This window comes from Drosophila suzukii, unplaced genomic scaffold (assembly GCF_043229965.1).
Source record: "Drosophila suzukii unplaced genomic scaffold, CBGP_Dsuzu_IsoJpt1.0 scf_14, whole genome shotgun sequence".
In the NCBI taxonomy this organism is placed as follows: Eukaryota; Metazoa; Arthropoda; class Insecta; order Diptera; family Drosophilidae; genus Drosophila; species Drosophila suzukii.
Window position 1 is genome coordinate 388,180 of NW_027255901.1, and position 288,358 is coordinate 676,537.

The window sequence follows — 288,358 nt, forward strand, 5'->3', positions numbered from 1 at the left end:
CTATTGGGAATATCATTTTGAGTATTTTTAAATTTAATACGCCACCTACCGGCGGTGGACAGATTTAAGCGTTATAGGCGTTAGAGTGGGCGTGGCAAATTTTTTTTTTGATCAATCGATAGGTGTTGACGAGACCAATACATTTCAGTTAAAATTTGTTATCTAGCATGGACACTGTGGGCGTCACAGGTTTGGGCGGTTTGTGGGCGTTAGAGTGGGCGTGGCACATTGCTGAAACAAACTTGCGCTGCGTAAGAAGCTCAGGAATCTTCACGCCAAATCTCACTAGCCTAGCTCTTATAGTTTCCGAGATCTCAGCGTTCATCCGGACAGACGGACAGACGGACATGGCTAGATCGACTCGGCTAGTGATCCTGATCAAGAATATATATTTTTTATGGGGTCGGAAACGCTTCCTTCTGCCTCTTACATACTTTCCGACGAATCTAGTATACCCTTTTACTCTACGAGTAACGGGTATAACAAGGAAGAACGCTATAGACGAATACCTCAACTGGGCTTTAGAGTGGACAATGCAAATTTTTTTTTGGGTCAATCGATATGTGTTGACAAGACCAATACATTTCAGTTAAAATTTTGTATCCGTATAAATTTTGGGCGCCACAGGCTTGGGCGGCTTGTGGGCGTTAGAGTGGGCATGGCATATTCGCGTTACAAACTTGCGCTGCGAACAATGCTACGGAATCTGAATCTGAAGTCCCAAATCTCTGTCTTTGATAGTTTCTGAATTATCCGCTTTCATGTTTAGGATTTCTTGAAGTTTCTGGGCAGTTTGTTAGCGTTAAAGTGGGCGTGGCAAACTTTTTTTTTTTAATCGATAGGTATTGATGAGAACAATACATTTCAGTCAACATTTTTATTCTTGCATCAAAGCTGTAGGAGCCACAGTTTGTGGGCGTTAGACTGGGCGTGGCACGCTCCTGAATCAAACTTGCGCTGCGTAAGAATCTCAGGAAACTGCATGCCAACTCCCAATAGTCTAGCTCTAATAGTTTCCGAGATCTCAGGGTTCATCCGGACGGACAGACAGACGGACATGGTTAGATCGACTCGACTAGTGATCCTGATCAAGAATATATATACTTTATGGGGTCGAAAACGCTTCCTTCTACCTGGTTCATACTTTCCGACGAATCTAGTATACCCTTTTACTCTACTAGCGGGTATAAAAAGAAAAAGAGGCCCGTTACTCAGCAAACTTTTTTTGGGTCAATCGATAGGTACTGATGAGAACAAAACCTTTCAGTTAAAATGTGTATTTTAGCATCAAAACTGTAGGAGCCACCCCTTTGTGTGGCTTGTGGGCGTTAGAGTGTGCGTGGCACCTTGCTGAAACAAACTTGCGCTGCTCAAAAGCTTAGGAATCTGCATGCCGAATCCCAATAGGCTAGCTGTTATAGTTTCCGAGATCTTAGCGTTCATACGTACAGATAGACAGACGGACATGGCTAGATCGACTCAGCTAGTGATCCTGATAAAGAATATGTATATCTTGTGGGGACTGAAACGCTTCCCTCTGCCTGTTACATACTGTCCGACGAATCTGTTATACCCTTTTACTCTACGAGTAACTTGAATTAACATCCTCATAAGTCAATATAAGCCGAAATTAAAGCGTACAGTGGACAATAGATTACAAGAAAAACAAAAATTCTTATAATTTAAGATTTATTTAAAAAAGTTAAAAAAGCGTCAAGGAAGTTATGAATAACTAAGGAATTTTAACTTTTACGTCAAATTGCAAAGACATTGGTAATGGTTCAAGGTGGGGACTATATTTTAGTAGTGCCGTCTTATTTGAGAGTGTGTTTCAGCGTTCCTGTGTTATCTGCTTAACAACAATTGCTTAAATGAGACAAATCATTAAAAAGTAATAAGTAATTTGCCTTTAGCTGAGTAACGGGTATCTAATAGTAGTGGTCGTCGACTATAGCTATCGTTCATGATTTTTAACTATGGTTTTAAGAAAAATTATAGTTCGGAAGCGTCCATAGTATTTAAAAACACATTTTCAACGATATATAGCACAGGACTGCGGGCTTATTAGTTCATAGTTACAAAAATTAACTTTTTTAAGCTTTTTTCCATTAACTTGCTTGTTATTCCAAAGGTATTAAAACTAAAGTTTTTTATATACAGCTTTTTAACATAATCTAAAATTTCTAGGACACACAAATAAACAAGGTGACAATTTTCACTTTTAAAAAACGTCATCAAAATCTGTTGGTGTATTACTCGAACGTTTATGATAGGAATATCACAATAGATCTGCAGTTCTTCTTGTATATACTCGTGTGGTAGTTGCCTTCGCACACTCTCCTTGTGAGATTCGTCGCTAAGTGAACTGCGGTCCACATTGACAGCAAAAGCTTTCTAGCACACACTTGCTCTCACTTTGGGGACAACTTCGATAGGTTGTCAACTTATTTTTTGAGCCAAGCTTGATGTATGTAAGATTCTATTTATTCTATTCAAAGCTGCGATCTTAAAATTTTTTTTTTAATTTTAAAATTTGGTTGGGTTCTTTATAAAATTGAAAGGTATATTTTATGGTTACTGTAAGTTCATAATATGGATTTAGGTTCAAGGGTATAGAAGCTTCGGCTTTGCCGAAGTTAGCTCTCTCTCTGGTTAAGCCTAATATTTTAATCCCTCTTCAGAATACAAAAACAAATGCACGAGACATAGGTGTGACCAAGGACTCCGATTTTCAAAATGTTTACATTGATGGCACTGAGACTCGTGTTGTTTTAAATTTCTGTACAATATTTAACTGTACAGTTGAAATTGATACAAGTAAGTATGCAATATATGTAAAATATAATGATTTTCAAAAATTTGGTAGCGTTAAGGATTTTTGGCAATGACACTTTATTTCGGTTCACAATCAGAATTGATCGATATGGTGAAAAACCAACCACTTAAACATCCAATCTGTCCATATTTAAGCTTTTTTTTTCATATATTTATTTTAGCTTCAAATGTATTTTTATTACGCGTTATTAAAAATATTTTTTAAAAGTATAGCCTTTAATCTTTTAATGTTGTGGTGCAGAAAGAATTGTGAAAACATTACACCAGTTTACAAAAAAAAATTGATGAAATACGCCTTTCAGGAAACCTTTGTTTTCCGGTAAGATACATCTCCCTGATTAAGAAAAGGGCACTTAAAATTTTTTCTATGGTACCAATTTTTTTTAAAGTGTAAAAAACGTTTTTTGCACTTTTTTATTTTATAACTTGAGTTGTGATAAACCGAATTCGGTCATTAAGGACTCATTTTACAGGTAATAGAATGCCCTTTAACTTTCTTATACACATCATTAAGTTCCATTCATTAGTTCAAAAGCTACACTTCGTCAAAGTTGAAAAATTTGGAAAAAAATCAAAAACGCTGGCATAAATGGCTTCTTTAAAAATACACGCGTAAAAACCGAAATTAGTTTTATGTTTTTTTCTTGATGGCTGAACCATAACGGAGAATATGCGCCATAGATCACGACAATCCGTTGGTAAATCGATTTTTAACAGATTTTTAAACGTATATACCCAAGTTCATTATTCGGGAGCAGCGGCCGTTAAACGTTATTTTAAATTTTCAGTGTTGGGGAACGTAAGAATTTGGTGCAAGTTGTTATGCATAACGTCAGTTTCTTTGCTATAGCGCTGGGCAAGCTAAAGAGTATGCGATTGCAGTTACGAGGAAATCATTTTCATATATTTTTAGCAAGGAAACTGACGTTATGCATAACAACTTGCACCAAATTCTTACGTTCCCCAACACTGAAAATTTAACATAACGTTTAACGGCCGCTGCTCCCGAATAATGAACTTGGGTATATACGTTTAAAAATCTGTTAAAAATCGATTTACCAACGGATTGTCGTGATCTATGGCGCATATTCTCCGTTATGGTTCAGCCATCAAGAAAAAAACATAAAACTAATTTCGGTTTTTACGCGTGTATTTTTAAAGAAGCCATTTATGCCAGCGTTTTTGATTTTTTTCCAAATTTTTCAACTTTGACGAAGTGTAGCTTTTGAACTAATGAATGGAACTTAATGATGTGTATAAGAAAGTTAAAGGGCATTCTATTACCTGTAAAATGAGTCCTTAATGACCGAATTCGGTTTATCGCAACTCGAGTTAGAAAATAAAAAAGTGCTAAAAACGTTTTTTACACTTTAAAAAAAATTGGTACCATAGAAAAAATTTTAAGTGCCCTTTTCTTAATCAGGGAGATGTATCTTACCGGAAAACAAAGGTTTCCTGAAAGGCGTATTTCATCAATTTTCTTTTGTAAACTGGTGTTATTAACTATATAAAAGAGATAAATTTTGTCGATATTTGTAAATAAAATAAATAAATAAATAAATTATGAACAGGTAGAGGATAGTGTACCGACCATCTAGTCATATCGTCTTTCACTCAAATTAGTCCCTCAGTTATAAATATTGTAAGGAGTTGAAAAACTCCGCACAAATAAAGCCAAGAATAACTGACCTAAATAAATAACCTGGCAGTTCCTTAGAACGCAGTGAATTCGCGTAATAAAGGCATTTGCAGGAAAAAGAGTTTGGAGAGTACGAGGAAAAAGAGAGGAGGGAGTGGAGAGAAAGAGAGAGATAGAGAGTAGACATAGCCAAACGACATCAGTCAGATAAAGTTGGTAAAAGAAGAAAGAGCACCTGCCGTGAGCAAACGAAAAAACGGTACAGAGTGCAAACGTTCAAACCGTGTACTTTAGACCCTGGTGTGACAAGAGACAAGGAGAGGCCGAGGATTAACGGTAACAGGAGAAGTTCAGAAGTCAGCAAGGATCAAGACCTTTACGTCGAGATGTGCGGGACAGCATAGGTCGCCGAATTGGGACACAAGTAGCTGAGGTTCTTAAAGGAAGTTTGACTTTCTCTGGGCGTTTGCTACAGAGACTGCTCGCATAAACCGGACGGAACTTCAGAGGAAGCTGAGTGAGCTACGGGCGGAACCGGACGGGAAAGCGAAATTACCCGGAGCGCGGAAACAACGAGACGATGCCAAGACATACAATAAGCTTTATATCACAAGCCATAAACTAACGCCTCATACCCCGAATTCTGCGTTACTGTTATTCTATACCCAGTCACGTTTACTATAAACTTGGCGTGACGAACGCTGCACGAATTTCGTTTCAAGAAAACACAGAAAAGAAATTCGTTACATCAGGAACCAGAAGGCTTAATGGCACGCCTTAGCAATAAAGGCATGTAACAGGAAGGGTGAAAAGGAATACGTTCCGAGATGAAAAGACATTTCAGGAGCCACCGAACCTAGCCCGCCCGACTACGCTTAAGTCGAAAAGCAGGTCATTGTAAAGCAGTCGATTGTACAGAGAGACCACTCGATATCTTGGAACAGATCGAATGGTCCGCGATTACATACGGCCTGGACTTAAACTTGAAATCTCAAGCGAGTTATTGCAAGGCAAGGTGTTAAAATGGGTTATCTCAATCAAACGGCAGTAAGGATCGTAGGTTGAATGTAACGAGAATTTCGGGATATTGGGAGCCACTCGTGTGTACTCCGCGGAAAACCCTCGAGATAACCAAAGAGAAATTAACCACGATAATGAGAATATCCCTGAGAAAGTACAAGATCGAAGACCTGGTAACACTAATGATCCTTGCCGACGAACACGAAGAGCTCGAAAAGGAAAGGGAAGTGTTCTCCCAAGAATGAGTTAAGCAAGACGAAGACGCAGTCCCTAGACAGGTCACGTGCAGAAGATGCTAGGACAGCCGACGACCAGTGAGGCCCGCCGAGCATTGGCAACCAGAGGTAGCTAATTAGCACCACTAAACACAGCCTAGTAGAGCTGTAAATAATTCACCTTTTTATGAAACGATTATTTTTTGATTAAATTCAAACAGTTCTCACTGGTGAGGACCAGCTTGATAACGTTTTTACCCTTTAAGGCAGCTCGGCGGTCTTTCATACTGACTGAAAGTAAAATTGGATTGTCCAATCCCAATCGGCTTCTAAAAAATAGTTTTAAGAATGTAATTCAAATTTCTTTAAGGTGACCAGACTGGTTTATCTATCGATTCTTTAAAAAAAGAATCGATTTTTTCGGTCATTTAAAAACATCGATTAAATCAATTTTAAAATCGAACTGTGAGCAGCTGTACCGCTCAGAGGCCACAAGGTGCTGCACCAGAGAGCAACCAAGCCTAAGCCCATGTCACTTCATAAAGGGTATATGTTCTGGGTCAGGATCACTAGCCAAGTCGATCTAGCCATGTGAACTCGAAAACTATAAGAGCTAGTGGGCTCAAATTTCAGATTTAGATTCCCTATCTTCCTACGTAGTGCAAGTTTGTTAGGCAAATATGCCACTCTAAAAAAATTAAACTGAAATGTACTGACTTGCTGCTGGTTGACTTAGTACTTCGACTTTTACAATTCACTGATCGTGGCGGACTGACTCCTCGTGATCGACTGATCCGGCTTCCACCGCTGGACCCACTTATATAGGGCTCCTGGTACCGTTAATTCTTGGCATCTGCACACGGCACCACTTCAGGGTCTAAAGTCCGCGGTTTTGCCGTTCGATCTTTCGCCCTCTGCACAGGGCCCCACACTAGGGTACCAAGCGCGGCGATCTACAGTTAACCCTTCGCTCTTTCTCTCAAATTTCTATTTCTTCGTACTCTCCAAACTCTCTCGAACGGAATCCTCCAAGCTCTCTCGAACCGAATTCTCCAAGCTCTCTCAACCGAAGTCTCCAAACTCTCTCGCATTGTATTCACTGCACTCTCTTTTCCCGCAGTACCGTTACTACGCGTATTCGCTGCGTATCCAGCAGCTGGTAGTCCTCCGTACAGTCGATCTCTGTTCTATATGTGGGGAGTTATTTAACTCCTTACATTCCCCGCTTTCTTCGGGTGACGAAAAGAAACTCGATCTCTCTCTCCGGCTTTATCCTGTGAGTCCTTTGTTTAGCCTTTACGTCTTGTCGCTCTTCCTCTTCCTTCCAGTTCCACCCTATGCGTGATCGATACCGATAGTGAAGCGTTGCCACCTGCTCGTTGCGATGTGTCACCTTTTGCTGATATTTTCAAAATTTCTTGCGCCCATCGATCGCCACTATCGTCTAGTGACAACCGCCCCTTTCCCTAGGCAATGGTGATGCAGCGAAATTCCTCTATTCTGGTGAGAAATCTCGCATTTCTTTTGCTTTCCTTCACTCATTTCTCCTTGTGCCCTTCAGTTGCCCTTTACACGCTAGACCCCTCCTTCGCTGGGCTGGTGGCAAACTGGAGAGCGCAGAGAGGATCTAGCTTTCATCCGCTTGGCATTACCCTTCGACCTTAGCACTAGGTAAGTACCAAAACTCCTCACGTTTCCTGGTATGCGCTCAACCTCTTATTTTCTCTTCGCTCTTGCTGTAGCTGACCATGTATGCCCCTTTCTTTTTCTTTTCTCCAGCACCGTACCCTCGTCCCCAATCAATATCTTTCGCTCCGTGTTTCTAGGGAATTTATTATTTTGTTTTTTTCTTACTGTGCGATCACACGGATGACAGCGACTCCCAACCTCACCCGGTACCTCCGTCCGCCCTCGGTGACCAGGACGCACCACCTGCTACCCTTCCGCAGCGCCGTCGCGACCGGCGGTGCTTCCTCGACTCCCTCCGGCCACTCGCTCCGGCCACTCGCTCCGGCCACTCGCTCCGGGCTATCTCGCGCCAACCGCCTTCCTCCGGGGCCGACACTTGCCGGGTGAACTGCAGCAGCGGGCGCGCCACTCCGGGCGTCCAACAGCGGGGGTCTACGGGTGACCGTTTGCTCGGGCCACACCAAGGGTCCCTTCTCCAGCGACTTCTCCTTCCGTACCGTCGGTGTGGAAGGCCCTGTGCTCGGTGTCGCTGGGTCCCCACGCGTCAGGTCAGCCTCTTCTCCGGGGATTCCGAGGGCACACCTCGGGGGACCTCCTCCCAAATCCTGGGCTCGTCCATCGCCGCCACAGGTTGAGTGAGTTGGGTGTGCAGTGAGTGAAGGTGCGGAATGCAGCGCTCCGCTGAAAAAGTCCAGTAGGCATCCAGGCCGACATCGAGATTTCTCGGGAATCCAGCGGCACCAAGAAACACTCTCTTGAGTGCTTCTAGATGGCGGGAAAATATTGATGTTGCACATTCTCTTCAGCTTCCCACGCCGTGTTGCATAACGTCAAAGGAATCAGCTGATCGCAGGGCAAGCTGACAAAAGCTCCCTGCCATGTTAGATTGAGAACCTACATGTAGATGTCGTGTTGGTGCGGCGCCTAGCGTAGGAATATATTGCCTACATTTGTGCGTTGCTGCTAGCTGACGATGGCTACATTCTACAGGTGGCACTTGTCGATCGGCGCTCAGCAGTAGCATACATCTGAGGGCGGCTGCTCGAACTTCTTGGCAAGGAGTCCGGGATCGAACGAGTGACATCACTTCTGCATGGCAGAGGTCTTCTTGGTGCCAAATGTTAAGGAGCTGACTGATTGCCAACCACCCGCTAACGCGGAAACCGTGAAACGGGGCCCTGGCGACCGAGTAGAGGCGGTATAACCCCCATCGGAAAGTCGTGGGGAAATCCGCGGCCACCGGCGGAAACCTCGATCCGCGCACAGCGATCCTATCGCCAAAAATCCACGTAGCGTCTGACGCATACTGGGCGGCTGCGTGGTCTGCGTCTGTGTCATATTGGCCGGCAGTCACAACACCTGGCAGCGGGTATAAAATGCAAACAACCTGGCAGTAGGTATGAAATGCAACGTAAGGAAGGAAGGTCGACTAAAATCGAAATTACTCCAGGTGGCAACAACACAAGTGGAAATCAACCCGTGGGAACCCCCACGGCCAGGGCACGAATTCTGGAAGCCATAAATCCCATTCCAAACAATAAGCCTGGCGAGGCGGTGGTCAACTTGGCCGCCTGGATAGTGAATGCACCAAGTTTAAGCAGAAGGTACAAAAACAAAGGCGCGGGAGCAGCCGGTCACAAGTCCTGAAAAAACCCACGGGCCAGCCGCCCCACGGGAAGATGATGAGGTGCAGGACGTGACCAAGCGCCTAAGGGACCCAGGCAGCCCAACTGGCGGGCAGAGAACTACCTCTGCAAAGAGGGTCAAAGCGGAAAAGAACCTCAGTGGACCGGGACAGCTCGCGGAGATTGGAGTGCTCCTTGACGAAGTCCTGCATCTCACGAGTGTAATGCAGGTGCGTCACATCAATGTGACCATGAAAGCGATGTTCTCAGGGATGAAGACCCTTCAAGAAGGGGCATTGATCTCCTTTAGCTCTGCAAAAAGAGCCCACGAAACGCAAAGCAAAGAGCAACAGACGCCGGTTTGACTGAAACATGACAACGCCGCTCAAACGGAGTTCTGGCGAAACGCGAAACGCGAAACGCGACACAAGACCCCAAGGCCACCAGAGCGGGGCAAACAGACCCGTGGCAAAGGCTCAGTCAACCCACCGCGGCTCTAGACGGGGGACAGCCCTCGGCTCCACCAGCGCAATCGTTTGCGCTAAGAGCGCCCCCGGGTTCGCAGCAGAAAAAGAGGAGACATCCACAAGAGAAACATAACAAAAACCGAGGCCCCCGAGAAAAAACAGCCGCAAGAGGCAGCGCTGGAAAAGACCCGACCACCGTCTGGAGAAGGGCTGCTCCTATAAAGCGGGCCCGAAAGCCTCACCGCCCGGACGACCTCATAGTGGAGACGAATGGCAAAACCTTCAGCGAAGTCATAGCTATGGCCACCCGTAGGGACGACGGCAAGACGGTGGTGATTAGCGACCTGGATCCATCTGCAAAGTGAAGAAGAGGGACTCGCAGCCCAGGTGCTACAAGTGCCTGGAGATTGGGCACATTGCAGCAGCGGGTGCTGTATCAAGTGCTGTAACAAGGTGCACAAAATCGCTCAATGTCCCAACGAGAGCGTATGCTTTTTATGCACCGAAGGAGGAGCGAAGTCGAGGAGCCACCAAGCAGAAAGCAGGAGGTGTCCTTACGCCGCAAAAAAAGCCGCAGCCAAACACCGCAAATGGAAGTGGTCCAGATAAACCTGAATCACTGCCGGGCTGCGCAGGACCTACTCCTGCAGTCAGTGAGGGAATGTAAGGCTGATCTGGCTATAACCAGCGAACCTTAAAAAGTCAAAAACGACAGCGACTGGGTAACGGGCAGATCGGGGAAGGCCGCGATACAACTGTGCAAAAGAAACGGCAAATCATTCCTGGACGTGCGTAAGGATTCGGGTTTCGTCCGAGCTCGAATAGGAGAAACGTGGGTCTACACCTGCTATCTAGCACCTAGTCTCTCCACGGTGTACTTAAGCCGTGCACTGGACACGATCGCCTTCGATGCAAGGGGCCGTTACCCTACTATCATCGCAGGCAATTTCAACTTGTGGCCCGAAGAATCGGGGTGCCCAACATCAGGGGGCGCACCTTAATCCTGGCCTTTGCAACGCTAGACGTTGCGCTGCTAAATGAAGGGACGCAGGAGACTTTTAATCGGGCTGGATCTGCGTCTATCAAAGATCTCACATTTGTGCGCTCACTGGAGAACCGGCGACTTCTGCACGGCCAGCGACCACAAGGCAATTCTATCCACAGTGGGCATACGCTCGGGACAATAAGCCTGAACAGAGTAGTCAAGGGCTACCACCAGGAGACGCTGAACGCCGAGGAGATGGGAAGGTGCCTCGCGGACTTGCACTTCGTTACGGAAGCAGACGTGAGCACCAATGCCGATGGGATAGCAGACAGCCTGGAGAATGCGTGCAGGGCAGGGATGCTTTGTGGAACTCCGAAATAGCAGCCCTTAGAAGGAAATGCCTCAGAGCCTGAAGAGCTCTTTAACGGTGAAATAGGACGGACAAGGCCGAGGCTGCACACGCCGCCTTTAAGCAAGCCAGGAGGTCCCTGAAGCACGCCATTCAGGACAGCAAACGGGACTGTTTCCCGAAGCTATGCGACGCAACCGAACAGGAAATCGAAATCCTACGTGAGATTGTTGACACATTGTTTCATTTGTAGCGTCAAGGAGAGTACACAGTACGAAACGGGGCCTACGTGGGTGATCGAGGAAATAACGGAGGCCGAGGTTGCTGAAGCAGGACACACCCTGCACAACAATAAAGGCCCAGAACAAAGTTGGCAAGTGTTCGGCAAAGTGTTCGAGGAGCTTATCTCGAAACGGCTAAATCTGGCCGTAGATGCGGCTGATGGTCTGTCCCCCACCCAGTTTGGTTTCCGGAAAGGAAAGTCCACACTAGACGCGATCCGAACGGTCACCGGGATAGCAGCGGAAGCCATACGCGGGAAGCGTTGGAAAGGCGGTCCAAAGAAATACCCTCTACTAATCACTCTCGACATCAAGAATGTTTTTAACACGGCGAACTGGACAAGGAATATGCAGGCCCTAAGGCGGCAACTGATCCCGGAGTACCTCATCAAGATAGTCGACAGCTACCTTGGCGAAAGAGTGCTGCTGTTCGATGCGAGCGTCGGCCCAAAAGAGTACGACGTTATTGCTGGGGTGCCACAAGGATCGGTCCTGGGCCCCCTGTTGTGAAACAATGTACGACGGAGTGCTGAGGGCTTCCATGCCTGCCAACGTGACTGGCTTCGCGGACGACGTCGTGGCCAAGACGACAGCCGAAGTGGATGACATGGCAAACACATGCGTGGATGGTCATCGCTGGTCAGAAGTGGAGGAAACGGTCACGAGCAAGGACGACCTATCTAGGCGCGAGGCAGGACAGCCCGCAAGAGAGCGATCGATTTCATGGTGGCAGGAGAGATTGGATTCCGCGACCTCTGGGCGCTGGGCCCACGCTCTCATTCCAGTCTTGAGTCCTTGGCTAGAAAGTATGCATCTTGAGGGGACACGGATGCTTCCTGTCAACTGTCAAACGGACACGACACAAGGGACGGATGCCCAATCTGCGGCTCTTGAATTGAGGAGGACGCTTACCACGTCCTATTCGAGCGCGTGCGGCTCGTAGAGGACAGGACAGCCTTGGAAACAGCGACCGGTTTCAGCACTAGCCCAAGCACGCTAGTGCCAACCATGCTATGAGGCCAACTGAAGGGGGACGCGACGGCCAAATTCGCAGCGTCTCTAATGCGAAAACTCAGGAAAGCTGAGGTACCGCGATTGAGTGATGCATTGCTTTACGGATGTACCGCACAACTTCTTCAGTTTATGTTCACTTACATGTATAGTTGTTAGTAGATGTAAAGAAACAAAGTACAAAGGAATAGAAACAAAAAAAACCAACGCCAGCGTGCTGCGGCTTTCGTGGGCCGCCTGTACCTCTGTTCGCACCGTCGTGGGCTCCTCCGCCTGTGTCGGGCGAGTTGTCCCTGTGTGCGGCTCGGTCAGTTCCTAGGGGTGCGGCTGAGGCTCGGGTTCGCCGTTCCGTGGCGTAGGTGGCAGGGCTGGCCTCCACGGAGGCGTGACCACCTCCGTCCCTATTCCGTTCCTTGTCGACATACCACTTCCCCTCGTAGCGGGGAGTGGGTGGCACCTCCGGCAGCCACCGCGGAGGGGACGGCGCGCAGGGCTCGTCCTCTTCCTTCCGGCCCGGACTGGGCTCCTCGGCCGCGTACCTTGGGGTAATAAGGACGTCCCGCCATCGCGCCGAAGCCTCCTCATGGACCTGGCGCAGCCTGGCCTGTCACCGCGCCTCCTATTCCTTCTTCCGCTGCTGCTCCTCCTCCGCCGTCTCCCGGTCCCGGAACCCGGCATACCGCCTCCGCGTGGCCCCACTGGAGTTCCGCTCCTGCGGCTGTGTCTCGGGACTCTGGGCTCGCTGCCTTGACGTCCACCGTCCGTGGTGGTATGCGGTCGCCGGTCGCTGCCTTCCGGAGCCGCCACTCCCTCTGCTCGACGACGGGATCGCCCACCATTTCCACGTCGCTATCGGAGCTCACCACGGGTTCCGGTTCGGAGTCCACGGCGTGGATCCTCTTCAGGGCCCGCCGACCTTCCTTGCCCCGGGCGGGATCCCTGCTGGGCCGCCATCCTCCTGCGCGTTTCGGACCTCGTGATCCTGGTGCTCATTTGGACCTCTCGTGTTTTAATGCCTGACCGTCGCAGAGCTCCCCTTACACGAAACCTCGGTTGGGTTTGGGGTATACTTGGGGTATCCTTAGGGTATCATTGGGGTATCCTTGGGGTATCCTTAGGGTAACCATGAAGCATTATATTATGTTTGAATAATACGATTTTGCTACTGTTGTTGTGCCGTACTTGTCAGTGTCCTTGACAATTTTCTGGATTCAGCCTCAGGTTTGCTTCCTTTACACGCCGGATCACTTCTCTTAGGTTTCCCTTGGGTTCTTCCAGCGTGCGACCGATCACTATTATGTCATCCTGGAAAGCGAATGCGTGAGGTGACATGTTGGTGCCAATTACTTGTTCCAAAACCCACTGAAACGTTGCCGACGCCGACTGGAGTTCGAACGGCATTACTTTCCACTGAAATAGACCTTTGCCTGGCACTGTGGGATCTGCCAGTACCTATCCTTCAGGTCCAAACTGCTGATGTTCCGCGCTTCCCTTAGCTGATCTAGGATGTAGCTTATGCGGGGCACAGTCTCCACTTGCCTGTCTTCTTTTTCACCACCTCGATGGGGGAGCTGTATGGTCTCTGAACTTTATGAACCCTTTTTAAAGAAGCTCGTCCACCGATGCCTTGATTTCCCCACGGATTTTTGGATTCTCGGAGTGGTATATCTGCTTGATTGGCTTGTCATCCTTCATTTCGATCTGGTGCTCTGCCACATTCGATGTTCCCGTCATTGTGTTGAAGTCTGCCAGCTCGGTTTCCAGGAACGCTGTGGTATCGTCCTGTTGAACGAATGCTACCGATAGCTTCTCCTCGGGCCATCCATTGTGTCGCTTCCTGGTAGGTATTATGAACTCGTGTCCAGCACACCTTATCTCGGTTCCGACTTGCGTCAGGAAGTTTCATCCCAACACCAACGGATCCACTACTCCGGTCACTTGTTTGTTGCCGAACTTGACCTCCACCTCGAGCTGCGCATTAATTCCGCCGCATCTTCCGTCTGTCAACCAAGCTTGCCGTCTCGTCCTTGTAATCCTTCCTAGAGCAGCAATATTGTCCGCCAATTCTTCGCTAACGAAGCTTGCCGTTGCTCCGGTGTCGATTGTGGCTTTGTAGCTGTTCCCACCAATCGTCACTGCTGCGGACAACTGCTGCTCCTCCTCGATTAGCTAGACAGTTCGTTTGGATAGGTAGCATTGTGCGATCCCCGCTCGCCTTCCTGCAGCTGAGAGTGCTGGCCATTTCCTGATCGTTGTTAGCAATCGACGCTCCTGACACTCACCTTGCAGCATATCCAGCAGAATAACATCCGTTGGTTTTGACATCCTCGAGCACAGTGTCCGTTCCCACCACATTTCCGACAGGCCTCCTGCGGGTCTATGATATGGGACTTTGATTTGTGGATACAAAGTGTGGCCAAGTGCTACAATGTGTATGTAATAATATTAATGCGTAAAACTAAGTACAGTTCGATATGTGAACATACTACATCTCCTTCCTTTAGAAAAATAATGTAATAATATGAAGTTATTTTTTTTTTTAGTATCTTTATTGTATAAAAATATATATAGGTTTTTTTTTATTAATATTTTTATTTTATTTTTTTTTTATTTTTATTTCTTTTTTTTAATGTTTCTTATTTTATGTATGGCCATACTTGAATTATTTATAGGAAAAATGAAGTGATTATGAAATAAAAATTTTAGAATAAATTGAATTTGAAGTACAAATTTACGTATAAACTGAATATGAAATAAAAATTCTTAACCTATCTTTACGACCTACTTGTTTTTTATGTTTACTACTGAAGATTGTTATAATATCTCTTGCTCCTATATCCGTTATTGTATACGACCAATATATTTAAATTCTAATATATGACCAGTTTCATTCTTTAATAAAACCTGGTCTCTTATTTTCAAATCAAAATCTATGCTATTTTTATCGTATCGAATTTTTTGTTTTATTTTGTTATAATCTAGCATTAGTCTAGCTCTTGAATGCGCTAGTTCTAGTCTAAACTTAGATTCTTTAGCATAATCATCTAGGTAACATAGCGAATTTATATTATCTACGCTATTAAATTGTAGAGGCAAGTTTACCAAATACCAGTTCATATGGACTTCAATCATGTGCCATAGAGGGTGTAGTGTTAAAACAGTGAGTGAAGTATGAGAGCCAAACATCCCAATCATATTTGTTTATTGATATATAAGACCTTATGAATTCATTGAATGTTCTACAGGGTGGCCCATCTAGCGTTTGCTCTTTGAACTATCAATAATTTTGACTTTGACATTTCGAATGTCATTGTCAATGTGTCAGTTATTTAGTAGAAGGTTTGCGGTTTACGAAATGGTTAAGTTTACGCTCGAAGAAAATTGGGAAATATTGAAAACTTTTTTCCAAAGTAGAGAGTCTTCAACCGAAACTGCAAGAAAATTGCCGTCAAAATTCGGAAAAAATAAAGCGCCTTCCAGGAAGTTTATGGATAGTTTTGTGAAGCGTGTGCGTGAGACTGGATCGTTGATAGATAAAACAACACGTTTACGCGCTCGTCCAGTTCGGTCGGTCGAAAATATCGCTGCGGTGGCCGAAAGTGTCAATGAAAATCCATCGACGTCAACTCGACACTGTGCTCAAGATTGAGACATTTCGCGCACTTCCCTGCAACGGATTTTAACCAAAGACCTCCGTCTAAAGCCATATTAGATTCAGTTGGTTCAGCAGCTTAAGCCGCATGACCATCCAATGCGTTTTCGGTTCGCGGAATGAGCTCAGGAGCGCTTGGTCGAAGCTGACCATTTTTACAGAAAAATTGTTTTTTCTGATGAAGCCCATTTCCACCTATGTGGTTATGTTAATAAGCAAAACTGTCGCATTTGGGGCTCAGAAATTCCACACGTCACCTTGGAGAAACCAATGCATTCACAACGAGTGACTGTTTGGTATAGGTATTGTGACAAGATAGGTCGCAGATTAATGTAACTGCATATTCGTTTCCTGTTTCTGATCTAGGTAGTAGACCTATTGTATCCACAATTACGTTATCGAATGTCCCTTGTGGGGCTTCAGTTATTGTTAATGGGGTCTTGGCATGTTTATTCGTTTTAGACTTTTGGCATTTGGCACATTTTCTAATGTACTCTTTTATATCTTTAGACATATTTTTTAGTTTTAGTTTATTAATAGTGTCTCTGGACTTTGGCCAAGATTTTTGTTGTGCCTGTATGACCTCCTTGTATTGGATCGTCATAAAATTTAAGCAGTATAGCTTCTTTCACATCTTGTTTTTTTATAAGGCTCGCCGGGTTGAGTAGCGCTACTCTTAATGTATTCAATATCTTATTGCCCATTTGTTTGAAATTATCTATTGCAACATGTTCAAAGATATTTTCCCACGGCGCCATTTTGAGTTGGCTGATTTTGTTTATACCTGAAAAATTTACCTTAGTCTAGGATTCCATTGGTATATAATTCGCTAACATCATATCCTGCAGTAATTTTTCTACCATGTTCAAATAAGCTTAGCATATCTTTTACATGCAAGGTCACTGTTCGTACCCAAAGGTGCTCAACATGACCACACCCAACAAATCATGCAGTAGCCAAGTTGGGAACAGTACCAGGCGCCCATTTGCAGCCACTGCACTACTACTGCACCTACTACTTTATGTACATCGTCATTGTTTATGACTTCTTATACGTTGGGCTTAGAAGCTTTCTCTATAGAATGCGTGGGCCATTCTATTTGTTTGTTTTCCGCGCGGAATTTCTGTCTATTTTGATATCTAGTAGTGACTTTCATTATATTTCCAGTAACGTTTTGTAGTTCTTTAGTGGTCATTTTTGATAACGCATCAGCTACATAATTGTCTTTTCCCTTTATATATTCAACTGTGAAATCATACTCCTCTAATTCTAGCCTCATACGTGTCAGGTTGTCTGTGATCTGTTTTGATTGTAAAGTGTTTTTCATAAATATTTGGTCGAAAATGTAATATTCCCCAGTGAATTTCAGCTAATTCCTGCTCAGTTGTTCACTTATTACTTTCCCCCTTAGTGAAGGCTCTTGATTCATATGCAATTGGAAGTTGGAGTCCGCTATGATTTTGAGTTAAAATCGCTCCACACGCTTGTTTACTTGCATCAGTAATTATACAAAATTCTTTTCTGAAATCGGGATATTGTAGCAAATTAGGTTCCATGAGTTTTGTTTTAAAATATTGGAATGCTGTTGGCATTCATCTGTCCATTCCAGAGGAACATTCTTTTTACATAATCTTGTTATGTGCCGTGAATATTCGGCGAAGTTTTTTATGAAACGCCTATAATAATTGCAAAATGCTACGAAACGTCGAGCGCTGTCCGCATTCTGCGGCGCAGGGTATTTCATAACGACGCCAAATTTCTTGTCATCTGGAAGTATTTCTTTATCTGTGCATTTATGACCGAAAAAAGTCACCTCATGCATAAAAAATGAACATTTTTATGGATGTAACTTTAGATTGTATTTCCTACATTTCTCAAAAACGTCTGTTAAGTTTTTAAGCATACGTTTTTCGGAACAACCTATAACTATTAAGTCATCCATATAAAGGAATGCTAGTGAAGGTTCTAATCCAGAGATTATTACAGTCATCAGTAGTATGGAAACGCAATTTCTGGGATTCAGGACCACCTCGTGGTCGTGATCATGTCACGATCACAACCATAGTATCAGAAGGTTGTTATCTTAGAGGAACATATTCGATCATGTTGGGGAACGGTGTGACCAAGTACCCTTTTTCCTCATTATCACAGGTGTTGCTGTGCACGTGAGAAAGGTCGCAGACCCAAAGTAACCAATGATGGTTATCTTAGAGGAACATGTCCGATCATCTTGGGGAATAATGTTTTCTATGATTGTAAAACTAATTCAGAAATCAAAAGAACAATGAAATAAATCTCACAAGTTAATGACTCTCAGATGTGGAATATTTTCAAACACTCATTTTTGTTTCCGCCCCAGAACGTTTAACTGATAAATTGTCTAAGATTCTCGCCTTTCCACAAATGGGTCATAAACATGTCATAAAAGGGAAGCAAGAGCTACTCGAAGATGCGCACCTGTCCATTACCTGACACGCTCATTGACAGGCGCAATAAAAGGGACACATGCACAAGCCTGTAGGCGCACGCTCATTGACAAGATCACGCCAACGACCTCACGGCTGACTGCTAGCTCTATTACGTGCCATAATAGAGGTTGAAATCACGACCGCGAAACCACTCGCAAGTAGCCGACATATCTCAATGAATGAAATATTTTTCATTCTCAGTACCTGTAATTTTGACTCGAAATAAAAAGTCAAAAGTTTATTTTCATTTATTTTGGTATTGAGAACATGTTTTATTATATATAGAAATTGATTTTCTGCTTTCATTCCGGGTATTTGCATAGAAGAAGCAGGCGCACGTTTCCGACGTCATTTCTGGATTACAAAATGTAAAGTGTTCACTATAATTCGTAGTTTTGAGATCATGTCCACCTCGGTTCATAAATACAGTTTTTATGTTTAGAAGGTATTAAAACTGCTGATCAATTATCTGTCCTTTAAATTGTTCAATAAATTGGTAAATTTCCTCATGAAATTTCATTTGTTTAATTTTGTTTTCTTGAAGGTCCTTGCACATCTAGTCTCAACTTTACAAATACACAAAATATATAAGTTTTTTTTATTGTTTTGGAGCTACTTTTAAAAAATGTCAAAATAACGTATGCATTGTTAAGAGCACAAACCCCGCCCTTAAGGTGTGTTTCACAAAAGGGAAACCACTTTTCTTTAAACCTGTTTAATGACGGAAAGCCCATTTCCTCGATATTAATGAGCTGACGTCTCCCAAAAAACGTAGAAATCATTTCTTTTCCACACCTTACCAAGTAATTTGTTTTCCGCTTGTAATTGTCCTTAGATACTTTCGAATTTGTGGAAAACTGTTTTCTCCATCGTTCCAAAAAATGTTGTGATGTATATTGGTTTACCAAATTGCAGTCTTTCGTGATTTGGTATTTAGCAAAGTAAAATCATTTGGTGGTTCTATTAAAAACAAGGAAGAACGCTATAGTCGATTACCTCGACTATCAGATACCCGTTACTCAAAGGGAAATGGAGATATGCAAGCAGCAAAGCGAAATTAAAATGCGCCACCTAACGGCGGTAGACAGATTTAAGCGTTATGGGCGTTAGAGTGGGCGTGGCAAATTTTTTTTTAGGTCAATCGATAGGTATTGGTGAGAACAATACATTTCAGTTAAAATTTTCTATCTAGCATCAAAACTGTAGGAGTTTCAGTTTTGGGCGGTTTGTGGGCGTTAGAGTGGGCGTGGCAGTCTACTGAAACAAACTTGCGCTGCGTAAGAAGCTCAGGAATCTGTACGCCAAATCTGAATAGCCTAACTCTCATAGTTTCCGAGATCTCAGCGTTCATCCGGACAGACAGACGGACAGACGGACAGACGGTCAGACGGACAGACGGACAGACGGACAGACGGACATGGCTAGATCGACTCGGCTAGTGATCCTGATCAAGAATATATATACTTTATGGGGTCGGAAACGCTTCCTTCTGCCTGTTACATACTTTCCGACGAATCTAGTATACCCTTTTACTCTACGAGTAACGGGTATAACTATTATTCAAGTTTGGATTTTTTTCGAATACAATTCCAATTTCCTTTAGAATAAAATTATTATTATTATCAAAGTAACCTTGAACATCAATCGAAACAGTATCTTTCAACATTTTTCTAATGTTAAAGAACTCGTTGTATAAGTCCGTTCAATGAATTATATTCAACTAAACTGTCATGTATGAGGAGACAGTAAGCTGGAGTTTTTTATGACTTGGTGTCTCCAGTTCTATTGAAATTCTCACATCAATAGGACCAGTTTTCACTGATTCGTTTTGATATGAGAGATCAACCATAGGGGCGACTATAGTTACTAGATTAAAATCTTGTATACATTTCATATGGGTGAGCATACTGATTCTTACTAAAATCGACATTCAGATTATCATATGGATATGACTCAGAATTAAAGTGATCTTTCAAGTTTGATAAATTATTTGTGATAAGTTCTCCATTTAGTGTAAATCCAATTATTGTACATCTTCGTTTTTCGCGGTTAGCCGACAATTTCACATTCCAGCTGTATTGTCTACCATACCCCAATTTGGGGTTAACATATGAATCCCAACTCCGGAATGCGATTGGTAGGCTTATACTTCTTCTAATAATATATGTTTATGCCCACTGTCCGGCGAATCTGGACCCCGGCCTCGCTTTCCAACTGCACCCTTCTCTCGCTCTCCCGCTCTGTTCCCAGCTCCCTTCCGTGAAGTCTCCTCTGCGCTTTGGAGTGCGGAACTGAGCTAATACCCCCTTCACGAAACTCCGATTCCCACTGGACCGTCTACCATCCGACAAGAGCTGTCAGATCAGCTGTGGCTAATAAAAACACAAGCAAAAATTGTTAAAGTTAATTTGCCAGACCAAAATGAACAATTTACCAACTATTTTGGCTGTTGTACAACAGAAAAATCTGAAGTTGATTCAGCTTTTATTGGCAGCCAATTCATAGGAGTGGAATGACGACGAATTTGATCTGTACGAAAGCATTTTTTCTGCAAAAGAACAAATGCCACTATTAAAGAATGCGATTTATATTAAACAGAAGCGATACGGACATTTTGGGATAAGGATATACCGGAAAACAACGACGAGTTCTTCAAAGAGTGCTTTCATATGGAGAAGAGTACCTTTTCTCCACCAATTTTGCCGGGCACACATTTTTGAGTTTGCCAGCGAGTTCATGTCACCGGACTATTTTACTCCAGAAAAAGTGGACGAGTGTGTCAAAGGATTCGAAGCAATCGGATTTCTCCAGTGTCTAGGTGCATTTGGTAAGACATAAATTCATTAAATCAGTTCATAGTCTTAGCAATGTATAATGTGTAGATGGTTGTCACATCGATCGATCACCACAACTACAAAGGCTGGTACTCAATAGTAATATTCGCTCTCGTAGATTACAGGTAAACTGCCTTCTTCTAAGAGCTCAACAATGTTCCAAACGCATTGTATTTTAAATTTACTACAGATACAGATTTACCTAAAAACAAAAAGTCGAGCCTTTTTTCGTCTTATTAATTTATTAATTTATTAATTTACTTTCTGTACGATTTGTCCAAAATCCAAGTCCTTTTCCTTTTGCTACGTGCGGCGATATTGCCAATTTTTCCGACTCCTTTTATATTTGCATTTGGCCGCTCATCCATACATACACTTATATAAAATCGAGAAAAAAACTCCAAGCTTAGAAAAAATATTGCGCAATATAAGCCAAGCATACAGTGAAAATTATAGTGTTCTGCTAATTCACGCCCACAACACTTTCCAAGATTTTCTCACTGTATATCCGCAGCCGCTAAAAGACTTGCACATATTTTTTCGTTTTTCCAAATACAGTCCACATACAAATAAATCGAAAACGTCCACCACAACACATACCCCGCTGGCAATAATAATTTAATAAATTTAAAACCTGCGAACTTTACATACATACACATATCTACATACATACAAATATCTACATACATATCCATATCTTTATACATACATATCAATATCTACATACACACAAACCTACATACATTCAAATATAATTTAAATTCCACCATCCCGTTCCGACCAATTAAAGTTTTCCGTCGAACATCTGGTCAAAAATAATAAAAAAAAAATTACACCAACCGACGCGAAAATTTTTTTTGCTCACTGTGTTTTCTTTAACAACTATCAAACATTTTGGTATGCTTTTCGGTATTTGGTTTTTACTCCGTAAAATTTATTTTATCCAGGGAAGATAGTACCAGCACTCCACCGCATGCATAGCATCCTCCGTCTACATGTTAACACATATTTGGTATTTCTTCCCTTTCAATTTATTTCAAATGCAAGAAATACCAGCACTAAAAAAATAACAAACTTGATCCGAACTACAATATACATATACCAAAATGGTTAAATTTTATAATATTTTTTCCCCACGGGTGATATTCGAAATCCTTACTCACCGTTCCTAATCCGTATCATTGGGATTACTTCCGCAAAGTAAACTAGGTCGGTTCTTGCTCCAATTTATATTTCTCCGATCCACCACACTTTTTTGTCGACACCTCGTTCCACTGTTCTAGAAGTAGGCCAGGTTTCCTATTTATCCGACATAAACAAAGGCGAGCAGATTCTGATCCGGCAGAAGCCGGAGGCAGTGCAGCTGATAGTTTGCCAATTCTCAAAGCTAAATACGGCTACTGCTATTCAGTTTACGAGAGATGTGGTGCTCAGAGCGCGGATATGAAAGCCCAGGCTCCCCAAGTTCAAGCTGTTCCTACCCAGACTCACATTTCCTCTGGATGTCGGCTGCCTCCGTGCGATGCCGAGGTTTTCACTGGATATTATCTGCGGTGGCCGACCTTTAGGGATCTGTTTACGGCCATTTATATAAACAATCCAAGGCTGACGCCAGTCGAAAAACTGTTTCACCTAAATGCCAAAACAAGTGGCGATGAACACACTCTATTGTGTCGAACTCCCCCCTTACTAATGATGGCTTTCGCTCAGCCTTGGCTAACCTGACTGAGCGTTTCGAAAACAAGCGGTTGTTTGTAAATAGCCAAATAAAAATACTTTTCAATGTGCAGTCCGTAAGTCAGGAATCTGGGTCAGCTATCCGTGAACTTCAACGCACCATCGAGGGTTGCCTCACGGCTTTAGAAATGTCCGGAATTAAAACCGAAAATTGGAATTGCCTCTTATTGTACATGTGCTCCTCCAAACTTCCTAAGCTCACGCTATTCTTGTGGGAACAGTCCCTGCACAACAAGGTTCCGACGTGGCAAGAGTTGAACGCCTTCCTTAACGGAGCGTCACCGGACCTTAGAAGCCATAGACGACGTACGGCCGTCAGGCTCGAGTCAATCTCTGCCAAAAACATCCGCCCCCACGGCAGAGTCTCGAAGAATAATTTCTTACGAGACAAGGGTAGCACCCAAGCCAAAAGGATGTGACCTTTGTAAGAAGGAAAACTATCCTGTCCGCGGTTTCTCCAGATGACGGTCGACGAGCGGTCGGCATATATAAAGAGGAAGCAGCTGTGTCTGAACTGCTTCGCACGAGGGCATCAGCTGCGTGATTGTGAAAGCACTCATAGATGCTTTACGTGCCGCGGCCGCCATCATGCCTTTCTACACAGAGGCAACTCCTCCCAATCGCCTTCGAATCCCTCCCCAAGACCCAGATCAAGACCAAATACCAGTTACCAACGCTTCCGGGTCCTCGGACTCTACAGTCCAAAATTACTTCGCGACGGGGTATAGATACGTCTTGCTGGGCACCGCCATAACTGACATATGCCACCTGGGGTCGAATTTTAAAGCTCGTGCCTTGCTAGATTCAAATTAATTAAGTTGCCTCACCAGGTAATCCGAGCCCAAGTATCAGGCTTAAACCAGACAGTATCCGCTGAATCCAAAAAGCTCTGTCAGTTTACCATCCGTTCTCCGACCAGGCTTGCAAATAATCACGACGGCCTATGTTATTCCTCAATTTGCTCGAAACCTCCCATCTTGTCCGATTCCGCAACAGTTTCTACGGGATCTTCCCGAACTGCCACTAGCGGATCCAAAATTCTACGAAAGCGCAGAGATAGATATTCTGCTCGGGGCCGACGTACTGCCAACCATTCTCCTAAGCGGCACCCGGTCGAACATTTGTGGCTTTCTCCTCGGTCAAGAAACCATTCGGGTGGATTCAAACAGGACCCGTTCCTGCTCCAAGGGAAAATCAGATTTCCGTTTTTTCCACGCTAATCTCCCACACGGTCGACACGTCCCAGGATAGGCTTCTCGCCAAATTATGGGAGGTGGAGGATCTGCCAGTAAAAGTGACAAAATCTTCCGATTTGACCTGTGAGGAACATTTTCTCCGGACGACTACGAGAGACGATAACGGCAGGTATGTCGTAAGTCTTCCGTTTCGTGATCCTGAAAATGTAAAACCCACCCTCGGTCACTCCAGATCCTTCGCGTTGTCGCAGTTCCTAAGAACTGAGCAGCGCCTAAAGGGGGACAGTCAGCTCAAAACCAAATACGACTGCGTGATTCAAGAGTATCTCGACCTCCATCACATGAAAGAAGTCCGTCCTGTCCTACCCACAATTCTGCCAGTTATTACTTTCCGCGTCATGCCATGCTCAATCCGGAAAGTACAACCACCAAGCTGCGTGTGGTTTTCAATGCCTCCAGCCCTTCAAACAATGGGGTCAGCTTAAATGATATCCTTCATGCTGGCCCAGTCTTACAGTCCGATATAACTATCCAGATCCTGAAGTGGCGATATTTCCGATACGTCTGCAGTGTCGATATCGAGAAAATGTATCGGCATGTATGGGTAGATCCGAAGCATTCCCCGTTCCAGCGCATCTTATTCCGCAACAGCGAAGGACATATTCGAGATTTCGAATTACACACGGTTACTTTTGGAGTCAATTGTGCGCCATTCCTGGTCATTCGAGTCCGGCAATAGCTGGCAACTGACCTGCAGCTCAGCCATCCAAGAGCGAGCAACGTCATTCGAAATCATATGTATGTAGACGATGACATTTCGGGAGCTGACTTCGCAGAGGACGCTAAGTTCATTGTTCGCGAGCAACAAAGTGCTCTAGATTCCGCGGGATTTCCATTGAGAAAATGGACCTCCAACCACAAAGAAATATTTGCTTATATCCAAAGCGATCATCTTCTGACAACCGACTTCCTCGAGATCGAGATGGAAGGCGACGTCCGATGAGTTCTTTTTCGTCCCACCAGATTTATCAACGGAAATCTCCCACACGAAACGCCAAGTCCTTTCTCAAATTGCCAAGCTGTTTGATCCAGCAGGCTGGCTCGCTCCATTTGTTGTGTGTGCCAAAATCTTTATTCAGGACGATAAACTTCCAATTGAGCTGTGCCAAAGGTGGAACAGCTTTCTCCAGAGCTATTCGATCCTAGACCAGGTCAGAATACCCAGATGGGTTTCCTTCCGTCCAGAGTTCCACGTAGAGCATCATGGATTCTGTGACGCCTCGGAAAAGGTATACGGTGCTGCGATCAATGCGCGCGTAGAGGTGGGCCATTCCTCCGCCGCGGAACAGCTCATAACAATTTGCACTCAGCGCAGGTATTTTTCTGAAGAATACCGCTGTTTGAGTCAGAGCGTCCTGTGGCCGTGGCAAATTAGATTCTCTCCCTGAACCCCTTTCTAGACAAGAAAGGGCTAATCAGGGCATGCGGTCGCGTAACGGCCTCCGACAGTTTGCGGTATGATGAACGACATCCTATAATTCTACCGTACGAATGTGCACTCTCGCGGCTTCTGGTAAAATTCACGCATCTCATTTCGTTATATGGTGGTAATCAGTTGGTGATGCATCTCACCCGGTCTAGATACTGGGTTCCGAGAATAATGAACTTGGTGAAGGCAGTGGTTAACTCCTGCATGGTCTGCGTTATCCGCAAAAAGAGATTGCAAGTCCACATGATGGGAAGCTTTTCCCGTCCGTTCACGTACACAGGGATGGACTACGCCGGCCCGTTTGATGTACAAAATTATACCGGAAGAGCTTGTCTCACTTCAAAAGGGTATGTGTTGGTTTTCCTTTGTTTTCCTACAAAAGCCATCCATCTAGAGCCTACATCCGACTTAACGACTGAAAAGTTTCTTGCCGCTTTCGCTCGTTTCGTATCTAGAAGAGGGTGTCCTCGCCAAGTCCAGTCCGGCGCTTCCACCGTGCTTTCCCGAGACTTCCTGCAAGCCGTTAAGGAGTCTGTGACCGATGCGTATAGTCATCAGCAGCTCACCTCGCAATTCATTCCTCCTGGGGCACCCTATATGGGCGGCCTATGGGAAGCTGGTGTCAAGACCTTCAAGACCTTGTTTTACAAGTCCACCACTACACGGAAGCTGTCCACCCTCCTAGCGAGAATCGAAGTTTGTCTGAATTTCAGACCGCTGTCTCCCATGTCCGAGGATCCAACTGATCTCTAAGCGCACTTTCCTATTGGTGGACCTCTTCTTTCCATAGTGGAACCTGAAGTAAAGGGCAAATCCAAGTCCATTCTGAACCGGTGGCAGCACTTAATGTCTCTCCATCAACAATTCCGCACTCGATGGAAGGATGAGTACCTTAAGGAGCTCCACAAGCGCAACAAGTGGCAAGTCCCCACAGAAAATCTGCGTGTCGGTGATCTAGTCGTCATTAAGGATGACAATTTTCCCTCAAATGAGTGGCGACTCGGAAGTCACCGGGAGCCGATGGCAATCCGGCTCCAAGCAACAGCCCGCGGCATGATCCGCCAACTCGCCAAACGCTTGCCCCTCCACCACGCTCAGCATCCTCGACACCAGCTCCATCGCTCACGACACTTCTCCAACGTCATAGCGTCAACGTCTTCCCGACTGCTTTGGTGATCGTCGAGACCGGCGAGAAGACGTTCGACACCGCCGCACTCATCGATCCGTGCACCCCGACAAGCTCCATCGATGCATCCCTGGCCGCCGCGTTTCGTTTGCCGACAACAAACGTGGGCGATGAGAGCATCTGCACGGCGACGATTCGGTCGAAGGTCGACGAGGCCATCAAACTGGAGGTGGTCCTCACGATCGAGCCGAACGTGCGCATCCGCACCCCCATCCATGCGCTCAGTGAGAGCATAGTAAAGAAGTTGAGGGAGCTACCGCTCGCGGATGAGAGGTTCCATCGACCCGCCACCATTTCTTTAATCCTGGGCGCGGAAGTTTACCCGAAGGTGATACAGCCGGGCTTCCACATGATCAACGAGGGACTGCCAGTAGCCCAGAAGACGGTGTTTGGGTGGATCCTCACCGGCGCCTGTACGCAGGCTTAAGGCGTAGGCGACTGGCCGGGGTTCCATCTCTTTTTTCAACGCTAGTGATTGCGAGGGGGGCGGAATGTTCAGGCCCACAGTCCGGCGAATCTGGACCCCGGCTCCGCTATCCAACTGCACCGCTCTATCGCTCTCCCGCTTTCTCGCTCTCCCGCTTGTAACGAACTGATTTTGTATGTCTGCTCGCTACGGGATTCGTGCGGCTAGCTCAGAAGATTGTGTGTTCGTCCCACCAAAATTATATGACGTGATTGCCCGTAGATCAGTGAGAAAACAAAGTGTTCAAATGGTAACAGTGGGATTTATTCTCGTGGTATTGGTACAGCGGGTGTGTGGCTATGCTGGTTTCTGTGTCTCCTTGTTCTGGTTCCGCCGGCTGCTGGTGCTCCTCCTTCTGACTTCTCGACGCGTTGACTCGTCCTCCTCTGGATCCTGGGTCTCGGGACGCTCGTAGTGGCCGCCTCTGCTTGCTTGCCGACGCGTTGCCTCGGGGTCGCTTGTCGCGCCTTAGACCCGCAGAGAATTCGGCCTTGTGGGCTTAGGGAAGCGTCACCGTTCTCAGACTAGGGTGAACAAGCCTTGCTCTCCAGGCTGACGCCTTTCGAGGCAATACTGTCCCTTGCTCTGTCCCGGACGGTCCCGCTAGGTTCTTGCTCAGTTCGCGCTGACAGTCAAGGCTGCCGCCCGGAGGCTGTCTAGCGGTTCACTTCGCTTTACGCCTAGCGCAGACGAACGTTCCACCCGGCTTCACCCTAATGCGTGACGTCCGCGACGCTCCTGCGCTCCCCAATGAGCTCCGCGCGGCGATGGTAACGTGGCTGCCGGAAATGTCTGCTGGCGTCGCTGCCGATGTCCTCTGCGCTGTCTTCTGGCCAGTATCTCGTTGTTCTGGCGCTCGGGAAGCTGTGCGGTCGCTGCTCGGGAACTTCGCCGGTAATCGCAGGGCTCTCCAGGCTGACGCCTTTCGAAACCACAAATCGATCTACCGCTCGTCCGTCACGCCAGGTCCTGCTTGGTCGGGCAAGGTACGTTGGGTCGCAGACAACTTTCCTCCCCAAGCTGACGGCTCTTCGTCGTAGGACTCTTTTGCTTGTCTCTGACAGACCCGCCGGGCGACTCGCCAGGGTGTGGTCGTGACAAAGTTAGAAAAACAAACGCCTTGACTTAGCCGCGTGATGCCTTTCAGAACTCAGCCACCTGTGTCTCAATTCGGAGATTCCTGATGTCCTAATCCCGAACGTCTCGACGTGGCGATCTTGCTCCTTCTATGCTTCCCACGGCGCTGCTTCCGACGACTCGCTTGGTTGTAGCTCCCTCGTAGATTACTTGCTTGACTGATTGCTCACTTGGTACTTTGACTGATCTTGAAGGCTTGACTCCTCTTGATCGACTGATCCAGCTGCCAGCGCTCTGCGGCCTTATATAGGGCCTCCAAGCACCGTTATTTCCCTTTTGCGCACGGCCCGCTGGATCTCTCCACTCTGGGTCCAAAGTTCGTGCCTCCTGGATGACCCACTTGTCCTTTATGTACCGCTTCCCATAGATGTTCCGCCCACTGCTGCCGTTCCGCTGATTCCCGTGCCGCTTGTGGCACGCCTGTGTGCCGCTCCACTGCCGAGATGTGGCACTTCCTCTCCCGGTCCAAAGTTCACGGGAGAGTCCAAAGTCCAGTGGAGTTCCGTTATTCCCTTCTGCATACGGCACTCTTGCTCTGCCCGCGAAGTCTCCATTCTCTCTCGATCTCCATCCTTGGTCTCCAATCTCTCTCGCTCTCCTTCGTTGGTCTCCAAACTCTCTCGATCTCCACCCTTGGTCTCCAAACTCTCTCGTTCTCCTTCATTGGTCTCCAAACTCTCTCGTTCTCCCCGCCGCGCCGTTACTACGCGAATTCGCCGCGTATCTGGTAAGCGGCCGGCCACCTGCTGCTGCTTCTATTTGTGGGGAGTTATTCAACTCCTCACATTCCCCCCTTACTTCGGGAAACATTTAAGACTGGTTCCTACTCTCCGGCGTTTCCTTGCTTATCCTAGCCTTTGAGTCCTTGTGATTCCCGCGGCGCTCCCTCGTTGCTCCCTCGATGCTCCCTCGACGCTCTTAACACCCTTGAGTTCCTACAGCGGGGGTCATCCTCCTCGTAGCAACTTTAAATCTCCCGCGCCGATATTTCCTGTGTTCCTACTGGGACATCGATACTCCTGGGCTATCGATCCCCAGCTCGCTGCTCATTGCTGCGTCTCACTCCATTCCGTGTCTCCTCCGCCTGGTCACACCATTCGTGCGTGATCGATATTTATTCGCATATCGATACCGACGGTGCGGCGTTGCCACCTGCTCGTTTGCGATATCTCCACCTTGGCCGATATTTCCATTGTCGTGTGCACATCGATCGCACTATCGTCCAGTGCCAATCGATCGCCTATCGAGGCGCCCCCTTCCCTGGCTCGTGGTGATTTTGCAATTTTTCATGGGTAAGTTCCTTTTACATTTCCTCTACTCCTTCTCATCTTATCCTTCTCTCTCCTTTCGTCCTCTCTCGCCCTTCACTCGTCCTCTATCGGCTGCATCGGACTCCATTTTGGCAGCTCTCGAGAGCGGGTGCGGAGAGGACTTCGCATTCACTTTGCAACCGGGACAGCAGGTAAGTAATTGGCGTTCATTTCTTCTTCCTGGACTAAGACCATTCGACTTACAGGTTGCTGGAGTGGCCCATGCATGCCCCGTTCTTCTTCCAGCCACCCCAATCAAACTCTGGGCCCCGTACCCCTTCTCTTGTTGTTTTGGAAAACCCTTGTGTTGTTTTGTGATTTTTTTCATTTATTGTGCGAAAACCCGGATGCCCGCGACTCCGAGCCTCACCCGGTATCTCCTCCCGCCATCGCAGACCAGGACGCACCGCCTGCCGCCCTTCCGCCGTGCCGTCGCGACCGCGGGTGCTTCCTCAATGCCCGCCGGCCACTCGCTCCTGGCGACCTCGCGCCAACCGCCTTCCTCCGGCGCCGATACCTGCCGCATGAACTGCGGCCGCGGGCGCGTTGATCCGGGCGTCGAATTTTGTCGTTGTAGTGGAGGCCTTTGGGTGGCCGGTGGCTCGTGCCACACCCATGGTCCTTTCTCCGGTGACTCCGCCTCCCCCGTCGTTGCCGTCGTCGCCAGTGTTGGCGGGCCCGTGCTTGGTGTCGGCGGGACCCATGCATCCTGTCGGCTCCTCGTCCGGGGGTCTCGAGGGTTCACCTTCGGTGCCCCTTCCTCCCATATCCTGGGCACCTCCGTCGTCGGTCCTGTCGCGGGCCCCTCGGGCCACGTCCACGTCACCGTCTGCTGCCGCCACCGCATACCCTCGGCCTCGAACGCCCGTGTGCTGTGGCTCACGTGCGCGGCCGGCACCTCCGTCCGCACCACCGACGGCTCGTCCGCCCTTGCCTGGTGGACGTCCTCCTCCTCCGGTTGCGGCATCGGCTGCGCGGTCGACTCCTCGCTCGGCGTCTGCTCCTCAGGTCGTCGTGGCTCCGCGTATCGCGGCGTGGGTGGCCGGGCCGGCCTCCACGGCGGCGTGGCCAACGGTGCTCCATCGTCGCCGTCCGTGAGCCACTCCCCCTCGTAGCGGGGAGTGGGTGGCACCTCGGGTAACCACCGCGGAGGGGATGGCGCGCGTGGTTCGTCCTCGTCCTCGTCCCTCGGGCTGCGTTCCTCGGCCGCGTATCTGGGGGTGAGTGGCACCTCCCACGCGTCCTCCACCTGTGCCTCCCACAGCCGCCGCTCTTCTTCTTCCGCCTCTCGCAAGCGGGCATGCCACCGCGCCGCCGCCGCCTCGTGGTCCTGCCGCAGCCGCGCCTGCCTTCTCGCCTCCTCCTCCGTCGACCGTTGCTGCTCCTCGTCCGACGGCTCCCGGTCTCGGAACCGCTTCCGAGACTCCTCGGTGGCCCGACAGACCGCCTCCGAGTGGCTCCTCGGGAGTTCCTCTCCTCCGACGTCCGTCGTCCCGCGCGGTATGCGACCGCCCGCCGCCGCCTTCCGGAGTCGCCACTCTCTCTCCTCGACGGCGGGATCGCCGATCACCTCCACGTCGCTGTCGTCGCTCACCGTGGGTTCCGGTGCGGAGTCCTCGCCTCGAGTCCGCTCCAGGGCCCGCCGCGGAGCTCGGGTAGGCCGGGTCTCCGACCATCCTTGCCCCGGGCGAGGTTCCTGGAGGGCCGCCATCCTCCTGCGTGTTTCGGCTCTGGTGACGCGTGTGCTCATGATGATGTTCTGAATTTTAGTGCTCGACCGTCGCCAGGCTCCCCATACATGAAACCTCGGTTGCGCGCCTTCCTTTTGCCCGATACCGTTATGTCCTTTCTTTGGGCGCTCGCTCTCTTACGGTACAGCTCTCTTTGCTGTACCGTCTTCCCCCTTTCTTCGTAAACCACATGTTGTATTCCCTCAGATCACCGTGGCCCTCTGGATGCTGCGGTGCGTTGTACCTCCCGGTTCCGTAATTGACTTGATCACCTTTGGTGAGTATTCTTGGAAGTTGTCCTTGGGCCTACACCTTGCTTCGGGGCGTTCCTGGTTGGTATCCTTGGTGTCCTTGGGTTATTATTGGGGTATCCTTGAGGTGTCTTTCGAGTCCTATTGGGGTATCCTTAGGTATCCTTGGGGATCGTTGGGCTATCCCTAGTGTATCCTTTGGGTGTCCTTTGGGTACACTTAGAGGTATTGTTGGGGCGTCCTTCGGGTATAGTTTGGGAACACTTAGGGTATCCTTCGGGTATAGTTTGGGCACACTTAGGGTATCCTTCGGGTGTCCTTTGGGTATCCTTTAGAGGTGTTGTTGGGGTGTTCTTTGGGTATATTTCGGTCACACTTAGGGTATCCTTCGGGGTCCTTTGGGTACGTGATGTGCTTTCGCTACTGTTTTGTCGACCTTGTCCGTTTCCTTCCCGCTTGGCCTAAACCCGGACGACTCTGGCAACTGCCCGACGCTGAATCCTGATGCCTTGCGGTTGGATCCCTACATGTTACCCGTGTCTTTGTGTCGTCCTCGTAAGTGTCCCTTCTGCCTGGCGTAAACGCGGATGACTCTGGCCACTGCCCGACGCTGAATCCTGATGCCTTGCGGTTGGATCCCCATCCATCCTTATCCACGTCCTTGTGACCTATCCTTGTAATTATCCTTTCTGCGTGGCGTGTGGATGACTCTTGCTTAGGCCTGACGCTGAATCCTGATGCCTTGTGGTTGGATCCCCATCCATCCTTATCCACGTCCTTGTGACCTATCCTTGTAATTGTCCTTTCTGCGTGGCGTGTGGATGACTCTCGCTTAGGCCTGACGCTGAATCCTGATGCCTCGCGGTTGGATCCCCATTCATCCTTATCCATGTCCTTGTGACCTATCCTTGTAATTGTCCTTTCTGCGTGGCGTGTGGATGACTCTCGCTTAGGCCTGACGCTGAATCCTGATGCCTTGTAGACTGGATCAACGTGAAATCCTTATCCATGTCCTTGCGACCTATCCTTATGGTTGATCTTTCTGCGTGGCTTGTGGATGACTCTCGCTTAGGCCTGACGCATAATCCTGTAGCCTCGCAGTCTGGATCGACGTGAAATCCTTATCCATGTCCTTGCGACCTATCCTTATGGTTGATCTTTCTGCGTGGCTTGTGGATGACTCTCGCTTAGGCCTGACGCATAATCCTGTAGCCTCGCAGTCTGGATCAACGTGAAATCCTTCTCCATGTCCTTGTGCTACGCTGACTGTCCTTTCCGTGTGGCGTATTGGTGACTCTCGCTTCGGCCTGACGCCTAATCCTGTCGCCTCGTACCTGACGTTTCTGCTGTCTGCTCGTTTTGTTGTTGCTTGAGCTCGCCAACGTGAACTGTCCTTTCTTTTTTTTGACTGTGTGTGGCGAATTTTGCAGATCACTGGAGAGACGAAATCTACCACCTGGTAAGGGCCATCGTACCTCGGGGCTAGTTTTGCGGCGAATCCTTCGGCCGCTTTGGACAGGTGATGTTCCTTGGCCCACACTATGTCGCCCACCGCTGGTGACCATTGCCTCCTTCTCAGATTGTAGTGTCTGGCTTGGTCCTGGGACGCCTTTTCCATATTTCGCCGCACGATCTCGAATACCTCTTTTAGTTTGTTGGCATTTTCCTCAGGGGTCTCCGTAGCTCATCCAGTGCCTAGGGTTTCCTTATCATATAGGCTGCTGGGTAGATGTGGTTCCCTTCCCTGGGTAAGAAACGCCGGTGTATGGCCAGTGGATTCCGATGTGCTCGTGTTCACTGCTAGCATAATCTCCGGCCACTTCTCGTCCCAGTTTCTCTGGTCCTGCCCTGCGAACTGGGCAATCATGGTCTTGACCGTTCTGTTTGCTCGTTCGGTTGGATTCTCTTGTGGTGTGTATGGCGCGGTGAATTGTTGACTGATACCCATCTCAGCCAGGAAATTTTTAAATATGCGGCTTGCAAACTGTACTCCATTGTCCGTTATGACCACCTTCGGGACCCCGTACCTTGCGATTATGCGCTCCCTAAATGCCTTTTTGAGCGACTCTGCCGTCGCACTGCGTAGGGGCACCAGTTCCGTCCATTTCGAAAACCTGTCTATCATGACCAGCAGCATTTGATTCCCGTGCTTAGATCTTGGTAGGGGTCCAACGAAGTCTGCACATACCGTGGCCCATGGTTCCTCCGGCACTTGGGTCAACATCTTCCCAGCCGCCTGCATCTGATTGGGCTTAAACCGCATGCAAATCTCGCATTTTCGTACGTGGGCTCGGGCGTCTCTATGCATGCCTGGCCAGTAGTATCGGGCTGCCAACCGTGCAATTGTCCTTCGGCTTCCTACGTGTCCCGCGGACGGTGCGTCGTGGTTTTCCCTCAACACTGTTTCTCGTAGTGACTTCGGGACGCACATCTTCCATGACGCGACGTCTTCACTGCCTGCTCGGTGAGGTATGTTTCTGTACAGTGTCTCACCATCCATAACATAGTCCGGGTACTTCTGCGGTTGGGTCCTTATCTTTTCGCCCATGTCCTTGATCCAGCTGCACTCTCCTGAGGTTATTGTTGCCGATGCCTCTTTTACTCCTCGTAGCGTCTCTGGTAGTGGTTGTCTTGATAATGCGTCGGCCACCACGTTTAGCTGGCCCTTTCTGTACGCTATCTCAAAGTCGTACTGTTGTAGCTCCAGGGCCCATCTGGCGATCCTTCCTGAAGGGCTTTCGATGCTGTTGAGCCACTTCAGGGCCATGTGGTCGGTTACTACCTTAAAGTGGTAACCTTCCAGTTATGGCCTGAGCTTCCGGATCGCCCAGACGATCGCCAAGCACTCCTTCTCCGTTGTCGAGTAGTTCTTCTCCGCGCCGTTCAGTGTTCGGCTCGAGTAGGAGATTACTCTTTCGCCCTTTTCGGTGTCCTGGGTCAGTATCGCTCCGATGCCGTAGTCGCTGGCGTCTGTTTGCAGGATGAAAGTTCTACTGAAGTCCGGGCATGCTAGCACTGGATCTGCCACGAGTCTTGCCTTAACCTCCTCAAACGCCATCTGGTGCTCTGGTGTCCACTCCCACTTACTGCCTTTGCGCAGCAGGTCGTTCAGGGGTTTGACGATTCTGGAAAAATCTGGTACAAACCGGCGGTATCACGACGCTACTCCTAGGTATTGCCGGAGCTCTTTGACAGTCGATGGCGGTTCTAGTTCGGCGATGGCGGCTACTTTTTCTGGATCTGTTCCTATTCCCTCGCTAGTCACTCGGTGACCCAGGTACAACAGCTCCTTTTTGAAGAATTGGCATTTTTCTGGATTCAGCCTCAGATTTGCCTCCTTCAGACGCCGGAGCACTTCCTTCAGGTTTCTTTTGTGTTCTTCCAGCGTGCGACCGATCACTATTATGTCATCCTGGTAAGCGAATGCGTGAGGTGACATCTCGGGGCCAATTACTTGGTCCAAGACTCGCTGAAACGTTGCCGACGCCGAGTGAAGTCCGAACGGCATTACCCTCCACTGAAACAGACCTTTGCCTGGTACCGTAAATGCTGTATATTGCCTGCTACTTTCTTCTAGTGGGATCTGCCAGTATCCATCCTTCAGGTCCAAACTGCTGATGTACCGCGCTTCTCTTAGTTGATCTAGGATGTAGTTTATGCGGGGCATTGGGTAGGCATTCTTCACTGATTTCGCGTTGATCTGCCTGAAGTCGACACACAGTCTCCACTTGCCTGTCTTCTTTTTCACCATCACGATGGGGGAACTGTATGGGCTCTTTGAATGCTCTATGAACCCCATTTGGAGAAGCTCGTCCACCTTTGCGTTGATTTCCCCTTGAATTTTTGGGTTCTTTGGGTAGTATCTCTGCTTGATTGGCTTGTCGTCCTTCATTGTGATCTGGTGTTCTGCCATATTCGATGTTCCCGACATTGTGCTGAAGTCTGCCAGCTCTGTTTCCAGGAACGCTGTAGTATCGTCCAACTCGTTTACTTGTTGAACGACTGCTACTGATAGCTTTTCCTCGAGCCATCCATTGTGTCGGTTCCTGGCTGGTATTATTATTTCGTGTCCAGCACACCTTATCTCGGTTCCGACTTGTTTCAGGAAGTTCCATCCCAACACTAATGGATCCACTACCCCGGGTAAAATCAACAGGCTCATGGTCACTTGTTTGTTGCCGAATTTGACCTCCACCTCGAGCTGCGCATTAATTCCGCCGCACCTTCCATCTGCCAACCTAACTTGCCGTCTCGTCCTTGTAATCTTTCCTAGAGCAGCAATATTGTCCGCCAATTCTTCGCTCACGAAGCTTGCCGTTGCTCCGGTGTCGATTGTGGCTTTGTAGCTTTTCCCACCAATCATCACAGCTGCGGACAACTGCTGCTCCTCCTCGATTAGCTCGCCCGTTAGTTTGGAGAGGTGGCATTGTGCGATCCCCGCTCGCCTCTCTGCGGCTGAGATCGCTGGCCATTTCCCGATCGTTGGCAGCAATCGACGCTCCTAACACCCACCTTGCCGCATATCCAGCAAAACAGCAGCCGCTGGTTACGACATCCTCTAGCCCAGTGTCCGTTCCCACCGCATTTCCGACAGGCCTCCTGCGGGTCTGTGATATGGGTGGCATCTTGTGGCCTCTGTGTGTTGCTTGGTGGCCTCCACAAGGTATTGTTTGGCTGTCTCTGTTGCTGTGGGGCTGGTGCCCAATGGCCTCCGCGTGGTGCGTCTGTTGCCTGCTGTCGTCTGGCTTGGTGTGGTGGTGACCATTGGTCGTTTCCTCGTGTGTCCTGGTTATCTTCCTCCTCGCATCTCCTGCATGTCACCTGTGTTGGTGACGCCGACTTTGTCTTTGAGAACTTGTTCTCCTGTGCGAAGACTTCCCGTTCCTTTTCCAGTTCTTCGTACTCATCGGCTAGGATCATTAGCGTGTCCAGGTCCGACACTTTGTATGCCCTTAGGAAGATCCTTAGACTAGGGGTGCAGTTTTCCTTGATGGTCCTTAGGGTCTCTTTAGCGGAGTAATTAAGTGGCCTCACCATCGTCTGCATGTCGATCATGTAGTCCTTGAACGACTCGCTGAAGCCTTGCTTCCTTTGCCGGACCTGGTCCGCCAGCCTGGTGAAGAAATCTCTTGGCAGGAAATATGTGTGGAAACTTTCAATGAATTCTGCCCAAGTTCTCCACTGCTTATTGTTGGCGATGAACCATTTCAAAGCCCTTCCTTTTAGCAACTCCGGCATCGCTCGAGGGATCATATCGAGCTCCAAACCGTACGTGTTGGCGGACCATTCTACCTGCTCCAGGAACTCGAATGGTTTTTCCGCCCCGTCGAACCTGAACGACCATTCGCGGACCTGCTTAGCGACCTTTGCATAGTCCGACTGGCTTGGTCTCGGGATCAGCGCTGCTGCTTTCTTTTCTTGGCTTGACTCTCTCCTGTGGGCCTCTTTCTGTATGTTGTCAACGCTCAGGCTTGCCACCAGGTTGTCCCCTTCAGCGTTCGTTAACGTAATGCTTGGGCCGGCTCTGTCGTAGTATGTCGCCTCTAGCTCGGCCCAGATGTCGACGAGTTGTGGATCGTTCTCTGTTTCGGAGTAGTATTCCGATAGTGCCTTCCTCATGTCGTCTAGCCTGCCCTCCAGGGCGACGTTGTGCCTCTGTGCGACATGGGCGAAGTCTTCCTTCTTGAGGCGGTAAATCCACTTCTTTCCCATTTTTACTGTGCTGTTCTCACTGTTGGGACAATCACGTTGGGCGCCAGATGTAACGAACTGATTTTGTATGTCTGCTCGCTACGGGATTCGTGCGGCTAGCTCAGAAGATTGTGTGTTCGTCCCACCAAATTTATATGACGTGATTGCCCGTAGATCAGTGAGAAAACAAAGTGTTCAAATGGTAACAGTGGGATTTATTCTCGTGGTATTGGTACAGCGGGTGTGTGGCTATGCTGGTTTCTGTGTCTCCTTGTTCTGGTTCCGCCGGCTGCTGGTGCTCCTCCTTCTGACTTCTCGACGCGTTGACTCGTCCTCCTCTGGATCCTGGGTCTCGGGACGCTCGTAGTGGCCGCCTCTGCTTGCTTGCCGACGCGTTGCCTCGGGGTCGCTTGTCGCGCCTTAGACCCGCAGAGAATTCGGCCTTGTGGGCTTAGGGAAGCGTCACCGTTCTCAGACTAGGGTGAACAAGCCTTGCTCTCCAGGCTGACGCCTTTCGAGGCAAAACTGTCCCTTGCTCTGTCCCGGACGGTCCCGCTAGGTTCTTGCTCAGTTCGCGCTGACAGTCAAGGCTGCCGCCCGGAGGCTGTCTAGCGGTTCACTTCGCTTTACGCCTAGCGCAGACGAACGTTCCACCCGGCTTCACCCTAATGCGTGACGTCCGCGACGCTCCTGCGCTCCCCAATGAGCTCCGCGCGGCGATGGTAACGTGGCTGCCGGAAATGTCTGCTGGCGTCGCTGCCGATGTCCTCTGCGCTGTCTTCTGGCCAGTATCTCGTTGTTCTGGCGCTCGGGAAGCTGTGCGGTCGCTGCTCGGGAACTTCGCCGGTAATCGCAGGGCTCTCCAGGCTGACGCCTTTCGAAACCACAAATCGATCTACCGCTCGTCCGTCACGCCAGGTCCTGCTTGGTCGGGCAAGGTACGTTGGGTCGCAGACAACTTTCCTCCCCAAGCTGACGGCTCTTCGTCGTAGGACTCTTTTGCTTGTCTCTGACAGACCCGCCGGGCGACTCGCCAGGGTGTGGTCGTGACAAAGTTAGAAAAACAAACGCCTTGACTTAGCCGCGTGATGCCTTTCAGAACTCAGCCACCTGTGTCTCAATTCGGAGATTCCTGATGTCCTAATCCCGAACGTCTCGACGTGGCGATCTTGCTCCTTCTATGCTTCCCACGGCGCTGCTTCCGACGACTCGCTTGGTTGTAGCTCCCTCGTAGATTACTTGCTTGACTGATTGCTCACTTGGTACTTTGACTGATCTTGAAGGCTTGACTCCTCTTGATCGACTGATCCAGCTGCCAGCGCTCTGCGGCCTTATATAGGGCCTCCAAGCACCGTTATTTCCCTTTTGCGCACGGCCCGCTGGATCTCTCCACTCTGGGTCCAAAGTTCGTGCCTCCTGGATGACCCACTTGTCCTTTATGTACCGCTTCCCATAGATGTTCCGCCCACTGCTGCCGTTCCGCTGATTCCCGTGCCGCTTGTGGCACGCCTGTGTGCCGCTCCACTGCCGAGATGTGGCACTTCCTCTCCCGGTCCAAAGTTCACGGGAGAGTCCAAAGTCCAGTGGAGTTCCGTTATTCCCTTCTGCATACGGCACTCTTGCTCTGCCCGCGAAGTCTCCATTCTCTCTCGATCTCCATCCTTGGTCTCCAATCTCTCTCGCTCTCCTTCATTGGTCTCCAAACTCTCTCGCTCTCCTTCGTTGGTCTCCAAACTCTCTCGATCTCCACCCTTGGTCTCCAAACTCTCTCGTTCTCCTCGCCGCGCCGTTACTACGCGAATTCGCCGCGTATCTGGTAAGCGGCCGGCCACCTGCTGCTGCTTCTATTTGTGGGGAGTTATTCAACTCCTCACACGCTCTTTCGCTCTCCCGCTCTGTTCCCAGCTCCCCTCCGTAAAGTCTCCGCTGCGCTTTGGAGCGCGGAACTGAGCTTAGACTTAAGCAGTTCGATTTTGGAAGTCAACTGAATAAACCGCGGTCGCAAAGTGAATCATTTTGCGTAATTACTTTTCGGTCAAGGAGCACTTTGCGTAGCGAGTGGTTTTCTCCCCTACAGCTTAGACGCTTTCCGCCGCACCAGTAGCAAACCGCCGAAGCCCAGCGAAGCAGCCCACCGACGCCGCCAGTTCACGCCGTCGCCTCCCACGCCATTCTACCTAATTTCTTAATTTTTTAGTTGTAATTTTTTAGGGTTGTAGTCATACCGGCAAATCGTGTTTTATCACTCTTACATCCGTTTATTTCGTACTTCATTTCATCCAAAAAGTAAGCCATACAATTATTTTTAAAAGAAGTGGTAACATTATCAGTTGTAGGTGCATTCGGTGAATCTTTTCTAAATTGAAAACAAAGGTAACTTTCGTGAGGAAGTCTTGATTTTGGATAGTAATTCGAATTTCATCGTTTAGCTTAAGTGTTTTATTATACGATGAATAAGTAGGAAACTCTTTCTTCGAAATACTCTCATCTAAGTAAACCTTTTCTCGAACATTTATATTATACTCGAAGCTTCAATCCTAACGACTTTAAAAATAGTTTATTTTTCAAAGTAAGTGAGCTTCTTTGTACTGTTGATTCTCTTTCTATAGCTTTACAATTAGTAATGCTTGGCTGAGGACTTAAGCAACGTATTTTATTATAAACAATCATTCTATTAACCTAATGTGCATGCGAATCGAAACGTTTTCACCACGTAAATTCACCAAATCACCGTTTTGATCAACTATGCGTATAGATAGTGTGCTCATTTCGTCACAGTTGATTGGTAACTAAATTAGGTTATGTGAAAGTTATTTCACTGAATGCATGTTGTCTATCTAAGTCAACAATCTCGTCTTACACTTCTATATATGCTCACACAATTTATAAGGACACTTTTTATAGGTTTTCATCTTCATCTATTAGCGCAATAAAAGGGACACATGCACAAGCCAGAAGGCGCACGCTCATTGACAAGATTATGGGCCTCACGCCCATAATAAGGGTTGAAATAGCCGACATATCTCAGTCAGGGAAATAGTTTTCATTCTCCGTTCTTGTAATTTTTACTCGAAATACAAGGTCAGAAGTTCTTTTTTGTAGCATAATAATGCATTTATTCATTTATTTCGGTATTGCGAACATGTTTTATTATATATTAAAATTAATTTAATTCTGACTTCGTTCGGGCGATTTGCATAGAAGAGGCAGGCGCATGTTTCCGACGTCAATTCAGGATTACAAAATGTAAAGTGTTCACCATATTTTGAGATCATGTCCACCTAGATTCATGAACATAGTTTTTGTATTTTGAAGGTATGGAAAATGTTGACCAATTATCTGTCCCTAAAATTGTTCAATAAATTGGTCAATTTCCTCATGAAATTTCATATTGTAAATTTTGTTTTCTTGTAGGTCCTTACACATCTGCTCTCAACTTTAAAGTGATGTATAACAATAAAGAAAGTTAGCTTCGGCAAGCCGAAGCTTATATACCCTTGCAGCTATAATTATTAAATTTAAAAACACAAAAAATGATATTCCCAATAGTACAAGATAATATGTCAAAAAAGACCGAAGCTATAATTTGTTTCATTTTATTTTCCTACCAATTTTCCGATCATTCCTATGGCAGCTATATGATATAGTCGTCCGATTTTGATAAAATTAAATTCGAAATTCAGAACTAATTAAAAAATGTTATTTCCAAGCGTAGGAGGATATATGTTAAAAAACACCGAAGCTATAATTTGTTTCATATTATTTTCCTACCAATTTTCCGATCGTTCCTATGTCAGCTATATGATATAGTCGTCCGATTTTGATAAAATTAAATTCGAAATTCAGAACTAATTAAAAAATGTTATTTCCAAGCGTTGGAGGTTATATGTTCAAATACACCGAAGCTATAATTTGTTTCATATTATTTTTCCACCAATTTTCCGACCGTTCCTATGGCAGCTATATGATAAAAACTAATTAAAAAATGTTATTTCCAAGCCTAGGAGGTTATATGTCAAAAAACACAAGAGATATAATTTTTTTAATTTTTTTGTCCGGTTATTCCTAAGGGAGCTATAAGATATAGTTGTCCGATCCGGCTGGTTCCGACTTATATACTACCTGCAAAAGATATAAGACTTTTGGGAAAGTTTCAGCCCGATAGCTTTAAAACTGAGAGACTAGTTTGCGTAGAAACAGACGGACAGACGGACAGACGGACATGGCTAGATCGACTCGTCTAGTCATGCTGATCAAGAATATTTATACTTTATGCGGTCGGAAACGTCTCCTTCACTGCGTTGCAATTTTCTGACTGAAATCAATATACCCTCTGCAAGGGTATACAAATTATTTTTTTGTTTTGAAGCTACTTTTAAAAAATGTCAAAATGTTAATAACACAAACCCCACCATTAAGGTGTGTTTCACAATAGGGAAACCGGTTTCCTTTAAGGCTGTTTAATGACGGACAGCCCATTTCCTCGATATTAATGAGCTGACGACTCCCAAAAAACGTCTGTAAAAAACCTTTCTTTTCCACACCTTTACAAATAATACTTAGATACTTTCGAGTTTGTAGAAAACTGTTTTCTCTATCGTTCCAAAAAATTTTGTGATGGGTATTGGCTAATTAAATTGCAGTCTTATGAGACTTTGTACTTAGCAAAGTAAAATCATGTGGTGGTTCTATTAAAAAACTATTTTCAAGTTTGGTTCTTTTTCGAATACAATTTCAATTTCCTTTAGAGCAAAATTATTATTATTATCAAAGAAACCTTGAACATCAATCAAAACAGTATCTTTCAACATTTTTCTAATGATAAACAACTCGTTGTACTAGTCCGTTTAATGGGCTATATTCAACTAAACGGTCATGTATGAGGAGACAGTAAGCAAGGTTATATTCGTCATTTTCAGCTTAAAAGTTTGTTCATTTCTGATTTGTTTAAACACATCACCAAGATTCTTAGTAACCATCAACACTAGTTCGTGTTTACAACTTAGCAAAACTTTTTTATAATCCTCAGCAAATCCCAACAAATTTTTTAATGGTACAGAAAAGTTAAAGTGGGGTCCCGTAGAAATTTCGTTTTCACTGCTCCATCCGGAGTGTAATAGATTTTGACTTTGAAAATTATCCAGAGATATATAATTTTTTAGGGTTGTAGTCATGCCGACAAATCGTGTTTTATCAATCTCACATCTATTTATTTCGTACTTAATTTCATCCAAAAAGTAAGCCATACAATTTTAAAAAAAAAAGTGGTAACATTATCAGTTGTAGGTCCATTCGGTGAATCTTTTCTAATAATTCCTTGAAAGTTAAGGTAACTTTTGTGAGCAAGCACGTACAAGTCTTGATTTTGGATAGTAACTCAAATTTCATCGTTTGGTTTGATTATAAGTATGAAACTCTTTCTTCGAAATACTCTCATCTGAGTAAACCTTTTCTCGAACATTTAAAATTTTGTTCATTGTTTTCCTTTCCACCTTTTATATTATACTCGAAGCTTCAATCCTAACGACTTTAAAATTAGTTTATTTTTCAAAGAAAGTGAGCTTCTTTTTACTGTTGATGCTCTTTCTATAGCTTTACAATTAGTAATGCTTGGCTGAGGACTTTAGCTACGTCTTTTATTAAAATTAATCATTCTATTACCCGAATGTGCATGCGAATCAAAACGTTTTCACCACGTAAATTCACCAAATCACCGTTTTGATCAACTATGCGTATAGATTGTGTGCTCATTTCGTCACAGTTGATTGGTAACTAAATTAGGTTATGTGGTGTCAGTGTCATTTTATACCCAGGCGGAACATTAATGCCTAACTCATGTAACGTATGATTCGGTGTGTTATCTACATATGAACCGCTGATTATATTACATTCCAAACGAATTGTATTAATTTATACTATGTTCACGGTCTGATCTGATCGATAGACTTTTGTAGGATGTGGTTCTAGTACTTTTTGATGGAAACCAAACAGTTGTCAAACCGATCTTTCCTCATTAAAGTAAACTGACTTTAGGTGTATTGTTATTACTTTTTAATTTTAAATGAATTTTAAGGTTATAGTCTTTTAGTTTATTGTAAATGAAATCGGTGATATATTCAATTTATATGATCCAGTAGGAGTTGTAATAACCTTGTCACCGATGTGGAAATGATTAGTTTTTTCATCAATATTTGGAATCGAATTATTCGGATTTGGAATTTTCGTTATGCTTGCTAACTAATAGGAATCCGTGCTTTTCCTCCCAACATTTTTGACAAATTCTCACAAATGTTTCATAATTCATATCAGTGTTAATATGGTCCCGATATATATGCTGCATATTTAAATGTTTGACATAAATAAAAAGAGTCGATATTTTTATGTCGACCCATACAAAACTAAGATCTTATGTTTTCTTGTTTTTCACAAGCTACGTCATCGAATATCGCAATGGAATTGTTTTTGGCTTCACTGGGGTCTAGTACACCGTCAATATGGGAGAGTGTATGATATCCCATTCTTTTAATCGGTTTGATTAATTTCTCCAAGTACTCATAATTAGGTTGATATAAACTTCTCTAATATATAGAAATATTTTCGAATTTTAAACCATTGGGACTCCCTATTAAACTTAACATAATATTAGTTTTACCACAATTCGAAGGCCCGGTTGAAATGCGGTGATCAAGGAATAAACCCATTGGATGAAGCTTGCAAAGAGCACTTTATTGCATATTCTTAAAACAAGGCATTGAGTGGCCGACATAGGGTAGACTCCAATTAATTGACAAAGCCTGGTCGCGAGTCAAGGCACCAGATAGCAGTCTTGGTGAAAAAGCAGCAGCATATTTTGTTACAAATATAATGAAAGATAAGAACAAATTTGGTATGCGATTGAATAAAACGGAAAAGAAAGGAAGGAGAAAGATATTGAAGAATAAAATGAAGAAGACAAACCTTTCCACTGTTATTAATGTTTCTACTAAGACATTAAAAAAACAAAAACCATTAGACATTATGAGTGCAATTAAAGTTGCACGTAAATTAATTGACAAAGCCTGGTCGCGTGTCAAGGCACCAAATAGCAGTCTTGGTGAAAAAGCAGCAGCATACTTTGTTACAAATACATAGAAGGATTGGGATTGGATTGAATAAAACGGAATAGAATGGGAGGAAAAAGATTATGAAGAAGACAAACCTTTCGACTGCTATTAATGTTGCTACTAAGACATTAAAAAACAAAAACCTTTAGACATTATGAGTGCCATTAAAGTTGCACGTAAATCAATTCATCAATCAATGGGTTCTAAGAAAAATGTTAAAGTACCTCGTGTAATTAATGTACCCATTTGAGGTTTTCTACCAATTGTGCCGATCTTGACAGCCATCAGCGCTCTTGGTAGTTTAGCAAATGGTAGTGCAGCAATTGCAAAAACAAAAACCATTAGAAGAAGAAACGTCACAACAGGAAAATTGAAAGTGTTTCTGTACGAGAAGGATTATATCTCAGGCCCTATAGAAAAGGTTATGATTTCTTTCTTAAGCCCTATAGTAAGGAAAAGGAATTAAAAAGCGAAAAAACTAATTTCTCTGCTACCCAAGAGACCACTATCAAATGTCGGCATCATACATTTTGCTAAGAAATATATCCCACATTTTAGATGGGTGTTTATGAGAGATCTACTCCTAGAAGCACCAAAAAGTTGGGCGTGTGGTATAGTAAGCTGAAGTGGGCTGAAAATCAATGTATGGGTACGTGTATGTGTGAACTCTGTATAGTATAAAAAGTGGACCTGCACGCGTTCAAATTCACAGTCTAAGTTTTTAATTCAAATCAATCGTCGTCTAGAGGACAAGAATTTTTGATCATTCTTAACAAAAAACTATAACGGCTCATGACAGCTGGTGACCAGCTTATAACAACTACTAAACAGATAGTATCCATCTAATAGCAGCTATTAACCAGCTAAAACAACTAGTAAGAAACTACAAAACAAGTACTGAACAACTGCTAAACAGGTAGTAAACATCAAAATACAGTTATATACAACGTATAACAACTATACCAAGTCCAAAAACCTCAACAACCATCATGAATCAGGAAAACCAGACGAAGATTGTTATTAAAGAGTTCAATAAATTTAATTAAAAGACACTGCTATTAAACACAAGGATGCCTGAAAATGTAGGACTCCCGATCCTCAAGGCGGAGCGCAAAACAACAAAGGTTGGAGAATCTATTGCTCTCGAGTTGGAGGAGCACCTCTCTTCAGAAGATGGTACACCTCTCAATGAAATGGTTGAAGGAAAATTTAATATTCATAAAAGTAATGACAATTTGTATTTAGAAATAAGTCAGTAATAATTAAAAGGATTGAGATTTTAAAAATATAACAATAAATTCACTTTTTTAAATATAATGAAGAAAATTTATCGAATCATTTTAATCCGGAAATGGTATATAAATATTACACTGTGGCGTTCCCTTAGCAGTATTTGTTTAGTAACTGAGAAGTGACTACATGCATTTTGGAAATTTTAAATTCTTTCATCTATAAAGCTTGTAAAATATACTACAATGAACATTTTGTCACAGTTAACCAAAGCTAGATTTGCTAGCTAGATTTGAACCGAAAATTCACGGTTGAATGGTACAAATATGTTTTGACTGAGATTAACGGTATGAACCATTGCATTATCTACTGTTGAGTATCTAAAGGGTTTTGTGAGTATTATTGGTTACTTGGACATTTCTTGGGTTATTATTGTTGTGGCCTCGACTCCAGTTGCCACGGCCTCTTGAGTTTCCTCTATATTGTATTGGGTACCATTGTTATTGTAATTATTATTACGACTACGGAAGTTACCTCTATAATTTCCACGTCCGCGGTTTTCGCCGCGCTGTGGATAATTTTTGTAACATAGGACAGTGTTTGGATGTCCGGTTGCTTCTGTGCAACTATTTATAAATTTTGATACGGCATCATTCATAGTATTGAAGGTACCAGCTTGCATTATAAGATTTACCTTATCGATTGTACAATGTTTAGTTATGCTTTGACTTCATGATGAGTGGAATGACTTCTAGCTAACTCTAGGGGTAAGCCGTCTGTTATATATGCACCTTCTAAAGCTTTTGTCATCTGCTCAACCTCTAGTGTGTACTGGCTAGCAGTTTTATTGCGTTGCTGTAGGTTCATTAGTTTTGCTGACAATACTTTTACAGTTTCGCCTTTGACGTTGCTTCTTAATCTGGAAATTACCTCAGTTACTGTTGCTTCATTTCCGAGTAGATTTCTGGCGACACCTTTTAGCTTTGTTTTCATTATAGAAACTGCTAATTGTTCGTGCTCGTGCATCAATAAAACTTGTTTAGTTTTCAGCATTACCATCGAAGACTGGTATAAGCTTGGATGCTGTATTAATAAAATCCATCCGGACGTGTCTTGTGCCAGCTCCGCGAAAAGTGCAAAAAAGTTGATAAATTAAATGCAAACAGAACACAAAAACTAAACTGGTTAATTTCAAAAAGGCGAAAAGACGCTAAAACCCAAAGAAATTTAGGTTTCAACTCACAAAATCGGTGTAATGACTTTAACTAGCACATACAATTTTTTATCTTATAAAAATAAATAAGTGCCACGCTAATAAAAGCTCAATGAGCTACGAACAGAATAAAGAGCGACTCAGCTCCGCGAGCCGAAGAGACGGTTACTTTTCGTATGTCTCAACGCGTGATAGCGAAGTGCAAAAAACGACCCTACTGTCGGTCGATAGCCAAAGAGCACGATCTTGCTCACCATGCTTACTAACGGCTACCCCTACTCCGACGGCGTGGAGTCAACAATGCAAAACCCCCCCACCATCAGTTTCGCCCCCTGGCGCACCAACAACATGCAACGGTAAAACTTCTGCATCTGCACTAAATTTGTCAGCAACAACTACAGCTACGGCAAAAAAACCAACGACAACCACAGCTACGACTATTATTTCGGAATCGACTGCAGCCGCAGCTCTAAATACAACGGCAACAAAAACAACGACAACAAATCAAAACCAAAACAAAATACAGCAAGCGGGTCCGGCCATACAGACCGGACTAGATCGGTACATCCATATCAAGCGTAAGCTTAGCCCGCAGAACACCGCGGTAAGTAACAAGTCAAAAATAAACCATGTCCAAGTAGAAGATATATTACCCGGGAGATCCGACAGCAATCGATTTGCGCTTCTAGCAGAAAATGAATCAGGACGGGCTCAGGAGACCCAACCGAAACCTAAGCCCCCACCAATTTACATTAGGGAGAAAATCTCGAACGCCCTGGTCAACAAAATTGTTGCGCTGACCGGAGACGGAAACTTTCATGTTGTTCCGGTCACAAAAGGGGATATCCATGAAACCAAGCTTCAGACCAAATCTGAAGAACATTTCCGAGCAGTATCCAAATACCTGGAGGAAGCTAGGAAAAGCTACTACACGTACCAACTAAAAAGCAGCAAGGGCCTGCAAGTGGTAATAAAAGGAATCGAGCCCGACGTAACCGCCAAGGAAGTTATCGATGCTCTCAAGGAAAAAGGGTTTTCTGCAAAGAACGTCAGTAACATTATAAACAGGAAAAAAGAGCCGCAACCACTCTTCAGGGTCGAGCTGGAGCCAGACAGCAGAGTCTTGAAGAAAAATGAAGTGCACCCTATTTATAACCTGCAATACTTATTGCACCGAAGAATTAACGTGGAAGAGCCACATAAAAGGAACGGCCCAGTGCAATGCACAAATTGTCAGGAGTATGGACACACCAGGGCATACTGTTCACTTCGAACAGTCTGTGTAGATTGTGGAGACTTCCACAATTCGGCTAACTGCCCTGCCAACAAAGAAGACCCCAAAAAGAAAAAATGCGTTAACTGCCAAGGTAACCACACGACAAACTACAGGGGCTGTACGGTCTACAAGGAGATGAAGGACCGCATGCGAAAAGTGACAGCAACGCGTCATCAGAATACCCAAAATGCGAACACTTACTCGCGTACGACGCCGGAAGTATTTTTCGGCACGGCTGCAAGATCCTCATTTGGTCAACTAAACACCCAGAAGGGCTTCTCATACGCCGATGCCCTTCGATCAAGGACGGAAAACCCACTCCAGTCTAGTCTAGGAACGCTCAGCAGATCCAAGTACAATCACAAAGCACTCTGGAATTTATGATGAACACCATGCAACAAAGTATGATGGAATTCATGTCATTCATGAAAACGACCATGCAAACAGTGGTTCAAAACCAGAACAGATGGCAAATCTACGAATTACAATGTGGAACGCCAATGGCGTTTTACGGCACAACCTTGAAGTAACACAGTTCCTGAATGAAAATCATATCGACATTATGCAAGTGGTAGAGACGCACCTCACAAACAAAAACAACTTCCAAATAAGAGGCTACACTTTCTACCGCACAGACCATCCAGATGGTAAGGCCCACGGCGGAACCGGCATCCTAATCAGGGAACGCATCAAGCACCACTTTTATCCGCCTCGTTTTACAATTTCTGAAGGACAATTCATGGACTTCTACAACTTGCTTGGATATCGCTTTATAGCTGCAGGGGACTATAATGGCAAACACACGCACTGGGGATCACGCCTTATGACTCCCAAAGGAAGGCAATTATACAATGCAATCATAAAACCGAACCACAAATTAGACTATGTTTCCCCTGGCAGCCCCACATACTGGCCAACAGACACCAGGAAAGTTCCAGACCTAATAGACTTTGCGGTGACAAAAAACATTCCCCGCAATATAATAAGCGCCAAAGCGCTTTCGAACCTGTCGTCAGACCATTCGCCAGTGCTAATAACTCTTCTTCAAAGCACAAAAACCACAGATCACCCCCTCAGGCTGACGTCGCACAGAACCAACTGATTAAAATATAAAAAGTATGTAAGCTCACACCAAATTAACCCCTCACTTCAACATCGAAGCGGACATCGACTGCTCTACCGATGCTCTTGAAAAAGTATTCGTGGAGGCAGCCACTATCTCAACACCACAAGGCAGGGACGTGCAAACCAACCACTTCAAAACTAATCTGCAAATTGAACGGTTAGTCCTAGAAAAGAGGCGCCTGCGACGTGCCTGGCAAACCAACAGATCGCCGTCATCAAAACAACGTCTTAAGGAAGCCACTCGCTCATTAAATCGAGCTCTAAAGCAAGAAACAGAAAATGCACATCTGCAGTACATTAAAGAACTATCGCCAACCAGTTCAAAACATCCTCTGTGGAGGGCTCACCCAAATCTGAGCTCTCCAATCGAAACAGTCACTCCGATAAGAAGCTCATCTGGCATCTGGGCCCGCAGCGACGAAGATAGAGCCGAAACTTTTGCTTTACATCTAAGAAACGTCTTCCAGCCGAACCCTGTTACTGGTTCATTTTTCCTACCACAAATCGAATCTGAATCTATTTCCCTACCACCATTGTTTCAGCCAAAGGAGATCGCGAAAGTCATTGGGGAACTGAAACGGAAAAAGGCCCCTGGCGGTGACCAAATAACCCCAAAAATGTTAATTGAACTTCCAAACTCTGCCATTGAGTATATTTGTAAGCTCTTCAATGGGATTATAACTCTCGGCTACAATCCGAAAAAATGGAAAAAATCTATTATCATTATGATACCGAAGCCCGGAAAAGACCACACAATTCCGTCATCCTACAGACCAATTAGTTTATTATCGTGTCTGTCTAAGCTGTTCGAAAAATGCCTTCTAACTCGCATAACACCATATCTAGGAGCTCACAATGTTATCCCTGCTCATCAATTTGGATTTTGTCAAAACCATGGAACAATCGAACAAGTTAACAGAATAACATCAGAAATACGCACAGCCTTTGAGCATCGGGAATACTGCAGCGCAATATTCCTCGATGTATCTCAAGCCTTCGATCGAGTATGGCTAGATGGCCTCATGCACAAAATCAAAACACACTTACCTGATTACACTCAAAAGCTTCTTGAGTCGTATCTATACAACAGGACCTTCACAGTAAGGTGCAATACAAGAACATCCGACGACTGCATTATCAAAGCTGGAGTCCCGCAAGGAAGCGCGCTAAGGCCTTCTCTCTTCCTCCTATACACAGCGTATATTCCCACGAACGAGCAGCTAACAACATCTACGTTCGCTGACGACACCGCAATTTTAAGTCGCTCGAGGTGCCCAGGCCGAGCCACAACACAGCTAGCAAACCACCTCCTCATAGTAGAGAGGTGGTTATCTGATTGGCGGATTAAAATAAATGAACAAAAATGTAAACACATAACATTTACTCTCAACAGGCAAACATGCCCTCCACTATTATTGAATAATACGCAGATTCCCCAAGTCAACGATGTAACGTATCTCGGCGTCCACCTTGACAGACGACTAACCTGGAGAAGACACATCGAACGCAAGAAAGTACATCTAAAACTAGAGGCCAGCAGCTTCCATTGGATTCTTAACGCTCGTTCGCCCACTGCGTCTGGACTACAAGGTTTTGCTCTACAACTCCACTCTCAAGCCCATCTGGACATATGGCTCCCAGCTATGGGGGAACGCCAGCAGAAGCAACATAGACATTATACAGCGCGTTCAATCGAAAATCCTGCGAACTATCACTGGGGCACCATGGTATATTCGCAACCAAAACATTCACAGGGACCTAAGCATTCTTACCGTAAAAGATGAAATAGACAAACAAAAAGCGTCCTACAACGAAAAACTCTCTGTGCACCCCAATCGCCTCGCAAGAGGCTTGACTTGGGTGTCCAGCCGATCCCGTCTACAACGCAACGACCTGCCAAGCCAGCTATAACTTTCGGGCCCCTTTAGCACAACATCAGTCATATGACTGTGAGTTAGATTAATTAGTCTAAGATTTGATACACTTATTGTTAGTATCCAAAGGGAGAAGATTCAATAAATAAATAGCAAAGCAAAAAAAAAAAAAAAAAACATATTAGATTGCGCCATTGTGATATTGTTTCTAAATTTATAATCTATTATGCTTGAAGAAGCACCAGAATCTGCAGAATTATACAAATCTGACATTAAAACAGCTGGAATAGTAAGATTATTTAAATCTTGCTCTTCTATTTTAAGGTTTGTCTCTGCAAGCTCTTCTGACTCTATTTGGTCAATGTAAGTTTGTTCTGTTGATTCGGGTTCATCACCAGCTTTAACTGTTAGAGAAGTGTTAATTATGGTCGGTACTGATATATCTAAATTAAACTTTAGATTAGTTGACATTAAATTAGATCGTAGTCTGATCAAAAATTTTTATACTTGGGACCAATGATCTTGATTTAATTTTTTTTCTCTGGCCATGTATTAGTATACTCGTACGGGCTTCATCAAAGCATTTTACTAGTATTTCTACATGTTTCTGAAAAGTATTTTTTTGAATTGGCCTGTTTTGTGTAAGTGACTTATATGATTTATCAAAGTCACTTTTATTGTAATATATTTCATTATATAATTCATTCCATTCCATTATATTGTGGATTTGAATTATTTCTTAAGGACCGTCATCACTATTGTTCTACCTTGTATTGGGTGATAGTCTGTTACTGATCTAACTTGCACACCTGGAATGGTGGTTAATACAATTCCCTTTTGTGTGCTTGTGGAATGTATTAATGGGGAAGTATCTACAAAATTTTAATAAATAAATATGTTTTTGTGTACATATATATACATTTTTATACCCTTGCAGAGGGTATATTGATTTCAGTCAGAAGTTTGCAACGCAGTGAAGGAGACGTTTCTGACCCCATAAAGTATATATATTCTTGATCAGCATGACTAGACGAGTCGATCTAGCCATGTCCGTCTGTCCGTCTGTCCGTCCGTTTCTACGCAAACTAGTCTCTCAGTTTTAAAGCTATCGGGCTGAAACTTTCCCAAAAGTCTTATATCTTCTGCAGGTAGTATATAAGTCGGAACCAGCCGGATCGGACAACTATATCTTATAGCTCCCATAGGAATAATAAGAAAAACAAATTTAAAAAAATTATAGCTTCGGTGTTTTTCAACATATAACCTCCAACGCTTGGAAATAACATTTTTTAATTCATTCTGAATTTCGAATTTAATTTTATCAAAATCGGACGACTATATCATATAGCTGCCATAGGAACGATCGAAAAATTGGTAGGAAAATAATATGAAACAAATTATAGCTTCGGTGTTTTTTGACATATTATCTTATACCATTGGGAATATAATTTTTTGTTTTTTTTTAATTTAATAATTATAGCTGCAAGGGTATATAAGCTTCGGCTTGACGAAGCTAACTTCCTTTCTTGTTTTTTATTATTTCGTTTTGAATAAATTTTTGTGACAATTGTTTGTGCGTTATGTAAATTAGATCTTATCTAGATCGTTAGCTTGACTTAAGGGCCTTTTTGTTATACACTTTTGTGTAAAATATACGCTTTATAAAGGATATACGCACACAAAATTATAACAATTAGCCATAATAATATATTCGTCAAATGGGGGTCGATATTGGTCGATTCAATTTTGTTAATAACATTAGCAGTGGAGTTCACTGTTTTGGTATCGATTAACTCCATTGTGGTTCTATCATTTGTATAAAAAATTTCTTTAAATTTGCTTATACTATTTTATTTCATTTATATTCCTACAAAGAAAATTAGTTTCTGTGTATTTAAAAGTTTTATGTTTTTCTCATTTAACATTATTGTACCTAATTTTCATAAAGCTTTACGGGCTATATTGCTATCGGGCAGAAAGAGTTCCGCTCAATTTTACAAATTTTTAATTTGTTTTGAAAATTTTTTTCCTTATGCGCTTTTTTTTAGACCCTTAATTGCATCAGCTGGGCCTCGCCGGGGTTGGCATGCTGATGCTCCTTCGAGGGCGTAGGTGGCTGCTTGCCCCCCACGCTTGTAGTCTCAGCTGCAGATGCCTGGGCCTATGGGCTCAGGCGGTACCGGTGCCGGTCATCGCACGTACTCTCGCAAAATGGTCCAGTGGTCCCGGGCAATCTTTCGGACACACCTTGCTTCTCTTGGGAATCTACTCTGGAAGGGGAGGTGTTATTTTTGTATCCCTATTAATTGTCTTTATCACTGAGTGAGCTGGAGTTATTCGCTTTTTATTTAAAAGACTTGAATCAAGAAAATCAAGTTCTTCTTGTAATTTTTGTGCTGTTGCCTAAGAAGGTGGCGTTTCGTTTTTAAGTAAAAGCCACTTTAAGTGCGATATTGTTTTATTTATTTGGCTCTGTACGCCCTTACGTTTTGCCATAACTCCATCTCTACTCACTCAGATTTATATGTCCAAATTCCAGTTGCAGTTACTTCTATTCCATCACAATTATAGTTTCAGTTCTTTCCGTTTGAATCCAGATTGAGGTCTTGATGAGCTTCTTCCGAGACGATTGTTGTACAGTGGTCCCGTTTGCGAGTTGAGTTGTCGACGGCTGAAGTTCCTGGTCCTTTGTCCATGGATGCATTCCGATCCACCAAGTCACGGTCGCCACGTAATATGTTGTCCAAAAAATTTGTGTAGGCCAACCTTTTCGTTTGAGTTCTCTTTATTGAATAATTCCCAGTCCCAGTGCACTCAACGGCGATCATATTACCGGGCACTTGCAGTACTGTTTAAGACTTGGATTTGTGTATACATATTGTGGCAAAGTGCTAAAATGTGTATGTGATTATATTAATGCGTAACACTAAGGTCTCTTTCGAAGAATAGCTAAGTGGTCTCACAATCGACTGCATGTCGATCATATATTCCTTGAACGACTCGCTGAAGCCCTGCTTCCGTCGCCGGACTTGATCCGCCAGCCTGGTGAAGAAATCTCTCGGCAGTAAATAAGTGTGGAAGCTTTCTGTGAACTCCGCCCATGTTCTCCATTGCTTTTTGTTGGCGATTACCCACATCAAAGCCCTTCCCTTAAGCAATTCCAGCATCGCTCGGGCGATCCTGTCTAAATCCAAGCCGTACGTGCTGGCGGACCATTTTACTTGCTCCAGGAACTGGAATGGTCTCTCTGAACAACCATTCGCGGACCTGTTTAGCGAACTTTGCATAGTATGTCTGGCTAGGTCTCGACGTCAGCACTGCTGTTTTTCTATGCTGTGGGCCTCTTTTTGCAAGCTGTCAATGCTCACGCTTGTCAGTAGGTTTTCTCCTTCAGCGTTCGTTAACGTGATGCTTGTGCCGGCTCTGTCGATGTCTGTTTCTTCCAGCTCGACGAGTTGTGGGTCGTTCTCCGTTTCAGAGTGTAAATCCGACAGTGCCTTTCTCATCTCTTCTAATCTGCCATCCAGGGCGACATTAAGCCTCTGTGTTGCATGGGCGAAGTCCTCCTTCTTGAGGCGGTGAAACCACATCTTTCCCATTCTAAATTTGCTCTAACTGTTGGGACAATCACGTTGGGTGCCATATGTAACGAACTGATTTTGTGTGTCTGCTCGCTACGAGATCGTGCGGCTAGCTCAGAAGATTGTGTGTTCGTCCCACCAAATTTATATGACGTGACTGCCCGTAGATTTGTGAGGAAACACGAGGTTCGAATGGTAACAGAGGGTTTTATTCTCGTGCTAGTAATACAGCGGGTGTGTGGCTTGGCTGGTCTCGGTATCCGCTCGTGCCTTGGACTCGCAGAGAGGTAGGCCTTGCGGGCTAAGGGAAGCGTCGCCGTTCTCAGACTAGGGTGAACAGGCAGTGCTCTTCAGGGCAACGTCTTTCGAGACAATAAACGCCTGTCCCTTGATTTGTCCTGGACGGTCCCAATAGATTCTCGCTCAGTTCGCACTGACAGTCAAGGCTAACACCAGGAAGCTGCCTAGCAGTTCAATTTGCTTTACGCCTAGCGCAGACGAACGTTCCACCCGGCTTCACCCTAATGCTAGACGTCCGCGACGATCCTGCTCTCCCCAATGAGCGATCGCGACGTGGTTTGGCGGTGATGTCTGCTCGCGTCGCTGCCAATCTCCTCTGCGCTGTTTCTTGTCTTGGACAACGCCTCTTGAATTCAACGGGTCGATCGCTCGCCTTTCCTGACTGCTAGCGTGGTACTCTGGCACTCGTGGTTTTGTGCAGTTGCAGTTCCGGGACTTCGCCGGTAATCGCAGGGCTCTCCAGGACAACGCCTCTTGAAACCACAAATCGATCGACCCCCCGTCCTTCTTGGTCGGGCAAGATACACTGGGTCTTAGACAACTTTCCCCCGAGCTCACGGTTCTTCGTCGCAGGAATCTATTGTTTGACTCTGACAGACCTGCCGGGAGATACTCCAGGGTGTGGTCGTGACAAAGTTGGAAACAAATCGCCTTGACTTAGCCGTGTGATGCCTTCCGGACCTCAGCTACCTGTGTCTCAATTCGGGGATTCCTGATGTCCCAATCCCGAACGTCTCGACGTAGTCATCTTGCTCCTTGTAGGCTTTCCACGGCGCTGCTTCCGACGACTGGATCTGTTGTTGCTGACTTGCTGCTGGTTTACTTGGTATTTCTACTTTTACAATTCACTGAAATGTAAATGTAAAGTTTGCCACGCCCACTCTAACACCCAGAAACCGACCAAACCGACATGGCAAGATCGATATGGCTAGTGATCCTGATTAAGAATATATATACTTTATGGGGTCGGAAACCCTTTATTCTACCTGTTACATACTTTCCGCCGAATCTAGTGAAGAAAAGTTGAAAATTAAATACGAATCAAATAAATAAATTCGAACCTCAAGCATAACGATGACGGCAGACGGACATGGCTAGATCGAATCGTCTAGTGATGCTTATCAAGAATATATATTCTTTATGGAGTCGGAAACGTCTTCTTCACTGCGTTGCAAACTTCTGACTGAAATCAGTCATTTAATTACTATAGACTTGTTATACTTGCCAAAACCATTTGGTTTATTTCCTCCCAAATGCGCTATATGTGGTGGTGATCATAAATCTCGAACCCTGTTTTCCCCACTAGGTCTCAGGATCGATTTAAGTGCATTAATATCGGTTCCAACCGCAGTGCAGGCTTCCTGCTCAGAGTGCTTGGGGCCCAGCAACGCGCTTCGAGGCTTCATCTAGTGCTGGCCTTGAACTACGTAACTCCCGTATTGACCATGAAGAAAATGATAATGCTTCTTATCAACTAGTTTACTGGCAGTTCGCCTTCTGATGCGTCTAAGATCAGAAGACATGTCTTATTTAGGCATTCGTTTCCCACTTGGAACGCCAGTGGTGTTACTGGCAAAAGTCTACAGTAAGAGTTCTTTGTTACCGCTAGTTCAATTGATGTAATGCTAATAACGAAACGCATATCAACAGCCGCTCACATCTCAGAATTTTTGGAAAGGAATTATTGACGGCCAATCATCCCTCTGACCGTCCTCGAGGAGGTGCTGCTAATTTAGTCCGCTTTCACTTCCAACACTCCCCTTACAGTACAAGCTCCACTGTAAAATGTCAAGCTGCTGTAATTACCATAAGCACGGACTTTCAAGATATCGTGATAGCTTATACTTACTGCCCTCATCTTTTCATGGTTTGCTTAAGATATTGGACAAGTTTTCAGCGAATTTTTTAAGCTGTTTTGTCACAGCTGGTGAATGCAGTGCTCACAATAAATTTTCGGGTTTTACCCGCTCCTCCCCGAGAGGTGTTCAGCTTTAAGATAATATTAAGACTTCAAGTCTGCACGGAGGACCAACGCACTTTCCTTCTGATGCAAGGAGGAATCCAACTACAATTGATTATCCTTATTTTTGACTGTACATGAATCACATGAACTTAGTTCTGATGACATTCCGCTTGAAATACTTTAATGCGCTGCTCCTTCAAACCAGCTTTCAACAGCAAGGCTGTCTCGTCGGTCTAATATAGGACGCTTTAAGGATCACCTTACAATCCTTTTTGAGAATGACGAATCAGCTGATCTGAGTTGTCTTCAAGTCTGCCTTTGGCGCATCCACTGCTAACTGGTCTCACTCTGCTGTTCTACAGCAAATTAATGCCCTTTTAAATACTGGAATAACAGCTCTGGTTAGGAAGAAGGGATTACTACGGGGACGCTAGATGCAAGCTCGTCATTCACAAGACTTAGCTATCTTTAAAAGGGATAGTTCAATACTTAAAAAAGATACCTATGATGCTATTTCGCACTTTTTCCTCCATAAACTGTGTGCTAATTGCGACTGTTACGTGCCAGACAAAATACTTTGAATACTTTAATAAAACACTTCTTTTTGCGATCGGCGACTATATGTATTTATTATAAAATTGCTCTCAACATGCTGTGTTTATTAAATTGTCTTTTTGTTTGTATCAACGATTAGCGACAGTGATGGAATAATAGTTCTAAATGTTAGGCAACGTATTTATAAGATGAGCTGAAATTAAAATATAGGGTAACGCAATCAAATAAAGGCGGTTAAATTCAAATTTTATGTTTTCTACAGCAACATTCCCCTCACCGTAAAACGCTTAAGTCTTTTTACCCAAAACATCAAGACCACCTAGCTTAGAGATGGGTCGTTTGTGCACCTCCGCAATTCGGATTTGACTATCTTTGCCTCAAACGTTTGGGTAACAATGCCCTTCTTCCAGCCTCCTTTAAGTTGATTTTTGTCACAGATAAAGACTAGATCTCCGATTTGAATTGGCTTGGTAGGTGCAAACCATTTGGTGCGCTTCGTTAATGTAGGAAGGTACTCTCTAATCCAACGTCTACAAAATAGTCCTTTAGCTGCTGAGCAATACGGTACTGTTTTCGATGGCAATAACTATCAATATCTCCAAGAGTTTGTGTAGGGCTTACGGTTCCTAGTTGAAAGTGATATATGGTGAGTGGTTAAGGATCGTCTATAGTATATTATATAATAATATATAATAATATTTTCGGCCTCTATCAGTAGACAATGCAGAATTTCAACTGTAGGTGCTTGCTCCTTTAGAGTTACTGCTAGGACACACTTTGTTGATTGAACCAATCTTTCCTCCTGATTCTGAATTAGGATTAGCTGGACAGATAAACTCCCAGTTGATGTCAATGGTCGTCAGCGCTGCCTTTATATACTTAGAATCGAAGAAGTCGTCAAGTCAACAAAGCTTGCGCCCATATTAGAACGAATAGTTCTGGGAACGCCTAGTCTTTTGACGATATTTCTGATGTATGCATCAGATGATAAGTCTTCGGCAACGCTTTTTATGACGAAGCCTTATTGTTGCCAATGTAGTCAAGGGCTGTGTAAGTAAAAATGGTCATTTGTATGGCGTAACTTAGGCAATTGCCCGATTAACATGGGCACTGGCTTTACAGGACAAGACAATTTAGCGCGCTTGACAGCTTTACGTATACTGATCAACCAGAACTTACTACTTATTTTGTTTACTATTAGTTCGTAATTTTTATGGTGATATATTTTATGATAGTACAATATAATTCAGTCGGTTAGTGGTCGGTTCAGCTTAAAAATCGCTGTTGCAATTTTAAGCGGATTCCTGTTCACACAGAGAATCGCTGAGCGAACAGCTGATCGGCATAAGCAAACCAAAACGTCATCGCAAATTCAGTTTCTCCGAAAATAAAATAGATTACAACGCAAAACATAACATAATTTTATTGATAGCAAGTGGAATGTTTTCTGCGTCAAATGATTACTCCATTGAAGTTGAAAAATTGGCCAAGAAAGAGAGTTTCATTCAGGCAAGTGTTTTTCAAATGAAATCTGAGCTATTGAGAGCCAACAATCTGCTGGGAAAAGTTAGGCACAGCATGGACCCTTGCAAGTGTTCAAAACACATTCCCCGCGTACTTAAATTTGATTGTATTGTGTTTTTAAGCAACGATTTGGCCAATTCTGGGAGTTGGATGTGCCGGCAAACAATGAAGAGTTCTTCAAAGAAAATTTTCGGTTGAGCAGAAATGCTTTTAATGTGTTGGTGCAATCGTTTCCTGGTCTTGCGAAGTAGGACACAAACTGGAGATTGGCCATTCCCTTAGACAAAAGGATAGCAATATCTATTTTTACGATGGGCTAATATGCTGGGTTCCGAATAGTTTGAAGGCTGTTTGGTGTTGCATCATCAACAGTTTGCGGAATACTGCATGAATTTTTCAATAAGGCATGGCAGAAGTTGGCACCAATGTATCTTCCTCCAGCCTTCTTAACCCAGGAGAATCTTGAGATGAATGTGGCAGGTTTCCATGCTCTTGGATTTCCTCAATGCTTTGGAGCCATACGTATATTAGCTTGTATAAACACCTGAATTGAAATGTTTATGTTATGCATATTAAATTATAGATGAATGCCATATAGAAATAGTTCCTACCAAAAATGACGCTGTCGATTTTTATAACTACAAGGGATTGTACTCTGTAATTCTTTTGGCTTTAGTAGACCATAAGTGAGTAACGAACTGATTGTTTTATAGGATAAACCTAATTTGTATTTTCATTGTATTGGCAAATACCGGTTTAGATATATTTATGTTGGTGCTCCAGGCAGGAGTAAGGATTCTCAAGTGTACGAGCAATCTGATTTAAGGGCACTCATTAATGGATCAAACATCTTTGAATCTAATGCCAAAGAAATTAAGAAGATCATGGTGTTAATTAATATTTTGGGCGATTCGGCATTTCGATTCTTAAAAATGTAATGAAGCCCTATTCATTCTCCGCGACTGCTCTACCATGGGAAAAGCAGTTCAACCACCACCTATCCAAGTGCCGACGGGTTTTTGAGAATGCCTTTGGTCATTAAAAGGCCCGGTTTCGGAGACTTGGAAAAGGTCTTAAGCTTTCCTTGTTAAATGTAAAGTCGTTTATAAAATGCGCTGGCGTTTTACACAACTTTTTTACTGAAACGACAGGTAAAAATTTGGATAATGCGAAACCATTTCAGCATGAGCACCCGGAGGACGTCAGAGTTCAACCCAATTCGGACTATGACCATATATATCTGTTTCTTCTTTTGTCAATTTTAGGGCTTATCCTCTATATTTAAAATCCATTATAGTCTTTTTATATTCCTTCTGCTTGTCAGATTCTAAAATCATTCGCTCAGTCGCATGAAGTCGTTCTAGAGCCATATCAAAGCTATTAGGAAGGATTATAATATCATGACTCCACATGGCCCACACGTTGACCACACGTATTGTATTTTTTTTAAATATTTTTCGAGCCCTGACAATTTTTTTCTGATTTCAATGGACTAGTTGGTAACTAAACGAGAAGGTTCTCTGTATTAAAATATTCGGCCATTAAATAATTTAAATCCATTCATAATCTTATGCACACCAAAGCGAGGGAGTGCCAATTTTCGGGCATATGCCTTATAAACAAAATCCATTATAGCCTTTTTATATTCCTCCTGCTTGTCAGAATCGAATATTTTGCGCTCAGTCGTTTTAGAGTCTTGTTAAAACTATTATTAAAGATTATATTATCATGACTCCACAAGAGAGCTGTCTCGTAACTCTGGTCAACACGTAGTGTACTTAGGTTAGGTTAGGTTAGGTTGGAGCGGCTGCCAAATCATTGACACACTTAGTCCTTAAAAGGTCCATTGTGGTACCGCGTGGATCTGTATCCCCTTTCCTAAAAATCTGCTGCCTTTATTGCAGCTGGCTTAGCATAATTCCCATCCGGTTGCTTTAATGAATTTTATTATTCGTTTTAGGCTTATGTCCGCCAGTTCAGATAGACTGCTCATGAAGGGATTCCCTAAGTGGTACAGTCTAGATCTGCTCAGGGCCGGGCAGGAACAGAACAGGTGTTCCACCGTTTCCTCTTCCTCCTCGTCCCTGCAGCTTCTGCAGAAATCGTTTCGGGGCGCGCCCAATCTGCTTGCGTGTGTGCCAACCAACCAGTGGCCTGTTAACACTCGTATTACCATTCCGCACTCGGTACGGTTTAGTCTTAATAGTTCCGAAGTTCTCTTCGCGTCAATGATTGGCCATGTCTGGCGAGAGATGCGACAGTGCTTAACATGTGTCCATGCTAGGCTCGCAAGTATCTTATATTGGTTTTTAATGTTAAGCTTGCAGGTGGCCATCGGCATACCAATTTTCTCCTTGTCCGGAAGGAGAGGAACGGTAGTGCCATGCCTGCCCAGCTCATCTGCAATACAATTGCCTGTAATGTTCCGGTGACCCGGGACCCATATCAGGTAAATTTTAACCTGCAGAGCCATCTCGTGCAGAGATTTGCGGCAGTTTGTTTGGTGTGGGAGTTTGTATTGGTCGAGATAATCGACCTGATAGCCGCCTGACTATCACTATAGATGTTGATCAGTTTATTCTGACAGTTTGCACCGTTCAGAAGCATCAAAGCTTCAATTATGGCAAATACTTCCGCCTGGAAGACGCTACAGTGATCCGGAAGTCTGAAGGATTTCCTGATATTAAGTTGTTCGGAGTATATACCTCCTGACTGCCTCTGTAGGGCCCGGCTGACCTTGCTCCCAGTCTTCTCTGGTTCTGCTTCAAAGGGGGTGTGGATGTAAAGTAGTGTACTTTCTTTTAATACTTTTCGAGCCCTGACAATTTTATTAGATTCCAATGGATTATTTGGTAACTTAACGAAAGGCTCTCTGTATTAAAATATTCCACCATTAAATCATTTAAGTCCTTTTCATTAGAATCGATCGAATAAGTATGAAAAACGGTGCTTATACAATTATAAGAATTTTCTTGATTAGGTTGTGTGTCGTATCGGCTATTAAACTGTTTTCCAAATAAACACTTCGAAGCCTTTTGGTTAAATGGCAATTTTTCACTCCAATCAAAATACACCTATCCCTCGCTTTGCGTCGGGGATACGTTCCAAAAAAATACAACGCAAATTGAAACGACGTAAAGTGAATTAGGATTTTCTATAGCAAACCATCTAAAGATAAAAGATGGGTTCCAGGGTTACAAAAGTACTACTTTTTAAAAAGAAAATTGAGCAAAGTGATAATTAAAAAAAAAACAAAATAACCTTTCATTTTATTACATATTATATGTACATATAAAAACAAAAAGAAACTAATTCATTTAAAACAAAATAAATCTTCAATTACATACTCAATTATAAAAAATAAAATTAGAATTAATCACTCTCTGACGAGTCTTTAGTGTCTGTTGTCGTAGGCCGGCTTTCTTTAAAAAAAATTGGTCCAATGTTTGATGAACATTTTTTTTTTAGCTTATTAACGACTTCATCGCAAAACAAGTACCTCGACTATCAAATACCCGTTACTCAGCTAAATGGAGATATGCAAGCAGCAAAGCGGGATTAAAATGCGCCACCTACTGGCGGTAGACAGATTTAAGCGTTATCTTTTTATCTAGCATGAAAATTTTGGGCGTCACAGGCTTGGACGGTTTGTGGGCATTAAAGTGGGCGTGGCAAACTTTTTTTAGGTCAATCGATAGGTTTTGATGAGAGCAATACATTTCAGCTAAATTTTTCAGCTAATTTTTGTTCTAGCATCAAAACTGTAGGAGCCACCGTTTTGGGCGGTTTGTGGGCGTTACAGTGGGCGTGGCACTCTCTGTAGCCTAGGTCTTATAGTTTCCGAGATCTCAGCGTTCATCCGGACAGACGGACATCGCTAGATCGACTCGGCTAGTGATCCTGATCAAGAATATATATACTTATGGGGTCGGAAACGCTTCCTTCTGCCTGTTAGATACTTTCCGACGAATCTAGTATACCCTTTTACTTTACGAGTAACGGGTATAACAACGCAACATCGAAAATCTAGCGACGCACAATGAAAATTAGTTATAATTAAGAAGCGACGCAACTTCGAAAAAACGCAAAACGAAACGACGCAAAGCGAGGGATAGGAGGAGCGCAGTACTCAAGAATTGGTCGGACTAATGAAATAAACAAGGTCTTTGTGACATAGGGATCATCGAATTCCTTCGACCACCTTTTGATAAATGCAAGCACGCCCCTGGCTCTATTTACCATAGTAGTAATGTGATCGGAAAATTTAAGTCTAGGATCCATGTAGACTCCAAGGTCGTCAGCATGCGTTATCCTATCTAACAACCACTCAAAGTATACGTTGAGTAGTGGGGGCTGACACGAAAAAAGGTCATTAGTTTACACTTAGAATTATTTAAAATATAATTCATTATCCATGCACCATGTTTAGATCCGATTGTAAAGCTACACTTTGTGCGGGGTCATTATATTGCAGGCACAACTTAACGTCATCTGCGTACATAAGAACCCGTGACTTCGTTAAGACTAATGGAAGGTCATTTATAAATAATGTAAACAGGAGCGGACCAAGATGACTTCCTTGTGGTACACCGGAAGTAACTCGGATTAGGGATGACAAAGAGTTTTTAAAAATGACCCTTTGAGTCCTATCATTCAAATAACTTAAAATCCACCTAAGAAGATCACCTGAAAACCCTAAAAGGTCCAATTTCCGGACTAAAATCGGGTGACTTACAGAATCAAACGCCTTACTAAAATCAGTGTAGACCACATCAGACTGACGATTCTTTCTAAAACCTCCTATAACAAATGAAGTAAACTCCAAAAGGTTGGTTGTCGTTGACCTACGTTTTATAAATCCGTGTTGACAAGAGGAAATAAGGGACCTACAACTGTGTTGTAAATGAGGCGTAATAATGTTGTCAAAGAGCTTCGGTATAGCTGATAGCTTTGAAATACCTCTGTAATTACATGCGTTCAATTTACTCCCTTTTTTATGAAGCGGGATAACAAACGATTCCTTCCATCTGTGTGGGAAATCGGATGTTTCTAAAGACAAAGTAAACAGTTTGTGCAATGGTCTACACAAAGTCTCAGCGCAATACCTAAGCACACATCCAGGGACTCCGTCAGGACCCGGAGAGTAGACTGGTTTGACCCTTTGCAATTCTAAAAGAAGTGAGCTTTTACTTATAACAGGACAAGGACAGGACAAGTTCCTGTGACGCTGGAAGAAGAAGCGTATCCTGTGAAGCTGGATAAAGCTGTGAGTCCTTTAGTGGGAAGGGGGTTGCTTGAGTGTGATCCTTTGTTGTTAAAGGATCACGTCGGGTTCACCAATGTTTGTGCCTAACCGAAGTAGACACTTCCGGGTCACACCGCGGGACAAGGGGGTAATGAGCACTTGTCGCTGGCACGGGGACGCTTTGATGGCACGACGGTCGCGTCGCGGCAATGGTAACGATGGTTACTGCGACGCCGGACCACAGGCGATGCTTGAGCTGCGCTGAGGGTGAGCTAACGTGGTTAGCTGCTAGTTAAGATAGTGTATTACGAGCCCTATTCCCAGTTGTAGGAAGTAGAACCGCGGAGTTAAGAGGTGTGTTGATAACTGATTTATTCTTCATTTGGTACATGTTTATATACTACTTGGAACACGGAAGTTTAGTGTAATGATTAGTGAATGAGCTATATTCTAAAGTAGGTAGGTAGGTCAGGTAGTTTTGATTATGGTAGCAGGTTGTGTAGTTGGCTCGGCAGACACTGCAAAATGTGCTGACTGCATTGGCCGGTCAGTGTGCCGTTGAGTCGGTGAGACGGTGAGTTAGTGAGACATATAATATGCTGATCAGCAATTCTCATATGCAGTGGGTGCTACTGAGCGCCTGGTACTGTTCCCAACTTGGCTACTGCTTGATTTGTTGGGTGTGGTCATGTTGAGTACCTTTGGGTACGAACAACTATGTTATTATTTTCTAGCTCTGCATACACAGCCATATCGACCTCTCCTATATACATTGGTAAAGGTGTCGTCCCTTCTTGTTCACTCTTTTCCGTCTCCTGGATATCTTTCTCATTAGAAGTCGTCCAGGACTCTCTCATTACCGTCGTATGTTTTAATATGCTTTAACTCACGCTTTACTTTTATACCATCTTTCACATTACAAATCTTTTTTGGGCTTAAACGTTTCCTCCAATTGTAACTTCGTTCGATATTTTACTTGTTTGAGATCATCGAATTTTCGCTTCAATGAAAATCTAGCATTGGTTAAGTGAGACAAAATATCATTGTAGTTTATTTTACAAACATTATAGGAGAAAGATTTACAATTTCCGAAATTCAGATACTCACTCCTCAGTTACTAAACTCATACTGTATAGGGAACACTATAATCTGTAATATTTATATACCTCTTCCGAATAAAAAAGATTCGATATATTTTCTTCATTAAATTTAAAAAGTTTATTTAATAATACATTATTAAGACCTCAAAGTTGTAATGATTATTGATTTATATCTAAATAAAAGTTGCCATTACATATACAACTATTTCATTTTCCATCAACCATATCATTGATGATATCATCCTGAAGAGAGGTGTACCTTTCCGGCATGTACAAGATGTGCTCCTCCAACTCGAGAGCAATAGATTCTCCAACCTTTGTTGTTTTGCGCTCCGCCTTGAGGATCGGGAATCTTTTGTTTGAAGGTATCCATGTCCTCGATACCAGTGTTTTTGATAAATTTATTAAGCTCTTTAATTACAATGCTCATCCGGTTTTCCTGATTCATGCTGATGGTAAAGCTGTTTGGACTGTTTGATAGTGGTCTGTTGCGTAGGAGAGAAATTAGATCTTTCGTTTCTTTATTCATTTCCCCTTACTGTAAGACTTAAGACAGAAACCATAACCCTTTATGTACGTCTTGAGATATAATCCTTCTCCTACAGCAACACTTTCAATTTTCCTGTTGTGACGTTTCTTCTCCTTCATTTCTTCTTTAGCCTTCCTCGCATTATTAATTGTTTTTGCAATTGCTGCACTACCACTTGCTAAACTACCAAGAGCACTGAGGGCTGTCAAGGTCGGCACGATTGGTAGAAAACCTCCAGTTTTGGGTACATTAATTACTCGAGGTATTTTAAAATTTTTCTTAGAACCCATTGATTAATGAATTGATTTACTTGCAACTTTAATTGTACTCTTAATGTCAAATGGTTTTTGATTTTCTAAGGTCTTAGTAGCAACATTAACAACAGTAGAAAGGTTTGTCTTCATCATTTTATTCTTCGTTTTCTGTTTCCTTCCTTTCTTTTCCGTTTTATTCAATCCCATCCCAAGTTTTTTCTTGGCCCTCAATATATTTGTATTAAGATATGCTGCTGCTTTTTGACCGAGACTGCTATCTGGTGACTTGTCACGCAACCAGGATTTGCCAATCAACATGGAGCCTGCACTCGGTAGTTTCCTTAATGCCATGTTTTTGGAATATGCAATATCGTGCTCTTTGCAAGCTTCAAACGGTAATGTATTGATTAGCTTACCTATTTTATTGACGATCACCTAAGATTTCTCATTGAATGAAGTACGAAAGATTGAAAGATGCATTTAATAATTAACCAAAAACAAAAAATTGTAGTAACAAATGTTAGTGACGAAAACCAGAAAAATCTACCGCCACGACACAGTGGTCTCTTACCGAACACAATAAGGGGTCTAATTGTTTGGTTTTTGAATTGTGGTAAAACTAGAGAGTCTTAATGGATTAAAATTTGAAAATGATTATACATTTTCAAAAAGTTTATATCAACCTAAATATGAGTACTTGGAGAAATTAATCAAACGGATTAAAAGGAATGGGACCACAGTGAAGCCAAAAACAAATCCATTAAGATATTCGATTACGTATCTTGTGAAAAACAAGGTAACATAAGATCTTTTTTTTGTATGCGTCGACATAAAAACATCGACTCTCTTTATTTATGTCAAACCTGTAGTCATATACCGAAACATTTGATACGTGACAGTGCGTACTTTATTATAATGTTTTAACTAGATGATTTAAGTATGTGGCATATTGTAACGAACTAATTTTGTATGTCTGCTCACGGCGAGATTCATGCGGCTAGCTCAGTAGCTTGTGTGTGTTCGTCCCACCAAATTTATATAAGCGTTACCGCCCAGTAGCTCAGTGAGAAAGCACAGAATTCACGGGTTCATAGGGGGTTTATTGCGGGTATAATGTTACAGCAGCTTGGTGGCTCGGCTGGGCACTCGTGGCCGACGGCTCTTGGTCGCCTCGATGATTTCTCGCCTCATTGACTCGGTGCTCCGATCCTGTATCTCCCTGAAGATCCTTGAAGCTCCCTGAAGGCGCTTGGCGCTGATCGATGATCTGATGCGTTGACTCGACGACTGCTTATAACGTCTTGGACTCGCGACGGGGTCAGCCGTGCGGGCTTAGGAAAGCGTCATCGTTCCCAGACTAAGTAAACAGATACTGCGCTCTCCAGGATTACTCCTTTTGACTTTCGAAAACTTAAGACCTAACACGAACGACCGCTCTCCCTTTCTGCCTGATCGAGCCAGGACCTGCTCAGTTTCCACTTGACGTTCTGGACTTACGCCGGGACTCGCCCAAGCAGTGCTTGGGGCGAGGTACACTGGTCTTAGACAGGCCTATCCCCGAGCTCACGATTTTTTGTCGCAGCCCTTCACTGCTCAGACTCTGACCGACTCTCCAGGTGTAATGCGAGGATTTAGTTGTGACAGGACTAAACAGATTGCCTTAACCTAGCCGTGTGGTGCCCTCTGGACCTCAGCTACCTGTGTCTCAATTCGGAGATTCCTGTTGTTGTTTCAATCCCGAATCCTTGTAGGCTCCCAGGCGCTGCTTCCGACGACTTCACTTGTAGTTTATTTAGTTGACTGGATTGCTTACTTTGATATCTTGACTGGTCTTGAGGATCGACTCCTCGTCACCGACTGAAGATTCTGCCAACGCCCTGCGGCTTTATATAGGGCCTCTGGAAACCGTTATTTCCCTTTTGTGTACGGCCCGCTGAATCTCTCCACTCCGGGTCTAAAGTCCGTGGTTCCTGGGAGTATGGGTACGGATTCTTTTTAATTACCAAGGATAATTAAATGGATAACGGAAGATAGAAGAAAGAGTTTGTTCAATTTATTATAATTTAGGAGCGAGGTCAATATAAAGCTGGATAAGATACTTACAATCCCACAGTTTATCAGGAGATTTCAACATTATCTTTGAATGGAAATAGTTCCATTATATATTCAAATTTTTTTCAACCTATAGAATTGAATGTTCGATACGAGTGTGCACTTATCGAAAAAAATAATCTCTTTCACATCGGTGACAATGTTATTAAGATTCCTACTAGTTTATAAGAATAGAATGATATACCCAATTTTATTTAAAATATACTTAAAGACTATAACCTTAATAACTCATTTAAGATTTAGGGTAACAAAAATACACTTCAAGTTGAAATAACTACCATGCAAGAGTCAGTTTACTTTAATAAGGAAAGATCGATTGGGCAACTGTTTGACTTTCATCAAAAAGTACAGCAACCACATCCTACAAAAAACTATCGATCAGATCAGACTGTGAACATATTAAAAATCAATTCAGTTCGTTGGCAATGTAATTTAAAAAAAAGTACACTTTTGTGTGGAGCCCAAAGGCTCCATATAAATTAACGGTAAGTACGAACACAGGCCCCTGTAAATTGCGCTCCATGGTGACGTTCAGGGAAGGCGAGCTGGCTACTCCTGGAGCCCTTTTCTGGGCTGTGTCATGGTTGACAAATCGGGTTTCGTTGATGGTGGCACTCTCGGTAAAGGTGATACAGTGACAATCCCATCGTCAACGTAAGAAACGGGATGCAGGTCACTTTGCTGGATCTCGCAATGTGCAGTGGCTCCAGCGTGGAGCTCGTGCAGCACGATCTTCTTAGCGCCAGCTGGCATAACGTAGCCCTTGGTGTTATGGAGCAATTCTTCACCGTGTGGATCTCCCCATTGCATTCCGCTACTACGTTATCTTCCAGCCTGAGCATGGTGTCGTGGTGCAACACGGGAAAAATAGTAATCTTATTGCAGGCTGACTTAATTTTAGGAAATTTAATAATAAAGTGTGAAAAGTTAACGGACTGTAGGATTTTAAAGGACGCTACGGACAATACGTTTTTGACCGCGGTCTCGGTGGGCTCTTCCATCCACACACATTTCAGTTCTGCATGATCTAGTATGCTAGGGCTAACAATATAAACTTTAGCAAGAGCTACAGCGAGCATTATATTTTGCAGCTCCATTGCAATCATCACATTTCGAGGTAATAACATCTCGTATAGGTGTCCCGTATCAATTTGGGATTCTTTAGCTGATCTCAGAAGTTGATTGACAGTTGTGTATTGTATTGTTTGCATTTAATAGTTGGAATTCATTAAATTTAATTTTTTCAAAATCTTCAACGTCTGGCGTTCTCGCCACTTACCTTCAACGCCGTGCGCAGGTGAGCGACATCAACGCTCAAGAGTTTTTGCATGTGCGATTGGGGGAACATGTTGTTCATTCCATCAGTCTCTTCTACTACGCACCTATATTCTGAGAGATTCGCTGAATGTTGTACAAACGCGAATTCCTCCCGTACCAAAATTCGACCATCAACGATTTGAATGTATTTTGCTTTTGAGTAGTCCGTGACGTGTGCCGATGTTATGGTCAAAAGGAATAGCAGGGGTATGGATGTAAACATGTAATTCGGATATACTGCAATGTTTCTTCAAAGCATGAAAAATGAAGCACGATTAAGCAGTAATAAAAAAAACGTATGCCCACTAGGGATAAAAGTAATAAAAATTGAAAAATTACCAGGCAATCGATAACATGGTTATACTTGGCCTACCTAAGGTTGTCCTTGTGGACCACCCTCCCCTTAATGAGGACTGTGGTTCCCATGTCCGCTTCTAGTCGCCTGTTGGATTTCACTAGGACATTTTCGCAAACTTTGAACACTCTGTTTTGTCGGGAAGCATTTACCCTGTTTCGGAGCTTATCTTGGGCGTGTTTTATTTTACCCTGTACCTCATATTGTGGGTCATTTGATTGTGTTTGAACCACGTCGGGATGCCTCTTGTCGATGACCGACTGGATAGATTTGTTATATGTATCAGGCAGTGGCCTGCAAAATTAGCTCAACGGTGTCACTAATGGCCTTTATCAATTTTCAGACATCTAGCAAGCTCTACCCGACTGCTGTGGAAACGTTCAACTTGTCCGTTTTAGACACTGTGAAGGGGCGGTTCATTCGAGATGCTAACGCCGAAATGGTTTTCCAGCATGGTCAAAGTGGTGTGCGAGTTCAACGATGGTTCGTTGTCGCAAAATATGACCATGAGTTGCAGTAGTGCCGGTTTAAGATCCTATATGGTTCTAGAGAGAATTGGCTGGTCCATGGAAAATTTGCAGAATTTGTCAATGCACGTAAGGAAATATTTTTTGTCTGTGGAGAAAATGTCTATATGTAGCATTTCTCCTACATGAGATGGGACTGGTGTTTCACCAAGCTTATGTTTTTTGGGTTTCACTTGCTGGCTTGGCCATTTTTGGGAAGTAGTATTCTGAGAGTTCCTGCTTCACATTTTCTTGGGCCGTACTAATTACCATAATGGTATGATGTTAATTGGTTAACCTAATGGTAGTATTTCGAGATTTCGGGAGCGGGGCCATTAATATGCAAATTGTCCATAGAATCCGCGTTTTCATACTACTTGTGATCGCAGCCGTGTCTCTCCGCTCAACTTTAGGAACCTCTGACACTTCCGATGAGGATGGATTTCACGGCAGAATCGGCATTGGAAGGATTGAATACTTCGAGTAAGACTGCTATCCAGTGCTTAAGCGTTACGTGGTCAGATTGTGGTTAATGAAAAATTAAACAAATGGAGATGATTAAGAGTGACGTGCATGATGGGACTATAGCTCCAATACCAGCTTCCCAAAGGCTTCCCATATGGCGTGGCCAGGCGGCATCAGTCACTGACTTTTTAACGGTTTGCAGAAAGTCTCGAGAAAGCAAGGTGGCAGCGCGGACGAAGTTCTTCCCATTGTCGGACTTTGCAACAACGCAAGAGATAACTCTAACCTATCTTTGCGGTGACGAACAAGAAAATATTCAAATCCACAATAGCGGAATGTTGACAATTAATACCGGCTGCATCGCTCGGAGTCCCATGATTACGTTACAGGGGCACTCGACTATAAGGTCAACAATTTCAGAAAGGTAAGCCACAATTTTTACATATCGAGATGCTGAAGCAGGTGATTCGCCAGAGCAAGACGATGCTCAGCAAGCCGGCGTACCAGCTGAACAAACTACATGTATAAATTGATCAACTAAAAGATCAGAACGAAAGAGAATAAGTAGTTACGTCAACAGATGTACAGAAGAATTATGTAAAATAACGCACTTCATGAGTAAACTGATTCTTTTACAAATCACAAACTACTTGACTTACATCAAACCCAAAAGAGTTGGATTCTTAGTTCGCGATGTAGCTCTCACAGTTTAAGAAAATAAAATGTATTCTGAAGTCAAAATGGATACTGAACATAGCCAAAGCGTGATTATAACTGTTAAGTTAACAAAAGCCCACGTTCTTATATACATGTATTGTAATACAGAACACCACTAGTCATACAACCAAATGTGTACGTAAACAAAAATAAAAATAATGTTAATAAAAATATAGTCCCAAGCAAAATAATTTTTTTCCTGAATTAAAAATTTATTATTACACTTAATATCTTACTAATATATCTTGGATCATATTGATGTTCTTAAATAAAAGCATCAAAGTGCGAATACTTAAGATAAAGATGGCATTGACATTGGCATTAAAAAAATTACAATTTAACCATATTGACGACCTTGAAATTCGAAATGCTTATTTTTTGGATTTAATTGGTACTGGCAAGCTTGACCATGCTAACATAATTTAGTGAAAAAATAGCATCGCGAAATGACTATCAAGATGGTGTGGGTATTATTCTTTGCAAATTCATTCGTTTAATATTTGATATCATTAAATTACAAAAATATTGAACAGCGAATTCTGCATGCTCTTAAGAAACTCAAAATAAACCAACGCGACAATAATTTATTATGTTTTTAGTAGAAGGCTTGGATAAATTTCTGGTTTACACAAACTCAAACTTGCTACAAACTTTTTTTGATAAACAAACAATTTTTATTTATGAGTGCTTTGTTAAACTCAATCATCATGTAGTGTAATAAATAAAAGGCCATCACAAAAATTGGGGCGTGTGGCTGTCTATGCGTCTACCAGTTGCGTTATTCAATTGTCTGATGGGTGCAATCTTTTTAGAGTTCTTCTGTTCATAGGTGTGAAAAGTTTGAGAGTAAGGTTGTGTGAGAGACGAGTCTTTATCCGTAGCAAGTGTCAGTCTTAGTGATAGATGTACAAACAGAATTATTTTGAGATCTCGTGTGTTTCTTGTGTTGTATGGACGATTAACATTTATCTTAAAATTTTGGCTTGGCAGGATTTCGCCGTGATCGACAATCCACTGCCTGGACGAAGGAGCCATCTCATTTTCCCTGCTTTTGCCTTGTGGAAGCAAAGGTAGCCATAATGTGCTGCTTCCAAGTAAGCCGCCTGTCCAGAGTAAACCCAAGGTACTTATCCGTTTCAGAGTTGCTTATTGGAGTCCCGTCCAGGGTCATCGTATGGGTCATCGGCAAGAGTTAGCAAATCAGCAGAATAACAGTGATGGAAAATTAGATCTGAGCAATCGGTAATTAGGTCTACAAAAGTAAAAGTCCTAGCACGACATTAAAGATGGAGTACACACCCAGTTCGGGGTCAAATAGTATTTAAGCTCTTATAAACAGTTCAAAACGGGCAGATACACAACTCAATATAACGTGTCTCATACTTTCCACTAGCGGCTAACCCTCGTTAACCCTCTTCATCGCAGTTCTTCATGTCGCCTGACTTATCAGTAAACCTAGTTACGATTGTCACAACGCGATCGTCGATCTGACATTCGCCCGTCTCTTGAGACCACCAGCTGTTAGCCCTCGTTAACCCACACTCATCATAGTTCCCCATACCGCCGTTGGTCCGTCTATCAGTAACCTTCGTTACGATTGTCGTGACGCCATCCTCGAACTACTATCATCCCATCATTCCTACCATGCGTGCCCGTGTCAGTGACTCGTGACCAGTATCACTGTCAAGCGTCGTGACTCAGACGTGCCTGCTTTTCATTGATCATTTTTTATTCCAATACAGCGAACACGTTATCGCAAACTTTGATATGTATTTGTACTTAAAACAGCATTTGGGAAGGCATCTCCTTCGTGGAGCAAAGGACAACTCACGCGTCTTTTTGAACTGCAGCCTATGATCCGAATTGGATGGTCAAAGACTTCCGACCATTCTTTTTCTGCTTTCCGTTTTTTTTGCTAATAAGAATGCATTTTTTTCATTTCTTTTCCATATGCGTAATCCAGAACAGCTGCTGCAGCATCCATAGTTTTCTGCAGTGCGAAATGACCATCCATTAAAACTTTGAACTACATTGACAACCATTACATTATTTCCATACACCACTTCAAACAATTTTCCTCCTTTTAGTTTAAAGTGTTTGTAAGGCTGCGACATAAGTATCTCCAGATCTCTGATGCACCAGTAAAAAAAAAAAAACTTTCCGGCGCGACGGACGCGTGGTACAGGATCCAATCCCGGTCTTCTCGGCTATATTATTCCTTTTTACTGTCTGAAAAAACCCTGCAGTTATCGAATTAAATTCAAACCCCACAAGGTATTGGCGAAACTTTTTTACAGCTAGGTGAGCCGCTTTAACGTCAAGAATATAACTGTGGCGTTTTGCGTCCAATATGCGACTGGATGATGTTCACCTCAAAATCTCTACAGCAGCATGTCCCTGAACCTGTTCAGTATACACTTCTGTTGGCGCTTCTTTGCAATACACTCAAAGGACTGTGTTACGTGCCAGCCACGAAACTTTGAATACTTTAATAAAACACTTTGGTTTGCGATCGGCGACTATACATATTTATTAGAAATTGTTCTTCACAGGCTGCGTTGCGATGCGTTGCGATGCGTTGCGATGCGTTGCGTTTATTAAATTGTATTTCTGCTCACATCAACGAATTAGCGACCATGACGAAATAATTGAAAAAGGTGTTGGGCAACAGAAAAATGACTTGACTTGGCGTACTGGGTGACTCAAGTGTAACGCATTCAAATCAGGGCGGTTGAATTCAAAATATATTTTCTCCAGCAACATTCCTTTCACCGTAAAACGCTTAAGTCGTTTTACCTAGAACATCAAGAACCGCTAGCTTAGAGATGGGGCGTTTAAGTGCACCAGTTGATGTCTGCACCTCCGCAAATCGAATTTGACCGTCTTTTGCCTTAAACGTTTGTGTAACAAGGCCCTTATTTCAGCCTCCTCGGGGTTGATTTTCATCACAGATCAATACTGGATCTCCGATTTGAATTGGCTTGGTTGGTGCAAACCATTTGCTGCGATTCGTTAGAGTACGAAGGTACTCTCTTATCCAACGTCTCCAAAATAAATCCTTTAGCTGCTGAGCAATACGGTACTGTTTTCGATGGCAGTAATTATCAATTTCTCCAGGAGTTTGTGTAGAGTTAACGGTTCCCAGTAGAAAGTGATTTGGGGTGAGTAGTTCAGGATCATATATAGTAACAGGTACATGTGTTAGAGGTCTGCTGTTGATAATATCTTCGGCCTCTATCAGTAGACAACGTAGCGTTTCTACTCTTGGTGCTTGCTCCTTTAGAGTTACTGCTAGGACACGCTTTGATGATTGAACTAATCTTTCCCAACATCCTCCTGAACTAGGATTAGCTGGACAGTTGAACTCCCAATTGATGTCCTTGGCCGCCAGCGTTGCCTTTATATACTTTCGAGTCGAAGAAATCGTAAGTTTTCTTCAAAATATTGTCGACACGATCAAAGTTTGTGCCCATATCAGAGCGATTAGTGTTAGGAACGCCTCGTCTATTTACGAATTTTCTGATGACTACAATGCATGCATCAAATGATAAGTCCTCGGCAAGATCTAGGTGTAAAGCTCTGACCGTTAAACATGTTAACAAGGCGACACAAGGTCAAGGCCTGTGTAAACGGTCGAATTTACGGCGTAACCCTATCTTTAGGCAATTGTCCCATAAGCGTGGGCATTGGCTTTACGATTTTGTTTTTACAGTACTTATTTGCTGTAACTTACGACGTATTTCATTTACTATAAGTTTGTCATTTTGATGGTGATATTTTTTATGATAGTACAATATAATTAAATCGGTTAGTGGATGCCAGTTTGGAAGTATTATTGGTATTAGTATAGATCAGTGGTCGGCACACACATACCATCACAAGTTTGCCTTGCATTAGTGTGAGTGTAACAAACACGAAGTTTGCGCGCGGCGTGCTGTAGCGAGACGTTTCTCTGCTTTGCACTGAGATCCTCTGCCGCAGCAACAAAAAAGCGCGCCGAAGTTGAAAAAAAATGACCCGAAGACCCATGCCGAAGTCACACGAACATGTACGGATGGGCAGAACACTTCCCTATGCTCACTAGATAGGCCGCTGCCGACCACTGGTATAGATGCATTGCTTAGCCTGCCGTGCACGACCAACAAGCCATCTTCATTTAGACCAGGTGACAATGAATATATTGGGCTACATTTGTAAATCAAGTCATTTTTCCGAAGAGCGCGTATTTCTTCGAAATATGTGAGTTGCTGCTCTAGCTTACATAATTCTTTCTCACCATTGACCAATTCTTTGAAGGAAATTTCTCCTTTAACTTTCTTCCCGTTTTTTCGAATGTTTCCCATGAATCTGAGCATCCATCACATTGTTCGCTTTAGGCGCATAAAGTTTGAAAACGACTAGTGTCTATTGCTGGTTCTATTGCCATTGTCAGGACAATCTTGCGCATTTCGTTAGAGTCATCTGGTAATGGGATCGTTATATCGTTTGTTGAGCAGAAGGAGCACTGTCCTTGAATCTGACCAGAACACAGCAAATGCCTGCTCACTTGCGTCGACGAATGTGTAAAGTTCCTTTGTGATACTTGAATCTAATAACTTTGGAGAATAGCAACGACTAATTTGAAAATGCTTCACTCTATCCAATTGATTGATCCATTCTTTGAAGCGCTTATATATATTATCGACGATTAAGTCATTCCAGGTAATTCCTGTGCGCCAGATATCCTGCATTAAAACTTTGCCAATTATCATAAGACCAGCCAGCATACCAAACGGGTCGTACACTGACATTATGGTGCTGAGAAGTTGTCTCTTATTTGGAACTTTTTTCCTTATCAACTCTGCTTCTTTTAATATCGGACATACCTAAGATTTTATCGGCGGAACTGGAATCGATATTTACTGATGAAGAAGTTGAAATGTTTAGAGAGCTGTTTGAACCGTTTAGCATTTTTTGGATATTCGATGAGTTTGATATGAAACCTCTAAAATCGAAATAGGCTAGTTTGTGGACGTTTTTTTACTTCATTGCTTATCTCGTATGCATTCTTTTCATTGTCAAAGCTTGCTACAATCATCTACATCTACATCTAATCATCTACATAGTGATTTTCTTGTATGGCCTTGATGACAGCTTTTTTCCTGTTCGTGGCATTTAAAGCATTTTGATTTTTAACATACTGCGCACAGCAAGGTGAACATGTAGCTCAGAATACTGGTACCTGCATCTTATATACCTTAATATTGCTAATATCCCTCCATAGGAATCTAAATGAGTCTTCATCTGACTCTTTGACCTTTACTTGCAAGAACATTTCTCTGATGTCGGCGCATACAGCTATTATGCCTTGTCGAAATTGGAACAGCATTTTAAGTAGTGAAGGGCTTTCATCTGGTCCCTTTAGCAATTGCTATGCACACCAAAGTGAGGGAGATACCAGGTTCTTGGGCCGACCTTTTCTGCTTTTCCTTTTGTGAAGTCGTTTTAAAGCCATATCCCAGCTATTAGGAAGGATTACATTATCATGACTCCACAAAAGAGCTGTCTCGTAACTCTGGTCAGCACGTAGTGTACTTTCTTTCAATATTTTTCGAGCCCTGACAATTTCATTTGATTCCAATGGATTATTTGGTAACTTAACTGGAAGGAATATGAAAATGTCTCGTCATTAAATCATTTAAATCCTTTTCATAGAATCGATCGAATAAGTATGAAAAACGTAGTTTTTACGTGGCTTATATATGGATTTTCTTGCTGAGGTTGTGTGGATCCATATGGTAGCCACCCTAAGGCTGTCCTAACGTTTATTAAACTGTTTTCCAGTTAAACACTTTGAAGCGTTTTGATCAAATGCCCATTTTCCATTCCAATCAAAATACTTGGCTTGGCATATCCGTACCCTTTAATTGGCAAGCTTGTTAATTTGGTACATTTTTCATTAAAGGATTCAATATCAAGTGATTGCACAGGCAGTTCCAAGGACTGTACTCTGCTACCTGTTAGGGGCAACCAAATTGTTTTACCTTCTATTGTTCGAACCTTAAGCCGACATTTTATCGATGGAACTACTTTTTTGTGATTTCCTATCCAATTGAGTGTAATTTTTTGTGCGTCTCCAGTCACACCAAGCTTTTCTGCCAATTCTTCATCTATTAATGATGCAAAGGATCCTTCGCTCATAACGGCAAATACATTAAGAATCGATCTACGAGTATATGGTCTGGTGGCCTCAACTGGCAGCACCTTAAGCAAAAGCATCAATTGTTTCTGACTGTTAGAATATTTGCTGGACTACTTTCTTGTTGATCTTGAACTTTTCCTGTTGAACTTTTTGCAGCGACAAGCTTCTAATCCTTATGTAACATGTAATTATGAAACGACATACAGTTTTCGCCCTAACAAATACGTTTTTTATGTACACGTTTAGCTTTTGCCCCTGTAGAAGACATCCAAAGCACACTTTCACTTTCTTGACCATTAACAAACTATTATTTACGTTACTCCTTGTAAATTGTTCACAGTCCTCAAAGATATGTTGGCCCTTGCATTCATAGCATTTAATTGTCCATGTATCATTAGACGATTCCTTGTTTATCTGCATCACAATCTTTTGATTTGAGCCTTTCTCATGTCCGGAGTTTGGCTTACTTGATGCAATTGTAAGAGAAGCTTGAAATTGAAATTGAAATTGAAATTTTATCAGCATAGGGTTGGATACCTGATGCATATGTTGTACATTCTATAGGAGTTCTCATGGTTCCCACTTAATAGGACAAGGTTTTAGCAGATACCATTTCTGAAAATGATATAATTTTGTCCATGTTGTTTTCTGAGATCTTCTATATTTCAGATACCTTTTCCAACTGACTCCTAGAAAGCAGTCCTGATTATCCATATTATTATTTATTAACATAAGAGCCACATTTCTCTGGCAACACCTTTTAAACTCTTCTGCTGTCGGAGTCTATATTCCAAGTACTTGTATGCGAGAGTTGTCTCAACAAACATACTACTAAATATTGGCCAGGCTTCTGGCAGTCCATGGAAAGTAGGCAGATCTATAATTCTTCTTCTTCTGAAACCATGCATATCCAAAAACAGACTCACCTTTGATATCGAAATTCAGGCCGTGTATGCCGCCGTGTGTGGCACCAAAAGTCGAGGTATAGCTGCTAAAAGTAGCAGCGTCGGGACGCAATCCTCCGTGTGAGGACACGAAGCCAAAAATGCCGCCCTGTTCAGCTGCAGAAGTCAGTGCACTGATATTGTTTGAAGCAATGCTGTGCTCTTATCCTCCATATGAGGAAGCCAATCCAAAGATGCCACCCTGTGCGACAGCCGAATGCGATGAAGCTGCTACATGATGTAGCCATCCGTGTAAGGACACCAGACCATGAATGCCGCCCTGAGCGCCATTACATGGCATTACATTTTTGCATAATTCGATCCGTCTGCAATTGCTGTTGGACCATGAAGTGGAGTTTCCTTGTCTATACAGTATCATCATAATTTTCAATTAGTGGATCCATGTGGTCTTCATCGGTGTCTGGACTCCCACCTGGTCTTGGCGTCGAATCCATTTTTTCCGGCACTTTTCTTTTTCCGGGGTCAGTAACATTTAGGCGTCATGAAAATGACCACTATATGATATCTTTTTGCATACTTTTGCTAATTTAGTTTCAAAACTTTTTGCAAGGTTTCAAATAGAATTAGGGACATAAGCAACTTTAAAATATAATAAAAATGTTACGTGCCAGTTACAATACTTTGAATACTTTAATAAAACACTTATTTTTGTTCTTAAATTGTTCTCAAAAGGCTGCGTTTATTAAATTGTATTTTTGCTTACGTCAACGAGTAGCAACAGTGATGGAAAAATAGTTTTAAGTGTTAGGTAACGTATTTATAAGATGAGCTGAAATTGGAATACAGGGTAAACCAAGTGTGACGCATTTAAACTAAGGCGGTTAAATTCAAATTTTTATTTTCTCCAACAACAGCGACCAATTCCGAATCATCCGTTTGGTTTCAGAAGTCTGCATAACGATGCTTAAGCTTAAACCTATTCTTTCCCCGATAAGCTTTGACCTTTCAGGTGGATGTTCGAAGATCTAAGTCTGCTTCAAGACCAATACTTGGAATACTTGGAATATCGCTGAATCCTGCCAAATCTCAGCATGCCATCTTTTCGTTGAACAGGCTGAACACTTATCGCCTCACCATGGATTGGACTGCAATATGGGGAATTCCCACTTATTTTGTTTTTAGAATTAAGTATATACAATTTAAAGGAAGTAAATTAAAAAAAGATGGGCGTGGTCCCGCCTATTTTTTAAGAAAAAAAAACATTTTTCTCTTGTCAATCATATAACAAAATTTTTTCTTGATATTTTTTTTTAAAAGACCAAACTGATTTTAAAAAAATGTTGGCGTTTTTTATTTTCCATTTTTTAGTGAAATTGTATCACTATAGTTCTTAACAAAAATTCTAAAATCCATATATCAACGTTAGGTAATTAAATGATGTTGTAAAATAATTTAAAAATAATCTTTAATTAATAAGAAATATAATTTCACACTGTTTCTTTTAAGATAACATCGAAACTGGCATTTACCAGACAAAAAAGAGAGAAATATACCATATTAGGTAGAGCTCTTTAAAGCTAAATTTTAGAGAGTGTGCGCAAAAGTGCACTTTTATACTAACCGAGTTCAATGAGAATTAAATACACTACAAAATAAAAAAGGTTTCAGAGGTGGAAACAGCTGGAATCACTTTGTAGCTCTATTTAAAAATACAAATTTTTTTTTTAAGTTAGAACTAGAACACGAATATTCGAGCACCACAATCAAAAAATACAATATTAAGGTCACAAACACAAGTTACAGGTCCCTCTGATTGGATGGTATTTCAAAAATCTCAGAGCTATGTTTAGTTTTACACTTTTTGACAAGCGCTTTACCAGCGCTGCCACCTCGTTGAAATAAAAACAGGCCTTAGCAGCTGATAACTTAACAGTGGTGCGTACTGTTAAACTAGTCTAGTCTACATTAAGGCACCGCCGGTTACTTGTTTACACAACAAATTAAGTCCTGGCAAGCCAACATTTTAGGACATATGCCCCGTACTGTACAAGAAACACACGAGATCCTAATTAATCATGTTCATGCGCCCCATACTGTACAAGAAACACACGAGATCTCATAATGAAGCCTGTTTGTTCATCTATCACTAAGACTGACACCTGCTACCGATCAAGACTCGTATCTAACACAAACAGACTTGCTCTCACACCTTCCAGACCTATGAACAGAAGAAGACTTAAAAGATTACACCCATCAGACGGTTGAATACTTGGACGGCCTGCAAGTGGTAACCTCATAGACGCCACGACTGCCACACTGGCCAATTTATGGGATGGGGCTCTTATACCCGTTACTCGTAGAGTAAAAGGGTATACTAGATTCGTCAGAAAGTATGTAAAAGGTAGAAGGAAGCATTTCCGACCACATATTCTATATATACTCTTGATCAGGATCACCAACCCAGTCGATCTAGTAATGTCCGTAAGATCGCTGTGACTTTGGAAACTATAAAAGCTGCAATACTGGGAATAGGCATGCAGATTCTAGAGATTCCTGCACAGCGCAAGTTTGTTTCGTTAGGGTGCCACGCCCACTCTAACGCCCACAAGCTGCCCAAAGTGCTGGCCCCTTCAGTTTTAATGCAAGATTAAACTTTTTAACAGAAATGTATTGCTCTCATCAATACCTATCGATTGATTTGCACCGCCCACTTTATCGCCGACAAACAGCCCGGAATCTATTAAATATATGTATAGAACTGGGACTCTAGACTTATATTAGACTTAGACTTTTACGCAGCGCAACTTTGTTAAACGAACATGCTACGCCAACTGCCCAAAACTCTGGCGAATTTGGGACCGCGACACTTTGTTATTGTTAATTAAATCGCGCTTATACGAGGGTGGTCCGATAAGTACTAAGCCTCCAAAAGAAAAACGAAAATTTTGGAAAAAGTGGCGATTTATTCCTCAACCAGCGATGCTCCAACTTCTTTAACCCGTCTGAAAAATACGTTTTCTCGAGGTCTGCAAAATAGGCCTCTGTGGCGGCGACGAGCTCCTCATTCGACGCAAATTTCTGTCCAGCGAGTGACTTTTTCAAGTTTGGAAACAAAAAGAAGTCACACGGGGCCAACTCTGGAGAATATGGTGGATCTGGTAGCAGTTCGTAGCCCAATTCGACTAATTTGGCCTTGGCGAGGGCGGAAGTGTGAGCCGGTGCGTTGTCATGATGGGTGAGCACTTTTTTCTTCGCCAAATGGGGCCGTATTTTCTGCAATTCGGCTGCGAATCGGCCTAATAATTCGGCATAGTACAGCCCTGAGACCGTTTTGCCCTTCTTCAGGTAGTCGATGTAGATCACACCTTGTAAATCCCAAAAAACGGTGGCCATCACCTTTCCGGCCGATGGGACAGTCTTCGCCTTCTTCGGAGCAGGTTCGCCGGATGATGTCCACTGTTTCGACTGTTCCTTGGTCTCTGGTGTGTACCAGTGGATCCATGTTTCGTCGACGGTCACGAAACGACGCAGAAACTCCTTCGGATTGCGCCTAAACAGCGTCAAATACTGCTCTGTAGTGGTCTCACGGTTGCGTTTGTTGTCCGGAGTGAGCAAACGCGGCACCCATCGCGCCGACAGCTTTCTCATGCCCAAAATTTCATGCAGGATATGACCCACGCGGTCTTTTGACATGCCTTCTGTCTCAGCTATCTCGCGTATCTTCAATCGGCGGTCTGCCAATACGAGATCATGGATTTTTGTCACGTTATCCTCCGTGGTAGCCGTTTTCGGGGCACCTGGGCGTGGCTCATCAAAAACCGACGTGCGATCACGTTGAAACCCGTTAAACCAATTTTTGACGGTCGCCATCGAAGCAGAAGAGTCACCGTACAAAGCATCCAAGCGCTCTTTGATTTAGCTGCGCGATTTTCCTTCCAAAAACAAGAATCGAATCACAGACCGATATTGCTCTTTCTCCATTTTTCTAAAATCCGCGGACACGTTCGATTCCACACGCAGTCGAAACAAAACTACAAGTCCGATTCGGCTAAAACTTCGACAGTAGCCGTCTACGAGAATGTACTACACGATAGTAAATTTCTCTTGCGATGCCATCGGGCGGTGAGGCTGAGTACTTATCGGACTTCCGTCGTATTTTGGATCTGTGGGCCTGCCCGGTGAAATAAGGTCTAGCTTGTTTCGGGGTGTTATTATGGCGTTATATAGTGTCGTCCTTCGAGATCCACAATGGGTGGCCATGCATTGTAGTAAGCTGCAGCTATAAACAAGTCACCAAGTAAGTCGAAGAATTTTAAAAATGTTGTTTCGGGAATGGAAAAGCCCAGTGGCAATGTTTGAAAATCCGGTTTGAGTTTCAACATGGGTTGATGTGGCCTTCAGATGCGTTCTAGAAAATGGTGATAGCATGTAATGCCTGATATTATGCTTAATCAGAATTTCTGTACCCCTATGGGATTTACCATGTGGATGATTTGTTGTGGTTTGTTAGATGTATCTCTGATATAAGCATGACATCAATTATGTTTATGCTGTGCCTATTTTATGAAACACCGTTTTATGATTTCTATAACAGACGCAAGTTGACTATCAAATCAGCCTCAATGCATGAAACGCTAGGGCACGGCCTACTTCTACTGTATTTAAATTTCAAATAATTTGACATCTCAGCTGATTTGATTTCAAGAATTCGTCTGTGTTGTATTAACGGAGTCTATTAAGAAGTGCATGAAATTTCTAGCATAAATATAGGAAATGTCATGTTGTTATATAAATTTGTGATATTTGTGAGATACTTTTTTGGGCCAGAGTTTTCAATAGTATTCGATATCTTGTTGACATTGATTTTCTTGTTCGGCTGAAGGCTTAATTTTCCTTTATTTTGAATATATCGATCAAACCCCGTTGGTTTAGCATTCTTCATAGAATTGTCGCAATAGGTTACCAATACCGCGGTTTGAGAATCTGCAGCGGTTGTCTTGGCTGCCTCTAAAGAGTTCATCAGCCATTAAATTGCACATCCTCAAATAGGTGCAGAATATGCTCACGGCTGCATCACACCATGCTTCTTTTCGACCCGTCAGTACAGGAATCAAGAATGCCAGGCGGCAAAGTCCTATTCACGCGCCACCTGAGCACTATGTCGCTGAAGCTGTTACTCACTCACACGTGAATAACCATCATGACCAAATCATTCTGGCTACAGCCATAATCCTGGTATAGGACGGCGTGGGCAATTACGTACCAGGACGGGCACTTCTAGACTCGTGCTCGCAAATCAAATTCGTCTCTGAAATCTTCACCCAACCATGAGCAAAGGACATATAGGCATCCGGAGCATTGGACATTCTTTTACTCGCATCAAGCATCGGACTGCGACCGTTGTCAAGTCGGGATTTGGTGAAGCAGAATTACCTTACCAGACCTTATCAGAACCTGATGCGTAAATCGACATCTCATCAATGCTCCGATGGCTGATGAGAGATTTTAACAGTCTCGCAGTATCGACCTGCTTTTTGAAACGGGAACCTTAGGTAAAGTTAGGTTAGGACTGCTGTCGGACTATAGTTCGACACACTTAGACCTCTATGGGTCCATTGTGATACCGCATGATCTCGTTTTTTCCTTCTCTAGGGTCCCATAACTTATATGTTTCAATCTGTGTTAAGCTGATCAGCATGTCTTCCACCCGGAAGATTTCATAAAAGCTTTTAAGATTAATCTCCGATATTTCGGTAAGATCGACCATGAAGGGGTTTCCTAAGTGTTTCAGTCTGAGTCTGCTTAGGGCTGGGCAGAGGCAGAGAAGGCGTTCGACCGTTTCGTCTTCTTCTTCATCCCTGCAGTTTAGTGTGTGCCAAGGTTTTCCGAGGTTTTTTTATTGTTTATCACAGGCCATGTCTGGTGAGAGATACAACACTGTGGTGAATTTTGCCAATGGGTGTTGCATAGTTTGCTATAATAGTTTTTTATATTTAGCTTGCAAGTTGCCATGGGCATGTCGACATTCTCCTTTCCTGGGAGGAGAGACATGATGGTGCCCTGCCTGGCTAACTCGTCCGCTGTGCAGTTGCCTACGATATCCCGGTGACCCGGAACCCATATTAGGCTGATAGTAAACTGACTAGCTATCTCGTGGAGAGATCTGCGACAGTCTGCTATTGTAAGGGAGTTGGTGCTTGTCGAGTAGATCGATTTAATAGCCGCTTGGCTGTCACTTTATATATTTAGGTGCCCTTTTTGGAGTCTAATATTCCCCAAACAGTTTAGTGCTTCCTTTATAGCGTGAACCTCCGCTAGAAAGACGCTACAGTGGTCTGGGAGCCTGAATGAATTCCTGATATCTCATTGTTCGGAGTATACACCTCCGCCAACTTGTCCTTCTAATTTGGAGCCATCTGTATAGAAGCAGATTGCGTCCGTCGTGCCCGGTCGGCCCTACTCCAGTTCCTCTCTATCTGGAATCAGGGACTTAAAGGGTGTGTGACTAAATTCAACGGATTTGCATAGATCCGTTTTCTTCAAATCGAATTATCATGCTGGAGAATTTTAGCATGGCCCTAACATTGGGCTCTCCACTGCCCGGTGTCCCTCAGTCGAATAGCTGCCGATTGGGCCCATTCCATGCCTGCTAAGTCCAAGATCGCATTCAGCGCTTCATTCGGGGCGGTTCGAAGGGTTCCACTAATATACAAAGCCTCCATTCGCTGTACTTTGCTTAGAGGAGTCAAGATGCATTGCTTGTGTAGAGCAGTCCACCACAGAGCCACCCCATTCAGTAGGATTGGCTTGACTTCCGCTGTGTATATCCAGTTGACTGTTCTAGGGGTCACGCCCCATCTTAGCCCACTTGCTTTTTTACAAGAGTAAAGTGCAATGGTTACTTTCTTGGTTTTCTCTTGGTTATTTAAGCCCCATTTATGACGCTTATCTAATACTTACCTCAAGTATCTGGCGTGATCGCTAAAAGAAAGATTACAGTTGTTTAGAATGGTTGGGTTAAGTTGTGGGATCTTGTATCTATTTGTAAATACAAAAAGGTTCCGTTTTTAAGGGATTTTCCCCAAGTCCGCTCTTTATAGTTCATTCCGATAGTATTTAAAGTTTAACGGTCATAAGATCGCAAAGTGTTTGTGAATATTTTCCATTAAAGATGATAGCGACATCGTCTGCGTATGCCACTACCTTACAGCCTCCTCTCTCAAGAATCCGCAGAAGTTTATTTACTTCGGTATTCCACAGGAGGGGTAATAGTACGCCTCCTTGCGGGGTGCCTCTGTTCACTAGTCTGGGTAGAGGTCCCTAGTGTGGCTGTAACCATTCTGCTTATCAGCAATTTATGGATCAACCCCACCATTGGTGGCTCAACCCCTAATTCTGTGAGAGATTCTGTTATTGCAGTGGGAATCACGTCATTGAAGGCTCCCTCTGTGTGTGTGTATTTTTTGATGCTGAGTGATTTCTCGATGCTACTTACCACCAAGTGCAGCGCCTATTTAGTTGACTTACCTTTGGTACAAGGATGTTGTGCCTCTGATATTTTTGTCGGGTCTATAATGGCTCTTATGTGTAGGCTTATCAGTTTTTCAAAGCTCTTTAGCAGGAATGACGTTAGGCTTATTGGCCTGAAATCCTTTGCTGTGGTGTGAGTGGCCTTCCCTGCTTTGGAAAGGAAAACTACTTTCGTTTCCCGCCATGCGGTTGGTAGTTCTCCTACTGCCAGGATGGCAGTTTCCCGGCTTACTTTGTTAAGCAGGCCTCTGCAGTTGGTTCTGAGGATTGATAATTATTGGGTCCACCAGGGGTCTTTTCCTATCCTTGGTTTTTCTTTGAAGGCCGTGTTACATGTTGCTGTGAATTTATCTACTGTTCTGTCCACCTCCTGTGGGTCTGTGGTGCTTTTGACGGTTCCATGGGGAGGATATTCGTCAGAACTTCTTTGTACCTGTGCCAGTCGGCCCATCTGGGGTTTGCGAAGCTTGCCGACAAGGGCGAATCAAGGGACAATATTGTTTCAATGAACCTACGATTTGAAAAAGAGTGCTCGTCAGAGACTGCCCAGTTTTTGACAGCGCTTACGAGTGAGTCTGATACCAACGTTAGTTCTATGATCGTTTGGCAGGTTTTGATTGTAAAGGTAGGAACATTGCCCCTATTGCATACGAATAAGTTCGAATTTAGAATAAAATCAAATAAATCATTTCTTTGCCAGTCCTCTAACCAGCGAATCTGGGGGGTTTTCCTTTTCAAGGGCCAATTAGGCCGATAGAATCCTTTTGGGGCCACTGCTCCGTCGCTGTAATTGCGAAGCAGAAATATACTAAGATGATTTTTGGCTAAAATGCAGGTTCGATATTTACCTTCTTTGGAGTCAAGCATAAGCTTGTATTCTTTTGTTCCTAGTCCAGCAACCTTGGCTCCTACTGCGCAAGGTTCCTGTACCAGGTCGGCTCTGCCTTCGGTCAGGCGAAGCAATAGTGCAGCAGACGCTGCTTTACTGTGGTGTAGGTGGACTTGCAGAAGTCTTATTGACGTATATGTCAGCAGTATATTGCTGCAACCTCCACCACAGAGGAACTTTATCGCTCAGTTCCACGTCCTCTATTGCCGATCCAAGCTCTCGCATTTCTCTGGTCAGGGACGAGTCGGTAGAGTAGCCGTCCTCCGGCCCACCAAGTGCTCCAACTCCTCAGCAAGCACCTGCTCGGCTGGGTTGCCGGCAGAACTTCCAGCTGCGTTGGCAAGCAATATTGCTCCTGCCGTGAGAGCGCAGAGTCTGGGCGACAATCCGCCTTTCTGCGTAAGTAAATTTATCAGCGGGTAGCCCGAGCGCTTTGGGTGTAAATATCGCTGTTTTGGGTAGAAGCACCCGTGGCGGAGGCGTTCGCGAATGGCTTTCTGCCACCCGACATCCCCTGTTTGCGATGCGGCCCTTTTAGGACGGTGCTGGTGCGGATGTTGGAGCCAGTGTTCGGCATTTCCGTGGGTTTTTTAAGAGTTCCCGTCTTTGATTTTAGTTTTGTGTTAGTTTTGTTGTCCATAATTGGTCCCACGAGTTGCGGAGAAGGGAAAAGGTCTGCCCTGGGAGAGATCCGCGACACCCTGGTAAGGCGGTAGTTAGAACAAGGGGTCGCCATAACCCTGAGCACACCGTTTGAGACTGGTCTAGTTTTTGATCCGGGCCCCAGCCAGGCTGACTTTTGGCACGGTCCGTATTACACAATAGTTTGGCCCGGAGTGAGATGTTGTTGTGAGAGGGGAGATGGGTAGGTGTTGTGTTGGGTATGGGTTTGTGTAAAGCAACTATTTAGATGCGGCTGAACAATTCGCATCGTCGGTATTGCTTCGTTGCAGGATACCCGCTGGCTGGCCGGGCCTGTTTATTTACTGGGGTTTCCGTCCATGATTCCGTGTTTGACTTTCCTCACTACTGCAACAACTCCAGCGCAAAACAAATGCGAATCAATGTTCCAAAAATCTGTCTTTCACGTTGCGGATGGATGGTTCAATTGCCTTTCAAGGATGGCCCTTAACTGCTTGAAAGGTCAAAAGGTTCGAAACGGCACGGCTAAGATTTGCATCATTGGATGCATTCTACCTTTGTCGGCAGCCGGATATCCGACATCCAAGAATACCCGCCGGAATACCATGTTCCGATACGGTACAACCCACCCGACTTAATATCCAGAGGATGTAAACTTTCAGAGCTCACCGATTCAGCCAGGTTCATCCTACGACGCAAATCAGCATTTTTTGCATCGACACCGTTTCCCAAAAATATTGTCTTGAAAGCCTTTCACAACCTGGAATGACACTAATCTGGCCTAAGGCTGGTAGCATGGATGCTTCGATTTCACTACATATGTCGGGAGGCAAAACACTTCACGACAAGGTCACCGTCCGCACTAAAACTGCGAAGAGCCATGCTTACAGCGATATGTCATCGAAGAAATCACTCTATTGCAAAAGGGCGCTCCGATTTGTAGCCATCTTAAATTCTTATCGCCTTTCTTGCAAGTCAGAGTCTAACATCGCAGTCGGCGAAATGGTCTTAATCCACGGGGGTCATGTTCCTTCACCGAAATGGTCTTAATCCACGAGGATCATGTTCCTCCGCATAACCACTTTCGATTCATAAATTTACCCATTTGCCAATTGACTTAAAGAAACTAGGTGTTTTCAAATATTGAATCTCGCAAAGTAAAAGGGTATACTAGATTCGTCGAAAAGTGTGTAACAGATAGAAGGAAGCTTTTCCGACCCCATAAGTATATATATTCTTGATCAGGATCATAAGCCGAGTCGATCTAGCCATGTCCGTCTGACCGTCTGTAAGTATGAACGCTGAGATCTCGGAAACTATAAGAGCTAGGCTTTTGGGATTTGGCATGCAGATTCTTCTTCTTACGCAGCGCAAGTTTGTTTCAGCAGCGTGCCATGTCCGTCTGTATGTCTGTCCGTCTGTCCGTCTGTCTGTCCGCCCGTATGAACGCTGTGATCTCGGCAACTATAAAAGCTAGAAATTTGGGATTTGGCATGTAAATTCGAGAGTTGGCGCTGTAGGCCAAGGGGCGCTATAGAAGAAGAAGATAGGTGCCGCTATAAGATAGTTTTGTTAATGAAAAAAGCATAGTTCTTTTAGCATTTCTTCATCCATCTCGCACTCCCTTAAGCTGAGTAACGGGTATCTTATAGTCGAGGCCATCGACTAAAGCGTTTTCTCTTGTTCGTATTGATCTCTTTCTTGGCGCGGCCAAAAATGGAAAAATTAAAGCGAAAATCACTGCCCACGCTAGAAAGGCACAGAGCAGAGCACAAACCAAGCAGTTGAGAACAATACCAGGCGCTTAGTAGCACCCACTGCAGTTGAAAATTGCTGATCAGCATATTGTAAGTCTCACTAACTAACGGTCTCACCGCCTCACCGACTCAACCGCCAATGCGGTCTGCACATTTTGCAGTATCAGCCGAGCCAACTACGCAAACTGCTACAAAAATCAAAATTGTCTGAACTACTCTAGAATAAGTATCATTTCACTACTCATTAGTAGTATATAGGCATGTATCAGTTTGAGGTCGTAGTTCTGCACTATCTTAACTAGCCGCTAATCTACGTTAGCATCACCTGTGGTACGGCATCGCAGTAACCATCGTTACCATTGCCTCGACGCGATCGTCCTCGTGCTCACTACACCCCTGTCACGCAGCGTGACCCACAAGTGACTACTTCGGTTAGGCCCAATCATTGATGACCCCTACGTGATTCTTTACCAAGAAAGGATTACACTCCAGCATCCCCCTTCCAACCAAAAGCTGAACCTCTAACTGATGAGAGGTACTGTTAAGTTCACACTACATCCACCAGTCCATTGCTCATTTAGCTTCGCAGGATACGCAGCTTAATCCAGCTTCACAGGATCGTCAGCCTAATCCAGCTTCACAGGATACTCAGACGGCTATTATTATGGTAAGCTAAGTCAGTTGAACGATCTCTGGCAGCAGTAGATGAAAAAGTCCAGCAAGCGGCATTACCCACTTTAGATGAGTGTGCCTCAGGACTGACAGGATTAAAGGAGCTGTCAATGTAAGTTAGTCAATTCCAGACCGTATATGAAGAGTATAATATGGTCTTGCTTCCAGAAAACGACGCTCCAATGAGACTAAATCTTTCTCTACCGCCAATCAGTATTCCCGAGTTTGACATCGATAATCTAGATTGACCCTGGTTTCACGGCTTGTTTATGGAATTAGTGCATAATAAACAAGGAAGAACGCTATAGTCGAGTACCTCGACTATCAGATACCCGTTACTCAGCTAATGGGAACAAAGGGAAATGGAGATATGCAAGCAGCAAAGCGAGATTGAAATGCGCCACCTACCGGCGGCAGACAGATTTAAGCGTTATGGGGATTAGAGTGGGCGTGGCAAATTTTTTTTAATCAATCGATAGGTATTGACGAGATTAAAGATTAAAGATTAAAATTTTGTATCTAGCATGAAAAGTGTGGGCGCCACAGGCTTGGGCGGTTTGTGGCCGTTAGAGTGGGCGCGGCAAACTTTTTTTGGGTCAATCGATAGGTATTTTATTCTAGCATCAAAACTGTAGAAGCCACAGTTTTGGGCGGCTTGTGGGCGTTAGAGTGGGCGTGGCACTCTGCTGAAATAAACTTGCGCTGCGCAGGAATCTCAGGAACCTGCATGCCTAATCCCAGTATTGTAGCTTGTATAGTTTCCGAGATCTCAGCGTTCATACGGACAGACGGACAGACGGACATGGCTAGTGATCCTGATCAAGAATATATGTATTTATGGGGTCGGAAACGCTACCTTCTGCTTGTTACATACTTTCCGACGAATCTAGTATACCCTTTTACTCTACGAGTAACGGGTGTAACTATACTCATCCAGGCAGAAGCTGCATATTCTACAAGGCTAATTCCGAGTGAAGCATGAAACATTTTTTTAGGCACAGCCTTCTCAAAAGGCGGATATGACGACACCTGGCAAGACTAAAGGCGAAATACCAAAACGCGAAAAGATTTGTCTTTGCTGCAATAGGAGAAATCGTCGATTATGTGCCCGTTAATGGGTCTGTACAACAGTTTTGAGCAGTGTGAAAGACTTTGACCTTAAAAACCTGGATATTAGCACAAAATCCTGGGATCCAGTCTTGGGTTTTATAATCAGAAGAAAACTAGGCCAGCAGACTTTGGCTGCACTGGAAAACTCAGCAGATGCACTAACGGAAACTCCAACGTTAAGAAGTGTGCTGACGTTTATTGAGCGGCACTCATAAGGTTGAAAACTGTGGATCACTGGATACTTTTGGAGTCTGCCAACAACGGCATCATTCACTGTCCCGCAAAGGACCGACTTGCAATCCAGTGTCCGGCGCAGTAACCATTGCAGTCTACGACTGCCAAGGTATCACTACAAGGGCATACCGGTCAACTACAAACATGTCGCGCTGTAAAAGATTCTGGATCACAGGTGAATCTTATCTCAAGGATCAGATCTGTTATCTCTTAAGGAAAGGTCGTCACCGATTGCGATATCTGGAATCGGAGGAAAAATAACAACAGCAATTAGATCAATACTAAAGCTCTCGTCATTTACATCAACATTACAAAACAACCGTCATTACCGATTGAAAATGATCTTAACATTCCCGAGGGACTGCCGTTAGCAGATCCTAACTTTCAACAACCTGGACCCATTGACCTAAACTTAGGGGCTAGTGTATATCCTTATTTAATGGCCTGTGAAATTCTTTGACTAGGACCTAATAAGCCTCTGGCGCAAGGCACAAGGCTTGGTTATGTAGTCACTGGTTTTTTCAATAGAGAAACTTCATCTGGTATGGAAATCAACCCTATTTTGATCGTAGACGATCTTGTAGAAACGGACTCTGCTTATGAGTCAACGAGAGATGAAAACCCGCAAAATGATAACCAATTTGATGTTCAAGATATACAGGGTGGCTGATGAATTTAGCTACATTAAGAAACTCAAAATATTTTTTTTTCAGTGTATGGAATTCATTTTTCTTTTATTCATGTTAAAGCTCATTCAATTTTATTAAATATAGCTTAATTAGTTTTAAAAATAATGGAATTTAAATGCCCCCCTGCTCGTTGATGCATGTTCCGCATCTTACCAAAAAGTTGTTCATTACTGCTTGGAGAGTTGAGACAGGAATAGCCGCAATTGTTTCTCGAATGGCTTGCCTTAGTTCATTTAAATGTGTTGGTTTTGCTTTGTAGACTTCCTGTTTGCAATAACCCCACAAGAAAAAGTCAGGTGCAGTAAGGTCAGGCGACCTGGGTGGCCAACGGAATGTGGAGTTTCTGGATATCAGCTATTTGGGAAATTTTCGTCGCAATTCTGTCATAACAGGTTGGGCTATGTGAGGAGCTGCACCATCTTGCTGAAACCACAAGGAGTTGAAAGAAATTCTCATTCGGCGTAATTCTGGATAGAAAAACTCTCTCAACATGCTCAAGTAACGGTCTCCAGTAACCGTAACGGTGTGACCGTTTTCTTCGAAGAAGTAGGGCCCGACAATGCAGCGTGATAAAACTGCACACCACACTGTGACACGATGTGGATGCAATTCCGTCTCATGGAGTATCTGTGGGTTGGAAGCACTCCATATTCGACCATTTTGTTTGTTTATGTTGCCGTTTAAATCGAATTGGGCCTCGTCAGACATGAAAAGACAGTTCAACATGTTTTCATCCATCTTCCAGCATTTGAAGCATCTTCTGGCAAAATTCCAAGCGAATAGGCAAGTCTGCAGCGTTCAGTTTGTTGGCCATTTGAATTTTATATGGGAATAAGTCCAAATCTTTGTGCATAATTGACTGTAATGACTGTCTGCTTACACCCATTTGAGCAGATAAGCTTCTTGACGAAACACGTGGATTGTTTTGTAAGGCAGCAGCTACAGCAGCGATTGTTTCCTTCGATCGAACTGAAGGGTTACGATGGTAAGGTCTTCTGTTGACTGTCCCATGCTCGGCAAAATTGTTTACAAGTCTCATTATGGTCCATCTGCTCGGAGGATTGCCGCCAAACGTGCGTCTTTGAACCGAAATCTGCAAAATAAAAAAAATTAACCAGATTCATTAAATAGAAAAAAAGTTATTTAATTTTTTTTTGGTAGCGGCTTTCAACAGCCACCCTGTATGTAGTAAAATAATAGCGATTCTGACGCGTCCGAACGAGAATCAACCGCTAAATATAATGGGTTCTTGCAGCTGACTGAATTACGTACTGCAAGAAAAAACCAATTAATATAAAACAACCTTCTCATCAACTTAAGAACTACAAGAGGTCTAAATTTTGTCCAACATTTCTGAATTTGAACAAGAAATATACAAGCTTTCTTGTGGGAATGATCAATTTCTAAGAGCTCGCATTTCATTCCCCACGGCAATACCAATTTTGTCTCAAAGGGGTACGTTAAGCAACATCAAGAAGAGATGAAGGACTTTAATGTCAAACATGAACCTCCGCAGCTAAAAAAAAAATCCTCCAGGATCAATGATTTGTTAGCTGCTGTGTATACAAATCGGCCTAGGGCTGACCGACATAATAATAAAAAAAACTAAATGTGTTTCGCTTCGCACAATTTTAATAGCCTGTCACCCCTTTACATGATTTATTTTGATTTATCTTCGCAGTTGTTTCTAAAGCGAAACATATACGACTATAAAGTGTTTAATCATTGAATGTAAGCACAATGTTATACAATATTAGTTTTTGTCCCTGCGTTTCTCTTTTTTTCACGACCGTTTTTGGTGGGTGTACTCTACGCTGTACTCTCTGAACTACTCTAGAATATGTATAATTTCACTACTCATTAGTAGTATATAGGCATGTATCAGTTTGAGAACAAATCAGTTATCAGCGCAACTGCTACCGGGAATATAGGTCGTAGTTCTGCACTATCCTAACTAGCCGCTTATCTACGTTAGCTCAACGTCAGCGCAGTTCCAGCATCACCTGTGGTACGGCATCGCAGTAACTATCGTTACCATTGCCTCGACGCGATCGTCCTCGTGCTCACTACCCCCCTGTCATGCTGCGTGACCCAGAAGTGACTAGTTCGGTTAGGTCCAACCATTGATGCTGATAGAAACGATTACACTCCAGCATCCCCCTTCCATCCAAAAGCTGAACCTCTAACTGGTGAGAAGCACTGTTAAGTTCGCACTACATCCACCAGTCCATAGCTCATTTAGCTTCGCAGGATACGCAGCTTAATCCAGCTTCACAGGATCGTCAGCCTAATCCAGCTTCACAGGATACTCAGACGGCTATTATTATGGTAAGCTAAGTCAGTTGAACGATCTCTGGCAGCAGTAGATGAAAAAGTCCAGCAAGCGGCATTACCCACTTTAGATGAGTGTGCCTCAGGACTGACAGGATTAAAGGAGCTGTCAATGTAAGTTAGTCAATTCCAGACCGTATATGAAGAGTATAATATGGTCTTGCTTCCAGAAAACGACGCTCCAATGAGACTAAATCTTTCTCTACCGCCAATCAGTATTCCCGAGTTTGACATCGATAATCTAGATTGACCCCGGTTTCAAGGCTTATTTATGGAATTAGTGCATAATAAACAAGGAAGAACGCTATAGTCGAGTACCTCGACTATCAGATACCCGTTACTCAGCTAATGGGAACAAAGGGAAATGGAGATATGCAAGCAGCAAAGCGAGATTGAAATGCGCCACCTACCGGCGGCAGACAGATTTAAGCGTTATGGGGATTAGAGTGGGCGTGGCAAATTTTTTTTAATCAATCGATAGGTATTGACGAGATTAAAGATTAAAGATTAAAATTTTGTATCTAGCATGAAAAGTGTGGGCGCCACAGGCTTGGGCGGTTTGTGGCCGTTAGAGTGGGCGCGGCAAACTTTTTTTGGGTCAATCGATAGGTATTTTATTCTAGCATCAAAACTGTAGAAGCCACAGTTTTGGGCGGCTTGTGGGCGTTGGAGTGGGCGTGGCACTCTGATGAAATAAAATGCTGCGCAGGAATCTCAGGAACCTGCATGCCTAATCCCAGTATTGTAGCTTGTATAGTTTCCGAGATCTCAGCGTTCATACGGACAGACGGACAGACAGACATGGCTAGATCGACTCGGCTAGTGATCCTGATCAAGAATATATATACTTTATGGGGTCGGAAAAGCTTCCTTCTGCTTGTTACATACTTTCCGACGAATCTAGTATACCCTTTTACTCTACGAGTAACGGGTGTAACTATACTCATCCAGGCAGAAGCTGCATATTCTACAAGGCTAATTCCGATTGAAGCATGAAACATTTTTTTAGGCACAGCCTTCTCAACTTCGGCCAAAGAGCTAGTGAGATGGCTCTGAGGGCGCCGAGCTGAAGGCTACCGAACGGGTCGCAGGTTGCGGATAGCGAGCGCCCTGGTTCTCCAGGGTAGCTACGAATAAGCGTGGAAGTTGGACACGGCCCGGCTACCGCCAAGCCCCCAACACGAAGCGCAAATAAGTAGCCCCGGACAGTCAGCGGGTATCTGCGCCGTAGCAGTACCGACGTCGCGCTTGTGCTGCCGCCTCCGACAAATAGCTCACACACACCCCTTCCCACACTCTTTGAACCTACCTCTTTCCCACCCACACAACTCATCTCACCCCGGGCTGGACTAAGGTGTCACTCGTACCGTGCCGAGAGTCAATCTGGCTGGGAGCCCGAGTCATCAAATAACTCAGTCTCAAACGGTGAGCTCAGGCAAGTGGCGACCGCCTGTTCTAAGTCAGCCTTACCCGGGTACGGCGGATCTCTGCCCGGGTGGACCTGTCCTTTCTCCGCAGCTCGTGGGATTTAACATGGAGAACTTAACAATTAATAAACAAAAAGACTGCACAAGACGAGAGCCCGACACTCTTATAAAGTCGGAAGTCGTAACCAACGACGAAAGTAAGAGCAAGATCACGGCTCTGACTACCCCAGTCCACGTGACGTCGACCCCTGCCAAGGCCAGCGAACAACGCAGCCGGCTAAGCCAAACTCGCCATAGCGACAAGCCCAAGCCTCCCACCAGTGTAGGTGTGGCTAACCAGCCACTCCAACCTGAGGGGAGCGCCAAAGCCGGTCTCGTGGTGAGTACCAGGGCAAAGGAGTTTAAGAGGGTACCACCTAACCAGGCAGGACCTTTTGAAAGAAAGAAGGCTTCCAGGATCCTCAAACGGCTGGCCACCAATCCGATACGTGAGGATCAGACTTCGAAATTGGATTACCAGAAAATCCAAGAGGACATAGCCTGGGCGAAGGCAGTTATCCCAAATTTCGACATCGCTATGACTACCAACAACAAGCGAGAGAGGTCGATGGAGTCAGCTCAACCAGCGAGCAAGAAGGCCAAAGTAACCAACCGCGGCACATGGTCGAGATCCTTTGCGGAAGTGGTAAAGGATCGGAAGATCATTGGAGTCATCGACCAGAGCGATGAAGGCGGAAGGATCCCAAGAAACCATTGGGGTCTGGTTAGACGGGCCCTTGCGACAGTGGCCTTGAAAGTGCTGGACGAGAACCCAGGACCGCCACCCGATTGCACAGATGCAGGGTGGTACCAGGGCAACGTAAAGTTGATCGCCTGCGAAGACGAGAGATCGGCAGCACTCTACAAGGCTGCAATTGACAAAGTCGGCGAGGTCTACCCCGGGGCCAAGCTGGCAGTTTGTGAGGCTGCAGACATCCCGTCTCGACCGAGAGCGAGGGTGTGGCTGCCGTCTGAACCATCGGAACCAGAGGCTATACTCAGCCTGCTGACCAGGTTCAACCCAAAACTTCCAACAGACGGTTGGAAGGTGGTCAAGGTGGAGAAAACCGAGCGAGTCACCATGAGCGTGGTTATCCTCCTAAACCAGGCCTGCTTGGAACCCCTCGCAGCCCAACAGCACAGAGTGAACTACGGGTTCGACAAGGTGCAGCTTCGTATTTATGACACCGATAAAACAGCGGCAGACAACCTGGCTGCCTGTGCGTCGTACGAACCCCCGAGCGACGACGAACCAGATCACGAGGAGGCCACCCTCACCGGCTACGTGTCAACCGACTCGGAGCTGACGGAGAGCCTGAAACAGCTGTGCACCCAGGACACAACCCGACCAGGGCGCTCTGTCCTCCAGGACATAGCGGAGGAAGCGGAGGGTACCCAGCCCGACCCCAGTCCCAAAGATGGTGCAGTTTCTGCAAATTAATCTGCACCACAGCAAGGCAGCATCCGCTGCCCTCCTCACCCGCCTGGCAACAGGCAACATAGACGTAGTCCTCATTCAAGAGCCATGGATTGTTGGTAACAACATCTGTGGCCTATCAACCCCCCTATACAAGCTATTTTACACCAAGGACAAGGGTAAAACCAGAACCTGCATTCTTACAAAAACACACTTTAACACATTTCTTATTCCACAGTTTAGCGAAGGCGACCTTACCACGGTCAGACTGGAGCTAAACGAACACACCCATCACACCATAGCATCATTCTATCTGGCTCACGACTACGAAGGGCCACTACCAAACACCACCACACAAGAACTCATACGCACTCACTCATCTAAGGAACTCATCCTGGGTGGGGACGCTAACTCACACCACACACAATGGGGAAGTACAAACACCAACGAAAGGGGTGAGTTACTCTACCACTATCTCCTTCAATCAAATCTATTCATCTGCAACAAAGGTAATGACCCAACTTTCATCACTAGAAATAGGAGAGAAGTACTAGACATTACTCTAATATCTGATCCCTTACTTAACCAGCTAGACGCGTGGAAGGTGGGGATCGAACACTCATTCTCGGACCACCGATACATAGAATTTACAATAAGTCTAGAACATCCTCCCGCCGAGAACATAACTAATCTAAGGTTAACCAACTGGGGATACTATAAAAATCTCCTCAACAGGAACCTACCCGCTCCTCCGACACACATACGCAACCGTCAAGAATTAGATAGCCTAGTTAACACTTTTACTGATATCTGTGGTGAGGCCTTAAAAAGGGCTTGCCCAAGTAGAACAGTTAAAACAAAGCACAAACCCCCATGGTGGAACCCAACCCTAGCGAACCTTAAAAGAGAGTGTAGAACTTACTTCAATAAAGCTAAATACAACAATAGCAAATCCTCCTGGAATCAATATCATTCAAAACTAAGCCTATACAAAAAGGAAATAAGAATATCAAAACGAAGAGCCTGGGCTAACTTCTGCAGTAGCATAGAATCTACTGCGGAGGCATCCAGACTCAGAAGAATTCTAGCTAAAGCTCCAGCTACCATTGGCTATCTTAAAACCAATGCTGATGGCTGGACGGAAAACAGTCAGGAAACCCTTGAACTACTGTTAGACACACACTTCCCTAACAATACCCAGGTAGTGGAGGACCTCCACATAGAGGTGAATCTAGACGACCAGAGTATTGCCAACATTTCAAACCCTGACCGCATTCAGTGGGCTGTTAACTCTTTTAAGCCCTTCAAATCACCTGGCCCAGATGGGTTCTTCCCGGCCCAGCTACAACGGACATTAGATATGTCCCTTCCCTGGCTGACAGCCATCTTCCACGGCTGCCTTGCTCTAAACCATATTCCAACAAGGTGGCTGGACGTTAAGGTAATTTTTATACCGAAAGCCGGCAAGCCCTCCCACACTAACCCAAAGGACTTCCGCCCGATCAGTCTCTCTTCCTTCTTGTTGAAGACCCTGGAAAGGCTAATTGACACCCATATCAGACTAACCATCGACCATAGCCTACTCTCTGACGCACAGCATGCGTACCGTAAGGGTAGATCAACCGATACCGCCCTCCACTCTCTAGTGTACAGTATAGAACGAGGCTTCCACAATAAGGAATACTCCCTTGCAGCGTTTCTAGACATAGAAGGCGCCTTCAACAACGTCACCCCAACGGCGATCACTGGTGCTCTGACTGAACTGGGCATTGAGCGGCCCATAGTGGGACTCATACACACCATGCTAACCAGCAGGGTAGTGCACTCCACTATGGGATCGGCCCTCTCGACCAGGAATGTCAGTAGAGGAACCCCACAAGGGGGCGTACTCTCACCTCTTCTATGGGTTTTGGTGGTCAACAAACTGCTATCACTTCTAGAAGAGGCGGGCACAAAAGTGGTAGCCTACGCGGATGACGTGGTTATCCTACTGCAGGGCAAATTCCCGCAAACCCTTTGTAATCTAAGCCCTATCCACCCTTTCCCGGTGGACGGCTGGCTGTGGACTGGGAGTTAACCCGGAAAAGACCGAACTAGTTCTCTTTACAAGGAAGTACAAGGTACCAATTCTAGTTCCCCCAAAACTACACCAAACGCGCCTAACCTTTAGCAACCAAGCAAAGTACCTAGGTGTCATCCTTGACAAAAAGCTCCTCTGGACTGATAACATCCTAGATCGCACACGCAAAGCGGCCATAGCCCTCTTCGCTTGTAAAAAAGCCATATGGAGGAAGTGGGGTTTCTCCCCCATGATAGTTCACTGGCTATATACTGCAATAGTCAGGCCCATTCTCCTCTACGGAAACATCGTTTGGTGGCCTTCTCTAGATAAGAACTGCAACCTCCGGATCCTTCACAAGATCCAAAGGAGCGCAGAGCTCTGCATCAGTGGGGCGCTGCGCACTACCGCCACCGAGGCACTAAACACAATTCTCGATCTCCAACCCCTGGACCTACTTGCCAAAAGCTGGGCATCTGCAACAGCGCTGAGGCTCCGTGAAGCAGCGGCTTGGACAACGGGCTCCACGGGTCACTCCATTATCCTATCAAAACATTCACCCCTACCACGTTATACAGACTACGTCCCACCCATAGTCAACTTCGAAAGAAGATACAAAATTCATATACCCACCCGTTCAGACTGGGACAACCTCCCACATCAATTCGTAAACGCCGTCAACATATACACTGACGGCTCCAAGTTTAACTCCCAAACAGGTGGGGGAGTCTTCTCCCCCGAACTAGACATAAAAGTCTCATTCCGCCTACCAGACCACTGTAGTGTTTTCCAAGCGGAAGTGATGGCAATTCAGGAAGCCACTACCCACCTGAACACGTCTGTACATAAAGACAGTGATATCTTCATATTCTCGGATAGTCAAGCTGCCCTCAGGGCCCTCGACTCCTACACAACGAGCTCAAAAACAATCTCTGAATGCCGCAAATCTCTTAACGAGATGGCCACTCATCTGAGAATCAGCCTCATCTGGGTGCCTGGGCACCGCAACATTGAGGGCAACTGCATAGCAGACGAGCTGGCAAGACAGGGGACAACCGCCGATATCCTTCGTGATAAGGACACGGTAGGGATGCCCATGGCTACCTGCAAGCTCCTTCTCAGGCAGAGATTGTATACTCTTTCCAACAACCGTTGGAACTCAATCTCAATATGCCACAATTCTAGACTCACATGGCCAAACTATAACACGAAAAGAACAAAAACTCTCCTACAATGTAGTAGGGAGGACATCTCCACTCTCCTAAATGCCCTCACGGGCCACTGTCTCATAGGGACTCATGCGATAAGGCTGGGTCTAAGTAACCACGACTTCTGCCGCAGCTGCAAAGAGATAGACGAAGAGGAGAGCATCGAACACCTCCTATGCTTCTGCCCAGCGCATAACCTAAAGCGCTTTCAAACCCTAGGTAGCTACACACTTCCGAACCTTGCGGCCATTCAGGACGTAAGCATTCAAAAACTACTATGTTTCTTAAGAAGAACAGAATACTTCGCGAAGGCAGAAAACCCATGAGCTAGGGAAAAGGATCTTTCAGAGATCATGTGGTATCACAAGGGGCCCATTGTGGCCTAAGTGAGGGGACTAATATTTAGTCTCCAACCACTCCTACCTAACCTACCTAACCTAACCTTCTCAAAAGGCGGATATGACGACACCTCGCAAGACTAAAAGCCAGGTACCAAAACGCCAAAAAATGTGTCTTTGCTGCAATAGGAGAAATCGTCGATTATGTGCCCGTTAATGGGTCTGTACAACAGTTTTGAGCAGTGCGAAAGACTTTGACCTTAAAAACCTGGATATTAGCACAAAATCCTGGGATCCAGTCCTGTGTTTTATAATCAGAAGAAAACTAGGCCAGCAGACTTTGGCTGCACTGGAAAACTCAGCAGATGCACTAACGGAAACTCTAACGTTAAGAAGTGTGCTGACGTTTATTGAGCGGCACTCATAAGGCTGAAAACTGTGGATCACTGGATACTTTTGGAGTCTGCCAACAACGGCATCATTCACTGTCCCGCAAGGGACCGACTTGCAATCCAGTGTCCGGCGCAGTAACCATCGCAGTCTACGACATACCGGCATACCGCTCAACTACAAACATGTCGCGCTGTAAAAGATTCTGGATCACAGGTGAATCTTATCTCAAGGATCAGATCTGCTATCTCTTAAGGAAAGGTCGTCACCGATTGAGATATCTGGAATCGGAGGAAAAATAACAACAGCAATTAGATCAATACTAAAGCTCTCGTCATTTACATCAGGTCTTGAAACAGAAGTAAAGGTATTTATTATTTCCACAGACATTACAAAACAACCGTCATTACCGATTGCAAACGATCTTAACTAGGACCTAATAAGTCTCTGGCGCAAGGCACAAGGCTTGGTTATGTAGTCACTGGTTTTTTCAATAGAGAAACTTCATCTGATATGGAAATCAACCCTATTTTGATCGTAGACGATCTTGTAGAAACGGACTCTGCTTATGAGTCAATGAGAGATGAAAACCCGAAAATTGGTAACCAATTTGATGTTGGGTGGCTGATAAATTTAGCTACATTAAGAAACTCAAATAATTTTGTTTTCAGTGTATGGAATTCATTTTTCTTTTATTCATTTTAAAGCTCACTCAATTTTATTAGATATAGCTTAATTAGTTTTAAAAATAATGGAATTTTAATGCCCCCCGTTGATGCATATGCGGCATCTTACAAAAAAGTTGTTTATTACTGCTTGGAGAGTTGAGACAGGTATAGCCGCAATTGTTTCTCAAATGGATTGCCTTAGTTCATTTAAATGTGTTGGTTCTGCTTTGTAGACTTCCTGTTTGCAATAACCCCACAAGAAAAAGTCAGGTGCAGTAAGGTCAGGCGACCTGGGTGGCCAACGGAATGTGGAGTTTCTGGATATCAACTTATTGGGAAATTTTCGTCGCAATTCTGTCATAACAGGTTGGGCTATGTGAGGAGCTGCACCATCTTGCTGAAACCACACAGAGTTGAAAGAAATTCTCATTCGGCGTAATTCTGGATAGAAAAACTCTCTCAACATGCTCAAGTAACGGTCTCCAGTAACCGTAACGGTGTGACCGTTTTCTTCGAAGAAGTAGGGCCCGACAATGCAGCGTGATGAAACTGCACACCACACTGTGACACGAAGTGGATGCAATTCCGTCTCATGGAGTATCTGTGGGTTGGAAGCACTCCATATTCGACCATTTTGTTTGTTTATGTTGCCGTTTAAATCGAATTGGGCCTCGTCAGACATGAAAAGACAGTTCAACATTTTTTCATCTTCTTCCAGCATTTGAAGCATCTTCTGGCAAAATTCCAAGCGAATCGGCAGGTCTGCAGCGTTCAGTTTGTTGGCCATTTGAATTTTATATGGGAATAAGTCCAAATCTTTGTGCATAATTGACTGTAATGACAGTCTGCTTACACCCATTTGAGCAGATAAGCTTCTTGACGAAACACGTGGATTGTTTTGTAAGGCAGCAGCTACAGCAGCGATTGTTTCCTTCGATCGAACTGAAGGGTTTCGATGGTAAGGTCTTCTGTTGACTGTCCCATGCTCGGCAAAATTGTTTACAAGTCTCAATATGGTCCATCTGCTCGGAGGATTGCCGCCAAACGTGCGCCTATACTCTCTTTGAACCGAAACTACGGACTAACAGTTATCCATTTTTGTTAAATGTAAAAGTCAATCTGCAAAATAAAAAAAATTAACCAGATTCATTAAATAGAAAAAAGTTTTTTAATTTTTTTTTGGTAGCGGCTTTCAACAGCCACCCTGTATGTAGTAAAATAATAGCGATTCTGACGCGTCCGAACGAGAATCAACCGCTAAATATAATGGGTTCTTGCAGCTGACTGAATTACGTACTGCAAGAAAATACCAATTAATATAGAACAACCTTCTCATCAACTTAAGAACTACAAGAGGTCTAAATTTTGTCCAACATTTCTGAATTTGAACAAGAAATATACAAGCTTTCTTGTGAGAATGATCAATTTCTAAGAGCTCGCATTTCATTCCCCACGGCAATGCCATTTTTGTCTCAAAGGGGTACGTTAAGCAACATCAAGAAGAGATGAAGGACTTTAATGTCAAACAAGAACCTCCGCAGCTAAAGAAAAGATCCTCCAGGATCAATGATTTGTTAGCTGCTGTGTATACAAATCGGCCTAGGGCTGACCGACATAATAATAAAAAAAACTAAATGTGTTTCGCTTCGCACAATTTTAATAGCCTGTTTTTCCTTAAATAACTCAAACAGTCTTCTTCTCACCCCTTTACATGATTTATTTTGATTTATCTTCGCAGTTGTTTCTAAAGCGAAACATATACGACTATAAAGTGTTTACTCCTTGAATGTAAGCACAATATTAAACAATATTAGTTTTTGTCGCTGCGTATCTCTTTTTTTCACGACCGTTTTAAGTGGGTGTACTCTACGCTGTACTCTACTCTTAGCATAAAAAAATAAAGTTTTTGCCCTCTGACATGTCACACCGAGCCTACTCCAGAACTGAAGGTGCAAACTGAATTGCGCGGCGAACTAACTCTTTCATGCTATTTGACAAAATATTTTATCGAAAAACGAATGCAAACATTTGGGTGTAAGTATACATCGTAATATTAAAGATTGCTTATGATTAGCAAACATACATGTTCGTACCCAAAGGTACTCAACATGACCACACCCAACAAATCAAGCAGTGGCCAAGTTGGGAACAGTATCAGGCGCTCAGTAGCACCCACTGCATATGAGAATTGCTGATCAGAATATTATATGTCTCACTAACTCACCGTCTCACCGGCTCAACGGCACACTGACCCCCCAATGCAGTCAGCACATTTTGCAGTGACAGCCAACTACGCAAAGTCAACTACGCAAACTGCTACCATAATCATAATTCCCTAACCTACTTTAGAATATAGCCTACTTCACTAATCATTACACTAAACTTCCGTGGTCCAAGTAGTATATAAACATGTACCAAATGAAGAATAAATCGGTTATCAACACACCTCTTAACTCCGCGGTTCTACTTCCTACATCTGGGAATAGGGCTCGTAATACACTATCTCAACTAGCAGCTAACCACGTTAGCTCTACCCCAGCGCAGTTCCGCATCGCCTGTGGTCTGGCATTCCAGTAACCATCGTTACCATTGCCGCGACGCGATCGTCCTGCCAGCAAAGCGTCCCCGTGCCAGCGACAAGTGCTCATTACCCCCTTGTCCCGCGGTGTGACCCGGAAGTGTCTACTTCGGTTAGGCACATCGCCTGTGGTCCGGCATCAATGTTTGTCGTCGCGGCAATGGTAACGATGGTTACTGCAATGCCGGACCACAGGCGATGTGGAACAGCGCTGGTGTAGAGCTAACGTGGTTAGCTGCTAGTTGAGATAGTGGCTACTGCTTGATTTGTTGGGTGTGGTCATGTTGAGTACCTTTGGGTACGAACATTCTCCCCCCCATTGAGGGGTACCCTCAATTAAGTCGTGATGTCGGTCAGCCCTTGACCGAATTGTATAGGAAGCACCTAACAAATCATTGACCAAGGTGGATCTTTCCTTCAACTGAGGTTCATGTTTGTGATTCAGGTCCTTCACATCTTCTTGATGCTGCTTAACACTCCCCTTTGCGATAAAATTGACATTACCGTGGGGACTAAAATTGTGCCCTCGTAGAACTTGATCATTTGGCACGTCTGTGGTATGTGGACATTCTGCAACAAAACTAAGACATTCCTTGGTTAAGTTTAGACATGTTGAACCAAAGTCAGGCTTCTTGTAGGTTTTAAATTGATTAGAAGTCGGTTCTATATTCATCGGACTTTTATCTTTCGTTGGCTCATAAGCAGCGTTCGGTCCTGCAAAATCACCTCTGCCTTCTACTAGAATAGGGTTGATTTCCGTATCAGATGAGGCTTCTTTATTGAGATAACCTGTGATTACATAACCAAGCCTAGTGCCTTGTGCCAAAGGTTTATAAGGTCCTAGTTCAAGAAGTTCACCGGTTATTACACGAGAATACACCTCAACCCCTAAGGTTAGGTCAATGGGTCCAGGTTGCCGAAAGTCAGGATCTGCTAACGGCAGTCCCTCGGGAATATTAAGATCGGTTGTAATCGGTACTGACGGTTGGTCTGTAATGACTGTGGGCATAATAATTACCTCTAATAGTTTTTCAAACCCTGATGTACATGATGAGAGCTTTAGTTTTGATCTGGTTGCTGTTGATATTTTTCCTCCGATTCCAGATATTTCAATCGGTGACATTTCCTTAAGAGATAGTAGATCTGCCATTTTCCTTGAGATAAGATTCACCTGTGATCCACCATCTATTACAGCGCGACATGTTTGTAATTGACCGTTTGGCCCTTGTAATGAGACCATGGCGGTCGCGAGCAGAGTATATCCTCCTACGTTGTCGTAGCCTGCAATGGTTACTGCGCCGGCCACTGGATTGCTAGTCGGTCCTTGGTGTAACAGTGAATGATGCCGTTGCTGGCAGACTCGACAAGTGGTCGGTGATCCACAGTTTTCAACCTTATGAGCTGTAGACAAACAATTTGTGCATGCTCCTACTTGAATAATGGCTTGACGCCGTGCTTTGGGGTCCATTTGCTGGATCCGGCTACATGCTCTAAGATTATGTTGTCCTAGGTGACAAATCTTACAGCTCTCTTCGTTGTGAACTGACTGATGGCGGAGTGTTGCTGTAGGTTGAGCGCTTATCGTCTCCAGCATGCAAGCGCACCGCTCAATAAACGTCAGTACACTCCATAACGTTGGAATTTCCGTTGGTGCATCCGCTGAATTTTCAAGAGCAGCTAGAAACTGCTGGTCTAGTTTTCTTCTGATAAGAAAACACAGGATTGAATCCCAGGATTTTGTGCTGATATCGAGGTTTTTAAGAGTACTCATTGAGTTTTTTATCGTGTCATGTAAGGCCCTTAGTTGGCGCGAGGAGCCGTCTATAGGCACATGGTCAATAATTTTTGCAATGGCGGCGAATACTAGTATTTTTCCGTTCTGGTACCTGGCCTTTAAACGCAACCAGGTGTCGTCATAGCCACCCTGTGAGAAGGCTGTGTCTGTCAAGACGTTTTTTGCTTCACCACGAAGCGAACGCTGTAGAATATGTAGTTTTTGACTGGCCGAATATGGTTTATTATGTACCAATTCCACAAAGAGATCATGGAACCGTGGCCAGTCTAGATACTCGCCGTTGAACTCCGGAATGCTAATTGGCGGAAGTGCCAAGTTTAGGCTCATTGGCGCGTCGTTTTCTCGTAGCAGGCTCATTTCGTATTCCTCGTATAATGTGTGGAATTGGGCTAGCTCTGCTTCTGCCAGAGCTGCGGCCCCAGGTGTGCTATCCAATTCGTCGTGGGCTTGCCTCAGTAACGCCCAATGGAGATCCAGGTGCCTTTGTAAGGCTGGGGTGACAGTTGGGGCGTTCGAGGCTAATGTTAATGATGACTCCAATTCGTTGCATCTTCTCTGCAACTGTCGGATCACCGTGCCAATTGCGGAATCTCCTTCTACTTGATCTCTTGTTGTGAGCTTGATGTTGGTCGAAGTTCGTCTGGGGGCCTTCGGAAGCCCGCTTCCAGTCGGCATGTTGTCCAGAAAGATATTCTGATATTTTTCGACCAGCTCTTTAAGTGCTACTAGTCGTGAAGAGTACTCACTTCCAGTGGGTAGTTCCGCTTGCTGAACTTCTTCATCTAGGTCGCAAAACTGCCGTCAAAAATCGTTTAACTGATTTAGCTTACCGGAATAATAGCCGTCTCGGTGGCGTCGGTCGGCAGAATCCTTGCCATAATTCTTAATGAGCTGTTGGATTTTCCCTTGCAGCTCGTTTTGTGTGTCTAGTAATCGATTGTGTAAATCGATTTTTGTGTGATTGTTTCCTCAATGAATGAAGTAGACATATTGTGTGACTTGGAAACAAAGAATCTTGTGCAGCTGGATGGAGCTGAGTATCCTGTGAAGCTGGATGAAGCTGACGTTCCTGTGACGCTGGAAGACGAAGCGTATCCTGTGAAGCTGGATGAAGCTGTGAGTCCTGTGAAGCTGGTTTAAGCTGAGTATCCTGTGAAGCTGGATGAAGCTGGGTATCCTGTGAAGCTGGATGTAGCTGAAGTTCCTGTGACGCTGGAAGACGAAGCGTATCCTGTGAAGCTGGATGAAGCTGAAGTTCCTGTGACGCTGGAAGAAGAAGCGAGTCCTGTGAAGCTGGATGAAGCTGAAGTTCCTGTGACGCTGGAAGAAAAAGCGAATCCTGTGAAGCTGGATGAAGCTGAAGTTCCTGTGACGCTGGAAGAAGAAGCGAATCCTGTGAAGCTGGATGAAGCTGAAGTTCCTGTGACGCTGGAAGAAGAAGCGTATCCTGTGAAGCTGGATTATATATGGACGTTGATGCACTATGGTCAGTACAAACAAGTGGCCCTACGACACCAAGCAAAGCTTGTTACGCGCGGAGCCCATCACTGTTTTGGGCGAGTAAACATAATCGCGGACAAAGAAAAAGAAAATGTAACAATAGACAATTAAAAATACAGGTCAATATACGAATAGACAAAATACATCAAGTAAAACTAATTAGTTACTAGGGAGGATAGTATTATTGATTTAAAGATAGGAAGTGAGTCAGTAGTAGATATTAGATGATATAGTCTATTATAATCATTGCAAAGTACTCTAAAAGGTTCATGCATTGCGTAATTAGAGATACAGTGATTTAATACTAAAGGAATATAGTTTCTAGTGAATCTATTTGGCACATTAAAATGCAGGCGACCCAGTAACTCGGGACTCTCTACATCACCATGAATAAGATTTCTAATAAACGTAATACCAAGCATAGTTCTACGGTTAGCTAACGATGGTAAGTTGATTAGAAGTAGTCTACTAGAGTAGGATGGTAGTATTAGGCTTGTATCCCAGTTAAGTCTCCGTAAGGCAAATATTAAGAAGTTTTTTTGCACAGACTCAATCCGGTCTATATGCACCCCATATTGGGGACTCCAAACAGGAGCGCAGTACTCAAGAATTGGTCGGACTAATGAAATAAACAAGGTCTTTGTGACATAGGGATCATCGAATTCCTTCGACCACCTTTTGATAAATGCAAGCACGCCCCTGGCTCTATTTACCATAGTAGTAATGTGATCGGAAAATTTAAGTCTAGGATCCATGTAGACTCCAAGGTCGTCAGCATGCGTTATCCTATCTAACAACCACTCAAAGTATACGTTGAGTAGTGGGGGCTGACACGAAAAAAGGTCATTAGTTTACACTTAGAATCATTTAAAATATAATTCATTATCCATGCACCATGTTTGAAATGCATTTAGATCCGATTGTAAAGCTACACTTTGTGCGGGGTCATTATATTGCAGGCACAACTTAACGTCATCTGCGTACATAAGAACCCGTGACTTCGTTAAGACTAATGGAAGGTCATTTATAAATAATGTAAACAGGAGCGGACCAAGATGACTTCCTTGTGGTACACCGGAAGTAACTCGGATTAGGGATGACAAAGAGTTTTTAAAAATGACCCTTTGAGTCCTATCATTCAAATAACTTAAAATCCACCTAAGAAGATCACCTGAAAACCCTAAAAGGTCCAATTTCCGGACTAAAATCGGGTGACTTACAGAATCAAACGCCTTACTAAAATCAGTGTAGACCACATCAGACTGACGATTCTTTCTAAAACCTCTTATAACAAATGAAGTAAACTCCAAAAGGTTGGTTGTCGTTGACCTACGTTTTATAAATCCGTGTTGACAAGAGGAAATAAGGGACCTACAACTGTGTTGTAAATGAGGCGTAATAATGTTGTCAAAGAGCTTCGGTATAGCTGATAGCTTTGAAATACCTCTGTAATTACATGCGTTCAATTTACTCCCTTTTTTATGAAGCGGGATAACAAACGATTCCTTCCATCTGTGTGGGAAATCGGATGTTTCTAAAGACAAAGTAAACAGTTTGTGCAATGGTCTACACAAAGTCTCAGCGCAATACCTAAGCACACATCACCAATGTTTGTGCCTAACCGAAGTAGACACTTCCGGGTCACACCGCGGGACAAGGGGGTAATGAGCACTTGTCGCTGGCACGGGGACGCTTTGATGGCACGACGGTCGCGTCGCGGCAATGGTAACGATGGTTACTGCGACGCCGGACCACAGGCGATGCTGGAGCTGCGCTGAGGGTGAGCTAACGTGGTTAGCTGCTAGTTAAGATAGTGTATTACGAGCCCTATTCCCAGTTGTAGGAAGTAGAACCGCGGAGTTAAGAGGTGTGTTGATAACTGATTTATTCTTCATTTGGTACATGTTTATATACTACTTGGAACACGGAAGTTTAGTGTAATGATTAGTGAATGAGCTATATTCTAAAGTAGGTAGGTAGGTCAGGTAGTTTTGATTATGGTAGCAGGTTGTGTAGTTGGCTCGGCAGGCACTGCAAAATGTGCTGACTGCATTGGCCGGTCAGTGTGCCGTTGAGTCGGTGAGACGGTGAGTTAGTGAGACATATAATATGCTGATCAGCAATTCTCATATGCAGTGGGTGCTACTGAGCGCCTGGTACTGTTCCCAACTTGGCTACTGCTTGATTTGTTGGGTGTGGTCATGTTGAGTACCTTTGGGTACGAACAACTATGTTATTATTTTCTAGCTCTGCATACACAGCCATATCGACCTCTCCTATATACATTGGTAAAGGTGTCGTCCCTTCTTGTTCACTCTTTTCCGTCTCCTGGATATCTTTCTCATTAGAAGTCGTCCAGGACTCTCTCATTACCGTCGTATGTTTTAATATGCTTTAACTCACGCTTTACTTTTATACCATCTTTCACATTACAAATCTTTTTTGGGCTTAAACGTTTCCTCCAATTGTAACTTCGTTCGATATTTTACTTGTTTGAGATCATCGAATTTTCGCTTCAATGAAAATCTAGCATTGGTTAAGTGAGACAAAATATCATTGTAGTTTATTTTACAAACATTATAGGAGAAAGATTTACAATTTCCGAAATTCAGATACTCACTCCTCAGTTACTAAACTCATACTGTATAGGGAACACTATAATCTGTAATATTTATATACCTCTTCCGAATAAAAAAGATTCGATATATTTTCTTCATTAAATTTAAAAAGTTTATTTAATAATACATTATTAAGACCTCAAAGTTGTAATGATGCCATTACATATACAACTATTTCATTTTCCATCAACCATATCATTGATGATATCATCCTGAAGAGAGGTGTACCTTTCCGGCATGTACAAGATGTGCTCCTCCAACTCGAGAGCAATAGATTCTCCAACCTTTGTTGTTTTGCGCTCCGCCTTGAGGATCGGGAATCTTTTGTTTGAAGGTATCCATGTCCTCGATACCAGTGTTTTTGATAAATTTATTAAGCTCTTTAATTACAATGCTCATCCGGTTTTCCTGATTCATGCTGATGGTAAAGCTGTTTGGACTGTTTGATAGTGGTCTGTTGCGTAGGAGCGAAATTAGATCTTTCGTTTCTTAATTCATTTCCCCTTACTGTAAGACTTAAGACAGAAACCATAACCCTTTATGTACGTCTTGAGATATAATCCTTCTCCTACAGCAACACTTTCAATTTTCCTGTTGTGACGTTTCTTCTCCTTCATTTCTTCTTTAGCCTTCCTCGCATTATTAATTGTTTTTGCAATTGCTGCACTACCACTTGCTAAACTACCAAGAGCACTGAGGGCTGTCAAGGTCGGCACGATTGGTAGAAAACCTCCAGTTTTGGGTACATTAATTACTCGAGGTATTTTAAAATTTTTCTTAGAACCCATTGATTAATGAATTGATTTACTTGCAACTTTAATTGTACTCTTAATGTCAAATGGTTTTTGATTTTCTAAGGTCTTAGTAGCAACATTAACAACAGTAGAAAGGTTTGTCTTCATCATTTTATTCTTCGTTTTCTGTTTCCTTCCTTTCTTTTCCGTTTTATTCAATCCCATCCCAAGTTTTTTCTTGGCCCTCAATATATTTGTATTAAGATATGCTGCTGCTTTTTGACCGAGACTGCTATCTGGTGACTTGTCACGCAACCAGGATTTGCCAATCAACATGGAGCCTGCACTCGGTAGTTTCCTTAATGCCATGTTTTTGGAATATGCAATATCGTGCTCTTTGCAAGCTTCAAACGGTAATGTATTGATTAGCTTACCTATTTTATTGACGATCACCTAAGATTTCTCATTGAATGAAGTACGAAAGATTGAAAGATGCATTTAATAATTAACCAAAAACAAAAAATTGTAGTAACAAATGTTAGTGACGAAAACCAGAAAAATCTACCGCCACGACACAGTGGTCTCTTACCGAACACAATAAGGGGTCTAATTGTTTGGTTTTTGAATTGTGGTAAAACTAGAGAGTCTTAATGGATTAAAATTTGAAAATGATTATACATTTTCAAAAAGTTTATATCAACCTAAATATGAGTACTTGGAGAAATTAATCAAACGGATTAAAAGGAATGGGACCACAGTGAAGCCAAAAACAAATCCATTAAGATATTCGATTACGTATCTTGTGAAAAACAAGGTAACATAAGATCTTTTTTTTGTATGCGTCGACATAAAAACATCGACTCTCTTTATTTATGTCAAACCTGTAGTCATATACCGAAACATTTGATACGTGACAGTGCGTACTTTATTATAATGTTTTAACTAGATGATTTAAGTATGTGGCATATTGTAACGAACTAATTTTGTATGTCTGCTCACGGCGAGATTCATGCGGCTAGCTCAGTAGCTTGTGTGTGTTCGTCCCACCAAATTTATATAAGCGTTACCGCCCAGTAGCTCAGTGAGAAAGCACAGAATTCACGGGTTCATAGGGGGTTTATTGCGGGTATAATGTTACAGCAGCTTGGTGGCTCGGCTGGGCACTCGTGGCCGACGGCTCTTGGTCGCCTCGATGATTTCTCGCCTCATTGACTCGGTGCTCCGATCCTGTATCTCCCTGAAGATCCTTGAAGCTCCCTGAAGGCGCTTGGCGCTGATCGATGATCTGATGCGTTGACTCGACGACTGCTTATAACGTCTTGGACTCGCGACGGGGTCAGCCGTGCGGGCTTAGGAAAGCGTCATCGTTCCCAGACTAAGTAAACAGATACTGCGCTCTCCAGGATTACTCCTTTTTACTTTCGAAAACTTAAGACCTAACACGAACGACCGCTCTCCCTTTCTGCCTGATCGAGCCAGGACCTGCTCAGTTTCCACTTGACGTTCTGGACTTACGCCGGGACTCGCCCAAGCAGTGCTTGGGGCGAGGTATACTGGTCTTAGACAGGCCTATCCCCGAGCTCACGATTTTTTGTCGCAGCCCTTCACTGCTCAGACTCTGACCGACTCTCCAGGTGTAATGCGAGGATTTAGTTGTGACAGGACTAAACAGATCGCCTTAACCTAGCCGTGTGGTGCCCTCTGGACCTCAGCTACCTGTGTCTCAATTCGGAGATTCCTGTTGTTGTTTCAATCCCGAATCCTTGTAGGCTCCCAGGCGCTGCTTCCGACGACTTCACTTGTAGTTTATTTAGTTGACTGGATTGCTTACTTTGATATCTTGACTGGTCTTGAGGATCGACTCCTCGTCACCGACTGAAGATTCTGCCAACGCCCTGCGGCTTTATATAGGGCCTCTGGAAACCGTTATTTCCCTTTTGTGTACGGCCCGCTGAATCTCTCCACTCCGGGTCTAAAGTCCGTGGTTCCTGGGAGTATGGGTACGGATTCTTTTTAATTACCAAGGATAATAAAATGGATAACGGAAGATAGAAGAAAGAGTTTGTTCAATTTATTATAATTTAGGAGTGAGGTCAATATATAGCTGGGTAAGATACTTACAATCCCACAGTTTATCAGGAGATTTCAACATTATCTTTGAATGGAAATAGTTCCATTATATATTCAAATTTTTTTCAACCTATAGAATTGAATGTTCGATACGAGTGTGCACTTATCGAAAAAAATAATCTCTTTCACATCGGTGACAATGTTATTAAGATTCCTACTAGTTTATAAGAATAGAATGATATACCCAATTTTATTTAAAATATACTTAAAGACTATAACCTTAATAACTCATTTAAGATTTAGGGTAACAAAAATACACTTCAAGTTGAAATAACTACCATGCAAGAGTCAGTTTACTTTAATAAGGAAAGATCGATTGGGCAACTGTTTGACTTTCATCAAAAAGTACAGCAACCACATCATACAAAAAACTATCGATCAGATCAGACTGTGAACATATTAAAAATCAATTCAATTCGTTGGCAATGTAATTTAAAAAAAAGTACACTTTTGTGAGGAGCCCAAAGGCTCCATATAAATTAACGGTAAGTACGAACACAGGCCCCTGTAAATTGCGCTCCATGGTGACGTTCAGGGAAGGCGAGCTGGCTACTCCTGGAGCCCTTTTCTGGGCTGTGTCATGGTTGACAAATCGGGTTTCGTTGATGGTGGCACTCTCGGTAAAGGTGATACAGTGACAATCCCATCGTCAACGTAAGAAACGGGATGCAGGTCACTTTGCTGGATCTCGCAATGTGCAGTGGCTCCAGCGTGGAGCTCGTGCAGCACGATCTTCTTAGCGCCAGCTGGCATAACGTAGCCCTTGGTGTTATGGAGCAATTCTTCACCGTGTGGATCTCCCCATTGCATTCCGCTACTACGTTATCTTCCAGCCTGAGCATGGTGTCGTGGTGCAACACGGGAAAAATAGTAATCTTATTGCAGGCTGACTTAATTTTAGGAAATTTAATAATAAAGTGTGAAAAGTTAACGGACTGTAGGATTTTAAAGGACGCTACGGACAATACGTTTTTGACCGCGGTCTCGGTGGGCTCTTCCATCCACACACATTTCAGTTCTGCATGATCTAGTATGCTAGGGCTAACAATATAAACTTTAGCAAGAGCTACAGCGAGCATTATATTTTGCAGCTCCATTGCAATCATCACATTTCGAGGTAATAACATCTCGTATATGTGTCCCGTATCAATTTGGGATTCTTTAGCTGATCTCAGAAGTTGATTGACAGTTGTGTATTGTATTGTTTGCATTTAATAGTTGGAATTCATTAAATTTAATTTTTTCAAAATCTTCAACGTCTGGCGTTCTCGCCACTTACCTTCAACGCCGTGCGCAGGTGAGCGACATCAACGCTCAAGAGTTTTTGCATGTGCGATTGGGGGAACATGTTGTTCATTCCATCAGTCTCTTCTACTACGCACCTATATTCTGAGAGATTCGCTGAATGTTGTACAAACGCGAATTCCTCCCGTACCAAAATTCGACCATCAACGATGGGAATGTATTTTGCTTTTGAGTAGTCCGTGACGTGTGCCGATGTTATGGTCAAAAGGAATAGCAGGGGTATGGATGTAAACATGTAATTCGGATATACTGCAATGTTTCTTCAAAGCATGAAAAATGAAGCACGATTAAGCAGTAATAAAAAAAACGTATGCCCACTAGGGATAAAAGTAATAAAAATTGAAAAATTACCAGGCAATCGATAACATGGTTATACTTGGCCTACCTAAGGTTGTCCTTGTGGACCACCCTCCCCTTAATGAGGACTGTGGTTCCCATGTCCGCTTCTAGTCGCCTGTTGGATTTCACTAGGACATTTTCGCAAACTTTGAACACTCTGTTTTGTCGGGAAGCATTTACCCTGTTTCGGAGCTTATCTTGGGCGTGTTTTATTTTACCCTGTACCTCATATTGTGGGTCATTTGATTGTGTTTGAACCACGTCGGGATGCCTCTTGTCGATGACCGACTGGATAGATTTGTTATATGTATCAGGCAGTGGCCTGCAAAATTAGCTCAACGGTGTCACTAATGGCCTTTATCAATTTTCAGACATCTAGCAAGCTCTACCCGACTGCTGTGGAAACGTTCAACTTGTCCGTTTTAGACACTGTGAAGGGGCGGTTCATTCGAGATGCTAACGCCGAAATGGTTTTCCAGCATGGTCAAAGTGGTGTGCGAGTTCAACGATGGTTCGTTGTCGCAAAATATGACCATGAGTTGCAGTAGTGCCGGTTTAAGATCCTATATGGTTCTAGAGAGAATTGGCTGGTCCATGGAAAATTTGCAGAATTTGTCAATGCACGTAAGGAAATATTTTTTGTCTGTGGAGAAAATGTCTATATGTAGCATTTCTCCTACATGAGATGGGACTGGTGTTTCACCAAGCTCATGTTTTTTGGGTTTCACTTGCTGGCTTGGCCATTTTTGGGAAGTAGTATTCTGAGAGTTCCTGCTTCACATTTTCTTGGGCCGATCTGTGAGCCCTGTTGTGCTCGGCAGTGAGAACTTCTCGCCTTTCAGTGACTGCAAAAATATCCGTTTCAAGGTTTTTGCAATGCCAAAATTTGGTGGCAGGGAATTGCCAAAGCAATCGCTAGCGTGTGCAAATCGCAATGAATGGCGTTTACGCCCTTAGGGACAATAACGTCCGCGAGCTCCTCAAGCAATGACTCCTTGCATGTGAAGTCAATGTTATGCCGTCTCTTGCTTCCGAAGAGTACGAAGGTGCGAAGGTGAAAGTACGGAAAGTCTGCTTCCTCCAGATTTATCTGGTTTTGCAAGCAATTCAAAGGCTTGTCCGTAGTTTGAATCGTGTGGGTCAGTGACAGCTCACTGTGAATTGTGGCCGCGCTTGAAAAAGTTGTTGTCTTGAGGGGACTTCCACAACGAGGTTGTCTTTGCCGGGCTTGTAAAAAATGTTAGCGCCGGACTAGTAGCTGCGAGCTTTCCACCTTTTGATTTTCGAACTCGGATTGGATTCCGACACTGCGGAGGTCAACGGTTTGTGATCAGTAAAGATGTTTATATCTTTGACTGCATATAAATAATGGCGCAATTTGGCCAGTGCCCAAACTATGGCTAACAGCTCCCTTTCGTTGGTAGCGTAGTATACTTCTCTGTCCTTTAAGGTTCTGGAGGTCATAGTTATGGGTCGCCCCTCTTGGGATAGCACCGCGCCAATGCCGTGCGCTGAAGCATCTGTCGTTAGATCAAATGCCTTTTTGTAGCCAGAATGTTACGCAGCTTTTGGAAAGCCATCCGTTGCGGCTCGCTGAATTTTACCTAGTTTTGGATCTGTGTCTACTGACACTTCCATGTTCCCCTGTCAGAATGTCCGAAATGGGGCTAGCTATTGACGCAAAATCTTTGATAAAGCATCTATAATAGTTAGCCAAGCCCAGGAATGATCTGACCTCGAATATGTTCTTGGGCTCCGGGAGTTCCTAAATGGCTTTTATTTTTTCTGGGTCTTTGGAAAATGCTGGTTGCATTTTTTAAATTGTAAACACGAACTAGTGTTGATGCTAACTAAGAATCTTGGCGATATGTTTGAACCAACCAGAAATCAACAAACTTCTAAGCTGGAAATGACAAATATTACTCCGAGGAATTTTGCAAAAATTAAGGTGTACTATATTATTAAAAGTGGTGAAACCAATCGCATTACGGAGTTGGGATTCATATGCCAACCCCAAATTGGGTTGTGGCAGTCAGCACAGCTGGATTGTGAAATTGTCGGCTAACCGCGAAAAAGATTCTCAATACTTGGATTTACCTTAAACAAAGAACTTATCACAAATTATTTCTCAAACTAGAAAGTTCACTTGAATTTTGAGTCACACCCATATGATAATCTGAATGTTGATTTTAGTAAGAATCAGTATGCTCATCTATATAAAATGTATACAAGATTTCAATCCATTTACTATAATAGTTGATCACAACCTTTTTTGACCCCAAATGAATTTAAATCGGCCCCTATTATTGTGGTTGATCTTTCATATCAAAACGAATCAGTGAAAACTGGTCCTATTGATGTTAGAATTTCAATAGAACTGAAAAGTCATGAAAATACCCAACCTTATTGTCTCCTCATACCGATTAGTTGAATATAATTCATTAAACGGACTTGTACAACGATTTGTTTAACATTAGGAAAATGTTGAAAGATACTGATTCGATTGATGATCAAGGCTTCTTTGATAATAATAATAATATTATTGTAGAGGAAATTGGAATTGTCTTCGAAAAAGGTCCAATCTTGAATAATACTTTTACAATGGAACCACCATGTTATTTTACTTTGCTAAATACAAAATCTCGAAATACTACAATTAGGTTAACCAATTAACATCATACCATTATGGTAATTAGTACCCGTACTAATTACCATAATGGTATGATGTTAATTGGTTAACCTAATTGTAGTATTTCGAGATTTCGGGAGCGGGGCCATTAATATGCAAATTGTCCATAGAATCCGCGTTTTCATACTACTTGTGATCGCAGCCGTGTCTCTCCGCTCAACTTTAGGAACCTCTGACACTTCCGATGAGGATGGATTTCACGGCAGAATCGGCATTGGAAGGATTGAATACCTCAAGTACGACTGCTATCCAGTGCTTAAGCGCTACGTGGTCAGATTGTGGTTAATGAAAAATTAAACAAATGGAGATGATTAAGAGTGACGTGCATGATGGGACTATAGCTCCAATACCAGCTTCCCAAAGGCTTCCCATATGGCGTGGCCAGGCGGCATCAGTCACTGACTTTTTAACGGTTTGCAGAAAGTCTCGAGAAAGCAAGGTGGCAGCGCGGACGAAGTTCTTCCCATTGTCGGACTTTGCAACAACGCAAGAGATAACTCTAACCTATCTTTGCGGTGACGAACAAGAAAATATTCAAATCCACAACAGCGGAATGTTGACAATTAATACCGGCTGCATCGCTCGGAGTCCCATGATTACGTTACAGGGGCACTCGACTATAAGGTCAACAATTTCAGAAAGGTAAGCCACAATTTTTACATATCGAGATGCTGAAGCAGGTGATTCGCCAGAGCAAGACGATGCTCAGCAAGCCGGCGTACCAGCTGAACAAACTACATGTATAAATTGATCAACTAAAAGATCAGCACGACAGAGAATAAGTAGTTACGTCAACAGATGTACAGAAGAATTATGTAAAATAACGCACTTCATGAGTAAACTGATTCTTTTACAAATCACAAACTACTTGACTTACATCAAACCCAAAAGAGTTGGATTCTTAGTTCGCGATGTAGCTCTCACAGTTTAAGAAAATAAAATGTATTCTGAAGTCAAAATGGATACTGAACATAGCCAAAGCGTGATTATAACTGTTAAGTTAACAAAAGCCCACGTTCTTATATACATGTATTGTAATACAGAACACCACTAGTCATACAACCAAATGTGTACGTAAACAAAAATAAAAATAATGTTAATAAAAAAATAGTCCCAAGCAAAATAATTTTTTTCCTGAATTAAAAATTTATTATTACACTTAATATCTTACTAATATATCTTGGATCATATTGATGTTCTTAAATAAAAGCATCAAAGTGCGAATACTTAAGATAAAGATGGCATTGACATTGGCATTAAAAAAATTACAATTTAACCATATTGACGACCTTGAAATTCGAAATGCTTATTTTTTGGATTTAATTGGTACTGGCAAGCTTGACCATGCTAACATAATTTAGTGAAAAAATAGCATCGCGAAATGACTATGAAGATGGTGTGGGTATTATTCTTTGCAAATTCATTCGTTTAATATTTGATATTATTAAATTACAAAAATATTGAACAGCGAATTCTGCATGCTCTTAAGAAACTCAAAATAAACCAACGCGACAATAATTTATTATGTTTTTAGTAGAAGGTTTGGATAAATTTCTGGTTTACACAAACTCAAACTTGCTACAAACTTTTTTTTGATAAACAAACAATTTTTATTTATGAGTGCTTTGTTAAACTCAATCATCATGTAGTGTAATAAATAAAAGGCCATCACAAAAATTGGGGCGTGTGGCTGTCTATGCGTCTACCAGTTGCGTTATTCAATTGTCTGATGGGTGCAATCTTTTTAGTCTTCTTCTGTTCATAGGTGTGAAAAGTTTGAGAGTAAGGTTGTGTGAGAGACGAGTCTTTATCCGTAGCAAGTGTCAGTCTTAGTGATAGATGTACAAACAGAATTATTTTGAGATCTCGTGTGTTTCTTGTGTTGTATGGACGATTAACATTTATCTTAAAATTTTGGCTTGGCAGGATTTCGCCGTGATCGACAATCCACTGCCTGGACGAAGGAGCCATCTCATTTTCCCTGCTTTTGCCTTGTGGAAGCAAAGGTAGCCATAATGTGCTGCTTCCAAGTAAGCCGCCTGTCCAGAGTAAGCCCAAGGTACTTATCCGTTTCAGAGTTGCTTATTGGAGTCCCGTCCAGGGTCATCGTATGGGTCATCGGCAAGAGTTAGCAAATCAGCAGAATAACAGTGATGGAAAATTAGATCTGAGCAATCGGTATTAAGTCTACAAAAGTAAAAGTCCTAGCACGACATTAAAGATGGAGTACACACCCAGTTCTAGGTCAAATAGTATTTAAGCTCTTATAAACAGTTCAAAACGGGCAGATACACAACTCAATATAACGTGTCTCATACTTTCCACTAGCGGCTAACCCTCGTTAACCCTCTTCATCGCAGTTCTTCATGTCGCCTGACTTATCAGTAAACCTAGTTACGATTGTCACAACGCGATCGTCGATCTGACATTCGCCCGTCTCTTGAGACCACCAGCTGTTAGCCCTCGTTAACCCACACTCATCATAGTTCCCCATACCGCCGTTGGTCCGTCTATCAGTAACCTTCGTTACGATTGTCGTGACGCCATCCTCGAACTACTATCATCCCATCATTCCTACCATGCGTGCCCGTGTCAGTGACTCGTGACCAGTATCACTGTCAAGCGTCGTGACTCAGACGTGCCTGCTTTTCATTGATCATTTTTTATTCCAATACAGCGAACACGTTATCGCAAACTTTGATATGTATTTGTACTTAAAACAGCATTTGGGAAGGCATCTCCTTCGTGGAGCAAAGGACAACTCACGCGTCTTTTTGAACTGCAGCCTATGATCCGAATTGGATGGTCAAAGACTTCCGACCATTCTTTTTCTGCTTTCCGTTTTTTTTGCTAATAAGAATGCATTTTTTTCATTTCTTTTCCATATGCGTAATCCAGAACAGCTGCTGCAGCATCCATAGTTTTCTGCAGTGCGAAATGACCATCCATTAAAACTTTGAACTACATTGACAACCATTACATTATTTCCATACACCACTTCAAACAATTTTCCTCCTTTTAGTTTAAAGTGTTTGTAAGGCTGCGACATAAGTATCTCCAGATCTCTGATGCACCAGTAAAAAAAAAAAAACTTTCCGGCGCGACGGACGCGTGGTACAGGATCCAATCCCGGTCTTCTCGGCTATATTATTCCTTTTTACTGTCTGAAAAAACCCTGCAGTTATCGAATTAAATTCAAACCCCACAAGGTATTGGCGAAACTTTTTTACAGCTAGGTGAGCCGCTTTAACGTCAAGAATATAACTGTGGCGTTTTGCGTCCAATATGCGACTGGATGATGTTCACCTCAAAATCTCTACAGCAGCATGTCCCTGAACCTGTTCAGTATACACTTCTGTTGGCGCTTCTTTGCAATACACTCAAAGGACTGTGTTACGTGCCAGCCACGAAACTTTGAATACTTTAATAAAACACTTTGGTTTGCGATCGGCGACTATACATATTTATTAGAAATTGTTCTTCACAGGCTGCGTTGCGATGCGTTGCGATGCGTTGCGTTTATTAAATTGTATTTCTGCTCACATCAACGAATTAGCGACCATGACGAAATAATTGAAAAAGGTGTTGGGCAACAGAAAAATGACTTGACTTGGCGTACTGGGTGACTCAAGTGTAACGCATTCAAATCAGGGCGGTTGAATTCAAAATATATTTTCTCCAGCAACATTCCTTTCACCGTAAAACGCTTAAGTCGTTTTACCTAGAACATCAAGAACCGCTAGCTTAGAGATGGGGCGTTTAAGTGCACCAGTTGATGTCTGCACCTCCGCAAATCGAATTTGACCGTCTTTTGCCTTAAACGTTTGTGTAACAAGGCCCTTATTTCAGCCTCCTCGGGGTTGATTTTCATCACAGATCAATACTGGATCTCCGATTTGAATTGGCTTGGTTGGTGCAAACCATTTGCTGCGATTCGTTAGAGTACGAAGGTACTCTCTTATCCAACGTCTCCAAAATAAATCCTTTAGCTGCTGAGCAATACGGTACTGTTTTCGATGGCAGTAATTATCAATTTCTCCAGGAGTTTGTGTAGAGTTAACGGTTCCAAGTAGAAAGTGATTTGGGGTGAGTAGTTCAGGATCATCTATAGTAACAGGTACATGTGTTAGAGGTCTGCTGTTGATAATATCTTCGGCCTCTATCAGTAGACAACGTAGCGTTTCTACTCTTGGTGCTTGCTCCTTTAGAGTTACTGCTAGGACACGCTTTGATGATTGAATTAATCTTTCCCAACATCCTCCTGAACTAGGATTAGCTGGACAGTTGAACTCCCAATTGATGTCCTTGGGCGCCAGCGTTGCGTTTATATACTTTCGAGTCGAAGAAATCGTAAGTTTTCTTCAAAATATTGTCGACACGATCAAAGTTTGTGCCCATATCAGAGCGATTAGTGTTAGGAACGCCTCGTCTATTTACGAATTTTCTGATGACTACAATGCATGCATCAGATGATAAGTCCTCGGCAAGATCTAGGTGTAAAGCTCTGACCGTTAAACATGTTAACAAGGCGACACAACTCTTTTCATGACGACGCCCTATTGTCACAAATTAGGGGTCAAAATAGTCAAGGCCTGTGTAAACGGTCGAATTTACGGCGTAACCCTATCTTTAGGCAATTGTCCCATAAGCGTGGGCATTGGCTTTACGATTTTGTTTTTACAGTACTTATTTGCTGTAACTTACGACGTATTTCATTTACTAACATATAAGTTTGTCATTTTGATGGTGATATTTTTTATGATAGTACAATATAATTAAATCGGTTAGTGGATGCCAGTTTGGAAGTATTATTGGTATTAGTATAGATCAGTGGTCGGCACACACATACCATCACAAGTTTGCCTTGCATTAGTGTGAGTGTAACAAACACGAAGTTTGCGCGCGGCGTGCTGTAGCGAGACGTTTCTCTGCTTTGCACTGAGATCCTCTGCCGCAGCAACAAAAAAGCGCGCCGAAGTTGAAAAAAAATGACCCGAAGACCCATGCCGAAGTCACACGAACATGTACGGATGGGCAGAACACTTCCCTATGCTCACTAGATAGACCAGGTGACAATGAATATATTGGGCTACATTTGTAAATCAAGTCATTTTTCCGACGAGCGCGTATTTCTTCGAAATATGTGAGTTGCTGCTCTAGCTTACATAATTCTTTCTCACCATTGACCAATTCTTTGAAGGAAATTTCTCCTTTAACTTTCTTCCCGTTTTTTCGAATGTTTCCCATGAATCTGAGCATCCATCACATTGTTCGCTTTAGGCGCATAAAGTTTGAAAACGACTAGTGTCTATTGCTGGTTCTATTGCCATTGTCAGGACAATCTTGCGCATTTCGTTAGAGTCATCTGGTAATGGGATCGTTATATCGTTTGTTGGGCAGAAGGAGCACTGTCCTTGAATCTGACCAGACCACAGATCTTTCAATGGCAATATGCTACAAAGGAAGTTTCAATATTATTGCCAGATATGATTCGCCAATAAGCCACTGCAGCAAATGCCTGCTCACTTGCGTCGACGAATGTGTAAAGTTCCTTTGTGATACTTGAATCTAATAACTTTGGAGAATAGCAACGACTAATTTGAAAATGCTTCACTCTATCCAATTGATTGATCCATTCTTTGAAGCGCTTATATATATTATCGACGATTAAGTCATTCCAGGTAATTCCTGTGCGCCAGATATCCTGCATTAAAACTTTGCCAATTATCATAAGACCAGCCAGCATACCAAACGGGTCGTACACTGACATTATGGTGCTGAGAAGTTGTCTCTTATTTGGAACTTTTTTCCTTATCAACTCTGTTTCTTTTAATATCGGACATACCTAAGATTTTATCGACGGAACTGGAATCGATATTTACTGATGAAGAAGTTGAAATGTTTAGAGAGCTGTTTGAACCGTTTAGCATTTTTTGGATATTCGATGAGTTTGATATGAAACCTCTAAAATCGAAATAGGCTAGTTTGTGGACGTTTTTTTACTTCATTGCTTATCTCGTATGCATTCTTTTCATTGTCAAAGCTTGCTACAATCATCTACATCTACATCTAATCATCTACATAGTGATTTTCTTGTATGGCCTTGATGACAGCTTTTTTCCTGTTCGTGGCATTTAAAGCATTTTGATTTTTAACATACTGCGCACAGCAAGGTGAACATGTAGCTCAGAATACTGGTACCTGCATCTTATATACCTTAATATTGCTAATATCCCTCCATAGGAATCTAAATGAGTCTTCATCTGACTCTTTGACCTTTACTTGCAAGAACATTTCTCTGATGTCGGCGCATACAGCTATTATGCCTTGTCGAAATTGGAACAGCATTTTAAGTAGTGAAGGGCTTTCGTCTGGTCCCTTTAGCAATTGTTATGCACACCAAAGTGAGGGAGATACCAGGTTCTTGGGCCGACCTTTTCTGCTTTTCCTTTTGTGAAGTCGTTTTAAAGCCATATCCCAGCTATTAGGAAGGATTACATTATCATGACTCCACAAAAGAGCTGTCTCGTAACTCTGGTCAGCACGTAGTGTACTTTCTTTCAATATTTTTCGAGCCCTGACAATTTCATTTGATTCCAATGGATTATTTGGTAACTTAACTGGAAGGAATATGAAAATGTCTCGTCATTAAATCATTTAAATCCTTTTCATAGAATCGATCGAATAAGTATGAAAAACGTAGTTTTTACGTGGCTTATATATGGATTTTCTTGCTGAGGTTGTGTGGATCCATATGGTAGCCACCCTAAGGCTGTCCTAACGTTTATTAAACTGTTTTCCAGTTAAACACTTTGAAGCGTTTTGATCAAATGCCCATTTTCCATTCCAATCAAAATACTTGGCTTGGCATCTCCGTACCCTTTAATTGGCAGGCTCCGTAGTTTGGTATATTTTTCATAAAGGGATTCAATATCAAGCGATTGTACAGGCAGTTCCAAAGACGGAACTGTGCTACCTGTTAAGGTCAACCAATATCTTTCACCTTCTATTATTCGAACCTTAAGCTGACATTTTACCGTTGGAATTACTTTTTTGTGATTTCCTATCCTGTTGAGGGTTATTTTTTGTGCGACTTCAGTCACACCAAGCTTTTCTGCCAAATCTGCATCTACGAGGGTGGTCCGATAAGTACTTAGCCTTCAAAAAAAAAACGAAAATTTTGAAAAAGTGGCGATTTATTTCTCAACATAATCTCCTTTTAGCTTGAAACACTTGACCCAGCGATGCTCCAACTTCTTTAACCCGTCTGAAAAATACGATTTCTCGAGGTCTGCAAAATAGGCCTCTGTGGCGGCGACGACGTTCTCATTCGACGCAAATTTCTGCCCAGCGAGTGACTTTTTCAAGTTTGGAAACAAAAAGAAGTCACACGGGGCGAAATCTGGAGAATATGGTAGATGGGGTAGCAGTTTGTAGCCCAATTCGACCAATTTGGCCTTGGCGAGGGCGGAAGTGTGAGCCGGTGCGTTGTCATGATGGAAGAGCACTTTTTTCTTCGCCAAATGGGGCCGTATTTTCTGCAATTCGGCGGCGAATCGGCCCAATAATTTGGCATAGTGCAGCCCTGTGCCCGTTTTGCCCTTCTTCAGGTAGTCGATGTAGATCACACCTTGTGAGTCCCAAAAAACGGTGGCCATCACCTTTCCGGTCTTCAGTCTTCGCCTTCTTCGAAGCAGATTCGCCGGGTGAAGAAAACGGTTTCGACTGTTTCTTGGTCTCTGGTATGTACCAGTGGATCCATGTTTCGTCGACGGTCACGAAACGACGCAGAAACCCCTTCGGACTGCGCTTAAACAGCGTCAGACACTGCTCTGAAATGGTCTCACGGTTGCGTTTGTTGTCCGGAGTGAGCAAACGTGGCACCCATCGCGCCGACAGCTTTCTCATGCCCAAAATTTCATGCAGGATATGTCCCACGCGGTCTTTTGACATGCCTACTGTCTCAGCTATCTCGCGTATCTTCAATCGGCGGTCTGCCAATACGAGATCGTGGATTTTTGTCACGTTATCCTCCGTGGTAGCCGTTTTCCTGGGCGTGGCTCATCAAAAACCGACGTGCGCCACGTTAAAACTCGTTATACCAATTTTTGACGGCCGCCATCAAAGGAGAAGAGTCATTTCGACAGCAGTCGTCTACGAGAATGTACTACACTTAGTAAATTTCTCTTGCGATAGTGACGCTATCGGGCGGTGAGGCTAAGTACTTATCGGACTGCCTTCGTGTTAATGATGCAGAGGATCCTTCGTCTATAAAGGCAAATATCTCGATCAATATTGTTTTCAATATTGTTAGCGGGAATTACAAAAAGTTTGTGCTCAACTTTCAGTCCATCGACGTTTACGTTTGCTTAAACGTTACCTAGGCCTCGAAATCCGGCATACCATTTTTTAGCTCCACATCGTGAAACTTTAAAAAATTATCCTTTGGAGTATCCTAGAAAATGTGTCCAATTCCATAACACTAGATGCATTAATCTTTAGGTGGTCCGACGATCATCAATTAAAGCAACAAATGGTGCGGTTAGCTGCAGTAGACTTGCTTTTCTTGACACCGCTGTACTGCTTGAGCTGGTTATTTGACCGGCACTTGCGTTGGAATATATCATAAACTTCTCCTTTAGCTCTTGAAATTTATATCAGCTGTATAAGCTAAACTTCAATTCACTCTGTATATGCAAACCATCAAAAATGTACGCAATGAGGGACTATCCGTCAATCGAGCGCTGTGATTCTATATTTTTATACCCGTTACTCGTACAGTAAATGGGAAACTCTTACTTCTTCCTGTTATATACTTTCCGGCAAATCTAATATTCCCTTTTACTCTATTTGGACTATAAATATATTTTGACTCTATAAAGTATATTTATTCTTTATCTAGCCAATTCCTTCTGTCCGTCGGTCCGTATGAGATTTCGAAAACTATAAAAGATAGAATAATGGGACTTGGCATGTAGATTTTTGAGATTCTTGCGCACCGCAATTATATTTCAGCAGCGTGCCACGCTCATTCAAACGCCCATAAACGAGATATTGTTTTGATTATCAATATCCATCGATGTACATGTTAAAAATTGTTCAAATCGATCTATCGATTCATTATAAGCAAATACTTATCGACGAAGTTTTTAGACGAAATTGTACATCCATTTCCATCTCTTTTAGCGATTTCGTCGGCACTTATTTATGCTCGAGACTTTCGGTACTCATTTTTGATTAATTTTTATTTCTATATTCTATATCTGTCTGCAGAATGTTCTTTCCTTCTTCTAGTTATCTTCTTTACTCATACCTTCGAACTCCCCGTTTTCTAACGACGTTGTGACGCCTTAATTTCCCAACTTTATGGAATCATTCAAGGCGAGAGCTTATGATCATAGTGCCCAACGAGTTGACCAGATCGATCCCCCAAATGTAAGTAACAATTACTCGTTTATTGAGTATTATATAGGATATTTTGTGACGTCGGCATATTAGTGCTCCAGTCCTGAGAAAGTCTTCTGTCCACACTACCCCACAAGCTTAGCTGTCGCTTGATCGTAACACGATCCGGCTGTGTTTCGGTCAAATGCCCTACCCTACACACTTCGTGTGCCAAATAGATCGACGCGGGCGGTGCCATATGATCCCCTAGTGCCATTGTCGTCAGTCGAAAGTTACGTCATTGTTCTTGAACCCTTTTTCCATTTTACCAGTACCCCTTTTAATGGGTTTCTACCAAGACATTATAATATTTCGTCTCACATTAGCTTATTTTATTGAAAATATTCGTGTACGGGTGCATAACGCCGACGAAGACATAGGACATAGTACGCAAAGGTACTCAACATGACCACACCCAACAAATCAAGCAGAAAACTAAGTTGGGAACAGTACCAGGCGCTCAGTAGCACTCACTGCAAATGAGAAGTGCTTATATATTATTATATTATTATATTATATTATATGTCTCACTAACTCACCGTCTCACCGACTCAACGGCGCACTGACCCGCCAATGCAGTCAGCATATGTTGCAGTGTCAGTACCAGGCGCTCAGTAGCATCCACTGTATATGAGAATTGCTGATCAGAATATTATATGTCTCACTAACTCACTTTCTCACCGACTCAACGGCACACTGACGCGCCAATGCAGTCAGCACATGTTGCAGTTTTAGCCGAGCCAACTGCACCATAATCATAATTCCCTGACCTACTTTAGATTATAGCTTATTTCACTAATCATTACACTAAGCTTCCGTGTTTTAAGTAGTATATAAGCAGGTATCAAATGAAGAATAAATCAGTTATCAACACACCTCTTAACTCCGAGGTTCTACTTCCTACATCTGGGAATAGGGCTCGTAATACACTATCTCAACTAGCAGCTAACACAGGAACTCACTGCTCACAGGAACTAAGGCTTAATCCAGCTTCACAGGATACGCTTCGTCTTCCAGCGTCACAGGAACTTAGCTTAATCCAGCTTCACAGGATACACTTCGTCTTCCAGTGTCACAGGAAAGTGAGCTTCATCCAGCTTCACAGGATACTCAGCTTCATCCAGCTTCACAGGACACACAGCTTTATCCAGCTCCACAGGATACTCAGCATCATCCAGCTTCACAGGACACACAGCTTTATCCGGCTTCACAGGATTCTTTGTTTCCAAGACACACAATATGTCTACTTCATTCATAGAGGAAACAAGTCACACAAGAATCGATTTACACAATCAATTACTAGACACCCAAAACGAGCTGCAAGGGAAAATCCAACAGCTCATTAAGAACTATAGCAAGGATTCTGCCGACCGACGCCATCGAGACGGCTATTATTCCGGTAAGCTAAATCAGTTAAACGATCTCTGGCAGCAGTTTTGCGACCTAGATGAAGAAGTCCAGCAAGCGGCACTACCCACTGGAAGTGAGTACTCTTCACGACTAGTAGCACTTAAAGAGCTGGTCGAAAAATATCAGAATATCTTTCTGGACAACATGCCGACTGGAAGCGGCCTTCCGAAGGCCCCCAGACGAACTTCGGCCAACATCAAGCTCACAACAAGAGATCAAGTCAAAGGAGATTCCGCAATTGGCACGGTGATCCGACAGTTGCAGAGAAGATGCAACGAATTGGAGTCATCATTAACATTAGCCTCGAACGCTCCAAATGTCACCCCAGCCCTACAAAGGCACCTGGATCTCCATTGGGCGTTACTGAGGCAAGCCCACGACGACCTGGATAGCACACCTGGGGCCGCAGCTCTGACAGAAGCAGAGCTAGCCCAATTCCACACATTATACGAGGAATACGAAATGAACCTGTTACGAGAAAACGACGCGCCCACGGGGCTAAACTTGGCACTTCCGCCAATTAGCATTCCGGAGCTCAACGGCGAGTATCTAAACTGGCCACGGTTCCATAAACTCTTTGTGGAATTGGAACATAACAAACCATATTCGGCCAGTCAAAAACTACATATTCTACAGAGTTCGCTTCGTGGTGAAGCGAGGAACGTCTTGAAAGACACAGCCTTCTCACAGGGTGGCTTTGACGACACCTGGTTGCGGTTGAAGGCCAGTTACCAGAACGGCAAAATACTAGTATTCGCCGCCATAGCAAAAATTATTGACCATAGGCCTATAGACGGCTCCTCGCGCCAACTAAGGGCCATACATGACGCTATCAAAAACTCAATGAGTACTCTCCAAAACCTCGATGTCACCACAAAATCCTGGGATCCAATCCTGTGTTTTATTATCAGAAGAAAACTAGACCAGCAGTCTCTAGCTGCTCTGGAGAATTCAGCGGATGCACCAACGGAAATCCCAACGTTAGGGAGTGTACTGACGTTTATTGAGCGGCGCGCTTGCATGCTGGAGACGATAAGCGCTCAACCTAAAGAAACATTCCGCCATCAGTCAGTTCACAACGAAGAGAGCTGTACGATTTGTCACCTAAGACCACATCATTTTAGAGCATGTAGCCGTTTCCAGGAAATGGACCACAAAACGCGCCGCCAAGCCACTATTCGAGTAGGAGCATGCACAAATTGTTTGTCTACAGCTCATAAGGTTGAAAACTGTGGATCACCGACCACTTGTCGAGTCTGCCAGCAACGGCATCATTCACTGTTACACCAAGGACCGACTAGCAATCCAGTGGCCGGCGCAGTAACCATTGAAGGCTACGACAACCTTAGAGGATATACTCTGCTCGCGACCGCCAAGGTATCATTACAAGGGCCAACGGGTCACCTACAAACATGTCGCGCTGTAATAGATGGTGGATCACAGGTGAATCTTATCTCAAGGAAAATGGCAGATCTACTATCTCTTAAGGAAATGTCACCGATTGAAATATCTGGAATCGGAGGAAAAATATCAACAGCAACCAGATCAAAACTAAAGCTCTCATCATGTACATCAGGGTTTGAAAAACTATTAGAGGTAATTATTATGCCCACAGTCATTACAGACCAACCGTCAGTACCGATTACAACCGATCTTAATATTCCCGAGGGACTGCCGTTAGCAGATCCTGACTTTCGGCAACCAGGACCCATTGACCTAACTTTAGGGGTCGAAGTACTTTCTCGTGTAATAACCGGTGAACTTCTTGAACTAGGACCTAATAGACCGTTGGCCCAAGGCACAAGGCTTGGGCACATAATCACAGGTTTTCTCGATAAAGAAACCTCAACTGATACGGAATTCAACCCTATTCCGGTAGAAGACAGAGGTGATTTTGCAGAACCGAACGCTGCTTATGAGCCAACGAAAGATAAAAATCCGATGAATAATAATCAATTTGATGTAGAAGAAAGCAAACTGCAAAAGAGATTTCACTCGATGAAGAAGGGATTCATTTAACGATGTGACGCTCCTGCCCGACGGCTAGACCGTCACAATATATAGACATAAGTAATAGTTGACTAAGTTTGCCATTGTTATTATTAGTACGTAAGTGATATGAAATGAAGGATTATGATTTATTAAGTGGAAAGCGAACATATGGATTTTTGGGGTGCAAAACCAATATAGGTCAAGTTTGGTTCCGCACCCTCCGCCCGAGGTGGCAACCATAGGGAAAAATACTAGAAAATAGAGAAAATACCAAACCGATCTGGCAAGGCAAAAGGAAGAAGGATGAAATGGGCACACTGGGGTTTCCGGGCTCTCTCGTCTCGGGTATCGGAAGGTGAACGGTTGCGCACGCGGAAAAGAAAAGGCAAGAAAACACGCGGAGAAAAAGTAAGGCCGGTCGGTAGGAAGTAAGGTTAGTGAATCAGTGTAATCGGCGCAGTGAAGCCCAGGAACGATTAAACACGACAAATAAAATTGAGTGGAGAATACAAAAAGAAAAGGCGAGCGGTATTGATGTACATATTGGGTTTTGTAGCAGAAACGCAGAAGGCATTCGCCACACTTGTGAGCACAGGATCGTTTCCGAAGTCGGCGTGGAAACGACTCGCTCAACTACAGGAGCAGTATAGCTCGAGAGCTGCATCTCCGAACAGGCTAGGAGACGACAAAGGGTTTATGTCGGGAGCCAAGACGACCCAAGTTAGCCAGAGTCAGGTCCCGCATTTCGCCGGCAACACCTCTCCCGGAAGACTGACAAGCCATCGAGGAGTCCATCCCGACACGTCACGAGATTTCATCGTCCCGTCCCTCGGAAACCGCGGCGGGCCGAAACCGCCCGATTCGGAAGCTCCATTCACCATCACTCTGCCCCGACATTTGCTAGCCGAGCGAATGCACAAATGGAATCTACGATTCGACGGAGCGTCAGACCCTCTGACCTTGATCGCCGAGCTGGAGGAGAAAATAGCAACGTATGGAATTAATCAGGAGGAGGTACCCTGCGCTATGTCAGAGATTTTCGAAGGTAGAGCGGCACGATGGTTCCGCACGAGCCACTTACAGACAGCTACGTGGGCGGAGTTTCGGGCCGAGTTCTTAGGTTTCTTCTTGCCCCCCCGTTACTTCGAGCGACTAGAGGACGAGATCCGAGCCCATATCCAGGGAATGGATGAGACATTCAAGGAGTAAGGACCAAGATGCAGCAAGCCGGATACCAAAAGGAGGAAGAACTTTATCGGATCTATGAAAATATGGCACCAGAATACCGTCTGTATATAAGACGGCACGAGTTCGAGACGCTGGAACAATTAACCCGCATGGCGACGGAATACGAAAGGGTGAGACAGCTGACGTCGAGTCGCGCAGGCACTCATAGGATGGGGACTACAGACCGGGACAGGACCAACCCTCGTCGGACGCCGAACGCCTTTCGAAGCCCAGAGGTACCCATTCAAGGAGAGAATGCAACTCATCAAATGATCAAACATCGACGTACAGCGAGCTTGTAGCAGGTGCGGAGAAGTTGGCCACTTTAGACTGTCGATTGTTGTCGCCGAGATACCCCGGGAAACGAACGACGTCTCCGCCGAGATGCGGGCGCAGCGGAGACGAGCGAAGTCGCAGCCCGACATCAAGGAACCCACCACTAAGGATAAGCAACGGTCTGATCACTGCTACCGTGCGGATCGGAGGTCGATGGGAAGACGCCACGGTGGATACGGGAGCGTCGAGGAGCTTTGCTAGCGAAGGGTACGTATGGTAGCGAGACCGGAGGAGATGCAAGAGATCATCACTACGATAGCGTTAGCTGATCGGTCAAGCCTGGCAGTGAAGAAGCTATGGCGCACTCGCGTGGAATTAGCTGGCACGCGAGTGTGGATGCCATTCTTGGTGATGCCAACCATGTTGGATCGCGTGATATTAGGCATGGACTTCTTGGCGGCGATGGGAACACAAATACAGTGCGGAGAAGCCACCTTAAAGGTAAAATTGAGCACGTCGGCGGAAGACCCCCGACTGCGGCCGAGTAAAGTCGATCGGATGTCCTCAGAGGATACGAGCCCGACGACAAGGACACTATGTATGCAGAGCGGAGTGAGGTCCCCGCGCACAACCGGATCATGCGCCAGATGACCCCATCAGGAGAACGAAAGAACCCCCACGGAGGAGACGAGATCAGGAGGTACGACGAACCGGGAAGAGTCTTGGAGGACTTTCGGCCGGACGAAATCGAAGAAGCAGAGGATGGAGAATCAATGACGGAAGAGGATGACCTAAGACCCGACTAGCGGGAATTCATCATACGAGAGTTGACGCTCCTTAAGGGGCTTCGAGGGGTATCACACGTGGCGGAGCATCGGATTATAATGCGAGACGATAAACCCTTAAAACAAAGGTACTACCCAAGGAATCCGGCAATGCAGAGCGTGATTCACGCCCAAGTGGATGAACTACTCCGAGAAGATGCCATCGAACCTTCGCGGAGCCCGCATAGCGCACCCACAGTGTTGGTCAAAAAGAAGACGGGTGAATGGCGCATGTGCGTTGATTATAGGCAATTGAACGCTCACTCAGTGCCCGACGCGTACCCCGTGCCCAGGATCAACCACATCTTGGAAAAACTACGTCAAGCCCGATACATTTCGACGTTGGACTTAAAGCACGGTTATTGGCAAATACCCATGGCCAAGGATAGCCGTCAGTTCACGGCCTTCACCTATACCAGTGGAAGGTCATGCCCTTCGGGTTGCATTCGGCCAGCGCAACCTTCCAGCGCGCCTTGGATAGCGTGATTGATGCGGACATGGAGCCGTTCGCCTTCGCCTATTTGGACGATATCATCGTTATAGGCGCCACGGAGGAACAACATTTGGCCAATCTGGGCGAAGTCTTCCGTAGGCTACGGAGGGCGAACCTGAAGGTGAGCTCGAAGAAATGCGCGTTCTTCAAGCGGAGGTTAGTTTATTTAGGCCACGTGATTAGCGCCGAAGGAGTCCAGACTGACCCGGAGAAAGTGACGGCCATTACCAACCTTAAGTCCCCTACATGCCTCAAGGAGCTCCGACAGTGGCTAGGCATGGCCTCTTGGTATCGCCGGTTCGTCCCTAACTTCGCAACCGTGGTACATCCAATGACTACCCTGTTGAAGAAAGGCCGGAAGTGGGCATGAGGTCCCGAGCAACAGAACGCGCTAGAAGAGGTAAAAAGAAGGTTAACCACCGCCCCCGTGTTGGGGTGTCCCGACTTCGACAAGACGTTTGTGTTGCAAACTGACGCTAGCGACGTGGAGCGGTCTTGTCGCAAGATATCGAGGGCCAGGAGAGAGTCATCGCGTACGCCAGCCGTCGACTCACAGCCACGGAGGGCAATTACACGACGACGGAGAAAGAGTGTCTGGCCATCATATGGGCTATCAGAAAAATGAGGTGCTACTTGGAAGGGTATCGGTTCGAGGTGGTTACCGACCACCTAGCCCTCAAATGGTTGAACTCCATCGAAAGTCCCTCCGGTCGGGTAGCAAGATGGGCGCTGGAGTTGCAACAGTTCCAGTTTGACGTGCGGTACCGTCGAGGCAAATTGAACGTGGTGGCGGACGTTTTATCCCGACAACCCTGCGGAGTCCTTCAACAGATGACCGAAGTGGACACACCCTGTAAATGCGAGTTAAGATAAAAGAATACCCCGAGAAGTTCTCAGACTACATGATGGAAAATGGACAACTATACCGGAATTTGGGACAGAGCTGATGACGAGGACTACTTCCCGTGGAAACTGTGTGTCCCTAGTTCAAATAGAGTCCAAGTCCTCCAAGAATGCCACGACGCGCCCACGGCTGGACATCTGGGCGTCCGAAAAACCGTTTCTCGACTATCTCAGAGGTATTTCTGGCCAAGCATGTTTAGGGACGCGAAGCGCTACATCCAGCGCTGCGAGTCGTGCCAGAAGTTCAAAACCGCCCAGACGAATGCGGCAGGCAAAATGTTAGCCAGCATAACGAGCGAACCGTTTGACGTTTTATGCGCAGACTTTGTCGGCCCACTGACCCGGTCGAAACACGGAAACACCATGCTCCTTGTATTTCATGACGTCTTTTCTAAATGGGTGGAGTTGATCCCGTTACGGAAAGCTACCGCCGCCCAAGTTCAGAAGGCATTCCGGGAACGGATACTGGGCCGAGTCGGCATCCCTCGGAAGTTCGTCTGCAATAACGGTACTCAATTTACCAGCCGCATCTTGAAAGAGTACTTTCACACGATAGGGGTAGAGATCCAATATACTGCTCCATACTGTCCACAGGAGAACCCTACCGAGAGGACGAATTGGACGGTCAAGACTATGATAGCCTAACTCACCGAGGGAGACCAAAGTTCTTGGGACGGGCTATTACCGGAAATAGCGCTCGCCATCAACGCAAGTGTATCGGACTCTACGGGATATAGTCCCGCCTTCCTGACACAAGGACGTGAGCCCAGACTCCCCTGGTCACCCCTGGATCAGCGGTGATATCTAAGGACCCCGCAGAAAAAGGGCTCCAACTCAGAGGAATCTTCGATATTGTCAGATCCAACCTCCAACGTGCTTCCCAAGAGCAAGCACGCCATTACAACCTTCGACGCCTTGAGTGGAGACCGAAGCTCGGTGACAAGGTGTGGCTACGCCAACATCCTCTCTCGAAGGCGGCCGAAGGTTCTGCCGCCAAATTGGCCCCCAAGTATGACGGTCCCTACACCGTAACGAGGTTCATATCCCCTAACCTGGTCCTGTTGCGACGCCCAGGGGAAAGACGTTCGCGCTCTGCCAACATCAGCCAGCTGAAACCCTATTACTCTGAGGACTTTGGGAATGCAGCCACGGAAGAAGACGACGGGGCTGCCTTGGGAGGCGACACGAAGGGTTAAGCACGGTAGAGGTTCGCATGGTAATTTCTAAGTTGAATTATACTAACACACAATGTTATTATCTAAGTACTCTAAGTCGAGGTTTCACTGCACCGATAGGTAGGGAGCTTGAGCAATAAGGGTCTTGTATCTTGTATAAGTTTAGTCTCCGCTTTCAGATGGATGAAGTCATCGAGTTGTCGGATAGTTCGGACGATACCGAGGTTTTTCATCACGACCTTTCGAATCGCGACGAGTGGGTCGCGGAAGGGTACAGCAGAGGGAACTCGGAGGCATCGGAAGACGAAGAGGGAGAGGTCGCAGAGGACCAGTTAATCAACGATAGCCAAGGTGAAGAAGACGTACCCGACGGCGCCGAGTCTTCCGACGACCAGGAGTCTGGGGCTACGGGTGGACCTCGGCTTGCGGGCATGTGGAGCCCTAAACCCGGCCAGACACGACGACCCGCTCGACTTTCGACGACGTATACCGTCGAGGATGATCTCAGCAACGCGAGCGACAGCGACGAACGCGACGAGCCTCGAGATTACTCGTGGGGTCGCCGTTCGCAGGGGCCACGGTATCACGCACCGCAAGAAGACGACGAGCAGCCGTGGACTCGAGGCGGTCACCCGAGGTACGCAGAGTCCCCCCCCAGAAGGAAGATTACGTCGGACATATATATAGCACCCCGATCTTGTGAAACTCACCCACTAACCTACCTGCACAAACCTTACTGCAAGAGAAAAACCAATTAATATAGAACCGACTTTTCATCAATTTAAAAGCTACAAGAAGTTTGACTTTTGTTTAACAGTTCTGAGCTTATCCAAGAAATATCTTAGTTTTGTTGCAGAAGGTCATCATACCATAGACGTGCCAAATGATCAAGTTCTACGAGGGCACAATTTCAGTCCCCACGGTTATGTAAATTTTATCGCAAAGGGGAGTGTTTAGCAGCATAAAGAAGATGTGAAGGACCTGAATCACAACCATGAACCGCCGCAGTTGAAGGAAAGATCCTCCTCAGTCAAAGATTTGTTAGGTGCTTTCTATACAAATCGGCCAAGGGCTAACCGACATCACGCCTTAATTGAGGGTACCCCTCAATGGGGGGGAGAATGTTCGTACGCAAAGGTTCTCAACATGACCACACCCAACGAATCAAGCAGAAAACCAAGTTGGGAACAGTACCAGGCGCTCAGTAGCACTCACTGCAGATGAGAAGTGCTTATCAGCTATTATATGTCTCACTAACTCAGCGTCTCACCGACTCAACGGCGCACTGACCCGCCAATGCAGTCAGCATATGTTGCAGTGTCAGTACCAGGCGCTCAGTAGCACCCACTGCATATGAGAATTGCTGATCAGCATATTATATGTCTCACTAACTCACCTTATCACCGACTCAACGGCACACTGACGCGCCAATGCAGTCAGCACATGTTGCAGTTTTAGCCGAGCCAACTGCACCATAATCATAATTCCCTGACCTACTTTAGATTATAGCTTATTTCACTAATCATTACACTAAGCTTCCGTGTTTTAAGTAGTATATAAGCAGGTATCAAATGAAGAATAAATCAGTTATCAACACACCTCTTAACTCCGCGGTTCTACTTCCCACATCTGGGAATAGGGCTCGTAATACACTATCTCAACTAGCAGCTAACCACGTTAGCTCACCCTCAGCGCAGCTCCAGCATCGCCTGTGGTCCGGCATCGCAGTAACCATCGTTACCATTGCCGCGACGCGATCGTCCTGCCAGCAAAGCGTCCCAGTGCCAGCGACAAGTGCTCATTACCCCCTTGTCCCACGGTGTGACCCGGAAGTGTAAACTTCGGTTAGGCACAAACAGATATATATGTGTAGGTGCAATATCTAGTGTTCAGTCTAAAAAAAGATTAAAAATTTAAAAGCAGATAAGTCTCTATATTTTTTTACATAGTTTTTTAAGAAGTTATAAAAATATTTATTCTTGATTGACCCGGCTCATAAGGATATTTAATTAAACTTACTGTTTAAACTCTTGGCGGTGATATCTCGACGCTCTTGATGTTGGGAATGGTAAATAAATTAAGTTTAATGAACATATATATGTAGTTATATATTAATATGACGCCTTAGTTTGCGATCAGCGACTATATAATTTATTAGAAATTGTTCTTCACAGGCTGCGTTGCGATGCGTTGCGTTTATTAAATTGTATTTCTGCTCACATCAACGAATAAGCGACAATGTCGAAATAATAGAAAAAGGTGTTGGGCAACAGAAAAATAAGATGAAATTGGCGTACAGGGTGACTCAAGTGTAACGCATTCAAATCAGGGCGGTTAAATTCAAAATTTATTTTCTCCATCAACAGACTGGGTCTTCTGCTTCGAACTTAAATACGATATTCTTCCTCAAAAGATTTGTCCACGGGATTGCTATTAATGCATAAGCACGAAACGATTTGCGAAAAAATCTTGCTGGTCCAAGAAACTATTGGAAATCTTTGACATTCCTAGGATGAGCAAACTTCCGCACGGCTTGTGCTTATCTTTCTCGAAGAAATGAAACTTTTTCCATTTATTACGTAGCTCATATTTTGCGGCCATCTGCAGTGATTTTTCCAACTTCATTATGCATTCTTCTTCCATTTATGCAAAGATGATAATATCACTAACAACGATATGCATGACGTCTTCTTGAATGACGTGTTGAAAGACACTGTTGGCAAAAGGAATTAAACAACGCGAGTGAGTTGCAAGTCCAAATGTAGCTTTGTAGAATTGGTAGAACAAGCCCGCCTTTGTAATGAAGGCAGAATAGTGATGACTAAACTCTTCAATTGGTAAATGCCAGAATACATTTTCCAGCTCCATTACTGTATACACTTTAGCTGTTTGCAGCATTTCTAAAACATCAGACCTTTCCTGTCTTGTTTAGCTGACGAATCCATCTTTTTTGGGTAAACCACTCGATTTGCAAAGTTTGAGGTGGACATCCCTATTACTACCTCCAGCCACTTGTCCACTTGTTGTCTATCGGCGTCTGCTTCTGCAGGTGAATACTAATTTTAATATTAACCTTTAACTCATAAGGTACGATCTTTAATTGTACAAGACACTTAAGACTTTAATGTTATCTTTAACAATGTTAAACAGCAAGTTCTTAGCACCTCTCCTCCAGCGCTGCCCGGCCGCGCTGACACCCTAGTTAATGTGAATCCATTCTGTTTCAACGTGTCCCGAAACTTAGATGTGAAGTCAAAGCCGAGCAGAGCATTGTTTTCAATATTGTTAGCGGTAACTACGAAATATTTGTGCTCAACTTTCAGTCCATCGACGGTTTCGTTTACTTAAACGTTACCTAGGCCTCGAAATCCGGCATACCATTTTTGAGCTCCACATCGTGAAACTTTAAAAAATTATCCTTTGGAGTATCCTAGAAAATATGTCCAATTCCGTAACACTAGATGCATTTGGAATCCGTCTTGCAGTTAATCTTTAGGTGGTCCGACGATCATCAATTAAAGCAAAAAATGGTGCGATTAGCTGCAGTGGACTTGCTTTTCTTGACACCACTGTACTGCTTGAGCTGGATATTCGACCGGCACTTGCGTTGGAATATATCATAAACTTCTCCTTTAGCTCTTGAAATGTATATCAGCTGTATAAGCTAAACTTGAATTCACTCTGTATATGCAAACCATCAAAAATGTACGCAATGAGGGACTATCTGTCTATCGAGCGCTGTGATTCTATATTTTCATACCCATTACTCGTACAGTAAATGAGAAACTCTTACTTCTACCTGGTTTATACTTTCCGGCAAATCTAATATTCCCTTTTTTCTCTATTTGGAATAAAAATATATTTTGACTCTATAAAGTATATTTGTTCTTGATCTAGCCAATTCCTTCTGTCCGTCGGTCCGTATAAGATTTCGAAAACTATAAGAGATAAAATAATGGGACTTGGCATGTAGATTATTGAGATTCTTGCGCACCACAATTTTATTTCAGCAGCGTGCTACGCTCATTCAAACGCCCATAAACGAGATATTGTTTTGATTATCAATATCCATCGATGTACATGTTAAAAATTGTTCAAATCGATCCATCGATTCATTATAAGCAAATACTTATCGACGAAGTTTTTAGACGACATTGTACGTCCATTTCGATCTTTTTTAGCGATTTCATCGTCACTTATTTATGCTCGAGACTTTCGGTACTTATTTTTGATTGATTTTTATTTCTATGTTCTTCATCTGTCTGCAGAATGTTCTTTCCTTCTTCTACAATAGTTATCTTCTGCACTCATACCTTCGAACTCCCCGTTTTCCGACGACGTTGTGACGCCATAATTTCCCAACTTTATGGAATCATTCTAGGGGAGAGCTTATGATCATAGTGCCCAACGAGTTGACCAGATCGATCCCCCAAATGTAAGGAACAATTACTCGTTTATTGAGTATTATATAGGATATTTTGTGACGTCGGCATATTAGTGACCTTGTCCTGAGAAGGTCTTCTGTCCACACTACCCCACAAGCTTAGCTGTCGCTTGATTGTAACACTATCCGGCTGTGTTTCGGTCAAATGCCCTACCCTACACATGCCAAATAGATCGACGCGAGCGGTGCCATATGATCCCCTAGTGCCATTGTCGTCAGTCGAAAGTTACGTCATTGTTCTTCCATTTTACCAGTACCCCTTTTAATGGGTTTCTACCAAGACATTATTATATTTCGTCTCACATTAACTAATTTTATTGAAAATATTTGTTAACGGGTGCATAACGCCGACAAAGACATAGGATATATATGTGTAGGTGCAATTTCTAGTGTTCAGACTAAATTAGATTAAATAATTTAAAAGCAGATAAGTCTCTATATTTTTTTTAACATAGTTTTTTTAGAAGTTATAAAAATATTTATTCTTGATTAACCCGGCTCATAAGGATATATTACTGTTTTAACTCCTGGCGGTGATATCTCGACGCTCTGGATGTTGGGAATGGTAAATAAATTAAGTTTTATGAATTATTATAATTATTATTATTACAGATAGAGAAGTTTACAAAACTAGACTAACTTAGTTGGTAAAGCGCTGGCAACAAGGCCTTCAGCTTTTAAGGTTAATGATATTAAGTCTATTAGTTTGATTACATATTGTTCGTTGTACTTTGGCTACTTAGTTGGATTTAAAACTAACTATAATTGGGAAAGTAATTGAAATCGCTCCGGCGTAATACAGTAAAAACAAAAACACTGTGATTATCCAGTTTTCTATCACCATAACATATGTGTATACCCACACCTAAATGACCAATTGTATCCTTTGTCCAAAATGTCAGTGACTTTCACTTATAAATTTGTCACCGATAATTTAAATCCCATTAAGCAAACCACCCATTGCTAACCGTAACTTAACCCCAGAGTCAAGTTGGTTACCTACAATAACACAGGTGGTGGCGAAAATATTACTAAAATGCCTCGACGCAGGCACAAAGGTTAAGGTAATGGAAAAAATTCATGGAATATTATCCCTTGACCAAAAAAAACACAATAAATAAATAAACGAAAATTTCTTTTATTTGGATAATAAAAAAATATATATATTAATTCAATACTTTGATTTTTCCATCAAAATGCTTGATAAAACTAGTCGTTTGATATTCTCTAATTGAGTAATGAGTTTTCATGTGCCTTTTTATTTTACCAAAAACAGTATCAGTCTTCAGTAGTAGGGAAAGACGGGTTCTGGGACAATTAGCATATTATTGGCATAAATCTCACAAGTTAATGATTCTCAGATGTGGAATATTTTCAAATACACATTTTTGTTTCCGCCCCAGAACGTTTAACTGGTAAATTGTCTAAGATTCTCTCCTTTCCACAAATGGGTCATAAACATGTCATAAAAGGGATTCAAGCTAGAGCTACCCGAACATGCGCACCTGTCAATTACCTGACCGCAATAAAAGGGACACATGCACAACCCAGAAGGCGCACGTTCATTGACAAGATCATGGGCCTCACGCCAACGACCTCATACGAGCTCATACGACGTTCCCATAATACGGGTTGAAATCACGACCGCGCAACAACTCGCAAGTAGCCGACATATCTCAGTCAAGGAAATATTTTCCATTCTCCGTACCTGTAATTTTAACTCGAAATAAAAAGTCAGAAGTTTATTTTGGTACTGCGAACATGTTTTATTATGTTATTTAATCATTTTCATTCTTTTTTCTAGATTATAGTATTTATTCATAATGTTGAGTGCTTCCTTTTTGTAATCCGAAATTCGATGGCATACACAAGTATCAACTCCCTCAGTGTCTGCATCATTGCTCCACACGCAGGTGTCCATATGATTTCCATGAATAGATGTTTTTTTATTACCTCGTTCACATTCAAAAAGTTTATATCAACCTAAATATGAGTACTTGGAGAAATTAATCAAACCGATTAAAGGAATGGGATATCATACATTCTCCCATAATGAGGGTGTACTAGACCCCAGTGAAGCTAAAAACAATTCCATTATGATATTCGATGACGTAGCTTGTGAAAAACAAGATAACATAAGATCTTATTTTTGTATGGGTCGACATAAAAATATCGACTCTTTTTATTTATGTCAAACGTATAGTCATATACCTAAACATCTGATTCGTGACAATGCCAACTTTATTATAATGTTTAAGCAAGATGATTTAAATATGCGGCATATATATCGGGACCATATTAACACTGATATGAATTATGAAACATTTGTGAAAATTTGTCAAAAATGTTGGGAGGACAAGCACGGATTCCTATTAATTAGCAAGGATAACGAAATGGATAACGGAAGATACAGAAAAGGATTTGATCAATTTATTATGATTTAAGGAGTAATTTCAATATAAAGCTTGGTTAGATACTTACAATCCCACAGTTTATCAAGAGATTTTAATATGTCTAGATCACTTGCATTATCCTTGAATGGAAATAGTTCCATTATAAATACAAACTTTTTTCCACCTATCGAATTGAATGGTCGATATGAGTGCGCTCTTATCGATTTTAATAAGTATAATTCGATTCCAAATATTGATGAAAAAAATAACCTCTTCCACATCGGTGACAAGGTTATTACAATTCCAACTGGATCATATGAATTGAATGATATCACCGAATTCATTTACAATAAACTAAAAGACTATAACCTGGAAAATACATTTAAAATTCAAAGTAATAATAATACACTTCAAGTTGAAATAACTACCATGCGAGAGTCAGTTTACTTTAATAAGGAAAGATCGGTTGGACAACTGTTTGGTTTCCATCAAAAAGTACTAGAACCACATCCTACAAAAACCTATTGATCAGATCAGACCGTGAACATATTAAAAATTAATACAATTCGTTTGGAATGTAATATAATCAGCGGTTCATATGTAGATAATACACCGAATCATACATTACATGAGTTTGGCATTAATGTTCCGCCTGGGTATAAAATGACAGTGACACCACATAACCTAATTTATTTACCAATCAACTGTGACGAAATAAGCACACTACCTATACGCATAGTTGATCAAAACGGTGATTTGGTGAATTTACGTGGTGAAAACGTTTCGAGTCGCATGCACATTCGGTTAATAGAATGATTATTTAAAATAAAAGACGTAGCTTAAGTCCTCAGCCAAGCATTACTGATTGTAAAGCTATAGAAAGAGGATCGACAGTAAAAAGAAGCTCACTTACTTTGAAAAATAAACTATTTTTAAAGTCGTTAGGCTTGAAGCTTCGAGTATAAAATAAAAGGTGGAAAGGAAAACAATGAACGAAATTTTAAATGTTCGAGAAAAGGTTTACTCAGATGAGAGTATTTCGAAGAAAGAGTTTCATACTTATTCATCGTATAATCAAACATTTAAGCCAAACGATGAAATTCGAATTACTATTCAAAATCAAGACTTGTACGTGCTTCCTCACGAAAGTTACCTTAATTTTCAAGGAATTATTAGAAAAGATTCACCGAATGGACCTACAACTGAAAATGTTACCACTCTTTTTAAAAATAATTGTATGGCTTACTTTTTGGATGAAATTAAGTACGAAATAAATGGATGTGAGATTGATAAAACACCCTAAAAAATTATATGTCTCTGGATAATCTTCAAAGTCAAAATCTATTAAATTCCGGATGGAGCAGTGGGGACGAAATATCTACGGGACCCCACTTTGACTTTTCTGTACCATTAAAAAATTTATTCGGATTTGCTGAGGATTATAAAAAAGTTTTGTTAAATTGTAAACACGAACTAGTGTTGATGCTAACTAAGAATCTTGGTGATGTGTTTGAACAAACCAGAAGTGAACAAACTTTTAAGTTGGAAATGACGAATATAACCTGGAAAATACCCCATGTAACTCCGAGCGATTTTGCAAAAATTAAGATGTACGATATTATTAAAAGTGGTGTAAACCTACCAATCGCATTCCGGAGTTGGGATTCATATGTTAACCTAGAATTGGGGTATGGAAGTCAACACAGCTGGAATGTGAAATTGTCGGCTAACCGCGAAAAACCAAGATTTGCTATAATTGGATTTACACTAAATGGAGAACTTATCACAAATAACTTATCAAACTTGAAAGTTCACTTGAATTCAGAGTCATATCCATATGATAATCTGAATGTTGATTTTAGTAAGAATCAGTATGCTCACCTATATGAAATGTATACAAGATTTCAGTCTAGTTACTATAATCGTGAATCACAACCATTTTTGACCCCAAATGAATTTAAATTAAAGCCCCTATTATTGTGGTTGATCTTTCATATCAAAACGAATCAGTGAAAACTGGTCCTATTGATGTGAGAATTTCAATAGAACTGAAGACACCAAGTCATGAAAATACCCAAGCTTACTGTCTCCTCATACATGACCGTTTAGTTGAATATAACCCATTAAACGGACTAGTACAACGAGTTGTTTAACATTAGAAAAATGTTGAATGATACTGTTTCGATTGATGTTCAAGGTTTCTTTGATAATAATTATAATTTTATTTTAAAGGAAATTGGAATTGTATTCGAAAAAGATCCAAACTTGAATAATAGTATTTTAATAGAACCACCATATGATTTTACTTTGCTAAATACAAAATCTCGAAAGACTGCAATTTGGTTAACCAATACACATCACAAAATTTTTTGGAACGATGGAGAGAACAGTTTTCCACAAACTCGAAAGTATCTAAGGACAATTACAAGCGGAAAACAAATTATTTGTAAAGGTGTGGAAAAGAAACGATTTCTACAGAAGTTTTTTGGGAGTCGTCAGCTCATTAATATCGAGGAAATGGGCTGTCCGTCATTAAACAGGTTTAAAGGAAACCGGTTTCCCTATTGTGAAACACACCTTAAGGGCGGGGTTTGTGCTCTAAACAATGCATACATTATTTTGACATTTTTTAAAAGTAGCTCCAAAACAATAAAATAATTGTTATACATCATTTTAAAGTTGAGACTAGATGTGTAAAGACCTACAAGAAAATAGAATTAACAAAATGAAATTTCATGAGGAAATTGACCAATTTATTGAACAATTTAAAGCAGAGATAACTGGTCAGCATTTTCAATATCTTCTAAACACAAAAACTATGTTCATGAATCGAGGTGGACATGACCTCAAAACTACGAATTATGGTGAACACTTTACATTTTGTAATCCAGAAATGACGTCGGAAACGTGCGCCTGCTTCTTCTATGCAAATCGCCGGAATCAAAGCAGAAAATTAATTTCTATATATAACAAAAATGTTCGCAATACCAAAATAAATGAATAAATGTATTATTATGCTACAAAATGAACTTCTGACTTTTTATTTCGAGTTAAAATTACAGGTGCGGGTTGCGCTACTTGCGAGTTGTTGCGCGGTCGTGATTTCAACCCCTATAATGGGAACGTCGTATGAGGTCGTATGAGGTCGTTGGCGTGAGGCCCATGATCTTGTCAATGAGCGTGCGCCTGTTGGGTTGTGCATGTGTCCCTTTTATTGCGGTCAGGTAATTGACAGGTGCGCATGTTCGGGTAGCTCTTGCTTGAATCCCTTTTATGACATGTTTATGACCGATTTGTGGAAAGGAGAGAACCTTAGACAATTTACCATTCTGGGGCGGAAACAAAAATGTGTATTTGAAAATATTCCACATCTGAGAATCATTAACTTGTGAGATTTATTTTTTTGGGGTTCTTTTGATTTCTAAATTAGTTTTATAATCATAGGAAACATTATTCCCCAACATGATCGGACATGTTCCTCTAAGATAACCATCTTTGAATACTTTGGGTGTGCGACCTTTCACACGTGCACAGCAACACCTGTGATAATGAGGCAAAAGGGTACGTGATCACACCTTTCCCCAACATGATCGGATATGTTCCTCTAAGATAACAACCTTTGGATACTATGGTTGTGCGACCTTTCTCACGTGCACTTTTCTCACCTGACTATTAATTGCACATAATGAGGGGAAGGATACATGATCAATATTGTCACAAGGGGATGTGGGGGCGATGGGGTCAATTAATTTTACTCTTTATAGACATGATCGTGACATTTTTATGACTTCAAAGCCCATTAAAATCAGTTAATTTATTTGATTATGCTAATTGTCCCAGAACCCGCATACGTTAATGAGGTGGGGAGGGGGGGCGGGGGCCATTAATATGCTAATTGTCCCAGAATCCGCGTTTCCCTACTACTTTTGTATTTTCCTTATTCTATCGTGCAATCATTGTGTCCTCGTACTCACTAAGGTGTAAAACGCGTTTTATGGTTGTGAAGGTCAGAACGCCAGTTACAAGACGCTGGGCTTCTCCAATGGTCAATCTGAAAGAATAATTTTAAAGGTATCTTTAAGTCTGCTGATGTTTGGTTAACTGGTTGACAGTGGTAAGGAATCTTCATGATTTGTTGAAAGACTTTATGTTTGCTTATTTTATTCCTCCCTTTTTTCCCCGGGAAGACGAGGCTACCGGTAGGTAGGACATGTATTTCTGTATTTATTTAATTTTCTGTTCGTTTTTGGTATAAGTAATATTGTAGTTATTATTAACTGTGTATATGTCTGCGTTCTCCTCTATACATGCTAGATACAAGATCCTGTCAAATGGATGTAATATAGGTCCGCTTGGAATTTCAGGTCGTTCCTACACAGAGAAAATAAAATACCAAAACTGGTTATCAATCGGATATTTTTGCACATCAATTTTGATCCCTTATGTTGCCATATCATATTCATATTATCGAACATATGAAATTGATTTTTTCGAACATGTCAATTTGGTATTTTTCATACCGGATTGAAATGCGCACATATCAAAGTTGTGACCGAATTGTGGTATTTTTTAATATCTAACTGATATGCTTTAATTTCAAACTGATATGCTTTAATATCAATTTGATATGCTTTTATATCAGATTGATATGTTTGTAATATCAATATTACTCAGTTTTGTTATTACTTTTTTGCATCTTATAATCAAATAAATATTGAAAACCCATAAGATCGCTCTAAATATCTATTTTTTATATATTTCGGATCAATTATAAGAATTATTCCAGGACTTAGCTATAAATGACCGATCACGCTGTACTCGGATGCCAGGAAGTCCTTCTTCTGTCCTCTATAGAAGTTTTTCAGCGAAGTGGTGGACGCCAACTTGCCCAGTTCGGCATCTTGGCCAGCCATTTGACTTTGTGTAGTGCAGTCTGTGTAGTCAGCCACCGAAAAGCACGTCACAGTGTCCAAGAAATAAATATGTTAGAACTTGACAAACATCAAGTAATTACAATTGAAAATGAGATACTTACCATTTGCAAAAAAAAATAAACAACATATGTAAATGTTTCACTTTTGTACAATTTCACATTTAATATGAATTCGTATCAATTTGACATGTAAAAGGTGATTTGTGAAAATTTAGGAGACAATATCAAATTGGTATTGTTCCGTTTTTTTCTCTGTGTAGTGTCTATCATATTTTAAGGCAAGTCAGGTTTCGCCTGAATTTCTTGCAAGATTAGGTGTTTTAACTGGGGTGCGTAGATTACTCTTAAAATATTTTGAGTAAGCTAATTTCTCGTAAAATGTTGTATGTTGCAAAACGGTCAGGTTTTTATTGTTTATACTATCGTTTTCCGACCCTTAAAGAGGGTATAATGATTTCAGTCAGAAGATTGCAACGCAGTGAAGGAGAAGATTCTTACCCCATAAAGTATATATATTCTTGATCTGCATCACTAGACGAGTCGATCTAGCTATGTCCGTCTGCCCGTCCATCTGTTCGTCTGCCCGTCCATCTGTTCGTCTGCCCGTTTCTACGCAAACTAGGCTTTCAATTACAAGGCTATCAGGATAAAAGTCCCTAAAGTCTTGTTTCTATTGCCGGTAGTATATAAGTCGGAACGAGCCGGATTGGACAACTACATCGTATGGCTCCCATTGGAATAATCGGAAAAATAATGGAATTTTTTTCTTAAATTATAGCTGCAGTGTTTTTTGACATATAAGTTTCTATTCTTACGAATATAATTATTTGTATACCCGTTACTCGTAGAGTAAAAGGGTATACTAGATTCGTCGGAAAGTATGTAACAGGCAGAAGGAAGCGTTTCCGACCCCATAAAGTATATATATTCTTGACCAGGATCACTAGCCGAGTCGATCTAGCCATGTCCGTCTGTCCGGATGAACGCTGAGATCTCGGAAACTATAAAAGATAGGCTATTGAGATTTGGCGTGGAAATTCCCGAGCTTCTTACGCAGCGCAAGTTTATTTCAGCAGAGTGCCACGCCCACTCTAACGCCCACAAACCGCCCAAAACGGTGGCTCCTACAGTTTTGATGCTAGAATACAAATTTTAACTGAAATTTATTGTTCTCATCAATACCTATCGATTGACCCAAAAAAAATTGCGACGCCCACAAACCGCCCAAGCCTGTGAAGCCAACAATTTTCATGCTAGATACAAGATTTTAACTGAAATGTATTGGTCTCGTCAATACCTATCGATTGATCCAAAACAATTTGCCACGCCCACTCTAACGCCCATAACGCTTAAGTCTGTCTACCGCCGGTAGGTGGCGCATTTTAATTTCGCTTTGCTGCTTGTATATATCCATTTCCCTTTCGTCCCTTCAGCTGAGTATCGGATATCTGATAGTCGAGGTACTCGACTATAGCGTTCTTCCTTGTTATATTTCAGAATTTTGAATTACATTTTTAAGGAATCGGACGACTGTCATAAAGCTGCCATAGGAATGATCGGGTAAATAATTGGGAAATAATATGAAAATAATGATATCTTCTTTTTTATAGCCTTGCAGAGGGTATAATGATTTGAGTCCGAGTTTTGCAACCCAGTGAAGAATACGTTTCCGACTATCAAAGATAGAGAATTGGTATATTCTTGATCACCATTACTAGACAAGCCGAACCAGCCAAACTAGTCCCTCAGGTTCAGCGTTTCAGTATATAAGACGAAACGAGCCAGTTCGGACAACTCAGTCTATAGCTCCCATAGTAACGATCACGATAAAAAAAAAAATGTAAACAAATTATAACTTGAGTGTTTTTGACATATTAACTTTGTGTCTCGGGTATGTGTTTCTTTTAATATTTTAAAATTTTAAACAAAATTAAAAAAAAATCTGAAGATTTTATCATATTGATGCCAACGATCGGATAACTTATATCGAAATTATACAAGGACTGTTTTATACCGTTTTCGGTAAACAAATACGATAATAAATTGAAGTATGTATGTGTTTCTTTTAATATTTTAAAATTTTAAACAAAATTAAAAAAAAATCTGAAGATTTTATCATATTGATGCCAACGATCGGATAACTTATATCGAAATTATACAAGGACTGTTTTATACCGTTTTCGGTAAACAAATACGATAATAAATTGAAGTGTAACATTTTTTTAAAATTTCTGTAATTGGGTTTTAGTTTTCTAAGAATCGGAAAGCTCAGTACGTTCAATGCTCCCACGGCACCGGCATGCAAGGGTATAGAAGCTTCTTCTTGTTAAAGTATCAGTGACTCTCTCTAGATTAATGAAGGGCTTGATACTTGTCTTCTGATTTTATCCTTACTTGGCGTGCTAGCAACGAGGGAATGGCTTGGTCTGGTTTTCAAAATGGCTTGTACCTTGAATGTGTTGAGTGGGCTCTTAGATATCGGGATATCGATTGAATTGTCTGGTGTAGCATCCTTGACGTGAACGTTTTGTTCGACTCTACTTAGTGCGTCCGCGACTTCGTTATGTGAGCCCTTATCGTCTTTCAATCCCTCAAACGAATAAGCTTAGAATTCTTTCTTTTGACATTTTGCAATCCCAGTCAGTCAGATAAGTGATTAAATTTAATTTATGGCCCAAATAATGCGAAGTTACTCTCATCTGTGGTTAGGGTGAATGGACTTCGAAATCCTGATATTGTAGGATCGGGCTGTTGGTTTTAAGTGTCTTGCAGTATTCGAGTTCATTTTCAAATTCTTTAAGTAGTAGTATTCACAAATTTTTATATAAACAAGAATGGATTTAAAAAAGAAATAAAATTTATCGATTTGGTTATGCTGTTATATTTGGGATAAAGCTTAGTGGGAGGATTTCTCTCCTGGCCATGAAAATGGTCATTCTCAACAGTGAAAGCGTCAGTAAAATAGTTATCAACTCCCAGATCATATTTAAGGGACCTATGAGTCATCCGAGTTGTTCTTCTCCTGGATTTCGTTTTGAACTGAGTCCTATAGGTTTCCTTCATATGTGCTAAAATACTTTTCGCCCATTGCGACCATTGTGAAGGATCGCCTAATTGTAGCCTTTCTCCGTAGGTCTCGGCAAGCGTCTCCCATTCTATGACCTGTTGCTTAAGTTCCTGCACCAAATAGTTCGCTAGAATTCGTGGCAGCCTATGTTCGGGCATGGTTACCACTTTCTGGATGTACCTGAAATGCATTTCAGCTGTAAAGATATGCAGCGGCGACAGTGCTGTTTCAAGATATAGCATCCAGTTCAGAGTAAATCTGGGTATACAAAATATTTTCTTAAAGAAAAATCTTAGAATGCTTTCAACTTCTTCATAAGGTGAGATGCCCCAGACCTGCGCGCCGTAACAAAGGATTGACCGCATTGCTGCACTAAACAGCTTGTACTTGCTACTCATTGGAACAGACTCCCAGATACCTTTACGACTTTACAATTTCTAGCTGAATGGACCCTAAATTCCACTTTTCGTTTTGTGCTAGCCCTCTCCAATGCCTCTTGAAAATCAGAACTTTTGACTTCTCGGTGTTTACTTAACAATCCTGATAACAAACGGAATTTGTGCAGAGGCTTAATCATTGAGCGCATATTTCAATACCGCAAGGCAGCGGATAGCCTGATGTCGTTTAAAAAAAGGGAAAACAGAAGGGGGCTGAGTAGACATCCTTGCTTAACTCCAGCTGCCGTGGTAAACCACTCGGATAGTTGTTCTCCATCCTATACTGCTGCCAGGCTATACGTGAGCAAGCTTTGTAGGACGTTTAAAAATTTCGTTGATATGCCGATATTGCTGAGCTTGTTGGTAACGGTTCTTCTGTCTATAGAGTCAAAGGCAGCTCTGAAATCTACAAAGAACGCGTATAACTTTTTTCCTTGCTATCCTTGTAGGACTGAAAATGTTGTCTAAATCCTTTTCTAAAACAGTTTAAAAAGTTTTTAAGCTGCTCGAGTAGCAACGCAAAGAAGACCTTAGCTAACGCATTTTGAAAAGAGATTCCTCTGTAGTTAGATGTCACTTTCGGGTCGCCTTTCTTAAAGGTGTGAAAAATTATAGCTTTTTTAAAGCTGTTTGGGACTGTTTCCAACCCCCAGAGCTTGTTGAATGCAGTGACAAGGCTGCCTTTGAATTGAGGGGTCGCGTTCTTTATGAATTCCGATGCTATCCTGTTCGGCCCGGGTGCTTCTAGTCCTGTTACACATCCATCTAAAAAATGATTTTTTAGCCACGGCGTAGTGCAGCGATAGCGGCCAATCTGGAGACGCTAGAAGATCTCGGAAATGCTTTCCTAGATCATCTGCATTAACTTGCATTGATTTTACGAATGAGTTTCCATTGAGTTTCCTAGTAGTACTCCAATATGGCCTGCTATCTGTTATGGAATCCAATGATCCCGCTAGGTTAATGTAAAATTGCGTCCGAGCGTTTCAGTTAACTTGTTCACTTGTATGACTGATTTCACCCTTTAAGCAGTTTGGTTTTTGGTTTAGTGATTCGGGAAAACTCCTTTATAAATTTCCTGTAACAGATTATAAGTCCCAGAAAGCTTTGATCTTCGTGCGAGTGCTTCTTATCTTATATTAAAGTACCCAAGACATTATCAATAGCTCGTTGAAAAGTTGCAGGGTCGTTTCTCAACACAAAAGGCATTCTAGTGAATTCATAGTGGCCGTTCTCGACGGATCTATCCTTAGGGCTCATCTGGATTTGGTGAAATCTACTCGTCAAGTACAAGAAAGATAAATAATCTGCTCTACCTAAGCTATCAGGAATTTTATTAATATTGGAGATGGAATATCTGTCGACAATCGATTTGGTGTTTAACTTCCTGAAATCTGCTCGCCCTTTTTTCTTAGCGTCAGAGTCGGCCTATTTTTTGGAACCACCCAGACGGGTGCACTCCATGGAAAATGACTGTTCCTTATTAAGTCTTGTTCCCCCTATTTTTTATTTGCTTATTATTTGCCTTCCCCATACCAAGATTAACCCCGGCAAAAACAACTGCCATTAGTTGAGGGTAGGGGCCGTAATGACTAACCACACTGCGATTGATAAAAGCAAAACAGCAAAAACAATTCGACAACTCATGGGTGTCGCGTGGCCAGAACAACGACCACGATCGACCTGCTCGTAACCGTAATCCAGTAAGGTGGCAAAGTGCACCAGCCGGCCATTGACTCCTAAAATAGGGGAAATGGAGAAACAGTACCCCTAGGTGGGAACACCTAGTTAATTCATCCAATATGGGGGCTAGCGAAAGCTCTAGTCCGGTATAAAAGACCCCAGCCAAATGGAGAAAGAAAAAAATTGTTCTGATCTCTCCATGACGGTGGTCTAGAAGTGCAACTCCCGTCAACACAGACCACGACTGGAAGAAGGCTGGTGTCCAGAAGGATGTCTTGACGTTTCCCTAGGATCAACTGCACCCAGGAGAAAGTCCCGATAACCGGTCCTGCGATCGACCACATTCTGGAGGAAGTCAACCAGCAAAATCCCGAAGGACGAAAAGAACTAGCGAACCAAGTGAATGGCCTAAGGACCCCAAGATGGGTAGCAAAACGTCTAAAGTGGCCGGCAGCACCGCCAATGTGATTAACACAGTAGAGATCGTTGACCACCAAGATGATATTCAGGATGTCAACAAGACCATGAAGCTCATCGTTGGACTACTCCTGGTTATAGTGCTCCTTAAGGTTGTAAAGATCTACAAGCGCTCTGTCCAGAGACGCCGCGACCAACATCATGCCCTGGAGAAAGTGGTGACCCACATTGGAGCATAAGCCGAGCCGATACAGTGAAGTGAAACCACCAAAAAGACAATAAAAGCAGCAAAAAGACAATAGAAACAATACAAATAATAATAAATAAATTGCACTCCAATATTATAAACAAAAAAGTGAATCGCCAAAACAATCAAAAACAATTTGCGAGTACATGCATTTATGAATGCAAGTGTAAACAGAACCCCCAATTACATACGCTGAACAAGAAATTGGAGCTGCACCGACCAGCCCAGCCCGAGCATTGGAACTGACGTGTGCCTCAGTGGAACTCGCATACGATGCATACATACATACATATCTATACAGCGATAGTGTTATTTTTTTTGTGTAACATAATTTTTGTGTTTTGTTTTTTTTGTAAACCGCCTTCAAGTCTTGCACGTATATATGTATATAAACCAATTATAAAATCTCCCAAAGCCCAGGATCCGGAGCGTCGAGATCTCATCGCCCAGGATTAAAAAGAGGGTAAGTTTGTCGGAACACGGTTCCTTTTCTCATACATACATATATATATATATATATCCGTGCACCATGATTACATCAGAAGCTTTAGCAAAAACAATAGACACTGATCCACAATTTAACGTAAGAATTTTATACTTGTTATCAAAAGCGACCCTACCAATAACAGTGAATGAATTGGAATACTTATATATTGAGACCTTCCGTCTAGATTTTTCTCCACTTGCCCACTGTAATAAGACCGAAAAAGCTATCATTATCTCTACCGTTCCAACGGTCATTGTTCTTTCCCGTCTGGATAAGAATTTGTTTTTGGGCAATGTTAATACTTTCCTAGTTAAGACAAAGAATTAATCTGTTAGGAATACATGTAATAATATATAATAGCCACATATGATAATTGTTCCATATATATAATCAATTAGATATACTTTTCTTTTTATACCTTTTTATACATAATAATTAAATGTTAATTTTTCAGCGGCGAGTATCAGCCTTGTAATTGTATGACAATTGCAAGAGCCCTCTGAGCGACGTTTGCAGTCGTAAAAAGTCAGCATTTTGCTGATGTGTGCACCTTCACAGGTGGTCAAATCGATACTCTCCGCTAATACAATAATTGTCAATTAATTTAATCCCCATATGAATTAGCCAAAATTATGTTACTCAACACCGGCACACGCCGACATAAATATTATTTAATAAATTTATAATGTGAAAAAGAATTCAAAACCATGGTGTGCTAGAACTCTAACAAAGGGGGTGTGCTGACGCGAGGAGTGAAGTAGGTCAAGAACAATGACATAACTTTCGACGGACAACCTTGACAATAGGGGATCGTATTGCGCGGCCCGCGACGATCCATTGGCACACGAATGTGTGAAGGGGAGGGAATATGGCCAACACACAGCCCGATCGTATTGCGATCAAGCGACAGCTAAGCTTGTTGGGCAGTGTGGACTGATGACTGACGAACTTGATGACTATTATTATTTTTCCAGGCACTTTTAATATTTATTCTCGTTATGTTGGAGAGGAGAGAGGCTTACCAAGATCCCACGACCCGAATACGACGTAGCTTATGCCGGCAAATGGTGCCTGAACATCGGACGCCTCTCCCTCGGCCCAAGTCCTTGTCAGGACTCGGGCACTAATATGCCCACGTAACAGAATTGGCGCCCAACGATAGGACATTTCATATTCCTTAAGGAATTTTACCAGGGTCCACAATCTCGATGCCTGCGGTATCGGAGTGGATGTACCTAGGGATGGCAAAGCTTTCATCTTTGTTTGCCATGAGTAACTTGACTGTTTTATAGAGCAGGGAGCTTAAATAATTTGAAATATGCGCATACTTATTTTATCTTTAAATTAGTAACTTTAAAGTCCCCAACTTCTGTGACTGTCCGTGTTGAGAGGCCGCTCAATTAGAACTTTGTCGCAGAATAGAGGCCTGACTTTGAAATGATTTGTAACCTTAGAAATTCCCTGTTTTGTTCATGGACAAATTTACCAGAATTTCCTTAAAACAATAACTATGAGTTATCCTTTTTATAATACTATACCTACAACTAAGTGTCGACGACTACTTGTTAAAATTAACGTAAATACAGTTTATAGGTGCTTTCTGGCCGACGCCACACGACGTACTACTCATTTGCCCGGTCGTTTGAATTGGTTCGAGTCCAGAAAGAGCAGGAGCGCAAGCATTACGGTAACGCATTTAGCAGTTGCGGTGCGGGTCTACTGTTCGTTTGTCGATCCAGGACAGAATGGGGGTGGGGGAACTGACAGGAAACGCAAAGCCGACGCCCTACAACGTACTAGGCATTGGTCCGGTCGTTTGCTTGGTTCGAGTCTTTGCTGTTTCCCTTGACATATTTGGGTGGTGGACGACTTTTAATTTCTCTGGCCGACGCCCCACAACGTATTAGGCTAGTTGGTCAGGTCGTTTGCTTGGTTCGAGTCCAGAGAAATAGGAGACGGTTGTGGAGCCCGAGAATGATCGGTCAAACAACTTGTTTTCCGACGACTGGCGGGAGGGGGTTTTTGGACAGATTCCTTATCTAGACACAGCCATTCCGTTTGGAACATTTGGGATGTCTAGAAAAAGGGAAAGTAAGGGCATGTTAGCTTAGCGGAACCGCGTTGTGTAGAAGCGGCTAACACCCCTAGTTGGGGAAATTTATTTGTTTTTGTTTGGGGCTTAAATATCGGACGGTTCTTGACCGAAGAGAAACTTGAGAAGCAGAGGGAAGCACCCCCAGTTGATAAACATTCTTATTGTCGACTTATTCAGCGTTTACGTCGCTGACCGGGTATTTTGAAAAGAATCACGTAAAGCTTGTATACCAATCATATAAATGAAGGGGGCCAAGAAGAAGGTCTTATTTCAACCCAGCACCGGAAGAGTGACCCGGGCAACAACGCGCCGTGAAAACCACCAACCCCGCAGTGCAAGCGCGCCAAGGCTAGGAGATTCACCTGAAAGAGAGCCGTGGGAGCGCGCACAGGATCAGCCAGGACAGGTAGATACCCTGTCTGAAGAAAACAACCTGGACCAATATTCTGAAATGGAAGGAGCCACCGGAGGGGAGAATCTACCCCTAGGACCACCGAAAGGAAGATCAAGTATGCTTCCTCAATTTCAGAGGCACGAGGAGGACAACTTAGAGGCTGCCGAGCGACGTGAACAAAGATTGATGGAGCTCTTGAGGCAAAGCAATGAAATGCAGCGTGGAATGAGTGCCCAGATAGAAGCGCTGAAAGCCCAGATAACAGAAATGCAGTCTCCGACAGACAGGAGACCCGAACAGAAGGGACTGCCTTCGCCGCCCCGTACTGTTCCGAATCCAACGGACAGTTTTTTGAGATACCAAGAGACCCCGCCTCTGGAACCGGTAACACAGGACATGCTCAATAGCCAGATGCACCGGCTAAGAACACCCAGGCGGATGGACACCCCATCACACAGGCAGTTCAGAACAAACGAGAGGGAGTCGAGTCACCAACTTCATCCAGAGATCGATCGGAACTCATCATTCCAAGGACCGCGACCAAAAGATGTCAGATTGGACAGATGGAACCTAAAGTTCGATGGAAGCGGACGCGGCATGACAGTTGAGAGTTTCCTATTCCGCGTGGACCGACTACAAGAATTGTATGACCTCAGCCGTCAACAAGTCTTTCGTGAATTCCATCTTCTGCTGGCAGGTGCAGCCACGAAATGGTATTGGCAGCTTATGGAAGACAAGGCAGAGGATTACGACTTTGACTACTACTCATTGACCCAAGAAATGAGACGGGCATTTTCCACTACCGGAAGTGACCTTATGAAAGTCAAAGAATTGATGGAACGCAAGCAAGGGCCACACGAAACCTTTAGCGATTATGTCTCGGATATGCATAACCTGCATTTCAAGCTCAAGCACAAAATCGCTGAAGATGAATTCGTGGAGCTCTTAAAGGATAACATGAACTCCCAGATGGGGGGATTACTACTAACATCCCCAATCACCTCATTAGCGGAGCTGAAACGAGAGGGTCTCAGAGTTGATCGCTGGCTGAGAAACACAGGAAGGAACATGCGCAGCCGAGCTGCAATTAACGAAATAGAGGAATTCCAGACACTGGAGGACTTGCCGGACGCGGTCACGGTGGAAGAATTCAACCGGCAGCGGAAAGATGCGCGAGGGCGTTACGAGGATGGACAAGGATGCCGAGGCCCATTACACACACTGGTGTGTTATAAGTGTGGCAAAGGAGCAGACTTCTACAGGAAGCATCCTTCGAAGGAAGAATCCTGCCCTATCAAATTCCACGATGCCACCTGCAGGTTCTGCGAGAAAGTCGGGACGGATGCAGATGCTAACCCAGCGGTTTTTGCGCGGAGTCCGTCAGGCAAGACCGGGACAGCCGGGCGGACCAGGACCAACCCTTTCCGGTAAACACACGGAAGCCCAACCAAATCTCCCCTCATAAGAGCCTAGAACAACGAAAGAGGGAGTACGAACATGCTCGTGAACGTATCTTCAATGGCTCGGAAGATGCAGACAGCAAGACACGGACAACGCGGAAAATACTAAGATTATATGATGCCCGAGCAGACTACCGCCGGCTCAAGCAAAAGGTGGTGGACACAGTAGTGAGCGTGCAAAATGACAACCGTTTCTTTGCTAAAACGAAGGTCGATGGAGAAGAGATACTCGCATTACTGGACACAGGCGCCAGTGCGAACTGTATTGGCAGAGGAGCACACGCTTTCTTGGAAAACCGGACGCGGCCGATAAGGAAGCTAAGCGAAGAATGCGTACGCACAGCAAGCGGTGGTGAGACCCAAGTAACCGGAGCCATAACGTTACCCGTGGAATGGGAAGGAGAAACCAAGGACCTAGAGTTTTTGATAGTGCCAGGTCTGACACAACGATTTTATTTCGGAATTAATTTCTGGGATACGTTCGGCCTCACATTCCTCGGTAAAGGTAGACGCGAGGTTGCCGCCGTCGAAACAACTCCGGATTTCGACCTTATGACCGGCGACCTAGACATGAACAATACGCTCAAGCCCGAGACCGCCTATACCCCACATCAGCTTACCCCAGAACAACATTGTAAGCTGCAGCAAGTGATAGACACATACCCGTCTTGTCTAGAAAAAGGATTAGGAAAGACCAGTTTAGAGCAACATATAATTGAAGTGACCAACGAGGACTTACCAATCAAGCAGCGACATTACCCGATATCCCCAGCCAAACAGAAGCTGGTGTACGCCGAGCTAGATCGCATGTTAGGTCTAGGCGTGATCGAGGAAAGCAATAGTAGCTGGAATTCACCGGTAACACTGGTGCAAAAAGGGCCGAAAAATCGCCTCTGCCTCGATGCGCGTAAAGTAAATTCCCGGACGATTAAAGATGCGTATCCACTACCACATATCGAGGGTCTGTTGAGTCGACTACAGGAAACGTATTACATTTCCGCAATTGATTTAAAAGACGCCTTTTGGCAAATACCTCTCGAAACCAAAAGCAGAGAGAAAACCGCGTTTACAGTGCCCGGCAGGCCACTGTATCAGTTTACAGTCATGCCGTTCGGCTTGTGCAATGCCGCGCAGCGAATGTGCCGACTAATGGATAAAGTTATACCAGCGGCGCTACGCGAGAATGTATTTGTGTATCTGGATGACTTACTGGTCTGTTCACCTACATTTGAAGCCCACATGGATATGTTGAGCCAGGTCAGTGCCTGCTTACAGCGGGCAGAGCTAACGATAAATGTAGACAAAAGCAAGTTTTGCTACAGCCAGGCAAGATATTTAGGATATGTAGTTGGGGGAGGATGCATCCGAACGGATGACACGAAAATACAATCGATACAGGAATTTCCCCAGCCTAGCTCCGCCAAACAAATGCGGAGGTTCCTGGGAATGACAGGCTGGTACAGGAGGTTCATCCAAAATTACGCCCAGACAGCGGCACCGCTTCACGACTGCTTGAAGAAAGACCGCATAAAGAAATTTGAATTGTCAGAAGAGGCAATCAAGGCGTTTGAACTTTTGAAAACCAGCATGGCAACAGCACCGGTACTCGTCACCCCGGATTTTAAGAAACCATTTACCATCCAATGTGATGCCTCGACCACTGGAGTGGGGGGAGTTTTGTTCCAAACAGATGACGAGGGCGGAGAACATCCAATCGCCTATATGTCAGCCAAATTGAACAAAGCACAGCGGAATTACAGCATAACCGAGTTGGAGTGCTACGCCGCTATCCTCAGCATTACCAAATTCCGTGCCTACGTAGATGGGATGCCGTTCAAAGTGATCACTGACCACGCTAGTCTAAAATGGCTGATGAGTCAGAAAGACTTATCAGGCAGGCTTGCACGATGGAGTCTGAAGCTACAAGCGTTCGACTTCACCATAGAACACAGGAAAGGATCACTAAATGTAGTCCCAGATGCTCTCTCACGAGTTCATATGGACGAGCTACAGAAGGCCGGTGCGGAAGAACTGGACATACACATCAACCTCGATTCGACAGCGTTCCAGTCAGCGGATTATGTCAACCTAGTGCAGGCGGTGGACGAAAATTTAGGTAAAAGTCCAGACCTTCAAACATCAGAAGGCTATGTATATAAACGGATGGGATTCTGCCTAAACGACGCTGTGGATGAAGCCCGAGCATGGAAGCTCTGGGTTCCCGCCGAGCTGCGTCCTGATTTAGTCTGGAGAGCACATCATGCCATAACCGCAGGGCATGGGGGGTTGCACAAATCACTAGCCAAATTGAGACAGTTTTACTATTGGCCAGGCATGGCTGTAGACGTCCAAAAAGTAGTGAAGGAATGCGAGGTCTGTAAGATCACCAAGACCGCCAACAAAAATGACCGACCACCCATGGGAGAACAGCGGGTTACGGAGCGGGCTGGCCAAAGGTTGTTCATCGACTTTATGGGACCATACCCGAGGACCAAAGCTGGGAACTCGGTGATTTTCGTATGCCTAGACCATTTCTCCAAATTTGTCTGGCTACAGCCGATGAGACATGCAGTAGCTGCAGAAGTCATCAAATTCCTTGAGACCAAAATTTTCCACCAATTTGGAGTCCCCGAGTTTGTACACTCAGACAACGGCAAACAGTTTGTGTCTCAAATTTTTGGCGAGCTAATGACCCGCTACGGTATTCGACACGTAAAGACTGGACTTTACTCCCCGCAAGCGAACGCGGCTGAGAGGGTAAACCGATCGGTACTCCAAATTTTGCGAGCGACAATTGCCACCGATCAGCGAAATTGGGATACCCAACTAAGTCGAATAGAGTGTGCCCTTAGGAATGGCCTACACGAATCAATAGGCATGGAACCATATTACGCAATGTTCGGCACGCGGAGGTTACCCATGGAACAGCCTACCCGATCCTACGGAAACTAGGGGGAATACAAGCAGGAGATCCACAGATAAGTCTCCCAGACAAAATGGAACTTATCCGACAAAAAGTGACCCAAGGATTAAACCGAACTCATGAACGCGCAGAAAAGGCATATAACACCCGTAGCAAGCTCGTAGAGTTTTCCGTAGGACAAGTTGTCTATAGGAAAAACTACAAGCAGAGTAACAAAGCTGACGGATATAATGCCAAGCTGGGCCCGAATCGAATTCGCTGTGTTGTACTCCAGCGTAAGGGCAAAGCGCTATATGAGCTGGGCAATGCAGTAGGGAAAAGTGTCGGGGTATTCCATGCTAAAGACCTGTATGTCGCCTAAACCTCTGAACGTAATCCGACGACTCCAAAAGGCGACAAACTCAGAACTGCGAGATTGCACTACTTGATAGAAGCTCCCGATCACATGATGGGTAGAACAGTCATCAGAACTGCCCCAGTTCTGCTATAAAAGCCACAACCAGGGACCGACCAGTCACCAGACATGATGCAGTCCTCCAACAGCTATAACCAAGCCATCCGAGCTGCCCGCCGGCTTCGTCGGCTACAGGCTAGGTATGGGGACCAGGCATCATATCTGGCGCTCCTCGTCGAGTGGATGAACGGGCTTTGCCATGCCATCCACTTGAACGAGGATCATATTCAGCAATGCTGGATACGCCGATACCAGTCAGAAGATGAAGAACTGGCATCCGAAATCGAGCAAGAGATCCGGCACCGGAGCCGAGATCAGGAAGAGGACCAGAACCAGTTGCTCCGAGTCCAGGAGCAACTACAAAGGAACCAAGCTCACATCGCCCGGATACAACGGGAAACATGGAGAATGAGCCGGCGCATGAACCGCGCGGTCAGGAGAATTTACATTCGAAGCCCTCAACTTGGTATCCAGGCGAGGCGAGAAGTAGCAGCCATCCTGAAAGAGCCGCTAAACTTAGATTAAAACATTGTAATTAATATAAAATGTTAAGCATATAAAAATAAAAATAATACAAAAAAAAAAAAAACAATTCTTATACCTTTTAATATATTTTTCTTCGGGAAATGGGAAACCTTTTTATTCAACTTTTCACTTTTCAGCTGAGCAGCCCCTGGTCAAGAACCATGGTTATGGCACACTCAGCAATTTTATTCTCAACTTTTTAGCTGTTACTCACTTCTGATTTTTATATATATATTTATATATTATTTTTCATTAAAACTATATTATATATTTTATTATGAGCCATATTTTTATTTACAGGTATAAATATGTATGTATGTATGTATGTTTCCGTGCGAGGCCGGAAAGCTTTTCTTTTTCAGCATATATAATAATAAAATAACCAAGTACAATATTAAAACAATAAAGTAATAAGCCCGACTAGCTCATCTGAGACAGGGTTGATGTAGTGGGTCGAAGCCACACGTAAATGGGCGCCTAAGAAAAGAAAAAAGGAGAAGAAGGAGATCTAAAGAGATGGCCGTACGAGGATTTCTTTTGCGAAGTCATTCCATGCGAAGCCGCATCGATCACTTCGAGCCTGTTACGTACGCCCTTCCCCATACCAAGATTAACCCCGGCAAAAACAACTGCCATTAGTTGAGGGTAGGGGCCGTAATGACTAACCACACTGCGATTGATAAAAGCAAAACAGCAAAAACAATTCGACAACTCATGGGTGTCGCGTGGCCAGAACAACGACCACGATCGACCTGCTCGTAACCGTAATCCAGTAAGGTGGCAAAGTGCACCAGCCGGCCATTGACTCCTAAAATAGGGGAAATGGAGAAACAGTACCCCTAGGTGGGAACACCTAGTTAATTCATCCAATATGGGGGCTAGCGAAAGCTCTAGTCCGGTATAAAAGACCCCAGCCAAATGGAGAAAGAAAAAAATTGTTCTGATCTCTCCATGACGGTGGTCTAGAAGTGCAACTCCCGTCAACACAGACCACGACTGGAAGAAGGCTGGTGTCCAGAAGGATGTCTTGACGTTTCCCTAGGATCAACTGCACCCAGGAGAAAGTCCCGATAACCGGTCCTGCGATCGACCACATTCTGGAGGAAGTCAACCAGCAAAATCCCGAAGGACGAAAAGAACTAGCGAACCAAGTGAATGGCCTAAGGACCCCAAGATGGGTAGCAAAACGTCTAAAGTGGCCGGCAGCACCGCCAATGTGATTAACACAGTAGAGATCGTTGACCACCAAGATGATATTCAGGATGTCAACAAGACCATGAAGCTCATCGTTGGACTACTCCTGGTTATAGTGCTCCTTAAGGTTGTAAAGATCTACAAGCGCTCTGTCCAGAGACGCCGCGACCAACATCATGCCCTGGAGAAAGTGGTGACCCACATTGGAGCATAAGCCGAGCCGATACAGTGAAGTGAAACCACCAAAAAGACAATAAAAGCAGCAAAAAGACAATAGAAACAATACAAATAATAATAAATAAATTGCACTCCAATATTATAAACAAAAAAGTGAATCGCCAAAACAATCAAAAACAATTTGCGAGTACATGCATTTATGAATGCAAGTGTAAACAGAACCCCCAATTACATACGCTGAACAAGAAATTGGAGCTGCACCGACCAGCCCAGCCCGAGCATTGGAACTGACGTGTGCCTCAGTGGAACTCGCATACGATGCATACATACATACATATCTATACAGCGATAGTGTTATTTTTTTCGTGTAACATAATTTTTGTGTTTTGTTTTTTTTGTAAACCGCCTTCAAGTCTTGCACGTATATATGTATATAAACCAATTATAAAATCTCCCAAAGCCCAGGATCCGGAGCGTCGAGATCTCATCGCCCAGGATTAAAAAGAGGGTAAGTTTGTCGGAACACGGTTCCTTTTCTCATACATACATATATATATATATATATCCGTGCACCATGATTACATCAGAAGCTTTAGCAAAAACAATAGACACTGATCCACAATTTAACGTAAGAATTTTATACTTGTTATCAAAAGCGACCCTACCAATAACAGTGAATGAATTGGAATACTTATATATTGAGACCTTCCGTCTAGATTTTTCTCCACTTGCCCACTGTAATAAGACCGAAAAAGCTATCATTATCTCTACCGTTCCAACGGTCATTGTTCTTTCCCGTCTGGATAAGAATTTGTTTTTGGGCAATGTTAATACTTTCCTAGTTAAGACAAAGAATTAATCTGTTAGGAATACATGTAATAATATATAATAGCCACATATGATAATTGTTCCATATATATAATCAATTAGATATACTTTTCTTTTTATACCTTTTTATACATAATAATTAAATGTTAATTTTTCAGCGGCGAGTATCAGCCTTGTAATTGTATGACAATTGCAAGAGCCCTCTGAGCGACGTTTGCAGTCGTAAAAAGTCAGCATTTTGCTGATGTGTGCACCTTCACAGGTGGTCAAATCGATACTCTCCGCTAATACAATAATTGTCAATTAATTTAATCCCCATATGAATTAGCCAAAATTATGTTACTCAACACCGGCACACGCCGACATAAATATTATTTAATAAATTTATAATGTGAAAAAGAATTCAAAACCATGGTGTGCTAGAACTCTAACAAAGGGGGTGTGCTGACGCGAGGAGTGAAGTAGGTCAAGAACAATGACATAACTTTCGACGGACAACCTTGACAATAGGGGATCGTATTGCGCGGCCCGCGACGATCCATTGGCACACGAATGTGTGAAGGGGAGGGAATATGGCCAACACACAGCCCGATCGTATTGCGATCAAGCGACAGCTAAGCTTGTTGGGCAGTGTGGACTGATGACTGACGAACTTGATGACTATTATTATTTTTCCAGGCACTTTTAATATTTATTCTCGTTATGTTGGAGAGGAGAGAGGCTTACCAAGATCCCACGACCCGAATACGACGTAGCTTATGCCGGCAAATGGTGCCTGAACATCGGACGCCTCTCCCTCGGCCCAAGTCCTTGTCAGGACTCGGGCACTAATATGCCCACGTAACAAGACATTCTCATTATCTACCCTATCGGTTGGTCTAGGCATTGAGTTTGTTTAACCTCAGAGCTACTAAATATATCTGGGAATTTATATTTATCGGCTGTATTAAGTCCCCCGGGGATAGTAAGGTTAATTAAGGTTGATTTGAAGGGAGTTTCAGAAAAATTCCTTTCCTATTAACTTCTGTTATATTATAAATCGATGAAAATGGTTTCTGCTTTTCGATATATATTTTAGCTTTGTGGCCTTTAAAAAAGTCCATACCGACGGGACCAACAAAATTGGGGTGAAACTTAAAAGTAAGAGGTTCATACGGTGAAATGAGCCTCTTACTTTTTAAGTTTTACCCCAAAACTCCCCGGGAAAGGCTAAGGGGTTTTTTTTTTAGTAAAACTGTCCAGGAATTTTGTATTAAGGTTGAACATGGTGTAGGTCGATATATGCATTGATGGAGCCGGGTTCGATGATGAACTCACGTGGATTTGGGATTCAAAAATGTTTATAAGTGTGGACCGTGTGTTGTCTTATTTATAAATAAAAAACCTCTTGACGAGGTAAGGGATTGGGTACGATCGCACCTTAAACTTGTAAAAGTTTTGCTATCAAAATGTGTGACGAAATTCAAGGAAATTCATATATATATTTTCGTTGGCAAGGTCAAGTCGACTTTATTACTGTAAAGAAACAGTTTTTCAAAGAAATTAAAAAAAGTATATGTAATTAAACATCGGAAATTCATGTGAAAATTTTTTTTTGTTTTAACAAATAGTTATACAAAAAATGATTGGTCATTAATTTTTGATGACAAATTTCTAAATGTTTTCTTTTACTTCAAAAAAATCGAGAATGAATTGTTTCTCATCAAATTAATGGTGCATAGTTTTCGCCCATCCAGGTAACCATAAAATGTTTTTCGTACTGGACTGAAGCGGGTTGCACATTTTATCGCTCAATACCTTCTAAACGGAAATTTTTATGACAAAAAGTTAAACACATCAAAGGTTGAGGAATCTCAAGGACCATATAGTTTAAAATTGAAAAATAAATCGTTTAAACCAATTGTCGGGTCACGCAGCCGCAGCAGCTAATCAACGTCTTAATTCGATCTCTTATATTAATTGCATCGCGAAAGGTATCTCTCTCTTTCTATCTCTCTCATTTTTGTGTAATTGCATTCGGCTGGCTGTAACTTTGTAAAATCAGTAGGAATTCTGATCTCGACATTAAACGCACTCTCGTCTTGCCTGCTGTACTCTCTTTCGGCGGAGCAACAAATCATAAGGCCTTAAATGCAGTGAGCGCTATAAGTAAAAAACAGTTGGTGATTGCGGAAATATGGATATAAGGCGCAAAATCAGCTATACATAGGAGCGTACACAGCCAAGTAACGGGGTGTAATAACATATACCCTCGTTTGCATTTCGCTCATCTTTCCGCTGGAACCTAATTTCTGGCATTTCTTCTGCTGGGTTTGTTGTTGTTGTTGTAGCCATGCCTAAGGAAACTTTTGGAGATGTTACAGCTGATGCAAACTGGGCCATATTTTTAAAACTCAAGGCAACGGCTTTATTTAATAGAGTGGCTTCCCTACAGTGGATTCCCTATCTTCTTCTTCATATGAGGTTGGAGTTGATTAATGAGCTTCAAGAGTAATTTAAAAAGGTTCTCGGTGAGCTCGAAGAATTGGATTTCGAGAAAATTGAAAGTGATTTGAGTGAGAAATTTGATGACATTCTCGTAATTCTAAAGTCATCGGTTCGAGCCCAAATTTTAAAGCGCGCCTCACAGCTTCTTTCGCACTCAACTTTTGCTGACAGCATCACTCCGGGAGTTTTCGGCCCCCGGCAGCGTCAGCCTCGACATAGGACAGCATTGCTGCCCCCACTTGAGCTTACAAAATTCGCTGGAGGTTATGCAAATTGGTCTGTCTTTTATTCTATGTTTACCACGGTCATAGATAGTCATCAGGACCTCACCAACGTAGAAAATCTGCAGCATCTACGATCATGCCTGAGGGACGCAGCGTTGGAAACTATTCGGTCATTGGAAATTTCGGATGGCAACCACGCAATTGCTTTGGATTTGCGGCAAAATAGATTTGATAATCGTCGTTTGGTAAATGCGGTGCAGAGTGGTTCCGTCTCGACACTTCAGGAGCTGTCAGATAAATTCAACGCTCGTATTCGCGTTTTCAAAGGACTGGGCACGACGGAAAAAATCGCAGGATGCGTAATCGTCCAAGTCCTGTTCCAAAGGTGCAAAGTGGGAAGAGCCTTTAGAGGACCCTACCTTCGTCAACTTAGTTCCTACGTGGGGAGTCAATGGCATCATTTGCGGAGCAGCGATGCTGAACGTTGGAGACTATGGATTTCGCCATGGCAAACTATGCGCCGGACAATCAGGTGGGAAATATCACAATACTTTTGTTGCCTCGAATTCTAACCCTTGGATTTGTATATTATGTAATGATGCGGGGCATTCCATTTCTTATTGTCAAAATTTTAAAATCCTGTCTCCTGCGAATAGGCTTCAAGAAGCGAAACGGCTCGGTCTTTGCATAAATTGTCTTAAGGTCATCAAGTTCGGCAATGCAACTTTAGTAATTGTCGTGCTTGCGGATCTAAGCACAACACCCTGCTTCACTTGGTAAACTTAGCTTCCTTTTCTTCACAAGAGGGAGCACAGCTTCAGGAAGCACTTCCATCTGCCTCACCCTCTGCACTGCCTTCCACTTCGACTGCTCTTATTGCACAGGAGTTAGGTAATGATATTGTGCTCTTAGCAACGGCTAGCGTTTTAGTAAAAAACCGTTCCGGGGTTTTCGTTCCCTGTCGAGCTCTACTCGATTTGTGCTCCCAAGAGCATCTAATAACGTCCCGATTCGCAAATCAGCTTTAAATAAAGAAAATATAATCTTCAGCATCTGTAACTGGAATAGGAGATTCCAGTTTTGTGACGGATGGTAACTCGGTCAATTTTACGATTCAGTCCCGAACGTCTGCGGTGATTGCTCCGAACAGCCTAGCTTCAACGTCGACATTGGCAGCTGGAAAATACCCAAAAATATACAGTTAGCTGACCCAAGGTTTTATGCTCCCCAGCGGGTGGATCTTTTAATCGGAGCCAGCCTCTTTTTCGAGTTGTTGTGCGTTGGCCAAATCAAGCTCCCACCTGGATTACCCCTAATTCACAAGACACGTCTGGGTTGGGTTGTATCTGGAGGCTATGGCCTTTCCAATGGCTCTGCTTTAATGTCATCTCAAGATGTACTTCTCGCTAGTAGAGAGAATAGTTTCGATCGGTTAGATGATCTTCTTCGACGATTTTGGGAAGTGGAAAGCTGCGCCGAGCCAATTATACGCGCTACTAAGGAAGAATTGGACTGTGAAGCACATTTCGTAAGACACGTCGGTCGCTTGCCAGCTGGTGAATATTCTATTCGGCTGCCTGCCAAGTTCAATCTAGATCTTTTGGGAGAGTCCTACCAGCAAGCTTATCGAAGATTCTTGTCCCTAGAGAGAAAGTTGAATCGTCAGCCAGCCTTGAAGGCTGAATATGCAGCATTCATTCATTCGATCTCGGAAATATGTCATCAGTTTTTGTCGCGGATATTGGGTCGCGCTGATACTTCTTACCTTATTATTGCGTCATAAAGGAAGATAGCTCCACCACAAAGCTTCGCGAAGTTTTTGATGGATTGGCGGCCAGTTCCTCAGGCTTTTCTCTCAACGATGTTCTTACGGCAGGCCCTGTAATTCATCCAAAGCTCTTCCAGATTCTTTTTCGGTTTCGTGTGAACGAAGTAGCAATCACAGGAGACATTTGCAAAATGTACCGTTGTGTTAGGATTCAGCCTGAGGACAGCCATTCGCAATGCATTTTTTGGAGGGATTCCCTCCAGGACCAATTGCGGGTGTTTAAGCTAGACACCGTTACTTATGGCACGAAGACAGCATCTTTTCTGGCTGTGCGAGCTATGCGTCAGTTGTCAGCAGACGAGCATACAGCGTTTCCGCTTGGGGCTGAGATCATTCGTCGCGATTTTTATGTGGATGATTTGATATCAGGAGCCAAATCCAAGGAAGAGGCAGTCTCATTAGGGATCAGGCATCAAAACTTCTAGCCAAGGGAAGCTTAAAAAGTGGTGTTCAAATGTGTCAGCTGTTTTGGATGGAGTTGCAGACAAGGATAAGGAGTCTTATTTGAAGTTTGATGATGGCACTGATTTTGAAAAAAACCCTAGGTCTGGGATCCAGTTTCCTTTTCGGTCTTACAGTCAGCATCAAGCCCCTGCAGGCGATCTGTCCTGTCTGCCATATCGCGGTTTTACGATCCTCGGGTTGGTTTGACCTGTGACCACAAATTCTAACATTTTCCTTCAACAACTGTGCAAGGAGAAGTTATCCTGGGATGAAAAGCTTTCTGAGTCACAGAATACGGAATGGAGTGCTATATGCACGAGTATTGGGCTGGTTTGTTCTCCAAACTCTGAGAGTGAGATTCATGGATTTTGTGATGCCAGCATAGAAGCATATGGTGCCTATGTCTACATTGTATGCAACGGGCGATCTCAATTACTTTGCTCAAAGTCAATGGTAGCCCCCTTGAAAACACTCACTGTGCCCAAGCTGGAAGTGTATGGGCTGGCTGGGACGAGTGCATTTGAGGGAAAGTTTTACTGCTGGAGCGACTCTGCTGTTGGGTTCTTAAAGATCCGAGACGAACAGTCCAGATTCAATATTTTTGTAGCGAACCGAGTAGCTGCCATTCAAAAGCTATCTGAGTCAGGGGAGTGGCGTTATCTTCTTTGAATCCAGTTGACATTCTCTCCCGAGGTGCTTTTCCTGCTGAGCTTAACAAGTCTCCTCTCTGGGCTCATTGACCAAAATTCATTTCGCCATTCATTGATCAACTTGGGCTTCTTAGAGTGGATGGCCTGCTAAGGAATTCTTCGTCATGGGCGTCATCCAATTATATTACCACTTAGTCATTCGGTCAATAATGCCAATATTGCTCACTTTCATGAACGCAATCTGCACACTGGGCCACGGGCACTACTCAGCATAATTCGATTCCAACATTGGCCTATTGGGGGGAGGAAGACGGTGATGAAGGCAGTAAACAATGTATTAGATGCTTTCGAATGAAGCCTCGAGTAGTGGAGCATATATTGGCGGATCTTCCAAAGGAACGACTTGATGGATCTCATGCATTGACTTTTGCGGGCCATTTCTCTACAATTCAGAGGTGCGAAGCAAGCCTCCAGTAAAATGCTACGTTTGTGTTTTCATTTGTTTCGCCACAACGGCTATTCATTTGGAGTTGATCAAAGATCTCTCTACGGTATCGTTTCTACATGGCCTAAAACGATTTATATGCACTAGAAGAAAGCCGGTGCAGATTTGGTCTGATAATGCAACCAACTTTGTTGGCGCTCGCAATGAGCTGCTCGAACTAAGGCGCCTATTCCTCAGCAGTGATCATCAGAGAGCAACATTGGACTTTTGCCTAGCGGTGGCTATTGATTGGTGTTTCATTCTTCCTAGGTCGCCATACTTTGGCGGTCTTTGGGAAGCGGCTGTTAAGATCGCTAAGCATCATTTCTACCGCGCTGTTGGTACTGCTGTTTTATCCCTTGAGGAGTTGCGGACACTTGTGTTTCACATTTCGGCGGTTGTTAATTCTCGACCAGTAGTCCCGATTTCAGAAAACCCCACTGATCTGGATATATTAGCCCCAGCACATTTTTTGAATGGCAGTCCGTCTTCCTTTTTCGTCGAGCAGGATGTGACCAGTCTTAACTTCAATCGCCTGGATGTACGACAACGCGTGTCTTACTTGCAGCAGATCTTTTGGTCCCGATGGAAGGAAGAATACTTAGCATTACTGCAGCAGCGCTCCAAGTGGCGCACTCCAAAACCTGGCATGGTTGTCGATGACTTTGTTCTGGTCAAGGACGAAGACTTGCCTCCCATGAAGTGGCTCCTCGACAGAGTGCTCGAGCTTCTGTTCGGTGGAGATGGGGTTGCTCGTGTTGCCGTTCTGAAGACAGCATCAGAAGTGACAAAGCGAGCAGTAAACAAGCTGTATCTGGTACCCCTTAAGAATGATGTTGAAGCCCAGGCTTCCAACGGGGGGAGTATGTCGGTTCACGCAGCCGCAGCAGCTTAATTCGATCTCTTATATAAATAGCATCGCGAAAGGTATCTCTCTCTATCTAGCTCTCTCATTTTTGTGTACTTGCATTCTTGGGCCCAGCATTCTGATGTCTGTCTCTTTGTAAAATCAGTTGGAATTCTGATCTCGACATTAAACGCTCTCTCGTCTCGCCTGCTAATAAATTGTTAGAAAGCATAAAGCAACCCGAAATTTCGTATTTTAATTTTGTAATAACTAATAAAAAAGCTTATTAGTTCAACACCAATTTTGAGAAAATATGCTATAAGTGGTTAAGCGTGATTAGCACGTATCTGTAATTCCCTATACTCAGCTAACAAAAAAGCGTCACCTATCGTTCATTTCTATCGGTTTACGAGATTTCACAAACACGCATATAACAGTGGCTTCACTCTTGTTCCATGTCGAGGAAATATGTTTAAAAGGTAGACTTTTAAAGAAAACGAAACTTTCAATATATGCTAAATAAGTTAAAAAATGTTTTATATCATACAAATGTTATTTAAATGACCTTTTCATTGATGCCAAAATGAATATGAAGTTAGTTCAAATTATAGGTATGTATATTTAAATTTTGTTTCGTCAAAATACTTACGCCGACAAGTGTTTTTAAGTACACCTTTTCTTCTAACTAATTCTGCACACCGCATTTTTTCTTTATTTAACACGATTACACTTAATGCATTATGCATTTAAATTTCACCCGTAATTAATGATTTTTGGTTGCGCTCTCTTACTCGCTTACTTTACTTGCAATGAACTTCCTTGGGAACTTTTTTTTATCATTTCCACCCCGGCTGCTCACCTGAAGTATATAAAGATTAAACGGATATTCCCGTTTGATTTTGTAATTTTCCTCCTTACTTATATGACACCTATACCAGGTTGATCTCTTAGTTGGCTCTTTGGCAGGGTGGTCCCTCTGCTCCGTGGTTTACTCCGGAACCAGAGTATGTCGGTTCGACGCTCTTGTCCTGGTCGAATGCTCTACAAGGGGGACACTCTCCAGAAGGTTTAAGAGGAAGTGAGCCGCGTACAAGATTTTTAAAATCAAACTTTTGAAATGAAATTGATTTAATTTACTTGCGACATCCACAGAAAGCATAGCAATCAAACGAAACCACAAAAAAGTGTTGCGAGTTTTACAGTATGTATTGCTTGTGATGCAATGCTGTACATATATGTTTAAAAAACTAATATTGATGGAAAAGTAATTGTTCTATAAAATATAGGTAGTAATGCTATTTTAAAACAAATTAAAAGAAATTTTCCGCTAACTTTTTTTTTTTTTTGTTTTTTTTTTTAATAGCAGATTACGTCTCGGTGGGTATTAATCCTTATTTATAAAAGATTTTGTGAAATATATGTAAAGTAATGTATACTAATAAATAATTTTTTAATGTTTGTTTTATATTATAATTATAGCAGACGCAAACGATTGGGGCAATGTTTATCCAAATATGTCTGGGGATGGTGCCCTCGGTATGGTTATACAACATAAAGCCGATATCTGTATTGGTGCAATGTACTCGTGGTCTGAAGATTACACATATTTAGATCTCTCCGTGTATCTTGTGAGGTCTGGAATAACATGCCTTGTTCCAGCTCCATTGCGGATAGCTAGTTGGCATCTACCTTTAGAACCTTTCCAAAAACCTCTATGGGCTGCAATCCTGTTATGCCTATTTATAGAAGCTATCGGACTAATTTTAGCATATAAAAGTGAGCAGGAACTGTACGTACCACCAAAAAACCCTGGTGGATGGTGGACTTGCACAAAATTCGGGATTTCTACTACTTTTAAGCTTTTTATATCGCAATCAGGAAAAAGCAAAGCCAATTCACTTACAGTTCGTCTGTTGCTCTTGGTCTGCTTTCTAAATGATTTAATCATTACCAGCATATATGGTGGTGGCTTAGCCAGTATATTGACAGTACCCAGCATGGACGAGGCAGCTGACACAGTCCAGCGTCTGCGATTGCACCGATTACAGTGGGCGGCCAACTCTGAGGCATGGGTCTCAGCCATACGCGGGTCGGATGAGGTAAGTGTTTTCACATAGAACATAAATAAATGACTTACATAAATTTCTGTGTTCCCTTTCTTAAAAGTCATTAGTGCGAGATTTGTTGTACAATTTTCACATATATAGCGATGATCAGTTGCTTCGATTAGCTCAGGAGCAGAGGGTGCACATTGGATTTACAGTAGAGCGTCTGCCGTTTGGTAACAAATTTAACTCACAGAGAAAACTGTCGCTTATTTTTGAAATAACTTTGTAGGTCACTTTGCTGTCGGCAACTATTTGGTGCCTCAAGCGATTGACCAGTTGATAATTATGAAGGATGATCTATATTTCCAGTATACAGTTGCTTTTGTTCCCAGACTTTGGCCTCTCTTAGATCAATTCAATTCGATGATTTATAGTTGGCATTCGTCAGGACTCGATAAGTACTGGGAAGATCGTGTAGTAGGTGATAACTTAAACCTAAAGATACAAAAGCAACTCGAAGAAACTATGTCTAAAAATAAAGGAGATATTGGTCCGAACATGCTTGGAATGTCTAACTTTGCTGGAATAATACTTGTGTGGATATTAGGATCAATTGTTGCTATGCTGTCCTTTTCTTTAGAGCTTATATACTTTAACTTGAAAGTCATAAAATAGTTTAAATTGTACACAAAGAAACTCTATTCACATTACAATTTTTTGGGGAAAAGAACGGGAAGTAAGGTAGAAAGGAAACTTTGCCGTCAAAATGTTGCGAAGTTTCCTAATTTAAGTGTTTTTTGTAAGGTGTACTAAGTATACTATAAATACTAAGTATTTTACTAAAGTTCGGATGATGGCTTAATTAGCTTACTAATGCAACTGGCTAAGCAGCTGATCTATAGTGCTGGGTAGTGCGAGAACTACAACTGGCAGCAACAGGGCGAATACGACAGTAGGCTGGAAGCAGCCACAACATATTCTAGGCCGAACCCTTTAAGAACAGAGTTCAAAGTTCTTATAAACTACCATGGTACACAAAGGTCGCTAATCTATTCGCTAAGTACTTTTCATCTAACTTTGAACCGAGCTCGCTGTGGAATGAGTATGATTCACTCAGTGCCATTGCCACAATGCTAAATATTGGGTGCTTAGATGTCACTGATTTTGACTGCTATATGGCGGCTGAGAGTTTTAACGACTCAGGAAAATTAGACAGCGATGGCCTTTCTCCATTTATTTTGAAAAACAGTATAGGTGCTCTTTGTGAGCCCCTTAAAATGATCTTTAACCAGTCTCTTTCCACTGGCGTATTTGCGCATAGATGGAAACTTGCCACAGTTTCTCCTATATTCAAGTCTGGTTACAAGAATGTTGTTTCATATTATAGGCCATTGCAAAGCTAAGTAATGCCTCAAAAATGTTTGAACGAATTGTAGCTAAGCAGCTAACTTTTCTTGCTGGTCGGATCATCAGTCCTAACCAACATGGTTTTATGCCTGGACGGTCAACTACCACTAACTTAGCTACGTTTAATCTTTATTGCATCTACTCGTTTATCAGCCATCATCAAGTTGATGTGGTCTACACCGACTTCGCCAAAGCATTTGACCAAGTCTCCCATAATGCTTTATTGGCAAAACTGCAGAAATTGGGATTTCATTCATCAATACTAAATTGGTTAAATCTTATTTAGATAGTCGGATTTATAGAGTAGAGTGCAATGGTGTTTTCTCAAACTCGTATGTGGCAACTTCTGGCCTTCCTCAGGAAAGTGCATTGGGTCCGTTTCTTTTCATCATCTTCATTTATGATTTAAGCTATTGCATAAAAAATTCTGAATTCCTGTTTGCGGACGATCTTAAAATATTTAGGTCTGTGAATTCAATCTCCGATAGTGAACTTCTTCAAAATAACCTAGTAAAACTGGGAAATTGGTGTTCTCGTAATAAGTTGCCTCTGAACTTGTCAAAGATTTTTATGTTAGGTACTGCAAACGATTAATTAATGTCCTCAGTTCGTATTGACTCGCGTTCCGCATAAATTCCTTCTGGTTCAGTTCATATATTCTCCAAGATATACATCCATTTTACCAAAGGCAGGACGTAGTAAAAGCTAACTCCATCCGTAAAGATCGGTCGTCCTTCCAGGACAACAAGCAAAAAGTCCTTAACTCCTTTAAAATCCGTGAGAACGGCTGCGTCACAGCCAGTTTCATCCCTGTCATCCCTGTCAGTCACGAGATCAACTGCGAAAATGGCTGAGGCTGAAGCTAAAACTGCTTTGACAAAATTTGTGGCTGTAACCGATAGGGTTAGTAATTCGAAGACAGGGTCAATACCCTGTCTGTTCACTCTAATAAGGTCAGACTTCAGCAGATACAGGCTCTTTGGGACAAGGTAGAGAAAGAGTACGAGACGTGCTCTGAAGTACTTTCTGTAGTCATGCAAGCCAAGTATGACTACTGTTACTCTTTCTTTGAACGATGCGCTGCAACACTAAACGAAACAATTGGAAGAGCTAGCCTTCAACCGATTCCTGATCCTTCCACACCGGCGTCTCTTCCTAGTGGATGTCGCGTTCCTCCAATAGACTGTGAAATTTTCAGTGGCGACTATGTTCATTGGCCGACGTTTCGAAACCTTTTTTCCCCCATCTATGTACAAAATCAGATGCTCTCGGGCGTTAAAAAGCTGTTCCAACCCAACTCGAAAACGAGCGGAGGGGCAAGGTCTATTGTTGCATTATCACCGTTGACTAACGAAGGGCTTGAGTTCGCATGGGGAAATCTGCAGACTCGTTTCGAAAACAAACGGCTGCTCTTAAACAGCCAACTAAAGATCCTGTTCAATCTTCCCTCTGTTTCCCAAGAGTGTGGCAATTCCTTAAAGCAACGGAGAGCACTATCAAAGGTTGTTTGCCAGCTCTGAAAATAGCTAAAGTAGATATAGCAAATGAGGACTGTCTTCTCGTCTTCCTGTGCTCCTCAAAGCTACCGAAGCTGACGTTGACCTTGTGGGAGCAGTCCCTCCTCAAACCATTCGAGATTCCAGAGTGGGAAGAATTCAAGACCATCTTACAAGGTCGTCATCGAACCCTTGAGGCAATTGAAGAATTTAAACCTACTTTTACCGCTCAATCCAGAGCCCCGCGTCCTGAAAGTGGGCCGCGGATTATACATAACTTTGAAAATAGGGTCACCGTAAATCCGCAGTCGTGTAAACTTTGTCTAAGGGAGAACCATCCTATCTGTCTGTGTCCCCAGTTTCTAAATATGTCGGTTGCCGACCGGGAACTGTGTATTAAACAACAAAAACTCTGTCTGAGCTGTTTTGCAAGAACCCACATGTTGAGAGACTGCGCAAGTACGCGCAAATGCTGCACGTGCAAAGTTCTCCTGTATCGTGGCGGCCCTCCACAACTCTAGTCAGCATCCGTACCTGACCTCCAGCCAAAGATACAGTCCACTTCGTCGAACGTTTAAACGTTCCTCACCGTTAATACGCAGGGGGTCCTCCTGAGCACGGCGCTCATAGAGATCTGCCACTTGGGCATTAGGTACTCAGCACGTGCCTTAATTGACTTCGGATCCGAAGCGACCTTTATATCAGAACGGTTATTCACCGTAAATTAAGATCCCCTATGAATCCATATAAGCTCAAGTTTCGGGAGTTGCTGCCAAACATCGTAAGCGCTGTCAATTCCATGTAAGCTCCCCCATTAAGCCAAAAATGCAAATTGAAGCCTACGCATATGTGCTACCATATTTGGCCGGAAATCTTCCATCCTGTACGATACCCGAAGGTTCGTCCAACTAGTAGTTCCGAATTTCTACCATAGTTCGCAAATCGACGTGCTCATAGGCGCTGTAACGAACTGATTTTTGTGGTCTGCTCGCTACGAGATTCGTGACCACCCAGTAGCTTAGTGAGAAAGCACAGAATGCACGGGTTCGTAGTGGGTTTATTGCGGGTATATTATTACAAATGGCTTGGTAGCTTGGTGGGCCTTGATATCGCCACTTGTGGCCTTCGGTACTTCCAACGAGCACTTAGTGCTCCAGTCCTTTAGCTCGCTAAAGATCCTTGAGGCTCCCTGAAGATGCTCGCTCGCTGCTCGTCCCTGACGCGTTGACTCGGTGACTGCTCGTGACGACTCAGACTCGCGAGGGGGATCAGCCGTGCGGGCTTAGGGCAGCGTCACCGTACTCAGACTAGGGTGAACAGAAGCTGCGCTCTCTAGGATCACTTCTTTCGACCCACCGATGCCGGTCCCTGGCTCTGTCCAGTCAAGGCTGAACGCCAGGAAGCTGCCTCGCGCTTTACTTCGCTTCAACGCCTAATGTAAACGAACGTTCCACCCTAGCCTCACCCTTTTGCTTATTGTCCGGGACGTTTTCGCGTGACTCGCTCTGTGTTGCGTGGCTGTCGTGATGTGGTGGCTGGCTCGCTGCTGACAATGTCTTGCGCACTGCTCCTGGCGGTGCTGGCTGCGCGGCTGGACGTAGCGTGGCTTTTGGTACTCGGGGTTTAGCGTACGCCGATCCGGGACTTCACGGGTCGAAGCCTCCTGAAGGGCGAGAGAGGACGAATGGAGAGAAAAAGAATGAAATAGAAAGGAGTGAAGAAATGCGAAAACTTACCTATGAAAGTTGCAAAGTCACCAGGAGTCAGGGAACGGGGCGCCTCGATAGGCGGTCTATTGGCATTGGAAGATAGTGCAATCGATGGGCACACGCAAAAAGCAAATATCGGCAAAAGTTGAAAATAACGCTTCACCATCGGTATCGATAATCGGTTAAGTATCGATCACGCACGGATGGTGTGACCAAACGGAGGAGCCACGGAAAGGAGTAGGACGCAGCAATGAGCAGCGAGCTGGTGATCGATAGGCGATGAGTACCGATGTCCCAGTGGGAACAGACGGAGGATCGGCGCGGGAGACTTAAAGTTGCTACGAGGAGGACAACCAGCGCTGTAAAAACTCAGTGGAGTTAAAAGCGTCGAGGGCGCATCGAGGGATCAACGAGGGAGCGCCGGGGGAATCGGCAGGAGCATCACAAGGACTTGAAGGCTATAATATGCAAGGAAACGCCGGAGAGTAGTACCGAGTTTTTCAATGTTTCCCGAAGAAAGGGGGAAATGTGAGGAATTAAATAACTCACCACAAATCTCAGCAGCAGCAGCAATGGATGGCCGGCCACTCGAGTGGAGTTGTCCAGGACGTATTCGCAGCGTATTTGGTAAGCGGCCGGCCATCCGTTGCTGCTGCTGCTGAGATTTGTGGGGAGTTATTTAACTCCTCTCAGCGCCTGGGACATTCAAAACGCCGCCTTGAAAGAGCAGTATGACTCAGTTATTCTGGAGAATTTAGATTTAGGTCATATGCACCTAGTCTCTCCAAATGACGACTCCAGCAATTATTACTCGTCACACCACGTGGTTTTAAAGCCAGACAGTTCCACCACAAGGGTTCGCGTTGTGTTGAACGCCTCCAATAAAACGTCAAACACGTACAGCTTAAATGATATCCTTCATACAGATGCGGTACTGCAATCTGATTTGACCACTCAGATCCTCAAATAGCGTTTCTTTAAATACGTCTTCAATGCTGACATCACCAAGATGTATCGGCAGATTCTGTCAACACTGTCACTTTCGGGGTTAGCTGTGCCCCTTTCTGGCTATACGCGTGCTTCAACAACTGGACCAGGATGTACGTGACCAACATCCTTTGGAAAGTGACGTAATTTCTAACCTTATGTATGTCGATGATGTTCTAGCTGGCAACCACACGCAGATGTCCGCTGATTCAGCCATCATAGAGCTCCGCGGTGCTCTCGAGAGTGCAGGCTTTCCGCTGCGCAAGTGGACCCTAAAAAAGAAGAAACTTTTACAAGGTATGGAGTTGGAAGACGCCAGTATGGCAAAAACTCTGGGAATCCGTTGGCACGCGACATCTGATAGTTCCCTTTTTCTGCCGATAGATATTTCTACCCAAACAAGTTACACCAAACGATAGCTTTTATCCCAAATAGCCAAACTTTTTGATCCAGTAGGATGGTTATCGCCATTCATTGTTCGCGCCAAAACTTTTATACAAGTAATTTGGCTGCGGGAGTTAAGCTGACATCAGCCTCATCCGACTGATTTCGTCACAAAGTGGCGTGACTTTCTTAAGGGGAATCCAACCTTAAAAGAAGTTCGCATTCCAAGATGGGTAAGACTTCATCCATCGGCAAAACTGCAGTACCACGGGTTTTGCGATGCATCACAGAGCGCCTATCGTGCTGCCATCTTTGCTCTCGTCGAAACGACTGATGGCTGCTTCACGCACTTGCTTTCATTAAAAACCCGAGTTGCTCCAGTAAAGTCCCTTTCCATACCGCGTTTAGAACTGTGTTGTGCGGTGCTTCTCTCCGAAATGCCTCCTACTCAGAACGATACATATTATTGGACAGACTTCACGATAGTGCTTGCATGGCTAGGCAAGCCAGCATGCACTTGGACTACTTTCGTTGCCAATAGAGTCGCTAGAATTGATCAACTCACCAACAAAGAACAGTGGTTTCATGTGAAATCGGAAGATAACCCATCTGATCTTGCAAGTAAAGGCGTCTCAGTCCATGAGCTCAAGGACAGCAACCTCTGGTGGCACTGGCCTGAGTAGGTGCTTCACAACCAGGAGCAGTGGCCACTCAATTCGTCGATCCAGCTCGAAAAAGAGCTCAAACAACGCCTAATAAGATGTAACATCGCCCCCGAAAACTGATATTTTTGATCGTTTTTCAACATTTGAGAGGGCTTTACGCGAACTCGCTTATGTATTTCGTTTTGCAAGGATGAGTCGCAAGCAAGATGTTAACGTAAAGGCAGAACTCACTGCCGCAGAGTTGACTGACGTCCAAAAGAGGCTGGTTGTGCTCACTCAGCGCAATGAGTTTCCAGTAGAATTCAAGGCCTTAGGCCTAGGGCAACAGTCTCCAGCACAATCTCCAATTTAATCCCTTTTAGTAGGGTGTATTTGTATGTTCTGGATAAAACGATGGTGTATTTGTATGTTCTGGATAAATTTTTATTGTATGTTCTGACTCACTTTTTCGCTGGTGCGGGGGCGCTTATCGCGAGCGGAAGTTGTTGTTGTGGAAGCTGCTAGGGCCGCGCTCACTTCCCCTCCCCCTTCCCCTCCCACTTCCCCTCCCGCTTCCCCTCCCGCTTGTCCTGGTGCTTGACCCTCTGGGGGGTTGCGCTCACTTCCCCTCCCCCCTTACCCTCCCGCTTGTCCTCGGACTCTCACTCTCGTTTGCGATAGCGCCCACTCCGCCCTCCCCTCCCACTCCACCCTCCCACTTGTCCTCTCACTCTCGTTTAAAAGTTATGTATGTATATATTATTTTCTTCGGTTTACAAACTCTTGTATTATGTGAATATTAATATAGTACAAACAATTTGTAACCATAGAAAACAATATACTCTTTTTATCTCACTTTACTTTAAAAATATATACTTTTTTTTGTCGTTACTCGTTTAAAAATTATATATGTATTCTTCGGACTACAAATCTCCGTATTATGTGAATATTAATATAGTACAAAGAGTATGTAGCCCCATAGAAAACAATAAACTCTCTTTTTTATCTCACTTCACTTTCTCTACATTTTTGAAGGCTTAAAATATATATTTTTAATGTCATCATGACGAAAGATCTATTAAATATATTAGATTTTCCACACAATAACAATAAAAAGAATACACCCTTTATCTCACTTCACTTTCTCTGCATTTTGAAGGCTTTAAATATATTTTTGAAGTAATCGTGTTTAAAGATCTTTTAAATATATTAGATTTTTCCACACCATAACGTTAAAACAATATACTCTTTTTACCCTCACTTCAATTTTTCCGCGTTTTTGAAGGCTTTAAATATATTTTTTGATGTAATCGTGGTGCAATATCTATTAAATATATTAGATTTTTCCGCACAATAACATTAAAACAATATACTCTTTCACTTAACTTTCTCCGCATTTTTTAAGGCTTTAAATGTATTTTTGATGTCACTGTGGTGCTATACCTATTAAATATATAGGATATTTTTCCCATGATGACAACAAATAATATACTATGTTCACGCCAAAAGGGCGTTTAATTTCAGGAGGCAGTGTCGAGCGGCAGTTTTATCCAGATTTCTATATCTCGCGCGCTCGCACTGCCGTCCGCTCTCCCTCTCCATCTCTCCCCTAAGTCTCCGCTCTGCTCTGGAGCGCTTAAGTTAAGTTAGGCTTAAGCAGTTCTTGTTTCAAAGTGATACAATAAGCATCTACGCACGTCGCTTAAAAACCCCAAAATACTCCCGTGTTTTTTGGGTACCACTCAATCTTGGGGCTTCAATTATTTCATCGATCAAGCCGCACCGCCCCATCATTTTGGTCCTTCGAGCCGGATTTCAAAATCTTTGGACTTTCCTCTCCTGGAGTTTCCTTTGATTTTGTCCCAGCAGGCTTAAAACACTCCAGAGAAGTTCCACTTACTATAATTGCCGGTCATACGCCAGTTTTTCGAACCCTATTTCGACTAACTTTCTGTATGATATATTGTCTAAATCCACAAGTGATTAATCCGACGCAACGGCATTTATTATATATGTACTTCAATTCCGTTACTTGGGCCCGACAATATTCCAGTTTCCTTTGCCCACAATTGTATACTTGAAACAATTCCAGAAGATATTTCAGTGCTACTATTCAACAAAAATATTTCTCAAAAATATTTTTAATTCCAATTGTGTGTAAAATATAACTCAGCCACAGTAAAGAATTCCCGATCATAAAGATTGTCCTTAAGATTTGCACTCTTTATTTTTTACTGTGTTCCAGCTGCGTGTGTATATATATACATAAATATTCTAATACAGTCCACTCTAACTACTTTTTCTAATACAGTCCACTCCAACTACTTTTCTCGACCTACAAATACGGCTAAACTATTTCTAAAATTAAAAACAAAGTGACAATATCCACAAATTTACTCCAGCAAATCGTTTGCAATTTAGTTCTGCAGGTGACAAACAAACGCACCGACATACAAACATAAGCGAAGTCTTTCCCATTCCCGCAACGTTATTCTGCTATTCGCACCCCACATATATACATACGTACAGTGTACAAATTATGTTTTAATTCTGAAGCCACGATCTATCCCTCGCCGCTGTCCGTGAGGGTGATGGGTTGCGATCCAATTGCCACCGTGGCTGGTCCGGGGGAAGGGGTGATACAGTTGCCGCCGTGGCTGGCTGCTATTATGGATGAGCTGGGCGGTTGCCACTGGCTCTCTTCTTATGAAGATTACGTCGGGAGTAACTAACTCCGTTGCTAACGGCCCTTAAGTTGTGGAAGCTGCTAGGGCCGCGCTCACTTCCCCTCCCCCTTCCCCTCCCACTTCCCCTCCCGCTTCCCCTCCCGCTTGTCCTGGTGCTTGACCCTCTGGGGGGTTGCGCTCACTTCCCCTCCCCCCTTACCCTCCCGCTTGTCCTCGGACTCTCACTCTCGTTTGCGATAGCGCCCACTCCGCCCTCCCCTCCCACTCCACCCTCCCACTTGTCCTCTCACTCTCGTTTAAAAGTTATGTATGTATATATTATTTTCTTCGGTTTACAAACTCTTGTATTATGTGAATATTAATATAGTACAAACAATTTGTAACCATAGAAAACAATATACTCTTTTTATCTCACTTTACTTTAAAAATATATACTTTTTTTTGTCGTTACTCGTTTAAAAATTATATATGTATTCTTCGGACTACAAATCTCCGTATTATGTGAATATTAATATAGTACAAAGAGTATGTAGCCCCATAGAAAACAATAAACTCTCTTTTTTATCTCACTTCACTTTCTCTACATTTTTGAAGGCTTAAAATATATATTTTTAATGTCATCATGACGAAAGATCTATTAAATATATTAGATTTTCCACACAATAACAATAAAAAGAATACACCCTTTATCTCACTTCACTTTCTCTGCATTTTGAAGGCTTTAAATATATTTTTGAAGTAATCGTGTTTAAAGATCTTTTAAATATATTAGATTTTTCCACACCATAACGTTAAAACAATATACTCTTTTTACCCTCACTTCAATTTTTCCGCGTTTTTGAAGGCTTTAAATATATTTTTTGATGTAATCGTGGTGCAATATCTATTAAATATATTAGATTTTTCCGCACAATAACATTAAAACAATATACTCTTTCACTTAACTTTCTCCGCATTTTTTAAGGCTTTAAATGTATTTTTGATGTCACTGTGGTGCTATACCTATTAAATATATAGGATATTTTTCCCATGATGACAACAAATAATATACTCTGTTCACGCCAAAAGGGCGTTTAATTTCAGGAGGCAGTGTCGAGCGGCAGTTTTATCCAGATTTCTATATCTCGCGCGCTCGCACTGCCGTCCGCTCTCCCTCTCCATCTCTCCCCTAAGTCTCCGCTCTGCTCTGGAGCGCTTAAGTTAAGTTAGGCTTAAGCAGTTCTTGTTTCAAAGTGATACAATAAGCATCTACGCACGTCGCTTAAAAACCCCAAAATACTCCCGTGTTTTTTGGGTACCACTCAATCTTGGGGCTTCAATTATTTCATCGATCAAGCCGCACCGCCCCATCATTTTGGTCCTTCGAGCCGGATTTCAAAATCTTTGGACTTTCCTCTCCTGGAGTTTCCTTTGATTTTGTCCCAGCAGGCTTAAAACACTCCAGATAAGTTCCACTTACTATAATTGCCGGTCATACGCCAGTTTTTCGAACCCTATTTCGACTAACTTTCTGTATGATATATTGTCTAAATCCACAAGTGATTAATCCGACGCAACGGCATTTATTATATATGTACTTCAATTACGTTACTTGGGCCCGACAATATTCCAGTTTCCTTTGCCCACAATTGTATACTTGAAACAATTCCAGAAGATATTTCAGTGCTACTATTCAACAAAAATATTTCTCAAAAATATTTTTAATTCCAATTGTGTGTAAAATATAACTCAGCCACAGTAAAGAATTCCCGATCATAAAGATTGTCCTTAAGATTTGCACTCTTTATTTTTTACTGTGTTCCAGCTGCGTGTGTATATATATACATAAATATTCTAATACAGTCCACTCTAACTACTTTTTCTAATACAGTCCACTCCAACTACTTTTCTCGACCTACAAATACGGCTAAACTATTTCTAAAATTAAAAACAAAGTGACAATATCCACAAATTTACTCCAGCAAATCGTTTGCAATTTAGTTCTGCAGGTGACAAACAAACGCACCGACATACAAACATAAGCGAAGTCTTTCCCATTCCCGCAACGTTATTCTGCTATTCGCACCCCACATATATACATACGTACAGTGTACAAATTATGTTTTAATTCTGAAGCCACGATCTATCCCTCGCCGCTGTCCGTGAGGGTGATGGGTTGCGATCCAATTGCCACCGTGGCTGGTCCGGGGGAAGGGGTGATACAGTTGCCGCCGTGGCTGGCTGCTATTATGGATGAGCTGGGCGGTTGCCACTGGCTCTCTTCTTATGAAGATTACGTCGGGAGTAACTAACTCCGTTGCTAACGGCCCTTAAGGCTCAATTAATAAAGTAAATGTTGACGGCCAATGCCGGTGTTTTATATTGAAGCCTATGCTCTTTAATGAATGTCCAAGTAAAACTAAAAACATATTTGACTTTACGTAAGCTATGCGCGGCCGGCAAGCCGACCGCTCGTGCAGCAAAGTGCTGACACTAGCAAAATCAACATAACTCACCATACAGTGCACCAATAAGAACCAGGCACGGCCCCTAAAGATGTTTATGCTGATTTTGCAACTAAACACTACGGAGATCCAAAAATCACCCAAGATCTGTATCGACTTATAATTACTCCTTAACAGTGTTAACATACATACATACGTATACCGTATATCGCCAGTGCACAGTGGGTCAAGAGCTCACAAAAAGTGTTCCTTTCAAACAAACAATATTAAAGCCCGTAATTCCTTACATAAGTACGACCATCCGATATAATAAATATTTATTGCCTATCCGACAGTGTGACCGTATATATTTACAATCTTAATTGGTTCCTAAATTCCAATTTGATTCCAATCCGTTTCCTTACATCTGAAGTAAAATTCTAAATTATTTAACGTCATGGCAACATCAGTAAAATCCGCTTTAACCCGATTTATGGCCACAGCTGACTGTCTGATCCACTTTGAGGCCACTGTGAACGCTCCAGGTGCTCCTACACCAACGTTATCCGCCTGTAAAATCCTTGTGGCAAACGGTAAAGGCAGCATACGACATATGCTCCGACTACATTATAGCTGCAGGCGAGAGCGCCGCAGAAACAAAATCCATACTAAAGTCCAAGTATTACCAAACGTACTCCACTTATGAAATAATTGCCGCGCAGCTGATGGAACAAATCCAAAAAGGCTCCTCCCAAATACCTCAAGCTCCAGTAACTCCGTCCCAAAATTCCACGTCCTATGGCTGTCGGCTCCCTCCTATCGACACAGAGGTTTTCTCTGACGATTATCTTCACTGGCCGACTTTCCGGGACCTTTTCACGGCAATATACATAGACAATCCGAGTCTAACGCCCGTTGAAAAATTATTTCACTTAAATTCAAAAACAAGCTCATTCCATAGTTTCGAGATCCCCACTCACCAATGATGGCTTTCGCTCAGCCTGGAATAACCTAACTGAGCGTTTCGAAAATAAGCGATTGCAGGTGAACAGTCACCTGAAAACACTTTTCAATGTGCAATCCATAGCACAGGAGTCGGGAGCAGCATTAAAGGAACTTCAACGCACTTTTCAAGGTTGCTTAACTTCCTTAAAATTTTCCGGTGTTAATATTGAGAATTGGGACCCTATTCTGGTTTATATCTGCTCGACAAAACTACCAAAGCTCACTCTCTCATTATGGGAGCAATCCATCCAAAATAAAGCCGAAATTCCTACGTGGCTTGAGCTTGATGCATGTTTGACGGAGCGCCATCTAACTCTTGAGGCCGCCGATAGCTTCCGATCTTCCAATTTCCAGTTCAAAGACACAAATCGAGAGGCAGAATTTCCAAAAATAAATTCCTTCAACACAAAGTTAGTTCCGATAACCAAAGGCTGCGATCTGTGTTCGAAGAAGAACCACCCCGTGCGTATATGTCCACGCTTCCTACAGATGACGGTAGAAGATCGCTTAGCCTATATCCAAAGGAAGCAGTTGTGCTCCAATTGCTTTGCAAATAGCCATCAATTCCGGGATTGCACAAGCGCTCACAACTGTCTCACTTGCCAAGATCGGCATCACACATTGCTTCACCGAAACAGCGGTCCTACTACTCCGACGATTCCATCCGACCCTCCAAGGCCAGTATCCGCCTCAGTTCCACACATCATTTCGTCCTATTCAACGCAAGTTTCCGTACAAAAAGTTCCTCCTAAGAATACTCCATCCGAATATTGGGTTCCATACCCCGCCTTGGATGGCAGACGTACTCGAGGTATTAAATCCTATTAATGCCGAGTCTGCCAAAAGATCCATCCTCTACGGAAGTGCCACCACTTTCTACGGCTAAGCCCCCAGAATGGGCTTCAGGAAGTACATATCCAGAAGTACTGCTCCAATTGCTTGGCTCACAATCATTCCAAGGACTCCTGCCGCAGTGGTCATCACTGCCACAGGGGTGGAAAGGCCCACCCCACTCTCCTACATAAGGACGACCGATCTATACTTCCAACATATTCCTGAGCCTACTATCCTGAGGTTCTTGCTACGGGTGTCCTCGCAAGGGGGGGGGGAGAATGTTCACGCCAAAAGGGCGTTTAATTTCAGGAGGCAGTGTCGAGCGGCAGTTTTATCCAGATTTCTATATCTCGCGCGCTCGCACTGCCGTCCGCTCTCCCTCTCCATCTCTCCCCTAAGTCTCCGCTCTGCTCTGGAGCGCTTAAGTTAAGTTAGGCTTAAGCAGTTCTTGTTTCAAAGTGATACAATAAACATCTACGCACGTCGCGTAAAAACCCCAAAACACTCCCGTGTTTTTTGGGTACCACTCAATCTTGGGGCTTCAATTATTTCATCGATCAAGCCGCACCGCCCCAACATACTCTTTTATCACACACTTCACTTTTTTTAATTTCTACACACACACGCACATTATTGAAGGCTTTAGATATATCTTTTTTTTGTTATCGCGGAAAGAGTTCTTCTATTAAATAAATATTAAATAAAAAAAAATACTCTTTATCTCACATCACTTTCTCTGCATTTCTGTTTTTTTTTTTTTTTGAAGGCTTTAAAAATATATTTTTTTCCTGATCGCGTAAAAAGATCTATTAAATATAGCAGATCTTCCTCATCGATACAGAAAAAATATACTCTTCAACTTACGTTACACACACACACACACACACACACACACACACGATCGTTGATTTTGATATTGTTTCTGCCATATTTTGTGAATATTAATATAATCAATAGGTCGTTGAACAGAAACAATATAATATTGTTTTTTTTTGTTTTTGCGACTGTAAGCTGAAATGAGAACGTTGTTTATTAAGAGATTCTATTTTCAGGAGTAAATAAGTTTTTTATTAATGTTGATAGGTTAATATATATATATATATATGTATATAGGTTATTGTTATATATGTGTATATTATTAATATCGCCTTTCAATTCTCTCAGCCAAGTCCTGGTAGCGTTGTATTATAATATAAACTCCTACTTTGAAACGTTTTCTAATGTTACGTGAAAACTTCAATTCGGTATCTGATATGTGTGCCCCTATCGTCATCAATTTCCTCATATTACGTAAGGTCTGTGTTCAAAACCAGGTAGAATGTCTTCATACTCAATGCAAAATTCATCGATTTCTTTTTTTAGCTCATCAACTTCGTCTGTATTAACGAATGTTTCAATCTCATAACTGATTAATTCTTTCCTATTTCTGTATCCCGCACCGAAAACGTCATCATCATCTTCAATAATAATTTTAGGATTTTTTTTTGATAGGTTTTCACGCAAAAAGCGATAGCGTTGCATTAAATTAAACGCTCCCCACATGAATTGCCCCCTGATTGGGCGTAAGGCTCTGTAGTCCCCTGGCGTAAGTACTGTTCTTACTGACAAAAGTTTTTTTATAGTGCGTAAGGTTCTCAGATCGGCGCTAGATATTACATCATCGTATAACGTACGAAACTCTTCAATTTCATCCTTTAGCTCTCGAATTTCTCGATCAGAAACACCAACAGCGTCTTCACTGTTGATAGATCTTCGTTTAGCAAGAGAGTTAACAGTGGTGGATTTAACCAACTTATTGGGTCGAGGATCTTCCTTTTCAGCAACACCAGCAGCAGCAGCAGCAGCAACACCAGCAGCAGCAGCATCAGCATCAGCAACACCAGCAGCAGCAGCATAATCAGTAGTACCATCATCAGTACTTTATTTTTTTTTTTTGATTGAAAAAATATAAATAAAAAAAAGAGATGAAGAATAAATTATAATTTTACATTCTTTTTTTATGTTTTTTGGTTTTGTCTAGGCGCAGCAGGTATGGTTATGGTGGAGACCTACGTTATTATCCTCAATGGTGTCCTCAGGAATTTGATTTAAGATCTTGTAATCGTGGAAGGTATAGTCTTCTTCTTCTTCTGAGGTTGCGTAACCGGGTTGTCTGTGGGTACACACCACACATTTTCAATTGGAGCATCGAAGCGCTTTCGGTGGTCTACTCAATTTGCTTAACCAATTTGAATCGGATGCTTCTTCTGCTCCTACTACCACTTTCTTGAATTTGATCGTTTGTGACTCCATGTTATTTTCTGCTTGCTTGCTTAGTTTTGGTTATATATTGTTCACGTACTTAATTCAATTATGAACTGACTTTGAATTTGACTGTCTCAGCGCTATTTATTGGAAATTTTTCGCTGATTGAGTGTGTGTATGTGGACGCTACATTTTCTCGCAATCACTTGCAAATACAAAGTAAGTGTTTTTTGTTTGAAATTCCTTTTGAACACTGGATGTGCGATAACTGCATCCAATGCAAAAAAAAAAAATTATCAATTTGTTTATTTCTACCCCCACGCTCAATTTTTTTATTTAAGTAGGTGGCTTGTTGGATTTTTTTCGTTTTTTTTTTTAAAGTTATGTGAAAGATAACGAAGAAAAAAAGGACATTAAAATTTATTGGCTGAGTGGATGATATGAGTATGCTTTGAGAAAAAAAATGTGATTTAAATTCACAACTGCGCAATAAGTGCACACACACACACACACAATCACTTGCAATACAAAGTATGTATTTTTATTTTTTTTATTTTTTTCTTGTGATAACGAAGAAATAAAGGGTTTTAAATTTATTGGCTGAGTGGGTGATTTAAATTCCTCAACTGCACAACAAGTGAGTGTTAAAAAAATCCCGCTCTTGCCCTCCCTCTCGCTCTCCCTACCGCCCTCCCTCCCGCTCACCACAATATTAAATACGATTTTTTTTTGTAGTTTCACCACAATATGAAATATTAGTATTTTAATTTATTTCTAATTTTTTTTTGTTTTTTAAATATTTTGAGGACAATAAACATTATTAAGTTCGTGATTATTATTATTATTTCGAACTGCTGATGCTGTATCTTCAGTCATCGCAACTTTGATGCAGTCTATATAAAAAGAAAATATTATTTGAAATAGTACAATTGCAAGATAGACTAACAAAAGCAATAATAAAAATATAATAGTAATGTTAATATGATAGACATATTTTGGTACAAGTGATGTTTTTGAAACGTCATCGTTGTCTGCTGCTGCTGCTGCTGATGATGAGTCTGGTTCTTTGATGCTGGTTGTTGTTTGTGTTGCTGCTGTTGTGTTGTCTGCTGCTGCTGATGATGATGATGAGCCTGGTTCTTTGGTGCTGGTTGTTGTTTGTGTTGTTGTTGTTGTTGCTGTTTCTGTTGTTGTCGGGGGTTGTGGTGTTGTTGTTGTTGTTGTTGTTGTTGTTTGATTTGAAGTGATTTTAGCGACTGCGCATACTAACAGTAATAGGAATACGCGAAAATGCATTTTTTTTTTCTTCGAAATGCTTGAGAGAGAGACTCGAGAATAATTTTCAACATACTAAATCTACTGACCAACATACATTCAATTTTATAGCTGAATCTATATACTATATATCACATTTTATCTTGCCTTAATTTTCCCCCCATTTTCTTTGTTTTCCTTTTTACAATCTCTCGCTCTATAATACACACACACACACACACACACAAACAACACAGGAAGGCTCCCACTTATTATTCGGATATACTAGATGATGACGATGATGATGATCTGAAATATATATAACAAATAAAATAACTGATATATATATATATTTATTAGTAGTATACTTACAAAATTTGATAGGAAGTCATAATTTGTAATGCGTCATGTTCATCAAACAATTTTTGTTGTACACTCAGGGAAAAACGCCGTGCGAAAAAGAAGTACAAACAGCCTTGACTTAAGAACGATTTAATGCTGAACTTTTTGAGAACGTTGGTACTGAAAAATTCTTAAATTGAGTACAATTTGGTTCCAAATAAGATCAAGCAGAAAAAATTCTTAAATGAATTACGGAAGTTTTCAAATCAAGATTAAAAATATTTCGTTCAAGACCGAATACAACTTAATAATAGCACAAACATTGTTTGCCACTATTTTTTTTTTAAATAAAAATAAAGATCTGGGTAAAGATTTGGAACAGATAATAACTGGAAACATCCTTATATACTTGCAATTAATTTAGTTAAGTACTAAAATTATTTTATTTCTCAAAGGGTGTCAAAATCTTCTTCTTCGATAAGGGGGAAGGTCAGACTATCAAATTGTTTGATTTAAACAAAGTTATATACATTTATGGCTAGCATTTTTAAATGCAAATTTAAAAAGATATTTTTTCATTTTAATAAATGTTAAATTTTAATCGGCTGACCGTAGCTTTTGGATTTCTTGACGTCCTCGCCGTTCTTTTAAAAATCCTAGAACGGTCACACTTGGCTTATAAGCGTCTCAATTGACCCAAGCGTTTTCGCGGCACATACATAAGTGAAACAAAAAGTTATAAAAATGAGTGAAAAAGAATGTGAAGAGGATCCACTATATCAACTTTTAAAAAAGATAGAAATTGAGGAAGTGCATACATTTCTAACAGGTAAGAAAAGCACGCGTTTTTTGGTGCAGTTGTAATTTTTATACATAGCGGTAAAACATTGTATGTATGTTTATATGTGTGTACATGTGTTATTTTTGCAATTCAGAAACGCATCCGTTTTGTTTTATAAATTATAAAATATGCCTTAACTTCAAATGTGTGCAATGTACATAAATAAGTTTGTAATAAGCGGTAATAACATTTCTTAGAAATTCTGTACTGGGTTCTTTCACAAATAACTGTAAGCACGTGTTTCTCTTGTAAAAAGTGCATACGTACAAACAAGTGTATATACATATGTATATAATTTTACCGTCATTCGGCGACTTTTCGTTTACATAAAAAAGAGGAATACAAACGCCGACTAGTGGCTTACTGGTCAACACAGTTATCAAATTTCGTGGAATTCTTCCGGGGGTGTTTGTATTCCTCTTTTTTATGTAAGCGAAAAGTCGCCGAATGACGGTAAAATTATATATGTATGTACACTTGTTTGTACGTATGAACTTTTTACGCGTGAAACACGTGCTTACAGTTATTTGTGAAAGAACTCAGAACAGAATTTCTAAGATTCTAGAAATGTTATTACCGCTTATTACAAACGTATTTATGTACATTGTACACATTTAAAGTTAAGACATATTTTATAATTTATAAAACAAAAAGGACAGGTATTGAATGTGCGTTTCTGACTCGTAAAAAGTACACACGTACACACATATATACATACACACAATGTTTTACCGCCATTCCGTCTCTTTTAGCTTAGTTGAGACGCCAGCTAATAATATGTATGTTCATAAATTTTAACTCCCTTGTCAATATCATAAATTAAACCTATATTTTTACTTACATATTTACATAAATTTAAATATTTATTCGCATCAACTTAGCTGCTAAAGTAAACATCGAGCAGCTAAAATACATGAACGCCGATGACATTAAGGAGGCAGTGCCTCCATTAGGTCTGCGCATAGGGTTTAGACAAAAACTCTTCAGATGGAAGGAGTCTGAGGTACGTTATTAGCCAAATAGTACATGAATAGGGTTTAAAGTATTTTTAATTTGCAGGGTGGAGATGAAGACCGAATTGCGCCACTACCCTCTTTTGTCAAGCCAGACGTCAAGGCTCCCCTAAAGTTCATTTTGAATAAAAGTTTGCACTCCTTACTTAATGAGTCTCGAAAGGGCATGAAGATTTTGGAACACGAAGAGACTCATCTTTGTCTTCCCCAAGTGCTTCGGGACGAACTTATTTCTATTATAATAGAAGAGGCCATGCTCGAACACATTACGATTAGCGTTCCAGATTTCCAAGCCTTGCTAGAGGAAATATGTTTTGTTCTCCCAAGCCAGATAAACGTTAAGGTAAAAAAATAATGCTATAAATAATTTGATTTGCTTTTCTAATTTATGTTTGTATAGGATTACTATTTTATACCTCGAATGGGTAGAGGCAATCCTGCAGGAAAACTATATTCAAAATATATGAACCGCCGCAGCCGCATATTAAAACAGAAGAAAAGGTCTGTAGAACTTGTGATCTCCGAAGAAGATGATGCAGACATCTGCAAGGCATACAAGCTCACGCTTAGCCGTACATGTGACGATTGAGAGAGTGTACGTGATATGTGGAAAAAGACATACAAAATACGACAGAAAGACGTCACGGCTCTGAACAACTCTGATTTTTTTAAAGCTTGGAATAAATTTTCCCGTGCAAAGGCGTACGAGCTGGTAAGAAAAAATATATATTTATTTTTATACCCTTGCAGAGGGTATAATAGTGGTTTCCGACCCCATAAAGTATATATATTCTTGATTAGCATCACTAGACGAGTCGATCTAGCCATGTCCGCCTGTCCGTCCGTTTCTAGCAACAATCCTTAAAAATGTAACATGGTGTTACTAACATTGATTATTTCTTATAACTGCAAGGGTATACAAACTTCGGCTTGCCGAAGTTAACTTTTTTTCTTGTGTTTAACATTTTATAAATATTTTTGTTTTTCAAGATTGATATTGATTTCGACCTTATGTATCCTGGAAAAGGTTTTCATTTGCTTTCAAAGTGGCAAGAATTTCGGCAAAAAATAATGTGTTATTACGAAGACAACATCATTAATGAACATTGCAAAGCCCAACTCTTGCTTGTTAAAAACTGCACCAACATAGGTAAGCTTAACATTTCTTGTTATTTAATCTAAGCATAGAAAAGTTTGTATTTATTTTGTGATTCACTGTTTTTATACTAATATTAATCATATTTATACCCGCTTTTTTGACAAAGCGAATACTATACCTTTTATTTGTATTATAAATATATAATATTAAACTATTCTAATATAACAGATGCCCAGGACTTCATAATCGCCACATTGCTGAATGCTGTTTTGCCCTCATCAGCCCGCTTCAGAATGAAGATGGAAAATTTACAAGGAAAGCTACAATACTGGACGCGCAGGAGAGTTTCGTGCTGAGACTAGTAACTATTAATGACTTAGATATTCAATTGGACCGAGTCATAAACATGTATTACAGTTCGGGTCTTAAATTACATCCTATTATTATTGTAGTTGGTCCTTTCGATTGTGAGATCAACGAATTATTTTTATATTTTGATGGAAATTTAATAAGTGGCCCAAATGTACATATATAAAAGATTATAAGTTGTTTTAGTTATAAGGAAAATATTTTTGTACTATGTAATGAAGTAGGTTTAATTCGATTTGACAAACATTTTTATTCTTATGAAATCGGTTATCCATCCGATACATTTTGCATTTTAAACATTAATGAAATAACTACTCTTCCTTTGCACTTATATACAATAAACAATAGAAAATCGTATCTTAAATTTAAATATATATAGAAACTATAAACCTGTGAAATAAAATTTAAGCCAAAACAATAGCTTCTTAAGCGTATATAGAAAATGTAAAATAAAAATGAAAAATAAAATGAATATCAAAACAATAGCTTCCTAAGCGTATGTAACAACTGTAAAATAAACATGTACAATAAAATGTAAAACAAAACAATAACTTCCTAAGCGTATAAAAAAATAAAGTTTCTGAAATTGAGTTTTACCATACCTTCTTTTAAGAATGGGGGATCCGGTTTTAAGATCTAACAGTTCTTAGATCTGGCATGATGTGATCTTAATATAATAATTATTCCTGCTTAACTTAAAATGTATATTGTCTTAATTTAAAAATGAAATATTCTTGAACTTAGTATTTTTACTCTAGCTTCAAGAGTATAATTTACTGGGTTTAGTAATGGTTTGTTCTTAAATCAAGCCTAAAATGTTCTTAATTTATTAATAAATCGCACTTATTTCAAGTATATATATGTCTAGACTTAAGAATACTTTATTATTGTTTTGAGAAAGCTCCATACTTGATTTTAATCCTCAGCGTTCTTAAGTCGTACTGAAACCAAGAATTTGCGGACTTGAAAATTCGTGCTTGAAATAAGTATTTTGTTCTTTGGTTCTGTATTTTCCATGCTTGGCGAAGTTTTGACACCGAAAATACTAGGTTCAAGCACGAAATACTTGATTTTTTTTCTGAGTGTATGTACTTGAAATGTTGTTCTTTTTCACAATCTACTACATCATCAGCAGCAGCAGCATAAGTTGTACTCATCTCTTTATTCGTTTCCATTTGATTAAAGGTAATATTTAAATTTTTAATATGTTCTAATCGCATATGTATACTTTGGAGGGTTTCTTTATCCTCGGGCGACAGAATGTGTAGATAATTTTGAATAAAATCAATAATTTTTTTTGTAAATGTCATTATTTTTTTTTTGTGTTGTTATTATTGAATATTTATATGCAAAACCTGTTGATAATCATTGATGTTATACGTTCCGATGTGTCTCTCTAACTGAAGGTTGGTGGGGTTGGCTTCATCGTAATAATCATCTCCCTCATCGTTGGTAAAGTCTCGTTCAAAAAAATAATTTTTCTCTATCAGGTTTGGCTCATTGGTATTGCTTACAGCATTATAGTGATGACAAAAAATTCGTTATGTTTTATTTGTGAAATCGCTATGATAATTGCATCGAATATTGACAATACTTCTCAAGTATCTTAATTTGAAATATCTACAAATTACAGCGGGTGCGTCAATTATTCCACCAATATCCTCTTCTTTTCTAATTAACTCTCGGCGGAAATTTTCAACTACCTCATCGATCGTGGGGAAAGTAAGAGGCATATGTTCGAATAGTACCAAATCTCGTTTAAATCTAATATCATGTTGATTTTTGTTGTTGCTGCTGCTGCTGCTGCTGCTGCTGCTGCTGCTCTCTCGAATCACTTCCACAAATGCGGTATTAAGTTCAAAAATTAAATTTACTTTGACAGTCAATGTTTCGTTTACAACGAGATCAAAACTAGAGTATTTAATTTCCGTTTGGTAGGGAATTTTTTTGATATCATATTCGCTTTTTACTGGCGCTATTCCAACGAGGGTTCCAAGTACAAATAATAATATCAAAACCATAATTATTTTCATTTTGTGTATTTATTATTAATTTTTATTATGCGATTATATACTTTCCCTGTGGGTGAATGCTTAGAGACTAGTTTTACAGAATTGTGATTAAAGTAAAAAAATGCATGAATGCATGTATAGTATATAGGTATAAAGAATATAAATTTTTTTTTGACGTCTCTCTCTCGGGCTCTGGCTTTGGCTCTCTCTACTGATTATTGAGTATTAGCTGCATTTGTTTTGGGCTGATGGCTTAGTAACAACAACACTAGTAAGTAAATGCATGAATAAAGTATGTATATAAAAATATATATATATATAGGTATAAGTATAAAAAAAGATTAAAAAAGTTTTTTTTGTCTGCTCTCTTTCTCTCGGGGCTCCGGCTCTCCACTGATTATCGTTTATTGGCTGCGTCTGTTTGTTTGTGTGTTGTAATCGACTTCTAGCGCGTGCCTCTCTCTCTCTCTCTCTCTCTCTCTCTCTCAAGTGATTGTCATCGTCTCAGTTTGTATATAGTTGTTGATGTCTTCGTTGAGGATAATGTTCTTCAGGGTGTTGGGGTTTTTTTCGACAAATGTTTGTTCTACCTCACCGTTTGCTAATAAACGTTCAATAATGATTGTCTCAATATATTGATTGCATTTTATATTTAGTGTTCTCTTCTCATAATTGCTTTTATACAAACAACGAATTGATATAGCCGACTCTTTATATTGGAGATTAAAGTGCCTATAGAATGGTACTGTTGCATTCAGTATTCCTCCAATATTTTTCTCCTTTTCTATTAGGTTTGCTTGAAACAATTCGATTACTTGATCAACCGTAACTTTAATGTTATCCTCGGCATTGTCCTCATCGTTAGCTGTTGGTGTTGGTGTTGACGATTCAGTTATCAATTCCACCCACTCACTGGGTTTTATTGTTGTGGTTGGTGGTGGTGGTGGTGGTGGTGTTGATGATGGTTGTCTCATAAATTCTAATGAGAGGTTTACTTTTAACACCTCGTTGTTCGATAATGTTATATTAAATTCTACACTTTTTGTATTTGTATTGATACTATTGGTGATATTCAGAATAGAAGCAAATTCAGGATTCGGAATAGGATTACAGTTTCCCTCCCCGAAATTGCAACCGAATAGTAAAATAATTACAATGATTATTATTCGCAACATTTTTATTTTTATTTTTTATATTTTTTTTTGGTTTTTATTCTCGTTTTGATTGTAGTTTCTAGCTTGCAGTTCGACTTGCCACTAATGCTTGCTTGCTTGCTTGCTTGCATTCTCACAGAGAACGCAATAGAAAAAATATTCACATATACGTACATTGTATATATATATATATATATATATATATTTATAATATTTTTCAAACCTCGTTTGATAGCGGTGTATATTCGAATAATTTATCATGAATTATTAGACAGTATGCAGATGTTTTTGAAGGGATATTACTTTGTGTTTTAATCTCAATTCGTATATCAATGGGTCCACTTTTTACTGCTTCATTTTGATGCGTTACATCTAAGACAATAATGGGAGCCTTATTTTTATAAGTCTCTAGCGATAATATCGGTTGTGACTCACAGCCGTAGTAACTTTTTTGAAAATTGATATACATATCGTATAATAGTGCATATCTATTATAAGAAAAATTTTGATTTAATCCGTCATACGGATATACTTCAGAATTGAGATATACTTTCACATCGACTAAATCACAATGAACATACTTCTTATTGTTTTTAAATGCGATAATAACATAGCGAGGGCGTTCAGTTTCAGCAGCTTATTTAACACTCCAAATAAATGTAGTAGTCTGTGGAACTACTGGGTTATAGTATATATCCCAACTCCTGAAGGGAATCAATAATGACGTTTGTTTGTTTATCACATTAAACATGTACAATTTATAAGCATCAGACAATTGTACATGGGGCATTTTCCAAACAATGCTCGAAATCGTCATTTTCAATTGACTCATTGTTAAAGCTACAGCAGTGCTCTTATAAACATCATCGTTATCTTTTCCTCTTAATAGAACTAGCTCGTGTTTCCCATTCAGCAGTATTTTATTGTAGTCCTCAGCAAATCCAAGTAACAGATTCAACGGCACGCAAAAATTAAAGTTTCCTCTTTCAAGTTTTAAATTGTCTGTGATGGACCATCCACAATTATCGAGCAAGTGTTCTTGATTTCGTTTAATTGATAAATAATTTTTTAAATCGCTTGTTACACCCAAATGTCGTGTTCGATCAATTTCAATACCATTCAATTCATATCGTATTTCACTAAATAGATACGCCATACAATTATTCAATAAAGCTATTGTGGTTTCGATTTGATCATCAACTGAATGTCAATCCGAATTTCGTAATTGTTCTCATACGATCGCAAATAGGGTGAATAACTATGATAATCTTTCTTTATTATTGAATTATCAATAGTCGGTTTCTCAAGCACGTTAATTATATGTGACATTTTTTTTTTTTTTAATTTGAATCCTAAACTCAATAAAAATTTTTTATTGCACTCCGTTAATGGGATTTGCTAATCTGGTCAGCGTTGGTAAAGCGAGTGAGGGAGAATTGAGTGATAATGCCTTTTTATAGACGTTATTGTTGTTGTTGTATATAATCATTTTTTTTATATTGGTTTTAAATGTAATCTTATTGTAATTCTTTCACCGCGAAAATTAATCAGATTACCGTCTTGATCACAGATTTTTAAAGTTATCGAATGTATTTCTTTTGTGTTTACTGGTAGATATATAACATTTTGTGGTACCTCAATTATTTTATATCCAGGACTAACAAGCGCAAACTGATGTAGTGTGTGTGTTGTTTCGTTGTTTATATATGTACCATTTATAATATTGCATTGTACACAAATGGTATTCATTTTTGTGATATCAATTGCCTTATCAGAAGTATGTAATATATTAGGGCTTAATATATTCGAAGTGAATCCCAATAAAGAGCCGATTGATTTTTCCTTATTGAAATATATTTCATCAGTTGCAGAGAAAATTTCTGATTGCAAAGTGTTATAGTTTGGAACTAGATAGAATTTGGGACTTCCGTCGGTCTCATTCTGTGTTAACTTTCTATATTTTCGTGTCAATAGATCATTAATATCGCTGATTTCATAGGAACCTACGGGGGTTTTTATCAAATGTTTACCAATATGAAATAAATTATTGTCTACGTCAACGTTTGGAATCGAATTATAAGTGTCCAGACTGATTAACGCGCACTGATAGTTCTGTTCAAGTTCAATTGGAACTTGTTATCGACATCTTAACGGTTCGGGAGGAAATTAAATGTTTATAGGCTTTACACATACACATATATAGTATGTTGCGTGTGTGTGTTTACAAATCAATCCAGGAATTATGCTCTGATGAGAATCCTAACCATTTAACGAATGCTCTACCATTTCGATGTCTAATAACCTTCTCCACTAGATATGTATCGGGAAATTTAGTTTTCATCAGCTCATATTCGTAAAATCCTCCCTTAATATCATTTCCCTGATAATCTTTCAATATATACGTAATGGGATTGGTATTTTGTATCCGTTTGATTTGGAATATCTCAGTTGTCCAGTTTGGAGTATAACCTTTTTCGAACACATGTTTATATTTACTTATTCGCACATAATCGTCAACTTTGAATTTTGGTTTATGAGTGATTTTCAGATGATTGTAAACGGCTTGGAGGAGTAATTCTTCATTTAGAAAACTTACATCGTTTGGCGCCATCAGAATTGTTTTATGGTATGTGTTATTATATTTAGCAATCAATGCCTTATAGATATTAATCCATTTGTAGCTACCTTGATAGCTGAACTCTTTCCACATCATATTTTTGATGGTTCTATTAAATCGTTCAACGATGCTGGCTTTTAAAATACTATACGTTGAATAATGATTAATATGATTTAATTTCATCAGATTTTGAAATGTCTTATTGAAAAATTCTTTACCATCATCTGTTTGTAAGTTTTTAGGTTTTCTTTGTGCATCATCGAAAATGCTTTTCATACTCTTTGTGACGCTGTCTCCTGTTTTGTTTTTAATAGCAACAGCCCATGTTGCTTCGAAAACGTGTCAATAACAGTTAAAAGATAACGATATCCCTTATTATATAATTGATAGGGTATCATTTCAACTAAATCGGCTTGCCATAAATCATCTATCCCCTTCATTATCACACGTCGTCTGATAAAATTTTTTCGTCCTTGTCTATGCAACTCTTCGGTGAGTTGTCTTTTATCCGCATTCAAGTTATTGTTGTTGTTGTTGTCACTCATTTTGTTTTATTTTATTGTCAATATATTTAACAACAATGGGGAACTGTACTTTAATTTTTTTCACCTCATCCGTAGGTAGCTGTGTAGAGAGTAATTTAAAGAGAACGTCCTCAAGCCGTTGAATATTTTCTTCTAATCGCTCTATATACTTAGTATAAATATCTTGAGAGTAGTCCTCTAGAGCTAATTTTATAAGATTCGCACTTTCACTGACCTCTGATTGAAGGTTTGTTTCCAATGTAATTATTTTGCTTTTTAAAATATTTATGCTCTGTCTCAAGCTGTTTAAATCAATATCCGTTTTCTCTTTTCGATTTAAAATATATTTTTTTAGACTTGCTCCTCCTACTCCTCCTCCTCCTCCTCCTACTCTTCCGGACGACAAGCTTTCACCATATTTATTAATCTGATTCATTTTATTATATTTGCCTCTCTAAGCTCTTCAATAATGGATATAATTTCGTTTTTGTGATTGGTATTTCCAGCACTCTCGGATGCTAATAGTAATCGTAATCTCTCGATTAATTCATTCGGATCATCCCAATACTTGTATCCTCTATCCTCCTTGGAGTAAGATTTTGTTGTTGCTGCTGCTGCTGTTTGTGTTGTAAGCAAACCTTTACCAATAAGTTGTGTTTTCGGTTTGAATAGATTTTTTATAATATGCTGATACTTAAATGACTTAGACCCCTTAACTTGTGAACTATTCTGATATTTTCGTTTGTGTGCGTTTGTTCTTAACAGAATATCTCGATAATTTTTCAAGTCCAGATTTGAATAATGCGCGGGCTTCGTGTGAAATAACAATTGAAATAGACCAGGAGTCAATTTCCATTTTTCCTTATCAATAATAATTGTATTATTATTATATTTCTATTTACTATTGGCAAAATACCATTCACGATTTTTTTTTATGTTCAGACCATACAACATGTCCAATTGTTTTTGACTTTTTAAGAGCTGAATATTACGCAAAAACGGTGATTTCTTGATCGAAACTTTTCTCTTGATTGCAATTTGTTTTTCCTTTTTGATCACATTGTTGTTGTTTTGTTTCTGTTGTTGTTGTTGTTGTTGTTGTGACTGTTGTTTTGTCTTGTTATATCTTGGATATCTGGGTCCATTTATCAAAAAACTTTTCTCAAGCATAGAATCTCTTTTTTCGATTAATTTTAATCTTTTATTAGAGGAAGAAGAAGAAGAAGACTGAGGCAGAGGTAAATTTTCTGTGTGAGCACTTCGTTTTTTTTGATCTCGGTATAAAATTTATAGTGTTCGATGACGATGCCTGTGCTGTTTTTTTAAATCTATTAAATTTGGGACCATTGACCTTACGACTTTTTCCAAGCATAGAATCTCTTTGTAGCAGATTAAAAGGTAATTTGTATCTCTTGTTATTAGGCTGGACTGCTGCTAAAGATAAATTCTCAATGTTAGCATTACGTTTGAGATTTTTAAAAAGACTTAATTTTAAATCATAATCATCATCATCATCAACATCAACAGCAGCAGCAGCAGCAGGGAGAGCTGGGGGGGCAGGGGGAGCAGGAGGGAGAGGGAGAGCAGCAGATGTACTACTACTAACTACTACATTGTGGTCATCATCGTTCCCCCGTTTTAGTGTGTGTGCAGGACTGTTTTTTTCTAATAAATTAGAGTATTTTGCTCTTTGACTATCCAAAAATGAAGTATAGTCTGACAGGATATCGTTGGAAGTATCTACCAAGTTGGGTGGGTTGTTGTTGTTGTTGGTTATTGGAAAACTCGTTATTTGCGGACGATTAAATTCCATATCAAACACATTAGCATCATCATCATCATTAGCAGCAGCAGCTGCAGCAGCATCCTCATGCTGGATGTTTCTTCGTTGATAAGGTCTTCTTTTCCTTCTGTTTGCATTATAGGATTTAAATTTTCTCACTTTTATCTCCAAATCGTTGTTTGTGTTGTCGGTGTTGTCTAGTCTTCTTCGCATAACCCTCTTTGGAGAGTATCGTCTTTTGTGTTAAAGCATTTCAACATGTTGTTGTTGTTGTTGTTGTTGTTGCTGCTGCTGCTGCTGCTGTTGTTCTCCTTCTCGACGACCTCGATGCTGATGATCATCATATTTTATCAGTTCACGCTTATTATTGTTGTTATTGTTGTTGTTGTTCGAGTTAGTCGGATTCTCAACGTTGTATTTATTTGCCTTCTTGTTCTTTTTTAGAAAATTTTCCGCAATCACATTCAAAGGTTTTGTAATTGGTTTAAAGGTATTTTCCAGCATATTAATTCGATCCATTTCATTCGACTTCATGCTCTTCAATTTCTGTGTCAACAACAATCTGGTTTGAATCAGATCATCCAACACTTTAGTCTTTTTTTTTGATTTCACCATTGCTGCTGTTGTTGTTGTTGTTGTTTGTTTAAAAACCAATTATTTACTAGTAAAATATATGATATTATATATATATATAGCTGATCCAAAGCTGATCCAAAGCTGATCCGAAGCTGATCCAGAGCTGATCCAGAGCTGATCCAAAGCTGATGCCGAGCTGATCCAGAACTGATCGAGAGATGATGATGATTATATATGTATAAAACTATCGAATCCTTTTCTATATCGTCCTTTATCAATATCATTATCTTTACTTATGAGAACAAATTCATATTTTTGCTTCCAGCATTCCTCACAAATTTTTATAAATTGCTTAAAAGTCATATCGCCTATAACATGATCATTGTAAATATGTTTAATATTCATTTCATCTTGTTTAAAAATTATAATCAAATTAGCGTTGTCACGTATTAAATGTTTTGGTATTTTTGTATAAGTTTGACATAGATAGAAGGAGTCTATGTGTTTGGGGCGACCCATACAGAAATAATCTCTTATTGCTGTTTGCTTATCACAGATTACGTCATCAAATATCATTATTGAGTGTGGTCTAGCCCTTTCTGGACTGACGACTTTTTCCTTGTCTGAAAACGTGAACATGTGTATCCCCTTAATTGGTTTAATCAATTTCATTAAATATTGATACTTTGGCTGATACAACGATTTTGAATAAATGTATATATTTTGAAATTTAAGTCCATTGGGACTTTCGATCAAACTTATCATTACGTTTGTCTTTCCCCAATTAGATGGCCCCACAATGAGAGCGCGTATCGAATTCGGTAACAATGGGCTATGTGTAATTTTTCCACTCCTATCCCCCTCACCACAAATTTGATCGACATTTCGAACTTTAATTTGTCTGGTTTGTTTTATAAATCTCATTTTGTTGTTGTTTTTGCTATTGTTGTTGTTGCTGTTGTTGTTGTTGTGGTTGTTTTATTGGACAAATTTTTACAACTACTAATGAAAATACTATAAATATTTGAGTATATATTTCGTTTTTGTTTAATATACGATTGTCATTGAAACAGAATAGTCATAAACAAAAAACAAAAAAAAAAAAAAGGAAATGCAATAATGCGTATAAATTATAAGCATAAATTAAATTCATATCAGTATCGAATTGGTAGTGGACTCGTTAACAACTTGATTAACAAACTACCAATTGAACTTCATTTGCCAGGATATCAATTTTTTGGACCAGGCACAAAACTTGTAGAGCGTTTGAAACGTGGAGACAAAGGGATTAATCCGCTAGATGCAGCGTGTCGAGAGCACGATATTGCATATTCACAATTCAAAGACCTGAAAAATCGTCATCAGGCCGATGATATATTAGGTGATAGAGCGTTGGAACGTTTTAAAGCAAAAGATAGCGGTCTAAAAGAACGTTCTGCTGCTTGGTTTGTGACTAACGCTATGAAAACAAAAGTTAAATTCGGTCTAGGTATGTCTAAAAACAAATCTCATCGACGTCAACGTAAGAGGAAACCAGCTAGTAATAAAAAAAAACAACGTCGACGTCATCGACAAACAAGAAAAAAATCATTCGCAAGCATTGTGAGTCAAACGAAGCGAATTTTGAAACGAAGAAATCCTACGAGTATCGATGAAGCAATTCAGATATCTCAACAATCAATCCCACCAAGTTTTCTTCGAGGACAACGAGGACGAAGACGAGGTCGACTAAGTCTAGCGAATAATATCTCCAATATTCCGAGGGTGATACCATTACCAAAAATTGGGGGATTCCTACCATTGATACCAATATTGACTGCACTTGGTGCAGTTGGTGGTCTTGCTAGTGGTGGATCTGCTGTTGCTAAAGCAATAAACGCTGTCAAAAATGGTAAAGAACAATTCGCCGAAGCGACACGTCATAACCGCTATATGGAATCAATTGCGATGGGAAAAGGACTTTTCCTGAAACCTTATAAGAAAGGATATGGACTATTTTATAAGCCATACTCACCAAAAAACTAATAAATATGCTACCCAAACAAGCACTTACCGATATTGATTTAATTGATTTTGGTAAACAGCATTTTCGACACTTTCGTGGTGTTTTTATGCGTGATCGTCTCCCCAAGAAACCATGGACCAACGAATGTGGGATAATTAATTTAGATAACGAAAGCGGTAGTGGCACGCATTGGGTAGCATATTTCAAGAATAGAAATTATAAAGAATACTATGATAGTTTTGGTGATTTGCAACCGCCCATTGAAATTGTGAAATATTTAAAACCACCCATTGAATATAACTATAGAAATGAACAACAATTCAATACATATAACTGTGGTCATTTATGCTTAAAATTTTTATTTCGAAAAAATAAAATATAATATATTTTTATAAAGAAAAAAAAAAAAGACAATTTTTTTTTATTTTTAGCTTAACTTAGTAGGCTATATCTTTGTGACCCCATGCAAGTGTGTCTATATTATTCTCTTTTATATAGCGCTTATCATCTAAATAGTTTAGGGTGACTTTTGTATACTCTTGCGTATAAATTTGATGTAATTTCGATTTAAATAAGTACATTGATCCAACTTGCTTATTTTTTTTATACAAGCAATCTCGAAAATCGTTAATAGTTAATTTTGAGGTCACACTCGCCTTTACTCCTTTAATTTTTTTGATCTCCGTTGTTTCAGCATTATTTATATTAGAGACTTGTATTGAATACATTTTAGCTCTGAGTCCAATAAATTCTTTTATTATATCCCCCCTGCACTCATCTTTCATCATACCTAATTTTTTTTTGTTTATCAATGGTAATTTAAAAACATTATCCTTATCATATTCTTAAGTATCGAAATGCTGATCAATTTCAAAACGAATGTCATCATAAAAATCTATAGTCTTAATATCATAGATAAAAGAATCAGTATCCATATACATTAAATTTATATTTTCTTGATATTTCGTCTTCATATAGTCATAGTGAAAATTGTACATTTTAAATTTTGATAATTCTAGAACGGTGAAGCCAATGTAGACAGGCTTATCATAGACAACATGCACTTTTTTCATTTGAATTGCAAAGAAATCATCGGCTAATTGCAATATATTCTTAAAATTAAATTTTGAGATAAGTGCTCTAGCTCCCAATTTTTTACCATCACTCTCCCACCTGGACACTAATTTAATTGATTTTCTCTTGTCGACATTCTCCATTGTCTTGCCATAGACTGCATTGTTTAGCAGTTTGAAAAAATTCTTTTCTTTTCTTTTTAACAGCCAATGTTCTGTGATGATTGTTACAATCAATATATTTTTTAAGCCAATCAGATTGATCAAATTGTAATATTCGATGAATTTTCCTTAAAATCAGTCCATGTCGAAGACTTTGCTGCAAATTTCTATAGTGAATTATATAATTATATTTTTTGTCAAGTCTGCAATCAATTTTGATTGTTGCATATTTTCATTATTTTTGTTCTGCGAACAAAATGGTAAATCATTGTGCTGGCTGTGTAAGTTTTCAGTGTATTCCAAATCTACCTCTAAAATATAACCAATTGGTTGATCATCTACGCACGTGTTTAAATAAAAATTTTCAAAATTTCCCTCTTCTGTTTCTTCTAGCCATTTAAAATTTTTATACGGAATAGCTTGTGACATAGCATACCCATATAAATTATTAACACCTAAGTATACAATATAATTTGATTCTTTCTCACAGTCGTAATCGTTATTTAGATATTTGTTATTTGCAATAGAATGACGTTTACTACATTGAACAAGACCACCTCTAATACCTTTCATTATAAAATTATACATATCAATATCTGTGAGTAGTTCTAATTCAATTTTAGTTGTCTTCAACATAGCATCCCACGATAGACCAGGAGTTGTATAATATTGACAAGGATCTAAATTATAGATTTTTTTACATACTGTTCTAAAATTCTCAAAAACATCGCATAGCAACAGCACATCTACCTTCAAATATAATAATAAATAATCTAATAAATTTGTGCACTCGAAGGCATTCCAAACGTTTTGAGAGTGCTGATAACTCTCTTCAGAACAGTGTCTATCAGTTAATTGGTTATAAAAATTTTCGCGCAACGGTAATTGTGTATCTGACAAGCGTTCAACTGAATTTAAATAGCTATACGGAAATATGCCTTTACGTTTAACCATTTGAAATTTGTTCGGGTCCGTGAAAAATGACTTTATTGTGGTTAGATTTTCTTCTTTTAAATAACTGGCTAAGCTGTCTAAACTGGAAGGCATAAATCTAAATGAATCTAAAAATCGAAGTTCTAACGTTTCATTGGGATTTATATAAATTTTCTTTGAGATCGAAATATAAAACTCTTTGTTTAGCGGAATTATAGAAATATCACCAGGAATTTTAATTAATTCTTTTACAAATAAATGAGCATCGTATGCCGAGAGATTATGGAAAAATATTGGGAAAAATTTTGCTAATTTATAGTTTAAATTGCAATTATTATGTGCTACACCTCTATATTTGCCTGTTAAGTGACAATGGTCTAGAACTCTTTTAGATTAATCAGTGAATAAATTACCGCATATACTACAATTTTGTTCTAAGTCAATTATTTTTTGTTGCTCCATTGATAGCGGATAGCGGGTATTGTTACAGTTAAGTGATTTTGATATAACACTAAACAATCATTATATATGCTCTCAACAAAATGTGTTGCACAATGTTCACCATAACATATTCGATATATATTCAAACTATTGTCAAATGAACACTTTATATAATAACTACCGTATGCATGGTATGTGCTTTTGAATTAAATTTATGTTATCCGAAGTTTTCAAATTCATCCCTTCTAAAATACACTCAAAATCAGCATATGCTACAAAAGGAACATCTAATTGATTTTTAAAATTTTAAATCTTAAAGTCGCCGTTTTAGTTATAATTCTATTACACTCCATAATATGTCGTTCCAGTTTGTCGCTATCATCGAAATGTTGAAAACAGCCATTGCATAGATAAATCTTCCTCGTACTTTTCGTTATTTGTTTGCGAAGTAATCTAATGGAGAAGCAAAGAAATAAATATAATTTTTTTATTTTTTAATTTTCTAATTTAATACATACTTGGAAATATTTTTAATCCAAGCATAGTGATATTTGTCATCCTTCTCGAGAAGTAGTAGATATATAGTGTGTAAGACGTTGCTAGTTTTATTATTAGTTAAATAATATGGGCCGATAATTGTCTTTTCATCGCTGTCTACACCCAACACAGTTACACTAATTTCAGGATTATTTTCTTCAAATATTTGTATGCTGTCGACCGGTGTGGGAAATTTTAACCCACTAAAATTTTACGATTTATTTCTTATATTTATTATATCCGATCCAATGTTGTAAACGCCTTTACGTTTATATTGATTGGGTAGATTCTTATTACAAGGTAATTTCACAAAAGCCGATATTAATGCCCATTTAAAACAATATTCGTCTCTATTTTGCACGTTGATGCAGGCTTTTCTATTTACTATTTCTCTTGGTAAACCAATGAAATTCGAGCCCTTTATTGGCTGATACTTATTTATATTAACTTCTAAATGAACTATTTCAATTAGGGACCAACCACTGTCTCGTTCTTGAAACTCGCTCATTTCACTTTTTATATAGTCATTTAAATTTTTGATTATTTCATTTAGATTTTCAGTCTGACTCATTGTTGGATTTAAGACTTGCATTTTTGTTTGAAATGACTTTAGATTGATTTCACAATGATTTTCACTCTCTTTAATCAAAACATAATTACAGAATTGTTCAAAATTAAATTTGATATTGACGTGTTTTTTTTGATCTTCTTGGAATAGAGTGATCACTTGTTCTTTGATTGATTGTTGAAATAAATTGATATCCAAGCATTCTTTATTTGGATTTGTGATTATATAAGTTTCAATACGATTCCGAAATGCACTTCTTATACACCGCAAGTTATCACTTATTTGCGCACCAGATAATTGTTTATGCAAGTTGGTGCGTAAGTAATGCGACCAACTAATTTTAGCAACATTTAGATTACAGACATCACAATATCGTATTTCACTAGCGACAGGATTTGTGTTACTAGGCCCAGGATTGTTATTGTTATGTAAAGCATTACCCATTTTTGTTTTTGTTTTGTTTTAAATATTAATTAAAAAAGTTTATTTTATTTTTTTTCTTATTCGTTACAAAAATTTAAAATATAATTATCCCCTTCTGATTTAAGTTTGACTAGCTTGTAGCCCCCCGTCGCCATGTGCTCCACAGCTTTCGATGACAGAGTACTAAAGCGTTCTGGCAAGAACACCACAAAATCTTCAAATGTGAGCATAATTTTAGCGCCGAAGCGTGTCTGCTTCACTTCAGCGTTCTGTATCACAATCGGTGTGTCAAACGGGAGAGCCTTAACACTCTTAATTGGGGGTAGAGAGACGGCCCAAGCTCGTTAAACTGTTCTCCAAAGTCAGACATGTCTCATATTTATACCAGTTTGCGAGACGAAAAAAAATCTGAAAAGAAAGAGAGATAAAATACTTATGTAGTATATTTCAATAAAATAAATACATGTGGTAAGCGATAACAACAATATATATATACACACAACAATGTTTCACGATAACAATATATACATACATAACTTTTAAACGAGAGTGAGAGGACAAGTGGGAGGGCGGAGTGGGAGGGGAGGGCGGAGTGGGCGCTATCGCAAACGAGAGTGAGAGTCCGAGGACAAGCGGGAGGGGAAGGGGGGAGGGGAAGTGAGCGCAACTCCCCAGAGGGTCAAGCACCAGGACAAGCGGGAGGGGAAGTGGGAGGGGAAGGGGGAGGGGAAGTGGGAGAGGAAGTGGGAGGCGAAGTGGGAGGGGAAGTGGGAGGGGAAGTGAGCGCAACCCCCCAGAGGGACAAGCGGGAGGGGAAGTGGGAGGGGAAGGGGGTGGGGAAGGGGGAGGGGAAGGGGGAGGGGGAGGGGAAGTGAGCGCGGCCCTAGCAGCTTCCACAACAACAACTTCCGCTCGCGATAAGGGCCCCCGCACCAGCAAAAAAGTGAGTCAGAACATACAATACAAATTTATCCAGAACATACAAATACACCATCGTTTTATCCAGAACACACAAATACACCCTACTCCTTTTGTCGACAGCCTCGGGGTCTTAAGAGCAAGCGGGCGTTTACGAGCGTCGGAGATGCTAGGCTTTCATGAAAAACATCCAATCACCATTTCGGCAAGGTGCCGTTTTGCGAAACTTTTGGTCCTCTTTACCCATCGCATATCCTTGCAAGGAGGTAACCAATTGATGATCCGACTGATTCGCTTCAAGTATTGGATCCCTAAGCTGAGGAATCTTGTAAAGGACACCATTCATTCTTGCCGAGTGTGTACCATTTACACACAGAAGCTGCAAATTCAGCTGATGGGAGACTTCTCCTGTACAAGATCTACGTTTTCCAGGCCATTTACCCACAAGGGCATTGAATTTGCGGGACCATTTTTGTGTGTTTTAGTACCAGAGCTATCCATCTAGAGGCTACATCAGAATTGACCACTGAGAAGTTTCTGGAAGCTTTCTCGCGTTTCTTCGCACGACGTGGCTGTCCGCACCACATGCTTTCTGAAAACGGGAAGGCGTTTGTTAAAGCCTCCACGTCCTTATCCAAGGATTTCATTGAAGCCAAGAGGTCTTTGATCCTATAACCCCTTTTTAGTCCATGAAACCATTGAAGTTTCTTATAGGTACCGACTCTACCTTTTCATTTGTTGACCCCCAATTATCCCACAGAGCGCCATTCCAAGATTGGAAAGAAGCGTCAATATCAAAACAGTACCAGAAACTTTTCGCTAGCCCTAAAAACTACAGGACGAAAAAAATGTATTACTATTCAAATTCCACCCCAACTTTAACGGTCTCCTCGGAATAGAGTTCCTCTCAGACCGCAAAGCGAAATTAAATATCGAATATCTTAAGACTTGAAACCACATGTTCATCAGTTGATACCATAACGGATGTCAGTCGGGGAACCGACGAGCTCCCCATCCAGGCCCAAAGTAAATCCCATGGCTAGATCGACTAGGCTAGTGATCCTGATCAAGAATATATATACTTTATGGGGTCGGAAACGCTTCCTTCTGTCTGTATAATACTTTCCGACGAATCTAGTATACCCTTTTACTCTACGAGTAACGGGTATAAACACCGAAGCTATAATTTGTTTCATATTATTTTCCCACCAATTTTCCGATCGTTCCTATAGCAGCTTTAGTCCGCTTTAGTCGTCCGAATTTGATAAAACTTAATTCGAAATTCACAACTAATTAAAAAAAATGTTATTTCCAAGCTTAGGAGATTATCTGTTAAACAAGGCGTCAGCGTTCATACGGACAGACGGACAGACGGACATGTCTAGATCGACTCGGCTAGTGATCCTGGTCAAGAATATATTTACTTTATGGGGTCTCAATGGCCTAGCTCCGAGATCTCAGCGTTCATCCGGACAGACGGACATGACCAGATCGACTCGGCTAGTGATCCTGATCAAGAATATATATACTTTATGGAGTCGGAAGCGCTTACTTCTGTCTGTTAAATACTTTCCGACGAATCTAGTATACCCTTTTATTCTACGAGTAACGGGTATAAACACCGAAGCAATAATTTGTTTCATATTATAGCAGCTATATGATGTAGTCGCCCGATTTTGATAAAACTTAATTCGAAATTCAAGACTAATTTAAAAAAATGTTATTTCCAAGCTTAGGAGGTTATATGTTAAACAAGGAAGAACGCTATAGTCGAGTACCTCGACTATCATATACCCGTTACTCAGATAATGGGACCAAAGGGAAATGGAGATATGCAAGCAGCAAAGGGAGATTGAAATGCGCCATCTACCGTCGTTAGACATATTAAGCGTTATGGGCGTAAGAGTGGGCGTGGCAAATATTTTGGATCAATCGATAGGTATTGACGAGACCAATACATTTCAGTTAAAATTTTTTATCTAGCATGAAAATTGCGTGGCGTGGCACTCTGCTGAAACAAACTTGCGCTGCGCAGGAATCTCAGGAATCTGCATGCCTAATCCCAGTATTGTAGCTGGTATAGCTTTCGAGATCTCAGCGTTCATACGGACAGACGGAGAGACGGACAGACGGACATGGCTAGATCGACTCGGCTAGTGATCCTGATCAAGAATATATATACCTTATGGGGTCGGAAACGCTTCCTTCTGCCTGTTACATACTTTCCGACGAATCTAGTGAACCCTTTTACTCTACGAGTAGCGGGTATAACAAGGAAAAACGCTATAGTCGAGAACCTCGACTGTCAGATACCCGTTACTCAGCTAAAGGGACCAAAGGGAAATGGAGATATGCAAGCAGCAAAGCGAGAATGAAATGCGCCACCTACCAGCGGTAGACAGATTTAAGCGTTATGGGCGTAAGAGTGGGCGTGACAAATTTTTGGATCAATCGAAAGGTATTGACGAGACCAATACATTTGAATTAAAATTTTTTATCTAGCATGAAAATTGTGGGCGCCACAGGCTTGGGCGGTTTGTGAGCGTTAGAGTGGGCGTGGCAAACTTTTTTTGCGTTAATCAATAGGTATTGACGAGAACAATACATTTCAGTTAAAATTTGTATTCTAGCATCAAAACTGTAGGTCTGTAGGCGTTAAAGTGGGCGTGGCACTCTGCTGAAACAAACTTGCGCTGCGCAGGAATCTCAGGAATCTGCATGCCTAATCCCAGTATTGTAGCTTGTATAGTTTCCGAGATCTCAGCGTTCATACGGACAGACGGACATGGCTAGATCGACTCCGCTAGTGATCCTGATCAAGAATATATATACTTTATGGGGTCGGAAACGCTTCCTTCTGCCTGTTACATACTTTCCGACGAATCTAGTATACCCTTTTACTCTACGAGTAACGGGTATAAACACCGAAGCTATAATTTGTTTCATATTATTTTCCCACCAATTTTCCGATCGTTCCTATAGCAGCTATATGATGTAGTCGTCCGATTTTGATAAAACATAATTCGAAATTCACAACTAATACAAAAAAATGTTAGTTCCAAGCTTAGGAGGTTATATGTTAAACAAGGAAGAACGCTATAGTCGAGTACCTCGACTATCAGATATCCGTTACTCAGATAATAGGATCAAAGGGAAATTGAGATATGCAAGCAGCAAAGCGAGATTGAAATGCGCCACCTACCGGCGGTAGACAGATTTAAGCGTTATGGGCGTAAGAGTGGGCTTGGCAAATTTTTGGATCAATCGGTAGGTATTGGCGAGGCCAATACATTTCAGTTAAAATTTTTTATCTAGCATGAACATTGTGGGCGCCACAGGCTTGGGGGGTTTGTGGGCGTTTGAGTGGGCGTTGCACTCTGCTGAAACAAACTTGCGCTGCGTGAGAAGCTCAGGAATCTGCACGCCAAATCTCAATAGCCTAGCTCCGAGATCTCAGCGTTCATCCGGACAGACGGAGATGGCCAGATCGACTTGGCTAGTGATCGTGATCAAGAATATATATACTTTATGGGGTCGGAAACGCTTCCTTCTGTCTGTTAAATACTTTCCGACGAATCTAGTATACCCTTTTACTCTACGAGTAACGGGTATAAACACCGAAGCTATAATTTGTTTCATATTATTTTCCCACCAATTTTCCGATCGTTCCTATAGCAGCTATATGATGTAGTCGTCCGATTTTGATAAAACTTAACTAGAAATTCACAACTAATAAAAAAAAATGTTATTTCCAAGCTTAAGAGGTTATATGTTAAACAAGGAAGAACGCTATAGTCGAGTACCTCGACTATCAGATACCCGTTACTTAGATAATAGGACCAAAGGGAAATGGAGTTATGCAAGCAGCAAAGCGAGATTGAAATGCGCCACCTACCGGCGGTAGACAGATTTAAGCGTTATGGGCGTAAGAGTGGGCGTGGCAAATTTTTGGATCAATCGGTAGGTATTGGCGAGGCCAATACATTTCTGATAAAATTTTTTATCTAGCATGAACATTGTGGGCGCCACAGGCTTGGGCGGTTTGTGGACGTTTGAGTGGGCGTAGCAAACTTTTTTTGGGTCAATCAATAGGTATTGACGAGAACAATACATTTCAGTTAAAATTTGTATTCTAGCATCAAAACTGTAGGAGCCACAGTTTTGGGCGGTTTGTAGGCGTTAGAGTGGGCGTGGCACTCTGCTGAAACAAACTTGCGCTGCGCAGGAATCTTAGAAATCTGCATGCCTAATCCCAGTGTTGTAGCTTGTATAGTTTCCGAGATCTCAGCGTTCATACGGACAGACGGACATGGCTAGATCGACTCCGCTAGTGATCCTGATCAAGAATATATATACTTTATGGGGTCGGAAACGCCTCCTTCTGTCTGTTAAATACTTTCCGACGAATCTAGTATACCCTTTTACTCTACGAGTAACGGGTATAAACACCGAAGCTATAATTTGTTTCATATTATTTTCCCACCAATTTTCCGGTCGTTCCTATAGCAGCTTTATGATGTAGTCGTCCGATTTTGATAAAACTTAATTCGAAATTCACAACTAATTAAAAAAAATGTTATTTCCAAGCTTAGGAGTTTATATGTTAAACAAGCCGTCAGCGTTCATACGGACAGACGGACAGACGGACATGTCTAGATCGACTCGGCTAGTGATCCTGATCAAGAATATATATACTTTATGGGGTCGGAAACGCTTCCTTCTGCCTGTTACATACTTTCCGACGAATCTAGTATACCCTTTTACTCTACGAGTAACGGGTATAAACACCGAAGCTATAATTTGTTTCATATTATTTTCCCACCAATTTTCCGATCGTTCCTATAGCAGCTATATGATGTAGTCGTCCGATTTTGATAAAACATAATTCGAAATTCACAACTAATACAAAAAAATTTTATTTCCAAGCTTAGGAGGTCGTCGTGATGTAGTCGTCCGATTTTGATAAAACATAATTCGAAATTCACAACTAATACAAAAAAATTTTATTTCCAAGCTTAGGAGGTTATATGTTAAACAAGGAAGAACGCTATAGTCGAGTACCTCGACTATCAGATACCCGTTACTCAGATAATAGGACCAAAGGGAAATGGAGATATGCAAGCAGCAAAGCGAGATTGAAATACGCCACCTACCGGCGGTAGACAGATTTAAGCGTTATGGGCGTAAGAGTGGGCGTGGCAAATTTTTGGATCAATCGGTAGGTATTGGCGAGGCCAATACATTTCTGATAAAATTTTTTATCTAGCATGAACATTGTGGGCGCCACAGGCTTGGGCGGTTTGTGGACGTTTGAGTGGGCGTAGCAAATTTTTTTTGGGTCAATCAATAGGTATTGACGAGAACAATACATTTTAGTTAAAATTTGTATTCTAGCATCAAAGCCACAGTTTTGGGCGGTTTGTAGGCGTTAGAGTGGGCGTGGCACTCTGCTGAAACAAACTTGCGCTGCGCAGGAATCTTAGAAATCTGCATGCCTAATCCCAGTGTTGTAGCTTGTATAGTTTCCGAGATCTCAGCGTTCATACGGACAGACGGACATGGCTAGATCGACTCCGCTAGTGATCCTGATCAAGAATATATATACTTTATGGGGTCGGAAACGCCTCCTTCTGTCTGTTAAAAACTTTCCGACGAATCTAGTATACCCTTTTACTATACGAGTAACGGGTATAAACACCGAAGCTATAATTTGTTTCATATTATTTTCCCACCAATTTTCCGGTCGTTCCTATAGCAGCTTTATGATGTAGTCGTCCGATTTTGATGAAACTTAATTCGAAATTCACAACTAATTAAAAAAAATGTTATTTCCAAGCATAGGAGTTTATATGTTAAACAAGGCGTCAGCGTTCATACGGACAGACGGACATGTCTAGATCGACTCGGCTAGTGATCCTGATCAAGAATAAATATACTTTATGGGGTCGGAAACGCTTCCTTCTGCCTGTTACATACTTTCCGACGAATCTAGTATACCCTTTTACTCTACGAGTAACGGGTATAAACACCGAAGCTATAATTTGTTTCATATTATTTTCCCACCAATTTTCCGATCGTTCCTATAGCAGCTATATGATGTAGTCGTCCGATTTTGATAAAACATAATTCGAAATTCACAACTAATACAAAAAAATGTTATTTCCAAGCTTAGGAGGTTATATGTTAAACAAGGAAGAACGCTATAGTCGAGTACCTCGACTATCAGATACCCGTTACTCAGATAATAGGACCAAAGGGAAATTGATATATGCAAGCAGCAAAGCGAGATTGAAATGCGCCACCTACCGGCGGTAGACAGATTTAAGCGTTATGGGCGTAAGAGTGGGCGTGGCAAATTTTTGGATCAATCGGTAGGTATTGGCGAAGCCAATACATTTCAGTTAAAATTTTTTATCTAGCATGAACATTGTGGGCGCCACAGGCTTGGGCGGTTTGTGGGCGTTAGAGTGGGCGTGGCAAACGTTTTTTTGGGTCAATCAATAGGTATTGACGAAAACAATACATTTCAGTTAAAATTTGTTTTCTAGCATCAAAACTGTAGGAGCCACAGTTTTGGGCGGTTTGTAGGCGTAAGAGTGGGCGTGGCACTCTGCTGAAACAAACTTGCGCTGCGCAGGAATCTCAGGAATCTGCATGCCTAATCCCAGTATTGTAGCTGGTATAGTTTCCGAGATCTCAGCGTTCATACGGACAGACGGACAGACGGACAAGGCTAGATCGACTCGGCTAGTGATCCTGATCAAGAATATATATACCTTATGGGGTCGGAAACGCTTCCTTCTGCCTGTTACATACTTTCCGACGAATCTAGTAAACCCTTTTACTCTACGAGTAACGAGGAAGAACGCTATAGTCGAGTACCTCGACTATCAGATACCCGTTACTCAGCTAAAGGGACCAAAGGGAAATGGAGATATGCCAGCAGCAAAGCGAGATTAAAATGAGTCACCTACCGGCGGTAGACAGATTTAAGCGTTATGGGCGTTAAAGAGGGCGCGGCATATTTTTTTTGGATCAATCGATAGGTATTGACGAGACAAATACATTTCAGTTAAAATTTGTTATCTAGCATGAAAATTTTGGGCGCCACAGGCTTGGGCGGTTTGTGGGCTTTAGCGTGGGCGTCGCACTCTGCTGAAACAAACTTGCGCTGCGCAGGAATCTCAGGAATCTGCATCCCTAATCCCAGTATTGTAGCTTGTATAGTTTCCGAGATCTCATCGTTCATACGGACAGACGGACATGGCTAGATCGACTCCGCTAGTGATCCTGATCAAGAATATATATACTTTATGGGGTCGGAAACGCTTCCTTCTGCCAGTTACATACTTTCCGACGAATCTAGTATACCCTTTTACTCTACGAGTAACGGGTATAAACACCGAAGCTATAATTTGTTTCATATTATTTTCCCACCAATTTTCCGATCGTTCCTATAGCAGCTATATGATGTAGTCGTCCGATTTTGATAAAACATAATTCGAAATTCACAACTAATACAAAAAAATTTTATTTCCAAGCTTAGGAGTTTATATGTTAAACAAGGCGTCAGCGTTCATACGGACAGACGGACATGTCTAGATCGACTCGGCTACTGGTCCTGATCAAGAATATATATACTTTATGGGGTCGGAAACGCATCCTTCTGCCTGTTACATACTTTCCGACGAATCTAGTATACCCTTTTACTCTACGAGTAACGGGTATAAACACCGAAGCTATAATTTGTTTCATATTATTTTCCCACCTATAGCAGCTATATGATGTAGTCGTCCGATTTTGATAAAACATAATTCGAAATTCACAACTAATTTAAAAAAATGTTATTTCCAAGCTTAGGAGGTTATATGTTAAACAAGGAAGAACGCTATAGTCGAGTACCTCGACTATCATATACCCGTTACTCAGATAATGGGACCAAAGGGAAATGGAGATATGCAAGCAGCAAAGAGAGATTGAAATGCGCCATCTACCGTCGTTAGACATATTAAGCGTTATGGGCGTAAGAGTGGGCGTGGCAAATATTTTGGATCAATCGATAGGTATTGACGAGACCAATACATTTCAGTTAAAATTTTTTATCTAGCATGAAAATTGCGTGGCGTGGCACTCTGCTGAAACAAACTTGCGCTGCGCAGGAATCTCAGGAATCTGCATGCCTAATCCCAGTATTGTAGCTGGTATAGCTTCCGAGATCTCAGCGTTCATACGGACAGACGGAGAGACGGACAGACGGACATGGCTAGATCGACTCGGCTAGTGATCCTGATCAAGAATATATATACCTTATGGGGTCGGAAACGCTTCCTTCTGCCTGTTACATACTTTCCGACGAATCTAGTATACCCTTTTACTCTACGAGTAACGAGGAAGAACGCTATAGTCGAGTACCTCGACTATCAGATACCCGTTACTCAGCTAAAGGGACCAAAGGGAAATGGAGATATGCCAGCAGCAAAGCGAGATTAAAATGAGTCACCTACCGGCGGTAGACAGATTTAAGCGTTATGGGCGTTAAAGAGGGCGCGGCATATTTTTTTTGGATCAATCGATAGGTATTGACGAGACAAATACATTTCAGTTAAAATTTGTTATCTAGCATGAAAATTTTTGGCGCCACAGGCTTGGGCGGTTTGTGGGCGTTAGCGTGGGCGTGGCACTCTGCTGAAACAAACTTGCGCTGCGCAGGAATCTCAAGAATCTGCATCCCTAATCCCAGTATTGTAGCTTGTATAGTTTCCGAGATCTCAGCGTTCATACGGACAGACGGACATGGCTAGATCGACTCCACTAGTGATCCTGATCAAGAATATATATACTTTATGGGGTCGGAAACGCTTCCTTCTGCCTGTTACATACTTTCCGACGAATCTAGTATACCCTTTTACTCTACGAGTAACGGGTATAAACACCGAAGCTATAATTTGTTTCATATTATTTTCCCACCAATTTTCCGATCGTTCCTATAGCAGCTATATGATGTAGTCGTCCGATTTTGATAAAACATAATTCGAAATTCACAACTAATACAAAAAAATTTTATTTCCAAGCTTAGGAGTTTATATGTTAAACAAGGCGTCAGCGTTCATACGGACAGACGGACATGTCTAGATCGACTCGGCTAGTGGTCCTGATCAAGAATATATATACTTTATGGGGTCGGAAACGCATCCTTCTGCCTGTTACATACTTTCCGACGAATCTAGTATACCCTTTTACTCTACGAGTAACGGGTATAAACACCGAAGCTATAATTTGTTTCATATTATTTTCCCACCTATAGCAGCTATATGATGTAGTCGTCCGATTTTGATAAAACATAATTCGAAATTCACAACTAATTTAAAAAAATGTTATTTCCAAGCTTAGGAGGTTATATGTTAAACAAGGAAGAACGCTATAGTCGAGTACCTCGACTATCATATACCCGTTACTCAGATAATGGGACCAAAGGGAAATGGAGATATGCAAGCAGCAAAGAGAGATTGAAATGCGCCATCTACCGTCGTTAGACATATTAAGCGTTATGGGCGTAAGAGTGGGCGTGGCAAATATTTTGGATCAATCGATAGGTATTGACGAGACCAATACATTTCAGTTAAAATTTTTTATCTAGCATGAAAATTGCGTGGCGTGGCACTCTGCTGAAACAAACTTGCGCTGCGCAGGAATCTCAGGAATCTGCATGCCTAATCCCAGTATTGTAGCTGGTATAGCTTCCGAGATCTCAGCGTTCATACGGACAGACGGAGAGACGGACAGACGGACATGGCTAGATCGACTCGGCTAGTGATCCTGATCAAGAATATATATACCTTATGGGGTCGGAAACGCTTCCTTCTGCCTGTTACATACTTTCCGACGAATCTAGTATACCCTTTTACTCTACGAGTAACGGGTATAACAAGGAAGAACGCAATAGTCGAGTACTTCGACTATCAGATACCCGTTACTCAGCTAAAGGGACCAAAGGGAAATGGAGATATGCGCCACCTACCGGCGGTAGACAGACTTAAGCGTTATGGGCGTAAGAGTGGGCGTGGCAAATTCTTGGATCAATCGGTAGGTATTGACGAGGCCAATACATTTCAGTTAAAATTTTTTAACTAGCATGAAAATTGTGGGCGCCACAGGCTTGGGCGTTTGTGTGGGCGTATCAAACTTTTTTTTGGGTCAATCGTTAGGTATTGACGAGACCAGTACATTTCAATTAAAATTTTTTATCTAGCATGAAAATATTGGGCGCCACAGGCTTATGCGGTTTGTGAGCGTTAGAGTGGGCGTGGCAAACTTTTTTTGGGTAAATCAATAGGTATTGACGAGAAAAATACATTTCAGTTAAAATTTGTATTCTAGCATCAAAACTGTAGGAGCCACAGTTTTGGGCGGTTTGTAGGCGTTAGAGTGGGCGTAACACTCTGCTGAAACAAACTTGCGCTGCGCAGGAATCTTAGAAATCTGCATGCCTAATCCCAGTGTTGTAGCTTGTATAGATTCCGAGATCTCAGCGTTCATACGGACAGACGGACAGACGGACATGGCTAGAACGACTCGGCTAGTGATCCTGATCAAGAATATATATACCTTATGGGGTCGGAAACGCTTCCTTCTACCTGTTACATACTTTCCGACGAATCTAGTATACCTTTTTACTCTACGAGTAACGAGGAAGAACGCTATAGTCGAGTACCTCGACTATCAGATACCCGTTACTCAGCTAAAGGGACCAAAGGGAAATGGACATATGCCAGCAGCAAAGCGATATTAAAATGCGTCACCTACCGGCGGTAGACAGATTTAAGCGTTATGGGCGTTTAGGAGGGCGCGGCATATTTTTTTTGGATCAATCGATAGGTATTGACGAGACCAATATATTTCAGTTAAAATTTTTTATCTAGCATGAAAATTTTGGGCGTCACAAGTTTGGACGGTTTGTGGGCGTTAGAGTGGGCGTTGCACTCTGCTGAAACAAACTTGCGCTGCGGAGGAATCTTAGGAATCTACATGCCTAATCCCAGTATTGTAGCTTGTATAGTTTCCGAGATCTCAGCGTTCATACGGACAGACGGACAGACGGACATGGATCCTGATCAGGAATATATATACTTTATGGGGTCGGAAACGCTTCCTTCTGCCTGTTACATACTTTCCGACTAATCTAGTGCAGGGTCTTCTTTTTAGAAAAGATAACGCTGACTTAAATAGTATGATGATATGCTTTATTCACATTTGACTGGTTAACTTAGGTTTGACAAAATATACGTGTGCTATAGAACTGTACTTTGCGAGATTCTTGTAGCAAGTGAGTATGGCAGTGCGTTGCCACTTTTCACTCACGTTGCAACTGGGTATCGAGTACAACTTAGGAATATCGAGTAACTTAGGAATATCGAGTACAGAAAGGGAAAGATATTAGATCGGTAGGTGAGACCGCTTCTAGTGGGCCTTGTCTCTCCAGTACCGCATCCCACAATCGGCCCTCCTGACGCAGGATTCGTCCCGAATGCCTTATCTTATCTTCCATGCTTTCTTACTTTGACTACTTTATACGGCCCTAGGTACTTTCCTTTCAATTTCAAACCAGTACCATACTGGGTGCGTTTAATGGCTACCAAATCGTTTAACTGAAACTTCTTCTCGACCTCTCTTTTTGCATCAAAAGCTTTCTTGTTTTCAGCTTGGATACTCTGAATGTTCTCCCTTGCTTCCTTCCTCAGTTTTTTCGGGTTCATCATCTAACTCCGGAATCAAACAATCCTGTATCAATGACTTTAGCTGGACATCTCCTAAGATACGCATATCTAATCCTGTTAGCAGTTTGAATGGTGATACTTTGGTACTCCTTGGCTCAGTATTGTTTATGATCTGCTGTACCTTACCTACATGCTTATACCAGCACCCTGGACTTTCGAGGCTTAGTTTGCAGAGCATCGGAACAACTATTTTATGCATGCGTTCTACTTGTCCGTTTCCCCTTGGTACGCCTGTTGCAATCAGAAAATGTTGGATCTTCTCCCTATCGCAGTACTCTTTGAACAGGTGGGAAGTGAATGCAGCTCCACGATCTGACACTATCCTATACGGATTTCCGAAACAAACAGCCTGACGCTCCAAACAAGTCACCACTTCTTCAACCCCTGTGCTTCGCGTAGGATACAACCATACGTACTTGGAAAAGGCATCTACAATTACGAAGATGTGATTATATCGCTTTTTGGTTAACTCCATCGGACCAACATGATCAACATAGTATGTGACGAGCGGCTTGTCTCCTTTGTCTATTGGTGTAAGGAACTCTTCTTGCCTACCAGCCTTCGCATTCACAAGGATGCACTCTACGCAGCTATCGACCACTCGCGCTACTTTCTCTTTTAGCTTCGGAATGTAATACGACTTCTCGATCAAGTCCTGAGTTTTCTTGGATGAGAAATGTCCTTGCTTGTGACTGTTTTGGATAATCTCGGTTTCCATAAGTGAAGGTACTACTAGGAACTCTTTATTATGTAGAAGTCTTCATAGCCTTTGATCTCAACGACACTTTTGAGCACCTTCGTCCAATCATCTAGAAGCTGTGCTTCCCGCAAACAATGAAACAAACGGTCAGTCAGCGTATAACATGACACCTTACTCAACGCATCAACATGTCTCATCTTCGAACCTGACCTGTGTTCTATTTCGAAGTCGAAATCTTGTAGATACATCGCCCATCTAGACACTCTGAGCGGAATCTCTTTCTTCTTCATGGTCATGGTAAAAGCATTACAGTTTGTAATAATTTTAAACTACTTCCCTAGAACGTACACCCGCCACTTTACCAAGGCTCCAATAACTGCAAGTACTTCCAGTTCATAGGAATGATACTTTTCCTCACAAGGCTTGGTTTTACGGCTCATGTAGAAAACTGGATGCCACAAGTTATCACAGGGATCTCGTTGAAACAAAACGGCTCCAAATCCGAACTTGGATGCATCGGTATGAATTTCTGTGTCAAGCGAATGATTATAGAGCTTCAGAACTGGTCCACTGATCAACGCTTCTTTAAGCTTTTTGAATGCTGCTAACTGCTGGTCTTGAAACTCAAACCTCACCTCCCTGCGCAACATATCGGACAACGGTTTGACAATTACGGCGTATCCTTCCACAAACCTACGGAAGTACGACGTCAAACCTAGAAATCTTTGGACTCCTTTCTTGTCGCGCGGAATTGGAAAATCAGAGACTGCTTGAGTTTTCTCATTACCCGGCTTGATGGTACCGTTTTCAACGACATAGCCTAAGAAGTTAACTTTGCGCTTCAACACCTGACATTTACTCCAATTTATGCGCAAGCCATTTCCTTGTGCCACTTCCAAAACTCGCTTCAACTTCTGCACGCCCTCATCGATACTCTTACTCGAAATGATAACATCGTCCATGTACACAATCGCATCCTCATTCTTAATCGAATCACGCATAACTGCCATGATAAACCTGGTAAACACTGCTGGAGAGTTTGTTATACCAAAGGGTACAAACAGGAACTCAACTGACCACTCTGAGTTACGAACGATGTATACTTTTGGGATTCTGGCGAAACGTGAAAGAAACCATTAGTCAAATCTAGAGTTGTAAAAACTTGTCCACCTTGTAGCTTTTCGATCACACAGTTCATTTGAGCTGTTGGGAAGTTATCTCGGACAATCTTTTCATTTAACTTTATATAATCGCAACACAAGCGCTTCTTCCCGTTCTTCTTATCTACAAGCACCACTGGCGAAGCAAACTCGGATGTACTAGGCTTAATTATCCCTTACTCTAGCCATTCTTGAACCTAATCATCGACAATTTTCTGATCGCAATAAGCTAATCGTCTCGGATGTTGGAAAACAGGCAACTCGTCTGTCAACAAGATCTTCATTTCGACTGGGGAAGTGAGATTTCTTTTTGGCTTGTAAGTTTCGATCAACGATTCCACTTCAGAAGCTACTTCCTGACTCAAGTGCTCCAAATCTACTTCCGAAACTGTCTTAGAGTCTTTTGTGCTGATCATGCACGGACTTTCGAATTCGCTAATGTCCTGCCCTGCCTGGTTGTTGTCTGATCCTGTCGTTGGTCTTTGCTGAACACTTCGAACTCTTGGCGAAAATATAGTGCCAGACTTGGTTACCATCATGTCAACGCTGTTTAAGATTGTTGTGCCTAAGATTGCGTCAAACTTCATATCCTCATCAGGTATGACGTGAAACTCGACCGACATCTCGATTCCATCGATTACAACCTTTGTAACGAAGCTTCCGACTGTTAGGACCTGACTTTCACCGATACCTGTCAAAACTCTCTGACGACCCATCAGACTGCCTACTCCAACGCCTAGCTTCAAGAACACACGCCTACGCATCAAACACAATTCAGCACCTGTGTCCACAAGTCCTTTGAATTCGGAATTCCTACAAATCACAGATTTCAATTCCAAGCTCGAAGAAAAGGACTCACGCGATGGTTGTGAAACGACTTTATCGTCCTGGACGACATTGGTTGCTATCTCTGTTTTGACCTGTACTTCTGCTTTACATTGCGCTGCTCGGTGTCCTGGTTGATCGCATTTGAAACATTTCTCTTTCACAGGACAGTCTTTCTTCATGTGCGACGGATCTCCGCACCGAAAACATTTCCTAACTGATCCAGCTACCGTATCTTGTTTTGTGTCATGCACAGCCTTGCTACCCTGTAAACCATACTTTTTTACTGGCTTGGATGATCCACGTGATTTTTGATACGCGTCGACTTGTAGCTTTAGATCCTTGAGGTTTCTGGCCTGGTACAGCATTGCTTTATTTGATCTAGCATCTGGGATACCCTCAACGAAATACTCAATCAAACTTTCTTCCTCCAAACAAATGGGCTTTGCAATTTCCATAAGTGCATAAAGGAACTCGTGCAAGGACTCACCCTTATGCTGCTGTCGATTTCCCAACCTGCGATGAATTTTTGCTGAGGATAACTTGATTCCAAATTCCTCCACCAAAGCCGATTTCAAACTTGCCCAGTCTTTTATATTCCTCTGGCTACACACAAACATCTTTGCTCCTCCACTAAGCAACTGCTTTGCATACACAAAGAACTGTAAAGGGTTCCACTCAACTGTAGCTGCACAACCTTCCAACTCTCCTATCCATGGTTTATACCTGGGGAGCTCGACCCAGAAAACTGCGAAACACTGCCCTCTATATCTTTCAACGTGAACCATGATCTACCCTGCCTTTCATTTCCTAGTCCTTGATTCCAACCTGCTGCGTTTGGCCGATTTATAGTGGTTTCTGCGGACGTTACTGATAGACCATCTTCACCAATATCCTCCGTTTCTGACTCACCATCGTTGTTTAGACCGTAGTAGGTCAACAACCTCTCTTGCAATTCCGCTTTCAATCCAGTCGTACCCAATTGCAACTCCGACAACTTCCGACGCAACTCTTCAACTCGCAGTGCCAAGATCTTGCTTCTCTCCATTTTACAACGTTGTCCTGTAGATTATTAAGAATAAACAATGTTTTCTTAAATATAGTACCAAAAGCCAATTGTAAATAGATTAACCACCCTGTCTCTGGAACTGCTTGATTTCAATGTTACCCCACTACTTTACAAACGACTTGAAATAAACTTTCCGGCAACACTCCGCTAAAAGTTCAGCCACTCGCTCAATGATGTCGCTTTTGCTTGTCGTCGTATTTCCTTCCCACGCTTCCCGCTTTTGTAACGTCACACATACAATGAAGACTTCCAAACTCAACTGCAACTTTCTGGATGCTTTCGTCTGCTGCCAAGATCTGTGCACCAGCCTTCCGCTTTCACAATCCTGCATGCACGCTCCGATGACCACACCAGATCAAATGTCTTGCTCGCTGTATCTCCACTGCCTCCAGCCCGTGTCTGATGCTTCTCCTAGATCTTCAGCCACGATCCGCTGTCTCTTAATCCTTCCAGCACTTCGTCCGGTAGTTCTCCAGAATCTTGCCTTTGCAAAAGCCACCAACTGTGTCTGCTTTCAACGCCAGCCTTCTGTGTCACACTCCAGCCAAATTGCTTATGACGATTTTAAGATATCTAGCCGATTTGCTCAATTTCACCAGCTCTCTGCTTACGCACTCCACGTGTTTTTGCCAAGGTGAAAGTTCTGTCGAATGGTAGGATATATCCCGGTTGAGCCCACAAAAATTGAAGGGTCCTCTTTTTAGAAAAGATAACACTGACTTAAATAGTATGATGATATGCTTTATTCACATTTGACTGGTTAACTTAGGTTTGACAAAATATACGTGTGCTATAGAACTGAACTTTGAGAGATTCTGGCAGCGAGTGAGTATGGCGGTGCGTTGCCACTTTTCACCCACGTTGCAACTGGGTATCGAGTACAACTTAGGAATATCAAGTAACTTCGGAATATCGAGTACAGAAAGGGAAAGATATTAGATCAGTAGGTGAGACCGCTTCTACTGGTCCTTGTCTCTCCAGTACCGCATCCCACACTAGTATACCTTTTTACCACATACCGGCGGTAGACAGATTTAAACGTTATGGGCGTAAGAGTGGGCGTGGCAAATTTTTTTTTTAGATCAATCGATAGGTATTGACGAGACCAATATATTTCAGTTAAAATTTTTTATCTAGCATGAAAATTGTGGGCGCCACAGGCTTGGGCGGTTTGTGGGTGTTAGCGTGGGCGTGGCAAACTTTTTTTGGGTCAATCAATAGGTATTTACGAGAAAAATACATTTCAGTTAAAATTTGTATTCTAGCATCAAAACTGTAGGAGCCACAGTTTTGGGCACCATGACACCTTACTCAACGCATCAACATGTCTCATCTTCGAACCTGACCTGTGTTCTATTTCGAAGTCGAAATCTTGTAGATACATCGCCCATCTAGACACTCTGAGCGGAATCTCTTTCTTCTTCATGGTCATGGTAAAAGCATTATAGTTTGTAATAATTTAAAACTTCTTCCCTAGAACGTACACCCGCCACTTTACCAAGGCTCCAATAACTGCAAGTACTTCCAGTTCATAGGAATGATACTTTTCCTCACAAGGCTTGGTTTTACGGCTCATGTAGAAAACTGGATGCCACAAGTTATCACAGGGATCTCGTTGAAACAAAACGGCTCCAAATCCGAACTTGGATGCATCGGTATGAATTTCTGTGTCAAGCGAATGATTATAGAGCTTCAGAACTGGTCCACTGATCAACGCTTCTTTAAGCTTTTTGAATGCTGCTAACTGCTGGTCTTGAAACTCAAACCTCACCTCCTTGCGCAACATATCGGACAACGGTTTGACAATTACGGCGTATCCTTCCACAAACCTACGGAAGTACGACGTCAAACCTAGAAATCTTTGGACTCCTTTCTTGTCGCGCGGAATTGGAAAATCAGAGACTGCTTGAGTTTTCTCATTACCTGGCTTGATGGTACCGTTTTCAACGACATAGCCTAAGAAGCTAACTTTGCGCTTCAACACCTGACATTTACTCCAATTTATGCGCAAGCCATTTCCTTGTGCCACTTCCAAAACTCGCTTCAATTTCTGCACGCCCTAATCGATACTCTTACTCGAAATGATAACATCGTCCATGTACACAATCGCATCCTCATTCTTAATCGAATCACGCATAACTGCCATGATAAACCTGGTAAACACTGCTGGAGAGTTTGTTATACCAAAGGGTACAAACAGGAACTCAACTGACCACTCTGAGTTACGAACGATGTATACTTTTGGGATTCTGGCGAAACGTGAAAGAAACCATTAGTCAAATCTAGAGTTGTAAAAACTTGTCCACCTTGTAGCTTTTCGATCACACAGTTCATTTGAGCTGTTGGGAAGTTATCTCGGACAATCTTTTCATTTAACTTTATATAATCGCAACACAAGCGCTTCTTCCCGTTCTTCTTATCTACAAGCACCACTGGCGAAGCAAACTCGGATGTACTAGGCTTAATTATCCCTTACTCTAGCCATTCTTGAACCTAATCATCGACAATTTTCTGATCGCAATAAGCTAATCGTCTCGGATGTTGGAAAACAGGCAACTCGTCTGTCAACAAGATCTTCATTTCGACTGGGGAAGTGAGATTTCTTTTTGGCTTGTAAGTTTCGATCAACGATTCCACTTCAGAAGCTACTTCCTGACTCAAGTGCTCCAAATCTACTTCCGAAACTGTCTTAGAGTCTTTTGTGCTGATCATGCACAGACTTTCGAATTCGCTAATGTCCTGCCCTGCCTGGTTGTTGTCTGATCCTGTCGTTGGTCTTTGCTGAACACTTCGAACTCTTGGCGAAAATATAGTGCCAGACTTGGTTACCATCATGTCAACGCTGTTTAAGATTGTTGTGCCTAAGATTGCGTCAAACTTCATATCATCATCAGGTATGACGTGAAACTCGACCGACATCTCGATTCCATCGATTACAACCTTTGTAACAAAGCTTCCGACTGTTAAGACCTGACTTTCACCGATACCTGTCAAAACTCTCTGACGACCCATCAGACTGCCTACTCCAACGCCTAGCTTCAAGAACACACGCCTACGCATCAAACACAATTCAGCACCTGTGTCCACAAGTCCTTTGAATTCGGAATTCCTACAAATCACAGATTTCAATTCCAAGCTCGAAGAAAAGGACTCACGCGATGGTTGTGAAACGACTTTATCGTCCTGGACGACATTGGTTGCTATCTCTGTTTTGACCTGTACTTCTGCTTTACATTGCGCTGCTCGGTGTCCTGGTTGATCGCATTTGAAACATTTCTCTTTCACAGGACAGTCTTTCTTCATGTGCGACGGATCTCCGCACCGAAAACATTTCCTAACTGATCCAGCTACCGTATCTTGTTTTGTGTCATGCACAGCCTTGCTACCCTGTAAACCATACTTGTTTACTGGCTTGGATGATCCACGTGATTTTTGATACGCGTCGACTTGTAGCTTTGGATCCTTGAGGTTTCTGGCCTGGTACAGCATTGCTTTATTTGATCTAGCATCTGGGATACCCTCAACGAAATACTCAATCAAACTTTCTTCCTCCAAACAAATGGGCTTTGCAATTTCCATAAGTGCATAAAGGAACTCGTGCAAGGACTCACCCTTATGCTGCTGTCGATTTCCCAACCTGCGATGAACTTCTGCTGAGGATAACTTGATTCCAAACTCCTCCACCAAAGCCGATTTCAAACTTGCCCAGTCTTTTATATTCCTCTGGCTACGCACAAACATCTTTGCTCCTCCACTAAGCAACTGCTTTGCATACACAAAGAACTGTAAAGGGTTCCACTCAACTGTAGCTGCACAACCTTCCAACTCTCCTATTCATGGTTTATATCTGGGGAGCTCGACCCAGAAAACTGCGAAGCACTGCCCTCTACATCTTTCAACGTGAACCATGATCTACCCTGCCTTTCATTTCCTAGTCCTTGATGCCAACCTGCTGCGTTTGGCCGATTTATAGTGGTTTATGCGGACGTTACTGATAGACCATCTTCACCAATATCCTCCGTTTCTGACTCACCATCGTTGTTTAGACCGTAGTAGGTCAACAACCTCTCTTGCAATTCCGCTTTCAATCCAGTCGTACCCAATTGCAACTCCGACAACTTCCGACGCAACTCTTCAACTCGCAGTGCCAAGATCTTGCTTCTCTCCATTTTACAACTTTGTCCTGTAGATTATTAAGAAAAAACAATGTTTTCTTAAATATAGTACCAAAAGCCAATTGTAAATAGGTTAACCACCCTGTCTCTGGAACTGCTTGATTTCAATGTTACCTTACTTTACAAACGACTTGAAATAAACTTTCCGGCAACACTCCGCTAAAAGTTCAGCCACTCGCTCAATGATGTCGCTTTTGCTTGTCGTCGTATTTCCTTCCCACGCTTCCCGCTTTTGTAGCGTCACACATACAATGAAGACTTCCAAACTCAACTGCAACTTTCTGGATGCTTTCGTCTGCTGCCAAGATCTGTGCACCAGCCTTCCGCTTTCACAATCCTGCACGCATGCTCCGATGACCACACCAGATCCAATGTCTTGCTCGCTGTATCTCCACTGCCTCCAGCCCGTGTCTGATGCTTCTCCTAGATCTTCAGCCACGATCCGCTGTCTCTTAATCCTTCCAGCACTTCGTCCGGTAGTTCTCCAGATTCTTGCCTTTGCAAAAGCCACCAACTGTGTCTGCTTTCAACGCCAGCCTTCTGTGTCACACTCCAGCCAAATTGCTTATGACGATTTTAAGATATCTAGCCGATTTGCTCAATTTCACCAGCTCTCTGCTAACGCACTCCACGTGTTTTTGCCAAGGTGAAAGTTCTGTCGAATGGTAGGCTATATCCCGGTTGAGCCCACAAAAATTGCAGGGTCCTCTTTTTAGAAAAGATAACACTGACTTAAATAGTATGATGATATGCTTTATTCACATTTGACTGGTTAACTTAGGTTTGACAAAATATACGTGTGCTATAGAACTGAACTTTGAGAGATTCTGGCAGTGAGTGAGTATGGCGGTGCGTTGCCACTTTTCACCCACGTTGCAACTGGGTATCGAGTACAACTTAGGAATATCAAGTAACTTTGGAATATCGAGTACAGAAAGGGAAAGATATTAGATCAGCAGGTGAGACCGCTTCTACTGGTCCTTGTCTCTCCAGTACCGCATCCCACACTAGTATACCTTTTTACCACCTACCGGCGGTAGACAGATTTAAACGTTATGGGCGTAAGAGTGGGCGTGGCAAATATTTTTTTTGGATCAATCGATAGGTATTGACGAGACCAATACATTTCAGTTAAAATTTTTTATCTAGCATGAAAATTGTGGGCGCCACAGGCTTGGGCGGTTTGTGGGTGTTAGAGTGGGCGTGGCAAACTTTTTTTGGGTCAATCAATAGGTATTTACGAGAAAAATACATTTCTGTTAAAATTTGTATTCTAGCATCAAAACTGTAGGAGCCACAGTTTTGGGCGGTTTGTAGGCGTCAGAGTGGGCGTGGCACTCTGCTGAAACAAACTTGCGCTGCGCAGGAATCTTAGAAATCTGCATGCCTAATCCCAGTGTTGTAGCTTGTATAGTTTCCGAGATCTCAGCGTTCATACGGACAGACGGACATGGCTAGAACGACTCGGCTAGTGATCCTGATCAAGAATATATATACCTTATGGGGTCGGAAACGCTTCCTTCTACCTGTTACATACTTTCCGACGAATCTAGTATACCCTTTTACTCTACGAGTAACGAAGAAGAACGCTATAGTCGAGTACCTCGACTATCAGATACCCGTTACTCAGCTAAAGGGACCAAAGGGAAATGGAGATATGCCAGCAGCAAAGCGATATTAAAATGCGTCACCTACCGGCGGTTGACAGATTTAAGCGTTATGGACGTTAAAGAGGGCGCAGCATATTTTTTTTGGATCAATCGATAGGTATTGACGAGACCAATACATTTCAGTTAAAATTTTTTATCTAGCATGAAAATTTTGGGCGTCACAGGTTTGGGCGGTTTGTGGGCGTTAGAGTGGGCGTTGCACTCTGCTGAAACAAACTTGCGCTGCGCAGGAATCTTAGGAATCTACATGCCTAATCCCTGTATTGTAGCTTGTATAGTTTCCGAGATCTCAGCGTTCATACGGACAGACGGACAGACGGACATGGCTAGATCGACTCCGCTAGTGATCCTGATCAGGAATATATATGCTTTATGGGTCGGAAACGCTTCCTTCTGCCTGTTACATACTTTCCGACTAATCTGGTGCAGGGTCTTTTTTTTAGAAAAGATAACGCTGACTTAAATAGTATGATGATATGCTTTATTCACATTTGACTGGTTAACTTAGGTTTGACAAAATATACGTGTGCTATGGAACTGTACTTTGCGAGATTCTGGCAGCGAGTGAGTATGGCGGTGCGTTGCCACTTTTCACTCATGTTGCAACTGGGTATCGAGTACAACTTAGGAATATCGAGTAACTTACGAATATCGAGTACAGAAAGGGAAAGTTATTAGATCAGTAGGTGAGACCGCTTCTAGTGGTCCTTGTCTCTCCAGTACCGCATCCCACACTAGTATACCCTTTTACTCTACGAGTAACGGGTATAACAAGGAAGAACGCTATAGTCGAGTACTTCGACTATCAGATACCCGTTACTCAGCTAAAGGGACCAAAGGTAAATGGAGATATGCAAGCAGCAAAGCGAGATTGAAATGCGCCACCTACCGGCGGTAGACAGACTTAAGCGTTATGGGCGTAAGAGTGGGCGTGGCAAATTCTTGGATCAATCGGTAGGTATTGACGAGGCCAATACATTTCAGTTAACATTTTTTAACTAGCATGAAAATTGTGGGCGCCACAGGCATGGGCGATTGTGTGGGCGTATCAAACTTTTTTTTGGGTCAATCGTTAGGTATTGACGAGACCAGTACATTTCAATTAAAATTTTTTATCTAGCATGAAAATATTGGGCGCCACAGGCTTATGCGGTTTGTGGGCGTTAGAGTGGGCGTGGCAAACTTTTTTTGGGTGAATCAATAGGTATTGACGAGAACAATACATTTCAGTTAAAATTTGTATTCTAGCATCAAAACTGTAGGAGCCACAGTTTTGGGCGGTTTGTAGGCGTTAGAGTGGGCGTAACACTCTGCTGAAACAAACTTGCGCTGCGCAGGAATCTTAGAAATCTGCATGCCTAATCCCAGTGTTGTAGCTTGTATAGTTTCCGAGATCTCAGCGTTCATACGGACAGACGGACAGACGGACATGGCTAGAACGACTCGGCTAGTGATCCTGATCAAGAATATATATACCTTATGGGGTCGGAAACGCTTCCTTCTACCTGTTACATACTTTCCGACGAATCTAGTATACCCTTTCACTCTACGAGTAACGAGGAAGAACGCTATAGTCGAGTACCTCGACTATCAGATACCCGTTACTCAGCTAAAGGGACCAAAGGGAAATGGAGATATGCCAGCAGCAAAGCGATATTAAAATGCGTCACCTACCGGCGGTAGACAGATTTAAGCGTTATGGGTGTTTAAGAGGGCGCGGCATATTTTTTTTGGATCAATCGATAGGTATTGACGAGACCAATACATTTCAGTTAAAATTTTTTATCTAGCATGAAAATTTTGGGCGTCACAGGTTTGGGCGGTTTGTGGGCGTTAGAGTGGGCGTTGCACTCTGCTGAAACAAACTTGCGCTGCGCAGGAATCTTAGGAATCTACATGCCTAATCCCAGTATTGTAGCTTGTATAGTTTCCGAGATCTCAGCGTTCATACGGACAGACGGACAGACGGACATGGCTAGATCGACTCCGCTAGTGATCCTGATCAGGAATATATATACTTTATGGGGTCGGAAACGCTTCCTTCTGCCTGTTACATACTTTCCGACTAATCTAGTGCAGGGTCTTTTTTTTAGAAAAGATAGCGCTGACTTAAATAGTATGATGATATGCTTTATTCACATTTGACTGGTTAACTTAGGTTTGACAAAATATACGTGTGCTAGAGAACTGTACTTTGCAAGATTCTGGCAGCGAGTGAGTATGGCGGTGCGTTGCCACTTTTCACTCACGTTGCAACTGGGTATCGAGTACAACTTAAGAATATCGAGTAACTTACGAATATCGAGTACAGAAAGGGAAAGTTATTAGATCAGTAGGTGAGACCGCTTCTAGTGGTCCTTGTCTCTCCAGTACCGCATCCCACACTAGTATACCCTTTTACTCTACGAGTAACGGGTATAACAAGGAAGAACGCTATAGTCGAGTACTTCGACTATCAGATACCCGTTACTCAGCTAAAGGGACCAAAGGGAAATGGAGATATGCAAGCAGCAAAGCGAGATTGAAATGCGCCACCTACCGGCGGTAGACAGATTTAAGCGTTATGGGCGTTAAAGAGATCGCGGCATATTTTTTTTGGATCAATCGATAGGTATTGACGAAACCAAGAAATTTCAGTTAAAGTTTTTTATCTAGCGTAAAAATTGTGGGCGCCACAGGCTTGGGCGGTTTGTGGGTGTTAGAGTGGGCGTGGCAAACTTTTTTTGGGTCAATCAATAGGTATTGACGAGAAAAATACATTTCAGTTAAAATTTGATTTCTAGCATCAAAACTGTAGGAGCCACAGTTTTGGGCGGTTTGTAGGCGTTAGAGTGGGCGTGGCAGTCTGCTGAAACGAACTTGCGCTGCGTAAGAAGATCAGGAGTCTGCACGCCAAGTCTCAATAGCCTAGCTCCGAGATCTCAGCGTTCATCCGGACAGACGGACATGGCTAGATCGACTAGGCTAGTGATCCTGATCAAGAATATATATACTTTATGGGGTCGGAAACGCTTCCTTCTGCCTGTTACATACTTTCCGACGAATCTAGTATACCCTTTTACTCTACGAGTAACGGGTATAACAAGGAAGGAAGCTATAGTCGAGTACCTCGTCTGTCAGATACCCGTTACTCAGCTAAAGGGACCAAAGGGAAATGGAGATATGCAAGCAGAAAAGCGAGATTAAAACGCCCCACCTACCGGCGGTAGACAGATTTAAGCTTTATGGGCGTTAAAGAGATCGCGGCATATTTTTTTTGGATCAATCGATAGGTATTGACGAGACCAATACATTTCAGTTAAAATTTTTTATCCAGCATGAAAATTTTGGGCGTCACAGGTTTGGGCGGTTTGTGGGCGTTAAGGTAGGCGTGGCAAACTTTTTTTTAAGTCAATCGATAGGTATTGATGAGAACAATACTGTTCAGTTAAAATATTTATTCTAGCATTAAAACTGAAGGAGCCACATGTTGGAAAACAGGCAACTCGTCTGTCAACAAGATCTTCATTTCGACTGGGGAAGTGAGATTTCTTTTTGGCTTGTAAGTTTCGATCAACGATTCCACTTCAGAAGCTACTTCCTGACTCAAGTGCTCCAAATCTACTTCCGAAACTGTCTTAGAGTCTTTTGTGCTGATCATGCACAGACTTTCGAATTCGCTAATGTCCTGCCCTGCCTGGTTGTTGTCTGATCCTGTCGTTGGTCTTTGCTGAACACTTCGAACTCTTGGCGAAAATATAGTGCCAGACTTGGTTACCATCATGTCAACGCTGTTTAAGATTGTTGTGCCTAAGATTGCGTCAAACTTCATATCATCATCAGGTATGACGTGAAACTCGACCGACATCTCGATTCCATCGATTACAACCTTTGTAACGAAGCTTCCGAATGTTAGGACCTGACTTTTACCGATACCTGTCAAAACTCTCTGACGACCGATCAGACTGCCTACTCCAACGCCTAGCTTCAAGAACACACGCCTACGCATCAAACACAATTCAGCACCTGTGTCCACAAGTCCTTTGAATTCTGAATTCCTACAAATCACAGATTTCAATCACAGATTTTCAATTTCGAAGAAAAGGACTCACGCGATGGTTGTGAAACGACTTTATTGTTCTGGACGACATTGGTTGCTATCTCTGTTTTGACCTGTACTTCTGCTTTACATTGCGCTGCTCGGTGTCCAGGTTGATCGCATTTGAAACATTTCTCTTTCACAGGACAGTCTTTCTTCATGTGCGACGGATCTCCGCACCGAAAACATTTCCTAACTGATCCAGCTACCGTATCTTGTTTTGTGTCATGCACAGCCTTGCTACCCTGTAAACCATACTTGTTTACTGGCTTGGATGATCCACGTGATTTTTGATACGCGTCGACTTGTAGCTTTAGATCCTTGAGGTTTCTGGCCTGGTACAGCATTGCTTTATTTGATCTATCATCTGGGATACCCTCAACGAAATACTCAATCAAACTTCCTTCCTCCAAACAAATGGGCTTTGCAATTTCCATAAGTGCATAAAGGAACTCGTGCAAGGACTCACCCTTATGCTGCTGTCGATTTCCCAACCTGCGATGAACTTCTGCTGAGGATAACTTGATTCCAAATTCCTCCACCAAAGCCGATTTCAAACTTGCCCAGTCTTTTATATTCCTCTGGCTACGCACAAACATCTTTGCTCCTCCACTAAGCAACTGCTTTGCATACACAAAGAACTGTAAAGGGTTCCACTCAACTGTAGCTGCACAATCTTTCAACTCTCCTATCCATGGTTTATATCTGGGGAGCTCGACCCAGAAAACTGCGAAACACTGCCCTCTACATCTTTCAACGTGAACCATGATCTACCCTGCCTTTCATTTCCTAGTCCTTGATGCCAACCTGCTGCGTTTGGCCGATTTATAGTGGTTTCTGCGGACGTTACATTTCAGTTAAAATTTGATTTCTAGCATCAAAACTGTAGGAGCCACAGTTTTGGGCGGTTTGTAGGCGTTAGAGTGGGCGTGGCACTCTGCTGAAACGAACTTGCGCTGCGTAAGAAGCTCAGGAATCTGCACGCCAAATCTCAATAGCCTAGCTCCGAGATCTCAGCGTTCATCCGGACAGACGGACATGGCTAGATCGACTCGGCTAGTGATCCTGATAAAGAATATATATACATTATGGGGTCGGAAATGCTTCCTTCTGCCTGTTACATACTTTCCGACGAATCTAGTATACCTTTTACTCTACGAGTAACGGGTATAATAATAAATGAAAGAGTACAATAATTATTTCATTATTTCGCTGACCGTTTCTTTGACAGCTATATGTCTGAATTGTATTATATAATTCGAAATTCTTAAAAATACACAAAATGTTATTTCCAACAGTATAAGATAATATATAAAGAACAAGGAAGAACGATATAGTCGAGTACCTCGACTATCAGATACCCGTAACTCAGCTAAAGGGACCAAAGGGAAATGGAGATATGCAAGCAGCAAAGCGAGATTAAAATGCGCCACCTACCGGCGGTAGACAGATTTAAGCGTTATGGGCGTTAAAGAGGGCGCGGCATATTTTTTTTGGATCAATCGATAGGTATTGACGAGACCAATACATTTCAGTTAAAATTTTTTATCTATCATGAAAGTTGTGGGCGTCACAGGTTTGGGCGGTTTGTGGGCGTTAGAGTGAGCATGGCAAATTATTTTTGGGTCAATCGATAGGTATTGATGAGAACAATACATTTCAGTTAAAATTTTTATTCTAGCATCAAAACTGTAGGAGCCACAGTTTTGGGCGGCTTGTGGGCGTTAGAGTGGACGTTGCGCTCTGCTGAAACAAACTTGCACTGCGTAAGAAGCTCAGGAATCTGCACGCCAAATCTCAATAGCCTAGCTCCGAGATCTAAGCGTTCATCCGGACAGACGGACATGGCTAGATCGACTAGGCTAGTGATCCTGATCAAGAATATATATACTTTATGGGGTCGGAAACGCTTCCTTCTGTCTGTATAATACTTTCCGACGAATCTAGTATACCCTTTTACTCTACGAGTAACGGGTATAAACACCGAAGCTATAATTTGTTTCATATTATTTTCCCACCAATTTTCCGATCGTTCCTATATGATGTCGTCGTCCGATTTTGATAAAACTTAATTCGAAATTCAAAACTAATTAAAAACAAGAAAGGAAGTTAACTTCGGCAAGCCGAATTTTGAATACCCTTGCAAGGTCAAGGTCACAATTCACGAGGAGGAAAATATTATCATTTATATATATATATACAATTTTGAAAACTACGTTGATAGATAGAAATAAATAAATTAATAATACCATAGAAATACATATATTCAATATGCTATATACAATTAATTATTTTTTCTAACCTATTACAATTTTTACAATTTATATATTTAATTATATTACCTACTACAAGTTATACTATAAAAAAATTCCATCGTGGTGGCTATATGGTGTCTCATAAGTAATGGCAAGAGCTTGTGGAATTCGAGAATCTGAAAATATCCACACAATTTGTGTTAATTGTTTTGTTGTGGGAGAATCATTGATTGAAAAGAGGTTATAGGCATTCAAGTGTTCCTCCAGAATATCAGTCCCTGTGGATCTGCAAATATTACAATCTCCTAATATTACTACTTTAGTATTATCCATTCTACGCACTTTTTCCACATCAGCTTTAATTTCATTTCGAAATCTAGCAATAGGAAATCCGGGACTCCTATAAACAATTATAAATGACGTGTCAAGATATTTAAATGCAATCGATTGATACGTTGCCCTTGTGTTTGTGGACTTCTTTGTCTCAAACAGAAATAATACATTTTGCGAAATGTTTTGTTTATCATAAATAAGTATTCCGTTCTTATCAATACCATTCAAACGATTGCAATCTATTCTTCTTATAATGTCGAAATCCCTTAAAGTGTACTCTTCTTGTGGAAGAGTCCAGGTTTCAACAAAACATAAAAAGTTGGCAGAACAAATTATGTTGTCGTTGGCAACATCTTCGCGATGAGCGCGAAGAGACTCCACGTTGTGGATATATAAAGAGATATCCTCATTTTCATTGACCAAAAATTCATAATGCGTAGTCAAAGCCTTTTCCCCTCTTAAACGTTCAAGTTATACTTGGACATTTGTAGCTCCAAGTCTAGTTGGAGGGACAAAGTCTCCTAAAAAGAAAAGGCCCGATGCGCTAGTTGCTCTGCTGCAACCTACGTACAACGAAGCTCGCTTAATGCCTCTTTTAAGATGCACTGCGACTTTGCTGTAGGTTGCTCCTTGGCTCTTATGGATGGTAATAGCCTCAGCAGGAACAACTGGAAATTGTTTTCGATCAATAGAAGAATGTCCTGAATTTCCGCATTGGAATACTCGGGCTGTTTTATAAATTGGAGTCCAGTCTGGGTGATCATTTCCTCGATATTTTGACCTAGCTATAGTACCGACAGTGGCATCTGTAAACTTAATCCACAGTCCAGTAACTAATAATGAGCCGTTAACCATACAGTTGTCAATTCGCATTAATTGACCAGTTGCCCCATTTACAAGTCCATCATTTGTGTCAATATTGACCATATAACCATATATTTTGCAGTAGTCTTCAGGTGTAAAATATATGGTAGACCCTGATTTTCAGAGGTCTTCATGTTTTGGGCATGCCTAAGAGTTGATTCTCGACTCCTTTCAGACATATTAGCTGACTTAAATGTATCTACTGCAGTTGACACAAATTCTTCAGTTCTAATTTGGGCAAGTTTTAGGGAGTTGTAATGGTTTACGTCAGCATTAGAACAGAATAAGTGAATTGCATCGTCAGGAACATCGGTTACTGGAAGAACTCGTGTCCTAAAAAGCTCAATATCTGCATCTGTCATGTTGGCTTCAAGCCAAAGCAAAAGCGTGGTCGTCACGTTGCTGCATTATTTCCGTTAGCTCGAAAAACTTAAAGTTATTCCAAAGGTTAGCTCCTGCCAGAATATTATAGGGATTAGATGTATTTTCTGCGAATATCCAACGATCTCCAACTGGGCTAAGCTGCTTCAGATCTCCAAACACTATTATAGACTTGCCACCAAAACTTACATCTTGACTACTAAAAATTTGACAAAGTCTTTGATCTAAGTATCCAAGCGTTTTTGATCCGACCATCGAGATCTCATCTATAATAATTAATTGGATATCAATCAACTTGCAATGCATTGTATTTAAAGTGTCATTGCTTAAGGGTCTTAAAGGACCAGATGTTTGATTAACAGGAAGGGAGAAAACTGAAAGAAGCGTTAGTCCCCCAATCCCAAAAGCTGATTTTCCAGTAGAAGCACAAAGTAAAACCTTTGCGGAATCTGTTGCCCCAGGAAGTTTATTTGCTCGCCAAGTTATAGACTGAAATATTGTAGAAATCAATCTGCTTTTTCCCACTCCGGCCCCTCCACCAACATATTCATAAAATGTTTTTTTGGCTGCAACATTATACACTACGTGGGCGTAATACTGGCGTTGCTTACAGTTGAGAGACCGGGTAAGCGAGCAAAGGTTATCGTCAGATACTATCGTAGGAAGTCTTATAAGAGGAAGTTCGCCATTTGAATAATTTCTATCTAGGAGTACATTTACGTTTTGGCCGACGTCGGGGACTGCCAAAGCTCTGAACTCTTCATCAAGGTATTGAGAGGCTGGCCCTTCGGGAAGGGGGCCGTTTTCTTCTCTATCCACATTTTGCAGATCTTGAAGAACTCTCTCTAACTCCATTTCATCAAACACATCATACTGCTCTTTATTGCATTTAATAATTTCAAAATTATTTCTAAATGTGCTTTCATTTCAAGAATTAGGGCATGATTACGTCTTTTTACCCTACCAGTCCCATCCAGCATTTGGTAACTTTGTGCAGCAATGTTATTTTCTTCATCTGCATCAAAGTCGATTGGTTCGTCATATTCTTCATTTGACTGTTCTGACCGTGAACCAAGCCGCAAATTCCGCAAGACATAACGATTCTAGTTGTTCATGTCTTTGCACGTATCGATCAAGTAAATTTTGCTCAAAAATATCTGTTGAGTTTGCGGGAAGCTGTTCTAATTCTCTGTTAGATAGGACTATCCGGACCCTTTTATCTGGATGGCAAGTGTTAATAAAAACATTCCCTTCACTAGCCTCAGACAAGTGTAAACCTAAAATGTTGTATGCAGCTTCTTGGGCAGATACTTCTGTAACGTTAATAAACTTGCTCCCTAAATGCTGCAATTTTCTTTTGACGGAAACACTTCCATGGCTTATTTCTGTCATTGCTTCTCGAAGCAGTTGCGACACGCCACGGTTGGATTTATTTATGTAGTTATTTATATAACTACAACAGGCGTAAGCATCTAGAATGAATTGAATATCCATGTTTGCTCTATGCAAGCCTAAAATATTTATATTATAAGCATTTAGCAACCTATCAGAAAATTGGCGACGATGAAATACTTGGGGCTTTTTTAAGCTAGACCGAATGGCGAACTTGTACTCCTCATATGAAATTTCAAGATGGCTGAGAAAATATTCAAAATTATTAAACATGGCCGATTCTTCTTCGGAAACAGACTTTAGGAGCTCTTTAACTTTTTTAAATATTTCTTTATATTCTTCAACGTTGGATTCGTTTTCTTCAAATGGATACATAACCCGAGTTTCAGGCATTGGTGGGTATGGCATATTAAAGCTGCAAAATTGTTGTCCTCGCAGTTCCCTTAAACATGAAGCGCTGTGCTTATGGCGCTGATATTGAATTACTTTATGAATTTCAGGATCGTCCCCGCTGGTAGTAATGAAACGATCAATAAAGCGGGTGACCTCTTTGGCGTTATCGGGTCCTTCTAGCTTTGGGGCACCAGAAAACCAATACATGCCATGAGAGTGCGGCGATCCTCTGTGCTGGAACTCGATCTTCCAATAATAATGGACGAGTCTTAACTCACCAAATATCTCGGAGCTTTTAAATAATTTCATTAATTGCCGGAACCTGTAGTCGAAGTACCGGGAGCACGTTACTGGGTCAGATCGAATTCATTTAGCTTTTTCGGCGCTAGAAAGAGCTGCTGCCCCTTCCTCAGTAATGTCTCTGCTATCCAATAAAAGAGATAGAATAACTAAGAGTTCTTTCCACTTAGATTCAGCAAAAGAGAGGGTTATGAAGAATGTAGGCAACCCAAATTGTCTTATCATGGCTATAAGTTTCTTTTATCTGCCTCCCAGTGTGCTGTAGCTGAGCGGAGGCCTTTTAGAATGTGAAATCCATCGTCATGTTGTACAAGACTGTCAACAAATGAATTTTCCCTCACATTTGCAGCAATTACTTCACCTGATTTTTTTCGTAGGGCAATGGAAATAGAACTTTGAATTCGTTGCATTTCATAAAATTTATACATATAAAGGACTTTGGGCACTACTGCGCAACGACGGTCGTAAAAGCGAATTTGCGATCTTGCTTTTTTTGCACAGGTCGAATTCCACTTGAATATTTCGCCGCAAGAAACAGTTGGGAAGGAAAGTTCTTCTGCGTCGTCGTCAAGGGTTAAATTTGTTGGAAAGCGGCCTTCTCCGGGAGCCATAGCAATACGCTGAAGTCCAATATCATCGTTTTCTAATAGGGTTTCATGACCTCCGGGATTTAAATCACCTTCTTACGAGTCATTTGATTGAGAATGAGAATGGTGCGCGGGGGTACGCTTACAGTATCAGGTACTGAAATTGGAACATTGACTACAGCGCCTCTTATTCTGCATTGCCTTTCATATCCAAGGGATATAATGCGCATGAAGGGAATTCGAGGAGAAATAAGGCGCTCCTCAAGACATGTCAAGTTTTTAAGGCATTCAGGTATCTCTGGAAAGTCGAAGCCATTAGAGAGACAAAGGGATGGTACCTTTGGAAACGCCTTGACGACATGTACTGCAAAATTGATATTTGCCGGACGGACTCGGAAACTTTCTGCTTAAATAAAAGGCATTGTCTAGACTAAAATTGGGGTATTAAGAAGAAATAGTACGTATGTTCAAACCACTTACCTGAGATGGATACCACGTTCCTCCACAGCACGTACAAAACTTAGTTGGTCCGTCCTTAATGTTACGAAGATATTGTTCCCTTCCCGTAGCTCGACTCCTCCGTCGCTGGCGTTCCCGTTGATCCTTTCGTTCATCCTCTGAAAGTTGTGCTCTTGCAGCAATATTGCGCTGTGACTGTCTGGAAGATTCCCCCTGTCGATTTTGTGAACTCGACCTGTATGTGAGAAGTCGCTCGTCAGCCATTTCCTGAATTTGTTGTTCCCGAAATCTTTGCTGAAGTCTTGTGTTCCGATGATGCACTGTGTTGGTCCTTTGCTCCTGTGTCCTAGTGATAGGGTTGTTCCTGGTGATCCTATGAGCTGCTGCGTCCCGTAAACGCTCGAGTCCTCTATTTTCCTCGATCGATCTCCAGGTAGCATGATCAGCAGTTTTTCGCGACTGCTCTCGTCGTCGCTCCTAGGAATCCGACTTGACTGTTGCGTGCGCTACAGCGTCCCGTGCGCGCTCTGGTCCTCGATCGATCTCCACGTAGCATGGTCAGCAGTATTTTGCACCTGCTGACGCCGTCGCTCTTCGGAATTCGACCTGGCGCTTGCGTGCGCTGCAGCGTCCCGTGTGCGCTCGAGTCCTCGATTTTCCTCGATCGATCTCCAGGTAGCATGGTCAGCAGTGTTTCGCGACTGCTCTCGTCGTCGCTCCTCGGAATCCGACCTGACTATTGCGCGCGCTACAGCGTCCCGTGCGCGCTCTGGTCCTCGATTTTCCTCGATCGATCTCCACGTAGCATGGTCAGCAGTATTTTGCGCCTGCTGACGCCGTCGCTCTTCGGAATTCGACCTGGCGCTTGCGTGCGCTGCAGCGTCTCGTGTGCGCTCGAGTCTTCGATTTTCCTCCATCGATCTCCACGTAGCATGATCAGCAGTGTTCCGCGACTGCTCTCGTCCTCGGAATCCGACCTAACCATTGCGCGCGCTGCAGCGTCCCGTGCGCACTCGGGTCCTCGATTTTCTCCAAACGATCTCCAGGTAGCATGATCAGCAGTGTTTCGCGACTGCTCTCGTCGTCGCTCCTCGGAATCTGACCTGACCATTGCGCGCGCTTCAGCGTCCTCGATTTTCCTCGTTCGCTCTCCATGTAGCGCGATTGTCAGTGTTCCTCAATCGTTCGCTGGCTCGAATTCTTTCGCTTCTCCTTCTCTGAGAGCGAGCAGCGGAATTTCACGAGCGAGCTTCTTCTGCTACCTCCAAATTACTTGTACGGGCCAAGGCAATGTGCTGTCCTTATTTGTGACGCATTTTGAGCATATTGGGATCGGCTTCGTCTAAGCGCAGCTTGGCGGCGCTGCTCTTGAGATAAAGAAGATATGCGCGGCATTCTCTTTATTTTGCTGTTAAAAAATGATTGTATAAAAGTTAAGGGGTTATAACTTGTCAGAGATTTTCAAAATCTCTTTGGTCGGGATTCTGGTAAATATTTATTGATGTTCATTGATGTTCCACCTGAATTTCACCAGAAGAGACTTATGTGATACGACTTTATGAATCCTGTTATACTTTATAGAAATACTTACCAAAGGAAAAAAGTATAATAATACTTTATTATTTTGTTACATACTTTTTTCACTTTTCACCTTATACCTTTTGGTGGATTTTTAATCACTTTTCACCTTTTACTTTTTTATGGGCTTATATTCACATTTCACCTTGTACTTTTTGGTGGATTTTCATTCACTTTTCACCTTATACTTTCGGTGTGTTTATATTAATTGAATATAAAAGATACACACAACAATGTATACGTTGTCATTCGGCAACTGGTTTTCACAGACTATTCCGGGGTTTAGGATTACGAGTCAATACCTTCATATAACCCTTTCGAATTCGTAGGTAAATTAGGTAAACCAAGTTGATTACCTAATTTAAAGATTGCGTAATAACTGTATTATTACCTGTTATCTAGCTTCGTGACAACCTTGTTAAGGTTATTTCTGTAATCTAAAATAGGAAAAACGGGTATACCTAGGTATCCTACCTTATAATTTGGACACCTGTATCCATGTTATTCGTGTCCTAACACCACCCCATTCAGCAAAATATTATAGTCGTCAGTATTTGTTTAAAATTAATTTCGTAATTCTGAAAATTTAAAATATTCTATACCCAGAGTAAAGGAAAATACGATCAAAATCAACAAAGCAATTTTTTTTTTTTAATAATTTTAAAAAAATAAAGAAAATAACACCTAAGATATAATAAAAAAAATTTTTTTTGATTATTCCTATGGGAGCTATAAGATATCCTATCAGGCTGGTTCCGACTTATATACTTTCTGCATAAGAAAGAAGACTTTTGGAAAAGTTTCAGCGCGATAGCTTTAAGACAGCCGGACATGGCTAAAAAAATCAATTACAAAAAATAACATAAAAACAAGAAAGAAAGTTGGCTTCGGCAAGCCGAAGCTTATATACCCTTGCAGCTATAATTATCAAATTTAAAAAAACAAAAAAATATATACCCAATAGTATAAGATAATATGTCAAAAAACACCGAAGCCTTAATTTGTTTCATATTATTTTCCTACCAATTTTCCGATCGTTCCTATGGCAGCTATATGATAAAGTCGTCCGATTTTGATAAAATTTAATTCGAAACTAAGATCTAATTAAAAAATGTTATTTCCAAGCGTTGGAGGTTATATGTTGAAAAACACCGAAGCTATAATATGTTTCATATTATTTTTCCACCAATTTTCCGTCCGATGTCGATAAAATTTTATTCAAAATTCAAAACTAATTAAAAAATGTTATTTCCAAGCTTAGAAGGTTATATGCTAAATAAACACCAAAGATATAATTTTTTTTAATTTTTTTGTCCGATTATTCCTATGGGAGCTATAAGATATAGTTGTCCGACCCGGCTGGTTGCGACATATATAATACCTGCAAAAGATATAAGACATTTGGGAAAGTTTCAGGTCGATAGCTTTAAAACTGAGAGACTAGTTTGCGTAGAAACGGACGGACAGACGGACATGGATAGATCGACTAGTCTAGTGATGCTGATCAAGAATATATATACTTTATGGGGTCGGCAACGTCTCCTTCACTGCGTTGCAAACTTCTGACTGCAAACTTCTGACTACCCTCTGCAAGGGTATAAAAAACACCGAAGCTATAATTTGTTTCATATTATTTTCCCACCAATTTTCCGATCGTCCCTATGGCAGCTATATGATATAGTCGTCCGATTTTGATAAAATTAAATTCGAAATTCAGAATGAATTTAAAAATGTTATTTCCAAGCGTAGGAGGTTATATGTTAAAAAACACCGAAGTTATAATTTGTTTCATATTATTTTCCCACCGATTTTACGATCGTTCCTATGGCAGCTATAGTCGTCCGATTTTTATAAAATTGAATTCGAAATTCAGAACTAATTAAAAAATGTTATTTCCAAGGAAAGGAGGTAATATGATAAAAAACACCAAAGATATAATTTTTTAACATTTTTTTCCGAATATTCCTATAGGAGCTATAAGATATAGTAGTCCGATCCGGCTGGTTCCGACTTATATACTACCTGCAAAAGATATAAGATTTTTGGGAAAGTTTCAGCCCGATAACTTTAAAACTGAGAGACTAGTTTGCGTAGAAACGGACGGACAGACGGACAAGGCTAGATCGAGCCGTCTAGTGATGCTGATCAAGAACATATATACTTTATGGGGTCGGAAACGTCTCCTTCACTGCGTTGCAAACCTCTGACTGAAATCATTATACCCTCTGCAAGGGTATAAAAATGTAATTTCCAAGCTTAAGAGGTTTTATGTTAAAAAAAAACACCGAAGCTATAATTTGTTTCATATTATTTTCCAACCAATTTTCCGATCGTCCCTATGGCAGCTAGATGATATAGTCGTCAAATTTTGATAAAATTAAATTCAAAATTCAGAACTAATTAAAAATTTTATTTCCAATTTTACGATCGTTCCTTTGGCAGCTATATGATACAGTCGTCCGATATTGATAAAATTAAATTCGAAATTCAGAATCAATTAAAAAATGTTATTTCCAAGCGTAGGAGGTTATATGTTAAAAAACACCGAAGTTATAATTTGTTTCATATTATTTTCCCACCGATTTTACGATCGTTCCTATGGCAGCTATAGTCGTCCGATTTTTATAAAATTGAATTCGAAATTCAGAACTAATTAAAAAATGTTATTTCCAAGGAAAGGAGGTAATATGATAAAAAACACCAAAGATATAATTTTTTAACATTTTTTTTCCGATTATTCCTATAGGAGCTATAAGATATAGTTGTCCCATCCGGCTGGTTCCGACTTATATACTACCTGCAAAAGATATAAGATTTTTGGGAAAGTTTCAGCCCGATAGCTTTAAAACTGAGAGACTAGTTTGCGTAGAAACGGACGGACAGACGGACAAGGCTAGATCGAGCCGTCTAGTGATGCTGATCAAGAACATATATACTTTATGGGGTCGGAAACGTCTCCTTCACTGCGTTGCAAACTTCTGACTGAAATCATTATACCCTCTGCAAGGGTATAAAAATGTAATTTCCAAGCTTAAGAGGTTTTATATTAAAAAAAACACCGAAGCTATAATTTGTTTCATATTATTTTCCAACCAATTTTCCGATCGTCCCTATGGCAGCTAGATGATATAGTCGTCAAATTTTGATAAAATTAAATTCAAAATTCAGAATTAATTAAAAATTTTATTTCCAATTTTACGATCGTTCCTTTGGCATCTATATGATATAGTCGTCCGATTTTGATAAAATTAAATTCGAAATTCAGAATGAATTAAAAAATGTTATTTCCAAGCGTAGGAGGTTATATGTTAAAAAACACCGAAGCTATAATTTGTTTCATGTTATTTTCCTACCAATTTTCCGATCGTTCCTATGGCAGCTATATGATATAGTCGTCCGATTTTGATAAAATTAAATACGAAATTCAGAACTAATTAAAAAAAGTTATTTCCAAGGAAAGGAGGTAATATGATAAAAAACACCAAAGATATAATTTTTTAACATTTTTTTCCGAATATTCCTATAGGAGCTATAAGATATAGTTGTCCCATCCGGCTGGTTCCGACTTATATACTACCTGCAAAAGATATAAGATTTTTGGGAAAGTTTCAGCCCGATAGCTTTAAAACTGAGAGACTAGTTTGCGTAGAAACGGACGGACAGACGGACAGACGGACATGGCTAGATCGACTCGTCTAGTCATGATGATCAAGAATACATATACTTTATGGGGTCGGAAACGTCTCCTTCACTGCGTTGCAAACTCCTGACTGAAATCAATATACCCTCTGCAAAGGTATAAAAAACACCGAAGCTATAATTTGTTTCATATTATTTTCCCACCAATTTTCCGATCGTCCCTATGGCAGCTATATGATATAGTCGTCCGATTTTGATAAAATCAAATTCAAAATTCAGAACTAATTAAAAATTTTATTTCCAATTTTACGATCGTTTTTTTGGCAGCTGTATGATATAGTCGTCCGATTTTGATAAAATTAAATTCGAAATTCAGAATGAATTAAAAAATGTTATTTCCAAGTGTAGGAGGTTATATGTTAAAAAACATCGAAGTTATAATTTGTTTCATATTATTTTCCCACCGACTTTACAATCGTTCCTATGGCAGCTACATGATATAGTCGTCCGATTTTGATAAAATTTAATTCGAAATTCAGAACTAATTAAAAAAAGTTATTTCCAAGCGTAGGAGGTTATATGTTAAGGAACACCAAAGCTATAATTTGTTTCATATTATTTTCCCACCAATTTTACGATCGTTCCTATGGCAGCTATATGATATAGTCTTCCGATTTTGATAAAATTTAATTCGAAATTCAAAACTAATTAAAAACTTTTATTTACAAGGAAAGGAGGTAATATGTTAAAAAACACCAAAGATATAATTTTTTAACATTTTTTTCTTCTGATTATTCCTATGGGAGCTAAAAGATATAGTTGTCCGATCCGGCTGGTTCCGACTTATATACTACCTGCAAAAGATATAAGACTTTTGGGAAAGTTTCAGCCCGATAGCTTTAAAACTGAGAGACTAGTTTGCGTAGAAACGGACGGACAGACGGACAGATGGACATGGCTAGATCGACTCGTCTAGTGATGCTGATCAAGAATATATATACTTTATGGGGTCGGAAACGTCTCCTTCACTGCGTTGCAAACTTCTGACTGAAATCATTATACCCTCTGCAAGGGTATAAAAATGTTATTTCCAAGCTTAGGAGGTTATATGTTAAGCAAGGAAGAACGCTATAGTCGAGTACCTCGACTATCAGATACCCGTTACTCAGATAATGGGACCAACGGGAAATGGAAATATGGAAGCAGCAAAGCGAGATTGAAATGCGCCACCTACCGGCGATAGATAGATTTAAGCGTTATGGGCGTAAGAGTGGGCGTGGCAAATTTTTTTTGAATCAATCGGTAGGTATTGACGAGGCCAATTCATTTCAGTTAAAATTTTTTATCTAGCATGAAAATTGTGGGCGCCACAGGCTTGGGCGGTTTGTGTGCGTTAGAGTGGGCGTGGCAAACTTTTTTTGGGTCAATCGATAGGCATTGACGAGAAAAATACATTTCAGTTAAAATTTGTATTCTAGCATCAAAACTGTAGGAGCCACAGTTTTGGGCGGTTTGTAGGCGTTAGAGTGGGCGTGACACTCTGCTGAAACAAACTTGCGCTGCGCAGGAATCTTAGGAATCTGCATGCCTAATCCCAGTATTGTAGCTTGTATAGTTTCCGAGATCTCAGCGTTCATACAGACATACGGACAGGCGGACATGGCTAGATCGACTCGGCTAGTGATCCTGATCAAGAATGTATATACTTTGTGGGGTCTGAAACGCTTCCTTCTGCCTGCTACATACTTTCCGTCTAATCTAGTATACCCTTTTACTCTAAGAGTAACGGGTATAACAAGAAAGAACGCTATAGTCGAGTACCTCGACTATCAGATACCCGTTACTCAGGTAAAGGGACCAAAGGGAAATGGAGATATGCAAGTAGCAAAGCGAGATTGAAATGCGCCACCTACCTGCGGTAGACAGATTTAAGCGTTATGGGCGTAAGAGTGGGCGTGGCAAATTTTTTTTTGGATCCATCGGTAACTATTGACGAGACCAATACATTTCAGTTAAAATTTTTTATATAGCATGAAAATTGAGGGCGCCACAGGCTTGGGCGGCTTGTGGGCGTTAGAGTGGGCGTGGCAAACTTTTTTTGAGTCAATCAATATTGACGAGAACAATACATTTCAGTTAAAATTTGTATTCTAGCATCAAAACTGTAGGAGCCACAGTTTTGGGCTGTTTGTAGGCGTTAGAGTGGGCGTGGCACTCTGCTGAAACAAACTTGCGCTGCGCAGGAACCTTAGGAATCTGCATGCCTAGTTTCCGAGATCTCAGCGTTCATACGGACAGAAGGACAGACGGACATGGCTAGATCGACTCGGCTAGTGATCCTGGTCAAGAATATATATACTTTATGGGGTCGGAAACGCTTCCTTCTGTCTGTATAATACTTTCCGACGAATCTAGTATACCCTTTTACTCTACGAGTAACGGGTATAACAAGGAAGAACGCTATAGTCGAGTACCTTGACTATCAGATACCCGTTACTCAGCTAAAGGGACCAAAGGGATATGGAGATATGCAAGCAGCAAAGCGAGATTAAAATGCGCCACCTACAGGCGGTAGACAGATTTAAGCGTTATGGGCGTTAAAGAGGGGACGGCATATTTTTTTTGGATCAATCGATAGGTATTGACTAGTTAAAATTTGTTATCTAGCATGAAAATTGTGGGCGTCACAGGTTTGGGCGGTTTGTGGGCGTTAGAGTGGGCGTTGCACTCTGCTGAAACAAACTTGCGCTGCGTAAGAAGCTCAGGGATCTGCACGCCAAATCTCAATAGCCTAGCTCCGAGATCTCAGCGTTCATCCGGACAGATGGACATGGCTAGATCGACTCGGCTAGTGATCCTGATCAAGAATATATATACTTTATGGGGTCGGAAACGCTTCCTTCTGTCTGTCAAATACTTTCCGACGAATCTAGTTTACTCTACGAGTAACGGGTATAAACACTGAAGCTATAATTTGTTTCATATTATTTTCCCACCAATTTTCCGATCGTTCCTATAGCAGCTATATGATGCAGTCGTCCGATTTTGATAAAACGTAATTCGAAATTCAAAATTAATTAAAAACAAGACAGAAAGTTAGCTTCGGCAAGCCGAAGCTTATATACCCTTGCACTTATAATTATTAAATTTAAAAACACAAAAAATGATATTCCCAATAGTATAATAAATATGTCAAAAAACACAGAAGCTATAATTTTTTTCATATTATTTTCCTACCAATTTTCCGATCATTCCTATGGCAGCTATATGATATAGTCGTCCGATTTTGATAAAATTTTATTCGAAATTCAGAACTAATTAAAAAATGTTATTTCCAAGCGTTGGAGGTTATATGTTGAAAAACACCGAAGCTATTATTTGTTTCATATTAATTTTCCGATCGTTCCTATGGCAGCTATATGATATAGTCGTCCGATTTCGATAAAATTTAATTCAAAATTCAAAACTAATTAAAAAATGTTATTTCCATGCTTAGGAGGTTATATGCAAAAAAACACCAAATATATAATTTTTTTAAATTTTTTTGTCCGATTATTCCTATGGGAGCTATAAGATATAGTTGTCCGATCCGGCTGGTTCCGACTTATATACTACCTGCAAAAGATATAAGACTTTTGGGAAGGTTTCAGCCCGATAGCTTTAAAACTGAGAGACTAGTTTGCGTAGAAACGGACGGACAGACGGACAGACGGACATGGCTAGATCGACTCGTCTAGTCATGCTGATAAAGTATTTATACTTTATGGGGTCGGAAACGTCTCCTTCACTGCGTTGCAAACTTCTGACTGAAATCAATATACCCTCTGCAAGGGTATAAAAAAACACCGAAGCTATAATTTGTTTCATATTATTTTCCCAACAATTTTCCGATCGTCCCTATGGCAGCTATATGATATAGTCGTCCGATTTTTATAAAATTTAATTCGAAATTCAGAACTAATTAAAAAATGTTATTTCCAAGGAAAGGAGGTAATATGATAAAAAACACCAAAGATATAATTTTTTAACATTTTTTTTCCGATTATTCCTATGGGAGCTATAAGATATCGTTGTCCGATCCGGCTGGTTCCGACTTATATACTACCTGCAAAAGATATAAGACTTTTGGGAAAGTTTCAGCCCGATAGCTTTAAAACTGAGAGACTAGAAACGGACGGACAGACGGACATGGCTAGATCGACTCGTCTAGTGATGCTGATCAAGAATATATATACTTTATGGGGTCGGAAACGTCTCCTTCACTGCGTTGAAAACTTCTGACTGAAATCATTATACCCTCCACCCAGAAAAAAATCCGTTCGAAACGTTCAAAAATCAAGACCAAAAGTTGTCAAAGTGCGTGAGCCCGTTTGTTCGGACGTTCGTAAAATGTGACCGAAATTTCGGTGGTGGTTTCCGAACGAATGTGGTCAGTTTATGAACACTTTTGTATTGAATTATTAACATAAGGGTCTTAATTAGGTAACGAACTGGTATTTTTTTCTTAACGTATAGGGCACAATTTTGGAACGCCTCTGGCACATTGTGTGAACAGAACGTTCTTGAAAAAGGAACGGTTGGTAAATAATCCTAATCGCTGTAATAAAAAACGTTTATATATATTTTTGTTTTTTTATATTTTTATTAATCATTGGGTACATATTTAATTCTAAAAAACACTTTGTTATTGTTAAGGGGATAAATGTGAAAAGGAAGGGAAAATATATCGTCGAAAGTCTTAATACTTATAGAATCCTTTCCAGAACCAACTTCATAGGCCTGAAAATGGTCATCGAAACGTTTTACATTAATTTCGTTACATACTATATATACAAGACTACCCTGAATTATAAAATATTTTATTCTATACATTTCTAGTTTATTATTTACATTAGCAGCTAAGTGATAGTTACATTTATAGCGCGTTCCTTTAAAAACTATATCATCCGCAATTTTACAGCTTTTGAAATTAATATTATATTCAGTTTTGATATTTTTAAAATATGTCTCTTGCGTTAAATCTAAAGTTTTTGAAAACTCTAAGTGAAATGGTGGTTCAAAACCGTTTTCCCGATTTAAAAAAAATGTAGAAAATCGAAGACCAGCTTTTTTTGCAACTGAGAGGGATGAATTTACTCTCGACATGGTATTGTTGAAATACATTTTCGCTGTTCTGTGATTTCCCTCAAAGCGCATACACCATAAATTCCGCAGAGGACCACATTTCCTAATGGCAGTCGCGTAGTGCACCAAGAAATGATGCTTTGGTTTCAGGGCTCCGTACAGTTTTGTATACATTGTATGATGTTTCTTAATTAACAATTGTAAATCACTTAAATCTTCTTCTAAGAAACTTGGTTTTAAAATAACATCAATAATTTTCAACAAAGATGTGAAAACTAACCAGTGCTTGTTGTTTACAGGTATCAAATCTCCTATAATGAAACTTAAAAAATGTACAAAACACATTGATTCACTTGCGGACATGCTTAAGTTAAAATTAAGCCTATGAGGTTCTAAGTCACCGAAAATATTTCCAATTTCAATTTCTCCAAACTGGAAAAGAGATTTTCTACTATTTATGGTACTTAAAGAAATAACATTATCATTAATCAGCGATTGCAATACGTTGCATAAGTCATATTGGCAAACGCCTTCAAATATATCATGCATGATATCGAACGTTATATTATCGGTAACACTGAAGCCAGGTAACCTTTCAAATATGCAACTATTTTTAACTCCTGTTTCCTTAAAATTATTCAATTGCAAATCGGATTTATAATTTTCTTTGTTTCTTAATGCTTCTGTTGACTGTTCTGTATCGAATTGCATTTCGGATCGAGATCTAGTGCACGCTCTGCAGTATTTCAAAGCATTGAATGACTGCACGTAGCCTAAAACGCTATTGAGACCTAAATTGTCACCTACAATCAATCCTAATACGAAATGGACCGTGCGTGTTTTACCTCCAGTATCTATTGCTATACCTTCTTGCAGCTCTTTCAGCACTTCTACCAAAGAAAAAAGTGACTTCTCATAACCAAGGTGTTTTAAATCCTTTGTCTGCATGTAAGCAGCGGGTAAAATATATTCTAATTTAGATAGTAAATAATCTGGCATAGTCGGAAAGCTTATATAAACACCACATATGGAAGTTTTGTGGCTTCCTAGAGGATTGTTGATTTGAAAATCATCTAGATAAAGAATGAACGGTATAATCAATTCGGACGTAAACTCTTTAATTTTCTTTTTAAACAACTCTCCACTAGCAAAGTTACTTATGGTTTTGCTTTTTAAGTACATTTCGGTATTTTTCAAAGTTGTGTTTAAAAGTTCAGGGATTTCAAATATTGATTTAAAAAAAAACTTAAGTGGCATTATGCAAATAGTTGCCGACTTGGAAGATAATGTAGGATTACCCTGAATGACTTTTTCAGCAATTGTTGTTAGAATAGTCTTGTCGGTTGGTTCCTCGTACAAATTGAGTTCTTTTAACATTTTGAATAGCCTATATTCTGTTTTAATGTCAATAAAAGGATTTTTGCAAAAATTTAGAATACAATTTAAATCTTCATTATTTTCATTATTGTTTAATGATTTTTCAATTGCAGTGGATGCTGATAAAAATAAACTAGAAATCATTTTTTGAACTTTAAGAACTTGATTCCTGGGCATGAAACTTTCTTGGTACAGGTTTAGAGATAAATGTAACGCTTGCTTTTTTAAATGTTTGATAGTATTTGGAATATTGATGATTTTTAAATCAAGATCTGGCAAGGTATTTTGATTTATGTGGGCTGATGTATCTTGTTCCAACATAAATGTTTGAAATGAACAACCGGCCATTTCATCAGATTTTAAAGTAACGCTTTTACATTTGTGCGTTTTTTCGAGGTGCACTCTAAAGTTTCTTAAAGTTGTAAAGTTTTGATTACATCTTTCTTGCTTACACTCTAACTTTAAAAAAGTAGTGGGTAATATATGGTCATCTTTTAAATGGCGTATTAATAAAGTAGGAGATACAAAGTCTTTATGACACTTAAAACAAAAATACATTTTGCTAGTTACTTCTGAATGTCGTTGAAAGTATTAACAAGGCTGATTAGACTGACAGATTTTTTGTCGTGTTCAGTGGTTATTTCATAAAAAAAGGTTTGAAAAAATAACCAAACATTGTAACAAGCTTGTGGATATTGTAGCCCTAAGACTTGAAAGATTTTAAAACATACGTCTAGACACTCAATAATAGACCCACATTTTAGCAGGACCTTGTTAAAGCTGATGTAGAATCCACGGATTTCATCTGGAGTTAGTCCTTCGACGATAATGAATGGTTGCAGACTTTGACCAGCGTTATAATATTTGTTGATCACTGCCTCCATTTGCCTCTGGTAGTCGTTTAGAGTTGGCAAACATAAAACCAGACTCTCTTGAGCGTCGAGTATGGTTGCTTTCTTCGTCCTTTTTCCAGATTCAGATGGAAACCTAGTAGTCGAAGGCAATATGGCTACTAAAAGAATGGCGTAAATGTAGTCCTGAGCATCTGTAACATTAATTTTTAATATACCTAAAGGAAATATTAAAAGGCAATTTACAAACCTATATTTTCAGTTGACGAGCCAGAAAGGAATAGATTTTTGCAGTAAGCATTCGTAATTTTTTTATAATGAGCTTCGATATGCTTCTTGAAAAATGACCACTTTGCGAAAAGTAGGTTTCCCTTCGAAGGGTAGAGAATATCAAAATCAATTTTGATCTACAATTATAATATATAAAAATAAAAATGCAATTATAGGACAATCTAAAATTACCAGTTCGTCAGCTTTCGGATGAGCAAATTTTGACCATTCTGTTAAAAACTCCAAGCTGCCCTTTGTCTTCAAATCCTTCTGACGAGAGTGATAAGTCTTTCGCCATTTATCAATGACTCCAGCCCAATCGTCTCCGTCTCGATTAAGAGCGGCCTTGTAAGCAATACAAATTATTGGATCTACTTCAATAAGTGAGTCCAAATTAGGAAAGCAAGGCCTCGACGGAGACGAAGAAGCTTGGAGCTTACGTTTTTTGTAGCACTTGCTTTTGTACCGGGAAAACAACCGCCCCGCAGCATTATTTCTGTTCTTCCTTGGAATGTAATAAAAATCCTGTGAAGTAAAAAGTAAAAATATTTTAAAGTCGCCTTTATACTAGTTTGCAGCTATTGCTATAAATAATGTTTAGAATTACTTTCAGTTGACTTTCGCATGGAAATGATTCACAAATTTCTTGAAATAATTGGTTAAACTGCCAATCCTTAAGCACTGTCTGAGAGAAAATGACTTCTTCTATAATAATGTCAATCAAGCCATATCTATGAAAGTCCGTTAATTTCTTATTTTTCCTATAGTGCTCAATAATTGAATTCCCTTTTGATGTTTCTTGTAATAATAAGACCAAGTCCTGAAACAACTTAAAATTAATTATATAGTCTGTATAGATAATTAGTATTTTACCTTATTAAGAACTTTTGATTTCGAAATGTTCACAAATGTTGTTTGTAGGGATGTACTTGGAGTAGAACTATGCTCTGTCTCTGCTTGAGCTCCAAACTAATGGAATTTTCAAACAAAACAACGAAAGTGTGTCGTTTGCAGACTGCTTTTTGGGCTTGTTATTTTATGTGTACGTACCGTCTCCTTTTTCCATTCAGAAAGCCGTGCTCTGAAAAGAGCCCTAAGACCTATCGGCCCGATAGCTGACTCGATGTCGTCCTCGGTAAGGTGCAAAGGTCACTTGCGATTCTGAGAAAAAAACATACTTGTATTAAAATAAGTATGTACTCACACTTTTTTAAGGTGGCTGAATAGCTTTGCTATGGAAGACTCTAACATACGATTTTATATATTTCTTTCAACATCTACTCACCTTTTAAATATGTATGTAAATGCTGCAAGAATTTCTCGTTCTTCTAAGAACTCCAGCAGCTTAGAGTCGTCGTCCGTCAACACTGTGTGGGCTTCTCTTTCTTGTTAAATTAAACTATATCTAAAGTGATTCATTTAAATTGAACCTTTATTTACTACTTACCGTCGTACTCGCACGTAAAAACGTTCACACTTAAATTTTTATCCATCTTGGCCACTTTGCACAATAAACAAACTCAACAATGTGGCGAAAAATTATCGATTTCGATAGACTTCAAACGCGTCTATCGCAGCTTTTTCATGAACGGCGTTCGATATCTGAGAACATTTTTCGCAATTTGGAACCAAGTTGTTCGTCGGTAGAAATTGTTCGATTTTCGTGCGATTTTCGTGAACAAACGTTCGAAATGTGAGAACTAAAAATGGAGAACGGATTGTTCGCATTTCATGAAAAATGTTCTTGTTTTTTTTCGTTCTTTTTTTTCTGGGTGTCTGCAAGGGTATAAAAATGTCATTTCCAAGCTTAAGAGGTTTTATGTTAAAACAAGAAAGGAAGTTAGCTTCGGCAAGCCGAAGCTTATATACCCTTGCAGCTTTAATTATTAAATTTAAAAAAACAAAAATGATATTCCCAAAAGTATAAGATAATATGTCAAAAAACACCGAAGCCTTAATTTGTTTCATATTATTTTCCTACCAATTTTCCGATCGTTCCTATGGCAGCTATATGATATAGTCGTCCGATTTTGATAAAATTAAATTCGAAATTCAGAAATAATTAAAAAATGTTATTTCCAAGCGTAGGAGGTAATATCTTAAAAAACACCGAAGCTATAATTTGTTTCATATTATTTTCCTACCAATTTTCCGATCGTTCCTATGGCAGCTATATGATATAGTCGTCCGATTTTGACAAAATTAAATTCGAAACTCAGAACTAATTAAAAAATGTTATTTCCAAGCGTTGGAGGTTATATGTTGAAAAACACCGAAGCTATAATTTGTTTCATATTATTTTTCCACCAATTTTACGACCGTTCCTATGGAAGCTATATGATATAGTCTTCCGATTTTGATAAAATTAAATTCGAAATTCAAAACTAATTAAAAAATGTTATTTCCAAGCTTAGGAGGTTATATGCTAAAAAACACCAAAGATATAATTTTTTTTAATTTGTTTTTCCTAATATTCCTATGGGAGCTATAAGATTTAGTTGTCCGATCCGGCTGGTTCCGACGTATATACTACCTGCAAAAGATGTAAGACTTTTGGGAAAGTTTCAGCCCGATAGCTTTAAAACTGAGAGACTAATTTGCGTAGAAACGGACGGACAGACGGACATGGCTAGATCGACTCGTCTAGTCATGCTGATCGAGAATATATATACTTTATGGGGTCGGAAACGTCTCCTTCACTGCGTTGCAAACTTCTGACTGAAATCAATATACCCTCTGCAAGGGTATAAAAATGTTATTTCCAAGCTTAGGAGGTTATATGTTAAACAAGGAAGAACGCTATAGTCGAGTACCTCGACTATCAGATACCCGTTACTCAGCTAAAGGGACCAATAGGAAATGGAGATATGCAAGCAGCAAAGCTAGATTAAAATGCGCCATTTACCGGCGGTAGACAGATTTAAGCGTTATGGGCGTCCCACCAAATTTTTATGACGTGATTGCCCGTAGATCAGTGAGAAAACAAAGGGTTCAAATGGTAACAGTGGTATTTATTCTCGTGGTATTAGTACAGCGGGTGTGTAGCTGGGCTGGCTTCGGTATCTCCTGGCTCTGGTTCCGCCGGCTGCTGGTGCTCCTCTTTCTGGCTCCTCGTCGCGTTGACTCGGCTTCCACTGGATCCTGGGTTTCGGGACGCTCGTAGTGGCCGCTTCCGCTTGCTTGCCGACGCGCTGCCTCGGGGTCCTTGTTGCACCTTAGACCCGCAGAGAGTTCGGCCTTGTGGGCTTCGTTCTCAGACTAGGGTGATCAAGCCTTGCTCTCCAGGCCGACGCCTTTCGAGGCAATACATGTCCCTTGCTCTGTCCCGGACGGTCCCGCTAGGTTCTTGCTCAGTTCGCGCTGACAGTCAAGGCTGCCGCCAGGAAGCTGTCTAGCAGTTCACTTCGCTTTACGCCTAGCGCAGACGAACGTTCCACCCGGCTTCACCCTAATGCGTGACGTCCGCGACGCTCCTGCGCTCCCCAATGAGCTCCGCGCGGCGGTGGTAACGTGGCTGCCGGAAATGTCTGCTGGCGTCGCTGTCGATGTCCTCTGCGCTGTCTTCTGACCAGTATCTCGTCGTTCTGGCACTCGCGGAGTTGGGCGATTGCTGTTCGGGAACTTCGCCGGTAATCGCAGGGCGGGTACCTCGACTATAGAGATATGCAAGTAGCAAAGCGAGATTAAAATGCGCCACCTACCGGCGGTATACAGATTTAAGCGTTATGGGCGTTAGGGTGGGCGTGGCAAACTTTTTTTTGGGTCAATCAATAGGTATTGATGAGAACATTACATTTCAGTTAAAATTTTTATTCTAGCATCAAACCTGTAGGAGCCACAGTTTTGGGCGGTTTGTGGACGTTAGGGTGGGCGTGGCCCTCTACTGAAACAAACTTGCGCTGCGTAAGAAGCTCAGGAACCTGCACGCCAAATCTCAATAGCCTAGCTCCCATAGTTTCCATCCGGACAGACAGACGGACAGACGGACATGGCTAGATCGACTCGGCTAGTGATCCTGATCAAGAATATATATACTTTATGGGGTCGGAGACGCTTCCTTCTGCCTGTTACATACTTTCCGACGAATCTAGTATACCCCTTTACTCTACGAGTAACGGGTATAAAAATGTTATTTCCAAGCTTAAGAGGTTATATGTTAAACAAGAAAGAACGCTATAGTCGAGTACCTCGACTATCAGATACCCGTTACTCAGATAATGGGACCAAAGGTAAATGGAGATGCAAGCAGCAAAGCGACATTGAAATGCGCCACCTACCGGCGGTAAACAGATTTAAGCGTTACGGGCGTAAGAGTAGGCGTGGCAAATTTTTTTTGGATCAATCGATAGGTATTGACCAATACATGTGGGAAAGGAAAAGAAGACCAGGAGTGGTCATGGCTACAACAGCTCTGCCTAAACTTATTTTACTTTATTTACATTAAGGTATATTCAAATCTGTTAACGTAAAATTATCGCTTGCAACTCTGTTAAAATATTATATTCGATACCGTACGAAAAGAATCGTCGCATAGAGTACTCGCTTTTGCTTTCTGTTTTTCCGAGGAAGAAGATGTAAAACGGAATATCTTATTGTCTATCAATTAAATAAAGTCATTAAACTTAATTGTTGAGATTATCTTTGAACCATCACCGGCGATCCTACAAATTTGGTGTCAGAAGTGGGATTTACTTGGAAAAACGGCAGAAAAGCGGACGTGCCACACAGATTCATTAAAATCAGAGTGCGGACAACATTGTTCTAGAAGGAGGGAAAGCAGTTCACTGGCAGATCGTATACACCTGAGAGGTAAAGTAAGGTGCGCAACCTGCGCAAAGGTTCTGCAAGTGAGCGAGGAGGCGTCAAAATCTTGCTTTGGGAAAGCGCAAATTGGGTGAAAAAGTCTGAAAAGCAGCGTCACCTTGGCCACAGGGTGTGTCGTGCCAAAGAAGGAAGACTTGAGACTACCAGCAAGTACCAGAACTGCGCTGTTCGCAGAAGAGGACAGTGAGCGATCTGGATCATTTTTTTTTGTATTTTTATACCTATAACCTATAATATTTCACAAAATTTAACCATTAAGTTAAGTACAATAATTTTTTATAATTGAAAAATTTCTACTATATGTAAGCAGAGAGTAACAACGAGTACAGAATGCAGAGGGAAGAAATTTTGTCGCTTAACGTAAACGAGCTAAAAGAGCAATTATCACAGCTTAATTTAGCTACAAGAGGTAGAAAGCAAACATTGCAGGACAGACTTCTCGACCACTACAACTTATCGGCTGACGACATCGCGGATGAGGAATCTGACTACGGGGATGCAAGTTCAATGCACAACCCAAGACCCAAATCAGACGAAGGCCGTAGTTCATTTACACTGCGCGACATTGAGGACTCACTTTCTCAGTTTAATGGTTCGAGCCAGCCGTCTGTTCACAGCTGGATCCAAGAGTTTGAAGATAATGCCGCAGCAGTCCAATGGAATAGTCTTCAAATGTTTATCTATTCGAAGCAATTGTTAAAGGGAGCAGCTAAAATATTTGTTCGAAGTCAGCCAGGTATTTCCAACTGGTCAACTCTCAAGCGAGCTTTAGAAGCTGAGTTCGGCTCAGAGGTATCGGCAATTGAAGTCCACCTAACATTAAAAAACCGGCGAAAAGGCCCAAATGAGGATTACAAGGAGTATCTCTATTCACTCATGGAAATAGGAAAGCCTGTCAATCTGGACGACCCCAGCCTTATAGAGTACTTCATCGAAGGGATACCCGACTCGAGAGCCAACAAAAGCAACTTATACTAGGCCAGGACTCTGCAGGAACTGAAGGAGCAAATAAAGGTATATGAGAAAATTCGCTGCAGTCGCCCTCAATTGCTTAATACGGCTAAATCTCATTATACCAATGAAGACAAGAAACCTGATGTGATCAAACAGCATTCCAAAAAATGTTTCAAGTGTGGTGATCCTTCGCATTTTGCCAGGGAGTGTAAACAGCCCATTAAATGCTACAGATGCGAACAGCTTGGCCACAAGGCATCGAATTGTCCAGGCAATAGGATCGCTGAAAAGAAGGAGGGAAAAAGTGCCAACTCCATGACGAACCATATCAGTAGCAATGGCAAATGTATATTTAAGGAAATTTCCTGTAATGGCGTTCGATTTTCCGCTTTGATCGATACAGGCTGTGATCTTTGCCTTATCCCTGATGACGTAGTTCAAAAGCTAGGAAATATCGAGCTTACAAACGAAAAACACTGTTTATTGGGTATTTGTAACAGCGAGCTAAATACGCTTGGCAGTTTCGCAACCATAGTTGTGGTAGACAACGCTTGTTTGGACTTAAACTTTCACGTTACCAGCAGAAATGATATTAAGTACTCAGCAGTCATCGGGAATAGCGTCCTGAAGCTGGTGGACTTGATATTCTCAGAGAATTCGGTAACATTTCAACAAAAAGGGAACCACAACATCCTGGAATCTTTTGCCGGAGAGAAAGCAGTCCAGTCTGAGTTACACATATTCCAGGAATACCCCCAGATGTGTCTTTTTGCTGAAGGTGAGGATCCCGAGATCGACGTCGCTCACCTGGAGAGGCCAATTGCTAAAACTGTAAGAGATTTGATCAACAACTACAAGCCAGAGAAGAAAAAGGACAGTCCCATTCAGATGAAGATATTGCTAAATGACGAATACCCAGTCTATGAACGCCCTCGGCGCATTTCACCTGCAGACAAGACAATTATCGACAACCAGGTAGAGAAATGGTTAGAAGAGAAGATTGTCCAACCAAGTTCGTCTGAGTATGCCTCGCCGGTTGTCTTGGTACCGAAAAAGGATGGCGGCAAGCGCCTTTGCTGCGATTATAGACGACTAAACGCTAAGATTGCCAAGGATCATTTTCCGATGCCACTTATAGACGATGTCATTGAAAAACTGCAAGGAAACAGCCTCTTCACAACACTTGACTTAGCGAATGGATTTTTCCATGTACCAGTTGAGCAAAATTCGAGAAAATATACATCTTTCGTGACACATGCAGGGCAATTCGAGTTTTTATATGTCCCTTTTGGAATTTCGAACTCACCAGTCGTATTTTCAAGATACATTTATGCGATTCTACTAGATATGGTGCAAGATGGTACAGTCGTAACATACATGGATGATCTCATTATTCCCTCTAAGAATGTAAATGAAGGAATACAAAAGTTAGAGCGTGTCCTAAATCGAGCTTCGGAGTTTAACTTGAAAATTAAGTGGAGCAAATGCCAGTTTCTCAAGGGAAAGGTAGACTTTTTGGGGTACATTGTCGAAGGAGAGACCATAAGACCGTCAGAGGCCAAAACTTAAGCAGTCAAGAACTTTTCAATTCCACATGACCGAAAGAGTCTTCAGCGTTTCCTTGGACTAACATCCTATTTTAGGCGATTCATTGCAGATTACGCGTTGAAAGCCAAACCACTTTCCGACTTGCTTCGTAAGGAAATTCCTTTCCGATTCGCCGAAGAACAGCTTGTAGCATTTGAGCAACTAAAAGTAGCATTGATATCTGCACCGGTGTTACGTTTATATAATCCTAAAGCTCAAACGGAGATACACACTGACGCTTCTATGCACTGTTACGGGGGTGTTCATCTGCAAAAAGATCCGGACGATCAACAGTTGCACCCTATCCAATACCTAAGTCGAAAGACGAAGCCAGCTGAAGAGAAATACCACTCTTACGAGCTCGAAGTGTTGGCTATAGTTGAAGCTTTAAAATAATGGCGTGTCTATTTACTTGGGATAAAGTTCAAAATTATAACCGACTGCAACGCATTTGCTTTAACGATGAAAAAGCGTGGAGAAGTTCCTCTAAGAGTGGCACGGTGGGCATTGTTTCTCCAGGATTATGACTATGTCATCGAACATCGAAGCGGCAGCAAAATACGTCACGTAGACGCCTTAAGTCGTGTTTCATGTCTAATGTTGGAAGACACTTTGCATCACAAGTTGCAGGAAGCACAGTCGCAGGATGAATGGGTTCGGGCAGTAATGGCCGCCCTCGAAAACAGCACATATGGTGACTTCTTTATTAAGCATGGCATATTGTACAAGGATCCTGTCAAAGAACTGATTGTGGTGCCCACATTAATGGAGGAAGAAATCATTCGTATGGCCCATAAGCAAGGACATTTCTCAGTAAAAAGAACTCAAGAGGCTGTCGAGAAGATATTTTACATACCGAACTTATCGAAAAAAGTAATAAGAGTGGTCAAGAGTTGCGTCGAATGTATTATTTCTGAAGGCAAGGCAGGCAAAAAGGAAGGTTTCTTAACACCCATTAACAAAGATGACAAGCCGTTGGAAACATATCATGTTGATCATGTAGGACCAATAGAGCAGACCAGCAAGAACTATAACTACATTCTCGTCGTGATCGATGCGTTCTCTAAGTTTGTCTGGCTCCACCCGACAAAAAATACAACCGCTGAAGGAGTTATCGATCGACTTACCCGTCAAGCGGCAGTGTTTGGAAACCCTAAGCGCATAATATCAGATAGAGGGGCAGCGTTTGTTGCAAACACATTTAGGCAATACTGCGACGAGAACGGGATACAGCATCTAATGATAGCCACTGGAGTTCGCCGAGGGAATGGTCAGGTGGAGCGAATCCATAAAATCATAATCCCAATGTTGGCCAAGCTTTGTCAAGAGAAATCGTCCAGCTGGTATAAACATCTAGAGGTTGTGCAGCAAGTAATGAACAGCACACCCCCAAGAAGCACGAAACTATCACCCTTCAGGATATTAACAGGGGTTGAAATGAGGACCAACAAACTATCCGAGCTCAACACGTTCCTTGAAGACGCCGCTATCGAAGAATTGGACCAAGAGAGAGAGACCGTTCGTATGGAAGCGAAGAGTAACATCTCAAAAATTCAGCAAGAGAATCGTAGGTCCTTTAACAAGGGTCGTAAGAAGGAGCTGAATTACAAAATCAACGAACTCGTCGCCATAAAGCGCACACAGTACGGGACCGGCTTAAAGTTAAAACCAAAATTCTTTGGACCTTACAAAGTAGTCACGACTCTTCCCCATTGCCGATATGACGTGGAGAAAGTTGGTGACCATGAAGGTCCAGGGAAAACATCAACCGTCGCTGAATATATGAAGAAATGGAATCCTCAGTCAGACTCAGCAGAAGAACCATCATTCGAGCCGAATGATGAATCAGGATGGCCGATTGTGGGAAAGGAAAAGAAGACAAGGAGTGGTCATGTCTACAACAGCTCTGCCTAAACTTATTTTACTTTATTTACATTAAGGTATATTCAATTTTGTTAACGTAAAATTATCGCTTGCAACTCTGTTAAAATATTATATTCGATACCGCACGAAAAGAATCGTCGCATAGAGTACTCGCTTTTGCTTTCTGTTTTTCCGAGGAAGAAGATGTAAAACGGAATATCTTATTGTCTATCAATTAAATAAAGTCATTAAACTTAATTGTTGAGATTATCTTTGAACCATCACCGGCGATCCTACATACATTTCAGTTAACATTTTTTATCTAGCATGAAAATTGTGGGCGCCCACAGCGCCCGGCTTGTGATCCTGATCAAGAATATATATACTTTATGGGGTCGGAAACGCTTCCTTCTGTGTGTTAAATACTTTCCGACGAACCTAGTATACCCTTTTACTCTACGAGTAACGGGTATAAACACCGAAGCTATAATTTGTTTCATATTATTTTCCGACCAATTTTCCAATCGTTCCTATAGCAGCTATATGAAGAAGTCGTCCGATTTTGATAAAACTTAATTCGAAATTCAAAACTTATTAAAGACAAGGAAGAACGCTATAGTCGAGTACCTCGACTATCAGATACCCGTTACTCAGATAACAAACTTTAAAATAAGTTAGCCGCGCATTTTGTTCTCTCTCCCTTGCTCTCATTTCTCGGCTCTGCTTTTGTTTCAGCCAGCGCCAAGAATGAGAAAGCATTTATATTTATAAAGCAGACATACACAACATGCTAAATATACACAATTTTAAGGCACATTCTGTATTTCAAAATATTTGGCTGAATAGCTTTGTTTGAAAGACTTATATTTGCCGCGGATATTAGTTTGCAATTTTTTACATCCACACACATGCATAAATACATATGTATGTATATATGTCGTTTTCTAGCTCTAGTGTCAAGGCTTGTCCTAACTACTTTGGTTTGAGAGCATTGGACCGAAAACGGAAAAGTTTTTTTGGGACAATATATAGGTATTTATTAAGATAATACATATTCTTTGAAAGAGATATATAAAGATGTACAGATCTTTAAAGGTTTTTGCCCGCCAATGGGACAAATGGGTTCATTATTCAATAGAATAAGTTAGCCGCGCACTTTGCTCTCTCTGAGCGCCGGCAGGGCTTTTTTCTTTGCCGCTAAGTTCGGCCGACAACTATTTACATACACACACATACACGCGTAAAAACATTTCGCATTGTCTGGCTCTGACGTCATAGCTTTATTCTTGGGAGGTTTGTGGGCGTTAGAGTGGGCGTAGCAACATTTTTGGGTCAATCGATAGGTATTGACAAGACTAATACATTTCAGTTAAAATTTTCTATCTACCATCAAAACTGTAGGAGCCACAGTCTTGGGCGGTTTGTGGGCGTTAGAGTGGGCGTGGCACTCTACTGAAACAAACTTGCGCTGCGTAAGAAGCTCAGGAATCTGCACGCCAAATCTCAATAGCCTAGCTCTTATAGTTTCCGAGATCTCAGCGTTCATCCGGACAGACAGACAGACAGACGGACAGACGGGCAGACGGACAGACGAACAGACGGACATGGCTAGATCGACTCGGCTAGTGATCCTGATCAAGAATATATATACTTTATGGGGTCGGAAACGCTTCCTTCTGCCTGTTACATACTTTCCGACGAATCTAGTATACCCTTTTACTATACGAGTAACGGGTATAACAAGGAAGAACGCTACAGTCGAGTACCTCGACTATCAGATACCCGTTACTCAGCTAAAGGGACCAAAGGGAAATGGAGATATAAAAGCAGCAAAGCGAGATTGAAATGCGCCACCTACCGGCGGTAGACAGATTTAAGCGTTATGGGCGTTAGAGTGGGCGTGGCAAATTTTTTTTGGGTCAATCGATAGGTATTGACAAGACCAATACATTTCAGTTTAAATTTTTTTTATCTAGCATGAAAATGGTGGGTGTCACAGGTTTGGGCGGTTTGTGGGCGTCAAGGTAGGCGTGGCAAACTTTTTTTGGGTCAATCGATAGGTATTGATGAGAACATTACATTTCAGTTAAAATTTTTATTCTAGCATCAAAACTGTAGGAGCCACAGTTTTGGGCGGTTTGTGGGCGTTAGAGTGGGCGTTGCACTCTGCTGAAACAAACTTGCGCTGCGTAAGAAGCTCAGGAATCTGCACGCCAAATCTTAATAGCCTAGCTCCGAGATCTCAGCGTTCATCCGGACAGACGGACATGGCTAGATCGACTCGGCTAGTGATCCTGATCAAGAATATATATACTTTATGGGGTCGGAAACGCTTTCTTCTGTCTGTTAAATACTTTCCGACCAATCTAGTATACCCTTTTACTCTACGAGTAACGGGTATAAACACCGAAGCTATAATTTGTTTCATATTATTTTCCCACCAATTTTCCGATCGGTCCTATATCAGATATATGATGTAGTCGTCCGATTTTGATAAAACTTAATTCGAAATTGAAAACTAATTAAAAACAAGGAAGAACGCTGTAGTCGAGTACCTCGACTATTAGATACCCGTTACTCAGATAATGGGACCAAAGGGAAATGGAGATATGCAAGCAGCAAAGCGAGATTGAATTGCGCCACCTACCGGCGGTAAACAGATTTAAGCGTTATGGGCGTTAGAGTGGGCGTGGCCAATTCTTTTTGGATCAATTGATAGGTATTTACGAGACCAATACATTTCAGCTAAAATTTTTTATCTAGCATGAAAATTGTGGGCGCCACAGGCTTGGGCGGTTTGTGGGCTTTAGAGTGGGCGCGGAAAACTTTTTTTTGGGTCAATCAATAGGTATTGACGAGACCAATAAATTTCAGTTAAAATGTTTTATCTAGCATGAAAATTGTGGGTGTCACAGGTTTGGGCGGTTTGTGGGCGTTAAGGTAGGCGTGGTAAACTTTTTTTGCGTCAATCGATAGGTATTGATGAGAACAATACATTTCAGTTAAAATTTTTATTCTAGCATCAAAACTGTAGGAGCCACAGATTTGGGCGGTTTGTGGGCGTTAGAGTGGGCGTTGCACTCTCCTGAAACAAACTTGCGCTACGTAAGAAGCTCAGGAATCTGCACGCCAAATCTTAATAGCCTAGCTCCGAGATCTCAGCGTTCATCTGGACAGACGGACATGGCTAGATCGACTCGGCTAGTGATCCTGATCAAGAATATATATACTTTATGGGATCGGAAACGCTTCCTTCTGCCTGTTACATACTTTCCGACGAATCTAGTATACCCTTTTACTCTACGAGTAACGGGTATAATAATAAATGCAAGGGTATAATAATTATTTCATTATTTCGCTGACCGTTTCTTTGACAGCTATATGTTAGAGTCGTCCGATTTGAATTAAATATAATTCGAAATTCTTAAAAATACACAAAATGTTATTTCCAATAGTATAAGATAATATATAAAAAACAAGGAAGAACGCTATAGTCGAGTACCTCGACTATCAGATACCCGTTACTCAGCTAAATAGAGATATGCAAGTAGCAAAGCAAGGTTAAAATGCGTCACCTACCGGCGGTATACAGATTTAAGCGTTATGGGCGTTAGAGTGGGCGTGGCAAATTTTTTTTTTGACCAATCGATAGGTTTTGTCGAGACCAATACATTTCAGCTAAAATTTTTTATCTAGCATAAAAATTGTGGGCGTCACAGGTTTTCGCGGTTTGTGGGCGTTAGAGTGGGCGTGGCATATTCGCGTGACAAACTTGCGCTGCGTATAAGGCTACGGAATCTAAATCTGAAATCCCAATTCTCTATCTTTGATAGTTTCCGAGATATCCACGTTCATATTTACGATTTCTTGAAGTTTGTGGGCGGTTTATGGGCGTTAGGGTGGGCGTGGCAATTTTTTTGGGTCAATCGATAGGTATTGATTAGAACATTACATTTCAGTTAAAATTTTTATTCTAGCATCAAAACTGTAGGAGCCACAGTTTTGGGCGGTTTGTGGGCGTTAGAGTGGGCGTGGCACTCTACTGAAACAAACTTGCGCTGCGTAAGAAGCTCAGGAATATGCACGCCAAATCTCAATAGCCTAGCTCCCATAGTTTCCGAGATCTCAGCGTTCATCCGGACAGACAGACGGACAGACGGACAGAAGGACAGACGGACAGACGGACATGGCTAGATCGACTCGGCTAGTGATCCTGATCAAGAATATATATACTTTATGGGGTCGGAAACGCTTCCTTCTGCCTGTTACATACTTTCCGACGAATCTAGTATACCCTTTTACTCTACGAGTAACGGGTATAACAAGGAAGAACGCTACAGTCGAGTACCTCGACTATCAGATACCCGTTACTCAGCTAAAGGGACCGAAGGGAAATGGAGATATAAAAGCAGCAAAGCGAGATTGAAATGCGCCACCTACCGGCGGTAGACAGATTTAAGCGTTATGTGCGTTAGAGTGGGCGTGCAAATTTTTTTTGGGTCAATCGATAGGTATTGACGAGACCAATACATTTCAGTTAAAATTTTTTATCTAGCATGAAAATTGTGGGCGCCACAGTTTTGGGCGGTTTGTAGGCGTTAGAGTGGGCGTGGCACTCTGCTGAAACAAACTTGCCCTATACAGGAATCTTAGGAATCTGCATGCCTAATCCCAGTATTGTAACTTGTATAGTTTCCGAGATCTCAGCGTTCATACGGACAGACGGACATGGCTAGATCGACTCGGCTAGTGATCCTGATCAAGAATATATATACTTTATGGGATCGGAAACGCTTCCTTCTGCCTGTTACATACTTTCCGACGAATCTAGTATACCCTTTTACTCTACGAGTAACGGGTATAATAATAAATGCAAGGGTATAATAATTATTTCATTATTTCGCTGACCGTTTCTTTGACAGCTATATGTTAGAGTCGTCCGATTTGTATTAAATATAATTCGAAATTCTTAAAAATACACAAAATGTTATTTCCAATAGTATAAGATAATATATAAAAAACAATGAAGAACGCTATAGTCGAGTACCTCGACTATCAGATACCCGTTACTCAGCTAAAGGGACCAAAGGAAAATGGAGATATGCAAGCAGCGAAGCGAGATTAAAATGCGCCACCTACCGGCGGTAGACAGATTTAAGCGTTATGTAGGTATGTTTATGTTTAGGTAGCTGGGGCAGCCATTGGAAAAGTGAAATCTGTTACAGTGGTGGGTGTGGCTAGGGGTTGAAGCACGCAATACAATTCTAAACCTGTTTACATGATGGATAAAAGGATATTAGTTAGAGAAGGATGTAAGTATCTTAAATATGAATTACAAGTACCCATCTATGACAACCCATCATTATTAAATATGAGGAACATATATTTCACCGGTGAGGAATTAGAGGGATCCAAAAGATCAATTTTATGAGAGAAGACTAATACTGTTTTTGGTAAATTAAATAGGCACTTGAAAACATATTACTCAATTAGTTAGAGAATATCAAACAACTAGATTTATCAAGCATTTTGATGGAAAAATCAAAGTATTGAATTAATATATATTTTTTTATTATCCAAATAGAAGAAATTTTCGTTTTTGGTCAAGGGATAATATTCCATGAATTTGTCCATTACCTTGACCTTTGCGTCTGCATCAAGGTATTTTAGCAATCCTTTGTAACAACTATTTGTGTTGTTGGTAACATTTATAAATTGTTCGCAAATAAAAAATACTTTCCTAATTATATATTTTATGACCTCTTTTATGAAGGGATAATATTCCATGAATTTTTTTCCAATACCTTGACCTTTACGCCTGCGTCGAGGCATTGAAGCAAATCCTTTGAAACATAACTATTTGTGTTGTTGGTAACAGTTATAAATGGTTCACAAGTAAAAAATACTTTCCTAATTATATTTTTATGATCATTTTTTATGACATTTGCGACTGCGTCGAGGCATTTTAGCAATCCTTTACACCACCACCTATGTTTATTGTAGGTAACCAACTTGACTCTGGGGTTATGGTACGGTTAGCAATGGGTGGTTTGCTTAATGGGATTTAAATTATCGGTGACAAATTTATAAGTGAAAGTCACAGACATTTTTGGACAAAGGATACAATTGGTCATTTAGGTGTGGGTATACACATTTGTTATGGTGATAGAAAATGGCATAATCACAGTGTTTTTTGTTTTTTTCTATATTACGCCGGAACGATTTCAATTACTTTCCCAATTATAGTTAGCTTTAAATGGTTTTTGGACATTCATATATTTTGTTCTTTCTAGACATTTTATTGTAGCTAATAACTATAGTTATGGGATGTAAGGCTAGCTATCGTAGTTAAGATTACTTTTATTATACCTACATAAGAAGAAAGAATACGAAAAATGGAAATGTTTTATTTTAACAATATACTAGTTAAAGTGGATGATATTATTATATATTCTTAATATCTGTAATTATGAATCAAAATTGTTTATCAAAGCAGCTTCTACACAGCTTTTAGACAACTTGTGAACAATTTATATCTTAATTAGTTTTACAATCACAGGATACATCTTCCCCCAACATAATCGGACATGTTCCTCTAAGATTTATATATCAATCTTGAGCTATTTTGGCTTTGCATTCTTTCTTACGTACATAGCAAACACACTGAAAATCAGAGTGTTAGTTTTTACTTCACATCGAAAGTCGTCTAGTGATCAAGAATTTTTGATCATTCTTAACAAAAGACTATAAAAGCTCGTAGACGTTAATAACAACTAGTAACCAGCTAATAATAAATAGTAAACATCAAGTAAACAGATATTAAAGATATATAAACCAGATACTAAATAGCTAGTAAGCAACTTTAATACATCTATTAAACAACTTGTATACATCTACTAATCATATAGAAACCAGATACTAAACAGCTAGAAAACAACTTGTATAAATCTAGTAAACAACTTGTATACATCTACTAAACATAGATACTAAACAACTTGCATACATCTACTAAATATGTTGTAACCAGAACTAAACAACTTGTATACATCTACTAAATATATAGTAACCAGATACTAAACAGCTAGTAAACCACTTGTATACATCTAGTAAACAACTTGTATACATATATTAAACATATAGAAACCAGATACTAAACAACTTGTATACATCTACTAAATATATAGTAACCAGATACTAAACAACTTGTATACACCCTTCAGTTCCAAAAAAAAAGTTTCACTTGTGAATCACCTTGGGAATCACCTGGGACATGTCCTCGTGCACAAGTGAAGAACAAGTGACGCTCCATATAGAAAATTGTATGGGATGTCCGCATTTTCACAAGTGAAAATTCAAATGAAAATTTTTCGAAGTCCTACGGGATTTCACTTTTTCCTTATACTCATTTTTCGTATGGCCTGTCACGTGCCGGTGACTCGTCCCAAGTGAATCACTTGGGAAAATCAGAATTTTTCTTTGAGTTTTCACTTGTGAAATCACTTGCAAGGGACACGTCCCAAGTGAAACACTTGGGAAAATCAGAATTTTTCCTTGAGTTTTCACTTGCAAGGGACACGTCCCAAGTGAATCAATTGTGAAAATCAGAATTTTTCCTTGAGTTTTCAATTAAAAAAATATAGAATTTAATTCATTTCATTTTAATTCATTTTAATTATATCGTACTATTTAGATTTTCAAAAATTGTACAATTATTGTTTCTGTTTTTTTGCTTCGTAAGCTTATTTTTAACGTTAGACATCGCCGTTCTTAAACCTTTGTCCGGATCCTCTGAATCCTTGGCCAACGCTCCTGAAAAAACATATGTTTAAAAAATGCGTTTTATTTGTTTAATTGTATATTTACCTTTTATAGCTTGTTGCAGAATTTTTATTGGCACAAAACATTTCGTCATCCACTTTCGGCTAACGGAACCCATTGAATACCTTCAAAATTTACTTTAAACTAAGATCAATGCACAACATCTTAAACTTAATGTAGCACTTACCTGACTTTATTATATTAACTAAACGATTAAAGTAACTCTGCTGCGCACCATTAAAATGGATGCTTCCCTTTCAATCACTCAAACAGAATGCACCAAGTCTTCTCACCCCTTTACTAGATTTCTTTTGTTTTCTCTTCGCTGTTGGCGCGTGCCACTGCACCTATACCCTTTCTAAAGTGAATTATATATCCGACTATATAGTTTTTACTTCTTAAGTAAAAAATACAATACGATTTTTTTTTTAAATGTTAATACTTAAATGTTTTAAATACTTAAATCAATTTTAACGGACTAAATTTCTATAACTTAACAAAAAAATTATATTGTAATAAAAATGTATAATAAGTAAATATAACATTATAAGTAAATTCAATATACTAAATTTTACTATAATCAAATAGTTTACTTTTATAAAACAATATTAGTTGTTTTTTTCGATACACAATAATGCTCCTAAAATATTAGGGCATTCACATGTCGCTGCTCCACGAAAATTTTTCCGCCGAAATATTAGTCGCTAGCCGAACATAACGGAGAGACGCAAAAAAAAATAACGGACCAGCCGAAATTTGTCTCTGCGAGCGCGGAGTGCAGGCAGATTATAAGACAAGAAAGAGAGGGAAATATCCGAATATCTGCCTCTCTTTGTTGCACGATCGTTTTCGTGGGCAGTCTTCTACGCTGCGCCGACTGCTCTGCTGACGTCAACAGCGGCACAGCGTTTTAGGCACAAAAAAAAAAAACAAAAAAAGCTTTTTGCCTTGAGCCATGTCACCGCGTCCCTACTGCAGAACTGAAGGGCACCTACTAAATATATAGTAGCCAGATACTAAACAGCTAGTAAACAACTTGTATACATCTAGTAAACAACTTGTATACATCTATTAAACATATAGAAACCAGATACTAAACAACTTGTATACATCTACTAAATATATAGTAACCAGATACTAAACAACTTGTATACACCTACTAAATATATAGTAGCCAGATACTAAACAGCTAGTAAACAACTTGTATACATCTAGTAAACAACTTGTATACATCTATTAAACATATAGAAACCAGATACTAAACAACTTGTATACATCTACTAAATATATAGTAACCAGCTAATCAGTATTGTAATTAAAGAGTTTATTAAACTTATTCAGAATCTTAGACAATGATGCCTTACTCATACAAATAGTATACAAATAGAATAGAATTAGTAAACTAGAACTAGAAAAATAGTTGACAACAAAAACCGATATTACCAGGTCCCAACACCTCTATCATAAACTTGAATCAGAAATTAAATTGATAGGCGCTCCTATGCTAGCTAATGATGCCTTCGAAATATGTTACAATATTATTATGGGATGGAACAAATGAATGCTTTAAAAATAATTCAGCATCTGAGAAAGATTACATTGTGAGAACTATTTTACATCTATCTATGGGAACCAAGCGAAAATCTACGCTTGGAACGAAGATTAATAAGCGACATGTTTCTTACAGAGGGCTGAAGTAAGAAAATTAATTATATACAAATATACATAAAATATAATTAATTATGAATTTAATGAAATATGTTTACAATAATAAAATATATAAAGAAATATTGAATAATCCTACAAATTTTGTATCTGACTGTAATTAAAACTCCAGGTACAAATGAAGGGGAAGTATTTTGTTCAATGTCCTTGGGTCTTGGGCATGTGGCTTTAATGACGGTCAGGTACTGATAGTTCACTGCAAGTGTGTTTGGCTAACACATCTTAGAAACTTTAACTTGTGTACTTTGATAGTTCTTAATAACACCAGTTTACAGAAAAAATTTGATGAAATACGCCTTTCAGGAAACCTTTGTTTTCCGGTAAGATACATCTCCCTGATTAAAAAAAGGGCACTTAAAATTTTTTCTATGGTACCAATTTTTTTTTAAGTGTAAAAAACGTTTTTCGCACTTTTTTATTTTCTAACTCGAGTTGTGATTACCCGAATTCGGTCGTTAGGGCCTCATTTTACAGGTAATAGAATGCCCTTTAACTTTCTTATACACATCATTGAGTTCCATTCATTAGTTTAAAAGCTACACTTCGTCAAAGTTGAAAAATTTGGAAAAAATGCAAAAACGCTGGCATAAATTGCTTCTTTAAAAATACACGCCTAAAAACCGAAATTAGTTTTATGTTGTTTTCTTAAAGGCTGAACCTTAACGGAGAATATGCGCCATTGATCACGACAATCCGTTGCTAAATCGATTTTTTACAGATTTTTAAACGTATATACCCAAGTTCAGTACTCGGGAGCAGCGGCCGTTAAACATTATTTTAAATTTTCAGTGTTGGGGAACGTAAAATTTTGGTGCATGTAGTTATGCATAACGTCAGATTCCTTTTTGCAGTTACGAGGAAATCATTTGCATATATGTATTTTTTTTTAATTTTGTGCTTACGGCTCCGCAATTTACAGAACGAGTAGAGTACATTATTTGTTTTGGGAAGATTTAAGCGTAACTTTTTTGGATGTAATGGTAGTGAAAGAACCAGTTTTATTTACACATAGACAACGATTGTTTTATTAAATGCAATATTAAGCAAAACCTTTAAAATAGTTTTGGTTTCTAATTTGCTTTTTGTAGAAGCTATTGTCCGTTTCCCGAATAAGGAACCAAATATAGTCCCCCATCATAGCGGCATCCCAAAAGCCATGATATCGGCGCTCAATTTCCTTCATTTGCTGATGGAACCGCTCCCCATGCTCATCACTTACAGCTCCCAAATTCTCCGGAAAAAAGTCCAAGTGAGAGTCGAGAAAATGAATTTTTAGCGACATATGCACTCCTGTCAAAAACAAACAAAGACATAATAAACATTACTTTTTAGAGCATATAATAGCTTACCCATAGCCTTATAGTTTTTGAGCAGGTCCCTTATAATACTTTTGTAATTTCCCGCTTTGCTATTTCCGAGAAAGTTTTCTACCACCAGTTTAAAAGATTTCCACGCTGCCGCTTCTTTAGAAGATAACAGCGTTATGAATTTATTGTCCTTTAATAGTTTTTTAATTTCAGGACCTGCAAAAACGCCCTCTTTAATTTTAGCGTAGGATAGTGCTGGGAAAAGGCTTATTAAATATGTAAATGCGGTGCTTTCTTTGTTAAGGGCTTTGACAAAGTTTTTGACCAGGCCCAATTTTATATGGAGCGGTGGGAGAATTATATTTTCCTTTTTTACGATTGGGTTATATTTTATATTGTTTTTGCCAATCACAGCACGTTTTCTTGCTTCCCACTTTTTTTTTACATAGTGCTGTGAGTCGGCTCGACTGTCCCAAAGACAAAGGAAACAACAGTTTTTGGTATAACCTCCTTGCAACCCACAGAGCATTCCAACAACCTTTAGGTCCGCACATATCTTCCATTGAAATTCATTATATTTTATTAATTTCAGCAGTGCTTCCATTGTCTCATATGACTCCTTTGTGTTTACTGCATGGGCGATCGGTAGAGATGGTTTCTCATTTCCGTTATGCAACAGGACAACCTTTAAACTCTCCTTGCTGCCGTCAATGAACAACCTCCACTCCATCGGTTTGTGGTCTACATTAAGCTCGTTAAACAAAGCGCCAATATTATTACAAAAACAAATACTGTCCTGCTTGGTAAAGAACTTCGAAAATTTTTCGTGGCGACTTCTGTAAATTGCCGTTTTAACATTTGGATTTAAAAAGCCATGCTGCTTCATTCGAGAAGCCAGAATTTCCGACTTTTCTTTGGTCAGCTCAAGATCTCTAATAAGATCATTAAGTTTTCCTTGTGATAGCTTTTCCAAATTTGGCAACGTTTCGGAATCAGTTGAATCGCATGATTCTGAAATTTCATCCGTATCAACACAGGTTGAATTTTCAGGAATCGTAACAGCTTTAGGAAAGGTCACTGAAGAGACTTTTGCATAATTCCAGTTGGTCAAACGACCCACACCAGATAACTTGCTTAGACAGAAGTAGCAATCATCTGTGTGATTCTGGGGCTGTCTCCAAATCATTGGCGTTGTGAAGGAAAAATTAGATCTATAAGAAAATTATACTTTATTGAAGCCCGAATCTGCTAAATGATAATAGCACCTTTGGGTTTTAGACCATGTATGTAAATTTACGCGACACGAAACACACAACACATTTGGTGTCCAATTGGTATCGAATTTCGAGATATTCTCAGAAAAACATTCTTTGTACAATTGTTGCTCTTTATTATTAAAAGGTCGAGTTACTGAACTTTTCTTAACGTATTCACCGCATACAAAACAAAATGTATTAGGATGATTTAAACAAATAAAACGTTTACTTTTATGCTCCATGACAAGCTTTTCGCCATATATGCAAATGATTTCCTCGTAACTGCAATCGCATACTTTTTAGCTTGCACAGCACTGATAGAAAGGAATCTGACGTTATGCATAACTACATGCACCAAAATTTTACGTTCCCCAACACTGAAAATTTAAAATAATGTTTAACGGCCGCTGCTCCCGAGTACTGAACTTGGGTATATACGTTTAAAAATCTGTAAAAAATCGATTTAGCAACGGATTGTCGTGATCAATGGCGCATATTCTCCGTTAAGGTTCAGCCTTTAAGAAAACAACATAAAACTAATTTCGGTTTTTAGGCGTGTATTTTTAAAGAAGCAATTTATGCCAGCGTTTTTGCATTTTTTCCAAATTTTTCAACTTTGACGAAGTGTAGCTTTTAAACTAATGAATGGAACTCAATGATGTGTATAAGAAAGTTAAAGGGCATTCTATTACCTGTAAAATGAGGCCCTAACGACCGAATTCGGGTAATCACAACTCGAGTTAGAAAATAAAAAAGTGCGAAAAACGTTTTTTACACTTAAAAAAAAATTGGTACCATAGAAAAAATTTTAAGTGCCCTTTTTTTAATCAGGGAGATGTATCTTACCGGAAAACAAAGGTTTCCTGAAAGGCGTATTTCATCAAATTTTTTCTGTAAACTGGTGTAAGAGACTATAGCGACTCATAATACTTGTTAACATTTAGTTATCATCTAAAACCAAGTACTTTACAGATACTATACAGATAGTAACCATCCAAAATCAAGTACTGTACAGGTACTATACAAAAAGTAACCATCCAAAAGCAAGACTATAAAGAAAGTAACCATCAAAATACTGCTAGGTAACAACTAAATACAACGAGTCCAACGTGTCAAGTCTATGTCGGTATGGCTACTACCCTAAAAAATTGTATATCTCTGGATAATCTTCAGAGTCAATACCTATTAAATTCTGGATGGAGCAGTGGAGACGAATTAGTATGCTCACCTATATGAAATGTATACAAGATTTCATTCTAGTTAATCGTGAATCACAACCATTTTTGACCCCAAATGAATTTAAATTGAAGACCCCTATTATTGTGGTTGATCTTTCATATCAAAATGAATCAGTTAAATTGGTCCTATTGATATGAGAATTTCAATAAAACTAAAGACACCAAGTCATAAAAATACCCAAGCTTACTGTCTCCTCATACAAGACCGTTTAGTTGAATATAACCCACTAAACGGACTAGTACAACGAGTTGTTTAACATTAGAAAAATGTTGAAAGATACTGTTTCGATTGATGTTCAAGGTTTCTTTGATAATAATAATAATTTTATTCTAAAGGAAATTGGAATTGTATTCGAAAAAGATCCAAACTTGAATAATAGTTTTTTAATAGAACCACCATATGATTTTACTTTGCTAAATACAAAATCTCGAAAGACTGCAATTTGGTTAACCAATACACACCACAACATTTTTTGAACGATGGAGGAAATAGTTTTCCACAAACTCGAAAGTATCTAAGGACAATTACAAGCGGAAAACAAGTTATTTGTAAAGGTGTGGAAAAGAAACGATTTCTACAGACGTTTTTTGGGAGTCGTCAGCTCATTAATGTCGAGGAAATGGGCTGTCCGTCATTAAACAGGTTTAAAGGAAACCGGTTTCCCTATTGTGAAACACACCTTAAGGGCGGGGTTTGTGCTCTAAACAATGCATACATTATTTTGACATTTTTTAAAAGTAGCTTCAGAACAATAAAATAATTCTTATATATTATTTTAAAGTTGAGACTAGATGTGTAAGGATGTGCAAGAAAACAAAATTAAACAAATTAAGTTTCATGAGGAAATTGACCAATTTATTGAACAATAAAAAGGAGAGATAATTGGTCAGCATTTTCAATACCTTCTAAACACAAAAACTATGTTCATGAATCGAGGTGGACATGACCTCAAAACTACGAATTATGGTGAACACTTTACATTTTGTAATCCAGAAAAGACATCGGAAACGTGCGCCTGCTTCTTCTATGCAAATCGCCGGAATCATAGCAGAAAATTAATTTCTATATATAAAAAAAAATGTTCGCAATACCAAAATAAATAAATGTAAATGAATAAATGTATTATTATGGTACAAAATAAACTTCTGACATTTTATTTCGAGTTAAAATTACAGGTACGGAGAATGGAAAATATTTCCTTGACTGAGATATGTCGGCTACTTGCGAGTTGTTGCGCGGTCGTGATTTCAACCCCTATTATGGGAACGTATTAGAGCTCGCACTTAGCCGTGAGGTCGTTGGCGTGAGGCTCATGATTTTGTCAATGGGCGTGCACCTTCAGACTTGTGCATGTGTCCCTTTTATTCCGGTCAGGTAATATACAGGTGCGCATGTTCGGGTAGCTCTTGCTTGAATCCCTTTTATGATATGTTTATGACCCGTTTGTAGAAAGGAGAGATCTTGAAAAAATTTACCAGTTAAACATTCTGGGGCGAAAAAAAAATGTCTGTTTGAAAATATATGACATCTGGGAATCAATAACTTGTGGGATTTATTTTATTTGGGGTTCTTTTGATTTCTAAATTAGTTTTACAATCATAGGAAACGTTATTCCCCCACATGATCGGACATGTCCCTCTAAGGCAACCAGCTTTAGATGTTTTGGGTTTGCGACCTTTCTCACGTGCACAGCAACACCTGCTGAATATTAATTGCTGATAATGAGGAAAAGGATACATGATCAATATTGTCACATGGGGATGTGGGGAAAGTGTGCGACCTTTCTCCCGTGTACAGCAACACCTGCTGAATATTAATTGCTGATAATGAGGCAAAAAGGTCACGTGATCAGTATTGCCACATGGTGGTGTGGGGTTGGGGGGCAATTTAGTATACTCCTTACGGATATGATCGTGACATTTTTATGACATCTAAACCCCTTAAAAATCAGATAATTTATGGATTATGCTAATTGTCCCAGAACCCGCATACATTAATGAAGAGGCGGGGGGCATTAATATGTTAATTAGTGAGAGGCGGGGGTCATTAATATGCTAATTAGTAAGGGGGCGGGGGCCATTAATATGCTAATTGTCCCAGAATCCGCGTTTCCCTACTACTGAAATGGAGATATGCAAGCAGCGAAGCGAGATTAAAATGTGCTACCTACCGGCGGTAGACAGATTTAAGCGGTTTGGGCGTTAAAGAGGGCGCGGCATATTTTTTTTGGATCAATCGATAGGTATTGACGAGACCAATACATTTCAGATTAAATTTTTTTTATCTAGCATGAAAATGGTGGGTGTCACAGGTTTGGGCGGTTTGTGGGCGTCAAGGTAGGCGTGGCAAACTTTTTTTGGGTCAATCGATAGGTATTGATGAGAACAATACATTTCAGTTAAAATTTTTATTCTAGCATCAAAACTGTAGGAGCCACAGTTTTGGGCGGTTTGTGGGCGTTAGAGTGGGCGTTGCACTCTGCTGAAACAAACTTGCGCTGCGTAAGAAGCTCAGAAATCTGCACGCCAAATCTTAATAGCCTAGCTCCGAGATCTCAGCGTTCATCCGGACAGACGGACATGGCTAGATCGACTCGGCTAGTGATCCTGATCAAGAATATATATACTTTATGGGGTCGGAAACGCTTTCTTCTGTCTGTTAAATACTTTCCGACCAATCTAGTATATCCTTTTACTCTACGAGTAACGGGTATAAACACCGAAGCTATAATTTGTTTCATATTATTTTCCCACCAATTTTCCGATCGGTCCTATATCGGATATATGATGTAGTCGTCCGATTTTGATAAAACTTAATTCGAAATTCAAAACTAATTAAAAACAAGGAAGAACGCTGTAGTCGAGTACCTCGACTATCAGATACCCGTTACTCAGATAATGGGACCAAAGGGAAATGGAGATATGCAAACAGCAAAGCGAGATTGAATTGCGCCACCTACCGGCGGTAAACAGATTTAAGCGTTATGGGCGTTAGAGTGGGCGTGGTCAATTTTTTTTGGATCAATTGATAGGTATTGACGAGACCAATACATTTCATCTACAATTTTTTATCTAGCATGAAAGTTGTGGGCGCCACAGGCTTGGGCGGTTTGTGGGCGCTAGAGTAGGCGTGGCAAATTTTTTTTGGATCAATCGATAGGTATTGACGAGACCAATAAATTTCAGTTAAAATGTTTTATCTAGCATGAAAATGGTGGGTGTCACAGGTTTGGGCGGTTTGTGGGCGTCAAGGTAGGCGTGGCAAACTTTTTTTGGGTCAATCGATAGGTATTGATGAGAACAATACATTTCAGTTAAAATTTTTATTCTAGCATCAAAACTGTAGGAGCCACAGTTTTGGGCGGTTTGTGGGCGTTAGAGTGGGCGTTGCACTCTGCTGAAACAAACTTGCGCTGCGTAAGAAGCTCAGAAATCTGCACGCCAAATCTTAATAGCCTAGCTCCGAGATCTCAGCGTTCATCCGGACAGACGGACATGGCTAGATCGACTCGGCTAGTGATCCTGATCAAGAATATATATACTTTATGGGGTCGGAAACGCTTTCTTCTGTCTGTTAAATACTTTCCGACCAATCTAGTATATCCTTTTACTCTACGAGTAACGGGTATAAACACCGAAGCTATAATTTGTTTCATATTATTTTCCCACCAATTTTCCGATCGGTCCTATATCGGATATATGATGTAGTCGTCCGATTTTGATAAAACTTAATTCGAAATTCAAAACTAATTAAAAACAAGGAAGAACGCTGTAGTCGAGTACCTCGACTATCAGATACCCGTTACTCAGATAATGGGACCAAAGGGAAATGGAGATATGCAAACAGCAAAGCAAGATTGAATTGCGCCACCTACCGGCGGTAAACAGATTTAAGCGTTATGGGCGTTAGAGTGGGCGTGGCCAATTTTTTTGGATCAATTGATAGGTATTGACGAGACCAAAACATTTCATCTACAATTTTTTATCTAGCATGAAAGTTGTGGGCGCCACAGGCTTGGGCGGTTTGTGGGCGCTAGAGTAGGCGTGGCAAATTTTTTTTGGATCAATCGATAGGTATTGACGAGACCAATAAATTTCAGTTAAAATGTTTTATCTAGCATGAAAATTGTGGCTGTCACAGGTTTGGGCGTTTTGTGGGCGTTAAGGTAGGCGTGGCAAACTTTTTTTGGATCAATCGATAGGTATCGACGAGACCAATACATTTCAGTTAAAATTTTTTATCTAGCATGAAAATTGTGGGCGTCACAGGTTTTCGCGGACAGACGGACAGACGGACATGGCTAGATCGACTCGGCTAGTGATCCTGATCAAGAATATATATACTTTGTGGGGTCGGAAACGCTTCCTTCTGCCTGTTACATACTTTCCGACGAATCTAGTATACCCTTTTACTCTACGAGTAACGGGTATAACAAGTAAGAACGCTATAGTCGAGTACCTCGACTATCAGATACCCGTTACTCAGCGAAGCGAGATTAAAATGCGCCACCTACCGGCGGTAGACAGATTTAAGCGTTATGCGCGTTAAAGAGGGCGCGGCATATTTTTTTTGGATCAATCGATAGGTATTGACGAGACCAATACATTTCAGTTAAAATTTTTTATCTGGCATGAAAATTGTGGGCGCCACAAGCTTGGCCGGTTTGTGGGCGCTAGAGTAGGCGTGGCAAACTTTTTTTTGGGTCAATCAATAGGTATTGACGAGAACAATACATTTCAGTTAAAATTTGTATTCTAGCATCAAAACTGTAGGAGCCACAGTTTTGGGCGGTTTGTAGGCGTTAGAGTGGGCGTGGCACTCTGCTGAAATAAACTTGCGCTGCGCAGGAATCTCAGGAATCTGCATGCCTAATCCCAGTATTGTAACTTGTATGGTTTTCGAGATCTCAGCGTTCATACGGACAGACGGACAGACGGACATGGCTAGATCGACTCGGCTAGTGATCCTGATCAAGAATATATATACTTTATGGGATCGGAAACGCTTCCTTCTGCCTGTTACATTCTTTCCGACGAATCTAGTATACCCTTTTACTCTACGAGTAACGGGTATAACAAGGAAGAACGCATTAGTCGAGTACCTGAACTATCAGATACCCGTTACTCAGCTAAAGGGACCAAAGGGAAATGAGTAGTAGGGAAACGCGGATTCTGGGACAGTTAGCATATTAATGGCCCCCGCCCCCTTACTAATTAGCATATTAATGACCCCCGCCTCTCACTAATTAACATATTAATGCCCCCCGCCTCTTTATTAATGTATGCGGGTTCTGGGACAATTAGCATAATCCATAAATTATCTGATTTTTAAGGGGTTTATATGTCATAAAAATGTCACGATCATATCCGTAAGGAGTATACTAAATTGCCCCCCAACCCCACACCACCATGTGGCAATACTGATCACGTGACCTTTTTGCCTCATTATCAGCAATTAATATTCAGCAGGTGTTGCTGTACACGGGAGAAAGGTCGCACACTTTCCCCACATCCCCATGTGACAATATTGATCATGAAAAGCATGAAAATGGTGGGTGTCACAGGTTTGGGCGGTTTGTGGGCGTCAAGGTAGGCGTGGCAAACTTTTTTTGGGTCAATCGATAGGTATTGATGAGAACAATACATTTCAGTTAAAATTTTTATTCTAGCATCAAAACTGTAGGAGCCACAGTTTTGGGCGGTTTGTGGGCGTTAGAGTGGGCGTTGCACTCTGCTGAAACAAACTTGCGCTGCGTAAGAAGCTCAGAAATCTGCACGCCAAATCTTAATAGCCTAGCTCCGAGATCTCAGCGTTCATCCGGACAGACGGACATGGCTAGATCGACTCGGCTAGTGATCCTGATCAAGAATATATATACTTTATGGGGTCGGAAACGCTTTCTTCTGTCTGTTAAATACTTTCCGACCAATCTAGTATATCCTTTTACTCTACGAGTAACGGGTATAAACACCGAAGCTATAATTTGTTTCATATTATTTTCCCACCAATTTTCCGATCGGTCCTATATCGGATATATGATGTAGTCGTCCGATTTTGATAAAACTTAATTCGAAATTCAAAACTAATTAAAAACAAGGAAGAACGCTGTAGTCGAGTACCTCGACTATCAGATACCCGTTACTCAGATAATGGGACCAAAGGGAAATGGAGATATGCAAACAGCAAAGCAAGATTGAATTGCGCCACCTACCGGCGGTAAACAGATTTAAGCGTTATGGGCGTTAGAGTGGGCGTGGCCAATTTTTTTGGATCAATTGATAGGTGTTGACGAGACCAATACATTTCATCTACAATTTTTTATCTAGCATGAAAGTTGTGGGCGCCACAGGCTTGGGCGGTTTGTGGGCGCTAGAGTAGGCGTGGCAAATTTTTTTTGGATCAATCGATAGGTATTGACGAGACCAATAAATTTCAGTTAAAATGTTTTATCTAGCATGAAAATTGTGGCTGTCACAGGTTTGGGCGTTTTGTGGGCGTTAAGGTAGGCGTGGCAAACTTTTTTTGGATCAATCGATAGGTATCGACGAGACCAATACATTTCAGTTAAAATTTTTTATCTAGCATGAAAATTGTGGGCGTCACAGGTTTTCGCGGTTTGTGGGCGTTAAAGTGGGCGTTGCACTCTGCTGAAACAAACTTGCGCTGCGTAAGAAGCTCAGAAATCTGCACGCCAAATCTTAATAGCCTAGCTCCGAGATCTCAGCGTTCATCCGGACAGACGGACATGGCTAGATCGACTCGGCTAGTGATCCTGATCAAGAATATATATACTTTATGGGGTCGGAAACGCTTTCTTCTGTCTGTTAAATACTTTCCGACCAATCTAGTATATCCTTTTACTCTACGAGTAACGGGTATAAACACCGAAGCTATAATTTGTTTCATATTATTTTCCCACCAATTTTCCGATCGGTCCTATATCGGATATATGATGTAGTCGTCCGATTTTGATAAAACTTAATTCGAAATTCAAAACTAATTAAAAACAAGGAAGAACGCTGTAGTCGAGTACCTCGACTATCAGATACCCGTTACTCAGATAATGGGACCAAAGGGAAATGGAGATATGCAAACAGCAAAGCAAGATTGAATTGCGCCACCTACCGGCGGTAAACAGATTTAAGCGTTATGGGCGTTAGAGTGGGCGTGGCCAATTTTTTTGGATCAATTGATAGGTGTTGACGAGACCAATACATTTCATCTACAATTTTTTATCTAGCATGAAAGTTGTGGGCGCCACAGGCTTGGGCGGTTTGTGGGCGCTAGAGTAGGCGTGGCAAATTTTTTTTGGATCAATCGATAGGTATTGACGAGACCAATAAATTTCAGTTAAAATGTTTTATCTAGCATGAAAATTGTGGCTGTCACAGGTTTGGGCGTTTTGTGGGCGTCAAGGTAGGCGTGGCAAACTTTTTTTGGATCAATCGATAGGTATCGACGAGACCAATACATTTCAGTTAAAATTTTTTATCTAGCATGAAAATTGTGGGCGTCACAGGTTTTCGCGGTTTGTGGGCGTTAAAGTGGGCGTGGCAAACTTTTTTTTGGGTCAATCGATAGGTATTGATGAGAACAATACATTTCAGTTAAAATTTTTATTCTAGCATCAAAACTGTAGGAGCCACAGTTTTGGGCGGTTTGTGGGCGTTAGAGTGGGCGTGGCACTGTGCCGAAAAAAACTTGCGCTGCGTAAGAAGCCCAGGAATCTGCACGCCAAATCTCAATAGCCTAGCTCCCATAGTTTCCGAGATCTCAGCGTTCATCCGGACGGACAGACAGACGGACAGACGGACAGACGGACATGGCTAGATCGACTCGGCTAGTGATCCTGATCAAGAATATATATACTTTGTGGGGTCGGAAACGCTTCCTTCTGCCTGTTACATACTTTCCGACGAATCTAGTATACCCTTTTACTCTACGAGTAACGGGTATAACAAGTAAGAACGCTATAGTCGAGTACCTCGACTATCAGATACCCGTTACTCAGCGAAGCGAGATTAAAATGCGCCACCTACCGGCGGTAGACAGATTTAAGCGTTATGCGCGTTAAAGAGGGCGCGGCATATTTTTTTTGGATCAATCGATAGGTATTGACGAGACCAATACATTTCAGTTAAAATTTTTTATCTGGCATGAAAATTGTGGGCGCCACAAGCTTGGCCGGTTTGTGGGCGCTAGAGTAGGCGTGGCAAACTTTTTTTTGGGTCAATCAATAGGTATTGACGAGAACAATACATTTCAGTTAAAATTTGTATTCTAGCATCAAAACTGTAGGAGCCACAGTTTTGGGCGGTTTGTAGGCGTTAGAGTGGGCGTGGCACTCTGCTGAAATAAACTTGCGCTGCGCAGGAATCTCAGGAATCTGCATGCCTAATCCCAGTATTGTAACTTGTATGGTTTTCGAGATCTCAGCGTTCATACGGACAGACGGACAGACGGACATGGCTAGATCGACTCGGCTAGTGATCCTGATCAAGAATATATATACTTTATGGGATCGGAAACGCTTCCTTCTGCCTGTTACATTCTTTCCGACGAATCTAGTATACCCTTTTACTCTACGAGTAACGGGTATAACAAGGAAGAACGCATTAGTCGAGTACCTGAACTATCAGATACCCGTTACTCAGCTAAAGGGACCAAAGGGAAATGAGTAGTAGGGAAACGCGGATTCTGGGACAGTTAGCATATTAATGGCCCCCGCCCCCTTACTAATTAGCATATTAATGACCCCCGCCTCTCACTAATTAACATATTAATGCCCCCCGCCTCTTTATTAATGTATGCGGGTTCTGGGACAATTAGCATAATCCATAAATTATCTGATTTTTAAGGGGTTTATATGTCATAAAAATGTCACGATCATATCCGTAAGGAGTATACTAAATTGCCCCCCAACCCCACACCACCATGTGGCAATACTGATCACGTGACCTTTTTGCCTCATTATCAGCAATTAATATTCAGCAGGTGTTGCTGTACACGGGAGAAAGGTCGCACACTTTCCCCACATCCCCATGTGACAATATTGATCATGTATCCTTTTCCTCATTATCAGCAATTAATATTCAGCAGGTGTTGCTGTGCACGTGAGAAAGGTCGCAAACCCAAAACATCTAAAGCTGGTTGCCTTAGAGGGACATGTCCGATCATGTGGGGGAATAACGTTTCCTATGATTGTAAAACTAATTTAGAAATCAAAAGAACCCCAAATAAAATAAATCCCACAAGTTAATGATTCTCAAATGTCATATATTTTCAAACAGACATTTTTTTTTTTCGCCCCAAACATAAACATATCATAAAAGGGATTCAAGCAAGAGCTACCCGAACATGCGCACCTGTATATTACCTGACCGGAATAAAAGGGACACATGCACAAGTCTGAAGGTGCACGCCCATTGACAAAATCATGAGCCTCACGCCAACGACCTCACGGCTAAGTGCGAGCTCTAATACGTTCCCATAATAGGGGTTGAAATCACGACCGCGCAACAACTCGCAAGTAGCCGACATATCTCAGTCAAGGAAATATTTTCCATTCTCCGTACCTGTAATTTTAACTCGAAATAAAATGTCAGAAGTTTATTTTGTACCATAATAATACATTTATTCATTTACATTTATTTATTTTGGTATTGCGAACATTTTTTTTTATATATAGAAATTAATTTTCTGCTATGATTCCGGCGATTTGCATAGAAGAAGCAGGCGCACGTTTCCGATGTCTTTTCTGGATTACAAAATGTAAAGTGTTCACCATAATTCGTAGTTTTGAGGTCATGTCCACCTCGATTCATGAACATAGTTTTTGTGTTTAGAAGGTATTGAAAATGCTGACCAATTATCTCTCCTTTTTATTGTTCAATAAATTGGTCAATTTCCTCATGAAACTTAATTTGTTTAATTTTGTTTTCTTGCACATCCTTACACATCTAGTCTCAACTTTAAAATAATATATAAGAATTATTTTATTGTTTTGAAGCTACTTTTAAAAAATGTCAAAATAATGTATGCATTGTTTAGAGCACAAACCCCGCCCTTAAGGTGTGTTTCACAATAGGGAAACCGGTTTCCTTTAAACCTGTTTCCTTTAAACCTGTTTAATGACGGACAGCCCATTTCCTCGACATTAATGAGCTGACGACTCCCAAAAAACGTCTGTAGAAATCGTTTCTTTTCCACACCTTTACAAATAATTTGTTTTCCGCTTGTAATTGTCCTTAGATACTTTCGAGTTTGTGGAAAACTAATTCCTCCATCGTTCCAAAAAATTTTGTGGTGTGTATTGGTTAACCAAATTGCAGTCTTTCGAGATTTTGTATTTAGCAAAGTAAAATCATATGGTGGTTCTATTAAAAAACTATTATTCAAGTTTGGATCTTTTTCGAATACAATTCCAATTTCCTTTAGAATAAAATTATTATTATTATCAAAGAAACCTTGAACATCAATCGAAACAGTATCTTTCAACATTTTTCTAATGTTAAACAACTCGTTGTACTAGTCCGTTTAGTGGGTTATATTCAACTAAACGGTCTTGTATGAGGAGACAGTAAGCTTGGGTATTTTCATGACTTGGTGTCTTTAGTTCTATTGAAATTCTCATATCAATAGGACCAATTTAACTGATTCATTTTGATATGAAAGATCAACCACAACAATAGGGGTCTTCAATTTAAATTCATTTGGGGTCAAAAATGGTTGTGATTCACGATTAACTAGAATGATTAGTATGCTCATTTCATATAGGTGAGCATACTAATTCTTACTAAAATCAACATTCAGATTATCATATGGATATAACTCAGAATTCAAGTGAACTTTCAAGTTTGATAAGTTATTTGTGATAAGTTCTCCATTTAGTGTAAATCCAATTATGGCAAATCTTGGTTTTTTGCGGTTAGCCGGCAATTTCACATTCCAACTGTGTTGACTTCCATACCCCAATTTGGGGTTAACATATGAATCCCAACTCCGGAATGCGATTGGTAGGTTTACACCACTTTTAATAATATCGTACATCTTTTTTGCAAAATCGCTCAGAGTTACTTGGGGAATTTTCCAGATTTTATTCGTAATTTCCAACTTAAAAGTTTGTTCATTTCTGGTTTGCTCAAACACATCACCAAGATTCTTAGTTAGCATCAACACTAGTTCATGCTTACAATTTAACAAAACTTTTTTATAATCCTCAGCCAATCCCAACAAATTTTTTAATGGTCCAGAAAAATTTTAATTGGGGATCCCGTAGAAATTTCGTCTCCACTGCTCCATCCAGAATTTAATAGGTATTGACTTTGAAGATTATCCAGAGATATACAATTTTTTAGGGTAGTAGCCATACC

General features: G+C 41.5%; 6 protein-coding genes and 2 long non-coding RNA genes across 11 annotated transcripts; 4 read left to right on the forward strand and 4 right to left on the reverse strand.

Annotated features, from left to right (window-relative positions):
- The first annotated feature begins 2,687 nt into the window (after positions 1 to 2,687).
- Positions 2,688 to 173,376, forward strand: Ir41a (Ionotropic receptor 41a). Its single transcript, XM_070998944.1, has 4 exons — positions 2,688 to 2,817; positions 172,127 to 172,746; positions 172,814 to 172,928; positions 172,985 to 173,376. Exons 2-4 carry the CDS (start codon positions 172,162 to 172,164, stop codon positions 173,368 to 173,370), a joined length of 1,086 nt encoding a protein of 361 aa, XP_070855045.1. The 5' UTR covers positions 2,688 to 2,817; positions 172,127 to 172,161; the 3' UTR covers positions 173,371 to 173,376.
- Positions 24,407 to 24,742, forward strand: LOC139354709 (uncharacterized). Its single transcript, XM_070998947.1, has one exon. The coding sequence runs from the start codon at positions 24,407 to 24,409 to the stop codon at positions 24,740 to 24,742; it is 336 nt and encodes a 111-aa protein (XP_070855048.1).
- LOC139354710 (fibrous sheath CABYR-binding protein-like) lies at positions 29,920 to 31,302 on the reverse strand. The gene has a single exon (XM_070998948.1). The coding sequence runs from the start codon at positions 31,300 to 31,302 to the stop codon at positions 29,920 to 29,922; it is 1,383 nt and encodes a 460-aa protein (XP_070855049.1).
- On the forward strand, positions 97,017 to 97,765 carry LOC139354704 (uncharacterized). The gene is made up of 2 exons (XM_070998943.1): positions 97,017 to 97,609; positions 97,669 to 97,765. The coding sequence occupies exon 1, from the start codon at positions 97,095 to 97,097 to the stop codon at positions 97,452 to 97,454; it is 360 nt and encodes a 119-aa protein (XP_070855044.1). The 5' UTR covers positions 97,017 to 97,094; the 3' UTR covers positions 97,455 to 97,609; positions 97,669 to 97,765.
- A 15,983-nt stretch (positions 173,377 to 189,359) lies between the features above and the next one.
- LOC118877164 (uncharacterized) lies at positions 189,360 to 194,023 on the forward strand. Of its 3 annotated transcripts, none has more exons than XR_010654031.2 (5): positions 189,373 to 190,940; positions 191,834 to 191,955; positions 192,012 to 192,308; positions 192,366 to 192,677; positions 192,956 to 193,037. XR_010654031.2 is itself a non-coding variant. In XM_036814346.3 (5 exons), the coding sequence occupies exons 1-5, from the start codon at positions 190,856 to 190,858 to the stop codon at positions 193,418 to 193,420; spliced, it is 792 nt and encodes a 263-aa protein (XP_036670241.3). In that variant the 5' UTR covers positions 189,480 to 190,855; the 3' UTR covers positions 193,421 to 194,023. The 3 variants fall into 3 exon arrangements, 2 of the variants coding, with proteins under 2 accessions (XP_070855043.1, XP_036670241.3); XM_036814346.3 differs by lacking the exon at positions 192,366 to 192,677 and adding an exon at positions 193,293 to 194,023 and having other exon boundaries at positions 189,480 to 190,940; positions 192,956 to 193,115; XM_070998942.1 differs by lacking the exon at positions 192,366 to 192,677 and having other exon boundaries at positions 189,360 to 190,940; positions 192,993 to 193,115.
- Positions 194,024 to 251,943: 57,920 nt separating this feature from the next.
- On the reverse strand, positions 251,944 to 255,906 carry LOC136116621 (uncharacterized). Its single transcript, XM_070998949.1, has 7 exons — positions 255,861 to 255,906; positions 255,464 to 255,513; positions 255,287 to 255,382; positions 255,021 to 255,233; positions 254,606 to 254,938; positions 254,394 to 254,550; positions 251,944 to 254,337 (listed from the first exon to the last, which is right to left on the reverse strand). The coding sequence occupies exons 1-7, from the start codon at positions 255,904 to 255,906 to the stop codon at positions 253,859 to 253,861; spliced, it is 1,374 nt and encodes a 457-aa protein (XP_070855050.1). The 3' UTR covers positions 251,944 to 253,858.
- A 15,414-nt stretch (positions 255,907 to 271,320) lies between these two features.
- Positions 271,321 to 272,384, reverse strand: LOC139354700 (uncharacterized). 2 transcript variants are annotated; one of them, XR_011605578.1, is made up of 4 exons: positions 272,053 to 272,384; positions 271,647 to 271,817; positions 271,505 to 271,584; positions 271,321 to 271,450 (listed from the first exon to the last, which is right to left on the reverse strand). It is a non-coding gene; the product is annotated as an uncharacterized lncRNA (long non-coding RNA). The 2 variants fall into 2 exon arrangements; XR_011605577.1 differs by lacking the exon at positions 272,053 to 272,384 and having other exon boundaries at positions 271,647 to 271,918.
- A 1,796-nt stretch (positions 272,385 to 274,180) lies between these two features.
- LOC139354698 (uncharacterized) lies at positions 274,181 to 274,857 on the reverse strand. The gene is made up of 2 exons (XR_011605576.1): positions 274,534 to 274,857; positions 274,181 to 274,474 (listed from the first exon to the last, which is right to left on the reverse strand). It is a non-coding gene; the product is annotated as an uncharacterized lncRNA (long non-coding RNA).
- Positions 274,858 to 288,358: the final 13,501 nt, after the last annotated feature.

Excerpts from the sequence above, each read along its gene's own strand:
- Ir41a (XM_070998944.1), top strand. The coding sequence starts at position 172,162 with ATGTCTGGGGATGGTGCCCTCGGTATGGTTATACAACATAAAGCCGAT. Across the intron at positions 172,747-172,813 it reads CCATACGCGGGTCGGATGAG|TCATTAGTGCGAGATTTGTT; the intron begins GTAAGTGTTTTC and ends CTTTCTTAAAAG. Across the intron at positions 172,929-172,984 it reads AGTAGAGCGTCTGCCGTTTG|GTCACTTTGCTGTCGGCAAC; the intron begins GTAACAAATTTA and ends ATAACTTTGTAG.
- LOC139354710 (XM_070998948.1), bottom strand. The coding sequence starts at position 31,302 with ATGGCGGCCCTCCAGGAACCTCGCCCGGGGCAAGGATGGTCGGAGACC.
- LOC139354709 (XM_070998947.1), top strand. The coding sequence starts at position 24,407 with ATGCTCAATCCGGAAAGTACAACCACCAAGCTGCGTGTGGTTTTCAAT.
- LOC118877164 (XM_036814346.3), top strand. The coding sequence starts at position 190,856 with ATGAGTGAAAAAGAATGTGAAGAGGATCCACTATATCAACTTTTAAAA. Across the intron at positions 192,309-192,955 it reads CAAGCCAGATAAACGTTAAG|ATTGATATTGATTTCGACCT; the intron begins GTAAAAAAATAA and ends TTGTTTTTCAAG. Across the intron at positions 193,116-193,292 it reads TAAAAACTGCACCAACATAG|ATGCCCAGGACTTCATAATC; the intron begins GTAAGCTTAACA and ends CTAATATAACAG.
- LOC136116621 (XM_070998949.1), bottom strand. The coding sequence starts at position 255,906 with ATGGATAAAAATTTAAGTGTGAACGTTTTTACGTGCGAGTACGACG. Across the intron at positions 255,383-255,463 it reads CTGAATGGAAAAAGGAGACG|TTTGGAGCTCAAGCAGAGAC; the intron begins GTACGTACACAT and ends AAATTCCATTAG. Across the intron at positions 254,338-254,393 it reads CTCGTCAACTGAAAATATAG|ATGCTCAGGACTACATTTAC; the intron begins GTTTGTAAATTG and ends TTAATGTTACAG.
- LOC139354704 (XM_070998943.1), top strand. The coding sequence starts at position 97,095 with ATGAGCGTGGTTATCCTCCTAAACCAGGCCTGCTTGGAACCCCTCGCA.